The 244,900-nt window shown below is 36.0% G+C and overlaps 4 protein-coding genes across 18 annotated transcripts; 3 read left to right on the top strand and 1 right to left on the bottom strand.

The window, feature by feature from the left end:
- Positions 1–1,975: 1,975 nt before the first annotated feature.
- On the top strand, positions 1,976–101,000 carry mylka (myosin, light chain kinase a). Of its 3 annotated transcripts, none has more exons than XM_088605572.1 (32): positions 1,976–2,109; positions 19,995–20,168; positions 38,739–38,946; positions 41,317–41,365; positions 42,669–42,834; positions 43,398–43,563; positions 44,175–44,196; positions 44,603–45,165; positions 46,311–46,514; positions 50,387–50,521; positions 53,660–53,812; positions 62,850–62,987; positions 63,859–64,056; positions 64,630–64,876; positions 65,572–65,652; positions 65,983–66,785; positions 68,995–69,111; positions 69,946–70,023; positions 81,105–81,155; positions 82,195–82,322; positions 83,373–83,526; positions 87,070–87,372; positions 88,239–88,271; positions 88,354–88,450; positions 89,475–89,678; positions 91,921–92,138; positions 92,309–92,432; positions 94,757–94,909; positions 96,112–96,235; positions 96,990–97,113; positions 97,538–97,669; positions 98,531–101,000. In XM_088605572.1, the coding sequence occupies exons 2-32, from the start codon at positions 20,001–20,003 to the stop codon at positions 98,767–98,769; spliced, it is 5,580 nt and encodes a 1,859-aa protein (XP_088461698.1). In that variant the 5' UTR covers positions 1,976–2,109; positions 19,995–20,000; the 3' UTR covers positions 98,770–101,000. The 3 variants fall into 3 exon arrangements, with proteins under 3 accessions (XP_088461698.1, XP_088461700.1, XP_088461699.1); XM_088605573.1 differs by lacking the exon at positions 1,976–2,109 and adding an exon at positions 12,564–12,708; XM_088605574.1 differs by lacking the exon at positions 50,387–50,521.
- Positions 101,001–109,511: 8,511 nt separating this feature from the next.
- LOC148649197 (formin-like protein 2) lies at positions 109,512–186,091 on the top strand. 11 transcript variants are annotated; one of them, XR_015926301.1, is made up of 29 exons: positions 109,512–110,124; positions 145,664–145,747; positions 149,858–149,938; positions 153,231–153,307; positions 156,404–156,487; positions 158,405–158,557; positions 164,019–164,127; positions 164,488–164,564; positions 165,346–165,439; positions 168,277–168,351; positions 169,023–169,133; positions 169,931–170,080; positions 170,687–170,788; positions 171,045–171,366; positions 171,905–172,105; positions 173,072–173,092; positions 174,824–174,948; positions 175,239–175,441; positions 176,552–176,786; positions 177,186–177,254; positions 177,364–177,444; positions 177,855–177,984; positions 178,466–178,629; positions 179,500–179,601; positions 179,732–179,830; positions 180,267–180,390; positions 182,081–182,212; positions 183,528–183,574; positions 184,101–184,191. XR_015926301.1 is itself a non-coding variant. In XM_088605564.1 (28 exons), exons 1-28 carry the CDS (start codon positions 110,008–110,010, stop codon positions 184,137–184,139), a joined length of 3,276 nt encoding a protein of 1,091 aa, XP_088461690.1. In that variant the 5' UTR covers positions 109,512–110,007; the 3' UTR covers positions 184,140–186,091. The 11 variants fall into 11 exon arrangements, 9 of the variants coding, with proteins under 9 accessions (XP_088461690.1, XP_088461684.1, XP_088461687.1 ...); XR_015926300.1 differs by having other exon boundaries at positions 183,528–183,624; positions 184,101–184,115; XM_088605564.1 differs by lacking the exon at positions 182,081–182,212 and having other exon boundaries at positions 184,101–186,091.
- A 2,134-nt stretch (positions 186,092–188,225) lies between these two features.
- prpf40a (PRP40 pre-mRNA processing factor 40 homolog A) lies at positions 188,226–216,763 on the bottom strand. Of its 3 annotated transcripts, none has more exons than XM_088605567.1 (27): positions 216,626–216,763; positions 215,132–215,212; positions 214,874–214,999; positions 212,403–212,486; positions 207,270–207,300; positions 207,154–207,176; positions 206,342–206,419; positions 205,362–205,472; positions 204,952–205,072; positions 204,693–204,717; positions 202,945–203,148; positions 202,721–202,826; positions 201,377–201,441; positions 201,120–201,284; positions 198,057–198,165; positions 197,515–197,665; positions 197,039–197,172; positions 196,149–196,263; positions 195,652–195,743; positions 195,366–195,482; positions 194,276–194,413; positions 193,709–193,804; positions 193,415–193,501; positions 193,235–193,328; positions 192,464–192,525; positions 192,154–192,333; positions 188,226–189,421 (listed from the first exon to the last, which is right to left on the bottom strand). In XM_088605567.1, the coding sequence occupies exons 1-27, from the start codon at positions 216,746–216,748 to the stop codon at positions 189,332–189,334; spliced, it is 2,808 nt and encodes a 935-aa protein (XP_088461693.1). In that variant the 5' UTR covers positions 216,749–216,763; the 3' UTR covers positions 188,226–189,331. The 3 variants fall into 3 exon arrangements, with proteins under 3 accessions (XP_088461693.1, XP_088461695.1, XP_088461694.1); XM_088605568.1 differs by lacking the exon at positions 188,226–189,421 and adding an exon at positions 189,439–192,015 and having other exon boundaries at positions 192,117–192,333; XM_088605569.1 differs by lacking the exon at positions 215,132–215,212.
- Positions 216,764–216,807: 44 nt separating this feature from the next.
- Positions 216,808–236,797, top strand: arl6ip6 (ARF like GTPase 6 interacting protein 6). Its single transcript, XM_088605571.1, has 4 exons — positions 216,808–217,598; positions 218,226–218,279; positions 221,139–221,271; positions 234,918–236,797. The coding sequence occupies exons 1-4, from the start codon at positions 217,259–217,261 to the stop codon at positions 235,009–235,011; spliced, it is 621 nt and encodes a 206-aa protein (XP_088461697.1). The 5' UTR covers positions 216,808–217,258; the 3' UTR covers positions 235,012–236,797.
- The last annotated feature ends 8,103 nt before the right edge of the window (positions 236,798–244,900 follow it).

The raw sequence follows: 244,900 nt of genomic DNA, 5'->3' as shown, positions 1-244,900 counted from the left end.
CTAGTTGGCCATCTATAGAATTTTGTCTTTAGAGTAAACAGACAATATGTTATATAAAACAAAACATTACATAAGGTTTTGTTGTTTAGAAATATGAATATATGTGTTTGGAATGACAGGTCTTCTACACAGTATAGCAATATTCTTACTTTGTAGTAGCCTTCTCTACTGTTTATTGCAGTCAGTCATCGGTTAGTGCTGACAGGACTGGATATATGAACTGCTGCTAGCCAACAAATGCATTATGCTGGATGCAGTGACAGCCAGGAGATTTGGCAGGTGTTTTAATCATCCAGACCTAACTTAAATCCCATATTACTTACTAAATGAACAAACCATATGCTCCACTATCCTGCCTGCCTGTTCAACAAAGTTTTCATGCTAAAACCTGCTCTTAGGAAACTAGTGCAATTCATAAATTAATTTTTGCCTAGAACAATACCTCTTTCATAAATGTTAGATAACGCTCTACAGAGAGAAAAAAAAGAAAATCAAGGAAATCAGAAATGTATTCTTTCCCCTGCCAATACACTGTCCTCACAAGAACAGGCTACATGTATTGCTTTGTGTTTTTCTGCTGTTGGGAAAAATAGCAGTGACTGCTCTAGTCTCTTCAAATTGTCAAACCATCTCCATTGCAGTATTTAAAGAAAAAAAAAACATAAATAACTAGGAATTGTATTACATCATCAGTGTTAATTAGCTAACAAGAATAATGAAGCTCAATGCAGTGTTTATCTTGAATTTTGTGTCAGCTTTCTTCCTTTTAAAATCTTTCAGTAGATTGTCCTCCATTGGCAAATTTCAAACTGTGCATGGGGAAAAAAAAGGTTGTGCCTGCTGGTGATGGTATCAGGGTTATGTCGATAACAGTTCTTTTCGCATGCCGGCTTTAGTCATCTGGATAATCTAGCCAGCTGTTCAGCTGATCCATCTGATAAAGTTCAAAAGACTCTAGTCTCAGCTGAGGCCAGAGTTTTGAATTCCTTTTGCATGTCTTTTTTCCACTAAAGTGATTAAAGGTAATGGAAGAAAATGTACATTTCCACTTTACCTGGTGTAGTGAAAGTGCCTTTTTGTTAAAAAGAGACCATATGGAAGCCTCTTAAAACACATATACAGCAGATCTAGTGTTGGAAGTTAAGGAAGGATTACTCTGGATTGGGGGAGTTATTATTGGCAGTTTAGTTGTTGTATTTTCAGTTCAGGCAGTTTCATCAGATAAACTTCTCAAAATTCTACATCAAGTCTGTGTTTTTTTTAATCCTCAGCCTTTAGTAATTTCCACCCAGGGGCTGGTAGGATGCCACTAACATCCTCTTGTGTGTGCCAAGACCAGGAGGACATATGGCCAGTTTTTAAGATATTTGCACTCCGTTAAATGCATCTTTTAGAACTGTTCTCCTGTACTGTCATAACACATTATGTACTATGAAATGCAACTGTTCTTGTGAGTTGTTTTTTTTTTACTTTATGTTAAATCGTTTTACATCCGATTTTTTTAACTCGATTTTTCATGAAGGACGCAATCTGAAGTACTTTTTCTTGGTATTTGAAGCGATCGAACAGACATTAAAATAGTCAGAATTTCACAAATACACATGAATGTGTGAGTATGTATACAAAGCCCTGTTACAGTATATCGCAAAGTAGGCACCATTCACGGTTAAAAACATAAACAGATTAAACGTCATCTGTCCTATCTGTCTGATATTCCGAATTTTGTGCATATTTTTTATTTTCTTATTCCATCCCTGTTTGGTGTGTTACTTTTTTTGGTCATTAATAAAATACAATACTTGGTTGGTGGGCTGCTAAATTCCAGACGTCCTCCTCCAACAACTTACTGAAACTCCAGCTAGCTTTGAAAGTTAACACAGAAGATAAAATAAAAAGATCAAAACATTTCCTAATAAGGCTGACAGCAACTCACGATAGAGAGTTCATAACCCTTTTTTCGTGGAGCCCCCCCCTCCCCAACAAACACACCACCCATCCCCAAAAAAATGCTTTCTTGCCGAGCTGAGAGATACAGAACTGAGCGGAGCTGTTCAGTAGGAGGAGGAACAACGCATCTGCGCGTCTGAAGGCAGTCAACGTGCAGTCTTGGTGAGTGGATCAAAACCGTCTTTGAAAGTTTGGGTATCTGTTTTAAAATGTCAAAAGGCGGAAGAAAATGCAATTCTATAACTGGGCGCTAAGAAAACATTATACTCCTGCGCTTTAGCTGCAACTAGAGCAAAATCAAATGCACAGCACCGGTTTGTAATATCTTTGAAGAATATGAAGCGATGCAGTTCACAAGGCATTTTTACACCTTTATTTTCTTCACTTGAAGTGCTGCGAATGGTAACTACATAAAGTAGAAATGAACTTAAAGCACTAATAAAAACCCAGAGAATGCATTTCCTTTGTGTTTTATGTTAAAAAACATTAATGATTTTCGAGCTTAGCAGTTATGGAATAATACACATTTTCAACTCTAAAATCGCAGTAATTCCACTTAGAAGCCACACATTTTTCTTTCAGTAGTAATCACTGTAGTAATCTTCATGCTGTACTTAATCGCCAATGTTTTTGGAGTACTGCTGGAAGTAACCATAGTGATTTTTGTAGTAACGCTCTTCAGTTTACTGTTAGGGTGTATCTCCATAACGTTTCTTTTCGGTCTGAACAGGTAACAGAACTGTAATGCAATAACGACAACAGGGCAGAAGACGTACAGTACTCTGTTTTACTAAGTATCCTGTTTTCCTGTAGTGTTACAGTAGTTTTCTTGTGACTTAGAGTATTTAGACATTTAAGTCTGCCTACATCATGATCATGAAAAGCCTTTTATATTTAAATGAACCCAACGTACAGTAACTTTACAGTTGATTAAAGTAATAATGATAGATTTGGTGCCAGTCCTAAAGATGTGAATTCATTTTACTCAATGAAATTTTATTTAGTAAAAACTCCTTTGTTTTTACTGAAAGTGTGACTTGTATGGGACTTTCTGTACAATATTAAAATACTGATATGGATAATGTTTTTAATACTGTGTCATTGGAACACACTATAGTCAAAACTATTGGGAGCAGTGTAAACTACTTGACTGATATCAGTTAAAGAGAAATTCCTCTCTTAAATAAAACTAATTGCAGTGGTAGCCAATTACTGTTCAAGTTTTATGTTTTCTGAGTATAATGGTAACGTTTTGAGCTGCTAAAATAATAGGTATAAATGTGGCACAGTGGCTAGTTCAAAATTGCTGCCTTGCAGCGCTGGGGCCTTGGGTTCAATTCCTGGGGTGCTATACGTGTGGAGTTTGCATGGTCTTCCCATGATCATGTGGATTTTCATCTGGATGCTCCAGTCTTCTGCCACAGTCCAAAGACCTGCTGGGGACATTGGTGTGCGTGTGCATGTTTGTGTCTGTCTGCATTGTGATGGACTGGGTTCTGTCCGGGCTGTACCCTGCCTTTCTCCCATTACTTGCCAGGATAGGCTTCGGCTCCCCCATGACCCTGAATTAGAGAAAGTGGTTAGAAAATAATAACTTTAAATAATAATAATAACTTTTATTTATAAAGTGCCTTTCCCTTCCCAAGGACACTGTATATCTTCAAATGAAGAAAAAGACAAGAGAAGTACAATAAGAGTAAATGGGAAAAAAAAGCATATAGGTGTTAACAAATTAACTGTAGGCAATCAGACCCCAATAGAAAGGTATGTTTTAAGTTTAGATTTGAAGAGAGTTACAGAAGTTGTCTCTCTTAAAGTCTGAGGAAGGTCATTCCACAACACTGGAGCAGTGACAGAGAGGGCACGGTCACCAAAAGTCCATGATTTAATCCTGGGAACAGTGAGAAGATGACCGACCTCAACTGACCCGACTCTACGGGGGGGAGTGTAAACATGGAGGAGTAGAGAGATGTAAGATGGAGCCAGATGGTTTGGAGCCTTGAACATCAACAGCAAGATCCTGTATTGAATACGTGACTTTTTAGGCAACCAGTGAAGAGACTTTAGTGTTGGTGTGATACAGTATGCTGCCAGGGTCTAGAGTGAGTAAGTAGTCTAGCTGCAGAGGTTTGAACATAAAGATGAGAGTTAGGGAGCCCATACAGTAAAGGATTGGAGAAATCAAGCCTTGGTGTTACAAATGCATGGATCAGGCACTCAAAATGGATGGATAATAGATATACTGTATCAGTGACTTTTCACAGTTCTTTCAACATGTTAAAGGACATAACCAGGGATGAATATTTGTAATGTATAAAGTGCATTTTCTATTAAACTGAAAGTATGCCTCAATTTAATGCGTCTTACACACCCTGTGTGATGGTTTCCAGGTTCCTTCACACTTTCGCAAAAGAAATGGCAGCTTTTGCTCTTTTCAGTGTTTGTAGTGTTTGAGACACACTTTACAAAACAAAGGGTTTTTCACATTAGCATTCGATTCCTGACATTCTCACATCCATGCAGCTCACGATCCCTGGAGTGTAAAAGCTTTTGACAAGCTATTGACAAACGGCTTTCTATAATGCTGAGGGATATTGGGCTTGACTTTGTTATGACATATAGTAAGTAATTTAAATTCAGCCTGGGCCTTGTCCTTGTGTGCTTCCAACAGTGCCATCTTTACCTTTGTAGTCCAAGGAATTGCAGATAGATCGTAATGTTTAGTAGAATGGAAGGATAAGGCTGCTGAAATCTTGATGGAAATTAAGGAGGTAACTCCCCTGACCTGAATATAAACTCACAAAACTTGATTACATACTAAAAGTAGTGAGAGAGGTCTCCTATTATAGAATTTCAAAGTGAGCCCATTAGATTATTGAGAATAAGGGGGTACATATTTTGTCTTCTCATATATTTTTTTAAATGCCATATTTTGAAAGTTCCTTAAACTTGAATTATACCTAAATGAGCTCTGTTAGAATTCACTTTCTAGCAGTCATGCCAAAGGCAATTAAATACAGATGATTTAACTGGTAGTTCCTAATAGTAACAAAGCACTTAAAGAATGCTTGTCTTCCAGCTGTGTGCTGGCAGGACTACCACTTTGCTGGCATTCAGTTCTTAAAATGGCCCTGAACATAGCTGAGTACCACGGCTGTATGTTGCTTCTTTTCCAAATGCTGAAAGCAAGCACATATAAATTTTGCTGTTTTAACATTCGTCAATGAATTTAGTGCTGTGTCTTTGGCATTGTACATCTGAGAGATTCATATTGATCCAGCTCAGTTCTAAATTTTGAAATACCACAGTGATTTATGTTACAATAGCTTTGATACCGATCGTTTGTGGGTCATTCTTGCATAGATTGTTCTGCCAACATTATATTAAATAAATGCTGATGTTTTAACGGTTGCTGAAGGCTTTTTTTTATCTCAGTCAAACACAATTAAAGTTAGAGTTATAAGAGCTGCTATTGGCAGTGGTGAGTAAGCTAAAAACCAGTCACTGCAGTTGAATCCCTATCGGTTATTATGTAGTAAAAGTAATTCGTGAGGATGAAATATCTTTTTTCCAGTATTATATGTTGTAAAGTGCTTGCTACAAACAGGTTTCCACTATAAAATAAACATATGCTTTTCAGTTATGTCAGACTTGATTTAAAGGTTATGTTTCCTATGTTTTCTACAGGCAAATTCAGTTTTTATCCCAAATTATTTTTTTTCAATTATGATTGGCTTATTAGCAAATATTTGAATAACAGGAACTAAGCAACCCTTTAATGGTCATTCTATTAAGTATAACAGAAAAGAGTACAGTAGAAATTGAAGAGAGTTGCTAATCACCAGTGTTAAGAAGGATAACCTAAATATTGGTCAACCTAAATAGAAAAGTTATTGGATGATACCTGTCATTTACTTTAATGAATATTTAAAATATTGCCATATTTCATTGATGACCTCATCATTCTAACTCCTGACATTTTGTTCCTTTTTTCTTCAGCTGAGCTATGGCCATATGTCAACAAGCAAACTCTTATCTCTTGTCTGTCAGCCACTATTCTTTCTTTAAGCTTCAAGTCATCAGTGGTCAAAGGTGGCATATCAATATTTCCGCATGCCTATTATTTTCTATCTTTAACTTTAGAAATTTAAGCTAAAGCACATTGTAGTGACTCCGAAGAACTTTAAACATGCTGCTAAATAAATGGTTCTGAGAAAATAATGCAAGTGTTTTATTATGCATGGTGTGAAGTCAGGCACTGCGTTTATGCAGCTGTTTGTGAGGTCAATGAGAGCTACAGAATTGCAACATTAGAACATTCACTTGCACTACAAAAACAGAAAGTGTGATAAGATGTTGTTTTGACTATGTTTTGCATTTCTGTAACTTACTTTTTTCTTTTTGAATGAAATAAAACTTGTAACTGGTGTCAAACTGGTGAAAGTACAATGGATTGCAAGCACAGGTAAAATGGATATTAGAAAGGGCAGGAGAGAAATTGAAAGGAATATTACAATAAATAATACAAATTCTTTTAAGTGCTGCAACAGAAGAAGGATCATCAAAGTAGTTGTAAAATATGTTTAGGACAGAAATGGGGAATTCCTAATCACAGAATGTAAAATGACCTGTTTACTAAAAGAATGTTTCACTCAGGTGTTCACTAAGGAAGAAGTTAAAACATGCTTCAGGCAGTGGAAGGAAAAAACTCTGTACTGGATAGTATCATCTTAGAAGAGTCAGAAGTGTTTCTAGTACTAGACGCACTCTAGATTAATAAATCCCCAGGCCCCAATTGTATCTTATCAATTGTACACAAGGAAACAAGAGATGTTATTCAGAAGTCATTGACGCAACTCTTCCAACAGTTGCCAGAGTCAGGAGTAGTATCTAGGGACTAGAAAAATGCTATTGTACTGTAGTACTATTCATTAAAAAGGTCAGCAAACTGAATCAATCAAAAAAGTCAGACTTCCGTTATGTGTAAAGCTATGGAAATGATTAATAAGAACCAAAACAGAGCATCACACAGTATATGCAGATATCCTGGGAATTGTCAACATACTGTAGGTATAATACAGCAACAGCAGCCTAGTTTACCCGACTTGTTTATTTCTTTGAATAAGAAGCAAAATTAATGGATATACATAGGGTATATGATATAGTGTTTGTAGACTTTCAAGAAGCACCTTTAAGAAAGAAATGAAGAAACTATTCTGAAATTGCAGGTGGTAAGCAGTCAAGGAATCAGGTGTGATTGGATTGAGAATTGGTTATTAAATACAGTGCAAGACTGATACAGATAAGGGGTGTATTCTCAAACTGGGTGATTTAATTAGTGAAGTACCGCACGGTCCTCTACTAGGACTGCTTAATTTGTATTGATGATATAGATTCTGATATACTTAGTAAACTAGTAAAGTTTGCAGATGATAACCAAACTAAGAGGATTAGCAAACACTGTTAAAAATCAACAAATTAAATTCAAAAAGATTAATTTAAATATTCAAGACAGGGCAAACTCTTGACAGATTCTGAATATGGTTGCCATATTACAGAAAAGCTCTGGAATCAGTCCAGAGAAGATCAACCAGATACATTCTGGGCTTAAGAGAATGTCCTACATTGACAGGTTGAAGCATCACAAACTTTTTGACTGTCCCAGGACGTTTCTCAAAAAGAAAAATGGCTTCATTTCCCAGTTCTCCGCCCACTGATACGTGTGTGGGGAGCGTACTGGTGGGCTGTGGCTGCCGGCGCATCATCCAGGTGGTGCTACACATTGGTAATTGATACTGTATATCATATACAGACAGCAGTAAATATGTTAATTAAGGGTAATATCAGCATCTGTGTGGGCTCAGGAAAAAAAGGAAGGAATATGCATAAACAGAAGCTTGTTTTCAGTTCCTGTCTAAATAACTGAACCAGCACAGGCCTTCATGTCAGAGTTTGTTTTTAGCAATATTGTTCCCATAGGTTTTACACAAGCATCATGAATTGTTTAAGAAATCTGCATCTTCAGCTGACATTTTTTCTTTCAAATGCAGCCAATTCCATTTATGCAGTCTCCTGCTGCCTCTGCCAGTGCTACTGAAGTTTGCCATACACCAAAATGTACTGTATATACCGATATACAGTATATCTGTGATACTCACTGATCATGGAAATGCATAGGCCTGCTAGTTTAATAGGGAACTCCATCTCCTCAATTAGTTTGAAAGTTTGATTATCAAAGCAAATTAATTCAATCTCTGATTCAGTTTGGTCACAAAGACCTCAGGTGAAATGAAAATCAAAAGTCCCTGCTGGTGTCTCCAGGTCAAGAGTAAGAAACAGTGGTTATCCAGACTTTGTCATAGAAGAGCGCCAAAGGATTTTCCAAGCTCATATTATATAGTACATGACATTAAATGCTTATTTCCATGTTTCAAAATCACTGTGCTAAGATTACATGTGTTATATTTATATTTTCTTCAAATACTAAGTGCAGTATTTACCATGGCAAATGGTAATTTGTGGATACTTTCTGGCATTGCCACTGTAAAAATAATATGCTTAAAACTTGTGTTCTACAGAAATAAAGTCCCTTTCTCTGGGTTATTTTTGCTCATTGATAGCCAGTATGTACAACTCCACTGGATGACAGTGAAGTAATGTGGCACTGCTTTTGGAAAAGCCAATAACATTATTCACTTTAGGATCTCTGTAACTCTTCATTATACTGTACATATATGTATGTCATTGTTGCCTTCTGGGGTTAGAAACCATATCTGCAATGGTTTTTCACATGGAGCAGACTGGAATCTCCAGTGATATATTTCCTTTTCAAACATATGTTTTATGTGGGCTTGAGAGTTTGCATGCGACTTTTTGTTTTAAAACCACATTTGGTTATTTGAATTTGCAGGACGTGAAAACTAAAATATGTGGTTTCCAAAATACGCCCCCACACACATTTGTATATAATAAAAAATTAAATAAAAATATATTTCCTGTGCTTTATTATTTGACAAATCACATTTCCCTTAGCGGCTGAAAGAAAGAATCCATTGGAATTCTTGATCCCCCAGCCCCGTCTTAAGTTAAGTTGCACACAAAGTTATGGGTAGCTCTGGCCACAAGCGTTCCACAGTCTGTGAATCAGAACATACAACATTCCGCTGGACTGTCAGTGTTTCAACAGTATTACATACTTTTCCAGGTAAATGACCTCTTTATAGGGCAACCCTGGTTTTGTTTGCTCTTAAACAGGCAACGTTCGATGTGTCAGAAATTGTTTAATCTCCTCTCTTGTGTAATTTAGTTAACCAGTTAAGAATTTAGCAACTATTCCATTATTTCGTGGAACAGTTTTTTTCCGATAACTCAAGAAATTTGAATTGACCAGACTTCGTCACCTTAAACAAAAGTGCATCTCTGTACCTGAATCTGGAAATGTATTAAAGTTTGACATAGATGGTTCATTGGTTTGATTCCTTGTATCAGATCCAAGTGCATCTTTCTTTACTTGAAGTATAGGAAGTGAAGAATAATGAATACTGAAATAGGAAACTGAAAAATAGGAATACATTGAAATAATATATTTAAACACATAATGCAAAGTTTAGCACAAATTATATATAATCTGTATGATGAACTGCACTATGGTATTCAGTTACAATCAAGAAAACAAGTTCACTTAAAAACTGTGATAAAGATTAAAGTAAGACTGGTAAATGGTTCCCAGCTGCTCAGTTGTAAACATCATTAAAGGCTTTGGAGTGCTGAATCTGGAACAGAGTGCTGAACTTTCCCACTGTGATGGTGTGTTTTTCGAATATTTTATGTTTCACTAGTAGAAATTGCCAAAAAATGCATTGATAATATAGATTTCTAGAATCTTTGTGTAATACACATTTCACTATAGAAATAATTAAGAATAGAATTTCAAGAAGTTTGATGTAATTGGATTGTGCATTGTACACTAGGTAATATAAGGCACAGCAGTGATTTACAGTATAGGTTCTCTGTCCTGTCTTCCAATAGGAAATAAAATCAGTGATTATTCTTATTTTTTGAAGGTCTCAATAGGTCTTTATTTTTGTTTTATCTGAGTTTTCAATGTCATTAAGTCTAGTCTACAAAATATTAGCAGCGGATACAGATATGTTATCAGATAGATCACATGTCTCTGAATAATATTTTTCATACAGTATACACATTAAACAGATTTTGACCAAGAATCAGCACTTGAGGGACCCCCCCCCTCTTGTAGCCTTTGAAGACTACTACCAATAATAATAACAACAAACGTATTATATATAAAAAATTCTATTACAGAGATAGAACAAAATGTATATAAGATAGTACCTGACAGTCCAGCTATTCTTCATGGTGATCTATTAAACAGAGTGATTGATGGTGCTTGATAGTCAAGGTGTTTATGAGTCATAAGGTGAAATTAGTTACTCTGTTGAACTAAGAGAAATAGCGAAAAGTGGAATTCAATGATGGTGTGAAACAAAAATGAGGGTTCTCTCGAGTCAGGCTTAGTCCTTTTAAAAGGAACTCAAGACCCAGATATTTTTTGTTTTAGTAATCATTTTCCTTATTGATAAATAAGTTACTTTTCTTCAAAATTATCTCCATGTTCATAGAGAAGCAGTCTAATTCTTTTGAACTTAGAAATTTCATCTTTGTAATGTGCTTCAGATCAATACTTGTTGCTGTCCAATGTCAACCAGACTAGATCCTGCACAGGCCGACAAGATACAGTATTTTGTTGATCTGGAATGCAAAGATGGCTTGTATGTATCTTATGATTGTTATGAAAGTGGTTTAAGTAGACAATACAATTGCTGTTAATGTCTAAAACCCATGGAGGACAAACAGAAAATGTAATTTGTGGTAGTTTTTTAAACTTTATTATTTGGAACTCAATCATGCAAAATTAGATATAGCTGTTTTATTTAAATTTGTTATTTGTATCTTTATAGAAAGGGCTTTCTGTTTGTAATAGAAACAAATAGCATGGAATGATACTCTTCCAAATAAGATTCCCACTTCATTCCATTATTTTAAAGGAAAATAGAATAGTATCTATGTGGAAAAATGAATAATTTCCCCTCAAGCAAAAAGGTTTTATTTTTCAATACTAATGTACTGTATAGGTTCCTGGGCTGTTGAAGGAGCAGAAAAAAAAGTATACAAAATTACTCAAAATCTTATCTATTTGAATGGTTTGACGTCATCAGGAAGTTTTTCTCTAAAGCAGTGCTGACAAGAAGCCACTTTAAATAGGATTGAGCCAATATATACATACAATGTATCTCTTACTGTAAAAACCCCTTTCAATGACTAAGATCTTTGTGTTATCTAAATGTTCCCTGAATTAATTAATAAACTAAGAATGTTTCTGTAAACAGACTCACAGCTGATCGGATGTTATTTTTGAGAAGAGGTAACTGGATAGCATACAGTGCAGGTATCCCACGATCCATTACTTCAGTACAAAATCTTTGTAACAATTAATTCTGATTAATGCTGACGCTTTCCTGCGCAAAGTAATGAACTTGCATTTTTACATTACAGATGTGAAGACAACCAGAATGATTTATCACTGAAATCCTTTATTTCCTGAAGGATGTCTAATTCATATGTAGCAATAAAGACAGAAAACTTGATTTGTGGACCGCAACTCTATAAAGTGCCCTTGTTGCTGAAATGGCATGTCTTTGATATTAGCTTATTTTTCTGGCTTGCACATGATAACGCACAAGGGTAAATATAACTGAACGGAAATCAACTTGCCACATTTTATGATAACATTGAATAAATTCAGTGTCCTCTGAGAATGGGTGTCCAGAATTACAGTCAAACATAAACACAACTGTAAAATTGTACTTGAAAGTGGTTAGAAATTTGATCGGATGACACTTTCATTAACATGATCACATTTTTAATGTATCTTTTTCTATTGTAACAAACATGTTTTTAACATTCTTTAAGCGTTTGGACACTTCCATATTGTCTACAGAATGTTCTTGGTGGTTCTTTGATTTGAAACTTCAGAGGAGTCTATAAATTAAAACCAGCATTACAATTTTAATTTTTTCCATGTGTTTTGGTCACACTGAGTATAAATTAGCAGACAAAACCTTTAATGTAATTCAAGAATAATTTGATTTTCTGTAGCATGTTTCCATCATCAGAGAAGTCTTCTGTTGTGTGCAAAACCATATTTCCTTTTACATTTAAAGCCATATTTGTAATACACATCTAGTTGTTTAGATGATATACTAATACTAATAAACAAATAACATAAAGTGGTAATGAACATTGCAACGCATGCTTTGCTTCATGTTAAAATGGGACACATTATTCTGTAAAAACTAGAACAGGTCATTATTAAAATAATAAACTGATCTCTCCAAAACTTCTAACATACCATACAGTATGACTTCTTTTAAGCATTTAACTCTGGTGAGAATACTGGTCCAGTTACTAATGTACAATATACAGTACTGTACATGTTTTGATGGTTGTCTGCAAGATATCTGGCCTAGATGATCATTGCTGTATCACTGAAACTAAACAAGCAATGTTAATTGATGCTTGCACTCAATTGTTTTAAGCTGGACTCACGCACAGACAGCCTGGAGCATATAAGTGGCATTACCTCTTAAGAGCATCAGGCTTCCTGAACAATAAACAAAACCAGGTAGTGTGTGGCTGGAGCCCTCTCCTACTGTGCAGTCAGACCGCCACGGAGGAGTTTTGGTGAGTTTTTAGATTTGTCTCAGTTTCTTTTGTTTGTTTTGATTGTATTTTTGCAGGGGGTGTTAATTGTCAGTCAGTATGTCTGAAGAAGGTAAAAGAGATAGAATAGTTTGGTTTATGCATTTAAGCAGCGTGTGCTAACTGCTGGTCAATTGTTAGGAATTTCCAGATCGAAACTGCAGCACCAAACCTTCAGTGTGGGATTTATCAATGTCTTCAGCACAGCAGTTAATAATATACATAACGATCTGTGAATGTTCCTGAAAAACGTATTTGAGTTCCATCAGTCCTTAAAGGAGAAGTGTTTATTTAAAGCTTCATGAATAAACTTCTTGAAAGGTGAATCAAGAGTGCTGGTAATTACTGTACCAGGTGCCCATAATAATACAGGACAAGCCGGGCAATTGATGTATTTTATGTTGCACTGTTACCATTTCGTATTTACGCATGCTTATAGTGAAATCCTTTTGTGTCAGGAGAGGCTCATTTTTATTCAGTCTTGAATGTGAATGCTGTGCTTCAGAAAAGGATGTGTGATGGGGATTTGAGTGCACATATCCATGAAGAGACCTGGGGATTAAGCAGATAACAGATAGGAAGAAGGGGGCAGGTCAGCCTGTTTGAGTCCTTTTGACGTAAGAAAGCAAAAGCATTCATTGCCTTCATTGATACAAGTCTTGGGGGGTAAAGACTCAGCATCCAATAAGGCAATGAACAAATAAAAAGAAGAAAAATGTGGTGGGGGAAAGGGCTTTGATACTTATACAAATTATACTTACATTAGTCGTAAATAAAGACTGATTTTTATCAATAGAAATTCAAAAGAATGTTATCTTGAACCGTGTTGGAAAGAAGTATTTTGGCGTGTTTGCTGCTCTTGTCAGGGTTTGAATATCATATATTCATCTCAGTGCTTCCTGGAGAATACACATTTCCTTTACCACAGAGTTTTCAGTCGGTGACTTTTTTCGAGTTGTTTTCTGTCACGTCTCTATGGGGGTTTTCTAGCTCAGAACCAAAAAAAAAAAAAGCCCATTACAGGCTGCCATAATAAGGTATGTCATGTGGAAAGGAACATAATGATTTAGCCCCTTATTGAGAAGAGAAGGTGGTCTTGAGTGAAGAACCACAGGGAGTGGTATTTTGGCCTTTGAGCTCTTTGCAAGTCAGGGAGGGGAATCGGTGACAGTGCAGCTCATTGTACTGAAGCTACCCCTTCTGAGCATGTTGCCTTGGAACTAGACAAAGACTGTTTGGAGCAAAACGAGTGCAAGAGCCCATCCAGGTGAAAAGAAGAACACTGCTTTATCCTTCCCAGTTTGTTACTTCTTGGAAATCTTGGAACTGTCTATCCAAGTGTGAAATAGATGAATTGGCATGTGACTACTGGAGGAATGAAGAACAGGTTTATTTTTATAAATGCTAAAGACCATAATCTATCCCCCTGAGTTCTTTCTCTTCTCCCAGGATGGTGTTTTGAGTTTACAATTTGAGTCATGCATTAGTAGACAGTGCTTTTTAATGCAATGTTATTGCATATTGAGACACATGTTAAGTTATTTTTATGTTATTTTAAGGCCGTTATCATTATTAGAAGAAGAATATGTGCTTTGGTGGTATTAATCTGTATTAATATGTATAATGACATTTGAGATAAAAGCTTTAATATGATACAATTCACTTGTCAGGGTAGATCAAGGCAAATTAATTTAATGGCTTATGGTAATTGTAAAAGAAAATGACATAAGAAGAAAACTTATTGACTGCCCTAGTCTAGGCTTGTTACTGTGGGCAAACCCAACAGTAGAGAAAACCATGGCATGGATTTCTTATCTGAACTCCAGAGAATTCATTTTAAAAATTAACTTTTAAAAAATGTTTTTAGTCAAGAGAGTGTTATGGCCATTGTGCAGTCAGAATTACAGTGTGATATATAACAGTCATTTTAATGATCTGAGAAAAGTATAAGATTAGTTTAGGTTCAATTCAGAAGAAAACAATGTTATGCTTAATGTGGCCACATGCCATGGGAATATGTTAAAAAGGTTGTACATCTGTGAAATACCAATTTAGTGCCAAACAAACCTGAGTTAACAATAGGTCTCCTAATAACACGTCCACATAAGACTGCTATTAAAAAGATGAAGAATAAATTACTTGGAAAAGACAGCTGTATTTATTCAGTAAATCCCAGTCAAAACAGGACAGACATTAAAATAAAAATACCCTTGTACTGGTACTTGATATCATCTACAGTATGCTTCTTGGGTTAATTTAATAGACCATGCCTGAGTGGAAATGAATAAGATCATATCCTTACAATTTCTTATAAAAATGGATTTGGATTTTATAAATAAACTTTTACTGAACATAGAAAAAAAGCACTCTTTCTTGTAAAGACTTGCAGGATGAAATGTCCAGATAAGATAACCAGTGTTCTTCTCAAAACACTGTAAAAATGTCTACAATCCACACTCTTTACAGTTTTAAACTGGGTCTAGTCAGTTGTCTACAGTCAGCATTGTGGACAATTTTAAAATGTTCACGTTTATTTCTTAATCCATGTAACAATAGGTAAAGAAAGCTGAAAGAAATCCATGTGTGATAATCCATTTTTTAAATATAATGATATAAAGTGCTGCTCACCACCCTACCATTTATTGAAAGTCCAATAAATTGAACACATGAATTATTTACTCAACACTTATTGCCGTATCTCCTTTACTTTTAATTCCTCGTTTACTGTTTAGTAATTAATAAAAATATGGTGTTGTACAAAATGGTTACCTCTGTAACTCATAATGTTACAGAAATAATGAATGCATAGTGAGATTACGTATATTACAGTACGTCCAAAAAACCACCTGTGGGGTTATCTCATCTAGATTCTCACAGGTCATACAGAATATCAGTGCATTTGGTATAAGCAATGATTTTGCTTAAGATGACTAAAACAGATAAATCAGTAGTCATTATTGACTGTTCCCAAGGTCATCTTCTGTTTAGCACATAATCATAATCAGTGAGCAGGAAACACATGGGTAAGACCATGGAAGATAGATAAAATCCTTTATATACCATAAATAATGAACAGCAGTGTTGCCACCTTCCAGACTGATCATAACTCTCAAAAAGCAGAGTAAGCCTATTCGGTATTGGGATCAAAGACTATTAAAGGATAACCAGGTTGCTGCTGTACGTAGTCTTGACAGACTAATAGGTGGTTCTCACTGAACCAAAATATCCAACCAGTGCCCCAGCATGGTGACCTGTTGACACTGTGTTGTATGAGCTTCCATCCTTCAGACGAGACATTAAAAGGAGGTTCTGACTAAATGATTATTAAAGATCCCATGGCACTATTCATAAGAGAAGGGATGTTACCCTGATGTCTTGGCTAAATTTCACCTTGGGTTTGCACAGTCTGGCTTTGACCCAAAGTTCCCCCTGAATTCATTGGTGAAGTAATTTCTTTTTTTTCCCCACCTGCTATGATGTACAGTGAGGCTTCTAATGCATAACGATGCTGAAAGAATGTGTGGGAAGATATAAGCTATAGAAATACAATTAATCTAAATATATTGCATGTAATTTTTTTCATCTTTGACTAATGGCTGTGTTGCATTAACCTAATAATGTTGGCCACTGTATCGCCACATGGCTGTACTCATGTTCCCTTAATTTTGTTGAGTATCAGGCTGTTCGTTTCTTCTCTAACCTGAAAAGACACACTGTTCAGTGCAGTCTCATAAACATAATTAGTGTTTGCACGTACGAAATGCTTATCTAGCTGTGTTCTACATAACCTCGACTACTGAAACACAAATAAAGGGTGAGGCCAAACAAATTAAATGCATGTGTCCTAATCAGTCTCTTATAAACAAAATCATGTTTTTTTTCCCCCCCAAACACAGTCTTTTCAAACAGTGGCTGTGGTATCTGCTGTCAGTGACCTGCAGTGCAGGTTAAATAGCTGAACTTTGAAAGATGGGTGACAGAAATAATTTGGGATTGGGAAAACTTCTAGACTTGTTGAAATCCACTTTGACTAGAGGAAGGACATTGTTATGACTGTTATGTCCAAATAAATAAGGAAGCGTTCATCTACGTGCTCATTGACCTGCTTCACAAGGAACAGAGCCACAACAGTTTTATTTTTTTGTTTTTTTTTAGTGTGACTTGGACCAGTGAAGAGTAATGATTCATTGTTTTAAAGTTCAGCATTGTCCCTTCTTTCTGAACATTGAGATCAGTGAATAAGTGACTGTGAAGAGATAAATAAAAAACAAAGAGCATGGCATAGAAATGAGAAAGCACCACTTTCAGTACACATGAAATGATTCTTTACAGTTCTAAATAAATTAAAGAAATTTCACTAAAGCATATTATGTTTTATGAAGAATATGCACATACCTGTATGCAGATGGAAATTGCAGGTTAGAAGATGTAGGTACACCTTTCTGTCCTTTTTTGTCAGCATTATAATCAAATAGTTCATAATTCAGTCTAACACTGTTAAAATTCTATTGCTGAATTTTGAAAATCTATATTAGCTATTAACTGTTTACACATTTTTCAAATCCCCAAAAGATACACAAAGATATACTGTATGTTGTGTATATCTTTAGATTGTATTAGATCTGTTATTAAGGAAGAACGACTCCAACATATATTTTATTTCTTAATAAAATATGTGTTAATATTTTTCTCAATGTTATCATGTAAAATAAGAACATAAGCAAGTTTGAAAACCAGGGAAAATATTCAGTAATTCTTATTTAGTATTGGTAGCTTATTGATCAGAGCATTTAATCCAGCAATTTTCAAGAGAAGCAGAGTATCAGTTTCCACGATATGTGTAAGTGTATTCCAGACTATCATAACACAAAGTAAAAAGGTATTTTGTTTTTTATGTTTTTAGTATAAACAAACTTCTTGAGCTCAGGTCCATTTGTGTCCTCTGGTTTTTGTTTCACTACCTATTCTGAAAAAGTCCACTGAGACTCTCTTGAAGTGAGCAAACCTCTTTAAGTCAGATATTGTAGTTGTACAGTACTTCTTCAGAAGAGTCCTATTTCCCATGTTCACATACTATATGATTGATTGAATATTAAATATTACATTTTATAAAACTTAAATGCATTTTTTCTTATTGGAAAGAATTCGGAAAAGACTAAAATTGATTAACCATTGTAATCGACATTGTCAGTGATTTTTAAAGATTTTGAATACTTAAATCTTAATCTTCTGTGTTTAAGACTAAAATTCATTCTAATATGTCTATATAAGATATTGCTTTGAACTCTTTATCACTAGACTGATTCTCTACAAATTTCCTGACAGTCTATTATCATTTTACTTGTGCTTATAGTTCATTATGCTAATTTTATTTAACTGGATTTGTATATTTTAATTATTTTATAAAGAGCTTTTTTTCCCATGTACAATATATGCTTCTTAATTGCTTCTTTAAACCTTTGATGCCAGTGCTTTAATTTTAATTTACTTCCTCATAGGGTAGTTCTGTCCTGTGCTTCAGACAGAATGTCTTCATACTGATGCCATCCTTTGTGATTCCATATTCATCCTATCCCATTCTAAGTGTTGTCTCATTCCTTTTTATTCTGCTTTTTTGAAACTAAACCTTTGTTTTTGGACTTCACCTGTACAGTTTCAAGATATGCTTAAAAGCTTGCTATAAAATACACATTCCAGAAGGGTTCTCTCCCCTCTGCAGGATCAATTAGGAAAATATGAATATAAACGAACGAGAAAAACACAATAGGAAAAAATTAAAGTTTAAAATATCTACTGGAACCCTTGCAGATTTGTTTTCACCAAAAGAGGTAGCTGTGTATTACTTAATAGTGGTTTTCATACAGTTTGTGCATTCTGCATTCATTTTGAAGAGTTGAAGAAAAATAATTTACATTTAATAATACATTTTATTATAATAAAATTGTAATAAATAATTGTATCTAAGATAGCACTTGACTTCACAGTTTGATCTGTTTGATTTTGCCTGATTTAATAGCACGCACAAACAACTGTGATGAATGAGTTTCCTTCCTTTTACATTTTTTGGTGAGAGGGGAGAAGGCTGTTCTACTGAAGTCTACCATGCCCTTTTGAACTGTACAAACATCTGTAAGTCAGATCTTGCAGCTGTGCAGTGGTACTCGTGCTTTTTCAGAAGAGTCCTGTTTCCCATACTCGCATATGATTGATTGTATATTAAATAATAAATTTAATGCAAAATTTTTGTATTAGAAAGGGATCAGAAAAGACTACAATTCATTAACCATGTGGATCATCAAATCACTGTAAAGGGCATAGAAACGTTAGGTAATGATAGCGGTTTCAAAGTACAGAATTTTGGTTTTCTTGAATGACGTTTTGAAGAAACTAAAACTTCTTTGGTGGGAAGTCACCATAATGCAATTCAGAAGCAAGGGGAATAGAAAATTGTGTCTTTGGTAGCCAACACTGAAATTAAAAACTTGGCAGCAGTTTCCTTCATAGGAGGAAAGGAAAGTAATATTCCATTCCAATATTCATTTCCAGCTTGCCTTCAAGTTGTTATAACTTGTAAACAACAAGCCAACAAACCATAATGTGAAAAAATACTTGGTTTTCAAAAACCGATGCTCTTAGATTGGGAGATCTAGATGTTAGTACAGATAAGCTAAGAAATTAGATGTGGATTCTCTCTTATGTGAATGACCTTTTTTAAAGTTCTCTTTGCTGCTTTGGGAGAAGTATGGTGTCTGATATTCCTGCCATGTATTGTGATGAAGTACAGCTAGGACAAAAGAAGAAAACATCACAAGCTTTATTTAAAATGCTGACTGCAGTTGTCAGCATAGTGTTATAATTAATGCATTAATGCTGTGGTCCTTTATGGACACAATGGACAGTATGTTTTCAGGCAAGTATTTAAAATTTGGTTTTATATTTAGGGTTGTTCTGTACGGGAGTATGGAACAAACTACCCAACAATGTTGTTGTAGCCAATATACTGGTTTCTTCCAAAAAACAGCTGGATGAGATCCTTAGATCAAAAACCTACCGTCTAATAAACAGATTAGAGGGGAGGAATCGCTTCATCTCATTTGTAACCTTTCTTCTTAATTGTGAGGTATTAAATGTTTTTAAAGCACTGAGCCCTGCGCACATCTCACAACAGACAAGAGAAGAGTGACATTTTGGTGTCCATTGAGCAATGTCTTTCTTTAGACGTGAATATATTGCTGTTAACCTTTACTTATTCATTTATTTATGTCAAGTGAACCATGGGGGACGTTCAGATTGTGACGACGACTCGAATCTCAAAGGCCAGCCTAACCCTGGGAAGAGCCCCTCTCAGTAACAGTGCCCTGCCCACTGAGCCACCAGCCTTTACCCTTCCTCCCCGGAATGTGCGTGTTGCCTTGGGGAGCACAGCCAGGATTGATGGAAAGGTAAGGAATGCTCACCATTGTTTACAGTACCTGCGGCAGGTGAGCTCTAGCATTCTGTCACCTGAGCTCAACTCTTCTAGTGAATGACGGGTAGTATTGCTATAGACACGTGTCCCAGTTCAGTGTTGTAAGCATTATGCAGGTACAGATTGAAAAACATATAAATGCCACAGATATGGTACATATTAAGTTTCAGTTGACAATAGACAGTTTCACATTTCTCATCTTGTGTTATGCTCATCTTTAAGACTCATAGCCAGAGACTGTTTGGGGAAGTTTTTTTTTTATAATCAATTAGAGTAACTGGTTATTTGTGTGAAGGATTTCAATTTAAAACTAACAAGAGATTAGGGCAAAAGAATTTTAAACCGTTATCAGTTATAGTGATCTACCGTATATAATGCATATAGTTGTATAATGTACAGTATATACTATGTAAAGTAACTACAGTTTAAAAGCAAATTTCCCTGACATCTTATTAATTTAACAAAATAACCCTTCACACAAGCAACTTTTTACTGTAATGGATTATTTTTTTAAAGTAACTTTCTCCAGTAAAGGTCAGAGATCACTTCTGTTTTAGATCAGGTTCTCTATAAACTAAGATTTTGTGTTTGATTACAAAGGCTTGTGAGAATCTGGAGCAAGCTACTGTACCTGTCCATGTTGTTGAAGCTGACACCCTGTCTTATTTAAAGAAAAGCCTGGATGAGATCCAATTATCAATTAGCCACTGGAAACCAGATGAGCTGTATGGGTCAATGCTGATGTGCAGCCTTTCTTCTGCTCTTAGGAGCTGCTGTGTGACACTAGGAAGTCCTGCAGAATGCAGAAAGTTTGAAGATTGTTATTGTTGCTTTCCCATGGTTATGCTATACTTATACCACTTTGAAAAGCATTGTCACAGCCATTCTATACCATCGTCTTCTTTACAATTGTTGCAAAATTGGCTTCCCTGCTATTTATTCTGTTTTTATTACAGCTTACTCTGCTTCTACCAGAGTACACATTTTAGTGTTAAAGGATGTTTGAGGTTTAGGTTTCAATTATATCTGACCACAGCGTGCAGTTAGAACACTTTTGAAAGAAAGTTGCATCATGTGATTTAGCTGAACTCCGGCTTTCTTTCTTGCCAATGGTTTTATTTTATTTGGATTTTTTGGGGGCTATTTTGTTAGGCTATCCTGATGCCTTCTTGTTGTTAGAAGTGGTACAAGCAGGGTAAGAAAAAAAAAACCAAGACGACTTCAGAACACAATAAGAAGGACCAACCACTGGCAGGATTTCTCTTGTTACTGCCTGCTGCCATTGTTGTTCATTCTTTCTCAATGTACTTCCCCTTTCACTTCAGGCCAGTTGCTGCAAACAATGGAAAAGGGAATGCATCCACTTAAATCTATGACGTTCTAAGCTTTGAAAGTCTCACCTTCTACTCTGTTATGACTAGTTATTTGTATCTTCCTGGAAAAGGGATGTTTGTTTCATAAAGTTCTGTCAACCTTTTACTGGAAGACCATGAAAGCATATTTATATTGAAATATTAGACATCTCTTCCACTCCTGTGCACCGATTCCTCTTGTGTTACTTGAAAACTGTGCAGAAAGTAATTGGTTCATACTGTAATTGATAGAATCCTTCCAGAATCTCTTCACTTTAGGCTTAGCTTATTTGGAACTGAATTTGCTGGGTTTTTTTTCCCCTTTAATTCAGCAAAGAGTTAATTACACTGCTGTAATTAACTCTTTGCTAATTATGAAGAACTCTCAAGAGTAATTAATCTACCCAAGAGCAGAGACCAGTGTTTTGGTATCGCGGTTGTTGGCTTTGCAAATTGGGTGTTTGGGTTTGTATGAGACCTTGCTTTGAGACTAGAAGGTTCAATCTGAGTCAAAGCTTCCCTGTTCTGAGAAGAACTAGAGAAAATCCACACATGGTAGTATTTATATTAAACATAAGTTTGAACTCTGAACTAATAAGTTGTTTGATTGGACCCTTTTGATGGTTTTGATCTACTGGAAAGTTAGAGGGTTTAAATTGTGTGATAGTTTGGACTTGTTTTTGGTCGCGTGTCAGGATAGTCCGACTGCCAGGCTAAGGTCAGCACTTAGCTCTGCTGCCTGACGTAGAACATCATCTCTGAATGGATGCTGGATATCTCATGGGACTTAGCTTTTTTAAGCAACGCCTGCCTTGAGACATCCGCTCTTTGGATGAGGAACACTTGGAAGAGTGACTGGAATTCTAAATAAGCACTCTCTCCCTATGTGCTCATGTGGAATTCCCTGGAGAGAAATCAAGGAAGGAGCTTAACTACTGAGAGTCCATTTGTGCCCTCTTGTGGTGATGGTTAGTATTGCTGTCCTTTTTTTTGCCAACATGCTACATACTGTACTCTCTCCTAGCTCACGCCACCCAGTTAAGAGGTGCCATACGGCAGTAAAGTCTTCATTGACAGCACTGAAAGCCTGCAAGTGCTTAGGAAGCCATAGTTGTTGCTGACTGAGTGAACCCTGACTGATGATTCCGACCATATGAAAGGCTGCACTCTGCTAATTGTACACCGCCACTGGTCCATCCTAGTTCCAGTTGACTAATGACATGATACACATGGCTTGTGTTTGGGTATGCATTATTATCTTTTGAGGTTGCCATATTACCATATTGAGCTTTTTGTCCTCATTGAGTCTTGTCCATGTGCTCTCTCGCATAGAGGGGTGACTTGAGCAATATGTTTCTGTAAATTATGGAAGAGGATGTTTGAGAGCTAGACACCCTCTCTCTCTCATCCTAGCATTAATCCTGCATCAGCAGGGTCTGCTTGTCGGCACTCCCGTCTCCATTTGGTGGTTTGAACCAAATCTTTGAGCTGACGTTGCCAATAAATGCGACCGAGAATACTCCAACCGGCACATCGCTCCGCCTGCCGTCGGAGGCGGGGGGGGGGGGGGGGAGGAGAACAAAGTAATGTAGCCAAATCATGGAGAAGGATTATAAGAAGGCATGGGAAATTTGGCCAGGACGCCAGGGTTACACCACTACTCTTTTCGAGAAACACCCTGGGATTTTTAATGACCACAGAGAGTCAGGACTGAGAGCTAGACACCAGACCCAGTGATTTCTGGGTGTATCCCACACAGTAACTCAGAGGAGGAGAATCCCATTGAACGTCATTGCAGACAACAGCAGGTCTTGCTCTTGTCCTTCTTTTTATAGTGACATGCCTCAAAATCTGTTTAACAGTGTGGTCAGATCATTCAATGAAGGTGTCTGTTTGAGGATAATATGTATATTGAGGTGATAGTCTCGAAAAAGTACTACTAACTCATGTACTAGTGGTGAGACTGAGATTGCCTTGATCTGTAAGGATCAGGCACTTTGAGATATCCTACAAATAAATGAAAGGGTCACATTGGTATGCCACTTCACCTACTTTTTGCACTTTTGTGGTACTAGTAGCTGTTCCAGTTATCTTTTCCTGTGGTATGTCTCCTGCTGCTGAGCAAATTGTTCTTTATAGGGAATAACACAAGAGTTTACCATTTGTTCTGCATAATACCTCATTTTTGGTTGACTCTTTGGGGCCAGGCAAGCCACACAGTGGGGCTCGCTAATTGATCCTGGTGAAAATTCTGAGAAAAATATTTCTTTGTCTGGAGGGCTTCTCAAAACCCTAACCCTTCAGACTAATATGATATACAGTATGTCTCTTGCACTATAATGTTCTGTCTGCCCATACTCCTATGTCACTGACTTCAGAGGTGGTGCCAAGAAGGGAAAATGTTTTCCAGCGGTCAGTGAGTATAGTACACGGGGATCCAGATGGGGGGAGTTTTTGTCACAAGTGGTTTCTTGTACCTCCGGTTATCCAGAATGAAGTCCTTGCTGCTTTATGATTACCATTTTGCTTATTTGTGGTGCTGAGGCTCTATCTTGCCTATATCTCTTTATGGTAGTACAGGGCTTAGTTCTGGAAATTTTCTTGAGCCCTTACATAGGCTTTATTGCTTCGTTGCTGAGCAACCACAATTTGAAGTTGGACCTTTACCACATTCTCCATTGTACGCTTGTTTTAATCCTCCAGGCATGCCTAGAACTTGTATAGTCCACTATGTGGCATCCTTGTTTACTTGTCAGGGATAATGTAACCACCTGGCTAGGGTCAGCTCTTAGCGTCTTTGCCATTTGGCAAAAGCCAATCTCTCTGTCTGAGTAAAGGAGTAAAGTTTGACAAATCTCCAGTGGGAATTCTTCTTAGTTTTCTTAAGAAATGCTGATCTTGAGACTTCCTCCCTTTCTCCAGGGTTCTCTTTCACTAAGTGCTAGAAAGAATTGGTTTTGACACCTGACCATACCCTGTTAAGTCTTGGTCTCTTTCTTCTGTTGCCGGTTTATACTCTCCTGAGGATGAGAAACACTTGGGAGAGAGGCTGGAATTCCATGTGAGCATTCTTTCTCCTTTTATTTTTGCTTGGAATTTCCTGAAGAAAAATTAAGGAGCCTCGTGCCTGAGAGTATTTTCTCTCTTGTGATATTAGTTAGCATACTATTAAAATGCAATACTTAAAAGCAAAACGCCAACGTTTAAAAACTGAACATAACTAAATACATAAAATTAATCCTGTGCTTAGTTCAGTTAACTGTTCATTTAGATAACTGAGAACTCACCTGGACCGACACGTTTTTGTTCCAACAGGACTGGGAGTCTAAAGGAGTAGAATGGGAAATCGTTGTTTGAGTGAGTGCCTCAGTGAATCTCACTGTGGTGTGTTATGGTGAAGCAAAAAGATTTGTTTTCAGGTTTACCAAGGCTAGTTACAGAGGTCAAAATAGAACTTGGGTCTTTCTCTGTTTCTTTCTTTTCATACTCATCCCTGGACATTCTTAATGTGACTCCCAACCATATATACCATTAATATTCTCATTTCATGATTTTCGTGTAAGAGAGAGGGTTTCAGCACAATGTAAGTTTCCTTATGTCAAAGCTGGTTTCCAAATGTTCATCTGTTTTTTTCTGCAGACTTTGTGTTGCTCCTTTGACCGAAAAGTGATAAAAGAAAAATATTTAAGAGAAGCACACGGCTAATTACGATTCCTCCCCGTATCACTGATGGATGGGTTAAAGTGATTAATGACCTCTCAAGGCATGTTACAAAACAACCCTGTTAAATCCCCTTTAGGAGTAGGGAGTCATACAGTCAACCAACCTGTTTTCTATTACAGTATCCATTAAAGCGGCCCACTCACAAGCTTCCATGTGTCAGAAGTGTAACAGACTGTGGATGCTAATTGTTTTTATTCTGTTTTATGTTTGCTATTATTATTGAAGTGAAACATACTGTTTTCATTATAAACAATTCAAATAATTAAACGAGATGCGTTGTTCTTTGGAGGTTACGTTTTTCTTGGAAATCACAAAATCAAGAAAAACTCAGCTACCTAAATTGTTTTTCCTATGTTGCTTCCATAGCTAATATTCCAGTGAGAACCATGGGCCTCAGTAAGGAACTAGAGGCCTCATTCCCGAAAGATTCCTCTCATGTACCTTTCACCTCCAAGGCATTTAAAAAAAAAAGCCACTTTATTTAAATAAAAATGTCAAATGTTTGAAAGCAATTCATTTTATTGATAGTTAAGGTATTTAAAATATTATTCTGACAAAAATTAGTAAGGAGAACCTCAAATATGCAAAAAAGGCAGCTGTCCTTAGCAGCTAATCTATAATGTGGCTAATATTGTCTTGCTTTTCATGTGCTACATTGCACACGTTTAAGGTGTACTTTATAGTCACAAAAAATTAGTGAATACTGTGTACATATCCTTAGCGGTGAATCTTTTGATATACTTTATATACATTAGCTTGTATGATGTATACAGTATTCACTATATAGTAATAAACCTGTTATCTTGTTTTTAGGGGATATGTGTTAACACTCTTCTTAGGTTTTTAGGCAGTTTTCGATCCTTTTTTTTTTTTTGTTAAAGCCTGCTTTTGTTCAATGAAAAATATCCTGAGCCACTACATACTATAGGTCAGACAGGTTTTGATTTAAAGTAAATATAGGAAAATACTTATATGCAAAGAGATGTGGAACCAAGTAAGGAAGCCTTTTCATTGCTGTTGTGTGACTGTTCCTGTAATTCTCCAAATTCACAACATGCCACAAATTGGTAAAAGTAGCAATTCAGTTGTGATAATGCAGATAAATTATCTCCGTTTTCAAAACTACATAATCCATTTTTAGCATCACAAAAAATGACTGACTAATAACTGACTGACACAGATAATGTCTGATATATAATTTTGTTCATGAAAAGCTCTGAAAACTGACACAAGTGAAAGAAATTGACCTGACCCTTTACTTTTGCTAAACTGGCAGACCTCGGCTTGCTGTAAAAGCTTATTATTTCTGGAAGACATTTCATTGAGACGTGAGGATGTTGTGAGGCTTTTGCTCAAATCAAATTAATCATTTTAATAACCGGCGTCATAACGTGATTAAAGTGCATTACTTTACCACTAATTGGCTGTTGGTAAATGATACAGTGTTAGTTCAGGAAACGAGGGAAATTACATGACAACAATCGGTTGTTATTGATACTGGCATTCTGATCTGCCTCTGCAACCATGACAACAATAATAGCATATTTTCCCAGTTATAATGTTGGTTGAGTTGTAAGCTACTCTCAAACTGATGCCAAAGTCTAAGCCCTTGACAAACTGCACATGTGTGTTTCTCTCCAATAGTGGGATTTCCATGATATGTTACAATGGGTGTTCTTTTTTTTAAAAAAGAAGATGTATTCAGAAAAACTTTGATCAGAACAAATATGTTTTGGAAAGGAAATATTTGTTATAAGTGTTGATTAAGTGCTTTCAATTATTAAAGTAAGCTACTCATTGATGGAGGTCTCTCACGATCAACTTGCTTGCAGCCCCTTCTGTCACATCTGACATATATAACATTTTCAACAATTTGTTCTCCCCATACAGCATTTTGTGCTGTCCATACAAGGAACTGTGGTTTCCATAAGAAATGCTTTTGTTATAGTGTTGTATTCTCCCAGAATGGTACTTTGTGGTTGCTACATGACATTTTAGTTTAAGCATTCAGAATTGTGTTCTCCCTACACTGCATTTTGGTCTTGCTTTATGGTGTTTTGGTCAGCCAATTACAGAGTTTTTATTGTCCCTATACACTGAAAAATATGGATCTCATTCTTCCATACTGGCTTCACTTCTGCCTGCTTGTCTAGAGTATATTAACATATTGGCACCTCTCATTAAGTACAATATAAAAATGCTTTAAATTGCTAGGAATTGAAACTCTAAATTACAAAAGCTAGATAGTTTCAGTTTGTTTTATGTCCTCTTGATTTGGTTGTAAGGGATACAATTGCAGGGAAAGCCCTGTAATTGTTATTGATTATTAAATGTTTCAACTACTTCCTTTAGAAGTGATTCAGCTCCAAAAGTGGAGTTTATGCCTTAGATGACTAGAGAAAACTAAAGAATACATCTAAAATTCCACTGATGTCTTGGAAAAGACGGTAGAAGACAATTTTTATATTTTGCACAGATGCCTGCGCATGGATTGTTGAACAGTTCAATCTGAAAACATTTCCTGGAAACACTGAACCCAATAAAGAAGTAGAAGAGGATGTGTCTGCCTTAATTAGATTGGAGTTCATTATTATTTCCATATGACTGAAGGTTTTGGAGCTTGCAGTTCTGCCAGGATGTTCATTGCATCTTTTGTCAGTTAAAGCCTAACAAATGTTTAAAAAAGGATTGTGTTTAGTCATTCTTTGTTGTCGAGACAAAAACATTTTTCTTAAGTCAAAACATGTTATCAGCAGCGAATATTAATAAGAAATAATATAGCCTGCCAATGTCAGATGTTCAGTGCATTTCCAACTCTTCATACACAGAAGTACAGTAAGTTAGAGGAGAGGAGAATGTATGAAATAAAATGTATGAAATGTTTTCCTTGAAAGATGCATACTGTAGTATTGTGCAGCTAGAATAAAACAGAACGATTAAGCAAAGGATCTGAAGAGAGTGAATGGGGCTATATAAAGGAATACAATACTTACACAGTGTTTGAGAGCCGTACAAGTGTCGTAATGAAATATGATTGGTAAAGGAAACTACAACATTAAAACGGAAGCTCCCGGACAGTATTGCAGTTTTATTTTTTATGCAACTGATGTGTTTAAAATTTTTGAGACTTTGCCTTTTTTCCTATCAGAAAATATGGCTGATTTCATTTTCATTCCCTGGCACATTAACAGTATAGATAAATACAATATCATTCACTGAGCTCAAGTGCAGACATCTGGGTCTCCTTTTCCTGACATTCTTTCACTGCACTTCAACCCAACAATAATATTACCTTCAGCTCCATGTTTTACTTTGTCTAGCTGTTATTATAATGAGTCTGAGGCTTTTATATTTCTAAAAGAACATAAACAGCTATTAGTCTCTTTATTACCTAATGACCCATGAGACTTCCTGTTTATACTAATTCTCTTTTACATTTGATGTGGATATAAATAATGGGAGTACTGGAAGATATAAGGGATTTTTTATGGTTATATGATTTTAACTTTGCCTTTGTTGTAACATTGTTATAATTACATAAATGCGTTGATTTTGGATAGGAAGGAGTTGTTTACAATGAAAAGGAAAGTTGGATTAGCAAATCGTAGACCACCAAAGTCATTTCACAGAGGGCTCAGTAGTGCCCCCTTTGCATTGAACACCATTTTTTTTAATCTGTTAACAACAGCCTCACAGTACTGTACATGAAATTGCCTGAAATATAGTTTTTTTTTTTTAAACATCATGAACTGGAATACAGTCCAGATTTGTTAAGCTTGAGAACAATTGCACTGTACCAGTGAAGATTAATAATGTTCCCCTATGACCAATGATAATACAACCTACTGTATGTTTGTTTTCACTATGAAATAACTAATAATAAGCAATCATTTGACTGTAGTTGTACTGTACTGCAAGCAAATACTGTCAGTTACATGAAAGTCAAATTCCTCTGTATACCAATACAGTACAAGGAAAAACATTCACTGTGTCCTGCAGGGTCCATGTTTATTTGTAGCTGTCTTTGTGACTTTTCTGTGGTTTTGACCTTCCTGTGCTTTTACTGCAACTGATTTAGAAGCTGACTTGCTTTCATTTCATATTGGAAGAAGTCAGGGTCAGGGGATACAATGTGCATTAATATGCAAGCTGCAAAGGAGCAAGTATAAGTTAATTGTATGCTGAAGGGTTAAAAGAAAGAAGAAAAAACACAAGGTACTGGAAAAACCTCTTCAGGTGCGTGGGGGAATAAGGAAAGAATACCTTCCCCGATCCATTTTCTTTGTTTCCTCTGAACAACATATTTTCCCTTTCTCTCCACCATTCTCAAATATGTGAGTCTTCAGTGTCAGATCAACCTCCTTCATTGCACACTGCATTGCGAGAAGACATTTATTTCATAGAGGGTGTGTATGTTCTCATTTGGTTCCTTTTGTTTTCTTTCTGAGAGTGCAGGGTGGACCACTCAGAGTTGTAATTAAACTGTTTTGCATTTGACTTTTTAATGACCAAAAAGCTTAATGAGAATTTTGTTTGCAAAATGCAATTTGACAATTGACATACTTTTGTTTCAAAGTTGTGGGAGATCCATTATGTCAAAGAATTGGTCCTTTCCTGTGAAGTCTAAGTCATTTAGATGTTTTCAGCAAGTGAATGTCCTGCGAGAAATCTTTATTCACACACCAGTACTGCGATTTTTGATAACTTCATGACATGTCTTTACCTTAATGTTCATTATAGCTTGCAGTGCTTTGCCAGTTCTTATACAAGACTGTCAAACCCATGCTTACATTTAAATACACATTTTGATCATTCTCTTGTACAGTAGATAGACTACTGTATAGGAAAAACAAGACTTTTTGGCAACTATAATAACAATTTAATAATTTTTTAAGCAGAACATTATCATTTTCAGTATTTGTGGAGTTTATTGCAGTAATATATTGTATATTATTTTGTAATTAATGATGGTAATGTACACATCATTAGAAAACCTTTAACTTTAAAATAATATTAAAATGTACTAATGTGTATTTTGCAATACTTACGTATATATCTATTGGCTATTTCTTTAGAATTGATGATTTGGAGTAAAGAAATATTAAATTACATTTGATACCTTCCCTTCCATTTATTATAACTAAGTGTCTAGTACTGTTTAACTGTAGTTATTCAGTAGCCCATTATTTAAACCCTTCTGGAGAGTACTTGACATTTTAGGTCTGTGGTAGCTTACATGTCCTGGCTAGACAGACTTGAAAATTAAGCATTTTTTTTGCGGACTAGCGCTTGCAGTTTCAACCTATTCCCTTAGGCCCTCTTAGCTTAATAATAAAACCAAAACTGCAGTGACCTTTCTCACTGTTCTACTTATTACAATTTGCATTTGAAGTTTTTAATGTTTTCAAAACCCAGAAAATAGATATGTCCATCCATCCATTTTCTAACTGCTTTATCCTGTACAGGGTCGCAGGGAATTGAGATCATATAAAACCTATAAGTACTGCATTGAAATACTAATTTGCACAGTTTAACATTACATCTGTTTACAGCATTAAGTACAGACTGGGGATCTGAAAGGATTAGTAGAAAGCAATAGACATCAATTTATTTTAATTTGTAATTGAAGTTGACAGATACATAAACTACTACATAGTTCAAGGATCTACATTTGGAAAAAAAATACATTTTATTGAGTAATATTTTTATTTTTACAAAATGTTTTCTGGAGAGGTACTAAAGGAACTGAGGTGTAAAAAAAACTACTATTCTGTTTGAAATTTATTTGTTGTTATATTTTCTACTGCTAGATATACATTTTAACTTTTAGATTAAACCCTCTAACCTGCTGAATTGAAATGTATATATTGTATGTAAAACAAAGAGAGTCACATTCAGTCTAGGGGGCTACAGAGAAATAAAAGAGAATTAATTTGTGAATGTCAAATTAGTCATCTGCTTAAAATCAACCAACTTTTAAGTTTCCATAGAGTACAGATGAACTTTATCTTTTTTTATGCAATCGTTGATTTTATTTTAGAGCTCTTTAGAAGTTATTGAAGTATCTATGCTATTACATCACAAGAAAATATCATATTTAAGTTTATCTGAAATGCAGAATTCTGTTTACTCTTCTGTTCACCTGCGTAATAATGAATTTGCAGTTTATGCCATCATTTAGACTTATTTAGCAGACTGGTTTGAATTTCATGGGCTTCATTTGTTTAGCTTTCAGTTTTTTCAATTACAGCATGTCACAGGCACATATCCAGAAGCCATAAACACTGCAGAGAGCTTGGGGAATTTTCAAACATCTGCTAACTAACTGTTGGAGCATTTTGTTACCTTTTTCTCTCTGTGACTCAAGAGATATACAGTTAGGCAGGGTGAGCAAAAGACAGGGGAATAATTGAAAAAAGGTCAGCTTATATGAAATGAGATTTTGTGACAAGTGAAACTACTGTAGATTGTAGGAGCAACTTTTCTTCCGGCAAAGGATATGCAATTCTGGTTTACTGCCTATTGAGATACAGTAGGCAGTACTCTGCCTCAGCTGCTGATATAGGAATACCACCATAACACAATAGCAGTACTGAGGATGACCATTCAATTTAATCACTTTTTGAGCTGCATTTACGTAGCTGAAAGGAAGGACCGGAAACTTTGTTTAGTATTTGAAATTTGCATTGCTCCCATTATTGCTGGTTTGGAAGTAATATAATTGCAGTCTGGGAGGCACAGGAATTATGCCAAGAATTACTGAGAGAAGCAAAATTTCATAGGCAAAAATGCTTGTGCTTTCTTACTTCAGGAGCCCATGTTGAAAACATTAGGTTTTACTGTACTAGTAAAGTACAACCACTACCTGAGATACCACAGCACTTTCAGAGCTTGTTTGCCTTCCTTTGTTCCACCATACCCTAAAGTTAATTAATGCTCACTATAAAGCAATTTTCAGCAAGGTTCAGTTCCTGGGTTACCACAGGAATCTGGAGCTTGTATGTTCACTCTATGTTCACATGTGCATGGGTTTCCTCCTGTAGTCCACAGACATACTGTACTGGTAGGCTAATTGGCTTTTGTAGAAAATTGGCCCTGGTGCCCTGGTATTAGTGTGTGTGCCCTGCGATGAACTGGTGTATGGTCCAGGATGTCTCCTGCCTTACGATTGCTGCTGATCGGGATGGGCTCCATATCTGCAATCCTGTATTGGATAAAGTGGTTAGAAAATGGACGGATAGATTATTTTATAAGTATCTTAAAGTAGAATATTAAGACTTAATACTATGATCAAAATGGATACATTGAACATATTGTTAGTCTGTAATGATATTTATCATCATCTACCAGCTGTGAAACCTTATGTTCATACAGTAACTGTGTGTGAAGAGTTTGTTCACATCAGTCTTATCTGTTTTTAAAAACAATACCACTGCATTAATAACTTGCTCCTAAATAAACATTTCTAAAACCATTTCTGAATTGAGAACTGTCCAGCAGATCAGCTGGATTCTTCTACTCGTTGACCCTGTCAAATGAGTTGGCATTTTTGTGGGATAGATTTTTGTCCTGATCCAAAGGACGTTCTCAGTTCCAGGTGATGCAAATCAAGAATGTATCATGTGCAAAGGAAGGTGACAACTGGGCTATCACATGCCTTTTCTGGGCTATCACATTCTTTGCCTTTTTTGCTTGCCAAGGACAGAAAATCTCACAAATTTGGACTTGAAAACATAAAAAATATTTAATACATAATTGAATGTTGGTTGGAAAATTCATGGAGAACATTGTGGGGTTTGATCTGAACTTTCTGAAAGGTATGCCAGAGACCTCACTGTAAGAAGCCTTATTGGAAGCAGATGTGCAGCACAGCTACAGCTAAACCACACTTGCAGTTTCACCCTAACTTTCTAGAGAAATTTCACCAACCACAGTAAAACTGATAGAGGAGACTAACCCATATTAGTCAGCTTTATTTTATTGCAATACATTTGTAAGAATGTTAATAGCATAAACCTTGTGACTTCTACATTCTTTCTAATGTCTTTTGTTATTCTGAAATATAACTTTAAGCAAGGGTAGCATGGAATAAACTGCAGTTACAGTGGGTATTGCTATTAAATAACTTTATGAGCGAACAGTTTTGCCTTTAGTGCTTGGTTAAAGCAGATATTTTCTATACCTGTTGCTGGAAGCATGGCATATGTTTAACAGATGTTCACCTTCTCTCCTTTCAGAGTTAAAACCCCAACATATATGCTCATCAGATATTGGGGAATATTTTTATTAAAAGACTGAATTTTGCTATATTAAGTTAACTTTGTCCCCCAAAAATGAAATCTCTGGATTTCATGAGTGTGGCATCAAGTACTTTACTGCAGCTGTTATGCAGCAAACTGCATTTAGAAACGAGGAAGTTTGTTCATGTGTCATTTCTCTTTTTTTGTTGCATATAGAAGAAAATAAAGCCTTTTAAAATGTATTTATTAAAATTCTTTCTATATTAAGAAAGCACTAAAATGTCACATTATTATAGTGAAGATGCATCAGGATTTGTTATTAATATTGACATACAAAACTTCACAGGATGTCAGTATTTAAGAGCTCAGTTATATCAATGATGAAGGCAAATAAAGTAGCATGAGTTCATTTTAATTTTACTTTTGTTCAAGATCATTTGGCATTTCAGGTAATTCCTAAAGAACTCTAGTCTGTGGCCAACTTGTGGTTAGAAGAGGAAGTTTAATCATCACCAGATGTACCGAGGCATGTGATAGCATAAGGCCACAGTAAAAGGAAGAGAAAATTTGAAAGAATGTTTTAAAAAATGTTAGGGTAAGTCTTTGGAATATGATCTTGCAATTCACAGCTATGAAACAGCTGACTGAAGAACTAAATCCATTGTCTTTAGACATTTTTCATGATTTTAAATACAGAAGCAGATTTACATTGAGGCTTGCTGTGTTTATAGGTATTATAAACATCACACTGTACGGTTTTATGCAACTGTTTTGTAGAATATCCAACTTTTTTTGTTCTGTGTCTAAGTCTCAAATATTATTTTAAGATCCTGCTACCATAAAGACATCTTTAGCCTATTACAATAATTTATTTAAATGATTTTTTCCTTCTAAAGACTGTATGACACCATTAAAAGTACCTTTTGTTTAGCATAATTTAGTATTTTGTGTAGATTGTGTTGTATAGTATTAAGATGAATTGAATGCACTTATAGAACTCTAAGGAGGTCTAATACAAACCAACCACAGCTTGTTGTCCCCAGATATCAAGAGACATTTAAAAAATGTCATGTAATTTATTGATACATTTAAAAAACTTAAATATTTATTCTGTGTTATGCTAATACATGCAACAGAATTAAAATAAACTAGTCTGTCAATTAAAAAAGATTCATTATGAGTATATAAAACACACACTAATTGATGTGCTTACCAGCTGAAGAAAATAAAGACTTTAATTGAACATTAAGTCGCTTAACTGTAACACTGTTAATTTCTAACATTGTTGTTCAGGTTTGAAGAACTGAAACAGTGTATTTTATATTTTGTTTCTAGAATCTGTGTAATTGAAAACAAAAACAAGCCAATGCAATTAAAACACTTGGGATTTATTTTTCATTTTCCGTGTAGCTTTGTGTCATCCTCAAATTTAGATGCTTTACTAGAGCTGCCTGCCAAAGTCATTAATAATGGAAAAAATAAGAGGAAGAGTCCCAACTGTAATCCTTCTTGAACTCCACTTGTTTCCTTCTGAAACTCACTAGTACTCTGTTATTTGTCTCTTTTCTAAGATATGTATGTGCTCTCTTGTGACTAAGGTGAACTGTTTAACTGAAAGTTACTTAATAGCGAAGCAGTCAGCATTTAAGTTATGGTTGACTGCATGTCAAAAACAGAATTCAGAGGAAATACCAATGCCTGTATGATTCTAATAAAACCTTAGAGCCTAATTTGACTCTTTTGGGTATATCTGGAGCGTTCCTTTTTCTTGGGAGTAATATTTGATTGAAAGAAAAACATACCTTGACAGGATGGAATGTGTGATGTAGAACACAAAGCAAGGTTTTATTTTTTTTTCCTTTGGAATTCAGATTCCATATGGTATCAATTTATAGTCTAAGAGTTGTCAGGCTTTATTCATTCATATGTTAAATTTGAAATTCAAATCAGCAGCAATGGTTAATAGTTTCCTCCTTCTCTGTTATCAGTTAATTCAAAGTCAGCCTTCTGTGAAAGTGCGTTATATTGGTTGTCAGTACAATGAAACATAATGTTTCCTCTTGTGACCTTACTGGGGCTCTCTTCAGAAAGAGTCACAGATGAGTTAGGGTATTGCATTTGGCAATTCACCAGGTGGAAAAAAAAGAAAGTCCACATAGCCTCCTTATTAGCTGCGGTCCCTGCCTTGAGATTTGAAATGCTTCAGTAACTTCTGAGAAAACAAGTGCAACAGGGCGAAGGAAGTGACCTAGAACTTAATTCTGCAGATTCACAAATGAAGTTCAATTGTGACAATAATCAGAAGAGGGTAGGGGTTCATTAGAGCAGGTACAAGTAAGGTGCACTGGCTTCCTAAATAGTGGCAATTACTTTGCTTGGCAGTATCTTTTTTCCACTTATGTTCTGCTAATTGAAAGGTGCTGACCTGTTATGCACTCTTCAACTAGACGAGGCTGTAATCAGAGAGAGCAGGGCTTGCATTGCTGCAAAGTGTGATAGGATTAAAGATGAAAGAACTTCTCAGAATTTGATTAGGCTTTAGAATTAGGTACATAGGTGTGGTGCCAGGCAGAGAGACCCTAGGATTGCAGGACTCAGAGGGTTCAGCGCACAGTCATTGTCAGTAATACACCATGGAAGTGGTTTGGATGAAGAAGAGAGGAGGAAGCTGGGGAGCCTTAGTCTAATTAGCAATGAATTAGCAATGTTTTTGGTTTCTTGTCTATGTTTGGAATTGCAAGTTTAATATACTTCTACCTCTAATCAATTTAGCTCACTGCTGCAGGCCTCATAACAACACCATTGAGGACTGAAAATCCCTTCCTCTGTAATCTGTGCTTGTGAGAGCCCTTCACTCGTGTGTATAGTACTCGTACATTGTATAACAAGGATGAATGAATTGGTTGGAATGCTGACTGGCTACACTACATATGACAGGAGTTTCACTGTAACACCCAGCTAAGGCAGCTCTAAATCAATTGTGCACCACTGCCTGTAATCCAAGTGACCATAAACTGACAGCATATAGTACGTCTGACTTGAACCTGCAGTGCCTGAACTATAAGACATCTCCACTTCACCCGGTACAAATGTATTATGCATGAATAATTAGAGGCTGATGGTGATACATTAATTTGCATCTCAATATACTATTGGCATTAAGTTTAGTTCTCAATGACAGACTGAATCTTCTAGTGAAATGTTGGAGCAGGGCTAAAAATTTGCATTTGTTTTACACAAAATGAAAACATTTTAAACTTCAACAGTAGATAAGGAAAGGAAAGGTGTAAAAGGCTTAATGTGCAGCAGACAGTGTATTTTTTTGGGCCATTTCCAAGCACGTTTCAGAGGAAAGCCGTGAAAGGTTAATGCACAGCAGACAGATTCTTCTTTTGGGAACTCTCTGCACACATTTCTTACTACCTCTGCAGTTGGATGAAATATACTGTAGTAAAAAATTAATGGTTTTAGACTTTGAGCATGTTGCCTCATATTTCATTGGAGAAATGGGCTTCCAATGTGATCCTCTACAAAAAGTTTTACATTTCAAGCTCCTTTATGGCAAAACGTGAGTTTCCAGGAGACTGTGCTTCATTTCTTTCAGTGGGTTTGCTGCTTCGAAATGTTCTGTTTGTTTGTTTTTTTTACCCACCTCTACCCCCCCCCAACTTTGGAGGACTTTATTTTTATTTTTATTTTTTTTCACTCATTTTTGTTCTTATTAGACAATAACAAAAAAAACTTTTCCGGAAATAATTTGTAAAAAATAATTCCGAAACTTCCCACTAATATTCTTCACATCCAGTGCCATTCAAGTACGTCTCTAATGGGCCCCAAACATTCCTACAGTATACTCATTAAGTTTCCCCTGTAAATTATATGAAATCTTTTCAAATTTAACTTGTGATACAGCCTCTTTAATCCATTCTTTGTATGACGGTCCTGTACTGTCCACCCATTTTTGCAATATTATTTTTTTAGCAGTAATACAGAGTCAATAAAGTATTTTTATATTGAATAGCTACTTTAACCTTTGATAAATCCCCAAGGATACATATAATGGGAGTAAGTGGAATTGAGATATTTACAGTAGGTGCCTGTGGAGGTCCAGAATGACTATGACTGTATGTGCTGATAATAATAATAGCTTACACTTATATAGCGCTTATCTGGACACTCCACTCAAAGCGCTTTACAGGTAATGGGGACTCCCCTCCACCACCACCAATGTGCAGCATCCACCTGGATGATGCGACGGCAGCCATAGTGCGCCAGAACGCTCACCACACATCAGCTCTCAGTGGGGAGGAGAGCAGAGTAATGAAGCCAATTCATAGATGGGGATTATTAGGAGGCCATGATTGGTAAGGGCCAATGGGAAATTTGGCCAGGATGCCGGGGTTACACCCCTACTCTTTTAAAAAAACACCCTGGGATTTTTAATGACCACAGAGAGTCAGGACCTCGGTTTTATGTCTCATCTGAAAGACGGCATCTGTTTACAGTATAGTGACCCTGTCAGTATACTGGGGCATTAGGACCCACACAGACTGCAGGGTGAGTGCCCCCTGCTGACCCCACTAACACCTCTTCCAGCAGCAACCTTAGTTTTTCCCAGGAGGTCTCCTATCCAGGTACTGACCAGGCTCACACCTCCTTAGCTTCAGTGGGCTGCCAGCTGTGAGTTGCAGGGTGATATGGCTGCTGGCAATACTATAATAAGTGCAATAATGATCCTTTATGTGTTTTACATTTGGAACACATTCCTGTATTATGCCACTTCATCTTTTCAATTTGTCTGGGGTACAGTATAATAGTCTGTTTAAAATTTTGTACTAAAGCAGTTTCTTATATATAGCTCTAAATGGATAACTAACATTATGCCACACAGTATCCCAGTCTATGTCGTCTGACCCTACACAGAGATCAGCTGTCCACTGAGATGCACACCTATCATAAGACTTATCTGACCTTGCATTAAGAAGGTTGTAAAATGTCCGAGCCTTTATTTGTATATTAGTCTGCAATAGTTTATTGCTGTAATTATCCAGTTCTTGTTTTAATTCACTTAACGGAAGGGTTTTAGACAGTAAACTTAAGTTTTGAAACGTTCTGTTGTTCACAGTGCCACACCTTTCCGCAGGTTACTCAATCACCCCTAAATCTGACAGGATCCCATCTTGTTTCTCAGTAACTTCTTTAAAAACTGTGTTTTGTCTTTATTTGCAGGTAAGGGGTTACCCAGAACCTCAGGTGACCTGGTATAAGAATGGGAAGACGGTGATAGCTGGTGACCGCAATGTGATTGAGCAAAGTGCCCGGGGAACTTTCAGTTTGGTCATCCAAGGGGTTACGGAGGAAGACAGTGGGAAATATACCTGTGAAGCTGTGAATGACGGGGGATCCCGACAAGTAACTGTGGAACTTACAGTAGAAGGTAACCATCAGGGAAAAAAATATTTCTCCACAGTATTGAAGAACAGCAATGACTGTTTACTGTACATGCAGTACTGAAAATCAAACTAATCGACCACTGTTATAAGAATGTGGCGTGTAATGTGCAACCTTTGCACACACCATTGAGCAAACTTTTGAAAAAGTGCGCACCGAAACATGGCTAGATCAGAAAAAGTTGTACTACAGCCCCTGTTTATGCTGAAAAGGCTTAAAAGACATGTAGCCACACTAAGAATGTGGGGTTTTGCGCATGTCAACAGTTGCAGGGTTCATGTCATTAATGTCAGAGATTTCAGCAGTAAAAACAACCACAAATATCACTGTGCTTCCCAACAGAGAAGGTTATTTCAGGCAATACAAGTCTTATACTCACTACACTGATAAGGCTGAGGTGCGCAGTCTCCATCAAATCATTTAGTGCTTTTCAGTTTCAACCTTTAAAGGTGGAATTTAGGTAGAATTTGAACACAGAATATGAGAAAGACAGCATAGATTGTTAAAATGCAGATTGTACCCTGCTGCCAAAACCCTATGCAGTAGTGGTCAGTGGTCTCAGATTTTCTTCTAGATACGTGTTATTTCCTCTTTGTTTTCATGTTTCAAGATGTACACCATTTTGTTACAGGAGAGTACTTTGAGGTAGGCTAATTTATTGTTATTATAGTTTGACTCCTCGTCAAAAGCACCATTTTACAAACCTGTAGAGTGTGGTGTTCGGACTGTTCTCCACTTGAGCACAAAGCTCATGTAAATGCTGTGTCTGATCAATTAACCAGACCGGCTGTGACATGTGGTGGACATGGGAGTGCGTTTTCTTCTGCCCTCGCATATTTAATTACTGATGAGGCTAACTGCATTTCAATGGAGCAATTCTCTCTTTCGGAGATGCGTGTAAACTTTAAGCACCGAGAAGTGTGACAACTGTAGTGCGACACCCTTGGAGGTGTGTATAACGAATGATGTTCGATGTATTGATTTTGGCTTTATACTTAAATGATTTTTATTCCACATTGGGATTAGCCTCTAGCAGCGCAGGAAAGCTTAATCTTTCTGCAGGTTCTTGTCAGAAGGCCCTAGATTTATTTATGCATCTGTGGTTAACACTGGCGTTAAAACTTAAGAGTTTTGGCTAGATCTTACTTTGCAGAATCTGTCTATAGCATATTGTGAGAGAATACTAAATGTTGGAAAAATGCATGGCTTTATTATTTAAGTAGTTAATGATTCTTTTTGGGGGTTGATTCAAGGAGGAATGCTCAGTAGTGCATTTTAAAAGATTCAAAAAATTTGGTTGAGACACTTAAGCATGTATTGTTTTTTTTCCTCGTTATACAGTGCGAATTGAGCAGTATGGTAATAATTCAAAGTGTTTTTACAGAAAAAAAAACACTTAAAATTGTTAAGCCGCATCAAATCGAATTATTTTTAATTTGGAATTTCAGTACTCCCTCTGTGGAAGTTCTAGGATCTAGAATTCTAGGATGCACATCTTTGGGCACAGCTTGTGCAGAGTTGCCAAGGTTTATTTGTCCTTGAGAGTGAGATTTAAAGCCTGAAAAAGTGAGACTCAAGTGAGACCTCTATTGATTTTATTGCTTTCTGGAAAATATTTGTTTCCCAGTGGGAGGTGGGGGTGGGTTTGGGGTTGGCCTTTGCTTTCAACATGTGATTGTGAGATGGCATCTAAATCTGAAACCTGATGTGTCTGTTTGTCCTGTTAGACACATGAAAGCACTACTGGAAAGTTTTGTATATAAACTACCCGGTCACAGTGCCTGGGGCATAAATCCTTCTTTCATCTCCAGAATATTTTTTTTCACTCTTTTACTTAAACTTTTAATTGTAAATTTAAGAAGTGCATCTACTGTACTCAATACATGAAAAAAAAAGTTAATGGCTTTCCATGTTGTTTGATTTGGCATGCAGCTGGACAGATTTACAGGATCATAAACAATTATTTGAACATTTAAACATTACAAAATTACGAACAGAAACAGATGGAGTTCTGTCTACCTGCTTCAAGAGCAGATTGGAGTGGTCATGTCTCAATTGCTATTTCTGCTACTATTGCTTTAAAAGGGAGCATTAAATGTTTTTTAAAGATTATGCTGATACATCAATCCACAATTTTTTCTTTATTTCAGATACTTTATACATGTTTGAAAATGTAGATTTGTTTTGTAATCTAAGCGAACCACTCAATTTCAATAAAAATTTTATGGGCATATTGCTTTGTGGATTGTATCTGGTCTATTCTTTCTACTTTTTTCAGTTTTACCTGTTCGTTCAATATTGTGTGCTGCAATATGGATAAATACAGTATGTGACTTTAATTTTTTTTTATGGCCAGGTAATGGTGGGAGGAAATATAATTTACCATCTAGCAGCCGATCAACAGGGTAAGATATCTTACTTCTTAACTTGATTTGACACAAATTTTTAAACTTTTGCTTTTGTTTAAATATTGCAGTTTTTGTGACAGTGTTGTTTAAAGAACAGTTTACTTATACTCTTTCATGTAGTTGTGCCAGTTCAGAAAATCTGAGTAGAATCAGGCCAAGAAATGTTTTTTATAACAGGCATTAAGTCTTCTACTATGCTTTTGAAAATAAAGTGTAAGCCAAATTCTTTCTTTTTTTTTTCTCAAAAACTCAACGTTCAGAAAGAAACAGTGGTTGAACTAAAAATTGAAGTTGTTTACCATGTTCATTTTGTATATTCTGTAATGAAGTACTGTTTAGAGATACAGTAGGGGGAAATAATAGACCTTCCATGTAAATATGCTGAAGTCACATATTGTTAAAGAGTTGCTTCTAGCCTGCAAAGAAGATCAGACAGTGATATTTAAGCAGGGGTGAGCAATCTTGGTCCTGAACAGTTGATGAGGGTCTTTTGGTTTGCTATGTCTCAACACCTGAAGACCTGAGAGATACTGTTAAATTCCAATTAGGCCATAACTCAGATACTTCAAGTCATTATTAATCCATCTGGACTGAAATCCTGTGGATAATACAGTTCTCCAAGTACAGGATTCAGGATCTCTGTATTACTGCAAGAAATCTTTTAGCAGTCAAGTAGTTTATCCACTAGAGGGAGTTTTTTTTTAAATTTGTTTAAATAGAATATAGTGTTTGGAGGGAGGATCTATAGAATACTTAGTGGGGAAAAGCTACAAGACCGGTAAGAAGAAATTTTAGGGAAAAAATTAATTTGATAATTTACCAGAGAATAAAGCTGATCTTATTCTAAATATATACTATTTGCTTTTTAGCTCTGTAAGGCCTTTGTATGCAGGAGACAATTGTGTGATTGATATATATACCTGTACTGTACATTCTCTTGTATGTCACCTACTGCTCATTAAACACATCCTGTCTTTAGACGGCTGTACCGGCAACAAGAATGATCCCTGAATCCTGGACAAAGTTGGACAAAGTGGTTATGTCCATTGTCACCTCAATACTAGACCTTAGTTTTTTGTTTCAGATGTTTTATATTACAATTATTTGTCCTAAAACCGTTACTGTCTTGACATCTTTTCATATTTGTTTTTTGTTTACATCTGAGCATGACCATTAGAAAATTAGAAATGGGACACCTTCTTCCTGACATACTGGAGTTTAACATCACTCTCACATAAGTGACCGTTCTAACTCTACTCCCTGGCTCATTTTTAACTAGTTTTTCCATTTCTGATTTTAGAGGAAAATTTTCTGTCCCACCGGTTGAATCCCGACCTAGTATTTGGGGAGAGAGTCCTCCAAAATTTGTGACAAAACCATCGCGACTGATCCTCAAGGCTGGACAAAGTGGCAAATTCTCTGCTAAAATAACTGGCCGTCCTCAGCCTCAGGTTATGTGGTTTAAGGTAATTAATATTCTTACAGGAAGTTACATTTGAAGCCTTGTTTTCTTCTGTGTTTTGGTATGGAAAAGGAGTTGTTTTAAATAGTTTTAAAACTGTGGAGTACAACTGGTTTATTGCTTAACAGATTCTTGAATATAGGCCCAGATTAAGTCAAAAGTCTGACCCACCCACAAATCGCAAATTACAATCCTGCTCCATAATACTGGCTTTTTGTCTGCCAAAAGGCATCTTGTTTCTACCAGATGAAAACCTGCCACTGAGTACTGGGTTTGTTGTTTTTGAAGTTTTTATTTAATCCAGGCATTGATTTGCGGAGTTTGTGAAATAGATTAAATTCATATTAAACGGCTTAGAGTTAGAGGATAAAAATCTAAAGCAAATGTAAGTGTGGGAGTGCTGCTGCCATGTAATACAAAATTATTAAGCCTCAGAAGTTTTTTTTTGTTGTTGTTATTACAAAAGGAATAGCCAAAATAACAGAGCAACAAAGTTGCTTATTAAACTTACCAAATTTACCATCTTATTAAATTTAAAATGACAATGTGTCTTACTTTTCACTTTAGGATGACATTGAGCTCCAGGAAAGTGATCATTTCAACATTTTTGAGAAATCAGGAATTCATTTCTTTGAGATCCGCAATGTACAGACCGAGGATGCTGGATTGTACACCTGCTCCGTGGTGAATACGGCCGGGAAAGCCACAGCATCAGCAGAGCTCCTAGTTCAGAGTACGTTTTCCACCAACATAATTGTGGATTTTTCACTATTAATACTGAGAAAACATGATTCATGATTGAGTTTTGTTGTGTAAGTGTTGAGATTATTCCTGCACTCAAGTGTCACTGGAGATACAGAGTCATGGTAGAAGTTAAAAATAAAGATTGGACCTAATGTACTGTATATAGTAAGACAGTAGAATAGGGAGCTGCATCGATGTGCAAGCTGCAGGGGAACAAGTAGTACTTAATCCCATGCTATAAAGTTAAAAGAAAGATGAAAAACTCCATTTGGCTATGGAGCCTTTTCAGGTGTTTGGATTAATACCCAATGGGGGCTCCCCAGTCAAAATGTGATCTGTATAATTTCTCTTTACTCTTCAGCATGAATTAGCCTCTACATGTTCCTTTCTGATGTACAATATAACAAAATATTAATCATACAATTATTGTCTTGGGGAAACAAATAAACTAATACAAAAAGGTCATTGATCAAGGGAATATAATGTTCCATTCTTACTTGAAATTCATTAATAAGGCTTGGGGGGTGTAATGGAGGGTGGAGGGTGTAATGTGAATAACATAGAAGAGAAACATCTATTTAATCCTGTTTTCCTTTTTAGGTTCAAGTACCAAATCAGAAATGTAAGTATACTGCAGGTTTGCCTTTCCGTTACCTTTCACACAACATTAATGTACGGCAAAACTATCTACAAATGACCCCAATGAGCTCTGCCAGTTTACTACCATACATTTTTAACAGCACTCCTCATCTTGACAAGCATTGCACATGTATTCTACGTTTATCTTTTATCTTCAGGGATGCAGTACTCCAAGAGCTCTTCATTGCTTATGCTAAATGTACACATTCAAGCTGCTTTGGTTATCCTTTCATCTAACTGTAGTCATATTTGGTTGTGAAAACTGAGTCTATTTCACAACTTTTCATATTCAAGAATTTTCAAAAAGCATTAAGAAAGTTATGTGGTTCGTTATGTATTGGCTTAAACCTGCTGTAATGAAGCTAAAGCATTTTTTTTTTCTTTTTTAGGAGTCCTGTGAATCCAGTTACCACTGTTACAAAGACAGAGATGTCTGAAGTGAAGCACAAAGCAAGTAATGGTCTAATAAACGAACAGCAGTCCGCAAAGATGCTAGAAAAGGTGGAGCCAAAACACACCTACACTGCAGTGACAGTCACCAGTAGGGAGTCGAAAGCTGTGACTGAAAGCACCGCACCATCGGGGAAGGTAGAAGCAGAGCCCCAAAAGCCCCTGTCTGATCACGGAGCAGAAATAAAAAAGTCTTCAGTTCAGCCAAAGACGGCAAGTTCAGTAGCACTTCAGGAACTGAAGCCGACATTGGCCGACGTCAGAGCTGGGCCCGAAGGCAGAAGGGCGGGGACAGGGCGACGAGCACAGCAGGGGGCCCCGGACAGCGGAGCAGCCCGCAAGATGACTGATGCCGAGCCCACTGCACCCGGGAAACAAAGAGAAACCAGAAAATCGGCAGAACAGCAAAAAATGGAAACCAGAGGAACTTCTCCCAAGTTTGAAATTCAGCCACAAAGCTCTGAAGCAGTGGAGGGCTCAGAGGTCATATTCAAATGCCAAGGTAACGGTTGAAGTTGACATTGATTCCAGTTAAGTCACTAACAGACAAGCATAGCCCATCATGCAGAGTGAATGCACTCACATGGGCCATGGATTCAGTTGTGTCATCCTTACTTTCACAGTTCTTAAATCTGGGCTTCATCAGTAGTTCATTCACCCAGTGAGTGATGGATGGGTTCTAGTCAGTCAGGCCATGCAGTCCATCCAGCTAATAGCCAGCCCAGCTGTTTACTTTTATCTACCACCCATAAGCATCCAGTGTCATCACTGAGACTTGCATCTGTCTTTCCTCTGATTCTCTTGCTCTGCCATTGGTGGGTGCTGAGGACTGATAGCGTAGAATAAAAGTTGAATGGCTCTGACTATTGCACATTTCACTGCAGTCTTTGAGTTTGCCCTCCCTGAAAGATGGTTCCTGTGATGCTCCTTGCCGATCAAAATGAAAAAAAAAAATGGGTGAAGATTCTCAATATTTTTAAAAGAAAATAATAATAGAAACAGATGTTTATTTCTGCATTGGTCAACGTTTGTCCACTGTAGCCTCTGCATACTCTAGGTCCAACATAAAGAATGGAGATGACAGAAATATTTCATGTTATGAACTCCAGATTATAGGAATCTTAAGGTACTTTAAAATCCTGGTATAAAATATTAGTTCATCTCATGCGTGGTGATTTTCCATCTTTTATTCCTGCCAGCATTAGTCTGTCCCATGACAAATTAACACCAGATTTTGAAGTATTCTCTGAAGCATTTAGCATAGGGGTGTAAAATCCATTTTTAGCATTCCTTGTAAATGATAAATAATGGTTAGGCTTTTCCAAAAAGAACAAAAAGACCTATCTCAGATCTTCAGGGAGATTTCTTCTGATTTATTCATACTGACAGATGGGTTACTAACTTACGGAAAATAAATAAGGATTAAAATAGTCAAAGTGTAACAACAGTATATCAATCCAAGAAGCATTAAAATGAGAAAAGACTACTTTTAAATTTGAAAAGCTAGATATTTCATTCTCTCTGTGTCCTCAAGGTACTGTATACAATTTGGAACAATATATGCTTACTGTACCTGTTGATTCATTATTATCATTAAGAAAAGGTGGTATTATTGAGTTCTTTTCAGCCCTGTGCTACTTCATACAGTTTCAGGAAGTCCAAAACCTGATGTTAACTGGATTAAAGATGGCCTTTCCCTGAAAAGAAAAGCAGGCTTAAAAATACACGAGGAAAACAACATGCATTACCTCTGCTTTGACAAAGTCCAGAAAGAAGATTGTGGGATTTATAGCTGCACAGCAACAAACATCAGAGGGAAAGTGTCTATTACCTGGACGCTGAATGTGAAAAGTAAGTAGACAAAAATATCAATTTCATTATTGAGTAATAATTTAAACTTAATAATAAATAAAGTACATGATTATACAAGAAAGCATTTTTTTCATTATGACAGAACACATTTTATAACCAGAGATAGTGTACAGTAAATGTGTTTCAAAGTGGCACTTCTGTGATTTCAGTTGCAGCACCTCCTGATGTATTTAAAAAAGCAGACAAGACAAGCGTACAGTTTATCACTCTGCAATGAAAATAAAAGCATATCTTGTGGCATTTTCTCTTGTCTATGAAATGCTGTGTGACATCTTTTGAAAATTCAAATAGCTCAAAATAGAGGTTTGGTCATACAGTAGACTGAAAATAATCCGAATGTTTAGTTCGTATTCTCAAACCTGAATGTTTGAACTTGCAGCTAAAGATTTAAGTCATGATTCCAAATCTGTGGGCAGGGCTGTGGCATAGTGGCATTTCTGCTTTGCAGAGTTGGCTCCAGGGGTTCAGTTCTGCATGTGGGATGTGTCATGCCTCCTGCAGCCAGAGGGCGCCTCTACTCTGTCCTGTCCCTAGTTTCCTGTGTTTTGCTCTCCTTCCGGTGTCTCTCTCCCTGGGGCTGTATATTTCCGGGTCTCTTATTCTCCTGCGCTCAGCATTGAAGTTCGGATGTCCTGAGACAGCATCCAGGTCGCCCCACGTCCGCTGCCTGAGGGCATAGGTTTCTATATGACTACTGAACTGCTGAGCCCGGCCTAACCCCCCGTTCCGCCACTACGCATATGGGTCTTTTTCCTCTTTCCTGCCTATCCACGGTTTGTCCCTTCCGACATCCGTGACAGGATGCTATCAGTGGGCTGTTTGTACAGTACGTTCTCCCCATATTCAGGTAAATTACCTTCGGGTTCTCCAGAAGTTGGTTTTGGAGAAACTGGCCTTGGTGTAAGGGTCTGTGTTTGTGTGTCTGCCCTGTGATGGCCTGCCATCCCAGCCAAGGTGTATACTGCCTTGCACCCATTGCTTGCTGGGATAGGCTCTGGCTCCCCCATGACCCTGTATTTGATAAAGCAGTTAGAAAATGACAGGATGGATTCCATATTTTTAAAGTAAGGTGGCAAAAAATAAGAATTAGTTTGTATGTGGATTACATTGTTCTGAGTCTGGACTTGAGCTTTACTTGCCAGCAGGGAGCAATCTAACATCAGGTTTTAAGACTTTTTAGTGAGAAAATATGAAAGCCTCCCACAGTTATTCCAATTTATCTATTACCATTAAAAATGGATGGGAAATTCTAGTTTCAATATGATGTAGTTTTTTCTATTTCAACCTGGCACACATCTTTAATTTACAGGTAAAATAGTTCAGATTTGTCCCATATTGAACTACTACAGATATGGTTTCTTTATCATATACTGTATTCAGTAGTTCACAATAGCTTTGAATTGTTGAAAGATGAATTAACAAGATTTCTACATGGGGTGCAAGAAGAACTTTAAAGAACATAAAATCTCTAAATGCAGCAAACAGGAAGCCATTTTTTATCTTTAGTTGCAAATAGACAACTCATACAGTATGAGGATCTCATCCTGTCATTTCTTGAAAGAAGCCAGGGAACTGGTTAGGTAATGTGTTCCAGACTTTCACAACCATTTATCTAAAAAAAGACCCTCAGAGTCTCAGGTTTTAAGGCACTTGTCTGTAATTTTCACTTGTGTCCTCTGGTTCCTGATTCACTGTTGGCTCTGAAGACCTCCATTGAGGTTGATTGTGACAGTGCCTTTGAGGATTTTTATTTCCTGAATCAGGTCTCTTTGTAGTCCTCACTGTTCAAGAGTAAAATAATTTGATTGAGCTTTTTTAACCGTTTTATGGTTTGCCTTTGAGCCCAGGAATGAATATAACCATTGTTATCTATATCTTTTTTTATAATACTGATTCCAGAGCAGGACATCCTTTTTGTAGTTGTGTACGTGTTGCATATTTTACATACATCTGCCCTTGTTAAAATAATATTTTAAATGACAGTAACTATAATTGTGAGAGAAGGCTATTTGGTGCTTCAAGCATGTGTGGTCGTAGGCAAACAGTGGTGAAAAAGAATGCAAACCATCTATTGTCCTGAAATACTCTAAATACTGAATGTATCTGGATGTCTGATTACTAAAAAGAGTCAGAGGTGGGCTATGATGAAAAATGAAATTCGGGAAATCTCATCAAACTAAAGCCAAATATTTCTACACAGAGCACTCCTCTGTTTCAGGAGTTTACATTTATGATAAAAGTCACTTGCGTTTAGAAGGCAACTGTGTGATTCAGTGAAAAAAAATTAATAACATTGTTTGAAGGGTATTATTAATCATATAAATAACTACATGCTCTACTTACTGGAAAATGAGTATCTTTACAAACAGCTTTTGTTATTTTTTAATAGCACGAGCCCTATAGTACTGAGGGGTATTTTTAATTTCTGTAAAGATTTTATGCTTGTACTTTTTGCAAATTCAAGCAAAACCTCTAAGTATGTTGCCAGCCTTGGAAGACCAGCAAAAAGCCCTGACAGTGGTTGCATTAAAAAAGCAACAAAAAAAAAAGATTGTTGCCAGACTTCAATCTGCCATGACACAAAGTACTTTCTTTTAAACTGGATGTGCTTCATGGTCTTATTTGCTTGCTTAAGGATAAAACAACAGGGTGTTTACAAAATTGCTGTGGGGATTGCATTTAATTGGAAAATAACATGAATAGTGGATTGGCAATATTTGATCTCAAATGTTTGTCCTTAAAAGGAGAACAGAGCAGTTTCAACAAAACCCAAGATGGGCATTTGAGATACTGTACAGTGATGCCTTGTGGACAACAGGGCAGAAAGGTCTGTGGGCATAATTCCAGCACTAGGAATTAGCCAACAGATGTCATGACGTGGAGAGCCTTCAGTATGGAGCTTGAACTTTTCTCCTACAGTACTCTGGTATGCTCCCACTTTCCAAAAACATGCAGGCTAGGTTAATTGGTTTTTAAATTGTCTGTGTGTCTGTACAGTTTGTGTACACCCACAGTGAAACTGGCATTATGTCTAGCTTGGCCCCTCTTGTTAATCACTATTCTCATGTTGTAGTCTCACCTATATTTCTGGCTCAGGGAACAAATGTTCTTGCTTGCAAATGTTTTTGTAGAATGTTTACTGTGCTGCCATCATTTGTATGGAAAGAGTGAAGTATGCAGTACGCAGAGTGTAGCAAAAAAAAGGCACAGTGAACAGTGTCATTTCTGAAGAAATGGTTAAGTTTAGTTCATTTCAGAGAAGGTGCATTCTGGTTTGCACTAAACAAAGGTTTGTCACAAAGCAAGAAAAAAGGGAAAAAACAATTACAAAAAAAAACAAAAGACAATAACAGCAGCCTTCATCAAACTGCCTCTGCAGCAGGCAGTGAATTGTGTTAGCTCTTTCACAGACCATACTGAACAGGACTCAACATAGTTCCCTTCTTGATCTTCTGTTGTCTAGCAGGACATACGTCTGCAATTTGAGTGTGATGTGCTGGCAGCTAAAATCACATGCAAAGTGTTTGTTTTAATTGCTAGACGTGCAGTGGAGTACTGTATTCTAAGGTGTGCAGTACAGGTCATAATGGGAGAAAGAGGGTAAATATCAGTATGTTGCTATTTAAGTGTGATGAATGACTATGTATTTTTGCCACTGTGCACTGAATATCTTGTTGGATATATTTTGTTAAAGAAAAAAGTCTTTCTTGTATCTTTCAAAGAGTTTGAAGAGTTTTATGAAAGACAGTTTGTATACCGTATGTACAGTATATATTAATATTGAAAGGAGTTATCTTGATGTTGAGAAATTTCTGTGAAGAGTTGTTGTGTTCTTTGTTTTAAAATCTTAGCTCCAGAAGATGAGGGAAAAGCACCATTTTTCACCAGTGCTCTGAAAGGGTGCTCTGTGAGTGAGGGGCAGGATTTTGTGTTGCAGTGCACTGTAGAGGGAAAACCCCTGCCTCAGATTTCTTGGCTTTTAAATGGTAAGAAAAGCTGTATAACTTTCCTTATATACCCTGTTGCTGCATGAGCTGCATTTTACTTTCTGTTCTTCACTCTCTCACCTGTAGGCTGTGCCGATAGTCCTAATCTTCTACATCTTAACGTTTCTTAATCCTTTAGCACAGTGCAGTGCTAAACCCAGGAAAGCCAGGGGAGACCTGTTAGTGTTAGTTCAACAGGTGTGCAACAGAAATGCAAATTCTCACATAAAACTAAAATCAATATGGACTGGTCAATATAAAAAGTCACAACAGACAAGCAAACTAAAAGAGATATAAATTATGGCATTTGTTGTTTTTCTTTAGAAGGTAACCCACTAATTTAGCACAAAACACATTTTAACACATTGAAAAATTTGTATAAAGATTGTTTTTTTTGTTTCAATATAGAATATTCATATATTACACATATATGAGGGGAATTATTACTTCAAAGCAATGTTCAGATTTTAGGATTTACAGTGTAACTGCTACTGCTCTTTCATCCTGCGTGACAGCTTCTAGAATGCTATCGTTTTAGTCTGACAACTGTTGAATACTTACATTTGTAGTATGTCTATCAAAAAACAAATCTGTGATCTTATTCTCTATTGTATAGAGATGACACAAGGTAGTCCAGCTAGGATATCCTGGTATCAAGTCAGTGTTTGAGATGACAAATTCCTGGCTCAGCATATCTCCGGTTAGGATTCAGACAGAGCATATGTCTTGCATATGACAATAGTTAATGGGAGACTACTTTGGGATCAAATAAAACAATTAAATCCTAAAGCCTAGCTGTAGGTTAAATAACAGAAAATTAATACAGACTGCATGATTCTGCTTAAAACTCAAAAGAAGTCAAGCTTGGAATGTTTTTGGAGAGTTTGGGATCAAAAATAGAAGGAGCTATGTCTTTAAATGGAACTTTAAGACATAGCAGGTTAATCTGATTTTATAACGAAACACTGTCTTTCATTTCTACTTAGTTAAGAGAGATCTTATTCCTCAGTGGAGGTTTTTCATTCTAATTCAAAACAGAGCAGTGCAAGAAATGTTCTGAAGTATTCTTGCTGTTGATTTTTCACAGCTTAGTAACAGTGAAGGGAAAAATCTAAAACTTTACATAAAAAGGATTCTATGTGTGTGATGTAGAACTTGCAATAGAATTAGGTTTTTTTACAGTAACAACAGTAATAATGCATTTTTACTTTGAAAAGTAAAAAAAGGGTTTTAATACACCATTACTTTAATTTTTAAAAAACCTATTTTATTTAAAGTTAACACAAAAATTATTTAGAAATAATAATGTTTGCAAAGAAGGAAAAGAGTAGTCTCTTCTATATAAATTCTGCATTTTTATATTCAAATCACCTGTAAAAACAAACATACAGGGCTCCTTAAAATATTTACATGTACTGTAATGCCTTTATATATATTCTGAATATTCCTGCAATCGTAATAAATATTAAAAGGCAATCCTCATTTTTGTTGGGTTTTGTAATCATAACAACAGACTAAATCCAAATTAAAATGGATTAAAATTAAAATTAATTTGGCTTTTAAACTGTTTCATTGTTGTTATAACATTCTGCATTCATTTGTATTTTCATTGATAGGATCTAATATACTGTATTTCTTTTCCGGGAGGATTTTATTTACAACAGTTTGCCAAGTTTGAGCTACACTATGATTCTGGGTGTATCAAGCAGTACATTGGTGAAATATTTTAAGATTGCTGCAGCTAATTTATTTCATGAAAGAAGACAGGGCTGAGCAACCCCTGCTAAGCACAATAGAGATATCTAACCCTTTCCGACGACTGGAAAATATAGCTGGAGCTATTAAACAAATATGAGGCCTAGAACCATATAAAGGAAAAACATGCATTGCTCTCTCTGAAACTTTACACCACCCAGACATGGCATATGTTTGCACTCCAAAAGCAGACATTTGAAACTGTTACTGACTCATGCAGACAGATTATGAAATACCTACCAGTAGAAAAAAAACAGTCCCCTGGAATTAAAGCCCATGCCTTTCTTAGGAAAGGGTCACCCTGCAAAAGATAATGCAGATGATTTATAATTAGTATTTACACTGGATCTTGAGCCATCACAACCTGCTGAAGTCAATTTGACTTTCTATTGTGTCTAACTCGAGAGCTTCAATTCATTTTCATCTGATAAGGAAACCTGTTTTTATTGGATCCTATCAGCCATCTGAATCCTACTGCCCACTCTGTATTTCCCTTACAAGGCTTTGTTAATGGGGTTTTGTATTTTATGGCTTGCTTAATGGATAGTATCAAAGGTATTTCTTGAACCATTAAAAAATCTGCAGTTTTTTTTTAATTTCTTTCACTTGTGGAATTTGTCCCAAGTCTTGTTTTTACTTTTGATCACTAAAAATAATCATTCCAGGTCCAAGAGTTTGCCAGCTCCTTCCCAATATATTTTTTTTTAGAAAAAGAAAACATTATATTAACTAGAAAAGTTGCTTACCATGAACTTTTCAAAGATTGTTGTGTTGACCTGAATCACGGATCTGATCTTAGATAATAGCAATTTAATTTTTTGTCCTGTTGGGAAGTTCTAGTTATAGATTACCACTGACATTACTGTATTTGACCACTGCTGAATCTCTAGTCAGTCATCAGTGCTCTCTAAAATTCCATCTGTCCTTTCCACCTTAGAATCCTATAGTCTCGCTTACATACAACATCTAGAGAACAAAAACTCTCCAAAGCGAAATACACATATTTCATAGTGGAGGTGGAGAACAAAAGAGCACTAAATAGAGCAGAAGACAGAAATATTGTTTTTTTGCACAAATCTGGCATGACTATATTAGTAAATTATAATAATATAGTTGGATTTGTATTAAGTATTATATAATTAAAATGAACAGTTAATGCCCAATAGAAAGGTTTTTATTAAATTGGTTAATTAACTTGCTTTGCACATCAATTGCACAGCATGAATATATTCAGATGTGTTGTTTAGGAAGATCCTTTATGCAATGAAACAGTAATGATACATTATTTTGAGTAAAAGTTATAGTTTAGAAACTTGCATTCCGGACAGCGATAATTCTATACTTCTTATTTCCTGTGTGTTTTTTATTTCTTTAAAACATTAGATAAAACCATCCAATATGCACATTCCTCTTTTGAAAATGGTGTGGCCAAATTAACGGTTCAAGATGCTCTCCCAGAGGATAATGGGATGTACTCTTGTGTCGCTGAGAACAGCTATGGAAGAGCCGTCTGCAGTGCTAAAGTGTTCATAAAAGGTGGGCTGTGTATTTATTCTGTTCTGTCTCTTCTCCATGTTCATTTAATGTTCAGTTCCAATGTTAAAATATCCTAAAATAAGAAAAATGAGTATGCCGTACGTGGTAACTGAAATAAAATATTTTATTTATATTTCTGTGCAAAGTGTGATTTGAGATCAAATTGCAGTTTATTGCATACAGATATACATACACAATGCTTAGAAAGTAAGTCAAGATAATGACTATCTTGAAAGCTGTGCCCTGTTAACTGTGCAACTTGGGGAAGGGGCACTATGTTCCCAGCTCTTGCACACTGACAGTATCAAAGCTCCCCACCTTTCTGTTGTGCTGCTGATTTTGGACTGTTGTAGACACTGATGGTCTACAACTGCACACACTGTTGTAGACACTGATGGTGTTACTCTCTGGTGTGTAAATGGTCACTGTTCACAGTGTACTGTTGGCAGACACCCTGCAGTTAGGTAGAACAGCTATTAGAGTGGGAAAGCCATTGTAAATTATTTTTAAAAGAGCTATGTATCTTCTTATAAGGGACTTAATTGAAGTTTTCCATTACCTCAGGTTCAGTTACCATCTTGCGTTCTATAGATGTTTATTTTTTGAGACAGACAGATTATTGGACTTTGCTGAATGGCATTGACGCCAAAGGTTTGAAGGCTCTTGGCTGCTGCAGGTGACTTCATACTGGCCGGCAGGATTGACAGGATTCTAGATGTCCCATGGCTGTTGTAACAGTGCAGCAGTGAGCACCGGTAAAAAGTCCCCTAACGGAGGGACAGAAGCACCGGTGTGAGGTTAGTAGGGACCAAGAATAACACAAAAAGGGGTGAATAATGAAACAAAAGGGCAGAAGGAAAGGTGTACTGCTGTGCATTGCGACCTCCAGGCTGGGCTTACCCTATTTAACAGCGTCCAGCCTGGCAAAAAGAACTGCTAGCACAGCGGGGACCTGTCACGGATGTCCAAAGGGACTTACCGTGGAGAGGCAGGAGAGCGGAAAAAGACCCTATGCTTAGCGGCGAGACGGGGAAAAAGGTCCGGGCTCGTAGTGCAAAGAGTTCAGGAAATGCCGTATAGAACCCTATGCCCTCAGGTAGCGGACGTGGGGCGACCTGGTGCTAGGCGGGTCTCAGGACATCCGAATGTCAATGCTGAGCCAGGGCAGAGTGGAAGACCCGGAAATATATAGCCCAAGGGAAAGGGAGAGACTGGAAGGACAGCAGGCAGGAAACTAGGGACAGGACAGAGAAGGAGCGCCCTCTGGCTGCAGAGGGCGTGACAGGACCAGACTGGACTGACCCTATTTAGCGGGGGTCCAGTCTGGTAAAGCCGGGTGCGTAAGGCAAATACAAATTAAAACTCTAGTGTGTGAAACAGGTGTGCCTGCCCCAGTGAAAATACGTGACGGGGCAGGCGAAACGAAAAAGAACGCCTTATGTGCGTGCAATCCCCTCTGGGACTGTCGGTGTAAACTCCCACCCTTCCGGGGGTGTCCCTGCTCGTCCCTTCCGGGGGCGTCCAGTGTGCCTTTTCATAATAACAAGTTCTTGAATCCTAACCTTTTCTATTTTCTTACATACAGTTTTCTGTAAAAGAAATGTTGAAAAATACTATAAGAGGAGACAGACATTTGTACACTTCCAATCTGCAGTGGAAGTGAAGATGGAATGAAACATGGCAGCTAAAAGCAGCCTTTCTTCAGTTTTCCCCTTCATTTATAACTTCCTTTAAGACCATTTAAAGTCACTAGTTTCTTGGCTATATAGAGCACGTACTTGACACAGGAGATAGGAAATGCACTGATCCTTTTAAAAATGCTTGGGAGAGAAAATGTTCCTATTTAGACTACTTAAAACATGATTAAAGGTCTAGTTTTGTCAAAAACAAATGTTATTTTTAGACTAACTGACTAAGTATTTTCATATAGTTAAATTAAACATCTGCTTTTTACATTTTTTATGAATGTTATCTGACAACAGAGTTTTAAGTGGCACAGATTCAGTTTTAAAGGGCAAATGCAGAATACCAGTAGTTTCCCACAGTGATACTTTGCGTGGAAATAAAAGTATACACACAAAAAGAATAATAAGCAAAGTTATGTCAAAGGTTGCAGAACAGATAAGTAATATACCATTGCTTAGTCCTTAATGTTGGAATAATGAGAACAAATATTCTGATGGAGACTAATCTTGCTGTTTTGGAGATATACTTTGGTGCTCTGGAATGCTTGAGATTTAACTCTTCTCTATCCCTCATTTGCCTTTCTTGGCAGATATACAGTATATTGTTTACTGAAAGCAGAGATATTTTTGATGACAGACTTGCTTTCGTGAGCACAATGTTTTTTTTTTTTTTAATTCCCAGGTGGGGGTCTTGAACCAGGAAAAAATCTACAACATTAGTCTTAAAAAGTAAAACCTTGAATGGGTGAACAGGAACAAACTGAGGATCTATGGAATAAAACCAACATTACAAATAGTCAGAATGATCCTCATCTTTACTTTGTACATACATTTCAGTTATTATCATTGGTGATATTTGGTTAAAGCAATGAGAATAGTGATCCTTATAAATCAACATGAAAAATGACAAGATCTCTAGAATCTTTCAATCACCTGAAATATCAAAAGGTGCTAACGTGATCTTTCCTGGTAGCCGAACTGATGTGGCTTCCATCTGTTCTGGAATAACAAATATCAAATATTGTGTTTGTACTAAAAATATTACAGGAAATGGTTAGTCATTGATGCAGAATGTCAAGATGTTGTGAGGAAACTATTCAACAGAATATACTGCAGATAAGCCAAAAATATCATAAATGTCAGGGCCTTAAGAAGTGTTTTTTTTGTTTTCTTAGTGTTTTTTGAACCCCCATATCCATGGGAATAACAAATAAATGACAGTGATGTTTTTTAGAAGTAGTACATTTTATTTCAAGGTCAGTAGAGCTTAATAATATGATGAAAATCATAACTTTAGTATCTACTCTAACCTTTAAAAGCCCTTTCTCTTTCCTACTATTCATCTTTGTTAACCATTCTGTCATCACTGTTACTGATCTTATGTTTTGAGTTTTCAAGAGAAAAATTTACAGAGTTATTACTAGATACTGTAGATCAAAACAATAGCAGAAAGAAGAAGAAACACTTTTAAAAACACCTGTACATTTAAAAAATGTAAAAAAAATGTATATAAAGACAGAATTTATCTGTAGGGTAAAAAGCATTGTCTTTGTTGAAACTCAAAAACTTTGATTATAAATAGTTTAAATTATTTTTAATATTGTTTTTTAAACCAATAGGATTTAGTGCCTGGTGTTTGTAGCTAGTAGGGGGAATAGAGAAACTGATTACTAAGAGCTTAGTAATTTATCCTGATCCCTAGCTAAGCTTAGAGGAAGCAGTGTATTTCTCATCAAAGTAGGCTAGAGGTTATACGATGATGTATAGAAGTAAATTGTACCTCTAGGCCAAAAATGAGAAAAAATAAAGCAACGTATGTTGAGATTTTGGGCAGCATGGTGATGCAGTGGTTAGCATTTTTGCCTCTCATCACTGGTTCATATGTTGTCCCCGGCTGATCCGATTTCCTCCCGCAGTCCAAAAATATGCTGGTAGGTGCTTCTAGAACAATTGACCCTGGTGTGAATGTGTGAGTGTTGTCTGTATGTTCCTGCGATGAAGTGGTATCCCTTGCAGGGTGTACCCTGCCTTGCACCCGAAAGACTCCGGCTCCCCCGCGACCCGGATTTGGATCAAGCGGAAAGAGAATGGATAGATGTTGAGATTTTTAAAAGTTAATATTCCTTTGCAAGCGATTCTTTTATTATTGGTGCTTTTAATAAAGAAGTATACAAAAACACTGAAAAAGAAAATTGTTAAAGAGAGCCTATGTTAATTCAAATGAAAGCAAAGCAGTTACTGAGCTGGTGTTATTTTGGAATTCCTAGTAGGCACATGTCTGACAGCATGGACATTTATCCCCTGTGGTGCTGGATCTGGGCTGCTTCTCCAGAGTAATTTTAACCTCCTTTTAAATCTGATTATCCGTCACTTATTAAGTCTGGAGAGAAGTAGCTTATGATTGCAAGGAAGAAACCACAGGTTCAGCTCTTAATGAGTGGGTGCTCAGATGAAGAAGGGATATCTGTGCTGAAAACGGGCATGAATGATGTTTAGAAATTCTGTATTGTGCCATGTGTAAAAATAAATGAATTCCAACAGGTAAGGTCATTTTGATATCCTGTGTATTGTTTGCTTTTTATAAAAGCAAAGCATAGACAATCATATTAAATATCCTTTATTGTTTTTATCCCTGATATATTATCTGATATGCAGATTTTCTTTTGTAGATCAAAGAAAAATACTACAATGGCCAGGACTATTATCCTCCATTGCTCTGGAATACTAAATATTCAATAATGTGTTAAAGGGTTAATTCTGAAAACGAAATAGCAGAATAGAGATACACATGAGAGTAGAAACCCAGAAAAAGCCCTCAACCTGATTTTTCTCTTTGTTGCAATGCTATCATTTGGTAATAATGTATTCAGATGAACTAGTATTTCAGTATACTGTAGTACTGTTTAACAGCAGTAATGTGATAGCGGTGACAGATTCCTTTTCTACATTGTTTTTTGTATAGGGTTGTTTTCAGAAGCCAGTGTTTGTGGAATTAGAGTGAAGAGGGTTTTCTTTCTTCCACTGGACCTAGTTTTCTGTTCGCCTTGTAAGTCTCTGTACTATGACAAAGGCAGTGCTTGAATCTGTGAAGCTGCATTCTGCCTGTCATGCCCCTAGAGGGCCTATAAGGTCCCATCACCTTCAGAAGGAAAGGAGGAAGAGAAACCCAACTGACAGCTTTTCTTACGTGCTCAATATACAGTATATATTTATAGGTATTAAGGTTTGGCCTAAAGTCCTTGTTTGGTCTTTGGCATTTTCTAGGTCTTTGTTGTGCTCTAAAAGAGTGGAAAGAACTGAGATGGTGTAACAGAAATGACAGGATATATTCTTCATTTGTGGTTTATGTATCTGCTATGATCTCGGGAGTGTGACATAGTATGAGAACTCATTCCCATGACATGACTTGCAGCATCTTTGGACTATCTATTTTTTTTTCTAAAAAGTGCCACATATATAAAGGAGCATTTTTTCTAGGCGTATGTTAAAACTGTATATTGTTTCATTCATGAATTTCTTGCACCTGTGATATATATTTTCGTCCTTTCATAATACAGTTTTTGAATATGTTTCTAATTGTAAATTAAATGTTAAGGTGTCTTGTATGGTAAGTACTGTATAATACTTGAGAGCCTTAATGAGGAGTCTTTTAGGCTTAAATCAGACACTCAGCTACTGTGACACGCAGATAGTATTTTAATATTCTATTTGATATTTTCTAGTTTCTTGGTGAGTAATCTCATACATTCCTGTTCACAAGGGCTAAAACCTTAAACCTTTTTAGTCTCGAGCCCAGAAGACTATGATGGGAACCGATTCAAGTATTTAAAATGCTCACAGGCATTGCCAAAATCAACACGTCTTCAGAATCAGCAATGAAACGTGAACCAGGGAGCATACCGGGAATCTATGAACAAGTACATTTAAAACAAAGAGCAGGAAGAATGATTTTACACTTAGGAGTCTGGATCAAGCTGCCCAGCCATGTTGTTGAAACCGATGTAATCCCTATCATGGGCCGAATATCATACTTCTGTTTGCAGACTTTCTTATGTGCTCTTCTAAAACAGAGCTCATGCAGTTTTGTTTAAGTTGTCTAGTGGAAACTAAATCTTGGATCTCCCCCTACGGTATGCTAAATATGTATATACAAAATGAGATGTGTTTAGGAAAACACTACAGCTTGTCCGTTTGGTTTTCGAGATGGCTCTTTCTTTGACTTACGTCCTGGTGTTCACTGACTAGATTTATGAACCCTGAGCCCCAGCGTCTAACCAAACACCATAAATGGTCAACGTGAGTCAGTGAGAACAAAGACACAGACGTTTTGCTTGGTCATTATTTTTTTAGGCTGCAAGTAAACATAGGAAAGCAGCACCTGATAACATCTTTTTAATTGAATTAATGGATTGCTTTCACTTTTTTAGAGTGAAAAGAACATTTCAGATTAATTTTGGTCAGTCGTTTATGTCTTTGCTATTTACATGAAGTTGATGGATTGCAATGAAGTGATTGTTGCTTTAATGTGTCCAATTTTTAATGGATTTGTCTGTGGCTCTGAACTGCTTTCAAAAGTATCCTTTCTGCCTCCCCAAAATATGTGGGTTACTATGCAAGTACAGCTGCTCTTTATGATGTATTAAAATGCTAAGAATATTTGAGGAAATCTTCCTTCACTTTTTTTCCTTGCTTGTCTGTAGCTGTAGCACATGCATTTCTGTAACTTTTCATTTTATTTGTAGGGTGTTAAAAGACATTAGTCACACTTGAGAATAGGAGGTACATAAGGCATGTGTAAATTATATACTAGTGCTTAACACATGATAAATAACCACTTTATAAAGGTTGTCTAGGTACTTAATTAGCTTTCATCAACAGTAAATAAGTATTACATACCCTTCATGTACAGTATCAGTAATAATGTATTATTAGGTATTTAAGTAACCTGTCAAGGTGTATGCCAGTAATAAAAGTAGCAATAACTGCTTTACATAGGTCTTCAAATCTGAATGTATACTGAAGTACTGCTGTGTTTAGTGTATTTAAATCTCAACAGAGGGTCCACAGGAATTAGGAATTACATACAAAATGTAATTCCATTTTCATACACCAAATTCCTGTAGGCTATTTGTTTGCATGTTTATATTTATTTATTAAAATATTTAAATAAATGCATCATTACTGCATTTAGATTACCTTTGACATCATTCAATGAATTATAAAAACACATTCTGATGAAATAGGAAACTCTTAGAAAGCACACATTTCTTCTGGCTTGTTTTACAAGTTAGCTGTGGTGCAAAGATAATCACTGTGTGTCTGTAATAATAATAAATAATAATAATAATTGCTTACACTTATATAGCGCTTTTCTGGACACTCCACTCAAAGCGCTTTACAGGTAATGGGGACTCCCCTCCACCACCACCAATGTGCAGCATCCATGATTTTACTATTGATTTAAGGAATGATAAGGAGGAAACGAGGATCCAGTTTTTAAAGAAAAAAATAAAAATTATTCTTGCATTACAACAGCAATAAACTTGGACTGCAAGACAATTGCCTTGTCTTCTTGCTACTGCAGATAACTAATGTCAGACCCTAACTAGATTTCACAGTGGATTAAATTCTGAGTGTTCTAATGAGCATTAATCTAGACGTAAGAGACTGAATTTCCTGCTGTTTTAGCCCATTAGAATCCAACAGATACATCATGAAGTCAAAGAAAATATGTATTCTATTCTTACATCTGAAGTCTGCCTTAGCAGGCTTGAAATGCAAATAGTTTTATTTTTATCATTCATTGCTTGGTTTATGTAGCCTTGTGAAATAACAAGAATGATGAAGGTTGCTGACAAATGTACAGGATCCACACGCTAGTCAAAACCTGATTTAGGGTGTTCTTCCACTGCAGGGTTCCATATTGATCTACACTGCTCTATGTGTTTATATTCAGATGTTTTTTTTTTTGTAAGCCATGGCCTCTGGATGAAAGCCCAGATTCTACCCTCACTCACAAGCTTTGCTTATCAATGAGAAGTTATTTTTCAGTGAATTTATCTGGTATGGTTTTGTCATTACATTTCAAACAATTCTGTGATATCTGTACTAAAATTGATTTGATGGACCAGGGAAAATCTTTTGCTTTCCCGTGTGATTATTTTATCTGAAAATGCTACTCCCAGAACATCGTGAGTGTTTATAAAGTTTATATACGGTATGTAAATCATGTCTTACACAAATGCTTGGGAAATTAAAAGTTAAATTTAGCTTCCTGGCAATCCATTTTGAAGTATTTTAAATTCGTACTCTGAAATAAAGTCTAAAACACATAGGAAGTTTCAAACTAATGGAGAAACAATGGAACAGACATACCCTATTAGAAAAGTAGAGCCTCAGGAATGAGGTGCAGTATGTACTGTACTGTATATAGATACTGTAGATGCAGAGTCCACTTTCCATGAGTTGCCTCCGTCATTGAGAAGCACCTAAACTATGGATCCTAATACCTCACAAAGCAAGAACAGTAACTTGATGAAGGTACTTCATGGAAATAAAATCTCTGTCAAACCAGGAAGTGTCTGAAATTTAAATATCCTCTGAAGGGAGAGAAAAGAAACAGACATGGCCCAAAAGTGAGGCGGATGTTAATGAAGCCAGATTCTATAACCTGTTTTGGGATATACGCACTGCATCAGGGTTAACACTCCTGTTCGTGAAAAGTGATTGTTTTTCAGCAAATATAAATGTGTTGTATTTGCACACTGGGAAGAAGACATTGATTCCAAGTAGATACAGCTTCCTCCACAGCAGGAGAAAAATATGTTTCTGTGTGTTCAGACAACAAAACAGCCAAGAAGTTTGAGGCCTCAAGTAAGACAGTTCTTAGAAATTCTTATTCTGTTGTTCTCTCAAAGCAACAGAACAATTTTCATGTGAATTCACTTCTAGGTGGTAACCAGACACAGCCGTTGTAGCCTGTGGTCAATAATTGCCTTCCACTCTGTCCATTCTTCCTTTCTCTTTATTATGAAGGACAGCACAACTGACATGCTCCAGATTAGATAGAAACATGATTGCTCCTTTAGTGCCTGACTTCATCATAACATACCTGTTGCACTATGATTTGAATTCATACACCCTAAACTATTCACTATTAGACAACTTAACCTATTGACTCAAAAATATTTTAAATACATGTGTACCTAATGTCTATAGCCTTTTTATTTCAGTCATGACTTAACATGTCTTTATATGTCTGTTTGGCTGGACCGATTGCTACTTTGTAATGGACTATGTATCAGGGGTTTAAAATATATTTTAGTAAGTTCATTTCTTGTGTGCATGTTCAGAAAAGCAAACAGCTAAGAAAACCGAGGCCTCAAATGCTGAAGAACAGAAAAAGACATTCGCTCCAGTGTTCCTCAAAGGCCTGAATGATCTTCAAGTCATGGATGGAGGCCAAGTCAGTATGACTGTTGAGGTGACAGGTAAGGCACTCTTGTCAAAGAGTTTCTTGATAATTGTCTATTTTTTTCAGATTAAGATTAATTATTGGAACAAAATAGTTGTAATAAGACCAATGATATTGAAAAAGTAAGTTTACTTTTTAGCATTCGCTGTTCTGTCTCTGCACACAAGCGGATATATGTATATGTAACATCATGTTCTGCAAATAGTGCCTCTTACTGCAATTAATAGCTTTTGTGCTTCATTGTTCAATCTGTGTGGTCATTTTATGTGTGCTAAAGTTTCCTATAGTGTAAAATGTCTGTTATAGGTTATAGGTCTTATGACTAGATTTTCATAGTTCATAATGTATTGCAGTTTGCCATTAAACTACAGTATTACTAGACAACTACATTAACATAATAAAAGGTCTTTTTGCAGTTGTTGGTATTTAAGTCAACTTATGTTTTGAATTAATTTGAATAAACTCCAGGGAAAGAAACAAGATTTATATTGTGTTTTTGTTCATCTATTGATGTGTTGAGCTACAGAGGGCGAAAAATAAACTTAATTGTATTCTTTATACATTTTGTCAAATTTCCGAAATTCCAAAACAGAAACAAATAAAAGATCACACAGATACAGTTGAGTTCCAGAGACAAATCTATCATAGGCAGAGAAACTAAGGCTTTGATTAAATCAAAATATAGACCCATTGACAAAATATGGATTTAGAATTCGGTGGCAGTTTTCCCATCAAAGTAGCTTCCGGGGAACAGCAAGCACTGGTTTTTAAATTACACATTTGGTTGGTGTATCAATGTTTTGATTTAATCTCAGACTAAATACAGTAGTTTTCAGCAAAATATGCTGGGTGCATTTTTCACTTACTGTACATTTATCATTTTGCAGCTAATCCTAAACCAGAAATAGTTTGGCTTCACAATGGGAAAGAAATCCAGGAGTCAGAGGACTTTCACTTTAAGAAGTGTGGAAATGAATACACTCTTCTCATTCAGGAGGTCTTTCCTGAAGACACGGGGAAATACACCTGTGAGGTGTGGAATGAGCTTGGTGTGGCTCGCACAGAAGCCAGACTCACTGTGCAGGGTATCTGTTTTCATTTCACTAAAGCCAGGACACAAGCAGAATAACATACTGTATTGTGATTTTGCATTTAAAACTTTAGAAAGGGAACTTTACATATCTTTCATGTATATTGTAAATTGTACATGTACTTTTTAAATATTTTTAAATCTATTATGATTTCACAGTGGTTAAGTGTTTTAAAAATTGAGCTAATGTAATCTCAGCTTTTGTATCTGTGTTTCTCAGTGCTTTACCAATGATCTCAATGTTTTGTTAGAATATATGAATAATTTGGAATAATTGTACAGATTGAATTTTTTAAATATCTAAATAGGGGTACTTTAAAATATCTCAATTAAAGGACAGGAGAGCCGGAAATAAGTAATGAAATATAAGGTTATGTAAGTGCATTAAAATATCACTGTACTCAAGATGTCCATTTGAAAAGAAGTATTGAAAGGGACAAAAGTCAGTATGATGTTTTGAAAACACCTGATATTTGGTGACTTTGAGTTAAATTTCGGTTTATAGTGGATACTGAACTAATGTAGCAGAACCAACATTAAACAATGCTCCTGTCTTTCCCCTTGCCAGAACCTCAGGATGGAGTCCAGCCCTGGTTCATTACCAAGCCAAAGTCTGTGACAGCCAGCATGGGACAGCATGTTCTCCTCTCTGGTGCTATTGCTGGGGATCCGTTCCCCACTTTCCAATGGCTGAAGGATGGGCAGTGTTTGTCTTCAGGGGAAGATTATGAAATCCTGCAAAAAGAAGATGTTGTCTCTCTGCTCATCAGAAGAGTGAAACCCCATCACGCCGGCGACTACGAGATAAAGTTGAAGTATGTGTCAATCCCAACTTTAAAGGAAGCTTCAATTTTGAAATTTGGTGCCGAGATATATCAAACTCAATAAAAATAACTGCCCGTATAACCTAACCCTTTCATTCCTTGTTAAAACTCTCTCCTATACTAAACGTTTCTGCATCCTGTTCTGAATTTGTCATGGGACGAAAACATTAGTTGTGTTTATGAATTGTAAGGTTTTTCCCACTTTGAGTAAACATGGCCGTGAAAATATTTTGGTGCTGAGAGAAACCAGAGGAAGTACTTAACCATTTAATATAATGAGAGACAGTTGTGAAAGTATCTGTGGTATTCCCCACAGAAAGAAGAGTACAGAAGATGCTTAGTACCATATATGGTTTGCACATTTAACATTTTTGCATAGTTGCTTGGAGGCTTGTGGTGAATGGTTATTGCTTGTATAGTTCAGTGTAATGGCTGAATGAGGGGATTCATTAAGTGAATTCAAAAGTGTAAGTTAGACAAAGTAGAAAGAAAATGCACAAAACATCAGAAAGCCCGCAGCTGTATGGAATGCTGTGTTCTTCCTGAATATCATACAGACCATTTACTGAGTAATGCAAGAGGGAAAAAAATATAAATTGTACATACTGTATATATATATATTCCAATAAAATGTACTAAGGGTCCCTTTCTTCTGTATTGGTTTAACTTTCTGAACTGTTCCGCAGAAATAAAGTTGGAGACTGCAGCTGCTTGGTAACTCTGTTGGTCAGAGAGGGGGCAGTATCCAGTGAGGAAGCTTACCAAATGTAAGTAAAAATTCTCAGGCAGCCCATGAACAGGTTCTATTTTTGCTCCACTCCCCCTGCCAGATCCAGTCTGGCTTTAAATCAACATAATCCCCAAATGTGACCAAACAAATTGTTTACCTCATACAGCTGTGCTATTGTTCAAAGCCAGGGTAGGTTCTATCATTTGGTTGTTCCCTTATAAGGCTACTGAAGTCATCACTGATGCAATAGAGTAATGAATTGTATTCTGCTAATTAACCTATTTTAGATGTGGGCTGAGCCTGCTCTCTCTAGTCTTCTAAACCTCCCTGTTTTCTTGCCCCTCCACCCCCACCATTCATGTTGAAGTGAGATTGAGGCTGAGCCCTCTGAAACAGAGGAAGAAGTTGCAGATGGGACTGTGAGACCTGGTCGAGCTGGAGCTGCAGGAAAGAGTCCCAGGCAGACACAGTGTGCAGAAGAAGAGGAGCACGCAGATGTGCGAGGGCTGCTGAAGACGAGAGTGGAGACCAAGGAGCGCTGTGAGGAGAAGATCAGGCAGCAAGAGGCCGAGCAGCTTGATTTCCGCACGGTCTTGGGAAGGAAGGTCACAACCAAAAGCCTTTCTGAGGAGGACTTAAAGGAATTATCCGCAGAGCAAATGGACTTCAGGGCTAACCTCCAGCGACAGGTCAAACCCAAGACCTTGTCTGAAGAGGAAAGGAAAATCCACACCCCTCAGCAGGTTGACTTCAGAGGAGTTTTGGGAAAAAAAGTCGCTCCAAAGGGATCTGCTCCGGAAAAAAGTGAAGCCAAAAATGCAGCACCAGATTTCAGGTCTGTGCTTGCTGCCAAAAAGAAGCCGGCAGCTGAAAGCAACAACAATGCAGAAGCAGAGATGCGAAAACCCCGAGCAGATAAGGAGAAGGAAAAGAATGAAGTCAACTGTGAGCATGGATGTCCAGCTGTGGACGGTGGGATTATCGAAAAGAAAAATAACAATATTGGGAAAGAACCTGTGTTTACAAAGAAGTTATGTGACGTTAAGGTGGTAGATGGGGAATGCCTGCGTTTACAGTGTCAGCTTGACTCAGATCCACCAGCAGTGGTAACCTGGAGTCTAGATGGGAAAGTCATTAAGCCCTCCAAATTTATTGTTCTGTCCCAAGAAGGTAATGTACACTTAAATAATCCTTAAATATCCTTGCTTAATTAGATTATATTAACTAGAAGTAAAAAGCCTAAACGTAATCTAAGATTTTACTGTGACTGCTAGAGGCAAATGTCTTGTAAAGACTTGCATGGATAATTATATTGTTCTGTTGTACTGTATTTACACTGTTACTTAATATACCGTATAAGAAATTGATAGCTTTATATATGTAAAAAGGTCATTTGTTCTAAATTATAGACCAATGTTTATGACAGCTTCTAATTATTGGAACCCAATAGCATGGTAATTTATAAGAGTAAAGTGTATTAAGAGTTAGGATTTTTCTTCTTTAAGCAGCTAAAACGTGTCACTGATATATTTAAACCCCAGACATGTACAAAACAGTCCTGCCCTAAGTTATTTTAGCTTTTGCCTGAAATTAATCTGCTCTGTGGTAGATATATACAGCATGTTTTGTTCTCATAAAAATAGACAGTGCAGAAATAGAAAGAGGATTCCCTGAGTCTGCCCAGCACTGATCCTTGCCAGTTGTTTTCACTGTTATGTACAGTATTTTCCACTTTTTTTTTCCAATCCTTCAATACATTGGAAAAACATTAAGTTGCATTTTGTTTTGGCTATGTGGCTACAGTTTTCTATGTACTGTATATACAGTACACGCATATTTCACCTGTCAAAATGAATGTAGGTATCATGGATAACAGAACAAAAATTGAATTCCCCTTTTACTTTTATGCTTTATGTTTAATTCATTTTTGATGCAGTGTCTGTAGATATGTTATGATTTATATGTCTGGTCACAGTTTTCTGCATAAAGTTGTCAGAAGTTAAAAATATATGTAAGGTGGAAATGAGTGATCAATCTGTCAATCAATAAATATCAGGTATCAGGTCAGATTTTGCATACCCTTCTGGAGCTGTCCCATATTTCTCCCCAGATACTGTTTTTGTTGAGGGACGTGTCTTACAGGTTCCTTCTGCCACAAATGTACCAAAATCTTTCTAAAACACTGCCAGAGAAAACCAGTGGCACAATAGGCAGTGATTGTTTTATTAAAATAATTTGAATGCTCTTTGTCACTCCAATGGAGTTGGTGGTAGGTAATAAATGTGTAACTGAGATCTAGTCTGCTGGATATGTTATAGTGACAAATGAATAATTAATCTAAGAAAATTGACCATAGACACAGCAAAGAAGTTTAAAATGCAGTGATTTCCAGTTTAATATAATTTATTGTGCAGTAACAATATTTGTATCAAATTTATACAAATAGGTTAGACAGGTTAGAAGAAGAAAACTTAAAAAAATGTAACAGTTGCTTATGTAATTTAGTAAGGTAATGTAGCCTGTATATTGGATCTGTACATAGGCTGTTATTAATTCCACAACTGTGTGACCTTTGATGAACTAAATGGCTTTATATGATTCAGGAGTCCCTTTCGAGGTTCATTACATTATCATTATCCAGCATTAGACAGGGCTGATATGGATACCATAAGGGAAATGCATTAAACTGCATAGCAGTACTCACAGAAGACAGGCTGCCTCTTACTAAGCTATTTTGTCAAACAACATCCAGTGACTGTATTTTTTAATATACACCTAATTAATTTGAAAGTACTCTGCTCATATTTACTCTATGGCAATAGAAGGAGTGTTGGTTGAGTGATTGCTGGTTACAGTATACAGTTGTGTTGCAATGTTTTGGCCTCATTAACACCATGAGATTTCAGAACGAAAGCTTGGCAATTTCAATTAATCTTTTCAGAAAGGGTGAACTGCTTCATTACTTCTACAGTAAACACTAGTGAAACTTTCTAAATCAACCATAATCTTCCTATTATACTCTCCATTATAAAACATAACTTATATCATAAAGTATCATTTATAAAACACCAAACTAAAAAGACAAGTATAAATGGAAACTACAGTATATACGTATGTGCTGTAATTAATTGTTTTCTGTTTCTATGATGAACGCTATTAATATAAGTAAAACTATAGGTTATACTACCGTATACCTTTTCTAAATAGTAAATCTGTGCCCTGTCTCATTTTGTAGGCACTGAAACCTCAGTATTACTTACAGTTTAACTCAGTGCACTGTAAGTTGTGAAAGATACAACATGCATATAATTTCTGAACTTCGAAACATACGGATAATTTGTTAAGTTCACAGTACTGATGGTATGCTGATCTGTATTAGGAGGCCTGTGCTCCATCACTATTGACAAAGCCCTGCCAGAAGATGAAGGCCAATACAAGTGCACAGCGGAGAACTCTGCGGGGAAGGCTGAATGCAGTTGCACAGTGCTTGTAGATGGTAAGTGCCTCCAGTGACATCCAACACAAATTCCCCTGAGCCAATCTTCAGCTCATCTCCTTCCTGTCATTACACGTCCTAATTCGCTTTCTCTGCAGACCTTTGCATTCTCTCATACCCCTCTGCTGAACCAAAGAGGTGTACATTCCTGTAGTTTTAACTGCATTATCTGCTCACATTTAAGCTGTTCTTCTGTTCGCTATAGCCCTCACAAATCTTGTGGGTGCATTATTAAAATCTGAGGTTCGTAAGGGGAGATTAAAATATAAGATTGTTTTCCCTTGGTGTGGTTTAGTTTAATCTGTTTATTTCCATTGTTTAGTAGTAAATTTAAATGAGCAGAATAAAGGGTAGGACTGTGCTGTTTTGTTGGTTTTTATTACTGCGGAACATTGTTTTCATTCTAAACATATTGGGATTCTTCAATTGCACTGTATGCAGTGAATGACAGCAAGTATAAATGCAACAATAATACTGTCATCGTTGAGTTTTACACAATGAATGTATGAAACTAAAAGGGCTAGTTCACTTATTAATGATCACTGGAAATCATTTAAAATCAGAATCGTGCCAGCACGATTAATTCATCTGCATTATTCTTAAATTATATAAAGAAAACATATAGTTATAGTCTAACAAAGCAGTGGAATAGCTCCGGCAACCACAGCACATCTGCAATCCCTGCTTGTTCCAATACTTCAGATAAAATCTTAGCAAATATTTGGTACAATTGTCTTATTATAACGAAGACGATAAAAACAATATTTGATTGTTAGATACTGTGTTACCAAGAATAAGGGCTCAGATTCTCTGTGGCGTCTTCTTGTTTTGCAGATCCTTCAGCGACAAATTCTTCCTCCCCAGCCGACAAGAAAACAAAAAAGACCAAAAGCACAACCCCAACAACAGAAAGTGAGCTAAGCAAATATTTGCTTCCTTATTTCCCCAAAAAAGGACCCATATGGGACCTCTACAATTACCCCACTGGCAATAGCAGCTTAACACAGGTCTCTTTCTAGCAAGGAAAAAAAACATACTGTTGTTTTAACTTTGGCCAGTCTCTTTAATCAGCCTGATCTGCTTGTATTATCTGATTGCAAAGCATGTACAGGAACGTACAGAAAATAAAATGTAGCTTCAGGGTCACATTAATTATTTTCATCAGCAAAAAGAAAAATGCACAACAGAAAGGAAAATGAGTATGAAGGGAACTTAAACATCTATATTTATGAGTTAGCGATTTCAAAGAAATACAGTATATCTTTAAATAACCTTACAGTAGCAGACCAACATTTGCCACCTCCATCATAAGCAATGTTATTCTCTAATGTATTTGATAACCTAAACTCATTTGACATGTCCTGTGATGTTTTAGTTGCGACTTCTCCTGATTTAAAACATTTTAACACACTTGATAAGAATGTTTTTTTTTAAAAAGCAGCTTTAGCTCCCTAAATATTTAACTAAAGAAAAAGCCTGCTGTATTCTGATCACAACACCAAGGTTATTCTCAGTTACAGAGCTTTCCGCTGAGCGCCTATATATACTGTACATCGTTACGTGCTTGATTTTCTTAACGTATTTTGGGTGGTTATAGGGTTTATGAGTTGTAATTATACTTTATCTTGCACAAGTAAAGCTACTGACTCTGCTGTTTGACAGAATTAAATATAGAAGTGTTTGTCTTTTAGGTTCAGCTCCTCTGATTTACGGCTAGTATAGGAGCTAAGAGTAACTGCTTCAGAGCCTGGATTACTGCTTTGTTCATTTTCCATCTTCAGCCAAACTTCCTTGTAAGGCATGTGTTTGCTACGTTTAGCCTGTGCTATGAGTTTCTCATGTTTTTAATGTTTTTTTAAGTACAAAGTTCAGAAGAACATTGCCAGCTCAGGAGACTGTTCTCAAGAGCACATTTTGGCATGCACATGACTTGAAGAGAATTTAGGCTGGCGAGAGAGAAAAAAACACTTTTTTGTGATAGCGCTTCCTTACTTTGAAGATGTGCTTTAATCTCTCCTGAAGGGAAAGACAAAAATGAGTTTATTCACTTGAATGGTGTTCACAATACATTATGAATATAGATTTAGAAATTTGTCAGACTGCACAGATTCCCATTTTGACTTAGATGATAACATTACGTTCCAGCTTTACTCTTTGTTTCTTAAGGATATTTAGGTGTGATTATGTACATAATTAAATGAGAGTGTAAATTGTGTTTCACATACTTTTCCTCTGCATAAATATCAAAATAAATCCTTTTCTAGCATTGTGAAAAGCAATACAGTCGGAAAATACTTATGCAAGGGATTACATTTTTAAATTTATAGGAAATGACTTTTAAGAAATAATGTATGACTTTACATATTAAATATACAGTATACACATGTATATAGATCACTGGAACTGACAGTTTTTTAAAAAAAACTTCCTGAATCTTTTGGCAGTTTTAAAACTGACTTTCCCCAACAAACCTTTTGATTAGCATTTTTTTTTCCATTGAGCCAGATTCTAATATTTAAAGACTTATGCTTCTTAAACTTAATCTACCTCATTGACGTCAGTCTGGCATCTTGGACAGTACCATGATTCATTCATTCACACTGACAAATTGATAACAATAAGAGAACTGTCATTGCTATACCTCTTTTATTTGTTACATTTGATTTTGGTCTTTGAACATTATTTCCAGACTAATACTAATACTGTGTATCTTTATTTCAGTTTATCTTTAAACTTTATCTTCATGTCAGTCTTATAAACAAAATATTATATGACTCAGTGCTCTGAGAGAACTAATATTTATTTAGTTTTATCGTAAAAAGCAAGGGTGTAAACTATGCCTAACTGAAAGAACATCACAATAATTCAGTCCAGTTTGTTTAAAGGACTGGAAATGGCTGCGTTCTTAAGATTAGAGATTTCATAAATGTTTTCATAATTAGGCTGTTTGATTTCGTGGGGAGACACTAAAGTTTTCCTTTTAAAGTACTGTATCACTGCAGATCTTTCCGTGAGAAGGAGCCTCTTTGTTTATTTACATCTTTTCTACTGATGTGGGAAAAGAAAACACATTTGTCTATTTATAAAAACTGACGGTGTTTTAATATTAGTACTAGATACTGACTTAATAACTGATTCTGGATCGTTTTTCATCCAATACTCATCCATTATCGGACAGCTGCTTATTCCCTGTAAGAGTTGTGGCAACCCGTAACCTGTCCTGGAGAGTAGAGGAGTTTGTTGCCGCTTGTACATGTACATCAGAATTTGTGCCATTCTCTCCGAGCTTTCACAGTACAGCAGATGACACAGTATGACAGACATCACCATGAACTGTAGACAGTGCATGTACCATGTACATCTACAAAACGGTATATAATAAATGGTGGTAGTATGTACAGTCAATAAATAACCGGAACAAATTGTTGAAGAATAGGATGCAATGAATGAGAACACCCCAAGAGAGAGACAAGTCCATTGTCGTGTGAGTGACTCACATACTGTACAGTATATACAGGGACAAATTAGTGCCACCATTCAATCTAGAAACCGTTTGTTTTTGAGAGGCAGGAAGAGACAGTAGCACACAACCATATCACCCACACAGTCATAGGGAGAACGTGTAAATTTCACAAAGGATGCTCCGATTCCAACTCAAACCAAGACGTCTAGGGCTTTGAGGCAACAGCTTTTACCACCACCATTCCTATTATACTTTAATTTCTTGTTTTGTTGTTGTTTACTTAAAGACCTCTTCAGTTTAAAGCTATGTATCGGTATCAGTTTGTTTTTGATGAAGTTCCGTGCATGCAGTATTTTAAGTAGGTACAGTAGCTGCGTCAGCATGCGTAGGCTGTAAAGGAACAAGTAAAGGTTTATTCCATGCTGAAAAGACAAGAGAAAAAAACAACATTTCGGCTGTGGAGCCTTTTTCTGGTGTCGAAGAAGAAGGCTCCACAGCCGAAATATGTTTCTTTTTTTTCTTTCTATTTTCAGCACGGAATAATCCTTTCCTTTGCAGTATTTTAATCCATGTGTTCCCACTCAGCCATTAGAAAACACTCTAATCCCAAATTCAGAGTCTGGTCAGACTTGTAGTACACTTGTGGTACTTGTAGACTAATCTGTGTAGTGTGGGAGCACTGTGGCTACACACATCTCCCAGGTGGGGACTGCACTTCAGTGATGAATGAACTGGGCCCCCTTCTGTGTGTAAAGGACTTTATTATTCTATGGAATGAAAAGTACAATATAAATGCATTTAATTACAATTATTAATTGGAACAACAGTCCCAAAATATATCCCAGCCAGTCATTAAACATCAAAACCAATAGCTTTTGGTACCTCATCAAAATATTTTATTAGCAGCAAAAATACGATAGAAAACATTTTGATTACTGACAAGAATCACAAATAGGTATATCAGAATATCTAAAACCTGAACTGCATAAATAAAAAAAATCTGATACTTTTTCTCATCAGAGCCAGCCATTCCTCACCCTAAATATGTATTTATATATATATACTGTATAAGCCTCCAGTCTAATATTGAAACAATACTTGCTCTGAATCAGACGTTTAGAAGTTGTCCATCTGAATTATTTGAACAATTTTTGTTTTTATTTTGCAATTCTTTCTGATGATTTTGCCAGGACAGAAAGAGTGCAGTGGCCACGGTCATTTGGTTTAATACTGTATACTGTGTCTTTGTGGAGCAAAAGTAAACCATTGCATAATGGAATGTCTTGTTGAGGTCTGTGGGGAACTGAGAAAATGGAGGACAAAAAGCAAAGTTCATTCTGACATAATATTGACTTGCAGTAGATTTTCTAATATTAATCTTGTTTCAGTTGCTTTTACCTTTAGTCAGATATTAGTGGGCTTTTCTGCTTTGTATAGAGCACTCCTTTAAACGGTATAGGAGAAAATATCCATGGGAATGTACATGTGAGTTTCCTTTTGCCCTGGTGTTCTTGTACTAGAACAAAAATAATCAGCCTCTCATCCACTGCTGGAAAACAGTAACCCGTGCATGTGTTTCTTTTTGCTTAAGGGCACAATAAAACTATCCGCCTTTACTCTCAGAATATTTTTTCCCATCTGGGCTCAGGACCTCTGCAGAACATTGTTTTCCATTTCTCTAAGGGTTCCTGTTGTGACAGAAGGTATTGGCATATGATTAAAATAGGCATACAGCTGGTATCTCTGTATGACCTCTATTCTGCTTATCAGTTTTATCTACTGTAAGGAGCTGGCTGATTCACAGGGTGACAATGTAATAATTCTAAAAATAATTATTTACATTTACTTTTTATAGTGCTTTACTCATAGAAGGAAACTCACTTCACCCATCGCTGAAGTGTAGCACCCACCTGTGGTCAAAGGTAGGATAGTGAGTGGACTTATGAAGGAGATTGAGGGGTAGACAACAAAACATTTGTCAAGTGAGAAAGATTAGCAAAATTTTAGGGACAGATTGGATTGCTGATAGAAATCGGTAGTTGGAGAAGGGAAATGGAGCAGAGAACAGACTGGGACCCCTGGTGAGGGGGAGATGGCTGACAGAATGAAAATGTACAATGAGCTTTGGCCTGCACCAGAAACAGAGCACATTTTTTAGAAAGTGTGGATCATGTAGTGAAAAAAATGCGGGGGAAAAAAAGATGGGATGTAGAATCCAGAAAGAAGCATATTTAATTATCATAAAACCTAGATTTGCTGGTCTTTAGGACAAGTAAAAGGAGATTTAGAATACAAAAGGTGTAATTTGTTATGTTGTGTATTTTTTAAGAATGTACATCAAGTACTGTTATGCCAGAAGCTAGTGAGCATTTCTCCCAAGATTTCTGTTTTTTTTAATCTTTCTTTGCTTTATTTTAGATCTGTGCATTACGAAGGTACCACTATTATAAAGTAGGATGATAGTATTACCACATCCATATTTTCTGAGCATAGTGCAGGCAGAGAGTAGGCTAACATTACAGGCTTTCTGGAACATAATTCTGTTTGAGAAGGAAGCCTCCCTCAGGCAAGGAAGGACAATCTAGGTTAACAGACAGTGTTCTATAACCATAGATCCTCAAGAGTTTTTTTTATTAGTTTGCTCCAGTTTAAGACATTTCATGTCAATACCCTCATTCCAATGCCATGATTGTGCATCTGGTTGCACAATCATCGACAGCTGCAAAGCTTTGAGGATAAAGGCAGCAGATCTCTGCATTGGAAAGCAGATCTGTAGGGTTTACATCTATTTGGCCTTCTTGAAACTGCCTGCTGTAAAGGCCTTTGCAAGGAACAAACACTTCAGCCACCACAATTTACTTTAGTAATTAAGCTTGTGGATGCGGTTGACAGTAGGCTTGATTCCATGCAACCTCAGTGAGAGTTATAAGCCTTTAAGCATCTGAATGCGGGCATTGGCGTGTTTAAGTGACAGTACATCTCCTGCTATACGCGTGTATGGGGGGTTTTCCACATGCTTTGCACTTCACTTCACTTGCCAATATTGGCAGTGGTTGTGCTAATGTGCTCTTGTGTAAGCATTTCTAGATTTAGACCTCCTTCCTTATTAAGCTTTGGATTTTATAAAGCCTGTAAGTCTCACGCTTTCTTCATGACTGTATTTATTATGTTTTTCTAGTCAAAGGTGCATGAAATTATAACGAGTCATGGAAAGTTAAGCTTACTCTTTGAATCCCTTCCGACTGTTAAATTATCTTTTGAAATCTGTGGTGGAGTCCGAAAGTCATCATTAAGTTAAAATCTCCCAAAAGTATGATGACTGAGGGCAGACTCATTATATTCTGATACAGGCCCTGCACAGAAGAAAAATACTTTCACTGGGGGAGGAAAATAAGATTCTATTAATCTAAGACAAGTATTCACCTAATTCACAAAGGTCTATGACAATTGCATGAAAGTTCATGAAAGTATTTGTGATTTGCATCCAGTGTAGACATTAAACTTGAAACCTCTTCTTAAATAAAGCAGAACTTTTAGAGTGAAGGCTGTAGTCAATGCATTTCTATCAAATGGATTGCACCCAATGAGCTAAAACAACAAAACATTTTTATCTTGAATATAACTCTGATGTCAGTGCCAAGGTGACACCAAGGTGGTAACATTTTGGTGTCTTTCATTATAAAAGAAGACTATTGTTTTTGTTGTTAGTAGTATCAAGTCTACTACGCCTATGTATTAGTGAGGCTTCTCATATGAAACTATTTTAAATTAATTATTCATATTCACAACTCTGTTGTTTCTTGTATCCAATTTAGGTTTTAAGTTCTTGGGACTTTTCTTTCAATAACTGTGTGGTTCAGCTCTTGGAAACATTATATAGAATGAAACAATTTTGTTGTTCCAGCAGGTATTATAATTTAAGGCCTGTGTTCAAACCTCTGAAAATTCCAGAGTGAAGGCAGTAGGCTTTGTTATATAACATTTTCTTTGGTAATGTTCTCAGTCTGGTATTTGGAAATACTGGATATATTAAAACACTGAGTTTTGTTTGACATGAGACACTAAACAAAAAATAGATTTTTGCTGGTTTGGTTAAAAAGTGATATGCCACAATCTATTATTTTTTATTTTCTAGTAATAAAATTTAGCAATATGGTTTAGTGTGCTCTGTTCTCTGAAATCCCAGGCATGAGTGTGTTCTTTATCATCTGACAGCTTTTATGAAATGTTCCATAGACTTGTCTTGCCTTCACCCATTCCCCCTACATTGCAGAACAGCTTCTTCACATACAGTATCAAGTATTGTTTACAGTATGTAGGTCCCAGCATAAGATATCATTGACATCATTCAGATGCCAATGGGCTTCAACAGTCTTGTCCTCCTATACAGTATATTAATGAGAGTGACCAAGTGCATAGTTTTCTCTGTTTCACTAAGGAGCCTGACAGTGTAACCCCAGTACTCGGGAGATTTCAAGATCACAGACTTCCTATGAATGCTTGTAAAAAGAACATCTTGGTCATCTGAGAAATGAAGCAAAGCAATAAACAGCAGGCACAGCTAGCAGAATTCAGAAGCTGTCATAATGCTATCAAGCTGAAAACATAGGGCAGGAACTGAATTTAGAAAACTGATCACTATTAACACAGCATGGAAATTCCTTGGGTATTTTTGGTATATTTTGGTTGTTTTGCATTTTCTGTATTCAGACACAATTTCCAGCTTCCATTACCACATTTTTGGTATGTGAACTTTTGACTTAAGGTTGTGTCTTAGTTTGTGTTAATAGATAACAAATACAATATTTTTTTAATAATCTGTACTTGGAATTAGATACCTAATGAATTACATTTTTATCAGAACTTTTATCATTTTATCATTTCTGGCTAGGGAACGAGATAAAACATTTCTGGCTTTTTACTTTATAGACTTCACATACTATTGCTTGTTTATGGAAAATAAGTATTTTTTCAAGGAGCTTACTAAAAAAGTTCTTTTCTTCGGAACACAGTTTTCCATTACTTTTTTAATGGCTTTAAATACAAAACTAGATACAACAGAGGCTTGAGTAATGAATTTCAAAGACATCAGCTAGAGTTTTAATTAGATTATATTTGATGGCCTTTCTAGGGTTTGGATTCACTTCTAGTATTAACTGGTTTTACTGGCACATTGTTTCTTGACAGCAATCAAACATAAAATAAATAGTGCAGAAAGCCATTTCCTGGGTAGTTTAGTTCTATATTTAGTATTACCATAAAAGGAAAACTCAAAAGGACATAAGCTCCTAAGCAGAACTTCTCCCATGGAAATTTAGCAGAGTTATTACAGTTCCTCCCTAAATAATAGACTTATCACACAACTGTAAGTTTCACCTTGAATTTCTCCTATGAACTTCAGATGCATCCATTAGGAAGTTGTGTTTTCAGACAAATCTAAATAAAGTTTCAGTGCTGTTTATATTCTGTCATGTTTGATGCCATTTTTCGAGATCTGTATATGTGCTTTGTAAAGTGCATGGTTTGACACACAAATATTATATTGAAGAAATGGAGAAAAACTATTTGCATGTGCAATTTAATTTAAAAGCTACTCCATTGAAATGAACAGTTCTTCACAATTTCAGAGCCTGTGACATTGTAATAAGCTTTGCTGAAGTGAAAAGAGTTCTGGAATGGCATAATAATTTAAAAACACCAGTGGGTTTCATAATGGAGGAAAGATTGTTGAAAACACACTGTTAAATCAGCTTTTGCAGAAGCAGAGTTATTGCTGATTTCTAACTGGTGTCAGACTAATAACGATGAACAAATGCAAGGCTGACAGCACAAAAATGCTCTGTTTTTGTTAACACAGTGAAAGTGAATTTTAACAGTAAACTTAGTAGAATGGGGTATTTAGAAAGGCTGTGTGATATTTCTGGTAATGTAATCACAGTTGCAGTGGCTTAATTGTGGTTAATTTATGTCAGAAATATGAATGATAATAATTTTACAATGTGTTTAAGTGAAAAAAGAAATGCTAATGGATGTGATGGTAGGCACTATGACAGCACGTGAGGCAGGGGCTCTTAAGTGCAAAGTATCAATCAACAAAGAAAAAATGCAGCTGAAGGCAGAGATAACAGGACAGTTTGCAAGTGCAAAACAGCAATTTTTATTCATAATGTAGAACAAAAATAAATAAACCAATACCATAACATAGCTTCTTCTTCAGATTCACTTTTGCCTTTCAAACTGTGAGCCAGGCAGCAACACTCATTATTGGCTCTCACAGTAATCTCTACAAAATCACAGATCCATTCTTCACTCTCCCTAGCCTTTTCCTGGGGGCCAGCATTTCCCATGTTCTTAGCCTTGGTCATTTGGAATAGCCTTGGAATACCCAGCTCTGGTTCTGTTCCTCTGCGCCTGTAGCTGCACCTCACTCCACTGAACAGGAGTCTTTTCAGTTTTGTTTGGTCGCCAGACCAATTGCCTTTTGACAGGCTGATCAGATGAAGGCGTGTACCAGATCATCATCCTTTCCACTCGCCTCCAACTGTAAAGTCACACACCTTCACGAGGGAAGGCGACATCAGGAAGAGGCCTTCCATGGCCTTGCTCTTGCAGAAGCAGAAAACGGAGGAGTGTGAATGGAACATACTGTACCAGAAGCCTGCCATCCTCCCTTGTATACCAGGCACAGCTCTTGGTCTGCTCCTTCACCGGCTCAGGGGACACCGGCACGTCCCTCTTTGTCTTGTGCTGGAGGACACTGGCGTCTGCTCTTCCTCCTCTAGGCAGTTGGGCAGCCTTCTCCCTGTTAGAGGTATTGCTGGTGGATTTTTGTTGTCACTGTCTCTGGCACGGGGACCCCTGGCAGGTTCCTCTGCCTGTTTTACTGGCAGCCAGCCTTTTGCCCCCGGCCAAGGTGGCACTGAACAGTCATCCTCATGTTCTTGTCCCTTTGGCTTTGGAAACAAAGCATTCCGGTGGTGGCAGTGGCAGCTCAGGAGAAGTCAGCTTCTCCTTTTCTGAATCTTCTCCCTCGGGTGCAAGCTTTGCGACTGTACAGATTGCTGACCTCACCCCTCTCAAGCTCGTTGCTGGATGATAAATTGGCCTGGACAACGAGGCTTGCCACCCCACCTGGGAGACTTCAGAGACCTCAGGCATCCCCTCCGTTAGGTCTCTGCAGATTCTTTGCTGCAACCTTTCGTCACTTCTGACATGACGTGGAGAGCTTTCATGAGGTCAGTATATTGCTGCTAAATGACCTCTCCCTGGAAGCTCTCATCCTCCCTGAGGACTTTCTGTACCATTTCTCAGTACAACTGGGAAAAATACTTCCTGTCACAGTCATCCAGTCTGTGTAGTCAATTGCCTTCCTCCTGCGTTTCCAGGACCACACAACCTACTTCCTGCTGTCTCCCAAATATAGTTAAGGTAGCACAGTGTAGGAACTATGGCAGCTATGAAGTGCAAAATTGCAGTATAACAGTAAACAAACTAAAAAAAAAACCTGGTTCCTTCAGAGCTCCGACTCATGTACACATCTCTCACTAACAACCAGGCAAAAATGCTGCTTACAGGCTTTCACATCAAACATACAGGAAAACCCCAGTACACAATTGCGAATCTGGGTGCCATTGGTCATCGGTCAATCACATACTTTCTTCTTCACCCTCTCTGGTTTCCTCCTGGGGTGCAGCTGCTCTTTTTCTGTTCTTTGACTCAAGCCGTGGACAGGGTGGTTTTCACTTCTTCCCAGAGGGCTAGTTATCTTCAGTTCCTCTGCTCTGTTCTGCAAGCACAGCTGTTCCTCAGTCCACATGTCAGGAAGTCTCTCTTCTAGTTTTGTGTGGTCTCTTCAACAACTCCCTTTCTCAGAGCAGGTCATTCTCATTAGGCTTTTGGGGAATGTAGAAGGAGCAAGATCTGCCATATTCTGCAAATAAACTGTTCTGATAATAGCAATAAAGGAATGACCAGTCCTTTAGTTTTGATTGATATTGTGCTTTGATATACTGATGTTAATTTTTGTTTTGAACTCTAGAAACCCAGTTTTCTAATGGAAAAAAAATCTTTCTAATGTAGTCATGTCTTATTGTTTTACATTCCAACCTACATTTGATTTTTTTAGTTCTAAATACCTGTATATGTCTGCAGTTCAGGTCTGATTTATTTTGTGACAACCTAACATTGAACCAAACAGTAATATTCTGATAATTTATTAATGATTTAATTTATAGCTTCCATTTTTCCCTCCATGTGGTTCTCTCGATTTATGAATCTTTACTTGTGAAACACGATCCAATCTTTTATTCATTTTGTTTTACACTGTAAAGAAAAGGATTCCTCTTTACACAAGACAATTAGTTTGAAATGGAGTACAGGTCATTGCTCCTCTTTTCATGGTCTTATATTCACCATAAGGTTGATACCTTATATTATTCAGTACTTTGTGTTAGTCGGATTTAAACAGAAGTATAAAATGCAAATGAATCTTTTTGTCCAGTTATGAATAGATTGTGTGCTTTCCTTCCAGATGAGGCTACAGTTAAGAAGAAACCAGCACCAAAGACACCTCCCAAAATAGGTAAGATTTTTATTTTGGATTATCTTAGTCATGCATGTTGATTCCAGAGGGCTATTTTCTTCAGATATGGACTCGAACCCAAAGCTGAAATTTTTATATATATATAACCCATGCTAAACCTTGGGTTACTGTCTAAACATATAAGCTTTAATAACTCAGAATGTCCCCTGACAGTGTGTTTTAGGAATGACAGTAAAGCTGTTTGGTGCTGATTGAAATTCTTGGATTTAAATTCCTCTACACTTCCCTGTGACAATAAGTTGGCCCTGAAATGTAGTTGCCTTTACTGTCAGAATGCTTTGCATCCTTTTTTTTCTGTTGGCACACTTATCATTTTTGGGGTAACGTTGGCAGTTTTACTTGTGACTAAAGAACCCTCAGTCAAATGCTGATTAAAGGCAGGCATGCTTGCCAAGAATGGTGGGGAATCCCCTTTGTGGATGGTGATTCAGAATAACAGCTACTGCTAGAGTTGTGCATTGTTCAAACAAGCAGGTTTGAAGGAGTTATTGTTGTGATGTGGACATGGTTTAGTGCCAGTGTTTTTCAATCCTTCTGTGCTAGATTGATGGAGGCATATGCAGTAGGGATAATAATAGTGTCACTTTAGTCATGACCGACAATTTAAAGGTTTTGTAACTGGCCCTCCACAAAAATCCTTCATGTTATTATTTACTTGCACATCTAAGTTTCCTCCTCCTTTTCTTTGTAAATTTTGTGTTTTGATGTGCTGAGGGCCAGTGAAAAAATATGACAGTATCTATGCCTAGTGATATGTCAGACCATAACCTGCAACTCTGATTTGCAAGGCCATTAAATGAAAGCAATATATAGCTCAGGCAATATAATTGTATTTTTCATAGAAGATGTTGTATATTATTTTTAAATAATTATACTTTGGAATATAAAATATTTATATTCACTGGAGGACTGAATCAAAAGCTTAGGCCTTTTTTTTTATCTGGTCCTTCTAATCTTCTGCACTGCTTAGAACTCCTGCCATCTTAGTAAAAGTCTAAAGCGATTATTTTTATTTCAGCTGTTCCCCCTCAGATACTGCAGTTCCCAGCAGATATGAAGATACGTGCTGGAGAGCCTGTAGACATTTTCTGTAAGTTTGGGGGAACGCAGCCTATTACTTGCACCTGGCTAAAATTTAGAAAGCAGGTAAGATACTTTTTTCTTTTACCAATACGTGTCTGTTCCAGTTACAGTAAAATAGGATCGTAATAAATTTTTCATCCCACCTTTTAGTAAGATTTAATAATTCAACTGTTAACCCTTACTCTAACCCTTACCATTCAATTAAGTACTGCATGATACAACCTCATTTCATTTGGAAATATTATGATAATTTGAATAATGCTTAAAATGTATTTCCTCTTGGAGGGAATGTAAGTGTTAAAACATCTTTCTATAGCTTTGGACGTCTCCAGCGTCAAATCAAACTGCAATACACAGCCTTGCCTAAAATAAGGGTGGAACATGAGAGGAAGTTCATTGGGTAATTTAGTAACTAAATCTAACATTCTAAATGTCTTCCTTGCTGCTGTTTCTCTGTTTGTTATTCCCCCAATTTTTTTCTTCAAATTTAACTTGGTTCAAAACTGTTGATATAGAACAGGAAGAGGTACGGACCTAAAATGGATTGAATTATTCCCCTCAAAGTGATGTACCGTTTCTTGCTTGTTAAATGGTTCTTGATTCATGCATGACTTTATTACATTGCATTACTTTGGATTCCTATGATGTTTACATTAACCTAAAACCAAATCCTTGACTCTCACCTCAGCCCTAAGCCTTACTTTAAGTCCAGCTCGAGGCTTATATTTTGCCCTAATTACAGGGTAAAGATTAAGGATAGGGTTAGTGCTGTGGATGAGGCTCATGTTTTGGATTATGGCTAGGGTCAGTATCAGTATGGGAGACAGGGTCTGTGATAGAGTTAGTATTAAAAATTACAGGAATGGTTAAGTTTGGGATAAGAGTTATCATTAGGGTTCATTTTAAGAATACTTTTAAGGCTAGGATTATTATTAGAGTTTGGACTTGGGCTAGAAAAAAGGAATTTAATGGTTAAAGAAACCTTTGGTCTGAACTTAAAAAGTTAACCACCTTATATAGCAGCATTTTTTGTTGACTGAAATTAAACAGGATAGACACTGAGAAGCATAAAAGTCCTGGAGGATAAGAACAATAAATGATTTTCTTTTACAGATACAGGAGAAAGGACCTATTAAAATAGAAATTACACAAACTGCAAGCAAACTGACTATCTCCCCAACTAAGCATGAGCACTGCGGATGTTATACTCTACAATTGGAAAATAAATATGGCAGTAGACAAGCTCAGGTCAGCCTCACCATTGTTGGTAAGTTTGATGCCATACAGTATGTCTCAGTTCAGTTCTAAATATTGGGAACGTTTTATGCAAAACTGAATGTGATTGTCATTTGTGAGTGATCTGGTTCTGCTTACACAGAACTTTAAGCAAATTCTAATTTTCATAGTATTAAACCTTTAATTGCATTTTTAACTATCGGTCATCGATATTTTGAGCCTTTTTGTGTTTTAGAAATAGCTATCTCATAAACTGTTCATTCAAAAATGGTGTTAATTATTTCAATGTTAAGTTTATTTGAAATGAAAGCATATTTGGACCGTCTTTAGCTTTGTTTATTGTCATATTTCAGGCATTGTACTATAGAATTAACTGCCTTCAAATGCTAAAGTACTTGCTTCAATGAAAAGGAAATGTTATGTGAATGAAAGGGCAATAAGCAAAAAATATGTTTTTATATTATCTTTAGTTTCCTTTTTTAATTTAATTGTCTGCCATTATTGCTTTTAGTTATTTAAATTTAAACCAGCAGGTTGCGTGCCTTTAGTGCCTTTTTATGGGTTGTACATAAAAAATAAATAGGTTATATGCTACTTTATATGAGCAGCTGCAAAAGCTTATAGTCTTGCCAGACACTGATTTTTCTTATCATTGTACCTCTAAAGGAATGTGATATACAAGGTAAACATCGACATGCTGGATCCTAGCAGCCCCAGATGCAGAGATTTTTAAGAGCCTTTTATGGTTTCGTTTCTTACAGTGCCTAAAATGAAAGACTTTGCCGCTGTCAGCATGGATGGTATCCAGCCTGGCTAAAAGAATATTAAGTCCTACAAGAACTAAACAGCTAGGGCAGTGGAATTATTCTGTTACTTCCCAATGTTGTTCTGTGTGCCACTGAGAGACCGCAGTCCAAAGTAATGGCAGCACACAGAGCTCATTAAAGACTGGCAAAACTAATAAAGTACTCAAATGTAAACTGTTATTATAGTACCTAGTTATTACTTTCATTTTTTTGTGAAATATATCCAAGAAGACTGGAAGCTCAACATTTTGTGTACATTTCTCCTGCAATGTTATTAGGAAAGATGTGTTTTGTTTAACTCTAAAATAATATTTTTTTCAAAAACCTTTTCTATCGGTTTACAATTTTTCAGACAAGCCCATCCACTTACCATTTGGAAAATGCATGTTTTTTTTAAACCTAGGAATCAATTTTCAAAATCGAATAAAAAGCAAAAAGATCATTATAAAATGAGACACACAAGCATTTCTTTTATTAAGAAATGCAACATCAACATAATTATCTTCCACCAACATTTGGTATACAACACAGAATAAACGTTCCTTTGACAGTATATACAGTAGGGTATTCCATAATATGAAAAAAGGAAATGGGGGTGCCATTTATTTGTACTAGTTAGAACTTACCTACAGTATATCTGCCATCCATGAGGAGAGATTCAGACATTGACTTTCATTTACTTTATAAAAATATTAAAAATTTGATAAATTACGCATTTGAAATGTTGGATGTTTCAATTATACTGCAATTTAAAATAAAAGAAGCTTTAAATATTTTTGCATTAATTGCTACGGTATGTTTTCAGTCTGGTGTAACCTGCTCATCTGCATTGCACATTTATATACCATTAGTTTCGATATGTTCTTATATGAATGTTTATGTTGAAATACCTACGTTGGATACCTTCCCTTCAGGCAGATAGGTGGGGAATAACCTCTGTAATACATATTGAGTAAACTGGGAGGCAAAACTAGCGGAAAACTGTGAGTTCTGTGATTGTGAAATGTAGACTGACACCAGTGTAAATAATACTACCACAATACTATATTTGTAGGTGCCTTGAAGTCTGCCTACTCAATAGTTGCATGATTCAGCCTAAAAACAAATATAGTACTATTTAAGTTAATCTAATAAAGAACCATTTGTCTTGTATTTTGTGTTTACAGTAGGAAGCACATTTGTTAAATTACTACTCTGAAGTCAGATGGGGTTAAATGTTTCTGAGTAGCACTTGTTTAATTTATTCCAGATTTTTTCTCTTTTAATTCTTTCCACATTAAGGTTACTGTTTTGAACTTTGAACAATACAAGGCAATGTAGACTTCCATGACATTCCTGGAAGAGGTCTGGATTTCTCTCTAGCTCAGTCATATTAATATAATGATCAGTCATCTTTTGTTTTCATTTCAATGTGTATTCCATTTATCAATCATTTGCAATCAGACGCAAGTCTGAATGAAGCCTATTTCATAACTGTTAGCCAGTGCTGTGAGGAGATGAGACTGCCTGTCCATTATTTAGTGAGAAATGTTTAGCGTGTTACTTTACAGAACTTGTCCTTATCCTGATGCCTTGGCCACCTCGGGATCTCAACTGGTATTTTTCTGTTTTTACTGTTTGGTCTTTTGCAAAGAAGACACCTAATCTGACAACACTTCTAGAATAGCTTGCTCCAGATTCCTACCACTCTTTATATAAAGATGTTTCTCCTGTTCTCAGTTTTAAATGCACTTTCCAGTAATTTCTACTTGTGTCATCTGGCCCATGATTCATATGGAAAGAAATCCCACGGTAGTCTTTTTTGTACCAACTAGAAAGATGATGTTCTCTTAATCTGTCAATTTAGGTCTTTCCTTTTAGCCTGTGAATGTGTCGGATAACTCTTTATGGACTAATTTCAGAGCAGAAATGAGAAGCACAGAGCATTGTGAATTTGGTTGAATTTACCACTTATGCTGCTAGTCCTTAATGGTAGAAGTTTCTTTTTTTTTCAGCTTATGTTTCAAATTGAATATACTTTTTATATTCAGAAAGGTGACAAGTAGACAGAATTGCTTAAAAAAGAGAGAATTCCCTTAAGTTTTTCACTATTCTGGTTAAATTTTGGAGAATCAACTCACCATGGAAGACATACAACAATCATGTTGTTACTGTTCATTTATCCATTTTCAATCTGCCTTTATGGGTGAAACTTTAATAAACTTTAACATGAGTTTTATTATAGTATTATTTCAGTGACTGCATGATTGAAAGATGATTACTAGTTTTTAAAATGTTTTATAGTGTTATTGTTTATCTTCAGAAGTTAATTTCATATTTCAGGGAGTTCCTTGTAAATGAATGTGAAAATAATGAATCCTTATCCCTTTTAAACAAATGCAAACAAGAAACTCTTACCTCAGGCAAGAAGATCATTTCTTATAATGATCAGATATATTTATTCACAGAGAGCTTTCTCTGACCTGATGTAAACCAACAGCTTCAGATTGTTATTCTTGGCAAATTTCATGGTGTTTCAGAAATTTTTGAATATCCTTACTATTACAATGCAACTTCTTTTTAGTAATAAATCAACGTGTGTGTGTATTAATACCTCTCAGGTGTGTTGCTGGAACTATTTCCTTACAAAATTAAAACTCTTGCACAGACATAAGAAGATAAGAAAGGTTACAAATGAGAGGAAGACATTCAGCTTCTATAATGATGTCACAAAATGTTGTGCTCAGCCCTTGTTCGTACCATTGATTCTTCATAATTGTTATTTTCAGATAAGCCTGAACCTCCAGCAGGGGTGCCTTGTACATCAGACATCCGCAGCTCCACCCTCACGTTGTCATGGTATGGCCCCACTTACGATGGTGGAAGTGCAGTGCAGTCCTACACCATAGAGATATGGAACTCGGTTGACAAGCAGTGGAAAGATCTCACCAGTTGTCGGAGCACATCATTCAATGTCCAAGGTCTCCTACCAGACAGGGAGTACAAGTTCCGGCTAAGAGCTGCTAATATCTACGGAGTCAGTGAGCCCAGCCAAGAATCTGAGTTGGTCACAGTCGGTGAAAAAACAGAAGGTGAGCTCCGCCTAGTGGTGAATATAGTGTACTGCCCTTTCAAAAATCAAGTTGGTCAGTAATGTAAAAGGAAGTTTATTGTATTGTAACGCAAAGTCAGTGTTTACAAATACTCTTTGTATCGGTATATTTGGTTTCAGTATCATGTATCTGTATTCAGTATGATGTTTTTTTTATTATCAAATGTGTAGCACAAAAAGGAGCTTTTTCTAATTTTAAATCTTCAGAATTATTCAAAATGTCTTTGTGCTGTGAGGTAAGGCAGCAAACTGCTGCAATCGTTTTTTAATGTATTCTCCATGATAGCCTATAGTTACAAAGGAAGATTGGGTGGTTTTATAATTCTGGGTAGTGGTAGTTTTTGGAAAAATTTGAACACCTATTGTGATGTTGAGGCACTGAGCAAAAACTGGGCTTCCACAATCTGGCCTACCGCAATATGTATTACCCAGCTTACACTTCAGTATTGAAGTGGGTCCCCTTGTCTTTGTAAAGAACATTTGGATCTTACAAGTGCAAAAAGATGAAAAAGGATGCATTAATTACATTAATTATTAGTCTTAAAATAAGAACAATCCTAAAAACCTATTTTAAAGCTAATAAAATCTGACTACTTGGGCCAATTAATTCTATTTTAACAGCCACTTGGGCAGAGAAACTTGGCACAGGCCTTAGTTACAGCTACTGTTAAACATAGGAAATTTATTAGTTTTATTTATAACCCTGTTTGGCACAGATTTACTTATGTAACCTTGTATGTAGGAGTCTATTATAGTGGCTGAGAAAAGGTCCGAGACTTCTGTTATCGATTTTAGTGGTGTATTTAAAGAAACAGTAACACAAATGTCTGTTTTTTCAACTTTCAGAAAAAAAAGAAGAGGCCGAAATATCTGATGATGGTAAGTGCTTTAAAACAGCTGTCTGAAAATGAAATAATATGCCATGTTATTTTCTATTAATATTTTATCTCTTGCATCTCAGATGCTGACAAAGAACCAGAGGCTGAGTACAGAGATGTGTTTATTAACACAGCTCAGAAGGTGCAAGAATTGTATGATGTGGACGAAAGACTTGGAACGTAAGTGACCTATTGCTGTAATGACTTTTATCCATAAATTACATCATTTCAAAGCACTTTACATTAAAGCACATCTTTCCATCATCTTCAAGAATTAGTTGTGCAGAAACACAGAAGTGAGTCCCTCACGTGTGGTGTAGATAATAGAAGATATGGTGTTGTAGTATCAGACCAAACTTCAAAAACAGACTGAGAGAGAAGGGTGTCAGTGGTCTGGTTACTTCAAAAGGTCTTCAGCACTACAACAAACGATTACCTTTTGCCAAAAAATATCTGAGAGCCAGAAAATTCTCTTTAGAAAAGACATATTGTCAAATTAATCTAAACGCATTTTTTATCCAGATACATGCAGAAACCCATCAACAGAATCTAAAGAGGGATATCTACACCTTTTCTTCAAACATAGAAGATGCAATTTAGGTTCAGGGTGTGTGGAAGAGTGGCAGTTTCAGTTATTAGAGAGCTAACACTAAAGGAAGTCACCAGCTGGGAATTTAAATGTATGACAGCATATGCAGATTTAAGATATTATGCACAAGTCTGTTTCTGCCTTTGATATTTGCATACAACATTAATGTTTGCATGTTTTGTTCCAAATTCCTTGAATACATTTTAAAAAATACATAAATAACAAGTTTTCAAATTTAGATCATGTATTAGATGGAGGACAGGCCATTTTTATGTCCAAACCTATTCTTTATTTAACCAAGTTATGTAATATTCTAGGTGGAGGCATGTGTACAGTATGTCATGTCATTGTTGTCAGCAGGCAAAATTCAAGGTACTGTATATAGAAGGGATTCTATAAGAAAATCCAGATGATATGTAAATGTGTTTAGAGAAAAGATGGAAATGTTATGAAATAAACAATAAGGTTAAGAAAATGTAACAGCTTGACTGCAGTTCAGACCTAAAATCAGTAACCAGATGACTGGTGATCTGCGTAACTCAATGAGTTGCCTCTTTGCAAGTTCCACTGGATGGCAAATGATCTGTTTTTTATTGGATATTTGTTGTCTTTTAGGGGAAAATTTGGACAAGTGTTTAAACTATTTGAGAAGAAAACTGGAAAGGTTTGGGCAGGAAAGTTCATAAAAGCTTATTCAGCTAAAGATAAAGAAAATGTGAGGCAAGAAATTAGTATCATGAACTGCCTTCATCACCCTAAACTTGTCCAGTGTGTGGATGCCTTCGAAAGCAAATCTGACATTGTCATGGTTATGGAAATGTGAGTATTTTGTTCTTATATATCACTCCATACATGTCCATACATACAGTACTTATTAAATGTGTTTTTGATTGTTTTTAATCATTTTAATCACTAATCATTTACCAACTCATAATGTGATAAGCAAGTGACAAATGATCTCTAGTTATCATAGACATCTCCTGAATGGACTTAAAGGGTATATCAGGATTCAGAGGCCTCCAGTGGAATATTTTCCTTAAAACAGTGCTGCTTGCTTGGGGACTTGATGAAATATGATAACCTGTTTCATCAGCAGCAAATGTTGGGATAAGAATTTTTTTTTTCAGTTCAAGGACTATTGCCATGAATGTTCTAATAACATATGCATAAATATATTAAAATCCACAATATGAAATTATATCAATCAATATATAATTTTGCGTGGCCCTTTTTATATTTAATATTATAAATGGAGGAAAAGTAACTTAGGTGGTGTCTTTATGTCAGTGAAATGAAATCAGGTGTCCATTACACTTAAGAGGGAACTGGATAGGCGAACCCAACAAGTGTATTTTTACTGTCATCATTACTACTGACAGCATCCAGTCTTTTAGTCCAGCTATTTCAACTTGTTTTAAAACTGTTACAAGTCACATAGTCTCATATTTAAAGCAGTATTGGCTCTTTTGCTTCAGAAAGAATTGTCTTTAAATGATTGTCTAAAATGGTTAAAAAATGCATGAGCAGTTTAAATAAAAGCAGAGATTTCTTCCGCAACAATAAAAAATAATGTATCCCAAATGATAAGTGAAATAAAGAAGTTGTAACTTTGTAATACATTCTAGTTTTATCGCAATAATCACATTGAAGCAGGTCTTTTTTTATAACAAAAACCTCTTCCCAGCTTGGCTGTTACAACGATTGAGCTTGAACTAAGACTCCTGCACACGATTAATCTCGACCAAATATAGAAGACGATGTACTGATAAAAAACAGGGTAATCTGAAGAATTTCCTTTCTGGCATACCATTTGGAAAAAGCAGATCTGAATCTTTGCAAAGTTTTGCAGCCATTAATGACTGAAAAAAATCTTATTGGAATCCAAATCAAAAATCGATTGGCAGAATCGTACAGATAATGTTTTGTTTAGATCACATTTATTTTTTCTTGACCGTTTTATGTTAACCTGGTAATCCTTTAAATGTCCTTAGACTTCAGAAATATGTATGCTTTGCTGGTAAAACCTGAGCTTGTCCAAGGTATCCCTCACAGGAGCAGTGATTTTGCTTCTGGTTAACCATGATGTCTAAGATATTAGTAGAGCATGCATTCTGGGCTGAAGATGAATTTTATTCTGGAACAAAAACAGGACTATAGAGTAGAGCACTCAGGGTTATATCTCACTTTATTTGCTTCGTACATTATTAGTTTGTCTGCTGCAGGGGTAACAGAAAGTGCAAAACTGAAAGTAGCAAAGGCAGGATGTGCTTAGCTTAGCCCTGTATATGCTGAACTATAGTACCAAAGTGCAGGCCTATTACTGCAGATGTATCAGCAGAATTTGCACATAAGTAAATGAAAACATCCTATGAAACAGAAATCATTTTTAATGATAGAAGGAATAAAGCTACAGTACTTGTTAAATATGTAAAATATACAGCTAAAGTAATAGCCTGTTCTGCAATTCCTACAAGCTCTCAGTGAATGTGTAAATGAGCATGTTTTCATGGAACATAATACAAGATTTCTTCTTTTTACAACGGTAAATAAGTTCAAAATAATGTCTTCTATTTATTATTACAGGTTTTTATATACAGTAAATGATAGATCCAATGTGGACACAGCTTTTAATAACTTTGTCTATTTAATGATTGAATAAATCTTAGCATATACAGTATAATAAAAATAAATCAGACCTTTTACTCAACATACATTCATTGCAATCCTAGTACTATATGGTAGTTTTTTGTCTGTGGGAATCGTATTCTTTTTAAACACAAGCTGTCATCAACTTGTGAGTCTAATTTTTGAACTAACCTGCACCTTGCTCTGCAAACAGATGTAACTCATTTTAGTATGAGTTTTTTTTTTTTTTATGAAAATTGAAACTTTGCAATAATGTTGGGAATACTTCATTTGGGCTGTCTGAAAAACCTTTCGGAAATATGTTTTTTTAACAAATTGCTTGAATAAAATATAGAAGAATCAATTCCTTTATTATCCTTCTATTTGTTATGAAGATATCTGTAACTGTCATTGCATTACCTGTGCGCTTTTACAGGATTTCTGGAGGTGAGCTCTTTGAGAGGATTATTGATGAAGACTTTGAGTTAACAGAAAGAGAAGTCATCAAATACATGCTGCAGATAATTGATGGCGTCCGGTTCATCCACAAGCAAGGGATCGTCCATTTGGACCTGAAACCAGAGAACATCATGTGTGTGAATAAGACAGGAAGCAAAATCAAGCTGATTGATTTTGGACTTGCCCGGCGATTAGGTAATCAGCCCATTGCTACAAGCAGACACTTACTGTACAGTTGATACTCATAAGACACAATTTCATAGTGTGGTTGTCCACGCACTGCTTGTACAAAAGTGGCTTTGCTGTATCGCTAATCTTTTTAGAGCTACTTGGAAAGTTGTGTAATTCTTCTTTTTTTTTTGCAGAAAACTCATCTTCACTCAAAGTTCTTTTTGGAACGCCAGAATTTGTCGCCCCTGAAGTTATAAACTATGAACCGATTGGATATGCAACTGACATGTGGAGCATTGGAGTCATCTGCTACATCTTGTAAGTGAATGGGACCATAACCTTGAATTGCTCCTAACCTAAACCACAGAAGAAGCATTGTGACATAGAATTAATCACTACAAATATGCACCAGTTATTTTCCTTTATCTTGACACAAATCCCAGCAATTATTTTAAGCATACATAGTTATTTGGTCATGAACGATTTGTGTCCAAATGGAGAAACTGAGTATGTGTGCTGCATGTACAAGTGTATATGAATACAGAAGATTAATAGTCTCAATAGAAATAACAGTTCGTTACACAATGTTTCCTTCAGACCATCTGGGGACAACAGATTTCAGCAAAGGCTTAAAATTAATGATGTGCAAGATTTTGTGTCTCATTTACTGTTTTGAAAGAAGCACGCATACAGGCTCACATCTACCTAGGCTAAACATGCCAAAGCAATGTTGAAATTGCTGATAACATCTGCTACCTTTAGAGGAAAATAACATTTCAATAAGGAAACACTGGTTTTACATTGCACCTATAACATTTCTAAAAGATGATTACGGTGACTACTGAAATTTGTATTTTCAGTCTGTTCTTTTCTCAGTTTCATTTGAGTTTGGAGGGAGTGGAGATTATCGAATTGGTGGTGTTGATGGCATCTCATTGATGGCAATCTCCAGTTTATATTTTATCTAGTTTTAACATTGATAATCATTAACACCATTGGAGCCTTATTTATAGATGAAAAAGAATGATTAAAATCGCAGAAGGAGTTACATGAAACCCTCTTTGTGAAGCAACCAGTCGCATAAACCTCCCTAACTGTTTTTATTGTCCATGATTCTGATAGACTAGAACAAATGGTACTGTATGGGCATGAGTTCAGAAAACATTACTCTCCCTACTTCAGTACAGTTCTATTTTTTTTTTCATATTCAGAACATAATCTATAAAACTGTCCAAGTAGGATTGTATTAAATGAAACAGGCCTCTTAAGGTGCTTGACTTGCTTGGGAATGTACTGTACTTGGATTGTAAGTCATGCAGTTACAGTATGTGGATTGCAGTTTTAGTAGTGGAAGTACACTTTAAACAAAAAGCTAACGGAAACAGCAGAGGTGATTCAAGGAAAAGCTCCACACACTTAGAAAGTTCACAAAACATTGTCTGAGAGTACATGGTGTGGGCATTAAAAATCGAAATGGATGACATTCTGCAAACCTGTGATTAAAACCACTAGGAGGCTTTACAGGCTAAGCATAACTTCTGTTGTCTTGACCTTGACTGTCTGATTATTGCAACTCTGTCTGAATGGGTCAAGGAACTTGGTCACTTGAAGCATTTCCAAGTTGTTCTTTATTCTTGTGGAATATGTGAACTTAAAACATTCTTTGTACGCTAATAGTTTAGAAATTAAAAATGATGATTACAACATTAGAGTTTTACTTGTGCTTAGGACATATTTAAAAAAATAGCTGTTCACTTGTCTCATTAAAAAGTAAAAACAGTAAATGTTCCTGTTAAACTATTAATTCAGATGCAGTAGTGGTATTTTTATGTATTCAGGCAGCTGCAGTAGACTCACATCCAAGGCACTGTTTGATTCATCTTAATCAGTTTATTTTTTACATTCTTAGAACAAAATTGTTTCCACTGCAGGATGAACCTGTGCTGTTCCGTTATTACTGTAAATGGATATAGAAGAGCTGTGACTGCAGCGGCTCTGCCAGAGGGTGTTCTTCATATGAAACAAAAACATACACCAAATGTTTCCTTTAGAGCTGTAGCACAATCTCAGATTCAAATAAAAACAACAATATATTAATAAAATAGCTGCTGTGTCTAGCTCCTGGGCCATTGGAAAGTATGTAAAAACAGGAATTTTGAAAGAACATGGAGTTTCAGGTTTTGTTTTGGCATGAGATTTGCACAAAACAGGAGATTTGATTCTAAGAGTGATGTAAGACAAACCTCAAGGTTGATAAAAAGGAATAACCTGTGATGTTACTCCAACTGTGGGGCCACTTGAGGGCATCTTCAAACGGGCTCTCATCTATTTTCAGATGGAAATACCTACAAAATCAAATATTTTGGAGTGCTTAGGAAATAACTCCTAGATTGATGGCAAGGAACCTAATACCTTTTTAGAGAAAACTCGTTAGTAACCTCAGTATTTGTAAAGTACTTATCATAATATTCCTAATATACATTTATAATATTATAATGCATAATTAGAATGTTTTTGATTAATTTCAACTATGAATGTGAATGAAAATCTAAGTTTGTATTCCTGTAGCATGTTTGCTATGCCTTTTCCTTTAGACTTAATATTTAATTAATCTTGCCTGATAAAGTCCTTTTTCCTTCCAGGGTCAGTGGGCTTTCTCCGTTCATGGGAGACAATGACAACGAAACGTTGTCCAACGTTACTTCTGCTACGTGGGATTTTGATGATGAAGCCTTTGATGAAATTTCTGATGATGCCAAGGATTTCATTAGCAGCCTTTTAAAAAAGGACATGAAGTAAGCTTAATTTATCTTTCAGTTACTGTATGTTCACCGTGTTCCTTTTTCGGTATTAAAGTTCTGTCATGTGACTTCCCGTAAACTTGCCTTTGTCCAGTTATGTTTCCCAGTTAAAGATGCTAAAAATCTGCCATTTACAAAATAGGCCTGAGCTGTTTTTGTCTAAACATTTCACCTGCTTTGTGTTTTGCCCCTTCAATACCTCAAGTTACGTGTAACACTGATCACTAACCCCAGTGCCTGTTTAACACACACCAACAGTATACCAACTTATTTGGGTGAATGTGATTATTGCTGAACAAAAGAATGTTGACTTTTTCCAACAACTGGAGAGGTGGCTTACAATTACCACAAAAGCGATATTAACAAAAATAGTTAGGACTAACAGTAATGAAAAAATCATTCTACTCCCAGAAAAAAAAGGACAGGTCTTGCTTATTTGGGATCCAGCAAAGAAACAATGAGATGGTAATTGCTTTTTAAAAGGAGTTATGATATCATAAAATAATTGTCAAAAAAGCAGAACACTATATTGTAGAGAATGTAAATTAAACTTTATAATAATTAATACACTGAGGCACTAGTGGACTAAAGTTAAATAAATAAAATGCAATATAATGGGATCATTAATGGAATCATTCAAAGATCATTTTGGGTTCCATCTTTCGCACAAGACGTTAAACCAAGGTCCTGACTCTCAGTGGTCATTAAAGACCCCTGGGAGTAGGGAGTTATCCCAGTGTCTGGGCCAAATTTCCCCCCTTGGCTTTTACCACGGCCTCCAAGTTGTCCCCATGTATGATTGGCTTGCACTTGCCCTGTGATGGACTGGCGTCCCATCCAGGGTGTACCCTGCCTTGCGCTCGTTGCTTGCTGGGTAGGTTCTGGCTTCCTGCGACACCGTATGGTATAAAGCAGTTTGTCAAATTACATGACATGACATTGCTAAAGCAAACTAAATATTACTTCTAAATGAAAAGTAATTGCAGAAATTTGTACATTGTGCTATGTTGCAATCATAAAAATAATAGAAATCGTGCATTTTTTGGTACTGTATGTTATTCATGGAGATTTACTGAAAATGTCCATTTCATCAATTCACTCTTTGATCAAGTTATCGTGATCTTTTTTCTCTCTTGTGTTCTGTTCTAGCATAAGTTGGGAGAGCTTCTTTATCTTTCTGGGTTCTTTCATCTTAGGCGCCGATTGACGTGTGATCAGTGCCAACAGCATCCATGGCTGAAACAAGACACGAAGAACATGGAGGCCAAAAAACTGTCAAAAGAGAGGATGAAGAAATACCTTCTGAAGAGGAAATGGCAGGTGATTCTTAAACCCTCATTTGGTTATTGGAATAAGCCCGTGGTTTCAAGACTTTGTTGAAGCCACGTAAAAGCAAATGCAGCAACTCCTATGTGGGTGTCTTAACATTAATTCTGTCTGGAACACACTGCGTTATACATCACTCACTTTACTTTGTTATTTTTAATTATGTGTGACTTATATTCCATTGCCCTTTTTCCCCCCAAAATGCAAAAAAAAAAAAAACAGGATAAAGGTCTGGGCTGTCTTATTCTCTTAAATCTGGAATAAAAAGGTACCCGTTTCATTAGGCATCATCTGTGTTACTTGTGTCGTTTCTTGCTTGTTTTTTGCCGTGATAGACACCTAACCGTTGTAATGCGGTATTTCATTATAAATGCATCTTGGACCTTCCTGTGCCCCGAAGTTTAAGATGAAAACAATCAAAATGTACTTTACCAAAGGTGTCTCAAATCTTTCTGAGCTGATTAGAGGTCTGGGGAAATGAGTAAATACATTATACATTGGCTGAAAGCTCTCCTCACCATTATGAACAGCTGCTGTTTTACAAAATCCAGCATAAAACTGTCTCATCTGTTAAATTTTGAAGCACATTTTACATATTTGTAATATCAAACATCCAATACCATTTTGGGGGAAAAATACAAATGGAGAGTGATTTAATTCCAGCCCTTGCTTATTTTGGACATTAGGTTTTGTGGTGTTCCTTTTTTTTCTTGTTCCTTGTTCTAATAATATAAAGATTTTTTTTTAGAAAACTGGTCATGCAGTGAGAGCCATCAGCAGACTCTCTTCTATGGCAATGATATCAGGCCTAAGTGGAAAAAAGGGGGGTTCTCCCACAAGCCCGCCAATCTCAGACAGGCTGGAAACAGAAGGTACCATAGCAACTGCCTTTTTTTTCTGCTCACAAATATTTAAAATTAATAATGTGAACTCATTGACACTATGATACTACTTGGCTTGCAGTTTGCTATATTAGTGCTTCTGCAGCTCTCTGTCTTTGCAATAACCTTGAGCCTAGAGGATCAGACATACAAAGAGGGGAATTAAAAATGGACTGATTCTCAGATCCTGTTATTTTTCTGTGCGCGACTGCTTAATTAGTTTAATAATACAGTCTGTATATACATCTTCCTAGGACTTACGTTTCAGTCACTCATGCCCATTTTAAGAAATCATGGTGTCGCCAGTATTCAATCAGCTAGTCTGTGTTTTCTATGTGTCCTTGCTAGGTCATTTAATCATTTATGGTAAATTTCCATGTCTTTAACTTACTATGATCTCTGCTGATTTATACAGAGGATGTGGCCCAGGAATTTCTGGAGTCTGTGGTGGAAGAACGACCCCATGTCAAGCCATATTTCAGCCAGATTATTAAAGATGTTGAAGTGGTGGAAGGGAGCGCTGCTCGATTTGACTGCAAGATTGAGGGTAATGTTCCAAAAAACAATTTCTGTATTCTAATACTGGCACATGGCTGCAGAATTTCTTTTTTTTTTAATTTATGAGCTCAGTTTTTGTCAGCACTCTATCTCAGAGGGTCAGATTTTAATATTTTAATTTTATAGTTAAACACACTTTATAATGCTTAATGGAGGCTTCTGGTGTCGTAATGAAGTGTTGATTTTGACATGGATGGTAATTAAAAAAGGGAAAATTCCTGTCGTGCAATTGCTGCAGTCATTGTCAGGCCATAGGACTGAAATTACATAATACCCAGCGTAAGTGAAGCAGCAAAACTAGCTGCAGTTGATATAGCTGAAATAATGATCAGTCATTATATTTTAGAATGATCATAAATTAGTGTTGACTGGAAGGGCATTACCATTTATTATTGTGTTATACTTTTTAAAGCAGGCCATCCCAAATAGTTTTATGTCTGTTTCACAATGAGAAACTACCGTCACTTTTTATCCTTGGAAAAGGGATGATGAATGCACCACAGCTCAGTGAGTGCACTGTGCATTGAAATGCCTCTCGTTTTATTTAGGTCAGCTGTGATGCAATGTAGCGCTTGCATCCAGGCCATTAAGTTAATCCGTTTGATCCCAGTTGTTTCCCCACTTTACGGAAGGCTTTGCTCTTGATGACCTGCTCATTCCATAACATATTTCATGTGTAAAGCTAAGAAGAATTAGAAATAATTGTTTGAAATAGCTTTCCAAAAACCATCAGGCTTGACTGGGATAAGGTTATGCAGGATGTCCAATTAATTTCTGTTTGACAGCTTTTCCAAATAAATATAAAGTGAGGAGGTAATTGATCCTTATGGCATTTGTTATATGATTGCAGGCTACCCTGATCCAGTAGTAGTATGGTATAAAGACGACCAGCCCATTAAAGAAACACGACACTTCCAGATCGACTACGATGAAGAGGGGAATTGCTGTCTGGTTATTTCGGATGTCTCGGGTGATGACGATGCCAAATACACCTGCAAGGCTGTGAACAGCCTGGGAGAGGTCACATGCACAGCCGAGCTCATTGTGGAGGTCATGGGGGAGGAAGAAGAGGAGGAGGAGGAAGAATGAGTGAAAACGACTTCACTCTTTTAATCTTACGGGCTGCTTTGTAACACACTCACCTTCTTAAAAAGACTGACTAACAGACAAACATGCTAGGAACACTCTTCGCTACGGTCATGCACTTTTGTTTTCTTATTTAACAGTAATAACAGATATCAAATGTTGAATGTAAAAATTATACAAATGGTGACATCATCAACATTCCGACTGTTGTTTGAGTCTGGGAAGCAGTGTGTAAAGCAGTTTTTAATTTGCTTGTAATCAAATTCTTTAAGGAAAACAAAAGGATGGGGAAATTAATGGTTTCAAGAGGGGGGATTGTTTTTACTATCAACATAATGATGTTTGGTATTACGAGGTGTTTTTATTTTTTGGGAATTTCTATTATTTTGAACTATTTTAACACTGCAACCCATATTGTAGTTTATACGTCAGTTGTGAAATATTCAAGCATGCAGCTACTTTTTATCCAACGTCACCTCCATCTCTCCAAATGCAAATACATATTAAAGGACTAGGCATTAAATAAAGTGACACTATTGTAGATGTATGTAGAACATATTTCTAATTTCTTTTTTTTAATAAAAATGTATGCGTTTGACAAACTACAGTTTGCAAGTAATGAGAACACTACAATTGTAGTTGCTCACTGTTCCAGAATAAATGTTATCACAAAGCATGTTGTTTGTACTATGAATGATAGAATTGGGATTTATATTGAGTGTTCAAGATGAATGAGAGCAGACATATTAGTATATTCAGAAAAGTCAAACTGAAAGTTTGATAAGTATGACAGGGTGACACTGTTGCAATTTAATTATTTTTTTCTTAATATGGATTAAACAATTTTGGACTTGTATTTTTAATGTATCTGGCACAAAAATGCTGTTTTTTTAGAAAATATTAGGTTCGGCCCTTACCTAACAATTAATCAAAAACTTTATCCATGGGCACAAATTACAATCCAGTACCTGGTGCTGAGTCTGATGAGTAATAGAAAATGATCCCAGGCAAAGGCAAAGCTATCGTGAAGAACTGGGTTAGTAATCTCTGATGTGTGGATGAGACAAATGTTTATGTGATGCAGGGCTTTGTCAAATTTTAAGTTATCTTTATGTGTTTAAAATTTGCTTATCATGTGAAATAATCTGAAACATATTTGACAAATTATAAAATGGTTTTCAATAGAATCCGTCTTAGTTGTGACTGTGAGAAATATTGTACAGCTGACAATTGAGGTCAGTCTCTGGGCTTTTATTTTTGGGGGATTTTCTTCTCCACTCTCACAAATATGTAAGTGCATTCTGAACAGAACAAAATCTGTTTGCTTTAGGAAATGCTACTCACTGCTTCACATTGATCTTTTTATTAAATTATGAGCTTTGTGTACAGGCTTATTAAGTTAACTGACATATGATGGTATATATATGCTTAGACGATGCATTTTATGAATTATTCAGTAATAATGGAAATGAGTACACTGGTGTTGTGTATTTTTGCACATTGAACATTATGAACCTGAAAATATGTCAGTATATTGTTAGGTAGGCTTTTTATACAGAAGGGATTATATAATGAAATGAGCTTCCATAGTATTATCTTTGAACACTTACCCAAAGAAAGAAAACTACATACATTGTATAAGAGATTTATTTTGAACCTCTAAATATTATTCGGATGTTCTGCATTAAATATTCAAATTATTGTGATTAAGATTGGATTAGAACATACCGTATATATATTTTACAAAGAACACCTTTCACGTTTATGGGTTTTAAAAGCACGCTATCACTATGAATTATAGTGATATTAACAAACTCTGTCAGTCTGTCTGAAAGATTCTGATTTTGGAGTGTGTAAAATGAATGGAAACATCCGTTTTGTCATCAACATGACATAGTTAACTTTGTCCAGGTCAGATTTTGCTAATATTCATTCTGATTAATGCCGTTTATAAAACACACACTTGTGAAACAAATGTAGATTCATTCATATTTTTGTATGTTGGATTCTATTGTTAATATGAAAAGTTCAGTGAGTTTTCTACAACCTACAAAAAGAATTCTAGCAGATGAAAAGAGCATTATGAATGCAGTATGAGGTAATATTGATAGAGGTTTATGCCTGAAGAAATAATTTGTTTAGGCCTAAACATATGAATTTCTATATGGTTATAAAAGTATGTATAAGCAACGCCTAGAAACCTGATAACTATCATTAAATTAGTCCTGAAGGAAGCAATGAGCATACTTTTCTTGCAGTTTTTTTAAAATTAAATTATACTTCTAAGCTTGTATTTCCAGCCTTAATCTTTTTATTTTTAAATGGGTGACATGACGCATACTCACATTTTAGCTTGTTTTAAGGAACTGACCAACAAAGGATTTTTTGTTATACGTGGAAATGTTGTGTTTGTGAGAGCTTTTGATCTCGCCCTTAATCATTCCGGATTGGAGCAAAGATCACATGTGCAGTGATTAATCTGAGATCTTGCACATTTTAAACTGTGAAAAAAAAAAAAACTTCTGTCTCTCATTTTTCCTGGGTTTCATTTTATCACATGGTTCTTTACTAGCTAGTCACAAGAGGAACTATTTATGGCATTTTCTCCAGGCTAATAAAAGCTTATAACTGATTCAAACGGTGTGTGAAGTACACTAACCACAAATTATCATCAATATAATAACAATAGTAATTGTTATCATTAATATGATTAATAATACAGCACTTGTCACACCAAAGTTACCAAAGTGATTTACATATAGGTGCAGACCTACTTCATCCACTAAAGAGTGCAGTAATGTGCCACAAGGGTCGCTAAGCAAGTAAAGAAGTGAGATATTATGCATTAAATCTTACTATCAACTAGATGCCTGCAAACAGACGAACTAAATGGTCCAAACGGCACCCTGCAGTTTCAAACCTGACATTATTTTTTTTGTATGTGTAAAAATGCTTTCAGCCACTAGATGTCACTAGGTTCCTTAATACTCCATGCTTCGGCTATATTAAAGCAGCAATTAACCATATGTATTTTTGAAAATACTCTTTTTTTTTTTACTTCAAAAAATTGATTCCACTCTGAGAATAGTTTACAAAGCTCCCGAGGAATGATTGGTTCTTCAAGTATGTATTATTTCTTAAAGTGAAAACGGAAAATGGACCTGTAGTCAAATGGAAAGTTAAAGTAGAGCAGAACTCATAGTCCTCAAATTCCATGGAAATCCCCATGACGTAAGCCCCACCTTCATGTGAAGCATGGGATCCTCTGGGACTATATACCATATGTCTTTTGACCTCCTACACTTACATGTTTTCTGTTATTCAGTCTTTGTATTGTACCACGCATTCAAAAGGGTTACAAAGTTGATGTAACTTAGAAACACATTTTAATACATAGTACTGTATTTTAAAAGTGCAATATTCAATTACAGTACACTTATAAAAATCTGTAAAATGTTAATTGGAAATCTAATCATTATAAAATGTCCATCCATCCATCTTCTCACTGCTCCATCCAATTCAGGGTTGAGGAGGAGCAAGAAAACAATGGGCATGGGTGGGATATACCCCTGCTCACCAGTCCATCACAGCACACATAGAATAGACTCACACACACTCATTGACTTAGGGTCATTTTTCCCAGAAGCAGTTTAACCCATCGGTATGCCTTTGGACTTTCGGAGGAAACTAGAGCACCTAAAGGAAACCCACATTCAGGAAGAGAACATACAAAGTCCACACAGACAGCACCCCAGCTCTGATATTGAACCCAGGGCCCCAGTGCTCCAAGGCAGCAGTAGTAACCACTGCACCACCATGCCACCACCTTATAAAATGGAGCTATGAAAAATAGTATGAAACAATTTTTTTACAAAGATTGGAGGGGACCTACAAATACAGCTGAGTGCTTACTAGAGATACTGTACGTGAAGAACTTCCACCATATTTGCTCTCTTGCAACAACATTGATTTATTAAAAAACTACATGTGCTTGACGTTGTTTCACCATTTTGTGCATTGGTAACAAAAACCTATTTCTTTCTCTGGAGAATGTTAGAAGAAATGACTTATCTTGACACACAGGAACTACTTCTCAGGCCTGCAATGGTACTGAATCCTGACTGAAACACTAATGTTTAGAACAATGATAGCTCCAGGCATAGGCTGGTTTAGGCCCGAGTTCACAATGTACTCTCTGTGTGTCAGATATTTTTTCTTGGTCTATGAACACTGCTTCCTTTGGAAGTTTCTGGCCAAATTTAGAAACATCTGTGAATGTTCCTGTGAGATCCCCAACATAAAGATATTATTGTACTGATTTTTATTTTTGGCATCTGTTTGGCATTTCACAACTTTGTTGCAGTCAACTTTGGACTTTTTTAAGTTTGGAATGTTTTCAGTCTACCTAAGTCCACAGTTCATCTGTTTGTAGGATTCTCCCAATAGATCAGAAATAGCCTAGCATCACATTGACTAAAGTAGTTCAGTCATTGTTCCTAAAGTTTGTATTCCCTTCAATTCAAATCAGCAGAGTTTTGGAAATGATCTTTTTCTTCTATTCCTCTTTCCATCCAGTTGCTGTGTTTAAAATAATAGCTTTATACCTGCTAAATGCAATTTATATGAGAATCTTAATCCTATGTTGTTAGGGTGGTGCCATTGATTTTGGAACTGCATTGAATTCAGTTACAGGTACCTCCATTTCTGTGGAGAGAACTTATGTTTGTGTAATTATAGCGTTAAAAGGGTAGATGAGTTTTTTTTTTCAAGTTGCATCAGAAGTAAAACAATAGACAAAATAATGTCAGTTTTTCATCAGTAGAATTTACACATATCTTTGGTCAGCGTGCAGTTAATGTTCTGTTCAAGTTTGTATTTAATACAGCTGAGACGTTTGCAGATATGCTTTTTAATTTTACATTGTTAACTATCAAAAAGAGCGATGGTGGTAAGGAATCCATGTGCACTTTTAACATCAATTCCCAAGTCTGGTTGGCCATTACCACATTTACCAAGCACCTGAGCCCAGCTCTTTCATTAAAACAGAATTTTACAGCTGAGCTCCCCAACTATGGGGAGAATTAAGGAGAGTTATATTTCTGATTAGACAACACAGGTTCCTGAAAATTCAGCATTTATTTTTAAAGGATATAAATTATAATGTATTTGTGCCGAATAATGCACATTGTATTCTGCATATTATGTCCAAACTAAAGGAATTACGTTTTTTCAGACATAATAAATTAGGTGTTTTTGTTGTTGGATAAAGACATGAACATACCAGGATCAAAACCAATAATATTTCAGAAGAGAACAACTATCCTGTGTCTCTGGAGAAAATAAGGATGGCAAGTAGAGTACAAATAAATATAAAAATCAGTGCTAGCTGAAGAATGGAATTGTGATGTTACCATTATGTTGACAAAAATCAAAGTGGATTTTCTATTGCAAGGTTTGTTCTGTTTTGGTAATTTAGTACCCTGGCTATATATTGATTTCTGTGAAGTGGTAGGTCTAGTTACATGTATAATAACCATAATCTTATCAGTTTTCTGCTTATCTGAATAATTTGTTAAAGAGTCTCTATGTTGATATGATATTTGCAGTTCTGTTTGAATCTGATTACTGAGTAACAATCAACTTATCTAACAAGAGCTGGAGCGATGTTTATTTATTGTGAAATTAATGTTAATTGGACATACAGCTCAATAAGTAGAACTTATCTGTCATAATGAACAAAATAGTTTTCTGAGTCTAGAGTGAACAAGTGATATTTAAATATTTTAATCAATGAATTAACATAATAATGAACAAATAAACAAACCAATTAATAAATAGGGTTTATATAATGCTATTTATCCAAAATCTGTTACATAAAGAAGAGGACCCACTTCATCCACCACTGAAGTGCAGCAGCTGCTTGGATGACATGCAACATTCATTATGGACCATCAGCCCCAGAGCAAAGATCAAAAGTGAGAAATTCCTTCATCGTTTCATTTGAGAGGGAATTTTAGGTAGACCAGATTGTGCAATCCCAGATTGGAATTTAGCTGGGACACCAAGGTTAATTCCCTTAATCTTAAAAGTGTCTTGGGATCTTTAATGACCAAGTAGTCAGGATCCCGGTTTAATGTCTCATCTGAAGAAAACTGCCTCCTACAGCCCAATGTGCCCTGTCACCACACAATTAACTGGTTGGAAGCTCTGGTCCAGAGAGAAGAATGCTACCTATTTAAATCTTCACCACTTACAGCAACAACCTGGATCTCTTACAGATCTCCCACCCCCAGTACTGGCTAGGCCCAGACTTGCTTATCTTCTAGAATCAGATGTGATCAGGCTAGAAGGTGGTAACAACTTCAATGAAATTTTTTCAATTATGTTTTTTTGATACAGATTTTAAAAGCGGCTCCCTCAGATCACATAAATATTTGAGTCACTAAATTCAGACTATATCTCACAATTGCTGTGCTGGATTTGCCAATCAAGTCAATTTTTATTGTGAATTGATGTTAAAAAAGGAAAAGAAATGATAATACAATACATGCTCTGAGACTTTCTGTTTTCAGACAATGACTTCTCGGAACTCTTGCAGCACCTATTTTGTTCATTCTGTTTTTTAAAATATAACAATAGCCACAGAATCTGGAAGTTTAAATACTTCTAATTCGATGCTAAACATCATCTGTATTTTTATCTGCCTGTCGTTCTGGTACGTGGCAGAATATGCTGGATACCAGACCCATCTGTAATTTTAAACACTGTGAGGTCACAGTGAGCAGTGTTTCATCCTTTTGTGTACTTAGCCATCCAGCCTCACCGCCCTATTAAATCAGTCTTTGCTCTCATTTTCCATTTCCAAAAAACATTACATCTGTTGGATGTCTTTGGCAAAACCTGTTCCCAGCTGATGTCATTTGCAGAAGGGATTTGTGTGGACTCCACCCTGTAAGAAATAGAGAAAGCTCGATTATTACCTCAAGAAATAACCACAAAATCCAAGTAATAGTTTCCCAGTGGCTGGTCTTTAATTTTGCTATTATGATTGAGAGACCCATAAAGGTGGAAACGACGTTTAGTTTTACAAACTAATTTAGAAAAGAAAAGCTAAGAAATTGCAAAGACAAACGTTAATTGTGTCTGTTGTGGGATTGTGGGGGATAAGGGAAGTCTGTGAGCCTGGAACAAGATACCCAGCCATGTTTTTGAAGTCGATACCCTGGTTTCTTTCTAGAAACAGCTGGAAGAGATCCTTGGATCAATTAACTACTAACTACAAAACTGGCTAGATGGGCCAAATGACTTCCTTTTCTTTGTAACCTTTCTTATGTTGTTACTGTATGTAGAATACTGTTAATTTGAAACTTCATTAAATGTAAAATAAAAGTTCTAGGAAATCTGGATTTGTGTAATGCTATTTTATCTTTAGGCATCTCTCTATTTTTTAAACCTGTTTTCCTGCTCTTCGCTTCTTGTGTCTCCATAGTAGCATTTACAGTACATGTCAATGTCCTGCTTTTAAAGATCAGCTCTTTCAATTCTCCATATCTTACTGTAGTTCGCCAGTAGAAAAGAGGAAGACTCAGAGCCACACCTTTGACACAATGTCTGGAGTACTATCAGACAATTACAAAATTGGGTGTTTTTTTTCCTTTTCATGGGAAATATAGACCAAGATATAGACCAATACATTACATCTTGGACATACCCACCAATGGTCACTTTGCATTGGTAGATACACAAAGCCCCTGGCAGACAGAATGTAGTCTGTTTGGAATTTACTAATTTGTGGGTGGGTTGAAGATTTAATCTGAAACTCAAGTATTTTCCCCCAATAGCTATAAGACCCTATGAAATTATCAGATGGTTTACAATGACCTGCCAAACCTGTATTTCATCCTGCAGACTCAAATAAGTAAAAAGACTCCGCTATTAAACTGTCATAGTGTTTCTTACTTAATTCTTCCTCATATTACAGTCACTAGATTATCTTGAGGCGGTGAACCGTGATGAAGGTTAGTCAGGATGTTTTATTTTACATTTTACATGCTGGCAGCCACATACAGTATTATTCTGGTATCTGCTCACATCAAAACAAGTGGGTGAAAGATGATGTATCAGTAATTTGTGCTTATTTAAATGTGAACTCCGCAATTAATTTAGAATTAGCCTTCCTGAAGATATGCATAGTAGAAGTTAAAACCTTTTTTTTGTGGAAACTCTTAGGGCAGGGGAATAACAATCTAAATTAACTCATCAAAGGGTTTACTGACATGCATATTCTGTAAATATGAAAGGATGGTTCAAAACATACACAAACACATACAGAGGTACAGCTTATTGTTTGAATTGGCTAACACTTTTGTTGAAAATGACTTGTGGTCCATTTATACTGCTGGTCATTTCACTAAAGCAGTCTGCGAGAAATGCCTTGCTCAAAGCAATGCCCATCCACAAAACACTGCATGCTTGTTTGTTTTTCTGCATTGAGGCTATATTGTAATTGGATGGGGACATGACTCAGTTTGACCGGTTTGGGGGATGCCAAACTAGCAGGGAGCACCTACTGTACAGTAAGTGTGAACGACTCCAGTTATGGAGGTCCCGAAGATGTCTTTCCATATGATCCTTTACTCACTTCATTGAACTGAATGATTTGCTTCATTGCACAAGCTGAACAAGTTGAAGCCTTTTTGTTTTCCTAGGAAGCTTGAGATTTAAAAAGATCCATAAAACCTGCTGCACAGCAGCACTGGAGTTGAACACCCCTGAGCTACAGGCAGGAGGCTTATCAAAGTAAGGAAGCAATTACATGATTTTGTTTTGAAAAAATATAGAGAGAAGTGAATCCAAAATGAGAGTTTATTGTGTCTTCATCACACCCAGCTCTTTCCCCTCATCTCAAGCTCTGCTATGCCAAATGGCCAACCACACTCTTATACTGAACTGTATCTAGGTTCTAATCAGACTCTCCTGCCTAAAACGGTTTGCATGCACTATTCTCATGAATCCTCCACGGTGTTCACTGAGCTATATAAATGTCTTGTTTGGAGCTGCTCTCTATGGTACACATCCTGTCCAGAGTCTCAGTCCCTGGAGGAGAAAGGAGTGTTGGTCATCCAGAGATTTCCAGTGATTTTATCTAAATGTGTTTAAAATACAAGCCCTGTGCAGTCTGCTTGGAGGTTAATTAAAGAGCATCACTTTTTGTCACATTGTATCTAACTTTAAACCACCCCATCAACCATTACATTTTGGTGTTGGGATCTCACATTTGTACCAAAATATTTAATCTATGTGCAATTCATATTTGATATTAAGCTTCAAAACTCATAATTATGATGTTGCACACACCCCTTAGTCCTTTTCATGGTACCCCGATGGGAGATTTTCTGATGGACGGAGACACCTTATGTTTAATTGCCATAAAAATAATTTTTCCCATCGCATAATTGAATATCGAATTGAATATAATAGAAGTTGTAATGAGAAAAGGCGAGTCTTTTGACAAACCTGAAATACATTTACTACTGATTACCACCATAGACCCTTAGTAGGGAATCACAATAGTTTCTTATAAATACTATTGTGCCAATAAACAGTTCCAATAGATAGAGAAAAAAATCTAATTTGTTGGGTGAATCATGTCAGGTTTTAACTATAAGGAGCTTGTGTTTAATTTATTCATGAATTCAAATGCACTTTCAACTTGATACTAGTACATTCACCATGTCTGTTCATGTTATACATGCTACACGTGGTACTATGTTATACTGTACCTGTGCGCTCAACTACTGCTGACCAACCACAATGGCTGGAAACAGAAGCACCTGGAAGAGATCCTTGGATCTATCAACTACTAACTAAAAAACTGGCTAGATGGGTCAAATGACTTCCTTATGTAACCTCTCTTATGTTGTTATGCAGAATACTTTTAAATTAGCAACTTCATTAAATGTAAAATAAAAGTTCTTGGAAATTTGTGTAATGCTATTTTATCTTTAGGCATCTCTCTGTTATTTTTTAAACCTGTTTTTCTGCCCTTCGCTTCTTGTGTCTCCATAGTAGCATTTACAGTACATGTCAATGTCCTGCTTTTAAAGATCAGCTCTTTCAATTCTCCATATCTTACTGTAGTTCGCCAGTAGAAAAGAGGAAGACTCAGAGCCACACCTTTGACACAATGTCTGGAGTACTATCAGACAATTACAAAATTGGGTGTTTTTTTTCCTTTTCATGGGAAATATAGACCAAGATATAGACCAATACATTACATCTTGGACATACCCACCAATGGTCACTTTGCATTGGTAGATACACAAAGCCCCTGGCAGACAGGATGTAGTCTGTTTGGAATTTACTAATTTGTGGGTGGGTTAAAGATTTAATCTGAGACTCAAGTATTTTCCCCCAATAGCTATAAGACCCTATGAAATTATCAGATGGTTTACAATGACCTGCCAAACCTGTATTTCATCCTGCAGACTCAAATTAGTAAAAAGACTCCGCTATTAAACTGTCATAGTGTTTCTTACTTAATTCTTCCTCATATTACAGTCGCTAGATCATCTTGAAGTGGTGAACCCAATACGCGGTACTATGTTATACTGTACCTGTCCGCTCGGCTACAGCTGACTAACCGCAACGGAACACCTGAACTCCAAATCCCAGAATGCAACAGGAACAAAACAGCCTCACTCTCCAATTCGTCACCACGGCGTAGTCACGCCCTAGCAGGGGGCCAGGCTGAAAGGGCTCATTGTGTGGGGATGTGTCTGTGAAGTGTGTTGTGTTGTGTGTGTTGTCAGCATCGGAAGGATTACACATAGTAGAGGACCGCTAAGCCTGAATCATGCACATTATCACCATTACAACCAGCTGGGAGTGGTGCAGAAATTGTGCAAGATACGGATAGGAGGCACCTTTTTTTTATTTGCTTTGTATAAATCCGCGTTATTGTTGCTCCATTAGAAGGAAAATGAATGAAGAGGGAGAGAAAACCCAAAGCCCCGAATTGTGTGTATAATGCTAGGGGGAGACGTTGGTCTTTCGGATACGTCGAGTTTTCCTGTCTTCGCCTTGTTGTGCTGGAAAGTGACCAGACTGGAATAAAACAGGGAGGTGGTGGCATTTCCCCCCCAGTAACGGATACCTTTATTGTGTCGAGGTTGACTCGCTCGTGATTTTGAAATTTCAAGACTAAACCGTGGAAACTTGCAGTTAAAACGGACAGAAAACATGGGAAACGCAGGGAGTATGGATTCTCAGCAAACTGATTTCAGGGCTCATAGCATGCCACTGAAACTACCCATGCCTGAACCAGGTGAACTGGAGGAGAGATTTGCAGTCGTTTTGGTAGGTGAAAACAATATTCTTCGGATCCCATGCTTATATTTGATGTTCCTTCTATTATGTGATGATGATACGTTGAAGGTGGAGAGTGGCAGGTCCCTGACATTTGTTCGTTTCGTGATAAGGACCTAATGGAGGTCTTATTGATGTATTGATGGTTTCAATCGAGATCTGAAATGTATTTGCCGTAAAAAGGGTAGGGGTATGCAATGTGTAAAAGCCACGTCCATAAGTGCCTAATCTTCTAAACAAGGACAATCGGCACAACTTTACTTGATGCTTGATTTCTTGATTAATTCGTCCGCATGAATCAAATCGGACTACAGATGTCGGGATTTGGCTTGCTAGCCACTCGCAAGCGGACAACCACATGGACTGGAGCTCATTTGCAAATGAAAAAGCGTATTGTATAGGAGTTGGGAGAAGTCAATATCTTCTTTCTCGCCTTAGGGGGGTATGGCATCGGTTGTCAGATGGATAAAAAGAGCACGACGATTTTAAACAGTTTGAAAAATGAATTTCGATCAAATGACATGACGAGAGTCGTATTTTTTTTTTGTTGTTGTCGTTTATTTGGGGAAATAAACATTCATTATCTGGGCCTACCGACGTGTGCACAAAGGTATCAGACCAAGCTCTTCTAAACAAAGCACACCAAAAAAAAAAAGATTAAAAAAAGGAAAACACGTTTTGTGAAATAAGCGTCTCTCCCCAGTTATGTTTGAGGGGTGTGGTAAATGCTCTGCTGTGATTTGTAAAATTTAAATGTGGAGCCTGGTCATTTTAAACCCACCATGACATTATCAGCGACATTTTTACGCTCTCATTTTTCCATTATGTGAATTACTTTATCTGTGAAGCCTAATGTTGCAAAGCTTGAATAATGATTCATTTTAAGATATTTAAGATTCTGTGATTATATATAAGACGAGCGATCTGTTAAGGAGATATTTAGTAGTAAATAACTTCTCGAATCTGTATTGAAGCCTAACTCGACATGCATACTGCCCCGAAACACTGAGTAGGGTGAAAGAAGGGAAAATAATAAATGGTCAGATCACTCTTGTTGGAATACGTAGCTAATCCTAAAAGGTATTTTTCTTTTTGTGATATGGTGCGGTAGTAAGACGCAGTTTCAGCGCTTTTAACGACCCGCATGTATTGGATTCTTTAAGAAGGTCCTCTGCAATGTCTTTCCCTTGTAGGATAGTGGTGGGGGTTCATTAGACGCCTTGTGTCAATCCAGGATGTTTACACACGCACACTGCTCCTTGCAGACCGGTCCGGGGCCGGTGTTTATTCAAAGTGGCACCTGCACAGCTGCTTGCCTCATTTGTTTTTGTTTAATTCTGGATACATGACGCTCTCACTTCAGATCTGTTCGAATACTTCTCAGGATTGTTTTAGTTTTGGTCATTTGGAACATTTCAGAATATGGTTGATTCACCTAGAATAGAAATTGACCACTAAGAAGAAAGTTAAGTTTGCAAACGGTACTACCTGGAGATCCCAATTTAAACTAAGCACATTAAGTAGACAGCAAGGGTAAAACTTAGTTGTTACCCACGCCATGCCCACATAGTTTGTTTTCCTCGGTAGAGATGAAAGAAGTGGGGTCTAATTTGTGTAGCAATGTCAATTGTGCTGGTCTGTTTGTTGAATTTTAATGCCTAGGTCAGGTGGCACAGCCTCCAGAATGCCAGAGTGAATTCCATTTGTAGTTGTTTACATTTTGTAAAATCAGCTGGCACTAGAATCTGGAGATGGGTGTTTGGGGTGGTCAAACTTTTTTCGCCTCTGAAAATCTTAAAATGCTATTTAACAAACTTAAAAAAAAACAATGCTACTTCTTTGTTTGGTTAGAAATGCTACACTTAAGAGGGAATCTGTCGGAATATGATCCTAATTTACTGAAGAAAGCTTGAACTGAATCTGTCACAGCATGTGTGTTGCGTGCCTTTGATTTCTTCTGAATTGGCTGCAAGGATGTAATTGTGTGCACTGCAGAGGGTGTAATGGCAAAATCTGTGGTTTACCATGCTGCCTTAAGAACTAGATTTTGTGTTAATTTGGTATAAAGAAATGCAGTTTAATCCACTATACTGACATGTGAAAGAAACGACCGTCCATTTGTATTTTAATACTTTTTTTAAACAATGATAAAGATCCCAAAGGGAGTTGCAGATAAAGAGAGTTGATCAAATTTAAAAATGAACATGAAGGTTTTAACAGCAGAGCAAGAAGCTGTCATCTCAGCTGAAGTGTTCATGTGATTGTAGTTAGAGATTGGCTTGCCGCCAATACACACCTGACTGCAGTCTACTTAAAATAAATCAAGGAAGGTAAGAGCTGACAGTAATAAACGTACACCTGAGTAGACGTGGCTGTTGTAGACTTGTGAATTCAAACTGTAAACCCGTTTGGCTTTACTGACTGTTGGAAGCATTAAATAATTTATTATATAAGGTCACGTAAAGTGGGTCAGACTGTTGTAGTCAGACCCAGTGCCCTACTGAACGCAGTGTTTAACTCTAAAGGAAAGGGCTTATTGTAAGTCATGCCCGACTATACTGCAAGAGGGCTACCATAGATATAAATAAATATCATAGAACTGCAGAGTTAGAGTCCCTGGGACCCTGAAAAGAAGGAAAAGAAAAATGGCAATTACAAAAATTACTGTACATCCATCTGAATCTTTGATTTAATTTTAGGTCATTTTTTTGCATAACACTTTTCCTATTTATTAACATGTGTGTTCTTGTGAGTAAGTGTCTTTGTGTTTGCCTGTTGAAGTGTTCTCGGCAGAGGGATAATTGGACTTGAAAGTGGAAATCTTCACGTCTGTGCTTCTGAGGGACCAAACCTCGAAGTGTTCGCCAGCCCCAGCTGTCTGTGGGGATGCTAACTTTAGTTTATGTATAAGGAATACCTGTAGGAGCATGTTTATGTGAATTGTATATTTCTGGAGTAGCTTGGTTAGAAAGGGGGTTTCCATCTTTGGTGAAATACACCTGTTAAGATTTAGAAAGTCTTTACTTGAATTTTTTTTTGTATGTTCTTAAGACAGTGAAGTTAAATCTCTTGGCTAAACATTGAAGTGAAACGAATCAGTTCTGGTTTCTCTGGCTGGGCTTCTCCTCTTTGTTTTCCGGTGTTTTCCTTTCATTTTTTGTGTGACACTTCATAATACTATCTTGGATTAATTTAGTTGTCATAATTACTGTACTGTATTGCTTTAGAAATGGATTATGATTAACAGACTAACGAAGGCCAGGGAGCATTCCTATTTTGTTTTTGGCAAAAAGCTGCTATTTAGGATGCTGAGGTGTAATATTTGTACATTGGCAGTTAAAGGAGATTATACTGTGTGCTAACCACAAATCATGGCACATCAAGAAACTCATTTCTTATGCCAGAATGATAGATGTCATTTTGGCTTGATGTGCTCAATTGGCATTAGGGCTCTGAGTGTTTAATTGTACCACTTAATGCTATTTACTACTACTTCAGCTGCTGTGCCTGTCAGTGATGCCTTGTGGCAGACTTGTCATTAATTGCTGTAGTAAGTGTGTGGTTGCAAAACATAAGTGACCTGACCTGTAACTGGCTATGAGGAACTAATTAGGACTGTTTGTGTACACTACAGCATTATGCACTGAGCCTTTATGGTATCAGTTCTTAAAACGGTTCTTGTATAACTGCTGGTGGTACTGTAAGTATTTTACAGATATTGCTGGTTGTGTTTTTAATTGTTGCTGTAGACTTATTGTACCTATTTTCTCAGTGTGCTGCAGTGATTTATTATTCTTTTCTGTACTGCATAGACATTATTTAAAGTGCCCTTGAATATATTTGCATTTCAGATGATACTTTCTGATGTTGGAGTCTAACCAAAACTGGGGGGGAAATTAGAGGAGAAAAACAAAACAAAAATGACCTTATGTCTCAACAGAATATCTCTGTAAACACTGCTGCTCACATCCCTTCTTACTTCCCAACTGGTTGATAACCAGAACACTGTTTTTTTTTCCGTTTAGTTTAATGACTAATACTCCACTGTAGTACACCGTTCATTTTCTGTGCAGTTTGTTTTAGAGTTCTGTTTCACAAGGCAACATTTGTAAAGGCTTTCTTGTTCCTGCTTTTGTAGGAGCTCATGCGTATAGATCCAGTAAAGCATTCTTTTATCATCTTCTTCACCAAATATGTGTGGCTTTTGGAGAAAAAAAAATGAATTTGGTAAAACTGAGCATTCTTGAGTTTGGTTTTCCTCCATTTAGATTTTGTGTTCTTTGGTACAAATTACAACCAAGAGCGACTGTCTGGGAGGATGTTCTTCTAGACAACCTAATGTCTCATAAGGGAACTTTGTTATGTGTGACTGCAAATGCAGTGTCTGACTAGTCTCTGTTTTAAGAGAGAAAAACATGCCAACATGGCATTTCTGGTGCATAGGAGCAAATCGGACTAAGGTAAATCAACTCCAGGAGTACTTGTCAAAATCGCATAAGAAAAGGTTACAAAGGAGAGGAAGTCATTTAGCCCATCTGGCCCATTTCGTACTTGGTAGTTAAGTGATCCAAGATCAGCAACATTACTGAGTAGCTTGTTGCCTTGTTCCGTACTCCCACGACTCTTTGGGTAAAGAAGTACTGTACCTCTGCCTCTTGGTTTTAAATGCCCTTACAGTACGCATAGTTTCTACTTGTGTCCTCAGGTTTGCTTTTCACCCACAGCTCATTCTGAAGCAATCAACTGGGTTGACATTGTCCATGTCTTTGAGGATTTTGAATCATATATCCTTGTAGTTTTTTTTGATCAATAATAAAAAGGTTCAGTTGCTTCAGCCTCTCAGGTTAGAGACATTTTAGGAAGGGAAATATAGATACATATTGCAAGGGATTCCTATTTTTTATAGATATGTTTGCATCACTTTAGTTATACTTAATCGAATTTCACATTATCGCAAATTAGTTGCTAATTTGTACTTGTTTTTTCTTTTTCAGCCCTTTGTTTCTTTGTATATGTTTTATTTGATGATTTTTGCATACTTCTCACCTTGAATAGCTTATTGAGCAGAACTGTATTTTTTAACTGTGCTACTTTTGTTTGCTTTTTTGAAACTATTTGATTTCTTCAAATCTTATATTTGAAGAAGATCTGTTGTTGGTTTTGGGCAGTTAAACATTCAGTCAGAATAGAAACCGATTAATCTGCTAATCCAAATTGAACAGTTAAGAAGGTTTTGGGTGTTTTATGAATTTTAAATGAATCTAAATAAGGATTATATTATACTTTCTTTTCTTATTAAGCTCGAGACACATGTGTGAACACAAATCTGAAATCTGTTTTTTTCCCTTCAGGCTTTTGAGGAACTTACTACAGTGTGCTGCAGTGTGAATCCATGTTGGTATGGATTGAAGCACTGCAGGTCTTACTACAGTGGTTGCATCTTGTTAAATTACATTTTTTTTTTGCAGTCACAAGTTATTGTACTGCATACTGTAGGAACATCTAATGGAACATTGTAACATTTATTAACATGCATAGAACTGTGTTTGACTTTTAGCAGCAATGTTTGTTTTAAAAACTGGGTGATAGAAGAACACTCTGGATTTATTTCTGTCTGCGTCTTAATTGTAGTGAAAATGAAATGTGCCCAAACATCTTAGTGGATGTGATCCTGAAGTGAGCCTGGATTCAGTGTGGAGAGGAATTGCACACTGCAGCTGTGATCCCAATAATGCAGGCAGGAAAAGTGTTCAATTCTGAGAATAACATAGAAATATCCATTTATCTACTTTCTGACTGCTTCTTCCAGTACAAGGTCATGGGGGAGTCAGAGCCTATCCTGGCAAGCAACGAGTACAGTACATTGAAATCTATGATATATAAAAATATAAATTGCTTTGATTGGCTGTTTTCTTTCTGAATATTTTGGAATTATTTTAATTATTATAAGTTCCCTTAAAAAAGGTGGTTGAGAAACTTTATTTTTATCTCCATGGACGTTTTCTGGTGTGCCACTATTTCCTAGAACTTTAAATTCCTTGGTTGATCCCCCCCCTGCACTGGGTATTGGAGTTGTTATATCAATTTCCTTTATGCTGGAAGTCAGAAGCGAGCTTGATTGCCTTTAATTGTGATCACAGAGCCATTGTTTCGCAAAACAAAATCAGATGCAGTTGGTAAACATTTCAAGCATAATCAGAGTGGTAGATTTATCACATAACTAATATGTTTTGGAATTGACTGATGGAAAAAGGTCAAGGCTTTGTTACCACAGATTTTTATGTTTCAGTGCAAAACGCTACTCTTTTACTGCAGTCTACTTTCAGTCTTACTTCTCCACTATTATGTCTACGCCAGGGACTTGGAATCTTGAGATCGGAAGTGGATTTAATACCAGACATAATTATAATGATTTAAGCAGTCAGACAAGATAAAAGAAAGAATTTTATATTTGACCATGAAACCGGAATATCTGTTTATGGTTGCAACCTTTTTTATATTAAATGTAAGAACAGACAGTGATAAATAAAACATGTTGGTATTTTAGATTGATACTCTTCTGGCTTTCTCGGTACTACTGTATATAAAAACTGGTTCCTTTTTATTGTTCTTTGTTTCTGTGTTACTGTTAATTCAGATAGTAGTTTTTTTTGGGACAACAGTAAGCCTTTCTCATAAAACAGTCAGAAAATATAACTAAAATAGTTCGAAACATTATTCAAAGGTTAAGATATTGTCTTTATTATTGTAAACTAATAACATTGAAATAAAGTCACATTTTTGGGTATAGTGATTGATTATTCTCAATGTAAACTCTTGATGCTGTTTATAGATTGGACTGTACTTATTAATATACTTTCGTCATACCTGTACTTATTAATGGCAAGTTGCTTTTGATTTTAAATGTTATTTTAGTTTGCCAGATCAGTCTTGAAATTCTTTACTTCTGATATGCTTTTCTTTTCTTCATACTTTTGCTGAGAGAAGTGTCAAGAATCTTTACCTAGTCCGGTCGTTTAAAAACCATTTGCTTATTGAAAATTCTGTTGGTGTTTATAATCGGTTTATAAAACGTGCCAAATCATTTGCTGTTCTCAATGTGGAAATCCCTGTTTGGGCCCTGTGTTCCATCAAAGATTGATGTATAGGACTTCTAATTGGAAAATCTTAAAAATGGTAAGTTACTATTTGTATTAAATAGTCCCTTTTAAACACGAGCATGTCTGTATGCTCAGGTCTGGTTGCCATAGTGCTGTGACATGACTGTTGGCTCTGACTACAGAAAAAAAAAGAGTTGAAGGGCTTGGAATAGAAATAATCAGCATTGTCACTGCCATCGGCCCCTGGAGTGAAAATCGTTAATCTAATACATCTGAAATTTGTAATGAAGGCAGCCATGAGTGCAGAAACCTGCAAGTTGTAGACATGTTTATTATATTAAAGAAAAGCCTTAACAGATGAAAATGGAACACAAACTGCCTTCTTAAAACAACATACAGTGTGTAAGACTTCATTGTGCTTTAAATTCATGATGTTTACAATGCCTAGACAAGGCATGTAAGAAAGCTTTCTTTATTATCTTGTAAAGCTTCTACATCTAAGCATGTAGGAGATTTAGATGTCTTTATGTACTTCGAGGATGCAAGTTCCCTAAAGTTCTCAAACCGGTGGAAGAGGATTAAAATATTCCTTTTCCAGTGGGAGTCATTACTCAGATTTGTTGTCAGTATCGCCTCCTGGGTAGTTAAGCCAGTAAAAGTGCTAGCTGGAAGCACAGTCCTGTACCATTGCAGTGTGGAATCTATGGCTGGCCCAAAACTGCACAATATAATTCGCCAACTGCAACTATGATCCCCGGACTAAACTGAGGTTGTTCTTTGTCCATGCAGGACCAGTGACCCTAGAAGCCCATAAGCTTGTATTGTTATCACTGACAGCAGAGCCGGTCTTCCCCTTGATATGTGCAGTGTGTAAAATAGTACATGGCTCAAAATTGCCTGTTCCTGAGCAAGGTTTCCATGGTCCTGCCGTCTCCTATGCAGGCTGTGGCAGGTCTAACTCTGGCTTAAAAAAAAAATAAAAGTATCTGTACACTCAAACATTTGAAAATAAAAATATTAGGTGACAACATAAAAGCAGTGGTTTTACCTTTCCTGTTTACCAGCTGTTGTACAGAGAGTTAAACTTGCCCTTTGCTAGAGTACTGAAGAGCTCTCTGAATAGGATTTTTGGAGTATGTTGTTGTCTGCCCTCCACCAACAGAAGGGTTTAAAAAGGGCAGGCCTGGTCATTGTTTTGAAACATACAGAAAACCTGCAAAGGTGAAAAAATTAACATTGAAGAAGTTTAAAGTTGTCCTATTGCTTTTTTGGTCAGGATCTGTCATTTCATTTGGTCTTATTTCTCTGTACCACTGAACTGGTTGTGATAATGTGGGGTTTCACTGCAAAGCTGTCCAGAATTCACAAGTGTACAGTAATGTTCACTTGGCGTCTCTAGTAGTACTGTCTGTACAAATACAACAAAAGTTACTCCTCCAGTAATACTTGTTCCCTTAAAGCCTGTGATTATTCTTATTTTAAATTGTATGACTTTCTTGAGCTAGATTTTACTTGCTTTTGGTGTTCGTGTTGATCTGTGACTGAATTGTAGTATAAATATATTGTTTTCTATTGTTTACTTATTCTGTTTCAGTGTTTCTAAGGGAATTCATGAATCTAGCTAAATATAACTTCAAGAATACTGCAGTTTCGCAAGCGGTAGTGAAGTTTATTTTAGATTTCCTAAGATGTCTTAATTGAAAATTTTTGGCAGATCAGATGGATCTTGGCGTGTTGCTATGTACTCCGATCACTGAGCTCTATTTACTTGTGCGTGGTACAAAAATGTGAACTGTGACCCGCAATTTTACCGGATATACAACGGATATTTTGTGCATTTTAACTGTGGAGAGGTTTAGTATCTCATTGATTTATTGCAGTCTAAGAGAGGTAATGTAAAACCAGGTTGAGCATTAGAATATAAAACAAATCCATACCGTTTGTACTGATGTACTGTGGTCAATTTAAACTCCATGTAGTATGTGTACTGTTGTCAGTGACTTCAAAATAGCAGATTGTTGATTTGTGAATGGATAGTGAGGGTTCTTTCTGTGAGTAAGTTTCTGTTGTAATAAGGGTCATTCTGCTTTGAGAATCTCCCGCAGAGTTTTTTATGCTTTTGGCAAACTACAGTGCATTTATTCACTTACTAATTTGTATACATTGGTTTGAAAATGTTTTGTCATTATTCTTTCCATGTTTTTCACGTCTTGGACTATAAATAATGAAAAAATAAGTATTTTAAATAATTCGTTTTCCCAAGCTGAAAAAACTTTTAGAAGCTGAATTTACAGAAAAACCCATAACTGTAAAGTGACTAAAGTGATTTCAAGATGAAACATGGCATTGTATTTCTATGTTAATTATGATTTCCTTAGTTTTAAAGTATCTTTCATTAATTAAAGGACTTTTAGAGCTTCAGTGATGTTGAAAAATACTGTGTTGCGATGAAGATTTATTCAGACAAACACCTCGTTCTGCTGGTCAAAGACTGTTTGAGGAACGACACTTTTTTTCAGTGAGATCAAGTGTTAAAGTAAGGTCAATAATTTGTTACAACATTGAAACGTTATAGACCCTGTTCTGATTAAATTAGTACAAGTGTTCATGCAGTGGTTAAAAGCTAAAATTTGTCTTCTCTATGGGGCCTTATGTGCCCTAAAGTGCAACACTGATTAAATTAAAACCTTAGCACAGACATGTTTTAGTGGGGTAGTTGAAATCAATGCTACCTTGGCTGTAGAAACTGCTGCCCAATCAATGCCAGGGGACAATCTCTTTAAGAGAAGGAATGTAGTTGTGTAACCATGTGGCTCCGATTCTCAGTGTGGGAAATGATGATCATCTCGGATGCACTGAGGACAAGATACTACAGCAGGCAGCGGGGCCTTCCCTGACAGACTAGGTACTGTAAACTTTGCTTTACAGCATGGGAGATTTCTCTATTAACAGAAGAGGTAGTGGGATACAAAGAAATAATATATAGTACAGCTAAATGCCCACCAAAAGAGTGAAAGCACAAATGCATTGAAGCAGATAGCCACGTTAATTATAGCTTTCTGGGCCTGGAGTCAAATTGCAGGAAGCAATTACTGTAGTACAGTTAATAATTTTCTTTTCGTACCACACAATGTTTCAGTAATTTTAACCCATGTTTGTAATGGATTGTTGAAAATTATTCAACATGTTGCATAACAACCTTCCACTCAGCAGATAGCATTATAGAAATGACAAATATGATTCCATGCAGTTATTAAGATAATAAAACTGACATATTTCGTAAGTGAACAGGCCACACTGAAATAAGCATAAGGGTTAAAGGTCGCTAGTTCTTGGCATTGATATTACTACCCTTAAAGTGTGAAATACAGCAGACTGAAATTGTTATGTATGACTCCATCTATGACATCTACCAGGAATAGCGGGTTTGTTTACATATTAGGCATGAAGAGATTGAGCCTGATAATCTGATGCTTTGCGGGTACACCTATTTGGTACAGCAATATCATGCAATACACAAGCTGAGTGAATACTGCAGTGCTGCTCATGAGCAATCAACACACCTGAAATACATTTTCAGCATTTCAGATGTGTTGAAGCAGTTCAGGTGGGCAGCTGCATTATCCTGAAACTTGGTTCACACCTTCCTCCTTCTCTTAACTGTGTCCCGTGTCCCCCTTCTCTCAGCCGTGCCTTGTTTTCTTCTAATTCTCTGCATTCATTTGTAGGTTTCGTTTCTTACCTCTCTTCACCTCTCTCGACCTCACACCACTTGATTGGCCACTCTGCCTCTCCCCTGCTCCCGCCTCCTCCTCTCTCCTGGCTTTTGTTTTCCCAAGCTATACTATCTTTACCGACTGCCCTGTCTTTCTCACACCCAAAGAAGGCTCCACAGTCGAAACGTTATGTTTTCTTTCTTCTCTTTTCAGCATGGAGTAAACCTATTACTTGTTCCATTCCAGATGTGTGCTCAGTGACTCTTCGATGATGACTTTGTTACACCTGTGTTCAGCAGTCAGTAATAGGGTGTTATGGGCCAGTGTATTTGAGGTTATTTAGTATGAACTAGATATTCAGACTGTCCATTCATCCATTTTCTAACCACTTTATCCAATACAGGGTTGCGAGGGAGCTACATCTTAACCTGGCAAGCATAGTGTGAAAAAGCAGAATACACCCTGGACGCAAGATGCCAGTCCATCGCAGGGCACACAGACACAAACATGCACTCACTCACATCAGTTTTTCTGGGGAAGAAAGGCCAGTTTTTCCAAGATGCCAATGAACTTAACAGTGTGTCTTTGGACCTATCTTTCCTCGTCTTGGAGGAACCCAGAGTGAATGGAAATTCAAGTGAACATGGGGAGAACATGCAAACTCCAAGCAGATAGCACCCCAGGAATGTAACCTAGGACCCCAGTGCTGCAAGGTCCCCCATTCAAACTCGTATCCTGCTCAAAACAAAGTCACTTGTGAATTGCAAGGATCAGCGAGTTACGAAGGGATTCAGGATAATTTGCATACATGCATGATGATGTGTGTATTATAGACTATGTGCACTCTTTCCCAATGGACACTTGCGGTTAAAATAAATGTGACTGTGCTGCATAGGTACTTGCCATGTATATGTGTGTAGTTCATGGCTCCACGGAAATTGGGAAAAATGTTTCTTTGTGGAAGTATGATGGATTTCCATGCAAAGCTCTCTAATGGTGTTGTCACAACTTGTGCAGCCTGGCTTGCTGCACACCGACTGATGTCTGTTGCACAATCTGCAGTCCTTTGGAAGAAATCAGTGCTATAAAACACCAAAGCTGCTGACACTTTTATCGCTACAGGCAGCTTATTATATCCCCCACTTTCGTCTGTCTGCAGTGAGTGACAGATGCCAGTTACTGTTGCCTATTTAGCTGCTGACCGTCTATCTCACAGGAAGCCAAGTCATTTATTTTAATTTGAGTTGCCAGTTCTATGTTCCTCATTGTTTTGAGCACAGTGTAGTACTCCACTGTATTTGCAAAAAAGGATGGTTTATTCATATATTTATGTATTCATTTGTTTGCAGTATTTTTTATTTTTATGTTTTTTCATTTTGTTCTTTTTTTTAATTCTGATTTCCTTGTTTTGTTCTTATTCATTAATACTGCCTATTGCACCACTAAATTAACCTTGATTCATAGGCCTCAGGGCAGTGTGCCGTCAGATATCCTTCTGCTAATGTTAATGCCGTGCCCCAAAATTCGTGCCAACCTGTGGCAGTGGGGAGGGTGCTGTATAATGGCACAAGACATTCTGTGCAGTGTTTTTTTTTTTGCCTGCGATTCATGTTTGTGTGGCAGAACCGGGGCTAAGTGTCTCTTGTTCTTGAGCAGTGCTTTTTATAATAATAATTGCTTACACTTATATAGCGCTTTTCTGGACACTCCACTCAAAGCGCTTTACAGGTAATGGGAACTCCCCTCCACCACCACCAATGTGCAGCCCCACCTGGATGATGCGACGGCAGCCATAGTGCGCCAGAACGCTCACCACACATCAGATATCAGTGGGGAGGAGAGCAGAGTAATGAAGCCAATTCATAGAGGGGGATTATTAGGAGGCCATGATTGGTAAGGGCCAATTGGAAATTTGGCCAGGACACCGGGGTTTTCGAGAGGCGCCCTGGGATTTTTAATGACCACAGAGAGTCAGGACCTCAGTTTTACGTCTCATCCGAAGGACGGCGCCTGTTTACAGTATAGTGTCCCCGTCACTATACTGGGGCATTAGGACCCACATGGACTGCAGGGTGAGCGCCCCCTGCTGGCCCCACTAACACCTCTTCCAGTAGCAACCTTAGTTTTTCCCAGGAGGTCTCCCATCCAGGTACTGACCAGGCTCACACCTGCTTAGCTTCAGTGGGTTGCCAGTTGTGAGTTGCAGGGTGATATGGCTGCTTTTATGTTATCCCATGAATGTCACAATCAACACTAAACAGTTGTGGTAATAAATAATTGATAATAGTTATTATCAATTTTTTAATTTGTGCAAGGAGATTTAGTGTCTTTTTGACACTGTTTTAGCTGACTTACATGGGATAGATTGTAACTGTAAAAACATCATTTCTGTCACCCTTACTTGTTAGACATGCTTTATTTTTTTAAATAGGATTAATTATGAATGCCCATTGCCATTTCTTTCTAGCCAAATAATATCTGTGAGGCAAGTACTATCATTTATTGGTACCCGAGTAAGTCACAAATTGTGCATGCTTTGACCATCTGTTCTGAATTAGCATTATTTTTTTTCTCATGCACAGAAAGTGATGTTCCCATTATAACTACAGTATTTATTTCTTTAGTATGGTGTGCCCTAAAACATCTTTTGTGGTTCCTTATTCATAATGCAAGTTGTAGAGCACAGAAAGACTCATTGTTAACTTCAACAACATGTTTGAATGCGTACAGAACATTTTTCTATTACATTGAAAGACTGGAGTTCAAAAGGAAATTCCTTGAATATTATTTTAAAAGTTTTACTTTAAGTTCAGAAGATTTTTTTATAGTCATCATTCATAAACTTTCATGTATTTATTATAGGGTTCAGAAACATCTCACAACTAAGACTGTTTCTTGTTTTTATGCCTAAAGATACAATGAAAAACTTTGTCCTTTATGGAACTATATATGCAAAATCTTTACAAGAAAAGATCTTTATAAAATAGTTATTTTAAGACATTTTTGGGATTTACATGTGTACTGTACAGTCAGGGCACATTAAGTAATACTGTGCTCAAAGGTCCCTGATAATTTTCTGCATTGCTGGAGTTTTCCTTTTTCCCAAAGATTCTTTCTTGGCAGCTTTGCATTTCCTTTGTGTGGGTTGCAGATGATGGGATATTTCTCTTTAACAGCATGAAGATGCTCTCTGGAGACCAAACCTTGGACGTATTATGAACTGAATTGCTAGTGTCCTGGGCTGACAGCCAGATTCAGTGCACTGAATGGTGTGTAGGGATCTGTTACGTGGGCACAAAGCCATCAACAACATTCAGTGCTGGCTAGATCTGTGCCCTCCAGTTTCTTCAAATGCCCTTCTTAATCTCTGCATTGAAACCATCTGTACTTTCTGTATACATCCTGAAAAGTTTAATTGTTCTGGTTTCTCAGAAGCCGTTAGAATAAAGATTTTATTTCGGATTTGGTTGTCTCTTGTACCACCTAGGGGAGAATAAAACGTGGACAGGCTCCTCTGACACACCCACCTGTACAGCCATTCATCATGTGAAATGCTGCAAGCTTCACCGCTCTTGACAGGAGAGTTAGCATGTGACATCACTGCAAGCCTGGAGATACTTGGCAAGTCGCAGAAGTTGCTGAGAGAGCTCTGGCGTGGTACTGTAATCCCAGCCCTAATGCATCAATGCTCTGCTAGTTATACACCCAGCACTTGGGGATGCTGGTCACAGACGTGTGACATCTGGATCACAAAGCTCAACGTTCTTTAAGCTCAATCACCATCACTTTTAATGAAAAGACCTAAGGAGGTAAATGGATAAGATGTTTTTACTGAAAGCAAGAATGTACCGGTCCTACAGAGCACAGTTAAAGCAAAAAAAAATCAAAAGAGACCTAACTCAATTAGCTTCAAGGTGTTAAATAACAAAGGTGCTTTGACAATATTTCTACCATTTAAAGAAAAAGAACAGATCTAAAGGGAAACATGGATATTATTGTATAAACCTAGATTTTATAAGACCTTGATTTTAACAATGCAAATATTGGACAAAAGAAATGCTACTGCAAGTACTCAAGATGGCATTTATAGCTCTTACTGCGTCTTAACTAAAAAGATCCGTTCTTAGTTATTAGAAAATTAGCTTAAAAGCCAGAGGTTACTGTACCTCTTAGTGTTATTATTTTCACCTAAATTAATGGTGGCAGTTTAACAGACAGCCAGCTTTACCAAATACAATTGCTGTTGATCTCAACTGCATAAGTGCAAGGAATAATGTTTATTCTGTTTTTTTTGTAAATGTATACTGAAACTAAATCTAAATAAGCACAAAATCATGCTGTTCTGTCACACACTTAACAGTTTTCTAGTGATGCTTTGCTTGAATGTGTAGAAAGGAACTAGGCTACTGTGAAAACACTCTTAATGTGGACATCTGCATCGGTGTGGTTTATGAAAGTGCTGACAACATCTAGCTTTGTTTTTTGTTTCCATCTTCAGTTTTATTTTGCAGCATTGTTTTTGCATCAGTTTACATACATTTTTCCTCATTTTTTTCTGAGTAATTTAGAACACAAATAAAAAGATTCTGTTTCTGGGCAGACTTCCTAATTTATAGTGGAGTACTGGGATTGTCTTGAAGGTTTTGCTGTAGGAGTTTTTGTCCTTTTTCGTGTTTTTTTTTTTTAGTTTCTGCAGAAGGCTTTTGTAGGACTATGAGAAATCATGCTGTTTACCCAGCGTTCCTTGTGTTTTCTCAAATGGGCTGTGACATGTTTATGATTGATGCAATGAACAGACTTGTGCCAAAGAATTGTTATTCTCCATGAAGCAGGCTATTGATAATCACTGAGCCCACTGCAGCTAACAAAACAGTGGTGGTTTTATTTCACCTCTGATGTATTCTGGCACTAAACTCAAATTGATAGGCTTCCAGCACCCTTCCTTAGGGGTGATCACAACAGCATGGGGAGCATAGATTCGACTGTTATGAGACTGAACTCTTATGGGACTGATTGAAGGCCACCAGTAACATTATGTTCAATCTCCGGGATCCTTCAAAGTAATTAGTCATGGCAACAAGGAACACAACCAATTTTCGAGTAGAAAATTTCACTAAGCATATCAGTTCTTTTTTAATTTGTTAGCCATCTTTATTTTATGCACGCTATTCTCCTTGTGAAATTTTGCATCTCATCTCATGCAGTTGTCCACTTTATGTCTTATAGAAATGAGGCCCTTGGCAGTTTGCTAAGCACGATGTGTCAAAATTACTCTGGTACTTTGATTGTAATTGTATTACTGTATTTGAATTAGATGTATGAGTGCTTTGATTTAACAGAAAATACCTGATGTCTCTATGTAGAATCCTCTGTAGACTTGTAGCTCTATAGTATGTAATTGTATCCTCATTTTTGACTCTCTAATGCAGTTTATAGACTGTTTATCTGTACTAAAGCTCCACCATCAACAAACAATTTAATGCACAAGCATTAATCAGAACTGGAAGCCCCGCTGGTGGTTGGCTTTAAATAAATGTATTAAAAAGTACCAATAAACATGCCAAGTTACACAGATATTAAGTTAATTTGTATAGGTAAATATTTAGTTTCTGCTACTTGTATTTAGCAGTAGACTTTACAGCAGCCTCTCTATAGCTGTGCATAGGAAAATTATTTTTTTGCAGTCCACCAAGGTCGAAATGATAAGTTGGGGATTGTGAAAAAAGATGTTGAAACTTTGTTTATTGGGCCAGTGTTATACTGTAGAACGCTTTCACTTAAATGTGACGCACTAAATACTTTTCCTGAGTGTACTGGATATAAAGAGCTTTTATAGAAAAGTTACGGTATATAAGCATTAGCTCCGAGTTAGTTAATAGGAACTATCTAAAGTAGCGCCAGAGTTGGGCTTGACACTTTATACTGTATGTAATAAGTATATTTTTGTTTTTGCCCCAGATATGTTTCAGCAGGGAATGTTTTGGTAAACACAGTAGGTGGGTGAACACTCATTTTTGATATGGAGCGTACTCAAAAACAGGACAGTTTGTACTGCAAGGCAAGTACAAAAGATAATCTTGATAATAACATCAATATTCTCCTTGGCCCTTACTGGAAGGACAGAAAAACAAACTTTTTTGCTTTGTTGCAATTTCCATTTCTTTGCAATCGATTACTTTGATTCTTTTTCTTATATTATCTAGCCTGTGACTAAATCACTTTTGAGACCAGTTGTCATGTTTTCAAGGAATGCAGACTAGGTTAATTCCTACAGACCTGTTCATACGGCCTTCATATTAGGTACATTCTATCTATAGTAATTCAGCCAGTGACTTTTTGACCCCTGAAGACGAGAACAGAGCTCTGACAGTCAATCAGCTTTCCTCTTAATGTACTGTGTCATTGCAAGGGAAGAGGTGCATTGTGTCTACAGTTTTAAAATCACTTTGCATCTGCTTGATTGCATCCATGCTGAAATATTTAAGCACTTGGCTATAGCAATAGACTGCTTTTTCCAGCTTTAATTGAAGTGCAACCACAGGAAGTCTCGGGAGACGTGCATTGCTTTTTGAAGCTGCTTGAATAGAAAGAAGGTTTTTGTAAAGTATGTTCTTGCCAGTAGCAACATCTGCAAAGAAAATGGAAGGTCCTGGTGCATTTGAATGTACTCTCTTGCCCTTCCCCAGTTTGATAATAGCCTCGGTGTCAGCTACTTACCAGCAAGAACAATGAAGCAATCTGTTGTTACAGGTTTATGGGACAAAAGACTTAAAGCTCATGTAGTTCTCTAATTTCGTTCCTCACGTGACCTGAATGTGCTGTAATAAGGTTAATAAAAGGTTAATCATATACAGACTGGGAATTTGCTTAGGAAGATTTAAAATCCTCTTAGCTCTTTCAGAGTTTGATAAAGTACTTTAGCTCCCGGTTTGCTTTAGAAAAGAATAAGATTAGCAAATGACAGATATACATTTCGACCTTAAATATTTTTGCATGAGAATGTTTGTACAATTGAAAGTAATTTTGCATTCAAATCTTATAATAATTAGTTAATATTATTTTTTTCACACATGAAATTCAGTGTTAGTCTGAATTTGACACTATAGATATTAACCTGCATTAAAAAAATAAATAAACTGAAATGATTTTGACAGTTTGCCAGTTAAATTTTGGAAGAAATAATGATTTTATTTTGTCATTTTAAGTACCACTGCATGTTTACTTAGACTATGTCTTGGTGAGTAGTGATATTCTCTAGTATTATGGATAAATGGGTCCTAAAGCTCTTTTGTTATAAATGGGCCTGTAGCACTGTTAAAACATTTAACACTGCTGTCAATGTGGATCTAGATAAAACTGATGTACAATAAGTGGAACATGTTCTGACATTTCTGAAAACAAGGATTTGCTGCACAATATCTTCAAGTGTAACTGTTTTTTTTTTAAGTTGTCATGGTGAACTATCAATAATTCTTATACAAACATTAGCAGTGTAGGTTTTGGAGCAGTTCTATACTTAATACTGTAGATGTAATAGATCTTGAAATATTTTCTGTACAAACAGTCCCTTTTATGTGTTTTTGTTTAAATCATATAAATAATGCAAAGGCTTCAATATTGATATGTTTTGTTTTGGAAATAGAGGCGGCATCCCACAAGTGTTAACAATTAAGATATGCTTGACTGCATTAGCAGTTCCAACACTTCCAGTTGGTCAAACTGGTATGCATTTACTCATCTCATTTGATTGTGGAAAAAAGATGTACAGTATATATACACTGTAAATGAAACCTATCTATTGATAAAACTAGACCACTGTGTTTTCTATATCTGGACTATTGCCATGCTGTAATTGCTGCAGTTAGATAATACTTCTGATGAGCATCAAATCATCAAAGCATTTGTCCAAGGCATTTTTTGGTGGAAGTGTTGAAGTTCTTGGATGTGGAAATTCTTGAAATGCTTAACTGTTTTAGCTATTAGTATAGTACAGTATGGGTTACTATTCTTAGTGCAAGTACATTTTTTTCTTTTTTATATTTGTATACTGCACCTTCCAAAAGTATTCAAAGTCATGATTGCACTAGTCGCTTGAATTGTTAAAGGCATGTTGCGGAAGGTGTTTTGTTTGTACTTTGGATACAATGGACTTTAATTTCTTGATCCAAAAGCAATAAAATACAAACCTTTTCATGACCCTAAGCTTCATCCTAAGTTTTATCACTTACCACAGCAGTAAAACAAAAATAATTGTCATGGCTATAAAACCTTTCCTCTGAATGTGACTTTTGCCATATCGTTTTTGTTCTTTTTAAAAACAAATGACTGGATATTACTTCAATATGACCACAATTCAATTGATATTTTCAGTACTTCTGAATATCATGTACTGTTTTGTTTACCACATTTACAAGAAAGAAATTGCTGCTTTGGAAGCCCACTAGGGAAGGGTGACTAGGTACATTCCTGCACTCAATGGAATGTCTTACTCTTAACAAGTTAAATTCTTAATCTATAACAGAGTAGAATACCAGGGGGTTCCAGTTCAAGTGCTCAAAATCCTCAAAGGCATGAACAGAGTTAATCCTATAGACCTCTTCAGAATATAGTGCATTTAAAACTGTGAACTACTTTATGCAAAGGATCGTGTGTAGGGATGTGTATAAATGATAGAATAAGCTTCCCAGCCATGTTGTGGAAGCTGGTACTATCACTTCTTTCATGAAAATGACTGGATGAGAGCCCTGGAGTATTTTGCTACTCAAACCAAGATATCTGGAAGATAAAAACAAACTTGATAGGCCAAATGGCTTTTTCTTGTTTGAAGACTTTCTCATGGCTCTCAAAAATGTTTTCATGGGAACAATTGATGAGAGAGTTTGGCCTCAGATCTGGCAGGTGCATATTTAAGTGTTGTATATATTTAATTTCATAAACATATTTATATTTTAGAAGTCATTAGAATTCCCCTCAGTTTGTAAAATGAAAAAGGCAAAACTTGTAAAGCGATCAAAGGTAGGTAATTTTAGGTAGGTTTCTAAACAGAACTGAGGGTTTGGCTATCATCACAAAGGTATTAAAGTTTACAAGTTTAAGTTCATAATCCCTCAGTTCCATATAAGTGCCACTGGAAGCAAATCCTGTTGCCTTTTTGCTGTAGTTTCAAACTTGGACATCACACACATGCAGGTTCAGTTAGAACAGTGTTTGATACTTCATAATGCTTTATAATATTTGACAAAGCTACTATATTTATCACTTGACATTATAACTCTTTTCTGTTTATATAAAACAAATACTTATGTTTAAATCACACAAAGAGAGGAATTTGACTCGATACCACCTACAGTTTTGGCAGTGTCAAGACTTTTCTTTGCTGTACACTTTTTAATATTTTGGCATTTCTACAAGAATAATGGCTCCCAGACCAAATTGCGTAAGATCCTCACCAAGATCACTAATACTTGTTTTTGATGTTTGTATTGTTTTAGTGAGCTTTCCAACTTTTTAAACATTGAGAAAGTGTTTAATTTAATTTTTTCCTCATTAGATGGGTGTGTTACTGAATGTTAGAATTAACCATTACTTAATAGCAGCTGGAATTGAAAAAATTAGGCAGACTAATCAGTAACTTACTTTACATTACTGGTTTTGAAAAATTGTATGACATGCAAGTGTTTGGTCTCTGCTAGTCTCAGAAAGACTCCTTAAACATAAGGCTGAAATTCCATTCCATTAGTGTTTATTGTACAGCTCTGACCATGGTATATTTATAATTGTTACAAATAGCTATACAGAAAACGCATAGACAATCAGTACTTTTCACACACTTTGGAACCAAGTATTTAATAAAATGTGCCCAAGATATCTCCATTTCATCAAAATATCTAGTCTATAAAGTCTAGTGTTGGTATTGAACCAGTTAGATTTTTTAAGCTTTGCAGCAGTTGCCCTTTTTGTGAGGTTATTGACTATCTTTTATTTTTTACACAGAATTGTGATCTCTTTCACTACTGTAACATCTATCTGCAGTTTTCCTGTAGACCTACGTTGTTAAAATTAATTCTGGCTCATTGTTTATTGCAAATCATGTTTCAGCCTTCAAGGTCTGAGCGTGTGATTTTAATTACGGCTTTTTCCGAAGATAATTTGTTTTGCATTCTACTACTTTATTCAGTAAAATTCTACATCAGATTGCGATATAAAATACACAAAATAGAATGCCTTCTTATTAATAATTTTTCAAAATTATATATCGTCCTTCAGTATTGTAGTTTGTCAGTATCTGTTTTAAGTAGACTAGAAATCTGTAGTAAGATCCATCCATTCTCCAACCACTTCTTCCAGTTCAGGGCTGCAGTTGAGCAAGTAACAGGCACAAGGCAGGGTACACCCTGAACAGCATGCTAGCCCATCACAGAGCAGACACATTGATACCGAAACACACCCTCACACCGGGGCCAGTTTTCCCAAAAGCCAATTAACCTCCCAGTATGTTTTTGGACTGTGGGAGGACACCAGAGCCCCTGGCCAAAATCCACGGGAACTTGAAGCGAACAAACTCCACACAGAAAACACCCCAGGGCTGGAATTGAACCCAGGGCCCCAGCACAGCGAGTCAGGCCTACTAACCACTGCACCATCCTCTAATCCATGTTTATTATAGTAATGCCAGCTTGTATTATAAAACTGACGCATCTTACACTCAGAGCAGCTGCATAGTTTTATAGCATTAGATGGTTACTAAGCAGAATATTAAAAGATTGGATTTTTGAAAATTAAATAACACATTTATTTTGATGAGTCAATTGATTTTGTGTAGTTGATGAGGTTAGTTTTAGAACAGGCTGCATTGTGTTACAATTACACTCTAAAGGATAGAGTGGTGAACAAACTGAGATCTACAGTCTCACCTAGTGGTGGCAGATGAGTTGAATATGGCAGAAAGGTTAATCCTTTTCAGTATTATATTGCAAGTTGGTTGATGTAAAAAATCAGATTACAGTACCTAATGGGATTATGGTTTAATAGGCTCTCATCTTGATGTATATCCTACTCAAACAAACCAGGTTGTAATCCTGGGTGATTTCTTTCCTCTATTGGAGGTTATCTCTGAAATATGGGATTTATTATCTTTCCAGTAACACCTAATCATTATATTTTATAAAAGAACTATTTTGAAAGTACAGTAGTATTGAAATAACAGCATTTGTATTACACTGCTTATTAAAATGCTTGTTTCACGCCATTAATCAGATCTCCTTTTTTTCATTCTAGCTCAACACGTCTTTTGTTTCTGCAATAGTTGAGCTGTCGGGATGCATTTGCGTAAAACAGAACTGTTTTGTTTGGACATATTCTGCTTCCTGTTCTGCCTTGCCCAAACAAAAACTCCTGGTATTTGTCAGAATCCATAGACACATGCCCTTCAGCAGTCATCAAAAAGGATTGGCTTAGGCTATTTTTTTTTCTGACTAAAGTCTAGAGAGAATTGTTTTTCCAGATGGTGTGTCATTGCCCACTAATGAAAAAAAAAATTAAGTTGGCCAGACACTTATAGTTTGCTGCTACAGAATTGGAGCCCATGTTCTTTTATGATTTTATTAGTGTAGCAGGTGCTCTCGATAAAGGAAGCTAATCATTAACTTGAATGGTGCAAAATGTTAGCATTATCAATCTGTACAAACTACCTAACCAGAAACTTGCCCTTGTTCAACTTGTTCTTCTGTATTGCGAATTTGTTTACTGCTTGATGTTAGGAAAAACTGCAGAGTGGTGCTATGCATGTTTTTGAAATATTTGTAGATTTCAATCATTAGAATGAAAGTACTTAAGGACAGAACCTTAATGTTTTTACCCTCTAATATGTTTGGGATTCTTGTTTTACATTAACAGCATGACCAAGGGATGCTTGTACCAGTGTTATACAGGAGACAAAAAAAGAAAGAAAACTATAAAACCTAGAATAACAGGACACAGTGTTATTAAGCCAGCAGCCATATCACCCTGCAACTCACAACTGGCAACCCACTGAAGCTAAGCAGGTGTGAGCCTGGTCAGTACCTGGATGGGAGACCTCCTGGGAAAAACTAAGGTTGCTGCTGGAAGAGGTGTTAGTGGGGCCAGCAGGGGGTGCTCACCCTGCGGTCCATGTGGGTCCTAATGCCCCAATATAGTGACGGGGACACTATACTGTAAACAGGCGCCGTCCTTCGGATGAGACGTAAAACCGAGGTCCTGACTCTCTGTAGTCATTAAAAATCCCAGGGTGTTTCTCGAAAAGAGTAGGGGTGTAACCCCGGCGTCCTGGCCACATTTCCCCATTTGTTCTGGCGCACTATGGCTGCTGTCCAGGTGTCCAGGTGGATGCTGCACATTGGTGGTGGGGAGTTCCCATTACCTGTAAAGCGCTTTGAGTGGAGTGTCCAGAAAAGCGCTATATAAGTGTAAGCAATTATTATTATGATTATTAAAAGGTGTAAGTGCTAGGAAACAATTATTTAATCACACAACCCCAGTCGCATATGAAGGTGGTATTCAGGATGTTTTGGCCCAAAGTCAGCTCTGAGAGCTATTAAAGATCTCTCCAAGACCATTATTTCTCATTTCACCTCTGACGGCCACGACCACTCTAATCTCTCCGTCACTCATTCTCCCTTCCCTTAACAACAGATTACTGTTCTTTTAAATTTTCTCCATTCATTGGAAGTTTCATTTCACACCTCTCTGCACCCATTCTGACTTCACACCTCTTGATCGGCCTCTCTTTCTGTCCCCTGCTCCCGCCTCTCACTCCTCCTCCCTCCCAACCTTTGTTCTCCCGCTACTTTACCTTTGCCTACTGCCCTGTCTCTCTCACACCTGAAGAAGGCTCCACGGCCGAAACGTTGTGTTCTCTTTCTTCTTTTTTTCAGCATGGAATAAACCTATTACTTATTCCTCTGAGAGCTTTAGTTTGATAAGTATACTACATCTTATTCTACATTTCTAAATTCTAGAACAAACTTCACTCATTAAGTAGTTTTATCATTACTGACACGGAGGTGCTGCAGGGATTCAAATGATTAAACAAGAAAATTGCAATGTTCTGATGATAATTTCCCCGTCATATTCATAGACTACTCGTTAGGATATGTCAACTTACTTAGAATGGAAGGAGTACCTGTAGACTGGAAACAGCAAATTAAATTTAACATCGGTCGGTGATTATTAAAAAGGGAAGAGATGTAAACGAGAAAACTAGGCCAATTAGTCTTACTTCTGTTACCGCTAAAGCTATTGAAATGATACTTAAAGTTCAATTGGAGGAATATTGTAGAAACAATAATTGGTAAACTTAAGGGACACCAGATCGTATTGGACAGATGTAAGCAATGGTGTGCCACTGGGACCCATTTGAGGTTCATTGCTCCTCCTGAACTGTATCAATGATTTGATTTGTGATACAATTAGAAAATAGTTCAATTTTTGCACGTCACAAACTTAGTGGGAGATTCAAACAGAGACAAGCAAGGGATTCACAAACATTTACTGAACATTGTGCAGTGTTTATTTTGTTTACGTATTGTGCACTTAGAAAAGAGATGAGTGTTATGTCAATGGAATTGATTTGGAGTTTGTTTTGTGGAGTACATGAGCTGTTGCATTATCGCTGTAGGCTTTAATTAGTTGTTTAGGAATTCAGGACACAAGACGAGTAAGTTGACTGTTGAAAAGTACTTATTACTGTGAATAGACAAATACATAGAAATCATGAAAGATTACTGTAAACATCAGAAAGTAAATACAGTACATAGTGATGTTGATGCTTGTGGAAACCTATTGTTCAATTATAAATTGTCAAAATCTCAAAAGAATGAAGAGATCCTAATACTTAGTTTCAAAGTAGGATTGCGTATTATGAGGGAAAATGTCAGTCATTGCTCTTTAAAGATCGTCAAAACATCTTTTTCATAGAGAAATACAAAAATCCTTTATGTTTGAGTTGTCATTTACAGCTCAGTATATGAAGCTTTAGCTGTTTTTTTCTCAAATAAATAGAAAACCTTCTAGTTAATACTGTGTTGGTTTAATTGGAATGGACTGCTTAAAAGGTCTCTGTTCCATTAGCAGAAACATTTATTTAACATAAATTCTCACTGGCTCAGTTAACCACTATCTGTCCTACTTACATAACAAAATGCTTCTCTCTTAATTTAAATAAATCATTCAAAAGATACATGCTGTTTTTGGTGTACATGGCCATTATATAAGCTTTTGTGGGCTGTAAACAGAAGATGGCTAAATAAGGGGGCCAAAAGTAAAATACCCATACATGCACAAAAACAGCATAAAAAACCTATCAGATGGAGTCTTCCTGGATTATACTCTTAATCTGAAGACAGACAGCGAGGACACCTGGGCCATCACTGAAATTAAAGGATTAGAGGAGCCACACTGTGCTAATAAGGAAAATAAGCAGGAGATCTGATATTTCGGTAAATGGTATCACAGGGCAGTTTTGTTAATTGAAACCTGTTATTTTAATGGCTTTTTGCATTATTTTTCCTGGTAATGAAGACTTTCTGGGGAACATGAAATGTATACATTATAAGAATTTTGAAGAGATTTCCAGACCAGTAGGGATGGAATATTTATTTCTTTTGGAATACTTTAGCCTTGCAGTTATTTTCACAATGAAACAATATATGTTCACCTTCTTCTGTTTGTCTTAATATGTAATGGAGAATATTTTCATGACATAAAGAATTTTCCCGAACGTTGTAATTAAGAGGTAGAAACTGTCAATAATATGGATTGCGCAGTTTATTGGACAGTTTTCTGTGATTAAAAGTTTGCTCTTTGTGAGGACTAGGGAGAAGAGACATTCATTGTGTTTTTTTTTTAGCTGTGGAGAAAAGCAGACTTGGGTAGCGCTCGGGAAGTTATGAAGGAAACCAGTAATCGGAGAAAAGAGCCTCTGCAAAGAGGCAGCTTAAGGACTAGAAGGTTCTGTAACAGCTGGGCAAAGACGATTGCCATTTTCCAGCTTTTTAAATCAACAATAGCTCAACTGTGCTTTTGCACTTTGAGCCAGATTACTGTGAGTCATTTATTTCTTAAAAAGCGGGGCGGGTCTAAGACTTGCTGCTATACTAAATTGGAGTACTCGCGTGCTGCTGTGGGTGGGAATGGGGAGGAAAAGCTGATTCCCCTAGTGTACAAGGACACTCCTGGGTGTAATGAGTCTAGGTGAACTGCATGGGATATCTGACGGTGGAGGTGGAGCAGAAAAGGATCAAGTTAGAGATTTTGGACGCTGTATTAAAAATACTACAATTGCCCTTCACATAATAGTGTTTTTAGAAAATTTGTTTTTAGGGGTTTTGAAATTTTGTTTTAAAACATATTTAATACGTTTTGGGCTTTTTTAAGTGCCCAGATCACAAATTTTCAAATTGGTTTGCAATAAATGTTGGTGTGCTCGCACATACTTTTTGGAAGACTTTAATGATATTATTTTTCACGTTTGTTAGTGCAATGTTCCATTCCAATAGCTCATTGGGCACTTATGCCCATGGTGATTTTTTTCCCCCCATTTTAAACGGCAAGCAGAATAGGTCTGTTGATTGATTTGTTTTTTGGGATAAAACATGGAGCTCAAGTGATGTGATTTAATATAACCAGCAAGTGCTCAGGATTTGGTATAAGAATACTTTAAATTCTCATTAAGATTTAATCTGTATAAGTAGCCATTCAAAAAGATTATTTGAATTGATGCAAGAACAGTGAAAGATATGACTTGATTAAAAACTTGAGTAAAAATTGCCAGGTTAGTACTGACAAGAAGGAGTCATGTATAACGGAGAAGAATGAAATGTTTACTTGCCCAGAGAAGTAAAACACTTGAGTTAAACCAATTAAAGCTAACCAGAAGGCAATTTCTGTGGAGAAATCACGGTGAGCAATATGCTAACACTTGCTCTATTCAAGCTAAACATTGGAAGTGTGAATAGGGCGATCTCCTTTAACACAAGAGCTTTTTTGTGTTAAAGGTCTTTTTCCTGTCCTGTACATCTGTGGGACCAACTTGTCAATACTTTGAACAGAAGAAAAATTAAACTGACCAACCTTCACAATCAGCTGGCTATAGCTTCCCAGGAAGAGTGGCCTTACATCACAAACAACAGTCTGTCCTGAGCTTGATCAGACATACCTGTATAATTCAAGCGTATGCACAATCAACATACATGTGTGTTAATGCTTAGAGAGATCATGCTCTGCTAATTTTGGAATATTTTCATTCTGAAAATGTTATTAATACTGAAAACATGTCTTATGATCTATACTTAAGTATGTATTTGTTTTTATTTTGTTATCCGAGTTAAAAATGTTTGATGAAATCCATTAGATCTGAGTTTCCTTTATGCATTAGTATATATATATACTGTAATCAAGCCCCGTCAAGGCTTTTGGACTAATCCATGGAAATTTGTTACTTTGAAATATTTGCCCAGCACTGGTTCTCAGCTGGCAGCTGAAATGTCTGTGTCCACATAAAAGAAGCTAGTGAAGGAATTACTGTTAATATCCTTCTCATTCATCAATTAAACTACAGCCATGGTCTGAGCTCTCACCACAGAATTGATGAATCAGAACACATGCCTGGAGGAAATAACTGTAATTTCAGCTTCTGAGTGTCACTTGGCAGTGTACACCCTTCATTTCTGCTCCTGTGATTCATCAGTATGTTGAATTCATTGACCATGGAACATATTATTCTGTGAGTGCTTATAGTTCTTCTATAAGAGGTACAGCAGCATTTAAGCCCCTTCCCAAATACTGTAAAAGCCTCCAGTTCATACAGTTATAAGCTGCACCTTAACTTATGCTGGTGGTCAGGTCTGGTACCTCTTAATTTGAGACTGTCCTCGCTACAGGATGTCTAAGCACTGATCTGTCTCCTCCTCATGACATGAATCATTTAACTTGAGCATTTGCAATTTCATCATTTAAAAAAAGTCACTGTTTTATCTAGATGACTCCTTGATTACATCTCTGAGAACAAATCCTTATTTTCTTATTCTATGAAAACCTTAAAAATGAACCGGGACAGGATGTGAAGCCTTCAGCTTCGCTGTGCTGCTGACATGCTGTGCACGCTGGTAATGTCGATTGTTAGGAACTGAATGGGATTGATCTGGAATGGATTTTGCATTCCAGTGTTTCATTCTCAAACATTCAACCCTACATATCCTCAATAAAGAGGAGAAAATGTGAAAAGACTGGATAAGTGTGCTCCTACAATCTGACTAATGCTATTTGAGGCTCCTAGGTTGACCAAAAAGTGCCTTGATTGTGTTGCGTGAACAAAAATGTTTAATTTTCTTAAATAAATGAAAAAGAGACATTTTGAAGATTTTAGCAGTTATTGTGGAGTGTTTGCGATTGCTTGTTTGTGGCATTCTGTTTCACCATGATGCATTCATGGAAATTACTGGACTTTAACCTTGCATACGGTGTGAAAACGGTGTTGACTTTAACCTTAAAAATACTTTTTAATTTTCATTTTTTTAAAAAGGCACTTTATAGAAAGTGTTTGGTATTTCTGCAATCAGATAATTATTTACACAAATATTCAGTATTATATGCTGTACCTCTTATAGTTATTCCATAAGAGGTACAGCAGCATTTAAGCCCCCTCCCAAATACCGTAAAAGCCTCCAGTTCATACAGTTATAAACTGCGCCTTAACTTATGCTGGTGGTCAGGTCTGGTACCTCTTAATTTGAGACTGTCCGCGCTACAGGACTTCTAAGCACCGATCTGTCTCCTCCTTAGTTTTTTCCTGTGTGGCAACCAGATGCGCAATAGGACTTTGGATTTGCATAGAGTACTTTGGAAGGAGATTGCATTTAAGTTTAAGGAAAACTTGAGCCTTTATGCATTGTAAACTGCTAATCCCAACAGGAATGTGCTTTCACAAGGACACCTCATCGTAATCTTATTCTTGTTTATCTGATAGCTGTAAGGACAAGGCCGTTGGCTGTGTGGATACATGCCATTTTCCGGCAATTGAGTACAACTGTACTAAAAAAAGATGTTTTATTGTTATTAATATTTCTAATTATATAAATATATTAAAAACACGTTAAAACTGAGAGTGAGATAAACCTCACACCTAATGGTATAAATCGCAATAACTGCTCCATTAGCACTATACTTTAGTAATACCAGAAGAGCTTTATGTCCCTTTGCTCTTAAAATTTACTATGGCCATTTGTTTTAGCCCATTCAAAATGTGTTTGTGTATCAAGCTCAGAAAGAAACTTCCAAAGACCAAACTGCTCTTGAATCACAACAGCTCACACAGACATCCTTTCAAAAATTGTTTCAATTTTCTCAGATATTTACATTTTTCAGCATTTTCCGTTGGAATGGAATGGTGACAAACCATGCTTCAGCCTTTTGTAATCAGTGTCCTTACCAGCATAAAACCTTCCAATAATTAGAAAATACTTCCAAAAACTTCTTAAATATTTTAAATATGAAAATATACTACATAAATATGACCCCGATTATTTAGATCAAGAAATGCTTGTTGCTATTGTAAATTAAATGTATTAGCCAGAACAAAGACATTGCATACTGTAATGACAAAACATCAAGCTGAATTAGGCAGTGAGCAGGCTAATCTGATTTAGTGGTATAGAAACAATCACAAGGACAGCAGGATCACACAGCAATGGAATTAACAAAGTGTTAAAAAATCTCTAACATTTTAAATTATTAAAGTATTTCTTATACATAATCTTTGTATCTTATCCACTGTTTGTATCTTCTAAAAATCACTTCAACTTGTGGGTAACAGGCTGCCCATTTCTATGTACTAGTGCATGCTTATAGTTGGCTCATCTGGTTATGCTACTCCTGGTACATGAGTCTTTTATAAACATAATCTGGTATTTTGCCAGATTAAATTGATAATTGCTTAAATTACTTATTGGAATAATTTTCTGTTGCAGGTGGGTTAATGCTGTGCAAGAATGTTTGTCTACAGATCTCTAGAATTGTTGGATTTTAAATCTGCTTGTTTTAAATCTGCTTGGGTCAGTATGGACATTATATAAGATCAATGTACCTCTTTGCCAAAATGTTGTACAGTAGATAAAACTGAAAAAAATCATGATGATGCTTTTTTATGATGATACAGAACCTGTGATCAATATTTGTATTAATTTTGACAATGCCTTCTTTAAGTGTAAGTTGTAAGTGTAAGGTTTGTGATAATGCAAAATACAGTGCACTGCAATATAGGATGTGTTGTGTAGTCTTAATTTCAGGAAATTACAGTGTGGAAGTAATCGAGTAAGAGAACATGCAAATATATAGCAATAGGTACTTTGTGTCAAGAACTCAGGTAGGCAGGTCAAGACTGTTGTGTTGGACCTAGTTATGTTGAGATGTAGGGGCAGACTATTCAGAACTCACTAGTTCGCACGACACTCCTGCAACAGAATGCAGTGTGCTGGAACACTGTAAGATTGATTCAACTATGGAGGAGCTAAGGAGCCAAAAGTCATTCTTACGTGACATTTACAGAAAACTTGCTGAACAGTAGACACTTTCTAAGTGCTGTGCAGAAAACCATATGTGCTCTTATTGGTATCTCCCAAAAAGTATGCAGTGCTCATTTTCTGGAGAGACCACCAGAGAGGATATGAATGGAAGGTTTGTGCCAAACAGTTAATGCCAGTCCCTGGTGACTCATTCATGGTATACAGTTATTCCCAGCGGCAGTGAGTCAAATAGCACAGAGGGTTTAAATCGGTATTTTCCTTGTGCATTCAAAGTTAATGATGTCTTTTAGTCTGTGGATTTCCTAGTGTGCAACCCTACAGGTAACTTTAAAAAATGGCTGGTAAATATCCTTAAGAATACATTCTGAATATATTAGTTATGCTTGCAACAGGCCCGCTTCTCTGAGTTTGTGTTAGGGAGACAGTTGCTGTATATTTAACTGGATTTTGAACATCTTTTTGTTTGAAAGAAGTCTAAGCTCCGCTTAACTGCTATGTTTTTATAGTCACGAATTTCCAAGTTTATTTCCTTATATTAGTTATGGTACAGTAGAGAATTCCTTATGGCATTTGCAGAAATGCTGTTAAATACATACAGAACGTCTGTATCCTCCAGTACAGTATATTAAACTTTGAAGTATATGAAAATATTCTTCTCTGTATTGAATTGCTATCCACCATTTGTGGCTGTTAACTACTTCTGAGTCAGAAATGCTGTCATTCCACTGTAAAACAATAGCAATTGAAAGCTTTGAATGTTCACAGTATCTATTCCCTCATTATGTCTCTGCTTGTTTCCAGTTTGTTATACATATACAGTTTAATTAGGAATGAACCAGGAGAAGAAATGGAGCCTTACTTTCACAGCTACACCAGACCGTCCCTGTACCCCAAAAATTCTTCCCCTCTTTTGTTTTTTCTTTCATGCCACCTGTGTTCTTGCTTTGTTTGAACACACTTGTTGTAGTTGTTAGAAGCTTGGGTTTTTCCTTGCAAACTACAATCCAGTGACTATCCAACAAAGTGGGAAAATCAGATGAAACCAGAAGATCATGTGTGTTATCCCTGATTATTGAGTTTAAATGTATATAAATTATTCAGTAAAATGCTTTCCTTGATGTTTCCTGCAATGGTATTTACACGCAGCACTTGCATTGTGTGCCTTGATATAAGTTTATAAAGTGAAGTACAGAACTGCAATACTTCTTGATAAGCACTTAAAGTGTCCTTGTCTGACATTTTAGTGAAGGTTAGGAAGCTGTTGTATCAGTATTTTGAGAAAATTTAGACCAATTACTATGAAAAAAAAGCAATGGATAATGAATATATTGGATAGCACACTATTCCATATTCTGGTATTCAGAATTGGCTAACGTGTTCTTTAAAGCCTTGCATTACTTTGCAGTATTTATATTGGAACCAAAGATAAATTTGAGTGCCCTCAGATTTCCTGAAGGTTTTACCTCTAGACCTACTGAACAACTGTAAACATGGAATTTATGGTCCATTAAGGCATCTCTCTGTTGATATTTTGTAGAGCACACTGTAATAAATAATATATGAGACCTTAAAACACTGTAATGTAGTGTCAATTTAACAATCCTTGACAGGATTTTTTTTTATTTCTTTGCATGAAATGTGCCTGAATGTAGTTTGCTTCTTAGCTTTTTAGACTTCAGTTTCAGTCAGCTATTGTTTTTTTCAAAAGGCATTTTAATATAACCTTGTCTGGGAATGTGACCTGATGTCTCAGAGCTAAAGGTTTTTGTCATTATTCCCTGTGGAAATTTGGTTTGTGGCCTATTGTTTCATTCCGTAGGTAGATGTCAGCAAAGGGCAAAGAGCAATCTGAAAGATGAACCTTTTTCCTCAGAAAAAAAAACGTATTAGCAAATTGCCAGATATGCAGTGTTAATGATTTAGTGAGAGATATTTGTACATCTCACATTGCCTGCAAAAATGTTAAAATAAGATTAGAAATCTTGGTATTGAAATTCTGACAGGATCTGGTCAGTGACAGGGTATGAACCCCTTTGAGCATGTGTAGGCTGTTGTCAGTAGGCTCCTGTGAAAGGGTCCTAATTCACTTCTCTCTCATACTGTACATATTTTGTACCAGCAGTAATCTACAATCCTAATTGGTCATCCTTTACACAATATTTAAGCATTTTACAAACACAGCACCTCAGAGCACTTGCTTCACTGGTTTACATTTCTAAAGGAACGGTCTTTGCTGCATTTATAGCTCTTTGGATGTCTGGAAGAAGCTACCCAGCCAAGCGATACCTTGGCTTCCTTCAAGAAATGGCTGTTAGTAACTAATCTGACTGATGATCTCATCCATCCAAGTGAACTAGATGGGCCTTTTCTTGTTTTTTATGTTTTCAAGTTTGACAAAATATTTAATGGGAAAATAACTGCTTTATATAAGATGGTTCAATTTATTTGAATTTAAAATGGATTTATACTTGAGTACCTAGACAAGTATGACTTAAATATGCTTGAATATAAGCATTCCTATATGCATTAACAATGTATAATAAAATGCTTTTTTCATATATTTGTCTTTTCTGCAACACCGCTAATCAAGATTAGATTTCATAAGGCAGAATTTCCACTGTATTTTGGTTCTCAAATAATATTCTGTGTGGTGAAATCAGACTTGCTTTAAGCGTTTATACGGCCTTTATGGGAATCTGGTGAGTGAGATGGCTGGTATATCAGAGGCTGCAGTCCCCCAGAGTCAGCACAACGCCTGTTCCAAAGCTGTTTTCAATGCTAATGCAATTTTGTGAAAGAACAGTGGGTGTGCATTGTAGGCCAAAAGCTATTGAGATCATGAGGACTAATAAAAACTCCCTTGCCTGAAGCAGCCATGAACTTTCATTGGCAGCATTTTACCCAGTAAAAACTATAGTTCTATATACCTTAATTGAGATGTACTATATGAGCAACAGGAATCAATACAGTAACTGGTATGCAGTGAAGTTGCAAAGCTAAGATTACTATAATTAGATTTGTATAAAACCATGTATTATAAAATTATATTAATAGGATGTTTTGTGTAACAGCCTATATTACTATGAAAAGTACACATTAATATCTTATTTATAGTGAAACATTTTAGCTTTGGAACCTAATAATACATACTATTTCTGCTCAGTTGGAAAGCTGAATGGGCTTCAGCATGGCTTAAGTTCAAGAAATATTTCTCATTTTGGGCTGACAAAATCCCTCATTGAGAAACAAAGGTTTTTAGTTTTGTCCATCCACAAATTCAATTTCCTAATCCCTGTTGCTTTTCATAGATTATTTACTTTGTGTCTTGCTTGACGAAAATTTTTTTTAGGTAAATCTGATAACTGCAGAGTACTTGTATCGGTTGAAATGCATATACATTTAGTGTTTATATGACAAATGGTGTTAAATGGAGATAACATTTGTTTGGGAAAATAAAGAACTGGAATCATAGTTTTGTACAAGATCTTTGCTTTCTTCCTTAAGGTACCACCTTTCATTCTTTCTGTGTTTCTCATGCAGTGCAGCACATTTCCAAAATGGAATTGTTTCTGTTGCTTTCGAGTTGTCGTAAATAAATCATCTTATGCTCATGCTTAATGTCAGTAACTGAAATCATATTATCATCATTTTAGTAAACTAGTTTGTAAATTCGTATCAGTTTTGGAAAAGATGGTGATCAAGCACTAATTGTTTTAAAAAAAAGAATTTACGGGTGGAGTTTACTCTGGGGATTAAAGTCAGAACTACACAACTGAGGTCTTTGGGGGTTGAAAAGGTTACATGAAGCAGATGTTCTTTAGTCCAGTAAATGGGAAATAAGAAATGGATTGTGTAATGGGAAAGGAGACTTTGCTTCTTCACATAGTAAAAGTTTAACCAGCTCATGATGAGTAAACCTAGCAAGGGTTGAATGTTGTCCTGACATTAAGCTACATACTTCAAGTATCTTTACAGGCCATATTGTGAGGCAGAATCAATGGTAAGGAGAATGAATGGTCATTGTAACTTGTCTGTCTCATTGTGTGTAGATAGTAAAACATGACAAACCAACTTTAAGCAGATTGGATGTCCACTGGAGTATTGACCAGCGGAATCAGTACATTAAATAGTAGTTTACAGCCCTTAAAACTGAAAACAAGGTGTCCTTTTTAGGGGTTACCACCGACTGGAGTGAGATTATGAGAAGGATATTATGGGGGTCAGATCTAGGACCATTGCTTTTCCTATGCTATAACATAAGAACTTAAGAAAGGTTACAAATGGGCCATTTGACCTATCAATCTTGTTTGGTAGTTAGTCGCTAATTAATCTCAGAGTAAAAGATGCCAGGGTATCTGGCTTCAACAGCATGGCTGAGTAGCTTGTTCAATGCTCGCAAAACCCTGAAGTGTCTGCTGTTCTGGGTTTTAAGAACTTCCAAACAGCTTCCACTGTCCTGTGGTTCATGTTTCACTGTTGTTTTTTGATCTTTAGTGCTTACTAGTGTCTTGTCTAATTTGTAAATGGTACGAACAGGTGGTGCTACAAATACTTTAGCAACACAGTGGGCAACATAGGAAGGCATAGACAAAATATTTGACTAGACAGACACATGGCAAATGAAATTTAACACTGATAACTCCAAAGCAAGAAAAAGATTAATTCAAATATTGAAGTGGAATATGTACCAAGTGATATGTGCCGAAGATATGTGTGCTAGACTGTGAAAAACCGTTAAAAAAACAGTAAAATGCTTGGATAAACTAAGAGAATAGTATTAAATGAAGTGGAGGCATGTTAAACTTGTATGATGTATTGGTTGGACCTTAGTTGGGAATATGGTGCTCAATTTGGTCAATATCCCACAAGAAAGTATTGTAGCTTTAGAGGCTGTACTGTGGAGTGCGATTGTGGTTATTTCTGGCCTGAAGAGAAAGTCATTCTGACGCATACTAAGGCAATTTGTTGTGATGGTCATTAACCGTTGTCTTTAAAACTAGAAAGGAACCTCAAGTTTAATATCTGCTACTTGGCACCTACTGTATGTCTACATCTTGAAGTAATTTTTGTGCCATTACTCAACCATGGATAGATTGTTGAAGATACTGCATAAGTGAAAATTATCTCACTCTTGCATTTTTTACATTTTTTTCAGAACTCCATGAACCTTCCTCCAGATAAAGCACGATTATTGCGCCAGTATGACAATGAAAAGAAATGGGAACTTATTTGTGATCAGGTAAGTTTGTGTCCTGTATTAAAGTTTAATGTCCCAATGAAATAGATTTGAGATGTCACTTTATGCTGTCAGTACAGTCTCAAATGTCACTTTATATTGTATCATTACATCTATTATTCTACCCTTTTGTTCTTAATTTCTGATTTTTACATAAATCACATGTTCATGTTTTAAACCTTCCATTATCTTAAGTCATACTTGTAGCAGAGTTTTACTCCAAATTAAACTGGATAAACTGAATACTGTACCTAACAGGAAAGAAAATAAAACATGTTCCATAGCTAATAAATCACAGAATGATATCCCATGTGGGAAGACAATCTGCTTTCCTAAGTTACTACTGTCCTACTGATTCTTTTTTTTCTGATCTTTTTTCTTTTTGGTCTATTGTGTCCTAATGCTTTTTAGGCTCAGATTTTTGTCTCTGATCTCTTGATTTTGTTATAATTTTTTTTGTCTCTAAATGTTATTATTCTGTAAATTATTATTATTTCTCTGGAACAGTCAAGATATTTGAAGTCATGTTGTGTTAACATTAATAATTAAAATATATATGTACAACATTGTAGATGTAGTATTAGAAATACTGGGTTTTTCCTTCAGTGAAAGTGTTGTGGGTCTGTCCCAGGACCTTTTCTGCCTCACTGAACACAAGAAGTAAAGGAGAATTATAAAAAATATATATAATTTTTTATAATTTTATGTTCACGGGGTATTTTTCATACAAACATACAGTATGAAAAAAGCTCTAAAAGTCTCACGTTTTCACATCTTTAAAACATTTTAAGAACTATTCCCATTCTAAGGGCAGCTATATAAATGGAAATAAAAACAATAATTCATAGCCTTTCACAGTGGGATTTAACATTTGTTTTTCCATTTTTGTAAGGTCGGTATTGATAGACGTCTGCCAGTCATATGTGCTACCTATCTCCTGAATCTTTCTTTCGTTTCTGCTGCAGTTCATATTCAGTGTGTTATGTTCCCTAGTTGCAGTGTTGTGGCTAATAATAAGTCTGTTCAGGAGACCTTTATAGGTTGGTTCGTGTAGTTACTCTATATATGCTTTCCATATACTGCTAAAAGCTGTACAGAACGTCTTATGTAACTATGGTAACTATGGCATAAAGAATGGATATGGTTGCTCAGCTATAGTTGACAAATACATGTTCACTTACAAAATATTTCTCTCTGGATCTTTTAGGAAATCTAATGACTTATTAAATATGAAAGATTCTATGAAAATATAAAAGATTGTCAAAGGGGAGAAGCTACAATACAAACAATATTAAAAGCAATTGTTATGCATTGAAGCAAAGCCATGCGTAAAATGCATAAAATGAATTAATACATCAGAAGTAATAAATAATTTGCTTCTGAACCGATAGAAAAAGATGCTCCTTGAAAGAGTCTGACTAATAGAGTGGCTTGGATGACTAATGCAGCTATTCTAAAAAAGACTTCTCTCAAATCCCTCAGAAAGGGATTTAAAAATGCCTTTGGCTTCTTGGTTTTCTCTTGACTGCTTTAGTGATCGCAGTTCAATTTTAGATTAGGCTCACTCTTAAGAAAGAATGTGTTTAGCATATGTTTTTTTTTGTGGATGGGTCTCTTTTAAATGGAAATTTGCTGCTGTACTAAAATTTCAATAGGCTGACACAAAGTGAGTTAATGTGTGAATTAGGGTGCAGAACAACTGATAATGCTATAAGAAATGTATACAGATATATAGAGATGCCATGTTTATGATAACCATTATAGTAATGAGTGAAAATACGAAGTCCGCAATGCTGTGTTTGAATATCCTGAAGAGTTTTGTGTTTTTTCCTCTTTGAACTTTCTCTTCTTCTGCACTAAAGCATAGCCTCCAAGGAGCTGTGGGATTTTCTCTGGAATTTAGATGATTCCTAATTAATAGGATGATATTCAAATGTAACACTTTTATCTGCAAGCTATGGATGTGGCAGAAATCTCTTGGCGCTGACCGTTACATAATCAGGCTTTAACTCTTCTTTCTCAAAACCTATCAAGAAGCAGAAAAAGTAGAATTAGCAACTGTATGATTTTATTTTATTATTTATTTTCATTTTATACAGTGCCTCTCAAGTTATGACATATCAAGAGTGTTTTACTGTGGAGGCAGCTAATCATCAGAACATAGGTAGAAAGTATATAGTGAGGGACAGGAAGAAAATAAAATAGCGTTTCTGTTTTTAAAGTTTGGAAATGCTACCCTGAAGAAACGTGTTTTTAATTGGCACGGTTTAGGCACATTCTTGTAGAAGTCTGTTGTAGTGCATTCAGAAGCACCAAAAACAGTGCAATACAGTAACTCATTCTAGGGAACCTACTGTAGAGGCACAGACCAGTTTGTCAGCATCTGATTGAGACTGAATAAGTCACATCCAGAGGGACTATGTAATATTTCTGACGGAAATCTCATATGAGATAAAAAGAACACCAAGAGTATTTGAGCTGTAACTTATTGAAGGGCATGATACTAATAAAGTATTAATTGATTTACCCAATGTGATATATCATTAGCTCTGAGTTGTTTATTTCAATTGATTTATTCTGTATGCTGCACAGATCTCTTACGTACATCCTGTTTAACGGTCACAAAATAGTGAAAATCCTGAGTTTCTCTATACAGGAATGTAAGTTTCCTTCCCTTTGCCATTATCTATTCCTGTTATTAAAACAGACACACTTGGGCATCAGTAGATTAAAGAAACAGTGTCATTATTTTTATACTAACCTACTCTTTCAAATTTTTCTTTGCTGTTGCCCACTTTTTTCTGGAATACAATACAGTCCTGAAAGATCTTTCTTCCAGTTCTTCAACAACATGTTAATCTCATTAATATGAATACGTGAGGCTTCAAAAGAAATGACCTTAAAACCTGCTGTCACCGCTGATTCCTCATGGAGAACTTTACAGGGCAGTAAAGTGAGGTTGATTGCAGCTACCATAAATCAGGATTATGTGTACAGTGCTTTTGAGAGTTGATGGAGCGCATAATTGCAACATCAACAGCAGTCGATGACAGTGATTTTTAGCTCTGTGCCTCACACAGCACTTTTTTTTTAATTTGTTGGAGTTGGTAACATATGGAATGACAATAGGATGAGACAAGACGAGTTAGCCCACATTTTTTTGTATTTGTTATTGCTTAAGTAGTTTTTTTATGCAGATCTGTAAGTGCTCCCGAAACGAACAGCTTGTTTATTAAACTGCAAAAGAAAAACTGATAAATATCTGCAGTGATCTGGGATTCTTATCTTCATAAAAAGGATATAGCATTGAATTGACCGTTTATTGGTAACTGTGGATACTAATCCAAGCAGGACAGCGTATTTAGAGAGTTAGAGTGCTGCTTGTTTTCTCCATGCTGAGTAATTAAACTTAATGAAGCTCATGCATTAACAGAGTTGGCGTTATAGAAGGTGTTATGAAGAGCCAAAGTTTTGCCAAAGTGTCAGAATGTTCGTTGAAAAAGTATACAGTAAAAACACTGTATGAGCACATGCTGAACACTAATCCAAACGCCACATGTTTGTGTTTGGGGCCTGGGTTGTGTCATTATTCCACTGTGACTGGGATTCCTTCAGTGGCAAAATACAACTGTCCAAACAGTGCCAAGCCTGGGTGGGTTTGAGTCAGCCAGGTGGTCCTTGGCTTGCCAGGCAACAGACACTTGTAAGACTTGTATGTTGTCTCAAACCTGCAGTTTTGTCAGTGAGAGGCATACCACACCTCCTGTCAAGGGAAGTCATTCAAGGGATTTACTGAGTGAAAAATGGTGTGTGGCACTGCCAGATCACTTTTTAAGATAGTCTTCATCATTCCTTTGTTGTCATTTAAAAAAAAGATGCAAGGACTCTCCAGAAATACTCTGAACCCATATCACTTTCTGTTACCCAAACTTTAATACATAAATTAAAGATTCCAAACTAGTGTGTTAGTGGTGAATGGTTAATTCAGTATTGATCGGAGTATCCAGATGCCTTGCTCGTGTATGGTGCAGCTCTGATGTTTGTTCAAGTTTAAAGTATGCAAGTTGTTTACATTTTACATATTAATATTTTTAATTTTAATCTCTTTTCCAGGAAAGATTTCAAGTGAAGAATCCTCCTCACACATATATCCAGAAATTAAAGGGTTATCTTGACCCAGCTGTCACCAGGAAGGTAAGCCCACTATTGTTTGAGTTAGTGCTTTAGGTTCCACAGTGGCAACGTTTCCAAAGCAGTGGACTCTTCCTTCCCTTAACCCCTTCAAGACAGGATTTCCTATCACCAGTAAAGAAAGTTTCCTTTTAAAATGCGCAATACACTATTATTTTTAGAAAATAAAGAGCAACGCTGTTGTGAAAATGCACTATTACAAGGACAGATGCAAATGTCTTTGAAGATATTAGCCTGGCAAAATTACAGAACAATTATCCTTTTTTTTTTCATTTCTGTAGAATATTTTTTTTTTCTTTTGATTCATTTTCTTTTAACCTTTAATAGTACATTTTATTTGTGAAAATGAATTATTGCAGTATTGCTTAAGCCAGGGTCCTGGAGGATTGGTGTGTCTGCAGGTTCTCTAGATTTCTTTAAGATAGCCTTACTTGAAAAGCTTGGAGAAGCTGGTAAATTGGTCCAATTTAGCTGGGAGCAGGTTAGGAGCTGAGTTAGAAAGAATGCCTGGAGGCCTAGCAGCCCTCCAGGACTGTGGTTGGACTACCTTAGTTTAATCTGGGCTCATCTTAAAATAATACTTCAAACTGTTAATAGTTTTTGCTGTAGATAACTACCCTATTTTGGATGCGATTCAGTTGCCTGCAAGGAATACTGTCAGAACTGTTAAAGATTTAAATATTTGTTGAATTTTTTAAAGACTTTTCTTTAATGTCCAGCTGTTTTCAGTCTGACTGTTTTAACTTCTGTGAAGTTCTGGTGAAAGCCTTACAGCTGAAATGTAGCAACACAAACTAAGAATTTGACACTCCAGGTGTCCTTTGCAAGATTAAAGTGTTGAGTGTTGTATCAGAATAGTAGGAACCTGAAACGGACAGACCTGTAGCTAAGACACTTTAAATGTGTGTTCCTAACTATAGCCAGTGTGTTTTGCACCTTCACTGATGTTTTTTTTAACTTCATAATCCTGTAATCTTCTTAGATCAATTTGTAGTGATTATATAACAGATTGTTAGATTTACTTTAGAAGATTGACATGGTATATGTTCTTGAATCTTGAATGCCCATAGTTGAAGAAGAGAGATTGAAAGATAAATCAGAAGCACTGCCATTCTGCACTCAGTATGTTTCAGGATTTGTTGAAGTACACATTGTCACACATTGAAGTACACATTGTCACAGGACTGAAAGGCAGAATTCCAAAGTGGGAGGATCTGCATCAAATGCGGAGAGGGGTCAGGCGTGCGTTTCACGCCAAACAGCTCACACTGCTGAGATGTAATGATTTAGAAAACACTAGATGTTCTGTATTAGAAGCTTTTTTCACTGGTGAGGTTTTTCTTTAGTTCACATCAATACAAACGTAAGCTAATTGATGTTAAGACACATACAAATATTTTGTTAAATGGAAATGAGCAGCTAGTGACCATGTTAATACAGTAGTCCATCTGGTGTGTTTTACTTAACTGTACAGCTGTGCAGATCTGTGTTTTCCTCTTAGTTTCTTAGTTGAGGTGTCTCAGCAAGGCTTCACCTTGTGTAAAATATGTAGCTTTCCTAAAAAGGATTTAATGTTGCTGATGGAGATCAGTAGCTGGACCGATAGTGAGAGTTATGGTTTTACATTCCTGTTCAGCCCCCTTTTCTTTAGCCTCAAACAATTGCTACTTTGTGCTTCTGTGAAATAGCTCTAGGTCATTCCCTCCTTTTTACATATGCAGGCTAGCACATTCCTTCAGCACTCGAGCCTATTCGTAAAAGAGAAGGAAAAGGCTCATTCCAGAAAAAAAAACCCCTGAAGAATGCCTGGGCTATTGATTTGTTTTCAGGATGACCCCTGTTTAAAGTGCTCTTCACAGCAGCTGTTAGTACTTAGTAAAGAGTTGTGAGTAATGTGGGACAGAACATGTGCAACTATGCTAACATATGACCTCTACAGATGCTTTCGAAAAAAAAACTATTTTAATGAAAAGCAAGAGGTTTCTTATACATATATGCCAAAACATTACAAAACTAAAGGGAAATGTATTCAGAAATGCCCTTCCCTTTTTATTTATACCGAAATATAGAATGAGTGAATGTAGTGTTCTCACATTCCTTCTGGGGAAATTTATATTTTTGCTTTAGAGACATTATTTTCCCTCCTGCTTTCCTGCCGTTGCTAGGGCAAAGCAAAGGAAATTCTGTCGGTTCTGTGGTAAATTTTGAGTTGTGCTCATTTCAGTGAGAGCAAAAGCAGTACAATAAGAAGAACAACAAAGATGAAAATAACATACATTTACCTTCAAATAAACGGATGTGATTGCTCATGCGCCAAAAAAGTAATCTGTGCACCATTTAAAAAATTAAAGCCTGTTCTCAGTTGTCCTGTAACCAGTTTCTTTGTTTGGGTTTTGGCTTTCTAAGAATAACAATGTAACTAAACCCCCCCCTGCCCCCTGACTCCCCCACCAGACTGTTATGTAATTAATACACACTCGGGCAGAGGATGATTCAGCTTACTAATGGATTACCATATGCTGTGGTCACAGCTTTGGTTACCATGGGAGCAGCTAACAGGACTGAAAGGGAGGACCTGTCTTTAAAATATCACATCCTTAAGCAGAGGCCTCAGTTAATTGATTTAATTCTGTGAGCGAGGAAAGAAAAGCAACACCTACATAAAACAAAGAAGCAGAGAAACGGGGAATACAGATGGAGATTGAATATACAGGATTTGTCTTTGAAATTAATTGCACAATGATAATAGAAGCTCATAATTAATATATTAATTCAGTGAAAGCACTGTAGTGCAGGTTAGCATAACGTTTTTTTTTCACTTAAATTTAAGAAAAAGCTATTTGACATTTAAAAGCAAAGTTATAAAATCCAATTTGATGAAACTGGTGAAAAAAACGTTCAGCCTTTACATTTTTAAAATGTTCTTAATATAACAAGTAAAAAGTCACATGCTCTTGTAGAAAAAAAATATTACTCTTCATTAACCAATTACATCAATCTCCGTTAACAAATGCTTTTCAATAACACATTTTGTTAGAAAATAGATTTAATGATTCATTACTATAATATAGAGGAAAATTAAAGACTTAGGACACTAGTCTCTGTTTCATTTTTATTAGAGCTTAGTTCATGCTAACAGAGCGGTTGAAAAGACAGAATATTGCCCTGACTCTGAATGGATTATTTAAGAAAACTAGAACACAAAGCTAGAGAAATCTCATTAATGAATACAATACTTTATTAGATTTATTTATGAAACAGATAAAAGAAGAATATTCTCTCATTTCTTATGCAGAAATTCAGAAGAAGAGTGCAGGAGTCAACTCAAGTCCTTAGAGAACTGGAAATTTCATTAAGAACGAATCATATTGGGTGAGTATACAGTATAAGCACTTTCTAGATGTAAATCTAAAAGATCTTGAAATCTTGCTTTCCAAGTGTATTTGCCTAAAAGTAAAGCTGTTACATATTGTCCCATATTGTCATTTTAATGCTAAGTATCATAAAGCATTTTTTCTCTAAATGCATGGCAGTTACATTAGGACTTCTGAAGGTCTTTTCTTCAGAATAGCCCCGGTCTATAGACGCTTGTGGTTTTTAGTTTCAAGTTAGCGCATTTAAAAAAATGTCCTGTTTATATTATAACTCACAAACACGTTTGCATTACTGTGTTTAATACCTTGAGGGCTTATGTTGATGTAGAACATTTTAGTTTGCTCACTGCTGAACAATATGCATTTTAAAGAGTGGGTGGGGCTTTTAATACAATCTGATAGAAGAGGATGCAGTTACATGATTAATGTACAACAATAATAGAACTGATTATCTTGACTGATTGGTCTTGATTTACTGAAGATCAACAACAACGTGTCCTCACTTAGCACTTTAAAAAAGGTAAATAAAAAAGCTCTATGAAGTACTTTCTTGCATTAATGTTCTGGATGTGATATTTCAGTTTCATAATTTTCTGTCTTTGGTGTACTGGAATAATAATAAATAATACTGGCAGATGTTATAATTCTTCAGTGTGGGCGTAAGTGTTGCTTTTGGCACATACACCCTCTATGCGAATTCCGAAAAGAAGCTTCTTTTTTGTTCATGTGGCAGCTGTACACAATATTGGAAATTGTAATCACAAATTACAAGCTATAAGCTATGCACACGCTCAAGTCCAGTTAGGTCAAGAGATCTGAACATGTTAAAACTCACGATGGACATCAAGGTAAGTGCAGTCATTATTGTAAGTGTCTTCTACATTTTACAACCAGGATACTCCTCCTTGAATTGCTACCACACTCCCAGCCAAACCACTTACTGTGGATGTTCTTTATATCACCAAACTTTTCCATTTACACCCCAAGAGAGGATGTGGACTTAGCATTAAATCAAAAATAAACCTGCTGTGTTTATTTACAAATATTAGAATCCTTAATAGACAATAGTGACTGGTCAGCTGTTAAACAGTCCCCTCAAACATTGCCCTTCAACAGTTTTAAAGAACAAATTAAGATGTTTGATGCAACCAAAGCCCTTTTAATTCAAGTAGTAAAAAATCCTGAAAATTGGAATTATTATTGTTTTTAAGTCAGTTGATCTTTTGTTATTGTAATACAACATTATTCTTTGACTAACACTGAAGCAGGCTTAATTTGCCTGTTGTTCAGCCAGCTCTGTATGTCAGCATTGAGGTATGTCCAAATCTTACATCATTACAGCAGTTGATGAGACTACAACCTTTCCATGCTGAGAGCGCAGAGCACACTGAACAGTTGAAGGCAGCAGCAGTCAGTCGTGCAGAATAAAGAAAGGCCGTTTAGAATAGCACTGCACAGTTTGCTCTGGTGTTCGAAAACAAACAGGAAGATTAATTTTTTCATGATCCAGTAATGATCCATTTTAAAAGATGGCACCTGATGAACAGCAGTATCCCCCATCACCAAACTGGCACATTGATTTGATAATTCTGTACACAAGGGAGGAAGTCCACCAACACAACTTAAAGCAATCAACTAAAAACAAATGTACGCTGCTTCCAACTCATGTCCATTCTGCTTGCACAACATTTTTACACAGTGTTGAATGTTTTTCTGCCTGTTGTACAATAACACAAGCTCCTCATCTTCTGTAGTCCTCAGCACGAAATGCACTTTTTTATATTGTTTCGTATCACTAGGTAATACATATTTATAACAACAGCAGTATACTGAGCTATTTTCTTTTGTGCTCATTCTGGTAGTACGTTTATTTCGGCCTGTTTTCTGCTTTAGTTATATAACCATTTCACAATAATTCTTCATATGTTTTCTAATAGAAAATTAAAGGTTTCTGTGTTCTCCCATCATGTCACACTTATTAGAAAAGGGATAAGATAGTCATTGTATGATCTAACTTGCCAGAAGAAGATGAGATTATCATGGTTTTAGAGTAACTATGGCTTATTTTAAATATGTAATGTTGTTTATTTTTATCTGTTCTCCTCGTTATTGCCTATGGGAAGATGTACACTTGGAAAAGCTAACAAAACTAAGGAATATGTAGTTACGATGGTAGGATTGTATCCAAAATATCTTTCTCAAAATTAATATACAGTAAATCTAATGAAATGTCATTTACTTAAGTCCCCTTAAAAACAAGCATTCAAAATTATTGTGACTGTTTATCTGTATTTTAACGGCTATTATCATTATCCTTTTGAGCAGTGATTGAAAAGTCTGTGACCGTCCAGAAAGCTTTCATATAGGTATCACAAACTTTCTTGGAAGCATGTCCTGCATTTATCACAATTCCACTCTGACTTGTAAGAGATGTGATTTAGTCACCCTTTCCTAGCCAATCAAGAAAGGGGTCTCCAAGCCTAGAATTGTTGCCATACTGAGATACTGAGGCACAATCCTTGATTCTGTTGCTAGTGCCTCCTGCCAGTGACTGTTCTAGAGAATTAGGACTGCATTTTGTTCTCGTGGGAGTTGAACATTTTGCATGGCCTTTTCTAGAAAAATGATTAGGTCTGTAAATCATGAGAAAACTATTTTCTTTAGTCCTTCATTGTCTAGTACCCAATGCATAGCTAGTGATATTGCAAAATCAAATATTTCTCTTTACTGTTTTCAGTATCATAAATGGTTTAATGTCAGACAGTGTACCAAAACATTTTGCTCAACCAGTGGCCTTAGAATGAAAACAGGGACTGGTATTTAAAGAAGGGAGTGCTAGTCCTTTATGTTCCTGAGAACTCTGCATGTGATTGTTTATTTCAGCTCCAGGGATTTTGTCATCACAAATGTGATGTGATTTTCTGTTCCAGAAAAGTCAAGAAATCATAATCCTTTAAAAGGATTTCCTAACTTAAAGATAACCTGAGGAAAAGGTGATAAAGCGCATAGACCAAAAGCAGTACCTGTTTTTTTTGTTTTATGTTGCTTAGGGTTAGTGTTTTTTCTTTTCTTCATTCTTATTTTCCATTCTCAGGTGGGTCAGAGAATTCTTAAATGAAGAGAACAAGGGCCTGGATGTCCTGGTGGAATATCTTTCTTTTGCACAGTATGCTGTCACGTAAGTCATTAATTGGTACATAATGTGGGGTTCATTACAATATATGTCAACGCAGTCTTTAGCAGTCAGCATAAAAGTTCTATTCTTTTATTTTACAGCAAACTGGTCCCAGCGGGGTTGTGCTCTATTGAATAGAATGATTTCTTTGCTTGTATTGTTTTATACGACTTCAATAATATACATGATAGTATATTATCAAGAATACCAAAATCACGAATTTGATATTTAGTGAGCTATAATGCTGAGTCTAGCTTCTAGGTCACTCGGTTTCTGAATGATTGATTTTGTCATGGGGTGCCACTTTAGAAAGTGTGATAGGACCCACTTCTTTTGAGTCGCATAGCCTAGAGTTTAAATTCTCAATTTTCTTCCTGTTAAATAAACGTATACATTGAGGGAATTTTTTTGTTGATTTAAATGGCTTTCCTCATTCACAATGTTTCTAAATTGAGAAATTTAATATGCTTTTTGCACATACAAACAAGGAATTACTTCCCAGGTTGGACAAGTTCCAGATTTCTTTGGTGAACATAAGTGTTCCTCTCAAAGATATTTCCAATATGCAAACCATACTCCTGAGTCTGAGGAATGTGAGCTAAATTCTTCATTTCCTGTTTGCTGATATAAAAGGCATTAACCAGAAAGAGCTTTTTTCTCCTCTGCTGAAGGCAAAGAAGACAGTTTTTATACAACATTAGAATAAACTATATAAGTTTAGTCTGATTATGATCAGCAAAAAATAACCAATATGTTTGATTGTTTTTCTTTCTAAATTTCTGTCCCAGAGCAGCAGTACATCTTTTCAATAGTTAATATTTCATCATGGCCAGTTGAAAACATGCCCATGAGAAACAGTCCATGTAATCTCATCTCCACTTTGGATTCTGACCTTTGTTTTGTTCTAAACTGAAATCGAATGAATTTGTTACTTGTTACATGTTTCATGTTTTTTTATGTAATACCATTCATCCTTGCATTTTATAACCACTTAAACCAGTAGAGGACCGGTGGGAGCCAGAGCCTATCCCGGCAAGAAAGACACAGGCAGGGTACACCCTGGACAGAGCACCAGTCCATCACAGGGCAGACACACACTCACATGAAGACAAATATTCCCAAAAGCCAATCTACCTCGCAACATGTCTTTGGACTGTGGGAGGAAACCGGCGCTCCCAGTGGAAACCAATGTAAACACGGGAAAACATACAAATATGATGGTGGAGATAGCACTCCATGTCCAGAATTGAACCCAGTGCACTGGTGCTGTGAGGCAGAAATGCTGATCAATGTGCCATCCCGCTGCCCTGTTTGTAGTTATTAGTTTTAATTAAAAAAATAAATAAAACTCATAGATCTCATCACTGAGGCTTATTCATTTTCAGGCACAGAACTGTAGTCTAGAACTGAAAGAAAGAAAAGCAGAGGACGCTTCATCCACTCCCAGAATTACACTCTGCCTGTAACATAGGGATTTTAGCTAAAGAATCTGAGTGAAACGTTTGTTTCAGGGCAAAGAAAATTTGCCTCTTTGGGATGTTTCATGTTGACTCCAGGCTGCCTTCCAGAAGCAGAGATTCCGTTTTAGTTTATTGATGAATATTGAGACACTACATTAAAGGTTCATTGCTTTCTTTATATTTGTTTTAACTAATACAGTATGTTAAATGTTTAAATGAAATATAACATGTATGAAATTTACAAAAAAAATAGCTGATTTTTCTAGGACCTATGAGAACCTATAGAATGTACCTGAATGTTGCATTTTACTTTTAGCTTGGGTTTATGAATCTGGGCCGAACAGTAATGCATATTTTACTGTTTGATAACAACAGTGGTTTCTGAAACTGCACTGAACAGTAGAGCTCATTGTATCGCCTGAGTGAATGTGGACACTTCATTCCATGACTTTCCCCCCAGGTTTGACTTTGATAGCTTGGAGAACAATGTGGAGCACTCGGTGGACAAGTCCAAGCCCTGGAGCAGATCTATTGAGGACTTGCACAGAGGAAGTAACTTGCCTTCCCCAGTTGGAAACAGTATCTCCCGGTCCAGCAGGCATTCGACACTAAGGTAGGCGTCTGACTCACAACAAACTTCCTTTCTTCAGTCACAAAATATACGGGATGGCTCTGCATCACACATGAGTGTTTATGAGCCTTTTGTAAGTCATGAGGGTGTTTCATTCTTTAAAAGGATTAGAATCATTAAAAAAATGTAGGAAGGGTGGAGTTTGGCATATGTGGGGAAGGTTTTATCCATTAATTCCTTCATATATTTTGATTAAGGGTTTACTTTATGGGATTTTTACATCACAAAAAAGAGACATTAACAAAAATATTGCTTTAATGTCCAATCTTCTTGTATGTTCTAGGCAATCCTTCCTAGTGATACATATTTTGCCTAATTAAACATACTGTATAACTTGGAAAAGGAGAGAACAAGTGTGGAGTAAATCCTTTTCATGCTTTAAAACTTTGGTCATTACTTTTGGATTAGAGCACTACCACGATTAATTGATCTTAAGGAAAAAAAGTCATGAATCCATTGTATTATTTTTCTCAGGTGTCATTTTAATGAGATCCTGGGCCGCAGTTTACATTGCTTACAATAGTGTGCATAGCTTGACTTAAGTTCTTACAGAGAATTAACAATGTGGGTGGTAGTTAGGTGCTGTTGGGAAATTCTATGCACAATACTTTTTTCCCTCTTACCGTCTTAATAATATTGAACAAAACAGAGAACAAGTTGATTTTACATCTTTTATAGCTCTGGAAAAATAACTAGTTATAGAAAATGCTTTCTGGTGTTTGTAGCACTTACAGAATTGTAAGTGTTTCTTGTCTTTGTGTTTGTGTTGGTAGGTAGAGGCAAAATTAGATGCTGTTGAAATTTTTACATTTCTAACTTCTTTCAGCATTTGTTTTTTGTTGGATTTTTCCTTTCTATTGTCAACTGCACCTAGTTGGTAAGGCATAAAAGCCAATCAAAACTGAAAAGAATTCACTTTTTAGTGTCGTTTTGTTAACCATTACGCCTGTTGCTGTATTTTTCCATAGCTTTGCCCTCTGTCTACCCAGCATCAGGAGAAGGCAGGTTCTGATTTCACTACAGCTTATTTGAATCCTGTATAAATAGCTTTAGTTAGAAAGACACACATACGCTTACCCCTTAAAATATGCTTTTTCCTGCTTGGATTCAGATTTATTGTATTTCTTTTCTTTAATCTGCTAGGTTCTCTGTTTTTTAGAAGACTTTAGTCAGATAATGCTGTGCATAGAAATGGACTGCTTCAAGGAAAATTAGATATTTGTGTGTATGTGCATTTCCTTCCTTTCCTGTATATTCCCTTCTTATCATAGCCGGTTTAATCTGCAGTTTGACTTCTAAGGGCATGTATCCCTCCAAAACATGGACCAATGTATCTGTGCCTTCTGTGTATTGGACATGAAAAAATACCATGAAGCCAAGCAAGCTAATCTTGCCAATCTTCCCTTATTTTCTTAGCTCAAATACTTTGAAGAAAAGGTCTTACTGGGGGTTCTTATCGAATATGTTTCTTCCTAAATTTCCTTTTCTTCCATGCCTTTACTTCCAAAGCACTTAATTAACCAATCAGCAGACTGATAATGTGCTATTGGCTTTGAAATAGACATTTCCAATTCTACAACAATAAATGAAACATTGGAAACAGAGGAATTAACTTTTAACACATTTATAAACAGTATTTTTCTTTACATTATACTCTTCAGTCAAGAAACACAAAATAAAATGTGACCACAAAAGGGTTATTCACGATTTGTTTTGAAAAAGTGTGAGATGAAACACAAATGTAAAGTATACCACGTGCAAGACTAGGTATACTGTAAACCAGAGCCCTAGTGGATCTTGGTGGTGTCCGTATTACTGTGCTAATTCTGTGCTGTTCATCCGCTTAAGAAACTCGCCATCCTGCCTGCTCTTGAATTTGAAAATGTTATTATGGGACCTGTGGGAGGTTTGGCATCAAGTCTAACTTATTACAAGTCACACAAAACCTGGGAAGATATTGTAGTTAAACTTATGTGCTTCTATGTTTTATACATAAGATTTCTAGTACTGCAGCCAGGTAGACCAAGAATAAAAATATAGCTTGAGGTATTATGAAAATCAGCATACACACCCAGATATTGTAACTTGTATACTTTATTTCCAAATTCAGGTTAGATTCAGGTTATAGGTGCTAGTTACAGCACGTCTGAATTTTTTTGACTTGTAGCTAAATGAATAATGCAGCCAAGCATTACTCATCCCTCCTCATAATTAATCAGAAAAGTTGATTCAAGAAAAGTCCTTCTGATGCAAAAAAGACATACTAGTTCCTTATGTTGTTTGCATTGAGGCTACATGTATTTAAATTGTTTTAGTACACTGTAGAAGGACAAATTTAAAGCATTTGTACTAATGTCAGAAGCAATGTTCCAATTCTGTCACCTGAAAGTGTCTTTGTGAGAGTTATTCTTTTTTTATACTTCTACATGAAAGACATTCATACCTTAATAGGGCCTTCTGACTCACTATGATGATCAGAAAGGAGGAAAAGTAAGTGAGCCTACATAATGTATGTGTGTTATGACATGTTTCAGAATACCTAAGGTTTTAGAGTTATGAAAACAAAGAGTAGGCGCAGTGAGGATGTCTGGTTGATGAAGGTGGTTGCGGAATCTGAACATGACCAGTATGCTAATCATATTTAAATGCCTTGTTCTGGGTTTAACTATTATTTTTTCAGCAGGACATTGACTATCATGTTTTGTGAACCACTGTCTCATGACCATAGGGACCTGCAATGGAGTAACTCTGTCTGAGCTGTCCGTGTCAGTTTAAGCCACTAGAGGGCAACTGAGAGAAACTAAATGCAGGTATTCGTACAGGGTTGAAAGAGAAAACTAATGCAGTTGGTGTCATTTGGAAAGTTCTGTAGTATTTAGGGAACACAAGCCAAGATATCTATGTGAAATCAGTGTCTGATTTCTGGTAATAGTTAGCCAATAAGCGTGGGCTGATCAAGACCGGTGAGAACTGGATGTGGGTTCTGATGGTTCAGCGATTGGCTGTAGGGTCATGGGTTTCCAACACAGAAGGGTTTATTCTCAAACCATTCCTAAAGTTTGCACAGGAGAAGAGTGGTTTGCTTTCCCATTGTATAGGGTTAGTTTCCACTGGTGAACGCCCTCTCCAAGGATCCAGTTTGCTCAGCATGCGGCTGGATGGAATATCAGTAGCTGCTGGTTAAAGCTAAAGTTATTCCATGAAGGTTCAGATAAAAGGCGAATCTGCAAAATGGGTTTCAAACCATCTTAGACGGTGATTTTATTTACACCAGGGTTGGTCTAACCTCAGTGAACTTTTGAGTTTCCCCACAGTTCAAGGTTTAATGTGAGTAGGTCCTCCCATGCCATGTAACTGGCCTCGTGGAAATTGGTTACAGGGCTTTTATAGAGAAGTTGTCTTTCAGTGTGACAATTTGATAATTCATTAATAAAATTCCATTGGTTAATATCTTATATTTATAGTGTTTTTAATTCAAAATTTAGTGATGACCCACAAAAGTGTTGGTGGGCAGTAAAGCACGGCACAGTTAATGAAAATTCAGTGTGCATTCCTGCTCTTTCAGTTTCACAAAACATTCTTTCCAGCTTATCGGTTTTTAGCAAGTTCCTGTGGGTCTGTGTGAAGCCCACATAAACATTCTGGCTGTCCTGCCACTGCTAAGTGCTCGGAATCGGAAAGAATCATTTTTGTCATGTGTATCTGGGAATAAGATCAGTTTTGGAAAAGCCCTTCCTATGCATTCTGACACACTGTTACACCACATAGAAACTTGCAGGAGATACCAAATTAAGTGGGCAATACCAAATTCAATAAATGATGTCAAAAGAATCTTCACAATTTGAGGGCTATATGGATTTCTCAGAATCTCTGGTGATTAATTTGGTTCCAGTGGTATTTGAAATTTGTATCACTTTCCCTTAAGTGAAATGAAATGCATTCAGCAGTTCTTACATCGTCTGTGTGATAAGAACAGGCTATTCAGCCCATCAGAGTTTGCCATTTCAGAAACTAAAGTGATTCTACTGTGCCACTTCAGGATTAGTTCAGAACACTCAGAATATTAGCTACCACTTTATGCCTGGGTGATGTAATGTTTGTAAAAATATATCCTCCATTTTTCAGTCAAATCAGTCTCTTTGGAGGATTTGTAGAAGATTTTTATGTATAATTATAAACCCTTACTCAACAATTGAAGTTTTTCTTTAAGAAGTGCAAGTCTCATAATAAGCATTTTGACATCTGCATCACTTTGTGTTTTGTGTTTAATCTTTTAACAAGGGTAAACCTTTCATTCTAGTGAAAGCAGATGTCACTCATGGTTTGTTAGTAGGATTACTTTTTGCATTGGTGTCCAGCCTGAAGAAGATGGGTGGTTACAAACAGCAGCCCTCTCCCCACTCCATGGACACAACGATAGGAGAATCTGCGGGGAAAAACTGTACTGAGTGGTTGAGAGATGTTTTGGTTGAGCTCTATGTCGGAAAAATAGGTTGTGGTTCTGGTACAGTACAGTGCCTCTGGGAAGAAATGCAATTATAAACATTACCTTTATGTGCTTGTGATCTGAAGAAGGTGCACTGGCAATGAGAGTGGTTTCCGTCATGGATATAATAAGAACAGTTGATATGTTAAGATTTCACAGCAGCTGTTCAGTGAAAGGTTTGCTGAATACTGCTTTGTATGCAAATTGGTTCTGACTATGAGACATTAACGGCAGCTTTGTGGGACTTGTGCTAAATTAAACAAGCCTAAATTGCAACTTTTTCTAGAATTATGTGATAAGAAGGTGGTTTGTTCACATTCTTTAACATTGTATTGCAAACCTCTATACATTGAAATGCTTGTTCATTAAATAGTGGGGAAAAATGTGCTGTATAATCTATTGGAACTTCTAAAGTTGCTTATTTGTAGAGGCTGCTTATTTGCAGAGGGCTCACATTTGACAGTTGAGCTAACTTTGAGTTTCTCTGTAGCTGGGTGTTAGAATTGTAACTAGCTGCAATTCAGTTCTTTCTGAATTGAAAATAATTATCTGGAGCAGGAAGGAAATGTTGGAAACACTTGTTTTGAATCACCAGCTTATTGTCTTGAAAGGCTCACACACAATTTTGACATAATTTTTAAAAAGCTTGCGTTCCAGCTTAAAAATGAAACATAAACTTTACTTACCAGCTGACTTTTTTAATCTTTTGCCTTTTAGCATCACATTTTATGTTGAATATTTAAAGTTTTAACTCCTTGTGCTTTAAAGTCTTGTATAAATGTAAAATGCCATTTTTTATTACCTTTCCTGTTTTGAACTTTTTACAGGTATTTTTATACAACAGTTTTGTCATTTTATTACACAATTAAATTTGAAAAAATCTTAATTTTAGTTAGTAACTGTCATTTCACAGATCACAGCATTAACTACTTTATAATTTTTTTTGATATATTGTAGGTATAACACATTGCCAAGCCGAAGAACCTTGAAGAATTCTCGATTAGTTAGTAAGAAGGATGATGTTCATGTTTGTATCATGTGTTTACGTGCCATCATGAACTACCAGGTAGGAAAAGTGTTTTTCCCTTTCTGTCATATGAAGGTATTTTTATTTTTTTCATGTGTTCATTAATTTGCATATTTATTCATTCTGTTATGAGCACTAGCTGTATCATAGCCATTAACATGGTATCTTTCCTGCCAGGAATAGCAAAAGTATTGTGTAACTGGCAACCGTTTGCCAAGCTCTGGGTGCTCTCCTATAAATCATTATATAGAAATGGTTTATAGCGAATAAACCATGAACTTAAAAAAAAAACACATGGAATTTTAGGCATATTGGAAATGTATTGGTATGCTACTGCATCATATTTTATTTTTGTATTGTTGTGAAACATACTGTAACTTAATTTATTTTTTATTTTAGTATGGCTTTAACATGGTGATGTCTCATCCCCACGCTGTAAATGAAATTGCACTAAGTCTGAACAATAAGAATCCCAGGTAAGTCCCTCTCTCACCCTGTCCATATAACCAGTATATACCCGTTCTTTTAGACACCTGCCCTTAAAATAGCCCATTTAAGAAAGTGCAGCCTACCCAGTCTATAACGTCATTGGTAATTTACACAGGCAGGCTGGAATAGTTTCAGCAAGTCTGTGAATAAGGACAGCTGCAGTCCAGCAAATGAACCAAAAGAAGACAGGGTTGCTGTTTTCTCGTCGTTTCTACAGACTAAGTAGAACATAAAGTGCCTTAAAGTGCCGGTAGAAAGAAATGTAAAAAAATGTCTGGAATACTTTTCGGAAACGGTCTCGGCTGTTTTGAGAAAATGCCTTGTCAGGAGGATATGAATGAGATAATGGAAGAAGTCATGAGACTTTGATTGTGTGATTGAAATAGTTCTTTCTTAAAATGTTAGGTTACTGTACGTGACACATAATATCACAGGACTTATAAACTTCTTTTCAGACCTACATACTAAAGATCATAAGCCTTTTTTTTTCCTATCGGAAATTCCATTGACATGTTTTTTATTGGTGCTTCTTTACAGGTTCTTAATAAATAATCTTCCCTTCAAGGTTGTGGCCTACTTACCAACCTTTTGCTGGTTCATAATTTGTTCTGTTAATTTCAAGAGTAATTTAAGAACAATTGATTGTATAACCTTCAATGAAATGACCAATATTTTGTATGGCCTATGATAAGAAAATGCGCTGGTATTATTTAATGAAATATTTTGAATGCTCAGGTAATCGGTATCGATTTTGTGTTTCCTTCGCAGAACAAAAGCTCTTGTTTTAGAGCTGCTAGCCGCTGTTTGTCTCGTCAGAGGAGGTCATGAAATCATCTTATCAGCTTTCGATAACTTCAAGGAGGTAAATTTGATTCCTGTCTTGAATACTTTTATTAAGAACAGATCCGATTGTCATATAAACATGTTTCTTAGGAACGTTGCTTAAATGCATTATTGCATTTGTTATTGAACAAGCATTAAACATTTTAATAACCTTAAAGCTGTTACAAAAAAAGTATTTTTCACATGTATATGTCAGTTTTAAGTGTGGTAGGGTTGATGTTTTAAAAACATTCTTTGGATTTAACATTCCAGCCTGGAAAGTAGGGGTCTGGAAACAGACTAGGTTTCTTAATTGCACAAATAATTAGTTTAAATGTTTTTGTAACCTCCATAACTGACCTTCCTGTCTTTGTTGGGATTATAAACAAGTCATGTTTTATTATTGAGAATAATTAATGTTATATTTGTCTATCATAATACCTTGGATTTAGTTAGTGCTTTTCAAAGGTTGTAAATATGCTTAAATCCACCAGTGAAGTGTAGCTTGGGTGATGCTTGGCTACCATCAGAAACAGTCTTTCCCTGCTCACAGCAGCTGAGATGATCAGAAAGTACAAAATTGCTTTGCCATTTGAGTGAAGGGGGAATTTTAGGTCAGTCACATTATGCAGGTCCCAGGTTGAATTATGACAGGACAGAGGGGTGACTCCCCTGCTCTTACAGACAGTGCTATGGGTTCTTGACTAAGTGGTTGGGACCTTGCTTCAATGTCTCATGCGAAGGATTGCACTTCCCATAGAGCAGTGTCCTCGGTCATCATACCTGGGGTATTGGTTTGGAAATTCTGGTGCAGAGAGAAGAGTGCCACCTTCTGGTCCACTAGCATCACTTCAGTGCACCAACCTGGTTTTCCAGAGAGGTCTCCCATCCCAGTACTAACTAGCCCAGCCTTGTTCAGTTTCTGGGTTTCTGATGAGATCAGGCTTCAAGGGGAGGGAGGGGGGCAAAACTGTTGTCAGAATAGGGCCCAAAATATTCTGACAAGTAAATTTGTCATTGCACCCATGGTAGAATAGAATTGTATTTTTCTTAAAGATCTTTCTATTTTGTAGATACGGGTTATCATGTTAATGTATCCCAGTTGTAATGTTATTTAAAAATGTAAAAAATCAATTTAATCAGGATCATTCCAGTTCAAATTCATAGGCAGTCACTGTAAAAATAATGAAATACCTCCTTTTGGCATTTCATTTATGCAGTATACACAGATGTGGGTGAAGTGCCTCTGTCTGAAAGCTTTCCCTATGGCTACAATTCTTTAAAATGTAATACAAAGGGAGAGGATTGGGATGTTTCTGTTAAGAAAGGCTACTTTCTTTAAGGAAAGAAAAGCATTACTTTCAGAATTACTATGATTGCAATACGACATATGAATAGCTTTGTTTTTGTCTTTTCCTAATAACGTTTTCTGTTATTTTGTTTTAGAACAATAGAGGTTTGTCGGAAATATCCCCTGCTTTCAATCACTGCAATGTGAAAGGCACTGTTCCCCTTACTTAAAAGACCTGTTTGTTTAGCAGACACGAGGGTCTGCAGGCATTGTGCAGCCTGCCTGGTAATGCAGTAATGTTTTGGGAGATGAGAGATGCCTCATTGTATTCGTCCTGCTGTTTGTGCCTTGCAGTCGTTAAGTGTTTTTAAGAGTGAGGCCCACGTGGTTTCTTTTTGGAGTCACTGCCTTCATCTCCACTTTCTGCAGTGAATGTTAACCACACTGGAGAAAATAGGTCAAGCTGGTTACAAAGCTTATTCTTGGGATGTTTCAGGTAGATGTGGCTGAGCATAGAGTAATAAATAGCTCTAATATATTGTGTTGATTGTGAATGCAATTGAGCCTATAATTTAAATGGTAATTAATGATTAATAGAATTCATAATAACCATACATTTTTTCATAAGAATGCTTTAATTTACAATACTTTGCAAGTTCTGCCAAATCATACCAATGCAGCTTCAAATCTTGAAAAAGTGTCAAACTTGACATTTAAAGGCACACTGGGCCACGAGTGGTAAAATGTATTTTAGAATTGTGGTGTTTCAGATTTGGAGTGATCACCCACAAACACACCTCAGAGAAATGCAAAAACGTGTGTTTACTTTTAAGATGACTTCGCAGAAAATATTAATTTCTTTAGCATTTTGTTGGTGCACAAAGCTGAAATGTCAGAAGTGTCAAAGAGACAAATGTCTGTAATCATAAACCCACTGAAATCTCTAAAGATAGATTTTGGAATTACCATTACAGACCAATTTATTTTCACTTATACATTAATATATTATAGACTACACATTCTTACTTAGGGCTATTTAACCAATTTTTTAACTCACTATGTTTTGTTTTCTTAGTACATTAATGTATTTGGTATTTATACAGGTTGAGTTTCTGGATATTTTGCTCTTAAATTGTATTTATGTATCATCATCTTATGTTATGTATATATTGTAACATAATTTATAATTTTTAGTTTATTAAATCTATCTCATTTAGACCTAGCATAAAATGTAGAACATATTGAAATTAAAGTAAATACTAGATTATATACAGTATTTGTGGTTAATGAATACAGTTTCCCCTTTCAATTTTTTTTGACAAAATGGTAAATCCTCAGTGTCTGTAACTAAACTATGGTCTCACTCTTTTACAATATTTTATGTTTTAAGAACATAGATAAGCTCAGTGTCAGTTTACAATAAACTCCTCATACAAACCTTGAAAAGCAAGGCTGTCCTTGTGCACATACAATACGTAGTGTAAGTACGCAATTCATTCTGCCTGTTTCAGATATGGTACTGGCAGTGTTTTCCCAATCATATGCACGTTGTAAATTACATTATTGATCTTTTTCTTCTCCTTTAGGTTTGTGCTGAGACACAGAGGTTTGAAAAATTGATGGAACATTTCAAAAATGAAGACAACAATATTGATTTTATGGTATATTTACATACATAAATCACTGTGCTCTGTAGATCTTTGTGTTCAGTCATCAATCTAGTTAAAGAGGAAGCAGAAATTGTTTTGATACCTGACTTTGCTTAATATAGTATAGATTGTGTGTTCTGTTTCAGACCTCCATAAGCATTCAGATAAGTCCCTGGCTAATTCATGTCTTAACATATTAGCTCCATCCCTTTTTTAAATTATGCTAAAGTTCAGTCTTTTCATAGTTCATTTTTAAAATCCACATACAAGACGCAGAGCAAACTTAACAAAATTAAGGAAAAAGTAAAGGTTTATTCCATGCTGAAAAGAAAAGAAACACAACATTTCGGCTGTAGAGTTTTCTTCGGGTGTGTCAACATGGGATAAACCTTTACTTGTTTTTTGCAGCCTACGCATGCTGACGCTGCTACCTACTTAAACAAAACTATAACTGCAATTGGAGATACTTCATTGCTGCTTTACTCAGAAAGGTGATTTCCCACTGGATTATCTTGTTTTCTGATGTGCTATTAGAAGCTTTGTGAGTTTTGCACTAATACAACATGTAAAATCCAGGTGAAAAAGAGACACAAAGTTTGCTTTAATAAGAATTGAATAATGGCACAGTGTATTCAATATGGGAAAGAAGAAAACTGCTGAGGTGTAGTATTTGTTTTTTTCAGGTGGCATGTATGCAGTTTATTAATATTGTGGTTCATTCTGTGGAAGATATGAACTTCAGAGTCCACTTACAGTATGAGTTCACAAAGTTGTGCCTGGATGAATTCCTAGATGTAAGTATGAATACATATTTTACAAGTTTTTGTTTTTATACTTTTTTAAATATAGGAAACAACAGCAGAATTCTTAAATGGCACTGAATTCTTATTCTATTCCGTATACCCTAAGTGGAATGCAGGCAGGTAGTGAAGTGTTAGGATGTATAAGCCTAAGAGTGCTATGTTAAAACTATACAATGTACCAATACGGTTTTTAAAATATTGAGTCATTTTGGTCACCACATTGCTAAGAAGATATTGCCGCTCCGTAGTCAATCCACAGAAGAGCAACCATATGCATTTCCAGGCATAAAGTAGTGTCCTACTCTGAAAGGCTAGAACTGAGTCTGTTAGTCTTGAACAGAGGAGACAATGAGGGAACTTGGTTCAGATATTAAAGATCCTCAAAGGCATTGACAAAGGCAACTTGTTGAACAGTAAAGCATGACCAAGAGGACACCAGTGGAAATGCACTTTAATCTGAAAACAGGAGACACATTTTCCACCTGAATGGTTGCAGGAAAGTGAAACAAGCTGCCCGGTAATGCGACTGAAGCTGATAAGATATCTTTTTTAGAAGATCCTCTGGACACTTACACACCAGTAACCGAATGGTTACTAATGGACCGAACATTCTCTTGTTTCTAAACCTCATGCTCTTACACTATTATGTCTATGAATAAAAAGACTTCTTTTGCCGTTGAAGAAATGGAGATGGAAATCGTCACCTTAACAACAATAGGAATGTCGCTGACAAAAATGTACCTTCCCCTCCCAAAATCTCTTAATTTGTCTGCTTCTTTTTGAGACAGAAGCTGAAGCACACAGAAAGCGACAAGCTGCAAGTGCAGATTCAGGCCTACCTGGATAATGTGTTTGACGTCGGTGCTCTTCTGGAGGATGCAGAAACGAAGAATGCAGCCTTAGAGCGAGTCGAGGAACTTGAGGAGAGCATCTCCCATGTAAGTGGAGCGTGATTCGACAACAGAATAGGATTCGCCCTTTGTTTTAAATGCTGTCAACTTTTTTTAGATGTGTATTATGTATTAAGAGTTGCACTCATTAGGAGCAGTGGTGGGTTTGAAAGATTGTAAGGGCTTCTGATCGCTTGAGTGTTTAATAGGAGCTTTAGATTAATGCTTAAGTGCAGACTTAAAAGCAACAAAAAACAAAAACTAACAACAAAGCCTCCTGGACCACCTCATGATGGGTTTAAAATGTCGAGAGGTAAAGTGTGCAAATCCAAGTAAATTAGGAATATTTGTCAAGGGGAATATCTGCTTTAAAAACTGTTGTTTGCTTCCTGGTTTGTTGAAGTTTTATTATGAGTTTTTATGCAGTTAACAAAACACCAGCTTTACATCTAAATGGTTTATGTTTATGAACTCTCTATTTTGATACAAACTGCTGAAACAATGTACTGAAATCATATATGAACCATATTTTCCCTATTCATACCAGATTACACATGCAAAATATTAGAAATATAAATAAAACAATTGATGATGTTGAAATTAACTTCTGATTAGAAATCTGAGCCTTCTTATTTATGTACTGTGTGTTCCTAGATGACAGAGAAACTTCAGGATACTGAAAATGAAGCTATGGCTAAGATAGTGGAACTGGAGAAGCAGCTCATGCATAGAAACAAAGAACTGGATTCTATTCGGGTGAGTTTATTTAAGATGTGGATTTCTTGCCTTATGCCCAGAATATGCTTCACAGAATCATAAAAGAAAGTACTTCTTGATCATGGATTATGAAGGTAAATTGGAATCAGATTGACCTCTGTTGCAATCAAAATATTTTTAATAGAAATACAATTTTTTATTCATATCGGCAACTGTAGAGAAACAAATAAGTTGGATTAAAATGTGCCTTCCACTACTTCGTACACCCGGCTTCAGCTCGGTCTTGTCTTTGCAGGAAGTTTACAAAGACGCAAACACACAGGTCCACACGTTGCGGAGGATGGTGAAGGAGAAGGACGAGGCGATCCAAAGACAGTGCAACCTGGAGAAGAAAATCCATGAACTGGAGAAACAAGGGACAATAAAGATCCAGAAGAAAGGGGATGGGGAAATTGCAATCCTTCCTTCAGTCCAGCAGGGGTCAGTCACCCCTGGTGCAGAAGGGGGTGCTGGTTCCTACGTGGTTGCAGGGACATCACTGGGTCCAGAAAGTGGGGGAGTTCCTCTAGTCCCAGCACCACCCCTGCCGCCTCCCCCTCCACCGATGCCCGGGTCTGGTTAGTGTGTTTCTGAATTTCTGATCCATCGCGTAGAACATTCCTGTAGTCAGTGTAGTCGGGAATTAGTTTTTTTTGGGGGGGTTGAGGCAACATGTAATAATAATTCCTTACACTCATATAGCGCTTTTCTGAATACTCCACTCAAAGTGCATTATAGTTAAAGGATGCTTCCCTCTACCACCACCAGTGTGTAGCCCCCCACCTGGATGATGCGCCAGTACGCTCACCTCACACAAGCTATCAGTGGGGAGGAGAACAGAGTGATGAAGCCAGTTCAGAGATGGGGATTATTAGGAGGCCATGATTGGTAAAGGCCAATGGGAAATTTGGCCAGGACACCGGCGTAAAACCCCTACTCAGATATTACACATAAGTTACAGACAAATAGAAATCTGAATGAAAGATGATGGAGGAGGAGGTGAGGCTCAGACGCTGGAGCTGAGGAGACTAAACAAACGTTAGCTCATGCGAGAAAAGATACCTGAATTCCCCATGACTCTGAATTCAGTGGAGTGTTCTTTGCCTTCTTTTTCAGTGCCAAACGGACCCTCAGCCCCTCCTGCTCCTCCTCCTCCCCCCCCACCACCTCCTCCGCCGCCACCCCCTCCGCCCCCACCTCCCCCTCCGGGCCCTGCGCTAGAGGCGTCTCCCCCTGTGCCTCCCCCCCTTCCCCCTGCAGCCCCCCCTCTCCCTGGCTCAGGATCTCCCACTGTCATCTTCAACTCAGGTTTAGCAGGTAAGGCCGCCTCCGAAACTGTCTGGGAACAGGCTGGAAAGAGCAGACCTAAGTGCAAAAGGCTAGGCCTGCTTTCCTTGTTAGTTGTACTTGTAAAAGAGTTTATAAATTGTCTGAAATAGGAATCTGGCTGTCAGATACAGAAAGTGTTTATAGGGTTGTAAACCAGAGACTATGTAATTTATGAATTGTACCCATCACCCTACACTTTGCTCTATTGCAGGCCTTTTGCACACTCAGCTCACTATTTATGGCTGCATAGTCTGGGTGGACAACTGATGGGAATAAGCTCGTTTTCTACTTTATTGCTCTTAGAATTTTGATGCACCCAGTAATTACTGTGGATGTTGTCTATATTATTCTATGTGAAGAAGCAAACATTCTGGGCGCCTTCTAACTTCACACATCCATGGATGAGTCACTTGTGCCATGTGGAGAATATTTGTTACAGCATTTTTGAGTCTCATGCTGTCTTTGACTCGTGTCCTATTTAGAAATGCACTGTGCTTTCAGTACAAAGTTTGCTATGTAACCATGTGTACACTATATCCATATGTGTGCAAGACACCTACATTTTCATTTAGAAGGTTAACTAGTTCTGAAGATTGTTTAGCTCTGTGCCATGAGTAATGGTACCAGAGTGAACATAAGTCTTGATACATGTCTGCCATGAAAATGCATCGTTTAGAATAACAGCAATGAAATGTTTATCTTCAAATCTTCTCTTTTCCTTTGCGGTTTACGGTAAGAGGTGAATCAAGCAATATGAAAACATTCAGTGATTTTTTTTTTTGCATTTTTAGTATATTTTATTGATAAACGGATATTCTTCAGTTTGATTACTGGCACTTCATTTCTTGCTTGCTTGTTCTGTACCTGGTGTTAACTGATATCTAGATCAGGAAATTATTCGTTTGCACTAAAAACTTGTTCTTTGCTTTCTCTCTACCTTTTCTGCTTACATAGAGGGACCCATCAAGCTCTTCTGTAGGTTTTTCTGTCTTTGTGTTTGTTTTGTGAAACTCTGTGAAGTGTTCCTCAGCAGTGGAATATGGTTTCAGGCAGGCAAATGTAGAATTAAGCTCAGCACATAAGCTTTTTAAAATAGCATAAATTTACAGCATCCTATTCACGTGGAGAACATACATTGTGAAATTTAGTTTATTGGACAAACATTGCAATTGGACTTGGGTTTAATATGGAATAACTCAATTTTAGTTCAGTGGGTCTGTTTTGATAAGTTTTGTATTTGAAATTTTTACATGAAAAATTTTGTAAATTGAATTTTTGTTGTAAGTGCTGATTTCCTAGAATGTGCCCATAAAATTCAGGATAATAGTGGACAGGGTGATTTTTAAAATTTTCTATCCCAAAGCTAAATTTGCACCTGAGTTTATTTGTTAAACAAAAGACTGATTCCAAGCCAAGAGGGAAGACGGGTGGGAAAAAAATCAAATTACAGTAAACCCTCATTATAATGACCCTGATATAGAGAGGAATTTGGTCACAGTGGCAAGAGTCTGGTCAAAGTCATATGTGTCGGAAAAAAAATCTATCCCGAGAGTTTTTGGACATGTTGGTCTATGACTGTTGTAAGTGATGCATGTCCGCTTGGTTTCTGATAATTTTCTCCCTTTACTTTTAAGATCTGTACTGTATTTAGGTATTAACCATACCTTGCATTTTTGAAAAGTGGATGACTTTGCAGTCCTATTTATAACTTCTCATGTAAGAGTTACAAATAGTACTGTAAAGTTCTTTGTCTTAAATATTTTCGAGCTGTAGGTAAGACATCTCCTGGATTTCTGCTTTTATTGGACACCGCTTTCCCCCATTACTCTACTATATTGAGGGTTTACTGTAAATGGATTTTTTTAGCCAGATTTTATATGGAAGACTTCAATTAATAAATCAGGGTTTGTGGGAAAACCCCTTTCTTCTGTTGTATGTCATACCTCTCAAATATTTAGTAATATTTTGTTTTGCCCATTTTGTATAACCAGGTTGTGATATGCCAAAACACAACTGTTGTGCCTTATTTCTAATAATGGTAACTCTTAATGTGTGGATTGTGCGTATTATTGCATGCTGAAACACATTCTGGGTGGTTAAGTCAGCAGATTAAAAGGAGATATAGGTTTATTGTGCAAGTCTGGCATGGTGTCTCTTAGAGAAACCATGTCTTTCTGCCAAGACTGTAAAGCTTTTTCCCAGTTCTCAGATATACAAAGCATAATTTTCTGTGATTATGTAAAAGTAGTATAATTTACTTTAATAAAGTAAAGATCATAATCAAGAACTAGACAATTATTTTCTCATGTGTTAAGGTTCCCATACTAACAATTCAAATTTTAGCATGTCTCTTCTGTTTTCTTTTTCTAGTTATTGCCAGCATTGTTTATGCTGCTTTGCAGCTGGATAAAGTGTACAGTTAAAGAAATACAGTCCCGTAAGGCAAGAATTCTGGTGGTGGTTTTTGGCAGTGCCTCTGTAGCAGCAACACCTGATGAAGCAACACTTTATTTCAACTTATTACGGTCTTAAAACTTGCAGCATGCCATACCTTCAGCTACACATTTAATCTGTGATGAGTCATGAGCAGGCTTTTCCAGTTTCTCTTCTAATTAATCTTCCCTTTAGAGCAACTAAGGGTGAATATGGCTGAAAATTGCTGCTCTCCAATGAATCTGAAGTGACTCTCTTTGTGCTTTTCTGCAGCCGTGAAAATTAAAAAGCCAATAAAAACTAAATTCCGTATGCCAGTCTTCAACTGGGTGGCCTTGAAACCTAACCAGATAAATGGAACTGTCTTCAATGAAATTGATGATGAAAGGATTCTGGAGGTAATATTTATTTTCTGAGGAGCACAGAAATGTGAAGCATGCTCTGACCTAGATTTTGCTGAAAATCCATTTGTGTTGTGATGTGTAGCTATTAATATCACATAATATGTTGCCCTAATGATGTTCTTTTTAAATTTAATACTTATTTAATTTTTCACTTGTGTATCATCGGTTTTTTAATTATATTTTGTTTTCCTTTTTATTTTATCAAGGTTTAATTCTTTTTTTTGTGTAAAGGAGAATTTACACAAAGAATGCTTATCTAAAGTGCTTCATTATTTCTTTTTTAGGATCTGAATGTGGATGAATTCGAAGAAATGTTCAAAACAAAAGCTCAAGGCCCTACCATAGACCTAACATCAAGTAAACAGAAGGTCATTCAGAAGGGACCAAATAAAGTGACGTTACTGGATGCCAACAGGGCTAAAAACCTGGCCATCACTCTGAGAAAAGCTGGGAAAACACCAGAGGAAATATGCAAAGCCATTCAGATGTACGTTTTTAGTTCTGTAAATTAGTTTTATGTCATTTGAAATACCTTTTGGCCTTTGAAAAGTAAAACATGCTAATCAACTTTAATGTACTTCACGAAGACTTTGCGTGCCATGCGGATCTTAAATAACAAAATATCCTTGGTGGTGGTTATTTTAATATATGGTGGTGTTCATAAATTAATTTAGTATTTTCAAATAGATTAATAAATATAAGGCCAAGATAAACATTTTTAAGCAGTGATGTATACTGTAGTATTAGGCAACAGCTGACTGGCCAACCACTGTAACCATGTTAAAGGTTTACTTAATGAATGTGTATTTTAGATATGTTCTGAATTACAGATTTGCTTGTGCAATCCCTAGGGTTTGCAGTGGCATATCTCCCTGTCTGTTTTGGAATTGACACCACATATTGGATTTACATGATGAAAATAAAACAACTACTGAATTTATTGCGGTTTCGTAGTTAGGGGGTCACTACTGAGAAAATAGGTGAAGCAAATGTTCTAATCATATTCTTTTCTATTCAAAACTAAAAAAAAAACCCTCAAAAGTTATAATGCAATAACTTGAGTAATACTAGGTAGAAAGCAGGGGTTAATTCCACACCGAAAAGGAGTAAGTACATTGCTGCTGCTTCTTTGTACTGTATTTCATCAAAGAAAATAAATACTAAGATAATCTAAATTGTAAGACATTTTAAACAGGTATTGCGGTGTCAGTAATGTTTTAAATCAAATAATAATAAAGTAACATTTTTTCTCACCTGTAGTCAATAGTTGTCATGCAGTACCCTCAACAAAATGTAGTACAGTAAGAATATGCCACATTCTTTCAGTATTTCTATTTCCTGAAACTCTCCAGGCGTTTCTTATATTTTTGCTCTCATCTGTTTACTGATTTAACCCTCTGCATGTCAAAAAGGGGTGTGTATAATTCACCCATTTGTCTCTGAATGTGATGGAAACGACAGACACTGGAATAAGCAGGTAGAAGACTTAAGACATCAGAAGGAAGTTTAATGCAGTGAGTGTTAAGTTAGAACATTAGCAGACTTGCTGTGTCTATGTGTGGCCTGTGTCATTGTGAACATCTGTTTTCTCTTACAGGTTTGACCTAAGAACTTTACCTGTGGATTTTGTTGAATGTCTGATGAGGTTCCTGCCAACGGAGAATGAAGTGAAAGTCCTGCGGCAGTACGAGAAGGAGAGGAAACCACTGGAGAGCCTGACGGACGAGGACAGGTTTATGATGCAGTTCAGCAAAATTGAGCGATTAATGCAAAAAATGACTATAATGGCCTTTGTTGGGAATTTCACTGAGAGCATACAAATGCTAACCCCTGTAAGTATGTCTGAACTGTAACCTAAATTCTGTTACAGAGAATTAATGTTTTACCATTTGTAATACGAAGAAAATTGAAATGTTTTGTATACATACCATTTTTAAAGTGGTAAAAATAGGATGTTCATTGATCACGCTGTGTTTTTTTTATTTTTGCCATCTCCATCTGTTCTGTAGCATATAACAGAACTCGATAACTCGAATTTGATAACTAAATTGTAACTAAAGCCAGTTAATTGATTAATTGCTAAGTTATTAAAACTTTATCAAGGCAAAAGCAGAAATATCTGATTATCGAATATCAACTCAGTGATTCAAAAATATCAATAGATCTCATGTGAATTGATATCTAATATCAAAGATGATACTATATATAATGTTTTTGTATTTTTCTTAAAGCAACTTCATGCAATAATTGCAGCATCGGTGTCTATAAAATCATCACAGAAATTAAAGAAGATACTTGAGGCAAGTATTCATCTAGTCTTCTCTTCTTGTGTGTTTTTGTTTTAAATTGTTGTTAAGTACGTCTAAGCACAAGCAATGGTTTTATGTAACTCTTACTTTTCTTCTGCAGATTATTTTGGCTCTCGGAAACTATATGAACAGCAGTAAAAGAGGAGCGGTCTATGGTTTTAAACTCCAGAGTTTAGACTTGGTAAACAAATATTCCACACTTCTTAAGCTCATCTCCATTTCTTTTAATAGGTTTCAATTTATACTGTACTTTCATGATCCACACTGCTTCTAATGCAGTGTAATTCAAAGGGATTAAGATGGATTGCTTTGTTTCATGTGGTAATTGTTTTCATCTGTTTTTTAAATGCAATTTTACTGAAAATAACTCCTGATGATCTTTTTGTCTTATGAAAGCAGAAAACAATGCTGTCCCCTCAATATTTAGTTTAGAATTTTGTTAAGCAGTTGACAAGGTAACTATTTTGAATGCTGTGACTAGAACAATTTACATTAAAATTTTAAGGATCTGTGTGTTTTTAGAAGGATAAAAGAGACAGGAAGTAGAGTGTGTATTTGTGTACAGCATACTAAAATGTTTAATTCCCAAAGCTTTTAGACACTAAGTCTACGGACAGAAAGCAGACTCTGTTACACTACATTGCCAATGTAGTCAAGGAGAAATACCATCAGGTGTCCCTCTTCTACAACGAACTCCATTATGTTGAAAAGGCGGCAGCAGGTAAGGGCACTCGGTATTCAAGACTCAAAATAACAAAAGTATTGTATTAATATAAGTTTGCCTGTATGTTTTAAGGAATTACTGATCCAAAATAATGTGGCTTTCTTCTGTGGTTTAAACTTACTAAATTTTTATTGTTTACATGAGCAAGTTTAGTCTTTCACACATTTTTTTCCAAACAATCCAAAAGTTTCAAGTTTCAGCATTTATAAATACGAATAACTAAAGTGCAGCTATTTGTCTTCACAAATTACACTGCAAATTACACTTTTCTACAAGTACTGTAACTGAATTTGAATGTTGTATGGACTCCATTATTTTCTGTCTGTTTTTAATAAGTGGGAAGCCCTAGTCCCACTCTGTTTATGTAGCTGTAAGTCACTAGTTAGAATTTCAGGCTGGTAATTGTCAGTATTCGATTGACACAATATTCCTTTGGTATGGAATAGTATCAAGCTTGGTGTTCTTCCTTCTGCCTTAGTATCACTAGAGAATGTCCTATTGGATGTGAAGGAACTTCAGAGAGGAATGGACTTGACAAAACGGGAGTACAGTATGCATGGCCACAACACTATGCTGAAAGACTTCATCAACCAAAACGAAGGAAAGCTCAAGAAACTCCAAGATGATGCCAAAATTTCACAGGTAAGTGGTTTTCATGTAGGCATTTGATGCTAGCCTTGGACTAGAAATAGAAACCTGTGGTCAGATATTTTCCCTATTATCCTGCTTGAGCAAAATTTCATCTGACTTTTGAGGGATGTCATAACATTATATATATTATGCAGCAGAAAGTCAGGGACTATTCGGGTATGACTGAGTTCTAACAGAGAGGGGGAAGATTAGAGATAGATACTTTATTGATCCCGTGAGGGAAATTGCAGTGCAACAGCAGCTTAACACACACAACACAGCCACAGTGTAACGAATTATATAATAATAGTACAATACATACAATACAATACAAGAGTTAATCACAGTCCGGACAAACAAAGAACAAACTAGAACAGAACAGTACACAGAAAAATCGTATCGCACATATGAATATAAATATAGATGTAAATATAGATATAAATATAAATGTATTGCACAGGTCCCTGGCATATATTGCACAAAAAATGGTTGTAAACGTGAAAAAGAAAAAGAAAGAGAACAGATGTTGCAGTAGATGAGTAGATGCATTTAGTCCAGAAACAGGTCACTGTTGATGTTGCCTCTGCCAAGACGCAAGGTGGATGCGTTGTACAGTCTTATGGCAGAAGGCAAGAATGACCTCCTGTAGCGCTCCCTGTCGCACCGTGGATGAATCAGTCTATTGCTGAACGTGCTCTTCATTCCTGCAAGCCTGTCATAGAGGGGATGGGAGAAAGGACATAGAGAAGGGACAGACTTTAAGTTTAGGAGTTAAGAGTGGGAGAGAAGGGGGTCAGAGGTTGTTATTAGCACATTTTCTTGATTCTAGCATACTTGATTAGAAATGGAAATGTATATTAATATTTTTTTTTCTTTCTAAAGGATGCATTTGATGAAGCAGTGAAATATTTCGGAGAAAATTCCAAAACAACGCCTCCTTCTGTGTTCTTTCCCGTCTTTGTCCGATTCGTGAAGGCCTACAGGGTAAGGGAAAGCAGCACTTTCCCGTTTTTCAATGAACCACCCAGTTACCACTGCTTTCGATAAAGATCAGAAACTCCCAGAACTATGTGGATTACAGGTGGGGTTTTAATTTCCCCTTCTTTTAAAACAGCAAGCAGAAGAGGACAATGAACAGAGGAAGAAACAGGAGCAGGCACTCATGGAGAAACTGTTGGAGCAGGAGGCCATGCTGGAGCAGCAGGACCAGAAGGTACTGTCATGTTGGCACGATCCAGCTAATTGTGTAAAACATCCAGTAAAAAAGTCGGCAAAATGTGAACCATTGCCTTGTCTGTTTTAGTAATATAAAGTTATAGTAATATCTTTGTATAAATTATTCTTTATGTACTTTGTTGTACAGTAGTGCTCTATTTCAGATCCTGTTTAACCATACTCAGGTACATTTAAAACCAAAGAAAAGAACAGATTCACAAATGTACTTAAGGTATCACGTTTACTACATTTCATTAAGTGGGAAACAGAGAGTAGTTATAAATCAGACAATATCCCCTTTTGTGTCATATGAAAAGCACTGTTTCCGGCATATTGCGTGTTAATTCTTTGTGTCCGTTTTCACATGTGCCCCAGAATTTGTTTTGTTTGTGCTGCCTTTTGGGATTATCAATCTGGTTCTTATCTCCCGCCAGTCGCCATCGCATAAGAATAAGAGGCAGCAGCAGGAGCTGATTGCAGAGCTGAGGAGGAAGCAAGTCAAGGACAGCAGACATGTCTATGAAGGCAAAGACGGTGCCATTGAAGATATAATTACAGGTAAAGACAAGCTGGGCCGTGCCGTGCTCTTCATTGTAGTTAACTTGATTCAAAACCTTAATAATTACACAGGTACACCCTGTTAGATGTGGATTCTTTATTTGCTTATATATTATTATTGTCATATATTTATACCAAGATTCGATTTTAATGCTTCACACTATAACGTTTCTCTGCTGGGCAGAGATCCGCACTGACAACGTAAACTCATGAAACTGCTTTACTTTTGTTTTCCTGTGAACAGAGCATTTAACTTTTGTTTTTATATTCCATGTACATTTATTACTGCCGTACAGTACTATTTCACAAATAAGCAGTGAAAGCAGGAATGTCAACAGATTTTTAAAGTATACTTTATAATGGCATTAAAAACACATTTTGAAGATTAAATTCAGTTATTAAATGTCTAGAGTTAAACAACAGAAAGCATTAGTGTATATTATAACAAGATAATAAAAAATACTAAACTCCAAGAAAATCACACTACTGTATAGTCCTGCACAGCAAAGCTCACAAATGGCAAGATTTTATCAAAAGATGTGTATTATTTTTAATATTAATAGTTCATTAATATATTTCCTAGGCACTGTTTTCTTTCATGCTGCGTACTGTATTAAGGAAAAGGATACATTTGTACCAAAATGATTTTTCTTATGCAAGGGTTAGACTGTTTTTCTCAGTTCTGAACCTGAACCCCTTTTACGTCAGTCCCAAAGAGGAAAATTGATTCGTTATCCATTGATTCGCTCTACAGTGAACTTTTCTAGAATTAATTTCCGACATATAACAGGATATATCTGTACTTTAACTCAGACTTGAATACAGGAAAAGATACAAGTGGAGCTGTTTGATTGGTACTTGAAGGCGCTAAAACAGCTCTAGCTATGTGCAGCTGACTGCATGCCTTGTTCATTACTTGCAGTTTGTTACATTGCATTAAATTAACTTTTACGTGAGACTAACAGTATTCATCCTTAGTGATTTAACAAGTAGATTCTGAAAGGTTGTATTGTGGTTAATTCTAATATACTGCTTCTATTTTTAAAAATGCCATCTAATTTTGGTTTGTGCCACCACACATCTGTTAATAATCGTTGCCGTTCTGCTTGTTTTGCTGTAATAGTTTTAAAGGGGCTGAGCTGTTGAAGAATGAGTGTCTGTAAAAAACGTCTCATTATGAAATTTAGAAAATTAAAGCCATGAATCTGCCACTGTTAATTGCTGGTTGGTGCACTAGGAAGTAAATAATTTTTAAGATCTCCTTACAGTAGAAGTAGTGTTTGCAGTGCAAACCAGAAAGTGGTTAATGTCAACGTTGAAAACAGGCAATTTCCTAATGGGAACCACTGCCTTGGATTCATGAATCTTGTCCTTCACCAAAATATTTACCATTCTCTGAATGTAAAAATCAAAATGTGATTTTGAGTGGAAGTCTATAATCAAAAGTATGCTTGAAAGGATTAAGATTAGCTGCTGGAAAAATGTAAAAATGTATCTGCAAGTCCTAAATGTGATGTCAGGAAAGGGGGATGATTTCATTAAAGATAAAAGCCCTTTAACCACTTATTATGAATGTTTAATAATGCTTAGCTTTAGTTTCCATTTTCTGTAGATTGCTAACCATTTCCTAGAACTGTAGATGTCTGCTGCTTACCGTGTTCTGTCTTGTTTGGCTGTTGTTTTAATGCAGTGCTGAAGACAGTGCCCTTTACCGCCCGAACAGCCAAACGTGGTTCTCGGTTTTTCTGCGAACCTGTTCACGCTGAGGAGTTCCATTACTAAACTTAAAAACTTTCTCAGCTGATGCTCATAAAAGGTTGCTGTAGGTTGAAATACTATATACGTCTCTTTTTCACTCTTCATGGGCCCACCTGGATGTGAACAAACGTGTGTCTGGTGTCCTGTGGGGCTTCTGTCCGTGCAATGCTGCCCTCCTGGCATGCTGGTGTGAAATCTCTGGAGGAGCTGTCGATTCCTTGTGTGCCCTGCATGACACGTGTCACCGTCACCCGATCCATTTCACCTCAGCAGTGCACCTCATCCGTGATACTCCTGACACATTGTCACAAGCCAGAGCAAACCATAATGTCACCAAGTCTTAGGATCTCGAGTTAGAGCCTGCAAAATTAATAATAACCCTTTGTTGATTATTGTTTTTTGGATCAGGCCTTTCATTTAGCACCCCCTGGTGTTGAAACTGTATAGCTTTATGGTATTATTATTATTTTTATGAATAATAATAATAATAATAATGATTATAATAACCATGGGGTACACATTGCTCAAACTCAGAAGAAAACAGTCCTGATCGAGATCTCTTGTGTTTTAGATAAGTGGCACTATGCCTTGCTTTTCTTTTAATCTCCATGGAAAATTGAGTGTTTGTAAATATTTGTTTGCATTTGGTTTTGCATCATGCTGGCTTTTTCAGTGCACTTACAATTTCATACTCACCGTCCCAGTGCTATCTTCTTTTAAGTGTTGGTTTTCCCTCTGTTGCGAACGTGTTATGTTTCCTGTGGCACTGCATGGTTGTGCTTTTCAGTCCAAAGCATGAGCTTCATTTTCAACATCACTTCTGCATCTAATATAGAAGCCAGTTACATGATTCACACCGCTATCAGCAAGAATGGTTAGATGTAAAATATTTAGGTTATCTTTTCTGTTCTGGCATTTATTCATTTGAATATAGTGTATCAGAAATAACATGTAACTGGCTTGGGGCATGTTTTGATTAAATGTCTAATGTGCTGGTATCTTTCTTATTTGCATGGAAAAAAGTGGTGGTGGTCTGTTTTTGCTGTTTTTAAACAAAACACAGTGTACTTCAAAGTTTAATGTCAATGAAAATGCATCCCTAGTAATCGCCTAAATTTAAAGAATCGATCTACATGTATTTTATCTCTGGTGTCAATCTGCAAAGCAGCTTGGGTTTTGTTGTACAGACATGGTATCTTTTTCTTTTGCTCCTGCTGTACCTATAGCAACTACCAGCCCCACTTCTCCTAATCTCTGCCCCCTGGCTGTTCTGCTCTGACCGCTAACCAGCAGCAAAGCCTACCCGAACACTCGGGTTCTGCTCCTGCATTCATCCCCGCTTCTGTTTAACCATCATTTTTGTTTTTTTCTTCATTCAGCCATAAAGAAGAATAATATAACTAAATTTCCAAATGTACACTCGAGGGTAAGGATTTCTGCTAGCACACCGGTGGTGGTGGATGAAACACAAACCTGGCAAGCATCCTCTTTTTTTAATCTAACTACTCCATCTGTACTGAAACAGTGCATAGGCTCAAATATGGCAAATAAGCCTGCAATTCAGACATTTGGTGATGGTTTCTTTTTCCCCCCTCAGTAAGTAATTGTAATATTGCATGGCTGCTGTAAGAGTACACAAAGACAATTAGAGGAGGTTTGATCTTTGCAAAATATAAAGGAGCATTTGATCAGTCACCTGCAAAAACAACCAGTTGCTTACATTTTCCTTTGTGACAATCAAAGTAAAACCCCTTGGAAAAACTTGACAATCAATTATTCATTTTAGCATTTCAGCCTTCTCTGACAGTTGATTGCTCACATGTCCTCATGTTTGTCTAACCCAAGCTGCTTTGCCTGACTGACTGCCTACAGTAACACAACCAATCATTTGGCTTTTGAAATGTACAAGCTGTGTAACTTGGGCCTTTTATTTCCTCTCCCCCCCCGGACAGATCTTCGAAATCAGCCCTACAGGCGAGCCGACGCGGTGAGGAGGAGCGTCAGGAGACGCTTTGATGATCAGAACTTGCGCCCAGTGAACAACTCTGAAGTCACGATGTGAATGAGAGAACAGCACGTGTCAGGAGTGTGTGTGTGTGTGCATGTGTGCGCGCCATTGCATCTTTGTGAAAAGTAATGGTTGAACAAAAGCCAAGAGCTAGTTTCAAACCGGTGGGGCTGGAGGGTAAAAGGAGTCTTTGTCCCTGAATTCGGGAATCTAGCATTTAGAAGCCAAGTGCCTAATTCTGATTAGAAGGTGTTTACTAGTAGCAATATGACCTGATCTGGCTTTAATTCTGTTCCAAGTAATGTTGAGCTTTTTTTTTCTAAACTGGACACAAATGTCTGTACAGAAAATCCTCAAGTCTTTCTTTTGAAAGTTCAGAATGTAAGGAACATGATTCCTGGTGTTGAGGGGTATTCCGTGACATTTACTATGGAACTCCATAGTAATTGTGTAATACATTCCGGTGCTATTGTATTTAGCCTAGGAATTAATTTTGTGCTTTAGCTGCATTTTTTTTCATTAGCTTCTCCTTTTTTTTACTCAAGGGCTAATGATTTTATTTATTTTTTTAAAGAAAAAGTGTCCCGGTTCATTCCAACATTTAATACAAATCAATTTCCAGGAGCAGAAGTACTATGACATATAAGGGTGAACTGTTTCTTCCCACAGTCAAAGATTTCTGAGCAAATATACAGCAATTCCAGAAAACTGAAGGGACATTCCGAGGCTGGGCTACATTTTTTTTTTGTGAAATGACAAGGTTAATGTGAATTGTATATACTGTAGGCCTCCATACTAAGGTATTAACATCTCATTTATCAGTGTTATTATGGTTTACATGGACCAATACAAAAAAAACTGTACAGTTTCAGAGATGAACTACTGAAGTAGAACTTAAGTGCTCAAATAAAATGCAAATAAAAAAAGGTATGAAAATGTGAACCTTATAAATACATACCATATAATGAAATGATGTGAGAATTCGGTAATGATAATTAGAGCATACTACATCCTGTTGTGCCGTATACACTATATATGTTGAATACAAAACACAGGCAAAGCACTTAAGACTTCTTAAGTAGTTTATCATGAAAATGAATTCTGATTTTAATTCTCTTAAGATATGCTTTAGCTAACAACTAAATCACCTTGATTGTTTTTACTCACCATCTTTATTGTACAAGTTTAATGTATAGTATTTAACCACTAATCCACGTTCATTCAGTTTTGCTCATGTGAACCACTTGGTGTGAGTGGCATTTGTTTTTGATAATGTGTAGTTATGTTAAAAAAAAAACAAAACAAAAAAAATTTCTAAATGTACAGATATTTTGCTACGAAATGGGTGCAGTTTTTATGTTTTTTGTTTTCTTTTTTTTATAATTCTTTTTAATCCACATATTAGCTTATAGTTAATATTGTACATATTGTTTAAACAAAGTTTGCAACACTCTCTACTATACAATCTGAATGTTTCTTTAACTTATAGTTTTTTTGTATATTTAACTAAAATGACAGTGAACAAAATTTTGGCTTAGCTTTAATAGATTGATCCTAGATATTTTTAAGAAGTTTCACAATGATGTATTCTGTGTGCTAAGCAGAACATGCCAAGATTTTGTCTTGCTTGCCTGACATTAAAATGGCATTAAACCATTGATATTACAGTGAAACTTACAGGTCATTTGACCCTAAAATATCAATTTCGCATGTGTGTCAGCTTATTTTAAGGAAAAAAAAAAGGTAGGTTTGTGAATTTCGACTTTGCAACAATTTCATCTCTTTAACTGGATAATATTGGCATGTTCTTCAGTAATGTATTTTAGGCAATACCTGCTTCTTTGCAATATTAAACATTTTAATAACGCAAGTTTCAAATTAGATCTCTGGTTTCTCCATGGCTATGTTCAAATAAACTATTTACACTACTATAAATGCAACGTTCTGTCATTTTTAAATCAAGCTTACAATTTTTGGATATGAAAACACGAGGATTTCTTAGGCGATCCTGTAGAATGGAGCTCCATCAGTGCTGGGTAGTCGTGAGAAAACCAAGATGTGTTCAAATTCTTGCAATAACCCAAGATGCTTCACTTCTCCAGTTTGATCTTTTAGAATACTTTCATTCTTTGATATATGGATTAGTCGTGCAAGTATCTAACTTAAAACTAAAGATATAGTCCTGAATTTGGAAAATGTACACTATTAAATTATTTTTATTATAAACAGTTGTAAAACCTGTGTAGCACTGGTTAATTCTTTAAAATATTTCAATTCTCTGTCTTAAAGAAAAACAAAAATCTCATTGCCATGTTTTAGTCACCAATTTGTATTTTTTTAAAATGTGGTAGTATATGATGGGAAATATTAGTGTACATTTCTTGTAGGGCTTGAAATGGTGCACATTTGTGAAGTTGTTTTACAAGTTTCTGGACAATCTGGCTATCCTTCTGTTTCTGACAAATGTAACAAATTGCTTCTAGGTGCTCTAAAGACAGTTACAGAAACTGGGTTAATAAGGAGCATCACTTGGAGCATGGTGGTTAGCTATGCTACAATTCAACTATGTGTGCATGGGAGAACAAAAAAAATGTTCAAATGACACCCCCCATCATTCACCATAATACTAAATATTTAGGTTTCAACTTTAAAAATGCCTAAACAATTTTGAGCATACAAAACCTTTTACTCTATTGACCATTTACTATATTGATTTTGTTGGCATTAGTTTGAATAATTAATCATTCAGATGTCGGATCACAGGACACTCAATTGACTGAATTGCACACTACACCTCACTAGTGAGGAAGCAGATTGGGCTGAAGTGATTTATTGTGTTGAATGTCAAGTCGGGTGAAAACAGAATCTTAGACTTCTCAAGAAAATCCCTTTGTACCAGTAGATTGTTGGAGGTTGGCCTAAAGTACCTCAGTGCGCTGTTGATCAGTCAGACGTTTGTAGTCGGCAAGTTCTAACCTGGCAAGATTTAAATGGCTATTGTAATCTGATAATGACAGGTGACAATCTGAAGATGGGGAATAGGGAGGCCAGGAGCACTTGCTCGCTCCAGAATTCCATTTGCAGTGATTGACAGTACCCTGACTGATAATGCTACACTGATCCAAGTCCTCCTTTATGGTCTTTCTTATGACAACATTCACAAAAACACATGAAAATCCCCTTTATGCCAATAGATTGTTGAAGGGAATGTTGAAGGCAGAATGTTCATACTGCTCATGTAACAGCTTGCTTGTGAGAATACACGTCTTATGCAAAGGATACCCAACTCATCAGCTTGAACCCCCATTGAACATTGTGAAATGAGCTGATATAATGTGTTCTAACCAGGCCTTATGAGATACCAGTGAATGAGTACCTTTTTTCCAGACCATAAAAGAGGAATGAGAATATAACCAGCTGCAACCAGATGAAGAGCATGCATCAAGGAGGTACCACTTGCATTACTTTTACCAGTAGCTATATGACTAGCTTTCACTAGTGACTTTCACTGTAGACCCTTTAGTTAATGCCAAATATAGCCCGCTTAATTGTACTTATGTTTATAGAATAGTCTGCACTTAACTACAGAAACCTTTTTCCTAATAACTTTTGTTGCAGGTGTAACTGCTTTCTTTTGATGCTCAGTAAATATTTATACTGCACTGTCAGCCTCATCACAACTTACAAGTTAGAACAAGGAATTACTCATGCCTCAGGTGCATTAGAAACTAATAAATCATCTTCCCTGGTTTTAACGAAATTCAAGATACCATATACGTACTTGGGAAAGGAGTTACTTATGTGGTGTTTCACATAAGATGACAAAATGTTAATTTTGTTATGATTACACAGGATATCACTACAACTATGAAGAAGTATTAAAATACTAAGGGCAATAAGTGCATAATGTGGCATCTACCAGTACGCTAAATATAATAATATATTCCCAACTAAAATATAATTAGTGGGAGAAGGAACTGGATTTAAAACATTAGAAACAGTAATTTAAAATAACTGCTTGATCACTAGTCTTAGTAGAGTGAACACTACAAAAATTATGAAGGACCAATTTAGTGAAACTGTCATTTTTTTTATTAAAGAGTTTGGATCAGATCATTCATGCCAAATCATCAGTGCTTTATGTATACTTAAAAAACGGGCAAAACATTCTTAAAAAAACACTTTATATAATGCCTGATTGTTTCTATTTGTATGATTCTATTTAATAATGTTTCACATTTATACTAAAGTGAACACCATATTACAGAAGTGCCCAGTATCCTAAATTGCTAGGTTTATTACAACAAATGAATAAAGGCCCTCCTTTCACTGTTCTGTTAAATACATTAGTATTCTGAAATTGTAAAAATACCATAGGTGTTTCACTGCATACCAAAACAGACATCTTGAATGTAAAACAAAATAGAAATAAACTTGTTTCATGGAAGAAATAATATGTTTAGCATAAAGACTGGGGTATCGCTAAATAATTTCAAAGGGGTGGTCTTACTGAAGTGTATATTGCCAGAGTATGATCAAGTCAATGGAGATGAGGTTTAATGTTGCACATATGTAGTGGATTGGATATGAATCAGTTACTTAAAAATCTTGTATAAATGGGCATGGCAAGGACTTGTCTGGACTGATGAGAAATTAAGAGAACAACAAAATAATCTTTGAAAGCACATGGGTAGCAAACTGAACTAGTCTATGCTCATATCACAGCTTTGTACCATAACCATTTCAGATATTAAGTTACGCTCATCCCTAACAATTATATACAGCTACCACAACTCAAAAATGTTGTTTTCAATTAGTTAAACTGGAAATATTCTAGTTTCGAACTAACGTTTAAAAAAAATACAAAAGGTTGTCATTTTTCATTAAACAATATATTCTGAAACGCATCAGTTACACTTTATGAACCTACACTGAACATAGATTAACAAAAAAGTAGAAAATGTGGATGGATTTCCCCTTGTGTAAGGAAACAATATATTTAACTGGTAGTAGTTCTGTTTGCATTGTATTCTTGGATTCATATATAGCTATTACAGATCACATGAATCCAGTGGTTTGCTAGAGCAAGACAAGCACATATGGGATGGGATTAAAAGGGGAATCGTAAAAATCCAAGGAATTAAAATGTAAATGAGCTCAAACAACAACAAGACATCATGGTGCATCCAGCTGCTCCAAAAGAGTTCTCCTCCGTTTCTCCAGTTCTCCTTCACTCAGTTCACTGCCCGAAGTGTCCCATCCACCCTAGAGAGCAAACAAAGCAAGTGAAGATCAAAAAATAATTTTAAACATAGGGCAAAACTCCCAAGAACAAAACACCTGCTAATCTTTAACACAAAGTTACCACATTCCATAGTACACATTCAAATTAATTTGTATATGGGCTAATTAGTCCTTGAAACTAAAGTCTAAAAAGTCAGGTCATCGGAAGTTTGGACATCATACAAATCAGATGAATTGTGTACTTGTTAACAACAAGAAACTACAGGTATACATAGATGAACACTATACAATGTAAAGTCATCAGCACAAAAGTCACATTAACGTGTTTTCATAAATAAGGAACCGCATTTAAAATGCAACATGTAAAACTAAATCAAAATAGAAATTACCATTGATGTAGTATGAACCCACTACACTCTGTATCTGGGGCTCGCCATTAGGTTTAGTGCAAATCATTTGCCACTTCTTCAGAAATCAAAAAGCTTTGGTTTTTAAAAGTACAATCAAATTTCAGAGAAATGTCACTAAGGTGATATGTGCTGTATGTAAGCCATCTGTTCATGTTCTGATTTAATGTTTTTAGCATTATTTTACATAGGTTAGACCACATCTAGTGTAACTAAAAAGTGAATTTAAAATTGCAGAGGATATAAAAGAGGTACATTATGGATTCTCTTACAGCTTCTGCTGGATTTCCCGACACCTGCTGTTTGCTGGATGTTTATGAGAAAATGAGCAATAGCGGAAACTGTTCATAGATGATTTTTATAATGGTAAAAGCAAATAAAAAGCTAAAGATGTGTTTGTAGAAAAAAACATTGTCTATAAGACCATATATGTGTATATTGGGTTTCAATTAGGAATTACTGGTGATCCCTGGCAAAACCTGAGCCAGGAGCAGTTTTTGTCTATAATAGCATCTAAAAATGCACCTAGGAAATACAGCACTTAAAGAGTTCTTAACTCTTTTCAAAACAATGCCATAAACAATTCAGAAACCATTTGCCAAGCATACACTTAGTCTAATTCCCACTGATGTTAACAGAGTAAGTGCCAGTACTCAGTATTCAGTGTTGTACTTTTAATGTATCACTTTGCACATACAAAACAAGTGATATTACTGTAACTTCGTAACAAACAGCATTCACTGTGCTTCCTCTACCTATGTTCAATTTATATTTAAATAAAATATTTTTTTCATAAATGTGAATGGAGAGCCAACATGCTTGATTTGTACAATAGGTAGCTGTTGTCAAACAGCAATAGTTGTAGAAATGAGTTTTTCCAATTATCATTACAGTCAGTCTCAGGGCGGAGTGGTGGCTCTGTGGCGAAGGATCTGCACTTGTGGCTGGAAGGTTGTCGGATCAAATCCCGCGGCCGGCAGAGGAATCCTACTCCGTTGGGCCCCTGAGCAAGGCTCTTAATCCCAGGCACTATATAAATGGCTGACCCTGCGCTCTGACCCCAAGCTTCTCTCTCCCTGTCTGTGTGCCTGCGTGTCTCATGGAGAGCAAGCTGGGGTATGCGAAAAGAAATTCCTAATGCAAGAAATTGTATATGGCTAATAAAGTGTATGTAAAACTGGTGATAGTGACAGAGGAGTTTCCAAGTGATACTGATCACTAATCTCAGATCCCTCAAAACATTTAAACCATGAACTTTACCTGTGTATATACATTATACACCCATCCCTTGGGTTTAAAAAGATTATTCCTCCGAAACTGTTAGCAATGGGAAATTTAGCAAAGAAAATTACCACCATTTAAGACCACGTAACAAGATTAAAAATAATTTAAAAAACAAATCTCTCCTTTTCAGTCCTATTACTTCCAGGTTTTACAGCTAGGATAAACGCTTTCCATATTTTCTTTGTTTAGCATTGGCAATAAAAGCAATGGCTTCTTCTCCCATCACATTACAATTATAAAGGATTAAACAGGTTGTTCAATGATCAAAATAACTAAGCTCACATAGTAAGTAGCTGCAAAGCAAAGCGCCTTCACTAGGTTGAGAATAAGTTCACACAGGAAAAAAACTGGGATTAAAATACAGCCCGCTTTTTTAGTAAAATTCTGTATAAACAAGCGTTTGCACAGCTGGTTTATTTTTACCAGTAACAAAAACAGTTTTTTTTTCAATGGAACAGATTTAACGAGCGTACAGTAATCACAACAATATTTAAAATAATTCTGGTACATAACGCTAAAAATATTCAATACTAGGATGATTAAGAATTTAAACTTTTGCTATACTGGCAAGATGCAATGACTGCTAATTGCATTTATTGTTAAAGTAACACCGATAACACAAAATGCTATATAATGGTTGTGGCTAGTATTTCTATAATTTATGGTATGTATGGCCCGCTTGAAATACATTTATAATAGTACCAAATAGGTTTGCATGCTCACTTACTGATTAGCAACAAATGTGCATATACAAAATTATATACCCCACACAGGTATTGTATTTATTATTGTATTGTCATTGCTACCTTACCGTGCAGATCTGCACCTATATAATATAATGCACATTACTGTGTTATAACAGGGCAAGAAGATTGGGTCAAAAAGTTAAGCACTTTTCCAGTGAAGCCTTTTCATGTACTGGACCTGGATTAATCACTGGTATACGAGATACCATGTTTACAAGCTTTTTAGAGTAACAATGATTGAAAATCACACTTAAATTTTTTCACACCAACAATGAAAACATGAGAGTAGCAGAAGTTCCACCGATCAGGAACTTACTTCCTCCTTTGTAGGCTTTCTCTTCGGAGATTTCTGCTTGGATTCCGAACGGGATTTTCCTCGAGACTTTTCATTCTCCTTTTCTTTTTCCCGTTCTTTTTCCTTGTCACGCTCCCTGTCCCTCTCCCTTTCCCTCTCCCGTCCCTTCCTGTCCCTTTCACCATCGGACTCGGGTGAGGCCTTGAAAGGGTAAAATCAAAAAATATAAAACAAGCATACAGATACCATGCTGCTTTCTTCCCAAATTGATGAATGGTTTCCGAGTGATACTTCACAGGGTTGGGGAAAATAATACAAGGGGGAGACTTACAGACTTGTGGCGCCTTTTTTTACCCTTCTTTTTGTGCTTCTTTGATTTCTTGTAACTCCTCTCTAAAAAACACAGGTCAGGCAATAGGAGTGAACAAAATGTAGTGAACTGAATACTAAAACGTAGCAAATAAATAACCACCTGGGATATAATTCTATATACAATGTTTTTAAAGTTGGCAAAACGTATTTCAAGTTGCACAACTGTCACAATACAATATGTTTAAGAGGACAAACAACTACCAATGCATACTGCAGATGTCCAAAGACTACAATGCAATCGTCGTTAGACTGAAATATTGCATTTTATGTTTTTTGTAAGTGACTAATACTGATATTACTTTAATATGCTTTACATCTTGTAAATGTTTTCTTTACACTTAAGAATTAAAATTCAGAAGTAAGTAAAATTCCTTTGACCTAAAACCACAGCTTATTTTCTATAATTACATTATGATTTACTAACAGCTTCAGAAATAGTGAATTACTATGATCTGTAATGTGAAAGAAAACTACACGGCCAGTGTCTGCATTTGTCTTGAAAAAGATGCATCATAAAATGTACTACACATAAATCAAGTATATAACATCACTGTAACTGAACTGAAAATATTTATCACCATGTCAAATATTTTGATATTGCCATTTTTTATTAGTTGTTTTTTTCATATGTAACTTGCATTTCTGAGTTTCTCAGGTAAAGGAGAAACAAGAAATCAGCTGCAATCAGAATTTTCACAATGCTATTTTAAAGCATTTTAAATCAAATTACCCGATTCAGCACTAGAAGAACGCTCAGATGGGGATTTGGATGGAGATCGCTTCTTTTTCTTGGAATGATAGTCATCATCCTCTGAATCAGACCCCTGGAATAACACAAAGTCGGTTTCCTTGAGAAAATTAAGTTTTGGATTCGGCAAAGAGAATAACTGAAATTAAAATAAGATCTTACTGAGCGAGATCGGGAGCGCTTCCTGTGGTGCTTTTTGGATTTTTTAGAATGCTTCTTGTTCTTTGAATGATGATGCTGGCACTCGTGCTGTTAACAAAAAAACAAGTCTTACTTTTCAAACTAAGCACAATAATGTATGTTAAGTACAAGATTTCTAATAGGTTACACATATATAGTTAATTAAAAAATTATTTCCAGCCAGGCAAGTGTTCCTGGTGATGAGAGCAATGTCCAAATTAAGGAAAAAAATAAGTTGATTTTTTGACTGCATAGTATTTTCGGGGAATTAAGTACCTCTAAAACATGTATGAAATCTTTAAATATCCTTCTCCTTTCAGATTCAAGTGTTATATCTTCAAAGGCTGATTCCTTTATAAATCGGTCTCGAACCTAGGTAAAGAAACAAACAAATGAATTAATTATTATGGGTAAAAATCAACAGAACCTCACTTCCAAACTCCAATATAAATTAAACCACAAAAGGAGATGCTTTACAAAGTCATGTTGAGCAGTGCATTCAAAAAGATGGACGCTAGAACAATATACTATATAGATTTAGTCAACATGGAAAGAGTAACTTCACTCTGTGAAAACAAGTGTCAAAAATTCTATTTCCAAGACCATTAAGGATGTTTAGATATGATCTCACACTTAATATATCACATACTTTTTTTCCCCCACACATAAAAAGAATATCATCCAATACAGCGAGATGAACACTGGCTTTCCTTTGGCATGTTAACTCGTGGATGGAATGTTTGGTATACATTTTAATCATCACTTTCAAGGTTAATTAAAAAAAAAATCACACTTGACTAAATGAGTAGAAGCAAGCTTAGACAAAGCTGCAAGGAAACATACGCTCTCCCACACTGAATCGGGCTCGAGTGGTGGGGTAGCCTGCTTTAACATGCTCTTAAAAGCAGCTTCTTTTCTTTTCATCTTGCGGGCTTCTTCCTTCTCCCTCTCTCGCTCTCTTGCTTCTGCTTTCTCCAACAACTGAAACAAAAAGGATTTCCACAGAAGACAAAGTATTATAATCCACTTTACCACTATAATCTGACAAAGTATGTCAAGAGTTTCACACTATATTCACTGGTTACAAATGAGATGAGGCCAATTGGTCCATCAAGCATGTTTTTGTAGCAGTTAAAGGATGTTATTCAGTGGTATTGTGAAAGAAACCATGGTATTGGCTTCAACAACATGGTTTGTTTGGTTTCCCAATTCATACTACCACAACCCTTGAAGTGATAAGTGCTTCCTGTAGGTTTTAAAAGTACTTCCGCATAGTTTTCACTTCACATCTTGATTTGTTTTTCTATATGCCTTTACCAAACAAAGAACTAACCAAAGACATTCCTTTACAACAAGTTAAAAATACTAGGAAAGGAATAGGCGGCCAAATTAATTTTCTTAATTAATTTACCATTATAATTTTATTAATAGAATGAATCTAAAGAGTCAAGAAGGTTCTACTTTTATAAACTAAAAAAGACTCAAGATTCTATTTTAATGATTTATCAGGTATTTTGGTCTTGGTAGGTGTGACATAGAAACCATTTAAGCATTTAAAACGGGCATGTAAAATTATTTAACCGTCAATGTAGAACTATGAAATGAACACGGGAGGTTTAAAAAAAACTTGAAATATCATGGGTTAGTCTTTTTTTCTTACACATTTCTGTTTTAAATGTTACCCCGACTCTCAGCAGTAACATACACAAGCTCCTTTACTGTAAACACTTTGAGGGCTTTTCTGGTTATTAGCAAGAAAACAAACTTGATTTTTCTATTATCCTAAGTTTATTTGGATGAGGACGTGCAGGGCAATTATCCAACATGTACATATTTCTAAATATTAACTCCGTTTTTGTGCATAAATGAATTGGCTAATATCTGATGTGGCATGGTTCATAAAGGAATTGAAGAGAAAGAATTGCAAATTTACACTGTTGAAGGCGAGTTTGATGTTTCCAGCATCCAGTGTTGTGGCTCGTTTATCTGAACTGATAACAGTGCCAAAGTCTTCAAAGCTGGTATTGACTTCAACAGTAAATCCTTTGTCCTGCAAACAGAATAAAATAAGACTACTTTAACGGTAAGACTGGACAACAGTATTTATTTGATAAAAGGGGATTAGGGTCCCAATCCAGGATGCAATCCAGTCTTTTGCCATGTGCTTCCAGGACCAGCCCCAAATTTCCAAGATCCTGACGACTTTCCAGGTTGATTACCTTGAGTATGTCCTTTATAATTCTTTTCTCGTCATGATACCGTGCTTTTAAATCTTCAACATAAAACTTAAAAAGATCCAGTGGTGTAGTACCTAAGAACAAACATAAACAAGAGAAATGTTAAGTTCAAGTTTTCTGACTGAAGCCCTAATGTATTGTTTTACTAAAACTGTTTATTTGTATTGATTTTAAAAGAGACAAGTGATAAAATTAAGCACCACGTATTTACTATTTCTTGATTATAGTCCATGAGCCCCACCACATCTTATTTATGTATTCCTCCATTTGTTAATTTCTTATGTGTCTTATGTCACATAATACTGGCAAAAAACAATAATCAAAGTGTTTGGCTTTTCACAAAATAACTTGTGATCAACTTGATTGTATTGGTTTCTCTAGCTTGTTCATTTAATGGTTCTGTAAATTAGTGACTCAATAACTGTAGCAGAGAAATGCCTTTACAATTTCAGTTTATAACACAAACACGACATTCTTACCAGGCTGTCCCAGCATGTTTGCAAATCGGATGTCTGAGCTAACAGTTGGGTACATTTCCATCCATGCAGACATCGAATGTAGCTGACCATGATCATGAAGCTCATCCAAAAATTTCTTTAAAACAAAATTGAATTAATTAATTTCAGAGAACAAATTCAGAAAACTTTTAGACCTTCCAAGAAAAAGGTGAATGTTATTACCCCTTTGATGCATACCAAAAACCTTAAATATACTTAATTATTAATAATACATTTAAAAGACACTTAAATATGAAACATATATATATACATATTACATATAATATATTATTATTTATTATTAATATATAATATGAAACATGTTTCATACTGATTACAGTGTTAAGCAATTATTTTTGCATTTTTAGCATATCATACAAATGACTTGCCTAGTATATATTAGTAGAGGCATCCCTTGCTTTTCATAAAGCTACATGCAGCCTTCAGCTTTGCTCCACATTGCCTATCTTCGCTTACGTGTGCATTGTCTGAATAATTTCAGCAATAAGTTTACTTTTACAGAGCTACCGTTTAAGTCATGGCTAAAAAGCACTGAAGTGATGTGAAAGACCCTACTGCTGTGAAAAAAACACCGTACATTGTACTTTAATAAGACATTATTAGATGTTACTAATAATTATTATTAATAAGACGTGTTATTACAATTCTATAATAACCATAACAACAATAGTCGTAAGTGAAAATGTATCGTATAACACGTTTGCATAACATAAGCCTTACATTTGTCGATTAGATGTATAAAAAATGAGCAGGGAAATGTTTCTGCTTTTACATTTGCCATAGCTAACAATGCGCCGTATCCCTTGGTTCCCGACCTGCGCTACATTGCTGTTGGACAGCCAGTCTCTTACCTGAAAGGCCTCTCTGTTTTTGCGGTGTCGCCGCCTTTCCCTCAACAACGACTTCTGCTTTTCCTCTTCCTCTTCTTTCTCCAGGGCTCGTATATGTTCTTCAAAGCAGATAAGAGCATCCTCCTTATCCATATCTAGGAAAACAAGCAGAAGTGCATGATAAATATATTCAAGATATCAGTCTTGCTAGAATAATCGATTACCTTGATATGCCAGGAAGAAATTAAGTTAAAGGCTCTGAAATTATCTGATTCAATTCAAAAGGATCAAATGTTTATAGGATTTTCTTATGACTTAGCCATTTTTAGTCATCATATAGATGTTTTTTGATCAAGAAAAAATGACTGTGCTTTTAAATATACTGGGAAAGCTGTATGCAAAAGACTGTGAAAAATCATATTGATTAGTAGCAGGATACCCAGTACTCACATCTGCAACTCAAGAAACAATCATCAAAATAAATTATTTCAACCTACTCTGCAGTTCTTCATCCTCAGCAAATGTAGGGTTATCTAGCAGGTACTGCTGTGCCTCCGACCACGTTGTACGATACGTTACATTGGCCATGTTGTCCAAAATATTCTTCAGGGCTTCCCAGTTTCGCTTTCGTAACTGCTTTGCTTGTTCCTGAAAGTTATGTTTTTTATAGAAATGAAATAATCGATTCTGAATGCATTTTAGAAATGGCAGACAGACAAAAAAAAAACAGTTACCTAATTCTGTGCAGACCATGTGTAAAGACACGTGGTCCACACATCCATTAATATGTATTCATTTTCCAATAACCTTACAATGGGATTATTTTTTTACATTTAATAGTGTACAAACAACAAGCACTTAATCAGACGAGGGACACTGATGAGAAAAGCAGTTGTAAAATTAAAACGGAAAAAAGCTTAATACAAAACTTTATCAAATGTATTATATATATTGCTGGCTATGAGTTATGCAGAATACATAAAGAAAACAAGTGGTTATAAATGAGAAGAGGCCACATCTACTGGTACATTTTCCCCACCTTCTCCTTTTTTGCCAAATAGAACAAAACATCTTCATAGATTTCCAGTCGATCACGCTCTGGAACAGCAGTCCATACCTCCGTCTCTCCAAACATCTGCTCAGCTTTCCTATTGTACAGATGGAATTTCATGAAAAAGGGGGCAAGGCAAAACAGTGTGGTAGAGACATTGGTGGTGGTGGAGGGGAGTCCCCATTACCTGTAAAGCGCTTTGAGTGGAGTGTCCAGAAAAAGCGCTATATAAGTGTAAGCAATTATTACAGAGGACAGTCACCACCCCGGGCATGAGCTCTTCACCCCACTGCCCTCAGGCAAGAGATATAAGAGCATACGGACACTTACCACTAGATTCTTCAATAGCTTCTATCCACAAGCAGTGAGACTGGCGAACACATTTAGCCATCCCCCTCGGACCACACCTACACCATCACCATCTACCCCATTGTAATTTATTTATTGTACGTCTCCAGTCATTGTTTACACATCTGTATTGTTTACATTCAAACTGTCTGCATGTTTACTTGCACATTGTCTATTGTTTGTTTGTACATTGTCTTGATGCACTGTTTGCACTTTGTTTTGTTTTTTTTACACTTGTTTTACAATCGAGAGACTTTCTGTAAGTAAGAATTCCATTGTACCAGCACCGGTTACATATGGCAATAAAGTTCAAGTCAAGTCAAGTTATTGCATGAAACCAGTATTTTTACATAGGTATGCACCATCCAAATTGACTATCCCATATCCCTTTCTGCCACAAGATGGCAGTGTTGTATAAGAAAATAGCATTCAAACAGATGTTTTTAACGAAAATCTAACTTTAATCCATGATTTGTATGTTTTGCAGATTTTTAAATGTAATTTTTGGTAACCAACAATAAGCATACCACTTAATTTAAGAATACAAATGTTTTAATAAACTCACTTTTCATATTTTCAAACAACTCTATTTATGATCTGGCCAAGGTACAATAATCCAGATTGTTAAAATATTTCCATACAGTATATCAAAATAACACTTTCAAAACTTGTAAAGGGTTTAATCTTGACTGAAATTATAACTTAAAACGCATGTGTTAACGCGCACACACACAATTACAGGTGTACGGCTGATGTTTCACCAAATGTTAACTAAAGCACGTAAGTGTGATGTCAATACAATGCCACCATGGCTTTAAGGAACTGCAACCAAGTTCTTTCAAAATGTAGTCCTTTTCCCTGAAGGCACACTGCCCATCCCATAACTGGATCAAAACTCCAGTCAGCCTACTCTTTAAAACACAGTTTGAAATGCACCTAAATAAGTGCAGGACCTTTATTTGTATACTCAAACCATATCTTACGTGCAGGGTGAAGTCTTAATGCATCTTAATAGCATGGCTATTATTTTTTGTTCCCCCCCCCCCCAAACTTTCAATTACTATACATGTTAAGAAAACACAATATTTGTAGAAACGTGAAGCAGGATACCAATAAAATAAAACACACTTTACAAGGTGCAGTATCAGTGAAGCTGTTGGTGTATTGGTGTACAACACTGCTATGGTACTTTTAACGCAATATTAATTGTATGATCCTGTGGTCATCTCTCAGCCTGTCTCAAAGAAACAATGTGCAGCTGTGCACTAAATAACGGAACAGTCAGCTCCAGGAAACAAGCCTAATGACCATGACAATAATATGGCATGCACAATTGAAAGACAAGGTCATGAGCATACATTTTTGCCCTCAATATTTATTTTTTCCCCCATATACAACTGTGTTCATTCCTGCACTGGTGAAGGTAAAAAATGCTCATAAGATATACAGAAGTTTGCATACCTGACATACTGTTAATAATCACAATAATAAAAGGGGTATCTGTTTTGCCTGTGAATAAAGAGCTATATTCTAACCATAGCCAAGACCAAAGAAGGTAGGAAGCTTTGGTGTGCAATACTGAGTTTAGAACAATTTGGGGGGAAAAGAGAATGCCTCTAACAATTTTAAATGATAAAACATTCCTTAGTCCTCAAAACCAAATGGCCAATACCTAGAGTATAAAAAATGAAAAAGGTTTAGGAGCATCATGGCTACCCTCAGAAACAGCCACTAAATGCAGAACTAGTGGTTTACTCTATTGTTTAGTTTACTCTATTAAACATTACTATTGTACAACATTAACAACTTCAGTTTTCAATTTCAGATTTGCATAATTTGTTTCTGAAACTACTAGAGAATGAAAGTTATACTAAACTAGAAATGGAAGTCCAGCCTCTTTCTGATTTTGCTTAAAACCAAAAACAATCCTGCAGCTCATTTAACTATTGCTTAAATATGCCCACATTCAGCATTTATTTTTAGGATCGAGTCATATGCAGACATCTCATTAAAAAAATATATATACACATTTATTTAGAATAGAGATATTGAGACTTGTCTTCATGCACAATTTAACTTAAACATTTTAATATTAGACTTTAGAATTATATCCAATCTTATTGTTATTGCGGTAATGTAATCATATTTGCATGTAATGCATTTCTAAATAAATTGAAGTAATTACAGATATTTATAAATATTGTGAAGTGGGCTTAAAGCAGTCTTTTCGTGTGAATATTGAACTAATCTCATAAATCAATCCAGAAAGCAGAACTAAAGGAGAGAGGAATACCAACAGACAGCTTCTATTGCTATGGGGAAAAAACTAATATCTTGTTCAGAACCACTGTCAGAAACATTACAGGAAAATGTTTCATGAACCATGAATAAATTCTAAGCAAAGGCTAAGGATTTGAATTCTAGTAAAATTTCTATGCTAGGTTGAAAATGTCAGAGAAATAATGTAAGAAGCCATAAAACAGTTCAAACTGAGATGACACTAACCTAATTAAGTAGAAACAGATGCTTCTAAATTCTTCATACAAATTCCCAGCTTCTTCTATAATATTACAATACTATTTTATACAATTTTAACTTATTTTATAATATCATTTGCCAGCTGTGACTTAACACTGAAGCCCATTAGGTGTAAACAAATATGTATAAATGTGCTTGAGTTTTCAAACACACTGTAACACTTACTTGTATCTAGTTGTTGATGTCATTTTCTCATGATTTTCCAGAAAGCGCTGAAATGTTTCTTTGGACTCCTTGTATTTAATCCTAGCCTCCTCCTTTTCTTCCTTTTCAGTTTGTACTTTGTATGCATTAAAAGCCTGCTTTTTTTCACTCAGTTTCGGCAAAGCACTTTAAAACAAAAACGGCAAATGATTAACATTTTGTAATAAAAATGTGCTTTTCTGAATGGCTACCAAAACTAGCAAACACACGATACTTACCTATACCTCGGATCGTTAATAATCATTTTCATGGCTTGCTCCCAAGATGCATTTGATGAAACACCCTACAACAAATTTCAAAAATGTAAATATGTACAGATCATAAAAACATAAAATACATGTAAAAGGTTACTGTCTTAGCACAAAATATTTGGACATTCCATGTATACCAAAAAAAAAAACATTACACTCTTTTTTATTGAATGAACTTTTATCTTGTATCATCTGTAGGATTTATGCACCACAATCCAGTATCCAATGACTATTTTTGCTCCATTACTATGAACAAATCAAACTTTATAGCTGTAAAGGTGTTACTTTTTAAAACATTTCACAATACTCTTAACTTGACAAAAAGCAGTTAAATGGAATATTATCACCTAGGTGTTAAGTGTAACATTTTTTCAGTGCTGTAATACATGTATGTGCATGCTGTGTAACAGCAGTAGATCCCTAACTATACACACAGAGTATTGCAATACAAATTACTATAATTGTTGAAATTCTCTTTTTAGCTGATGGGATTATTACTGAAGTATTCTGAAAAGCCCACCTCCAGAAAATGGCAAGTAAGGAACTATCACTTACATAAGTGGCCTTTCCACAGGAGTAGCAAGGCTCCACAAAAGTAAAAATAATTGTCACCCCAGATGAAAAGCCCTCCTCTGTATAAATTTTTCATCATTGAGCAATTCAAATTCATTTCAGCATGCCGCTCAATAGCCCCAATCTGGGCCACGCTTTCTTGCCAATACTTCTAATTATAAAAACAGCAATTAAGGTCCCTATGGAAATTATGAAACAATCCCTAGGGGCAGCTTCGTAAATAGGACTGAAAAACTAAAAATAGTGGTGCCTTCTTTGAACTCATTATTTCTGTGGAAAAAAAGGAGCAAGCCACCTAACCTGAAAACTGAACTGAAATGGACAGGAGAATGCAATTGTTGAACTGCACCTATGTTAAGATTCTATGAAAAAGAAATCTAAAATTACAATTTTGTGACGAACCTTACCTGCCTTCCACCTTTAAATCATAAGCTGTCACAAAATACAATTTATTGAACAGTACTTTTTCAGAACAGAAAATTCCCCTCAAAGAATGTAACAAATATGAAGAATCTAACTGCTGTACAATATAAAAGGGTTAAATTTCCTTCTCCTAATTACTTTATAAAATAAAGATAGTTATACAAGTACACAGAATATTTTATAGCTTGTTTACCCATTATCCCCATATCAGCAGAGCAAATCAATTGGTTCTGCAGCTGGCCTTCAGACACAAGCACTTCAATATGCAAATACAAGAGAGAAAGAAGACAAAACCAGCTGCAAGTTGCATATTACCTTTTCTTTTAAGAGTTCTTTAAATGCTTGTTTGGCTTCTTCCTTTGTATTCCATTTGTACGATTTCTTGACAAGCTCTGGTCTCTCTTCCTTTTTAGGAACATCACTATTAAGATACAGAAGAAAACTTAATTGAAATAACAATCATAATTCTTATGATTGGAAATGTGAATAATGAACAGAAAAAAACATTTGATAAAAATAGGAAAATCTGAGCCACAAACTTTGCTGGAGTATCCTGATTAGGGGGTTCCTCTGTAGAATTGACAGTGGTGTCTGTACTTTCTTCAGTTGTCTGCACAGGCACTTGTGCTGGTTGTTCTTCCGTTACAACAGGGACTGCGGTCTCGGTCTCTGCTGTTGTTGTGGAAACCGTTTCTGTCTGAGGCGCTGCAGCAGGGACAGAACTGGCAGAAACATCCGCCGTCCTGAAAAATGTACAAAACAACTAAATATGGTACCTTTAGTTGAGATTTACAAACTTCCTGAGACGTTTATTCATAGGTAAGTGGGCAGAGATGGATGCCCATTTTTTCATTCTCCTGTGTACGGTTGCAGGTTTTAGAGTCAAGACATGAAACACGTAATTGACTATTCCAAGCTTTTGGCACAGCTAAACAACAATCGGCAAAAAAATAAATGAGTGCAGATGAAAAAAGGAGAATATATTTTTTGAAGGAGCACATCAAATAGAAACCACGTTTCACGTACAAACCAATATCATAGCTTACAACTTTGTAGTTTTGTTTAAATCGACCATTCACAACCGGTTTATTAATTTATCAATGCAGATTGTTAAATCCACCCAATGTTAAGCAAATGAACAATTGTTTTTTTTCAAATCTAGGCTCAAGATCGCACGTCCCGAGAATATTAAGAATATGAGCATTATTCATTTCATATTTAAAATGTTGTTCAGGAAATATATTAGAAATACAATTTATTTCCAGTATTAAAAGCACAACAAATCAAATAAAATCAGAAATATTAACAGTCTTTTGAGGCCCAGCTGCTTTGGAATAATGTGCTTGGAGTTTACCATCTAGCAAATGACGTGACTTGTAAAAAAGTTGCTCTCTCCCTCTCCTTCTATATGACACAATATTGGTCACTCACCTTGTCCCCTGGTGCATACAATACATACAAACAAGTAGTGCTTCATTCACATCTTTAAATACCATTATATTAATCACTGTTTATTGTATTAGAATACCTCTCTAAATAACTGTTGCTATGTATAACAGTATTTAAAGTGGCATATTCACTAATTTCAACATTGATAAGTCTCCTTTAAAATATTGAAGCTGCTAAGTATCACTTAGTTATATTGCATGCAGACTTTCTACATCTAATATGAATCTGAAATCTTACAATATAGGATACAGCCAGTTTTAGAAATCAAAATTACAGTACAAAGCAAATGCTGTTGTATTAAAAGCTTTAAATCCTATAGAGCTAAGAGCTATACTAAACTTTAGACCTTAACCTATATTATTGTTTACTCCAAACAAAAAGGATACACAACTGTATCAATACAATCAAATACAATACTTTAAGTCATGATGGGTGGCCAGCAAGTTTCATAAGAACACTATCATCTAGGTGACTCTAGACAGTATTCTGCTATACATCCTGTACCACTGAGAGTTGGTGAACATTAAAGTCTGGATTCAACCACGCTCCAGGTTTCAGGACACAACCTGGTAACTGTCCACAGGGTTTTGCCAGATGAGCCATTTGTGGACAATGTATGCTGACGTATATACGACTTAACCACATGAAAGATTAAACTAATCCGATCTTTAGTGAACATGCATCCTGCACATGTTTTTCTTCTAATAAACCTCAGAACCAAAATAAGCATTATGTCAATGCCTGTATGAACCGGAGACCATATCAATTTTACCATCTCCATCACAAGAAAGAATACATAGCAATAAAAGGAACGTTTTGAATGTTAAGTATAACATACCCATTTTCTTCAGCTTTGATCATCTCTGCAAAAAAGAAAGTGAATAAATTACAGAATACTGCACTAGGGGACAAATGTTATTCAATTCATGTGACATGTAGTCTGATCTGATAATTCATGTGAGAAAGGCTTTGGAATGGTCAAATTAAATAAATAACTTTTCACATAAAATCTACACATTAATTTATTGTATATCTAATCTGATGTTATGCTCAACCGATGTTTTCAAAGCAGAACTAAAGGTTCATAGTTTATTTACCTTCCAGATCCTCCAGCTCTTTAGGTTTGGTCCAGCGAGATTCTTTTGTTTGAGAATTATAATAATACGGCTTCCCTGTGTCCGACTTATATTCCTTCCAAGGACATTTAGAAAGCAATTGCTGAAAAATAAAAAATAATATACTTACATCTAATTCTGCTTGCACAAATTCTAAAGCAAAAAATTCATTTGCAAAATACTGAACTGAAATACTGAATCACTATGCTGTTCAAAACTTTGCTGTAAATGGAGACTTAACTAAAAAAAAACTACAGATGAGAATGTAATTTTTCATTTCTAAAATCCAATCAATGTCAATCTGAAGCATTTTTAGAATAGTTTTTATTAGCAAAACATACACTGTAAATTTCTACCATCTTAATGCAAATATTAACCCACAGATAAATTACCTCTGCTGGGGATTTAAGTTCATCTGGCTTTTCCCATGTGGACTGTTTTGTTTCAGTGTTGTAGAAATAAGTCCTTCCATCAGGAGATTTGTGCTCAGTCCACACAGATTTCTGGGATATAGACACACATTAGAATTATAAGCAAGCATAGTAGAAAGTATTTTAATTGACTCAAAATAAGTAAATATATAGTCATTAAACAACTGAACATTGAAATATCACATTAATATAAGCATTTTCTTGTTACTGTAATGTAAATTGTGTAAGTGTTGTTTCGAGGTCTTAAAATAACGTTCTTTTCTAGTCTTCGTCAGAGAAAATAAATGTGCACCAACTGACAACCTCCTTATTACTTTTCAGTTCCATTAGGACCCTTTAAAGAATGCAATGAAGGATTTCTATCCATTCTAATTACCTAAAGAAATCTAAGCACTACTAAAATATTACACTTGTGATGCTCTTATCAAATTATAGTGTGTGACTTTGAAATTAAAGAAATATGTATCGGTTATGCTGATCCATGTGGCAAATAAAAAAAACTGTTTTATAACACTGGAATAAAAGTACTTGTACCTACCAAACATTTCAGAGCGGCAAAAATTAGAAGAAATTAGAAGGATCAAAATGCTGAATTTAAACAAAGCTGTGAACTTTCCATGTTTTCATATATAGATAAAACAAAAGACTACCACCTATTGTTTCCGGGTTTTTTATTTCTTTTTAAACAGAACTATTCTTACTGCAGTATTTTAACAGAATAGATCAGAAGGACATGAAAAATAATTGTGCATGGCAGTGCTAGGGCCAAGCAGAATTTACTAAAGAAAATGAGAAATTACTGAAATCAAGCACTTGCTTGCACTACTAATAGAATTATAGTAATGTGGTTCTGAACTTAATCTTTTATTCTAATTAAAATACTCATCCTCAAAATCTCCTACACACGCAAACAAACCTAACCAGGCTCAAGTTCTCCTAACCTTCTTTGGTTGATCATCCTGTGGGGAACTGCTTGCTGCTGTAGCTTGCTGGACACCAGAAACAGCAGGATTTGTTGCCTTTTTAAAAACAACAATGTAAGAAATTAATTTCTGTTAGAGATTAGAAAAATAACCATTCAGCCTGAGAATACTTTGAGCTTTACACACTTACCATTTTTGTGGTTTCACTATGTGACAAATTAACCTTACCACTTTTACATAAAGTTTAATAGCTAAGCCAGTTCCTAAGTGTTCAATTTAGGAATCTATTACTGTCAGCACTCACTGCATGTCAGTGTCATCTATTTGCAAAACGCTAAGCACTGTTAGGACCTTTTACATCTGTAATGGAATACTTTAGTATAATACAGCTAGACTAGCAAAATTTAACATTCACAAGCTTTTAGAGCACATTACAAGCAGCACTAAAGTTTTGTTCACCTTTAAGTATAGTTTAAAAAATATCACCAAAATATCAGTATCTATTATGTTGCAGTTTCAATGCAATATAAAACTGTGGTTGCACTGCACGAACTGCAGCTCTTAAATCAATTTTCACAAATGACATGACAAAGAACAGGAACTACTGTCATATAATGTAATAGACTATATGAACACAGTTAATATGGCTTGCATTTAAAGTCTTGATGAAGATACACATTTATATCGGTCAAATCAATGTATCAAGGCAGCCATTGCTTAAATTAGAAAGCAATCTGATTATCCTTTTGAGAAAGATAAGATACTGATTACTTTAATACATCAGCTTCCATTGATTATAATTTTAAATACTTCTAAAATAACTCACTTACCAAAGTTCCAGATGCTGTTGACGCTAGAAGAGAAGAACATCAAAAAGGATGGTTTTAAATCGGTCACAAATCTGAGCTTAAATTAAGTAAGAAAATGTATTTAAAAACATCCTTACCTACAGCAGTATCAGAAGAATTTACACCAGGCTGTAAACAAAAGAAGAGTTAGTTACGTAACAAAAAAGATATCCATCAAAACGCAACCCAGCCTCTTAGAAACTGCATGTCTTGTTTCTTACGATTTACAGGTAATCCTACATTGCAAGATTGCACATTAAATAACCATTTAACATCCACTGCAGGTTGTGAAGAGTTTCTTTCAACAGCTACATGCCACCTATATAATTTTTGTAGCAAGTTAAACGAATCTGCTCGTATATGAAATATAACTGCATCGTGTATCAGAAACATGGTCAGCTTTGAGGATATATGTACTGTATAACCAAGAAGGGCCTCAGAGTTAGTCATACTGCCATTTAGGGTTCAAATTACAGGGGAGCTTGACGAGGGCAGGTGAAGGCTGAGCTCACTTACCAAATACATATGAGAGACTCCATAAGGGTTAAGAACTTTTTTCCCCACTCAAGTGAACTCGAGACAAAATGACCCAGTATAACTTACAGGTTCACAGTCCTCTCAATGATTTTTCTTGTGCTCACACTTCAGCAACAGAAATGAGCATGTTGCACTCAATGGGATGCTCTTTTATTAAAGTCTTTGAATTGTTAAAAAGAAAACTAAATTTTCAATTTCACAAAGACCTCAACCTTGTCACAGAGAGGATTCAGACCTGTATACGACATACAGCCTGTTAAGTGAAGATTTCATAGCAGAAAAAGAAATGGGAAAATAGAATGCACGTTTAAAGAAAAGCAGCATTGAAAAACTATTCAATGGAGGAATAGTGGAAGAGTACAGTAACTTCGTACTCCTCTTCACCTAAAGGGGTATTGCTGTTGCCCGTTTTAAATGCTGTAAAACCACATAGTATAAGGAGAAAACCAAACTGAACTGTTCCTTGAATACAGGGCTAGGAACGGATACCTTTCATAACCCTGCTGGCTATGAATGCTGGTGTCTGGACCTGATCTCTAACTTTACATCCATGTCTTATTCAATGGATCCACACCTATTTAGTACAACTGGTGGCCAAGCTTGACAATGTGGGTTAAGAAGTTAGTTTCTAACAGTAAGCAGTAAAAGGAATGAAAAGAATTCTTGGGTGTTTTGCAATGAAGGAAAGCTAAGTACAAAGGTTATTCAGTTCAGCTATCAGAGGAGTAGTTGAAAAAGAAGAGATAACAGTATAGTTTGAGCTCTAGCGGCCTGTAAAACATATCTATTTTCGTGTTCTCCCAAGCGCATTTTTTACTTGTAAAGAAATTGTTAAAAAAATAGACACCTTTCCTATTTTTTTTCCCTTTCCTTTCTTCCCTAGATATGTAGAAACTAAAAGAGTTTGATTCTGCTCAACTGGCTACAATGGTCACTCTCATGGCGCAATCAGTATAACAAAAACTCCCACTGTGGTACCTAACCCCTTTCATTTTCTGTTATAGCTTAGAAATGTATTTTTTCTTCTTTCAAGGACATGTTTTTTTCTGAAAACGAAAAGATCTATTTGAATATAGGGTGTTCTTGCTCTTATTGTTTGAGATGGAGCTGCTGTTGCTGGTGGTACTACAGCAAAGCTAAGAACTTCATCTCTCTTGCCAACACCACTTTTGCTTAGCAGCTGGTGCTCTGTATTTATTGTTTATTCCCAGAACTTAACTTCTTCGACATTGGATATAGTTTAAGATACAAATGATTAATTTTTCTACTTTGTCCCAAAACATGCACATGCTACGTGTTCTAGCTATTTAAATTTGCTGAGATTGAGAAATAAAGATACTTATTAGATTGTTATACTGGACTCTCACTAGAATCCATAAGATGTTCATAGATCTGCATTCCTCTTCTACAGAGAGTAACTGGAACATTTTGCTTTATTATGTTATAAAATTCTATGCAAAGAAATTCTACATCTGAGGAGATGAACTAAGCATAAAGGCATATTTTAAAACTAGTATTTAAGGAAAAGGGAATACTTAATGCGGAGGTATAATGTTTTAAGCATATGGCCTTATGATTTTCAAACTAGATTTTTAATGCCTGAAATTAAAAATGACAAATAACCAATAAGTGGAATCTGCTGTATTAAGAAATCTGATCTGTGAGTAGCAGATGTATGACAGTCATTTAATCCCCTAAATCACGGAAATCATTTTATTTTTAGCTAGGCATTAAACAGTCTGTGGTACAGCATGGAGAGACACTACTTCACATTGTTTTTTAATTTTATTGCTTCTCCTTTCTTTTGTGTTCATTGAAGGTTTGGTTTAGTCTGGACTCTCCTGCATCTCGGTCTCCACCTGAACATCAATCAAGACTTAATTTATTCCGGGGTACCTCTTAAAATATTGGATTTGCAATTTAACCCCATAATAAAGTAATAAGTGCATGGCTTCTCTTATCTTGAAAAAGGATGGCCTTCTGGTGCTTTATGACCTGCAGTCTTGGCAAGAACATCTGAACAGCTACAAATGAGAGGAGGCGACTTGGCCCACACAGCCCATTTTGTAGTAAGTAGCTAATCCAAAGAGTTCATCCACTTATTTCTCGAAAGATGTAGCTTGTTCCATACTCTCACAACCCTTTTGGGTATCGGTGCTTGATTTTAAACGTACTTCCGCATAGTTTCCACTTGTACCCTTGTGGTTCATGTTTCACTGTTGTTTCTGAAAATGTTTGTTGGATTGACTTTGTCAAATTCCTTAGAGGATTCTTAATACTTGCATCAGGTCTCCTTGGTCTTCTCTTTCTGTCAGCATAAGATACTCCCTTTAGCACCAGAATCTATTCTTTGGACTGATTCTAGAGCAACAAGATATTTTCACTAACATGGCAAATAACATTGTACACAACATATTAAATACGGCATCAGACAATTTTACAATTCCCTCCATTGTTTTGAATTCTACACTTTAAACTGTATATCCTTCATTCTTACTCTTCCCACCTACTCCATATTGTCTATAAGATGTAAATGTGTCAGCATAAATATCCAAGTCTTTTTAGTCAGCAGCCAACATTCGAGCTCAACATTTCTCATTTTTATTTATAGTTTGTTTTTCTACCTGCATGCAAGTCCTTGCACTTATCTACATTAAACACCTGACAGTCATGAATTTTATGTACATCTTTCTGAATTTTATTTTCTACTTCTACAGTGTTTGCTACCCTCACCTAGTTTAGTATCATCTGAAAACCTGTCTACTGTACTAATTATACTTGAATATATCTCAAAATAGGAAAAGCAGTGGTCCTAGTACAAACACCTGTGGCACACCGCTAATTACATCACTAATATAATCATGCTGGGTCCTTTTTCTTATCATCAGTGACCTGAATCAGCTTTTTTATTTTGACCAATTCTTCCTTTCAGAATTGCTTTAGGTCAGTACTATTTACTGAATCGAAGGGTTCACAAACGTATTCAAATAGATAGTTACAGTTGAATTATTATTAAATCAAAGTCAGAAATGTACCTTGTATTTAATCAATTTATCTTCATCTTTTAATAATAATTGAATGAAGATCTAATTACATTTTAAAATATACAAGAGTGAACAAACTTAGGAGGTTCACAAATGTTTTAATGCAAGCATTTATCCTCATCTTTTATCCATTAAAATATATATTAGGTTTTCAAACTGCTTTTAAAACCAATTGCTTGTAGTTATATCACCTGTATGAAACATTCACAGACAAGATTTTTAACCCCTCCCAAAAAACTAAATTATGTTTACTGTAATTTACTGTTTTTTAAAACAAACTCACACCCACAAACGTCAAATTAAGAGGTAGAATTATTTGTAACGATCTGATTGAAACCATTGTGTAACTCTGGATGTGATCAGGAAGAAAAGATTGTTAATCTCCTCTGATTACAGTTCATCTATGCAATGGAGGTTTACGAAATTTCTAACTTCATTTCCTGTTCTGCAGGTCAAAAGAAGACCCTCCTGGAGAAAATTAATACTCCACAAAGTATCAATGTCTTCTGGAGACAGAACACATCAAACTAGGAACATATTCACTGTTATGGTGTTGTATGGAAGAGGAAATGCAACAAATTAATCTGCACATTTTATACATTCTTTGAACAAGAATACCAGCCAGTTATGTTTGAGTCTATCACTTGAAAATGAAAAGTGATGCTTATGTACCAGTTTCACTGATTCTTTCAATTTAGAATCATTTAATCTTTCAATTATGGGGGGATTTACAAAGAAAAAGAATGTAATCCCCTAAGAACCTCAATTGTAATTTAAAATTAAGTTTTTTTTTCTTTGTACATTTCTTCCCTGCAATACCAACAGATGTCCTTTCAAAGGATAAAAAAAACATCCTGTCTCTATATTAACTATTAATAGAATGTTGAACTAGTGAAAGAAAATATACCTTAAATAGTTAAATTGCAAACTAATTCAATTAGTAAACTCAAATTATGCAGTATTGACCCAACAGAAATAAAGAGGATGCACATTTCCAATTCCATTAAGGATAAGATACTGGATAAAAGGCAAGGAAAAACTACTTTGAAGTTTGTGGTAAGAGAACTGGAGACCTAGCAGATCTCATTATGAAATTCATAATAGTCCAATGAACGCCTGACAAGAAATCATTTACAGAGTACAGATCATACACTAAAGGCATAGTTTAAAAGGAAATGGGGTTTCTCCAAATGTAAAGTTTATATTACAGTTAGCACAAACCCATCAACAGCCAACAACAAAAAGGGTGAACCAGAAATGATCATATGAAAAACGTGAGAAAAAATGTGAGTTACAAAATCTGACACTGAATTAGCAATCCCAACATATAGTTGCCATTTATCTTACTTTTTATTACTATTATACTATGTATAGATTGAGAGGTTTTAAAAAACAGATGCTACTGATTCCAATTTTCATTTTAGGTATTTTTATGGCTGTGTATATATTACACCATATTGTACTTTCTTGTATAAATACATTTTTTCATAAACTACACAAACATCATAAACTACTAGAACATTTTTCCTTACAAAGCTTTACAGTTTCCTTTTCTAAGCTTGTTATCCATATCAGTTCATTTTATTCATTTTGCTCTTAAGCAGCCTGAAAAAAAGTTATTTTTAAACATCTAAGAGCAAAATGAGTTACCGGTCCTGTAGGTTGCAATGGAGCAGCTGGCATACGAGGTGGCATCATCATTCCTGGCATCATTGGTGGCATCATGCCTGGCATCTAATAAAAGAACATCATGAAATATTCATCTGACCTGCTAATTTGCAGTCGCACTTCATGCACAACAAATATAAAAATAAACTCTGGTAGAGGCTTTAACGTGACTGTCGTACCCTTTTAAAGCAATAGACCTCAATCTGTGCTGTGAGGCACCAATTGCTATATCAGCACAATAAATCTTGTGGATTTGCTTAGTGTAAAAATGGCTTAATGTACTGCAGTGCTGTTTGCATGTAAGAAACATTAAAATTATCATGTGCTGTTGTTCTGAGAAAGAAAATAAATGTTTCTATATACTGTATATAATATATATTAGCTTGCAGCTATATCACCCTGCAACTTATAACTGACAACCCACTGAAGCTAAGCAGGTGTGAGCCTGGCCAGTACCAGCATAGGAGACCTCCCAGGAAAGCTAAGGCTGCTGTAAGAAGAGGTGTTTGTGGAACCAGTAGGGGGTGCTCAACCTACAGTTTGTGTGGGTCATAATGCCCCAGTAAAGAGGGTCACCGTATTAAAAAAGGCGCTGTCCTTCAGATGAGATGCAAATCCAAGGGTCTGACTCTCCGTGGTCATTAAAAATTCCCGGCCAAATTTCCCCCTGGCCTTTAACAATCATGGCTTCCTAATAATCCCCATCTATGGATCTAGCTGTCCTCCTCCCCAATGATAGCTGATGTGTGGTGAGCGGACTGGCACAATTTAGCAGCAGTTGCATCATCCAGGTGGGGCTGCAGATTGCTGGTGGTGGAGAGGAGTTCCCATTACCTGTGAAGCTCTTTGAGTCAAATGTCCAGAAAAAGCACTAAATAAGTGTAGGGAATTAATTATTTCAAATATATGGAACTGACGACCTATTAGTAGCAACCATAATTTGCCTCCCTTTTGGAGCAGCACATACACATCCCATATCTGTAATCATCGTCAGCCAGCCCACCCACCCTGCCAAAGTTAATGTATTAGTATTATATAAAGGAGGGTTACTTTCAACCATACATACTGTAGCACATTATACAATGGGATGGGTTAGACTTGTTTATATGCAAATTTGGCTGTTAAAGTCAGTTCTCAGCACCAAACCCTTTTTGATTGTCAAGCTCTTACTGTATGTAGTGCCTGGAATACATACTCTGTAATTCACTAAAGAAAAAAAGCAATAATTGTATATAATAAGTCTAATGTAATAACTCAGATTTGTATTCAATAACAATAATTAAATGTGCATGTGAGAAATCTTGTGCCAAAGTCCAATTTATTTAAACATGTACGGGTTTGATTGCAATTGTGTCAAAATCTCTTTGCATTACTTTGAAAAAGTAAGTTGTGGCCTTACAACATTTACAAATGTTGTGAAGGAGGAATCACTCTAGTAAGGTCACACACGAACATACTTAAAGCACTTAAGCAATGCTCACTCTCTCAAAAAAAAATATTTGGAGGAGAAAAGTCAATGATCCTGCTAACAATACTGTAAACACAGTACACAGGCCAGGTCTAAGGAGGTGTCTTAATGACAAAAACTTAAAATCCTTGTCAGAAATGTTTGTTGAAATGCACTCATCAATGCTGATTCTTTCTAACCCCAAAATATAAAAAAAAAAGTGTTGCAGTTGCTCTTTAAAACTAGACATAAGAAAACAAGTGTTAACATCCTAGTGAATCTTTTTCCCCCCCGAAGTTGATTGAGCAAAGTTGTGGCACAGTGATTAAAACTGCCGCCTCGCAGCACTGGAGTGCAATATTCAAACCCTGACCTGGGGTGCTATCTGTATGGAGGTTGTATGTTCTCCCCACATTCACAAAAAAAAAAGGGCGGAGCGGTGGCTCTGTGCCTAAGGATCTGCGGCTGTGGCTGGAAGGTTGCCGGTTCAAATCCCGCGGCCGGCAGAGGAATCCTACTCCGTTGGGCCCCTGAGCAAGGCCCTTAACCCCAGCTGCTCCAGGGGCGCCGTACAACGGCAGACCCTGCGCTCTGACCCCAAGCTTCTCTCCCTGTCTGTGTGTCTGTGTCTCCGTGGAGAAAAGCTGGGGTATGCGAAAAGACGAATTCCTAATGCAAGAAATTGTATAGGGCTAATAAAGAAACATTATTATACATTACATTATTATTACATTACATGGGTTTCCACCGGGTGAACATGGGGAGAACATACAACCTCCACGTATATATGACCCTGGCTTGCGCCCGTCACTTGCCGAGCCAGAGTCCAGGTCCCCTGAGACAGCGGATCGATGGAATTAGAAAACAGACGGATGGAGGGATTTAGTAAAGTTTGCAAAACAACCCCGACTGTTAGGAGAGGGACTGAATGAAAATAAAACATCTTCAGGCTCTGAGGTGCTGTGTTCTATTAAGCAAACTGAAATGAGCATTATATTTCTCCCACCTGTCCAATTGGTGGCATCATCGGAGGCATCATTCCCGGCGGCATGGGCGCCATGTTTGGAGGTCTTTGCCCCATGGGCGGCATTCCCATGGGAGGGAAGTGAGGTGGCATTCCAGGTGGTCCCATCTTAAAACACACAGAAGACAAGACAAGAAAAACAAAACCAGTAAGAATTATTTTATTTTCCGCTGTCAAAGGGAAAAAGAAGAACTAAACTGAAACACTCAAGAATAAATGAACTGTCCAACACCAACTTACAAATGGCGGTGGCATCCCTGAAGGTGGGACACCTGGGAAAGGTGCCGCTTGGCTCGGGCCATTATTACCATCTGTTGAAGACTGTCATAAACAAGAAACTCCATACAGTTATTACTGCATGTGTCTACGCTGGAACACTGGGAGGTACTGGAGTCAAAACCTGAAATAAGTATTGTAACTCAAAGCCTCCCCCCAAAAAAAAAAAGCAGAGTTAGCTATAAAGGAAAATCGAGATCAGGGGTTCAGAACCATTTGTGCAACAGTAAGAAAGAATGCCCTAGATCTGCATATTCAAGCAAATCATTTTTTTCTGTAATTCACAAGTATTGGAAGTTTTCACTAAGGATAGTAAATGTTTTAAAGTCTGTCCTACTTTTAAGAAGTATTTGTGGTCAATCTTATGTATCTGAACCTTAATGGCACGCTGAATACTGTATATTTGTCCAAACTGGCTTCTAGTCTTTGTCTAGATGTTAACTACTCCTTCATTCAACATTACTACTGTTACACAGCAGTGAAGTAGAACAGGGAACACAGATGAAAACATGGTCATTTCATTGTTTTTTTTTAACTCATTAAAACTACTCAAGATCACGTCTATCAGCATTCTTGACATTTCCCATATATTGCGATATCAACAAAAGGCACGACTAGGTACGTTTCTTTACAGGTCTCGCAACTGAAGCAATTGCTGAAAAAAACATATACCGTCGAAAAATATGGCAGGATTCAATGTTAATGATTTAACATACAATCATCGGTCACTGAAATGTATTAAAAAGCTCATGTGCAGCTACATATTAAATCTATATTAAATTTCCAAGCACCAAAACTGAGTTTCTAGGGCAGTCTATCATTTAATCAAGCTCATATTACTATCTTAAATCTCCATTCACTATTTCAATCCCATTAACAACTTCCAGCACTGTTTCGATTTGTTGATCATTTCAGGTTTTTCTACGAAGGGCTGCACACTCCTAAATTATAGGATTATGGGCTCAATCGGTATCCTCGCTTTGCAAATTCACCCCCCACTGACCACCTCTGTGCCAATTTGATGGTAAAACCTTACATAAACGACAGGGACATACCGCGAAAACGTTTCTAAGCAAATGCTGTTTTTCAAAAAACTATCGCGTTTATAAGAGGCCCACACATTATGTCGAGTCACTGCAGTTCGGAAATTTATTTATCTGCAGTCTCGGGCCACCGTAACCATTATATAGAAATACAGTCCATAAAAAATCATGCACATCCGAGATTTTCGAGGGAAAACACCCTTTCTATTCAATAAAGGGGTCCCCTGAATTGCAGGAAATCCCTAACACGAACACAAACGATGGTTAAGCTTGTAATGCGAAGAGGCCAGGACTGATTTTCCATTTAAATAAATAATGACAGAGATGTTCACTCCTAGTATCTGTTGTTATTTTTTGTATATACCATAAAGTCTGCGTAAAATCTATGAAAAAGTATATCACAAACTTTACTCACCATGTTGGCTGTGTACTCTGTAACCCAACTTCTCCACCCGGCAATAAACTGCAACACAATAGGCTCATTCGCTCCGGGTTGAAAGGGCAAAGTTAAAAACTGATCGAGGCCATTTGTAGTCATTGTGTGGCTCAATTGAACACGCTTTGCGATGGATTGACATCGAAAGTAGCCAATAGTAGCGCCTTTTACAGCAATAACGATTGTCAGGATTGGCGGTTTGCGATATGAGTGGAAAATGGTTTCCGTATGGTGGAAGGATGGCGGAAGTGAGCGCCGCGATGTTTTGAAAGAATGAAAATAGCAACAGGGAGAGAGGGATGAATGTAGATCGGTGATCGGAACATGATGTGTAGTGTTTGTAATTGCTTTCTTTGACCGTGTGTTAGCCCAGACTGTTATAAAACAGAAACGGAATCATTAAAAAAAACATTCAAATAAAATCAGGAGCCTATGTAAAATTTCCTAGATGGCTAGGTAACTTCAAAAAGACCTCCATTACTTAAGTTCTTATGTTTTGTTTCTATTTTTATTACTTCTTGAAATCAGAACGTTTTCATTTTTTTATTAAGGCGCCTTTGGTTAACTACTGTAGTCAGTCCGGCAGAACAGTTGTGATATTGCTGTTTTAATATGCCTCGGGGTGTTAGACGGGTCGGCGCTCATCAGGCAGTTGAAGGGTCTGATTCTGTGGTCTGGGAATCAGGCAATGTTACGCGAAGTCTGGACGAGGAATTGGAGACTTTAGAGCACCCTGCTAGGTTAGACGTAAATTCGACTTTAATGATCAGCCGCGCTCCGTTACCAGCAAGTTCAGAGATGCCGTTGCGCCCAAACACGATTGCAGTACCTCATAAAAAATACTTGAGAAATGGAAGACAGTGGCCAGCCAGAATATTTTCAATGATTTGTTGTTTATTTATATTTTCCGCCATTGCATTCCTCTTGGCGATCTTCTATGTTATTTTAAAAGGTAACCATCTTGTTCTTTTTTATATTAATTTTCCGCCTAATTTGAAACACAGTTTCAACAGTAAGGGCTACAGTACTAGCTTAATTGTTAACCTTGTGGTAGCAGTTGAAAAACATTTTCTGTTGTAGATTCAGATTAGACTTACTTTCGCATTCAAGACGCGAAAAAGCTGTATTTAATCGGGTTTGTGTCAGTGTTCTTATTTCTCAGGATTTATTTTACTAAATGTGGCAAAGACTGCTGGGTGTATCGTGCATGACATAAATCTCAGATGATGGGGTATAAAATTAAGTTAATCTACTGAGTAATTATCTCAACTCTGGGTCATGTCTTACTTTCATAATTTAATAGCACGTAAAGTATGTAAAAACCTGCCAAAATCATGTTAAACGAATTTCCCACCCTTTTTATTTATTTTTTTTTCATTAAGAAACTGAATTATAACATCTCCATGCAGACAGCAACACGCTTTCGTATACTATGTACACTTAATGTCACGACGTCACTCAACTTTACGGAAGCAAATTAGCCTATCTTACCCTTGTTTTTAGTGCCAACTTGTTTTTTAAGGATATGTCTTTTTAGTATCTATAACGTTACACTTTGGTACATTTTATTCTCTTTCAGACTTGCGTTCAGAGACGTTAACAACTGAAGACGGCACAGAGATAAACCTGTTAGGTAAAAACCACTGAGACAATTAATACTTCAGTTGAAATAACCGTAGTTCTAATGTCCTCTGATTTTGTATGTTTGAATTTAAAACTGACCCATAAGAACAAGCATACAATTCTCCATGTGTTCTCGGTACCAGCTATTTTCTTTCAACTAGTGCCAGCAGCCATATCACCCTGCAACTCACAACTGGCAACCCACTAAGCAGGTGGGACAGTACCTGGATGGGAGACCTCCTGGGAAAAAGTAAGGTTGCTGCTGGAAGAGGTGTTAGTCGGGGCCAGCAGGGGGCGCTCACCCTGCGGCTCATGTGGGTCCTAATGCCCCAGTATAGTGACGGGATACTATACTGTAAACAGGCGCTGTCCTTCGGATGAGACGTAAAACCGAGGTCCTGACTCTCTGTGGTCATTCAAAATCCCACCCAGGGCGTTTCTCGAAAAGACCGGGGGTGTACCCCGGCGTCCTGGCCAAGTTTCCCATCGGCCTTTAACAATCATGGCCTCCTCTATGAATTGGCTTCATTACTCTGCTCTCCTCCCCACTGATAGCTGATGTGTGGTGAGCGTTCTGGCGCACTATGGCTGCTGTCGCATCATCCAGGTAGATGCTGCACATTGGTGGTGGTGGAGGGGAGTCCCCATTACCTGTAAAGCGCTTTGTCCAGAAAAGCGCTATATTAGTGTAAGCAATTATTATTATTATAACTTACTGGTTTCTGTCACCTTAAGGTTAAATAGGCATGCTGCACAGACTCTACCATGCAATTTGTACATTGTAATTGTATATTTTTAAAACACCTTTATCTATTAACTGCTAAGTATGTGTTATTTTGATATATGTTATAATATATAATATATAAAGAATAATATATTTCATTATTTAGATAGTATTTCTAGGATGAATATCTCATTTAGGAGAAAGTGTTGTGGCGAAAATTCTTTAAATTTCTAAAGAAAAGCTAGAATTCCAGGACAATTAGAATGTCAGTACATGGAAAGTACACTAGTTCTTGAAGAAGGGTTTGTGCGTGGAAGTATATCATGGGATCATGGGATTGTTTTCCATATGAATGAAGGTTGCTAAACTACACAGGCACTCTCACTGCATCTATTAATATTAAAGCAGCAGTTCCCTTTCATTTAGTTTGTGTTTAATTTTGAATATTAGAAAATATAGATGTAATTATTGATATCTTGTTGGGACGTCTGTGGGAGCTAGTTTTGTATGATTTGTGCATTTATATGACAATCCAGAGTAAAAAACGTACTGTATGTTAACAGTGTCTCTTAGAAAAGAGTGATTTCAGAATAGTTTTGGTTTGTAAAAAATGGTGGAAAAATGTCTAAAAAAATAAAATATTGTAATATTTTATATGGTAGGAGCAAATTTCACACATTACTGAAATTATTTACAGATGTATAGAATGATTACATAAAATGCCAGTTGGGTTATTAATCCTAGGATTTCAGCTAAAAGAAAAATGCATCGGATTAAGAGCTCATGTTACTTGTGTGCAAATGCTAGAATCTTTAAAGCAATTTAAATCCACAGACTCTGCTCTGGTAAAGAGTGATGATGTAACATGGTGTGTCTTACAGAGGGTTTTTGATGAAGCAAAAGGTGTGTTTTAACATTGTTTAATGCAAGTCAACCAATAAAGCACCTGGAATAAGTAAAGGTTTATTCAGCATGGAATAAATCTTTACTTTGTCCTTTGCAGCCTACGCTTGCTGACGCATCTACTATACCTGCTTGAACTACAATAAAGCACATGAATGTCATTTAAAAGTAATGTTATTGAGACGAAGAAAGGGTGTATGAACTAGTCATAGAGTTTTTGTACAGTTTAAAGTGGAAAAAGAGCAAAATAGTATGAATGGCCTCTAACTATTGTTGTGTTCCCATGAGAGAGAGAGAGAGAGAGATGTTTTTGTGTTTCTAGTGAATAATATGGATAAACGGAAGGCAAAAAAAAACATTTATTCTGTCAATCAGAAGTCTTTGTAAGTCTTGGTGTTTTACCTAGCCTCTTGAGTTTTATTTTTATAAAGGGTGAATGTAAAGGTATTTACATTACTTGTATGAAATGCCTTTGTGAGCACTGTTCAAATTTCAAGATTGTATTCTGCTGTTTATCAAAGGCCTGCTACTCACACCTCTGCCACAAATTGTTCATTAAACTCATTCAAGCTCCCCTGTTCACGATCTTCGTGGTCTTTGAAAGTGAGAGTTTTGAAGTGCTTGAGGAGATCTTCAACAAGGGAGTTTAATGGAGTTGAAGGGATGGTGATTGGAGTGGGTGTGATTGGCAAGTCTCTTGTTGATGAATAGGGTTGAATGCAGGTTGTGTCGTTTTGTTGCAGATTCTTGCAATTGTGCACAGCTCTTCACCTTTGCATGTTCCTCAAGGGCTGCTGTATGAGGTCATGCAGGTATTTTAGCAAACATATTTGCAGTTTCTCCTCAGCTAAATACAGCTTTCAAAAGTAAAAGCAGCAGGCTGGCTGTGACTGTAAACAACCAGGATATACTGTAGCAGAGGTTAAGAGAAGCCTTAGTTCAAAGTATTTAGTGCTCCTTTATTATTTTTTCTACCTCTACAGTATGTAGTTCTAACATTTTTAACCAGCTGGCTCAAATAATGTTTCCAATGAATGTCATCACTTGCTTTACAGGACGTTGTTTTTATAGAAGCTGCCTATAATATCGAGTGGCCATCAGTCATGCGCAACCAGACACAATCTTAAAACTATTTCAACCCACTTCTGATTTCATCTGTGTCAATTTGGAAACTACTGTATAGCAGAAACCCCCTGATGGTATTTTGTGTATTTTTGTTGTTTCATTCTAAATTTCGTACAGGGTTTTGGAGTTTGCTGATTTTGTCTGTGATAGCTGGGATCTCATGCTGCAGTTTCTCGTGGACCCTGACGTACTTCGATTCTTTTGAGCCTGGCATGTTCCCACCAACTCCTCTGTCCCCGGCTCGGTATAGGTATGGTGCATTTATTACTTCGGATTTCATTTTAACCCAGATGCATTGTTAAAGCTCAAATCATGGTTAGCACATTCCAAAAAAATTAATCAGCCATAGAAGGTAAGCATATCTCTTACTTCCAAAGTTTTTCTAGCGTAACAGGTGGAAATCTATTGGACTGTGTCGAATATCTTCTGCACTGAGAATGACATAACGTCATCTTCAGAATGACAGAAATACTGACAGAAATAGAAGCTTTATCCTGCAGTTTATTCAGTATTTTTGTTTATTCTAATGTAAACCAGTATTAAAATAATAACAGAATCTACTATCATATTTTTTTCTTGTGTCTCTTTGAGGGTTCTTTTACAGTAAACCTCCATAACAGTGCTTTATTCTTAAACTGCTGTGTAAGAAACACATTTATAAACGTCTGTAAGAATAAAATATAAATTAGTTGCCCAGTGAACTTCATTTAGGGCTTAATAATAAGATGGTCTTGTCATGGATTTTAATAACTAAAGAGGGGGAAAATGCACAGAAAATAGCACAGAAAGCAAAGCTTAAATCCTTATTATATATAAAACAGCAGGTTATTCCATTATGGTTTCAGATTCCTTTAGGCAATGCATTAGAATACAGATTTGTTGTGCTTTATAACCAGTTAATTTATCAAACAATGATTACTATTAATGTTCTAATTCAGAGGCAGATTGGAGTAGAATATCAGGAAAAGTTCCTGCTTTGTTTATTAAACACTAATATCTAGTGATTATTTACATTAGCAGATTATACCTGATATTAATATGGCCTGTTCAAATTAAAGGAATGTTACATTTTTGACATCATAAATTATTATACATTTAACCATACGATTTGGTACTTTTGATTATCAGCACTATGATCTGGTTGCACAACTGAGACAAAATATAGCCATGGGTATCTACTGTATATTTGTATGCATTCATTGTGGAAAAATGTGGTTTGGCAAATACCAACTTAGATTATTTGTAAGACAACAAAACAGAAAGACTTGTTATGAAGGTGACAATCTGATTTGTGCCATGTACAAGAAATTAATGACCCCGCCCGAAGCATAGTAATGAGATGATAAGTTCTTAGGGAGAAAGACTGGAAACAAGCTGGTGTCTATGTACAGGCTTCTTTGAAAATTAGTTTTTCACTCTAAACACCATGGATCATTGGTCTTTTTATGCTTGATAATGTTCCTTTTCACTTAGGTTTTAACCTTATTTTTTGTAGTAGGCATGCTACGATTTGTGAGACACAAATCGTATTTCACTATAACATTTCTTTCATTTCTTTTGTTCACATACATTTTTTAACTTTTCTAAATTGCTATTGCTATAAATTACTATGAAAACTGTTTGATCGTGCTGCAAAACTTCAGCAGCTAATTTAAGTACCAGTATAATTGTTCTAAAATTCCAGATACATTAAATTCACATTCTTGTTTGAGTTTGTGACATCTACATGCATTTGTAAGCTGCTGAGGCATTGGCTCCTCATTTTGCCTGATCTCAGCTCCAGTGAATAGTTATAGAGATTGTCAGGAGAGCAAAAAAGAACATAGTTACTAAAGTAAATAGGTTCTGCAAGATAATCAGAACTGAATGGACAAGGTTAGTTGAGTGACAGAAAACCAAGTCAAAAGGAAGCTTGCAGAAAAAGATGTTTTGATTAGAAAGTTTTCACTAAGTTGCCTGCATAAATCTTTTCTGCAGCTTCTTTCCTTGGGAAGTACAGTATAGTATATTTTCACATATCAGAATTTAATGTTTTGTAGTACCACCTAGCATAGCATTTTTGAATTTTTGCTTGGTTGCATTTCCCAAATGGTGCACCAGGAAATGAAATATTAGGTGCAATTGATTTTCATATACGGTAAATCATACAGGGATCTGAAAAAGAAAATGTAATTTTCCTGTGACTGGCTTTCATCATTCCTCAGTAATCCTAGTGCCAGGAAACCATTTTCTCCAAAGAGTTTAGAAAATTGGGATGAGGAGTTGTAGTAAAGATCTTTTATGTTATTTTATTTTTAGTTTGATACTTTTTCCTGCTTGAATATTTTTTTATGAACGAACAGTTAAGTGTCTTGAAAGTTTAGCCAGTTTTGTATTTTTTAATAAAAGAATGTATTCTTCATCGTGTCTCCTTTAGGATTAGAAATGCCTTTTTATTTGAATGTGGTGCTTCTGATGCTCATTTACCTAAATCAGCTAAAACCTGAGATGTGTTCCTTAAAATACACCTTACAAGAAAATAATTCAGCTGTGAATTTCTGCCAATGTGTCTTTTACACCATATTTTATAATGATCCACTTTAAAACAGTAGGACTACTCAAGAAAAGGAACTATTTTTCAGTGGTAAATTGATGTCTAAAATTAAATGAATTTCTCTGTGGTCGGCAGAGTATTTCTGACATTTAATGTGGAACTGGGAGTTAAAGGGCAGCTTCTGACAGTTGTGCTTTTCATAGAGGTATCAGTGACAGTTGTGATGAAGCCACTATAGGAAAGTCCATTTATCTGAAACGGGAATTTAATGAAAAAGGTAAAAGTGCTTCTGTAGAGTCAGTCTGCCTTTGCAGATGAGAGCAGCGTAGATACTCTTCGACTTCACTGCAGCTCTTCCGTTTCAATGACACAACTCATTTATCAGTTCTTTGGTGTATATTCCTCTGTGTAGCCTTTTGTTCTGCTCTCATCCTTCATAATTTTGGCTCTAAATGGGAGCATATTTCACACAAGCAGTCAGGCAAAATGAGGTCAAATGGTACACCTGTTAAACAATTTGTTGTAAATTCCTATATGAAATGTGTTAAATGATCCAGTAAATGCATGGACGTCCAAATGCAGAAATAACTTTTCCATTCTGTGTTTTTTTCAGATGTACAGATTACGCAGGAATGAAATTTATGGGCTGTAAAAACAAAAGTACAGGGTGTCCTTGTAGGTTATACATCTCTTGAGGGGAGGAATTCCAGAGAATGCAGCTAGACAAAAATTAATGTGTTTACAGTTTCAAAATATTCATAAACCATAAAGTACAGTTCATTGAGATATGTAAAGGATAGGATAATAGGATAATTTATGCCTTGTATTATTAAAAGTAATGCAAAAACAGTCAAATCAGGGCCTTTGTTAATATCATGTAATCATGAGCGTACTGTACCAACATCAAATTATGGTCAGTGACTTGATTGATTGAACTCAGACAACTTTTTGTATTGTTTGAAAAGCAGCCCTGCTTAGCTTGTGCATGTGTATTTCAGTGTTTCATTAAATCAATATATTGCCTGTGGCAAAAGTGCAGTGATTTAGAATTAATTTGTTTACAGGTTTGAGCTGTTCTTTACAAAAATGAAAATGGGGGGCACACATGCCTCCTAATATGAGCACTGATTGCGAGATTGCGAATTATAGTTTTAATTATACAGCACAAACGTAAAAACATAACACCACTTTTAAAATCAAGCATGATGATGGTTAAAATGCATATCTATTAAGACTTTCAGACTTCCTGATGTCTGTTCATTGCTCCATTTCAGCACAATTATTTTGTTTAATAATTTAACATTGATATGCTTTAGTTTTCCACATCACGCTCACCTCCCTGTTCTAACCAATATATTGTATCTTAAGACAATATTCTGAACGCATTAGGAAGATTTGACTGGACTGAAATGTGGAATTGCAAGAAAAGGGGAGTCTTGCAGACTGCAATCATTGTACACTGGTAAAATGCAGGTTCATACTTATCTGGATTAGTGCTATCCTGTATAAAAAAAAATCTCAGCTCTCAGAATGTTATGTTCATAAACATTTTAACCTCAATTCTAAAATACTATTATAACCAATCATATATATATATATTTATGATATTGTTATATTGCAGCTTGTTTCATTGGAAGATCATAATTTTACCTTTTGGGCATCATTTAAATTAAAATCTTTTAACAAAAACATCAGTTATGTCTGACAGTGACTTACTGAAAGAAAGATTAATCAAGAAAGCACAGAACTGTATTTTTTACAATTCAATTCATTTTCAAATTCAAAAATACTTTATTCATTCCCGGGGGGGGAATTTAAGATTGCATGGACATCATTATTTAGAAAAGAATAATGTCCTGGAAGTTTAGTGAGTAAGTCACCTGTCAATAAATAATACAATTTTATAAACACTTGTCAATAAACAATACAGTTTTATTAGATACACAGGTTGATATCTGTGAGGTTTGTTTCTGTAAGTAAATTAAGAACATGCTTTTTTTGCAGTAAGTGCACATACATTTGTATAATTTGTCATTTTGGTGAAATTGTTTCATGCATTCAGTGACCTTTTAATATTTCATGTCCTGAAGCCTAATGCAGACCCAACGAGTTCCACAACCCATATACTGTATGTAAAATTATTGAAGTCAACAAAATTCTATTTTGCCAAACTCAAGATCAGATTGAACAGAATGATTAGTTGTTTTTTGAATGAGTTTGGCTTAGGGTTAGGGTTTTATCTAAAAAGTAAGTATACATAATCGAAAATGTTTGATTTTTAACATTTAGCCAATTAACCATCTAATTTATTTATCCTGGAGTGAGCCTTTTGCATTAAGTATTTGCAAATGAATGATCAGACCTCTGCTCTTTGATCTGATTAGATTCACCATGTGCGTGAAATGAAAGTGTTCACAGGTTATTTTACATTTCAGATTTACAGGCAATATTTGTTTTTTTTTTATTTAATATGTATTTATCTGTTGACTGATTAAATAAAACGTGTTTGTCCCTGATGAGTTCAACCATGATTTGAATTCAGCAACATCCGTCTTCTATAGTCATCTAGAAGATAATTTATCTCAGGTTTTGCCGCAGGTACAGGTAATATTATGTGAATTTCTGAGTAACCATGCTTTCCTGTATGCAGTGCATTCGTTACACGATTAATGTGGTTGGGCTGCTACTGCACAGGGAAGTTCCGGTAAATATCTGATACAAGCTCTGCTCACCCTATTCCCATTTGTCATCCTATTAGTGTAGGTTTTTGTCATTTTGGACTTCAAACTTCATTGAGTTAGTTTAATGGATGTAATAAACTTGATCAAATTGATTACAGGTTTATAGATTTTATATAAATAGCTCATTGGCCCAGGAAAAATACATTTTCAACAAGGTTTTCAACTGTACACACATAGATTGGGATATTACTGTGGGGATTACTAGAGATGATATTCATGGACTTCTTAGTAGGATATTTCGACACTCATTTAAAATAGAAGTGATTCATACAGATTAGAGAATTTAAAGTGTATTACCCATTCATAAAAAAACAGAACCAATAAACCACAGACCAATCAGTCTTCTTTTATTAGTCAAGTTATAGAAGGTTTATAGATCTAAATGAGAAGAATGCTTATAAGACAGTGGCATTTAAGAAATGGCCACAATGGATTCAGAAAGGGAACTTAATTATATTCTTCAAAATATCAGCAAAGAATTGATAATGCAAAAGTACAGTATATGGCAAGTTAATGTGTTTCCATCGAGAGCTCATTAATGAATGGGACAGGGCATGCCTTTATAGGTGGCATAAAATCTTATTATGCAGAAGTAAGAAAAGGTGTGCCACACTGATTCAATTTAGGTCTGTTAATCAATACAGTAGGCAAGCAATAAAATAAACTCCCAGTGGACTGTTTCACACAATGTAGGAAATCAATATGATAGGAAATGCTAGAAATAATTGTGAGTAGAACACTCTACTTACGTAAGTAGAACATAATTCAGTCAAGAAGCGACTGAAGAACATTTAAGATTCACTTAACTCTTAAACTAACTAATGAACAAGATGGGACCAAGTGGCCTCCTCTTGTTTACAACCTGTCTTGGTTTAGAACGTTTTATTGATTTCCAGACATGAACTTAATGCTCATGGAAGACATACCTCATACTAAATGTTTGGCAGTGTCTCGTGTTTTATTCTTTGATCTGTATATTTGTGTCAAATTTGGAATTAATTCAATAGGACCCATTTCTTTGTGCATCAGCATATGAATGTATAAGTGGATAAGTGGAGGCACAGTGGTTAGCACTGCTGTTCAGCAGCGCTGGGGCCCTGGGTTCAATTCCAGACCTAAGGTGCCCTCTAAATGGAGTCTGTATTTTCTCCCCATGTTTGTGTGAGTTTTCACCAGTCCAAAGACATGCTGATAGGTTAATTCTGAGAAAATGTGTCCTGGCGTGAGTGTGTGCGTGTTTGTGTCTGTGTGTGCCCTGCCATGGACTGGCATCCCCTCCAGGGTGTATCCTGCCTTGCACCCAACTGCCTGCCAGGACAGGCTCTGGCTCTCCCACAGCCCTGAATTGGATGAATTGGTTTAAAAAAAAAATTCCTTCACAGTTCAGTTTGTATTGGTTAAGTGCTTCAGCGTGTGTTCAAGTTCATTAATTAGATTAGCACAGTGTTTCTTCTTATGAAATACCTTGTGTCGGCACGTCAAGAAGCTATAGTGCACTTTTTTTATTTTTCATTATCAAGTCATTTGCATAATCTCAGCTTTCGTGTGCAGTCAGTTTTCTGAAGAAAAAATAAATAAATAATGCCTTATGAGCCTCCCTGCGTGGACGTGTTTCCATAGAGACCGTTTGTCAAGATGCATCAGCTGGAGCATCTTTACCAGATATGCGCTTTGAAATGTCAGCACCGTTAGCCTCGTTAAAATTAATTCTCTCAATTGTGTGTTAAATCTAATTGTAGGCTGCCATCTGTTATATAACTAGAGAGTTTACACATTTATTCACTTCAGATTGAATGTTAATAATGGATGCTGCACAATTCCCTATTCCCTTTTTAGTCTGAGACCAAAGTGTTTTCTGTTCCCTTAGATTTCTTTATTTTGATTTTGTTCTTTAATGATTATTAGTCAGAACACAACCTTGTATTTTAAATCATGAATTATCAGGCATAATTCAGAAAGTGTAACAGGAAAAATCTCCAAGAGTGATGTCTAATGCAGCTACTTTGTCTTCAAGGTTTATAAGAACAGAGGGCACTCCACATTAGTTTGAAAAAAAGCTTATGTTTGTAAGCTCTAATGAGCCACTGGATATTTCATTATAACAAATTGTGACTTGTTATTCTGTTCTAAAGAGTTCTGAAATGATCGGATTGTTTTATAAAAACGGGGGAATGAATATGGATGGTTGACCTTTATAGTACTCTATGGTTAGTTGGGTATTAGGCAGTAATTGCTTGTAAAGATCTAAATGCCTAAAATAGCAACACACTGTTAGCTGACAGGAAGGACGAAATTGCAAAACAACAAGGTCTCCCGCTGATGATGTATCCTGTTACAATGTATAACTTCTCTACCATGTATTCTAATATATGATACAGAATTAAGAATGTATATCCCAGTGTACAGTATATGTTTCATTAATTTTCTTCAATTGTAATAGCAATGGCAGAATATAGGTCTGCAAATGTAAAATGTCTTGCCATTTATTATACTTTTGTGAATTTGAGATAATGCCATTAAGAACATTTTTCATTTAATAAACTCTTTTCCTGTCCCTGCCTGTAAACTGATTGTAGATTAGTCTTAATTGAATCTGAAACATTACACAACTTTCCTTCACAACCATTTTAGAAAGTGGCAACTTTTTTAAACACTCCTACACAATGCTTAAATGAATAAAAATGAGTCATGAAGATTGTGATTTATTGCAATTCCTTGGACAAGAGTTCACTTAAGTAATTAGTATATGCAGGAGGAAGAGATTTGGGTAGGATAGACTGAGAAATCTTAAACTGGAATTGTTGGGTCTTAAAGGGGAACTGCAATGCTATTTTTATATTTTGGGGTTAAAATCAGCATTGAGGAGTACATTTCATACCATAATGAAAGTCAAATGTACGCTGTAAAACCTCCAATTTACATTGGACAGAACAGACAGAATTTCAAGGTGCGATGCCATATTCTACGATTCAGTACGAGGCAACCAAACGTTCGGGGAGGTGAAGCGGCCCTAGTACATTGTGAACAAGCAGGCTTGTGAATATGTCTCTTGTGGTCCAAAGGAAATATTGCTCTAGACTTTGAGACGGTTTTGCCGAAAAACTCGACTTGTTGACTCTGCATGCAGATCACGTTGAAACATTTTTGCAGTGAAAACGCCTGTTCCCCAACCTCTATTTATTTGTTCGTAAATTGCGTGACATTAGTCATTACAGTGACTCATGACCAGGAAAGACCCCATCACAATTCGTGCACACTCTTGTTCTCGCACGAGGCAAGGCCATAACTTTGCTAAAACATGGCAACTGCACAGCACTTTCACAAAGTTCACGATTCGGTGCTTCGTTCGGAATTTGTAAAATGTTGCAGTACTGTCAATTTATTTTGCTACCAAGATTTAATTGAGAAATTGGGACTACGGTGTCCCTTTAAAAGCTCAGAATGAACCAGGGCCTTGCTTTTCAAATCTTTGCTGAAAAATGTCATCTTTGTACAACAGTGTCCATAATAGGGGAGACTGCTGCCTACTAGAACACTGATAACACCAGCATCTTGACTTTTCCTAAGGGCTTTCCACAGGCAAGTGTTGCTTAGTTTCTGCAATCTGGCTGTATACATCTGCTTGACAGTCTCAATAAATACAGTTGGAGACCACATGTTTTTCATTTAGAGTTAGGTCTCAGATTATATACTCCTAAATTCCAGTAGTTGAAATTCAGAGTCAAAAGAAGAAAAAAAAAATAACCAGGCACTTCTTTTGTCTAAAGTTCTCCAAATTCCTCTTAGGAAATGTCAGCCTTTCTTATTTCTGCTATGTTCTAAGAGAACAGATGATCTGTATGTAGCATTAAACATGTCTTCCTGTCATTAAGCTGTGGCAGCTTATGATAAACTATAGCGTACTTCACATTACTGTTTCTCCTCAAGCTGTGTCTGTTTTCCTTATCTGTTTTGCATCAACTTAAAAGGTCAGTAACTGTTACTGAGTTTCAGTGCTGAATGCAGTACTGTATTTGTATTTCCCACTCTCTATTAATTTAACATGTTTATTACTGATTGTAGCAGTATGGTCGTGTAGTGCTGAATTAGACATTTAGGCTGCAGGAATAATTAGTGGAAAAAAACTTAGTCGAGTAGAGAAATATTGCTGAGCTGATCTCTAGATTTTATTTTACTGTTACACAATCGGTACATCACATCATTAAGATTCTTGGTTCACAGAATTCATTTTTACTTGTGATTTAGGATTTAGTTTTTATAGAACTTGAAGCAGAGCTTTTTAAAATTTCAAAGGGCCATTTCTAAAGTCTGTTCACAATATGCAATGCATGAGGCAGGACTTTTCACTTGGTTTCTCTCATTGGTATTTCACACACTGTTTACGTCAAGGCTCATATTCCAAAAAATACTATTTTACTGCTTTATTACTTTTTACTATTTTTATTATACTTTCCATATGTTATAAGTGTCTTGATAGTTATTAATGCTTTAAAAATAAGTCACAATTTATTCTTCTTCTGCAATAGTATTGCATAACGCTCAGATGTTTTGCCATTCCCATTTCTGCTTTTAATCTCATTTTACGTACCAGTTGTCTTACAGTTGTGATTAGAGTCTGCGTACCATTTTGGTAGATGCTAGTGTATATTCGGCTGAGCAGTTATCAGGCTTTTCCAAACTTTCAGACACAGGAGTACAGAAGTTACAAGAGAAGTACATGATGTGGTAAAGAGTCCCCTCAAGAGCACAGCAAGATGGTAGTCAGTTATTGAAGTATATTTGTTTGAAGCTTATCAGCCTTTGAAAAGTAAACCCTTTATATCTGTGTTTATGCAACTGTAAAAAAAAGATGATAAGCTAGGTGGTTACATATCTTTTGCCGATATGTAACAGGTTTTGAACAAACTCACACTGATTGTGCACCTAAATTTAATATTTTGAGTATATGTTTGTAATTGGACCTCAATTAAAGTTTTAACTGGGAGATTAAGTTAGTCTTGCAGATGCTATATGTCCATTGTTCATCACTGACATACTGATATTATTTTATTTTGCCTTCTTCTATATGAACATTAATTACTTTACTGTTTAATATTATGAGATTTAACAAAGGAGTCTCCAGGCAACATTTGTTTGCCTCAGTAAATTGGTGCTATATTCTCCACACACCACAAGCAGTATAATAATCAGATTAAAACTGCTCAAATTGTGAGTCATATTACATTCACTCATTGCAGTATTAACACCTTAATTGAAGAAGTAGAAGGCTTGATATCTGTTGTGTGTTCGCACTTTTTAAAAATAGTTTTTTAATTTGGGGTCCAGTGATTCACTCTATACAATGCTGTAAACATCACTTTTTTATGTAAAACATGGAGAAAGCTAAAGTAGTTTATTTGAAATGTCCTGTTTGGAACATAGAGGACACAGCAAGTTTCAGCAGATGGTAAATTTACCCATGATCAGTCTCTTTACCAGTCAGTACTTAGAAAAACATCCTGGAAACTAGGACAGCCTATAATATAGATTTTGGCCTCCGGGGAAAAGCAAATGGCACTTCTTATGCTTTTGCCAGCCGGTATATAGATTATTGGTTCCTCCTGTATGTATTAAGGTCAACATCTCACCATATTACTTTCTTGGCAATCAAAGAGAATGATAAAGAAGACTGCTGTATGTCTGGTTCCAGCAATGGGAGTCTGGAGCAAGCTACTGTACCTTGTCATGTGGTTTAGGTCAATACCCTGGTTTCTTTCAAGAAACAGCTGCATGAGATCAATTAGTTACTGGCTATCAAATAAACCACATGGGCTGAAAGGCCTTGTCTTCTTTGTAACCATTCTTATGTTTTTATGTTCAACTCTTTTAAAACACAGTTTTGAAACTCATTCTTTTGAGGCTGGAAGATTTCTTAAAGTTTGGACTCGAATGATTTAAAACACAGTGCTATATGGCTTCATAGTGCTGTTCAATTTAGATATTTATAATGAAATGTACTGTACATCCTATGGTAACTAGTTTATGTACCATAAAATAGTTGATTCTTCTGTATTACTGTTTTCAATTAGTGTATGATGCTTTTAATGTTCAATCTAAGTATACACATGAAGATTTAAATTTTATAGGGTTTACTATTTTGCCCAATTCCCCTTGTAAACAAGTGTTTTTTTCTAGAGCGAAAGCTTGTGAAAATTGGCAAAAACATGAGATTTATTGAAGAACAATATTCCCAGTAATAATAACATTTTTGCAAGGTGCAACATCTCACATTCATGTGGATCTCCAAGTGGACAATGAATACATATGACTGTTACAATAAACACACATATTGCATCATATTAAAAATAATTTTGACTTTTTTAGTCAAAATGGGAATTCCAGCAGTAAAAGACAATTATATAAAATATGAATACTGTATTACAAACTGTATAATGCATTCAAATTTATAATCATTTGCAAACAATCTGCCGGTAGCAAATATTACAATATAATATTGTGCGTCAAAGAAGATACAGATAACTTGATGACAAATAAGGACAACACTTAATAATGCATTCATTAATTCTGACTGGGTGTGATGCTGTGGCAGTCTAGAGGAAATAAATTTCAGCCATACTAAGCAAAAAATAGTGAAGATAAGAAATCAGGGCAGTACAAATAGACAGATGGTATGATGACAGAAGGCAGCCTCCTGGTGACAATTGAGTAAGTACTTATTTAATAATACTCACTTTAGTGATCATCACAACTACAGTATATAGTAGTAACAATTATAATGCTGATCATTTTTGCATAAACATACTAGGTCTCATCCAAAATGATCATACATACAAAGGACTATACATACAGGAGTTAAAGCAAACCTTCATTGGTACCATACCATAACATTGGTACCGATACTAATATATTGCCTTTTTAAAATGCCTAAGTATTTAGTTTCAGTCCCGTAAAGAAGATGCAGTTCTCCAGCCATATTCATCTTTTGTAGAAGGAAATTTAAGGATCACAATATTCTTATTTCCATCGTTCCAGCACTGTTTCTGGTGATTCTTGTCCTTGATGTAACTTACAAAAGAGAAGCAGGGGGACATTATCATAGCTGACTTTAGGTAGAACTTTTTTTGCAGTATGTCCAGACGGTGGCACTGCATTGCTACTGTGGCGTTTAAAACTAAAGCCCAAGGGGGGATTTATTAGTTCAGTTAGCTTAAGAATTTGCTGTAAAATGATTGCTTACATTTTCCATTTTTGTCTGATACAATTTAATGTTTTTTTTTTCCATTGACAGTCTACTGTTTTAAATTTAGCATTGTTTTGTATATATGTGGGTCTACTAATACGAGACTGCACATACACATCTGTGTATACTGTATATTATGTAGTTTATTTCTATAGAGTTAAATACATATATAGACATATATTGCGTGTGTATTTAATATGTGGCTAATACAATTTGAAATTGACTCTTGACTTAGCTATCAAGCCTTTTTCATCTTCGTAAACTTAATCAGGGGATGATCCTCAGTGACAGCTCTTTACGTGAAGTTAATTATCTATATTGTCTGTTTTTTGTTGTTTTGTTGTTTGTTTTTTTTCTTGAAAATTGCAACAATCACAACATAATACAAAATTCTTGGGAGATCACAACAATTTTGTAATGACACTCCGTTTAAACCAGATCATGCATCTATTCAAGACCTGCTTGAATTATTTTACAGTGTAATATTCTTCCACATTTCCATTTATTAATTGATTTTTCTCTAAATGGTGATGTATCATAGTATTGTAATAAACAATAAAAAGCCACTTATAAGCACCTTATGTAGGCTAAATAAGAGTCTGGTTAAGAACTGTTTACTTTAGATGGAAAATTCCAGGCAAGCATCCATTAATTTTCAAGCATTGTAGCCTGTTGTGTGTCAAGCAGTAATAGAATAGAGGAGCTCTAAACTTTGGGATACAGATGAATAGTTTAATGTAGTGAAAGGGCTGTAGTGTTGAAAAGGGAAATTTACATCAGAGGTATTCACTGAGGAAGAAGAAGCCCCTTCTTTTTAAATGTATGTTTACACAGATAATTGAGGTTTTTTTACAAGAAAATAAAACACTGCAAGACAAATACCAAATGTAATGTTAAGATTGCAATCACTGGTAAAGCACATTAATCTGTTAGTAATGATAGCAGCACCCTGCCTTTCAGTTGTGTGTTTGGGAAGTGTTTGAATTTCTAAATAAATGTCGAGGAGATTCATGAGAATTACAATCACCTACTTAACTGGAAAACGTCAAAACATTAAAAATATTTACCATGAATCTGCTGTAGCACTCTGGAATGAATGAAAATGTCACTGCTGCACCTCAAGAATGTATTTTGAAAACATCTACTAATAATTGAAGGGTGGGACATTGTCAGGCCGCATTTGAAAAAATCTAACCAGGAAAAATAAAACTTACTTTTAAATACAGTACTTTATGGTATATCCTGTTTTAGAATGTGTTTACCCGACATTTTCTGACATTATGATTCAATCTGCTAAAACTCCACTGTGTGCTGTATGTAGGTTCTGAAATATGTAAGGTAAGCTAAATAATTTTTGCTGACTTTTTTTCTTCTTTTTCCAGAAAACTAACGGGTCATTCCTTTCACATGGGCTACAGCATGGCGATACTAAATGGAATTGTGGCAGCGTTGACGGTAATATGGTGTCTGATATGATGCCATCATCAGGAAAAGCTGTTTTAAAACTTAAAGGATTGGTTTTTGAAGACTAATTTATATTCTCTGAAAGTCTAGAACAGCCCCGTCTCCAACCCAAGTCATAGAGAATTTCAGTATTTTTAGTTTTATTGGAATTATCAACCAATTTGTTTGATATCACATTAATATTCACTGCTTAAACCAAGAAATTTTGAATATTCTGAAAAACAGAAAGCCACATGATGGTGTTGCTGTCATGGATTAAGGCTGGAGATCCCCTGTGTTTTTTTACTCTCTTTTTTACTGTGCTAGTGTCTGATTTTGTACTCTTATTTGTAATGCAAACAAAGCTAATAGTACAATTTTTTATTTATATTTTTAAATTTGGAATCACACATTTTCTTTTAACAACTACAGTAATTTGCCAATAATTGATCTGTACCACAACTGAGAGAAAAAGCACTCTGAATTCTAAATTCCAGCATGTCTTTTGGGATGCTCACTATTCACACACAGTTCAGGCTCCATACTGCCTTACAGGAGCTGAAAAGTGATTGGGGAAGTAATGTCTCCTGTCAATGACACTGCAAGTTCACTACTGCCTGACATGTTACAGGGGCGGCTGTAACATGGTAAGCCCAACCCTAATGGCACTTTGCCAGCTGTATACCACTACTTGGTAATTTTTGTCACATTCATCTAGTTCCATTGCTTATTTCCTGGTTTCCCACTAACAGGCTATTTAAATTTTCAGTGCTTTTCGTGCGCATGAAAATACAACACTGATGCAGCTATTACATTTAAATGCACTGACTGCCATTTTTGTAAATTATATTTATGTCTTCTTTTGAATTGCTTAGCATAGTAAACCAGGAAATAATATTTTTTCTACATAAACAAATATTTGAATTGGATGTACAAAGTAATTGTAAGCTATAGGGTTCTTAAAAATCACTGTTATGATTTTATTTAACTAATATCTCGCTTAGAAACACTGAAGCTTAAACACTTTATTATGTGTAAAACATTTGGGGTTTTTTTCTTCAAGGTGTTCCTTCACTATAAAAAATAATTCTGTTTCACTGGGTGTATTCACATTACCCTTCAGATTATAAAGTCTTTAAAATAACTTGGATCTTTACAGCAAATAAGGTGTGTATAGCAAATTCACTTTCTGAAGCATACTAAAATATATGAAAATGTTAGCAAATGTTTAATTTTATATATTTTAAAATTCAGTAAAATGTTTTCTCTATTTTTTCTTTAAGTAGCATGATTTTAGAATTAAGAAAATGTTGCAATCTTGTTTTCATTGATTTCATGCGTTTATTTTTTTTCTTGAAATAATTGGACATCTGTAATCTAAGCTACAGAAAATGGTGATCTGTGTATAGACACTTTTAGTTTTTAGATAAGGTTAAGGGGAAGGAAAAGATAAGTATCCTTTTTTCTGTCCGTTTAAATTTCAATTGGTTTTTCATGGGGAGTACAAAACATTTCTTTGATTTTTTTTTATTATAAACACAACTGCAAAATTCTGACAAATAAGTTTATATTAATATCTTTATGGAACAACTAAACTAAAAAGTAGATGTTTATGGAGTCCGTTTATGTTTATGGAGTCGTCAAGTTCAATACAACATGGGTTTATAATTTGGTGAATTGTTAATATCTGCTGTTTTTTGTTGCATATTATTGTTCAACAGGTATTTTATATTAAAGGGTTTTTAATGCCATACTGTGTATAAACTGTTTGAATATTACTGTACATTTTGACTAATAAAATGTTTTCCAAGTTTCCAAAGTCTACATTTCATCACTATTTCTGAAGTTGTTCATAAATTACATTTTTTGTACAAAATATACCCTTTGGAGAACACATGACTGGCATACAGGGGTGGAAACTTGGAGTCAGAGCTCCTACTGCCTGCAGCCCTCTCTATACATTTTAGTTGCAATAGGTGGAAGTGAGCTCTCAGATATCTGTTGTTTAGCAACTGATCTAGAAGACTGACATTTCAAGTGAACCAAGGCAAACAGAAAAAGTTATGTGATACACAGTGAAAATGGAAGGTTTGGAAGGCAACATCGTGAAGCAGGAATACCATATCTGTCATAACAGCTTCCAAATACTGTACATATTGCACCTCTTGTCAGAGGGAACGAAATGGGACCAAAAAATCACTGTATATTTTCAGGTTTGACAAAACTAGGATTTGGAAAGCACACACCCAATCTACTCAACAGCACTTCTGGAGGTTGCAACAAGGCTTGTGTGTATTTATGCAAACTACTGCGACAAAATACAAATAAAATTGGAAATGAAGGGCATTTTGATGTACAGAAGCTTAGCAGTGGCAAAAACATGCATTCACCTTTTGTAGTAATTGGTGTTTAATGAATATTGCATGCAGAGACCCTGCATTGTTCTATACATTTTATTTTGTATTTGTGCTATTTGCAATCACAAGGAAACTGTCAACAGAGTATAACTAGCATATCTCTTGGGATAAAGCTAGAGGAAGGAAACATGGCTAGCATTATTTTTTTATGGATCACCTATTCCCATCACACAAAACAAGAGTATTCTGTGGACCACAGTTTGGGAAGTAAATAATCCAAAAATTGAGACATCACAAAAACAAAAAAAACTACAATGCTTCCCAAAATTATTTTCCTTGGATTCAAAGTGTTGGTATCAGCTAGGGCAGGTTTGTCAAAGTATGCCTAAGAAGGAACATATTTAATTTAAACACAAAAAGGTTTGAAAAAACACTAATGTACCTACAGTATATTTTGCACAATCAGAGCCACCATCTCCACTGTCCAAACAACTGGCAAAAAAGAACTAGCAGAACATTTTGGTGTTGTGAATTTCTTCAGGTATGTCGAGGTAACGAAGGCAGGAATATCAGGATAAGGAGAACAAAAGAAAGTGTGAGAATGAGTAAGGGGGAGACTGGGAAAGGGGATCCATAGAGATGAAAATCTGGAAGACATATTCAATTGCAAGGTAGATTGAAATCTGGAAATTGATTTTAAAAGAACTCGATTCCTGAAAGCTGGACAAGGGGGAATTGTGGTTTTATCCATTGTTGCTATTCCTTTTCAGATATCATTTAACAGGTGTTTTGTGAACTCGTTGGATATTTTTGTATATGATGTTTTTGTATATAATGTTTCAGTAGTCTAAGGCTTTTGTGGATTTGTCCTATAACATATCTTTCAATAATTTTGTAAATACTTATTTGTATACATAATCATATCTCTTACCATTGTCTAGGACACCAACTGTGCCAAAATCCTGCTATAGCAATATAGCAAGTGGAAGGTCCTTTAGAATCAAAGGTTTATTTAGTAATGTGATGTAATCAAAACAATGTTGTTCCCAGAATTTCATACATAAAAAGAAACCTTTATTTTTATAAAATGTGAAACATTTCTGAAGAACAAAATTAAAATATTAATCTATACAGTGATAGACAGCCTTCTAGGTCAGAATTAGCTTACTAGATTTATAATAATCTTTGTTCTATAGTGTTCTGTAAATGTATATGTTAGGCAAAAAACTAAAGCAAATATCATTCAATCTAATAACAAGAACTTGTTTCCGAATACATTTTTTGTTTGCAGCATGTATCCAAACAATGTTTTACTATTATTCTATTTATAAGAGGCCGTTGCCAATCTCTGTTTATATCTATAGCATACATATTATGAATAACTGTAGAACCACCATCACATATTCGTAAATGTGAAAGGTTGGTCTACTCTTATGAGACTGTGCTCACTCCAAACCAAAATAGTGCTGATGAAATTAACTGAATGGATACTCATGAATATTCAGAAATAGCACAGTTTGTTTATGCAGGTTTATTCTTGATGGAATAGAGATTGGTGAAGGACTGAAAAGCTAATCTGGCAATGCTAAATCTCCAGCATTGCTTTCTTAATGAAGTTGAAATGACAAGAAACAATGTAATTATTTACCTGAAAAAGTAGTCTCAAAGGTTTTGAGGGGTAATTCTTACAAAATAAGATAGGGATTAAACTAGGACAGATGATAAAAGACAAATACGATCCAGAATTGTGGGTATACTTTGAAATCAGGATGCAGTGTAGGATATCACTGGATTGTGAATGCATTTGTCTTTTCAGCAAGCACCAGAGAACAGTTAAAAAATGAAAAGAGAACGATACTGTGCAGTAATAATGTAAGAGGGCTACTTTGGTATAATGCTTTGGATTTATAATCCTTAACCTCAAATTTAATCAAATGTCTGCTTCTCCTTTTTGTGTGATAATGAGGTGTTAAACTCTGCCTCACATGAACCAAAGTTCAAACTTGGTAGGATATCTGTTGCTCTGAATATATTAAGTTTCCCATTTGGCTCAGGGAGAAAAGAAAAATGTACACCTTTTTTCTATTTATGAAGGTATATGCATCACAGGATAATTCATTTAAATTAAATTCTTTCAAAGCAAAGGTTTAACTTTTGGATTTTTCATGTTCTGATTAATTTATTTCCCATGAGTCACAACTTTGCCTTTACGTTAATACTTTAAATAATATAACAATTGACAATATAAAATTGCAATTAATCTAAAAGGATGAGACCTGAAATAATATCAACTGAGCGAACAAAGCAATGATTTCTTTGAATTTATTTCCACTATTTCAGTATGAAACAGTTGATTAAAGCTTGATGTCTACAAATACAAACAAATAAAACTACATCCTCTAAGACTCTAATAATGTAAATGTGACAAAAGATTTGATGGCATCTTCTCCCTTCTAGTTTCAGTATTCAATCTAATCAAGAGCTAAAATAAAATATCAATTTTTCTGACAAAAGTGTCAATGTAAACTCAGTTCTTGAGCACATTTACATGAAATATTTTCCAGATTTCATCATTGTAAAGTGAGCAATAGTGTGCTTTTGTAATATTGGAACAGCATTATTGGAGAAGCTGATTGAGAACTGAAGAGCTGAAGTTATTCAAGCCTGGGTATGCTGTGTATACCTCATCTGTAGGTTTTACATGAGAATGGTGTAAAGAACAGTGTCAGTATGTTATTTTCAATAACCTGTTAAACTTGAAGCGACCTATCACTTCATTAAGGGTATCTAATAGTCTTTGTATTTTATCAATAGATTAAAGTGTTCTTATTTTCTTCTAAAACAAATGCTTACATTCGCGAACAAATCTTAAAGTTATGATTACAGTAATAACGATAATAATGATAAATTAACATATGAATTTATTATCCAAGCTGTCCAGCAACCACTTAGTTTCAGGAGACTTCAGGGGTGAAACCAGAGGTTCTCCATAGGGTTTATCTAGATGGACTTCAGCTTACATTTCAGATACATACATCTTTTTATTTGTGTTCTTTAAAGTTTAAAGCAACAGTCATGTGTTGTATCTAAATGTAAGAAATTGTTGATCTGTTATTTTTTTTAAATCCTATTATTTCATTTATTTAAGGAAACCAAGAATAGTCCATAATATCATTAAATGGTGATGCTGTTCACTGAAATTAAAGCCAGTATTTGTCCAGTAGCTTTAACACACAGGAACATCAGCCTTTTCTGACATGTGTCACCCATCACAATAGAACAATAGATCTACAGATCACTGGGGAGTTTTGGAAAACCTTGACCTAATGTGCATCCAGTATTTACTAGAGAATAAATTAGTCACTTTCCTAGACATGGTCTGGAAATTATTTAAACCAAGAAATGCATTAGTCTAGAGTAGACCTTTCCTAACCAACCGGAAAACAAAACGTTTCATTAATAAAGCAAGACTGAAATTAATTTAGATTAATAAAATAAAAATAGACTTTAGGCCGGAGGTGACAAATTGATTTAAATCTTACCTCTTTGATTGAGGTGTCAGGCACCAGTGTTCCACTGGAGTCTCCTATCAGATCCTGTGTAACAGAAAAATACAATGACTGTTCTTCATTTCTTTGCAGTTAGAGAACTGAAATGTCATATACTGATAAAAACTGAACACAGCTCTGAATTACCTTGCTTTTTTGATAGGGATGCAATTTGCTGCTATGAAGAAGACATCAGTTATCAAACTCATTTCACAGCCCCTCAGACACCAGTCTACAGTTTATTGTCTTGTATCTTCAGATGAAAACAGCTGGCAAATCAGATAAATTGGCATCCTGCTGTGATTTATTCATTTTGGAAATACATGTCCTGTTCAAAAATGCAACATTGTTTTGGTGAAATGGAACATCTTTCTGGGGAAGTACACAGAAAACACACATAGATATATATATTCTAAAGAACAATTTGATTTTGTGACTTTTTGTGCTGCCAAAGAACATGTACTGTATCTTCATAGAATTTAAGGGTTCCCCCATCTATTTAGAATAGAACAAAAATAAAATTGCTCTAATTAAAATTAAATAAATTTTCCAAAATAAAAATGAACTGTTAGCCTGAATGTATTTGAATCATGGTATAAAGTGAATTTTAAAAATGAGGAATTTCATTCCTTTTTTATGCACGTTTTAGGCATCTTCGTTCTGTATTACTTAGTTCTTCTTTATTTCATTCATGCTGACCAACAAAAAAGAAAGGAAAACTTAAATGACACACCATCCTAATGCTTAATTAACAGTCTTTATGATTTTGAATCACAATTAGTGCTATGATTATTATGTTCTGTTTGAGGAATCCTGTTCATGTGTTCATAGGTTAAGACATACAGTACTGTATATTGCATTAAAGACATTAATCACATCATTAATGATATTAAAATAATTTAAATTAAAAATATTATGACATATTGTCCAAAGGCAGTACATTTAAATTTTGAACATTTAACTTTTAAACATAGATGTTTTGTATTCTATTCATTTTCACATTAGAATAACACAGTAAATCATTTTAAATAGTGTTTATACAGTGATTTGAAAAACTCTTAAAGCATTTCACAGAATACGAAAAAAGAAAATTGCATACGATAAATTACATGTATACATTATAAAAAGTTGGTACTGTATATTATAGGAATGTCAGCTGTTTCTGGGTCATTTGATAGACTTTGGAAAATAATTTCAGATTTGTATGGCCATAATACAAAGACAGAATATTCAATGGGACAATACTGTGAGGTTGGTACACAGCAAATGTTACATATGTGTGGTTTATGTTTTTGGAGGATTATTACTCACTTATGCTTTACTTATCCCAGTAATATAAAACAACATATCAATAAACAGGAACTACTAGTCACATTATGCTAAAATAATTTAAACTGTCAATAGATTTTGTTAAAATATGTATTTGACTTATTAATGCATTAAATAGTGAATGTGATTTAAGGTTTATTTGGTAAAAAAAAAAACTCTCAAGCACTTAACATGGTTGCAGAAGTTTTTCTTTTAAACCACCCTGTCAAAAAAGAACACATAAATATCTCAGCTTGGAAAGGGTAAGAGTAATGATAGAAAATGGCTTGAATAAAACACTGAGAATGTTCTGTCTTGGCATTTCAAACTCTTTAATTGTTCTCTAGTAAAGCAATCAGAGAGAAGACAGGAGTTTCTTATAAAACACATTCCATCTAAGTACACTATCATACTCAGATTTATTACAACATTCATACTGACGCTTTTGGCTTACTTAAGAGGAAAATTTCAACAACTCATCGTGAATGAATTCATAGAATTCATAAGTGGTTTTGGGTGGTGACCAGTGCCAAAATTGTTTATAATTACCTTCAAATAAGAAAGCAGATTGTACCTACCCCTGAAAGTTAAAATTGATAGAAATATCTTATACAGGAACAAATATAGGTCAGTATTGTATAAAATGTAAGTTAGTGAACACTTTAATGAATGTTAAATGTATTGCAAGTGGAATGTGTATCATACCACTCAGACACTACATAGATATAGCTGTTCCTCCTAAAACTGGTTAAAGATGTGACTACAAGGTCAATATTGACTTTGAAAGAGCTAGAGTTCAGTGTCTGAGATGCAAGATGTGCAGGAGTCAATACTATCCTTGTCACCCCAAAGAGCTGGCTTTTATGGCCAAGTGAAAACCCATTTATAACCCAGGATGGAGTTTGCAACAGAGCATATAAGTAAAACTACAAACATGTTGCAAAAGGTTTTGCAGTCCATAAATTAGAACTTTATGGTTTAAATGCAAAGCATTACATCTGACGCAAACCCAACATAGTGCATCACTAAAATAACACCATTCCTACAGTCAAGTGTGGTGTAAGGAGTGTTATTAGGTTATACTTCTGTTTCTAATCAGTAGACTGAAAAAACTTGAAAAAAGACATAGCTGAAGCAAAGGACTGGGAATTCCTAGAGGAAAACATGCTTCATACAGTTCCTAAAACTGGGACATAAAAGTCACCTTTCAGTAAGATAGTGATTTCAAATTACAAGGCCATAGCTAAACAGGAGTGGCATAAAAATGAAAAAAGTGAATATCCCAGTCAGTCTGACTAACCCAGTCAGTCAAAGTCCTGACTTGAATCCTATTGAGAGTCTGTGGAAAGGCTTGATAACTGATGTCCATAACTAATCCCCGTGCAACTTGAGAGATTGGACAAATCAGTCAAGATGAATGGGCCAAATTGGCATCAAACTGGTGTGCAAAGCTGATAGACTCTTGGCTGATAAGACTTGCAACTGTAATTTCTGCCAAAGGTGTTTCCACCAAATATTGAGTCCATAGGCCTGCATACTTATGAAATCAACACATTTTGTTTTTTTATCTTCCATTGTGCTGAAATTTACTCTAATTTCTGTTACAGTTAGAAGCCTCTCAGTTTGAGAATTCAGGTTTTAAATGAAATTTTAAGTTTTAAAACATTTTCAACATCACAAACTGAGACACCATAGGAAGGGTCTGAATACTTTTGAAAGGTACTGTATGTTGCATTTTGTAGAGATGTAAGATACAGACCAACAAAAGAGAGGGAGATAGAATAACACAATTTTACTGTTTTTCTAAAAGAACACATCTGCTCATTGATTACATGACAAATTGCAGGCTTCAGGTCTTTACCAAACAGTAACATTTTCTGTGCTTCTTGCAGCTACATTATGTCTGACATTTTTTACATTAGCTGTTAAATGGCATCTGTTCCTCTTGTGCCTTTAAATGTTACTGTAGACAGTGTGTGTGTGCTCGTGACAGAGTAGCAAAAAAGTCTTGCAGTGCTTTGAGTAAAACTGGGCTGTCAAGAGAAATAAATTGCAGCCAGCCTCCATTTAGAGAGAAAATGCAACTACCAGAAATGCATGTGTGAATAAAATAATTCTTCTCCCACTGGTGAAAAAATACAGTGACCCCAAGCTGATATTAGTAACTCATTTTAAACAAGTAACTTTTCATACAGGTATACCCATATGTTTGTAACTTATTGGTTCATTGACATTCTATGCCTGTAGGATAGCATGTGCTGTACCTAATAATGAGAAATTCATTATTTTGCTGTAGTATTTCATTTAATGGCATACTTATGACAGGGAAAGTTGCATAAAAGTTTTATGCACCTACAAAATGCAATAACTGTCAGGAATTCACATACCCTAATGGAATTATTGACAACAGTATGAGGGAAGATGTGCCACTAAAAAACAAATGGTTGTCATGTTTATTATTTTCTTTAAAATTATTAAATACCCTATATACTGTAGCTCCATTTTAAAAGCTTGAGCAACTTCTTTGGAATATAGTGTTTTTTGTCTCTAAACAAAGCTATAAAAACAGAATCATTTCTAGATTTCAACATAACAAAAATAATAAAGTAATTTAATGTGAAATATATTTACCAGATTGTGAATAATGGCTGATGGAGTTACATATTGTGGAAAAAAGGGTATATGATAAATATAAACTTTGCACTAATT

Source organism: Lepisosteus platostomus, chromosome 14 (genome assembly GCF_059453375.1).
Source record: "Lepisosteus platostomus isolate fLepPlt1 chromosome 14, fLepPlt1.hap1, whole genome shotgun sequence".
Classification (NCBI taxonomy): domain Eukaryota; kingdom Metazoa; phylum Chordata; class Actinopteri; order Semionotiformes; family Lepisosteidae; genus Lepisosteus; species Lepisosteus platostomus.
The sequence above is the reverse complement of the archived record's forward strand: the minus strand, read 5'-3'. Positions and strand labels throughout refer to the sequence as shown.

What these genes read in the sequence shown, in the direction of transcription:
- prpf40a (XM_088605567.1), bottom strand. Translation starts at nt 216,748, where the DNA reads ATGACTACAAATGGCCTCGATCAGTTTTTAACTTTGCCCTTTCAACCC. An exon ending in TGATGCCACCAATTGGACAG is followed by an intron (nt 212,487 to 214,873) that starts GTGGGAGAAATA and finishes TTCTTTTATTAG; the next exon opens with ATGCCAGGCATGATGCCACC. An exon ending in AGAGCTGGAGGATCTGGAAG is followed by an intron (nt 204,718 to 204,951) that starts GTAAATAAACTA and finishes TCTTTTTTGCAG; the next exon opens with AGATGATCAAAGCTGAAGAA.
- mylka (XM_088605572.1), top strand. Translation starts at nt 20,001, where the DNA reads ATGGGGGACGTTCAGATTGTGACGACGACTCGAATCTCAAAGGCCAGC. An exon ending in TATGACTGTTGAGGTGACAG is followed by an intron (nt 62,988 to 63,858) that starts GTAAGGCACTCT and finishes ATCATTTTGCAG; the next exon opens with CTAATCCTAAACCAGAAATA. An exon ending in CTTTTAAAAAAGGACATGAA is followed by an intron (nt 94,910 to 96,111) that starts GTAAGCTTAATT and finishes CTTTCATCTTAG; the next exon opens with GCGCCGATTGACGTGTGATC.
- arl6ip6 (XM_088605571.1), top strand. Translation starts at nt 217,259, where the DNA reads ATGCCTCGGGGTGTTAGACGGGTCGGCGCTCATCAGGCAGTTGAAGGG. An exon ending in CTTCTATGTTATTTTAAAAG is followed by an intron (nt 217,599 to 218,225) that starts GTAACCATCTTG and finishes ATTCTCTTTCAG; the next exon opens with ACTTGCGTTCAGAGACGTTA. An exon ending in CACAGAGATAAACCTGTTAG is followed by an intron (nt 218,280 to 221,138) that starts GTAAAAACCACT and finishes AATTTCGTACAG; the next exon opens with GGTTTTGGAGTTTGCTGATT.
- LOC148649197 (XM_088605557.1), top strand. Translation starts at nt 110,008, where the DNA reads ATGGGAAACGCAGGGAGTATGGATTCTCAGCAAACTGATTTCAGGGCT. An exon ending in TTTGCACAGTATGCTGTCAC is followed by an intron (nt 156,488 to 158,404) that starts GTAAGTCATTAA and finishes CTTTCCCCCCAG; the next exon opens with GTTTGACTTTGATAGCTTGG. An exon ending in GCATACAAATGCTAACCCCT is followed by an intron (nt 176,787 to 177,185) that starts GTAAGTATGTCT and finishes TTTTTCTTAAAG; the next exon opens with CAACTTCATGCAATAATTGC.